Source organism: Gigantopelta aegis, chromosome 8 (genome assembly GCF_016097555.1).
Source record: "Gigantopelta aegis isolate Gae_Host chromosome 8, Gae_host_genome, whole genome shotgun sequence".
In the NCBI taxonomy this organism is placed as follows: Eukaryota; Metazoa; Mollusca; class Gastropoda; order Neomphalida; family Peltospiridae; genus Gigantopelta; species Gigantopelta aegis.
This window is the reverse complement of record NC_054706.1, coordinates 43029824-43318181: the sequence shown is the minus strand read 5'-3', so window position 1 is coordinate 43318181 and position 288358 is coordinate 43029824. Positions and strand designations below refer to the sequence as shown.

Here is a 288358-nt window from a genome sequence, read left to right as displayed (position 1 = left end):
TTAATTAATCAACTCATTCCTGACAGTCGACCAGCTAGGACGAGCATTAACAGCCTGGTGACGGTGAACCGTTCTCAGGCTAACACAGACGCTTTTGAACACCTTTTATTGCATGTATTGTTATCACGTTTGTGGTTGTCTCTCCTGAACACGTTCATTTGTCCTGGGTGTGTCCGCACCTCACAAATGACTTTCTATAGATGTCTATCTGTTCGTGTTTGATTGCTCCCAACAAGCAACGCAATTTTATGGTTATTCACCATGTTGCGATAGGAAAATGTAAATAGTTTCCGCGCATTTTTGTTGGGCGTACGTGCTTTTATTTTGTGACAGTCTATTAAACAAAGTTGCCAGGGCTTTTTTATTTGTTGTATCAGTATCAATCGGAAGTCACGACAGTTGTTCACAGTCATTCATGCATTGGCCCATTCATTCATTCATTCATTCATTCATTCATTCACAACAAAAATCTATATTTATTCACTGAAAATCGATAGTTTTATACTTTGATGATCACCATTTCAATTTACATGTACAGTAAAATGTTTTGGGTTGTGTTTTTCATACACCCACACCTACATACCCCCCCCCCCCACACACACACATACACCCTACACACACAACCCTCCCCCTACCCCAACCAATGTAGATCGACGGAAGATGTGTTACGAGCTCGAGCAAAACATAATATAACGGATTCCGTGAAGTCCTAGTGAAACATTTAAACTGTTTATATTTGTAAAAATGGAACGCTGTAGTTGGGTTTCCCAGCAGAAATAAATGTTTTATTTAACGACGCACTCAACACATTTTATTTACGGTTATATGGCGTCAGACATATGGTTAAGGACCACACAGATTTTGAGAGGAAACCCGCTGTCGCCACTACATGGGCTACTCTTTCCGATTAGCAGCAAGGGATCTTTTATTTGCGCTTCCCACAGGCAGGATAGCACAAACCATGGCCTTTGTTGAACCAGTTATGGATCACTGGTCGGTGTAAGTGGTTTACACCTACCCATTGAGCCTTGCGGAGCACTCACTCGGGGTTTAGAGTCGGTATCTGGATTAAACATTCCATGCCTCGACTGGGATCCGAACCCAGTACCTACCAGCCTGTAGACCGATGGCCTAACCAAGACGACACCGAGGCCGGTCAGGTTTCCCAGCAGATACATAATTATCTGCTTCAATTTGAAACGACTAACATTATCAAGGAAACCTCCCCGTTAGTAAACAGTGGAGCATGTCTGATACAACAGTTAGCGATTTGAGCTAGGGCGTACAGTATATGTATACTTATAAGTCATAGCAACGTAATCAGTTTTTGCCATCAGCAGGCTGTCTGTCTACAAATGTATGTCTGGTTTGACTAGTACCTACACAGACTACTAAGTGGCACAGAGGATAACATCCGTTTTGGCCCCATAAACTCGCTCATGCCATTGAAGGGTCTAGAACCTATGGCACCACTTAACCTGCCGCTCCTAAAACATCACACTAACCATCCGGCTACCGAGACATTCTTTAAAAAGAATGTTAAAATTAACCAACTACATTTGTGGGGCCTATGGTCAATGGTCAGTTTGTTTAAAATGCGCATTCAGAGCAAGATGTTATAGCGCACGCCTGTCGTGGGCGTTAACAAGTCTTTGCGTCCAAGACAGGAAAAGGGAAAATGGTGGTGGGGTTGGGGTTATCGCTTACGACTATAGTAATGCAGGAGAACTACAGCTCGGTACGGGGCCCGCAATAAACTCGGCGGTGAGTTAATTATTATTTGCAATGTTTCTCGGTAGGAGAATGAACACAAATATTAATCGAGTGCGACGTGAATGGCGATTTGGACGCTGAATTTTGAACGCTTCGGTCGAAAATTAATGGTCGGATTTTATTTTTATCCGATTGTTTTGTACGAACCACAAGGTGTAGGGGGTGGTGAAGCCCATAAAAGGGCTAATCCACAGAAGGGCTGGAGTACGTGGGTGTGCAGTCGACAGAAGGACTGGAGTACGTGGGTGTGCAGTCGACAGAAGGACTGGAGTACGTGGCTGTGCACTCGACAGAAGGGCTGGAGTACGTGGTTGTGCACTCGACAGAAGGGCTGGAGTACGTGGTTGTGCACTCGACAGAAGGGCTGGAGTACGTGGGTGTGCAGTCGACAGAAGGGCTGGAGTACGTGGTTGTGCACTCAACAGAAGGGCTGGAGTACGTGGGTGTGCACTTGACAGAAGGGCTGGAGTACGTGGTTGTGCACTTGACAGAAGGGCTGGAGTACGTGGTTGTGCACTCGACAGAAGGGCTGGAGTACGTGGTTGTGCACTCGACAGAAGGGCTGGAGTACGTGGGTGTGCACTCGACAGAAGGGCTGGAGTACGTGGGTGTGGACTCGACAGAAGGGCTGGAGTACGTGGGTGTGCACTCGACAGAAGGGCTGGAGTACGTGGGTGTGGACTTGACAGAAGGGCTGGAGTACGTGGTTGTGCACTCGACAGAAGGGCTGGAGTACGTGGGTGTGCACTTGACAGAAGGGCTGGAGTACGTGGTTGTGCACTCGACAGAAGGGCTGGAGTACGTGGGTGTGCACTCGACAGAAGGGCTGGAGTACGTGGGTGTGGACTCGACAGAAGGGCTGGAGTACGTGGGTGTGCACCCGGCAGAAGGGCTGGAGTACGTGGGTGTGGACTCGACAGAAGGGCTGGAGTACGTGGTTGTGCACCCGACAGAAGGGCTGGAGTACGTGGGTGTGCACTCGACAGAAGGGCTGGAGTAGGTGGGTGTGCACTCGACAGAAGGGCTGGAGTACGTGGGTGTGCACTCGACAGAAGGGCTGGAGTACGTGGGTGTGCACTCGACAGAAGGGCTGGAGTACGTGGGTGTGCACTCGAAGTTCTGCTTCAGTTGTTGGCGGCTTTCCCGGAGAACTTGCTGGTAGGGCGGGACGTAGCCCAGTGGTAAAGCGCTCGCTTGATGCGCGGTCGACCTAGGATCGATCCCCGTCAGTGTGTCCATTGGGCCATCTCTCGTTCATGTCAGTGCACCACGACTGGTATATCAAAGGCCGTGGTATGTGCTATCCCTGTGTATGATGGTGAATATAAAAGATCCCTTGCTACTAATAAAACAAATGTAGCGGGTTTCCTCTCTAAGACTACATATTAAATTACCAAGTGTTTGACATCCAACAGCCGATGATTAATAAATCAATGTGTTATAGTGTCGTTAGACAAAATAAACTTTAAACGGTGGTGAATACCCACTAGAATGTTTGATGTACCGTGGCGTTGTCTGTTACTTTCCTTATTTAGATCTGGTGGAGCTTGCGGCCTTGTCTGGTACTTTTCCCATCTGTTGAGATGTAGTTACTCCGTTTGTCGTAGCGTAGTGGAATTCTTTCTACTTCCGGTACTCCAGCCGAAATGGCAGTGTTAGATTTGATCTGCAGCATTACTAACTCTGGTGGATTTATTTTTATTGAGCCAAAGCCTGACTTCTTAATGTTGTATTGTTCTTTACAGATCTGCTGGGGTGGTGGCCGGTTTTTCACGCTTTGGGATCTGTTGCGGTGAACTTAAAATGGCCTTAGTTGGTGTGACGTGGAGCCGTGGGCTGTGATGGATCCGGACAATCTAATTAAAATTAGCTCCACTATTACATGTGGATCTAACAGCAGCCCGATGGAGCTCATGTCCAGTTGACTTTTCATTTGACCAATCAAAACCTTACTTGCAAAATCATGCCAGTGATTTGAAAAGAATTTGAAAACATTCGGGATGATGCCGAGGATATACGAAATGATTCGGGTGAATTACGAAGTATGCCGGAAACTAATTTCAATATAAAATTGTATATAAAATTCGTTTCAAGACGAAAAAAAACAAAAACCCGCGATGGTATAGCCATAAAATCTGTAATTTATACTAGTATACAATCCAGACTTTATTACTGCACCCCCCCCCCCCCCCCCCCCCCCCCCACTCCCCCCCCCCCCCCCCCCCCCACCCCCCCCCCCCCCCCCCCCCCCCCCCCCCCCCCCCCCCCCCCCCCCCCCCCCCCCCCCCCCCCCCCCCCCCCCCCCCCCCCCCCCCCCGTTTTTTCAATGTTGAAATAGACCAACAAGTTCGCCTATTGCATAAATAGTCTCGACCGATATATTTAGAATTTGTATGCTTCGAAGTGTAATTGGTCGATATTTAAATTGTTATTTATAGATGAAATGCCACCTGGACACCATCTTCATAAATCAAGGCTAATATTCGTTCCTCGTATTCAGCCTTGATACATGTAGTCAAGATTACTGATATCCACTACTAGCGCCCTCTATTGGAAGAAAATTTGTAACACCGATTATGTCCCTTACACGATGACATCGCTGACCAATCACAGCATCGGTAACATGTGACAATCTTGAAAGCAATATCAAAAATTAACCGCCGAAACCTTTTTTTTTAACATATCGTGACAAACACGACACGTTTCCACGGACGCTGACGCTGCCATCTTTGTTTACAATAACAAGGGAATCTATAAGGAGCGTTGCGATTCGTTGCAATCAGACTACATGTATCAAGGCTGAATACGAGGAACGAATATTAGCCTTGATTTATGAAGATGCCTGGACACGGGAGTCCACGCAATGCTGTTAGATCTACTGGTGAGACCAGTTGAGCTAATTTTAATCAGATTGGGATCCGGACAGGCTGTGAGGTTCAGCTGACTTGGTGGGGCGGGGTTGCGACGTAGGGGGTGCCGTCACCGGCTGGGGAGCCACCGGCTTTGTTCTTCCCTGTGCCACCCCTGGCGCTTTTTCCACCTTGGCTTCCTCCTCTTCCTCTTGGCCACCGTTTGCCCTCTGTAAGCTCTGTTCCCAGTTTAGGACACTCGCAACTCTGCATCTTCACTCAAAGTCTGGATCATCGTCCTAGGGTAGGGGGAAGCTCGAGAGTGCAGTTGAAAATGTCCGTCTTCACCAGAAATGTGTGGCCTATAAAACCATCATCCCTAAGTACATGGATTTGTGGGCAAATCTGGTATCGGAAGTATTAATATCTATATATTGGGCCGTTCAAATATTACGTAACGCTATTTTGGTCAAAATTAGACACCCTCACTTCCCCCAGTAACGCTATGCAACGTTAGACGATGCACCCCACGAAATATTACGTAACGCTTGGAGAACACCCCCACCCCCTCCCATTTACAAACAAGTCATGCGACATGGGTGTAATATAATTTTAACGTACTGTTTTGCCATTTTCTTGTATCCATAATCAATAATTTAACAAAATCTTAATCTGACAAAGCAGTTTATTGAACTTCACTGTATTAGAAAAAGACAGGTGTATTGTTTCTGGTGTTAATATGGTACGAGGACCTGCAGTCTCAGTTACAGTTAGTAAGCTGTTTATTCCTTTTTCCATCTGGATAATAAGAGAGGGTAATTGCTTATAAGTTTAAATAAGCTTAGTATTTGTGATTTCACCTGTCAGGGTAATCAATATCAACCTGGGTGTTATAGTCCGTTTCAAATTACCTATGTTTCGCAGTAAAATTGTAAATACATCTCATATTTCTATCTATAACAGGTCATTTATTGTAATTTTTTTGACCGGTTGTTTGAATACCCTAACGGGATCATGATAATACTGACACATTTTTATGGTTTTTATTGCAGGGATTTTCATAACTAATGTATAAGACTGGAAAATCACCTGGGTATAATTTTGATTAGTACTTTAGCACAGGAGATAACATCCTTTTTTACCTAACCAATTGTGTGTGCATACGCGCGCGTGTGTATGTGTGTGTGTGTGTACGCGCGTGTGTGTGTATGTATGACATTGTAGTAAACAGAGCACGATCGTCTCGGGGTTAATATAAATATAAATATAAATGAGTCGGCAAACATTTTGCGCCACCAATTCAGTTCTTATGACGAATGGAATCTTCCCGACATTTTATTATTTATTAAGAAGAAATGTTAAAGTATGGGTTTTTTCGCTTCTTGAAGACCGTGTTTGTTGTTTCTACAGCTATATGTGGAATATAAGCTACAGTGTTAGATTAGCAATTAATATACATTTACGTTTATGATTAGCTTTGGAATGCTCTGCCGGAAGAAATTTGAACCGAATTCTATAAGAAAGAGTTATACTGGAGTTATGGGACTTTTATACTTGACAAGACTTCACAATATGACCTATCCATATTTTGAATTGGAAACACTTTTAATCCTCAATTTTTAACAAAGCTTTCTATGAACATACACACACACACGCGCGCACACACACACACACACACACACACACACACACAAACACACACAGGCACGCACACAAAAAACAACAACATTATCACCATCTAGATATTTTCTTCAAGTCAGTCTACAGGTCCGTTGTAAAGAATTTTAAAGAATTTGGATGTCGTGCATATACATTGTACTTCCTAAATTATCATGAGTTTAGCAATGAAAACTGATGTGGCTTGAGACCCTAAAGACCGTTAAGACACTAAACAGAATAAACTGAAATTGTTATTGTTGTTGGTGTGTGCGTGTGCGTGCGTGCGTGCGTGTGTGCGTGTGTGTGTGTGTGCAATCAATTCATTCTAGAACACAAACCCCCCCCCCAAAAAAAAAAAACCCAACAACAATGAAAGTACATGTATATGTTTTATTAAATACATAGTTGTGAGGGGTTTTTTTTGGTTTTGTTTAGCCAAATACTTTGCCGTGCGTTTCTTCTTGTCCCTGCAGAAAGAAATGATAGAAAACTGATCATTATAGTTAAGCAGATAGGTGACATATTTTAGTACATCTGGCAGAAAGTATAAAATTTGATATATAAAGATTTTATTAGTGTATGCCAGGAAATACCAATCAATCAGATGATAATATTGGCGCACGGTTAAAAAAAGAAACAAACAACGGACGACAACGATATATGAGAGAGAGAGAGAGAGAGAGAGAGAGAGAGAGAGAGAGAGAGAGAGAGAGAGAGAGAGAGAGAGAGAGAGAGAGAGAGAGAGAGAGAAAAGGAGACACACAGAGAGAAACACAGATACAGTATTACTTAGTATTCCTAATTCTTACCACCACAGGCGCATGGTCGCATGATGCTGGCACATCGAAGACAGACATATCCTTGATGCCTAACATGATGTCGTAGTAACGGTTTACTTGTAGCATTTGATCTGCGAAAAGAGTTAACAGCTTTATTTTCCAGGAACATGTTACACCCATGGTAAAGACTGAGATCGTATCTAACACGACGAATCAGTGACCAAAACAATGACTGACGCTATCCTATATTTTGAACCTGTGCATGGTTTTTCATCTGTTTGGCGTATCTCGAGTACATATTTTTCATTGTTTTAGATATAAGCACTGGACTTGATGGCTATGATGACAGCACTCAAGACAGGTGCCACGAGTGGGATAGAATATGATCATCGTTCGCGAACACCCGCCCCAAGTTCAGGCAGCAAACGTTTCGCTAACGTTCGCTAGCTATTTGATTGGTTCCCAAATAATTCAGTTTACTGTGTAGCGTAAAGGTCATCTAGAGAATGTTAGCAACAAGCGGTTGACTGAACTTACGCCCGATATCACCACTGTTACGATAGAGATTCATGAGTGCGTGCCATCACAGCTCTCTCTCTCTCTCTCTCTCTCTCTCTCTCTCTCTCTCTCTCTCTCTCTCTCTCTCTCTCTCCGTGTCTCCACGCTGTCCCTCTCCATGTATTCTCCGTGTCTCCCTCTCTCTCTTAGTCTCTACTCTGTCTCTATCTCTCTCCACTCCACACAAACTTACTCACTGACACACACTGACACACACACACACACACACACACACACACGCACGCACGCACGCACGCACGCACACACACACACACACACACACGAAACACACGTTCCTGGGGTAGTCTTCCTACAGACGGCATAAGGATGTAGTCATAGTGGCAGTCCTCCTATAGACGAAGCACTTGACAACAAATCGTGGGCAAAATCACAACCTTGACAATATATTTTCAACTTTGTCTTTGCAAAGATACGTTTTTGATAACGATAACGGTTTTGTAACTGCAAACCACATAGCACAGCCCTCCCGTACAACAAAGAAAGAATAAAGGATTTACCAACACAACCGGATTCCAAATCTAAAGCACCATCAACATTCTACAGCGTCAACACAGAAGAAGAAACAAATATATTAAAGCGATGTCACCACCACCATCATCACAACCAACGAACAACAACAACAACAAAAGCAATAAGAAAAACAACAAAACTACAAATCATTTTATCACAATATAGTGGCCCAATTGAAGAGCATTATGGATGACGTCTTCTTCTCCTCAAGTTAACTTCCTTACCTCCGTTTGGTAGCTGTCCAACCGTTTGCTGTGTAATTGGTATACAGTCCAACGTCATATCCGCCACAATGTTGACGCCAGATGCTTTTATCTCGTAGGTATGAAATATGAGCTCGTCACACCCAGTACCTTCGTAATATGTGCCTAAGTCTTTAGCGGTATCTGTAAATATTGTCATAGTGTAACATTTACAGCTATATTCAAATGTAATTTATATATTTAGCGTTCATGTATGATTCAATTAATTGTTATTGTGTCACCTGCCACTTATGCAATAACTTAAGCTTAGACTTTAATTAATTAGGGTCTAGCAATCAGACCAATTAGTGTTAAACTAAATAACAGAAATCAAGGGCACTATGGATTTTAATTGTTGCCCCGTTTAGAAGCTAAGGACTTTAACCCATGGCAATTAATTATGTGTCAACAAACATATGTATCTTATAAATATTCGTTTTTCTATACATGAAGAAGAGACCTAAGAATAGACTTAGAGAGACCTAAGAATAGACCCAGAGAGACCTAAGAATAGACTCAGAGAGACCTAAGTATAGACCCAGAGACACCTAAGAATAGACCCAGAGAGACCTAAGAAGAGACCCAGAGACCTAAGAATAGACTCAGAAAAACCTAAGAATAGACTCAGAGAAACCTAAGAATAGACTTAGAGAGACCTAAGAATAGACCCAGAGACATAAGAATAGACTCAGAGAAACCTAAGAATAGACCCAGAGAGACCTAAGAATAGACTCAAAGAGACCTAAGAATAGATCCAGAGACCTAAGAATAGACCCAGAGAGACCTAAGAATAGACCCAGAGAGACCTAAGAATAGACCCAGAGCGATCCAAGAATAGACAAAGAGAGACCTAAGGAGAGACCCAAGTAGGACAACTCTTCTGTTCATTCCATTGGCTACTCAGTCGCAATGTCAAATATAGGGATACCTGTCTCATTCACCCAAGAGCTCAGACTTATATATTATCTGTTTCACCATGTTGTTAACTTGTTAATCATGTTTCATATTGGAAAGGAAAATAGAAACTGCATCACCAACTTGTGACTTCTCTTCCTTCATTTACATTCTGGTAAAACAACACAAGAAACATTACTCTGTGTTAAAAAGCAAAAACTATATACAATGTATTAACATTATACAGTCGTAATCTGTTGAGTACCCAGGACGGTAAATGGTAAACGGGGTATTAAAGGTAACAAGAATTTAGCGGAATTAAATGTCTCGGCTACCAAAACATATTTCGGTGCTCTGTGATAAACATCCATAGGTGCAAACAAGTTTAATTAACCTTGGACTTGAATTTGTGAGAAACTGATATAAACGCAAAACTTTCACGTTGGAAAAATAATATATAGATTTTTTTTGTACATCGCAACGGCAAGTAAATAACAAGAAGGATTCCACGGAAGACACTCTATAACGTTTACTCTGCCCTGGGTCAAGCCACTGGTCATACCAGAGACCGGACCCATGGTGGACATGCCTGAACCAAATGGATGTGGGCGTTTGGTCTTTGTTATCTTTCATTCGACCAATCAGAACATGGCTAGCATAACCGTGCAAATATAGCCAATCAGAACTACTACTGACGACGAAATGACAGTTTATCTTAGCCCATGTCTTGTCTAACAGAAGCCACGGCAAAATGGCAGTAAGGTTTGAGTTCCCAACACCCTGGCAGTCAACGGATAACCGCTGCTTAAGCCTTGTTTCCATTAAATCTGAGTGGGTCACAGGCAGTCTGCGTCAGACAGATCCGTCGCAGACTGTGACTGTGTTCCAGTAACCACTTTCTTTCATCTGCATCGGTCTCTGTCGTTCACCGACCTGCTGCAGATTGTTTTAGAAACTAGGGTCCAGTTGGCCAAAGCACAGTTAAATTAACACTGGGTTAGGATAATTTCTTTTTAATTATTATTGCACAAATACAAAATGAACTTTAGATTTGTTCTAAATTCACTTTCAATATTGTTTTCAAAATTTGTACCGATTTAGTTCTTGGTTTTAAACAACTGGCTTCAGACATTATATGGTTGTTCTCTAATGTAGGTGGCAGCTAGACAAACCAGACATTATGTCTAGTAATATTAAATAATAATGAACAGTAATATATAATTATAACCGAGCTACAATAAACAGTAGAGGTGTGTTAAAGGAATACGTATGTCATCATACAACAAAACGTACCTGGGATACACCCATCTGGAAAAGTGCCGGAAAGAGTCTTCTTCTTACACGATCCACTCTCCTGAATAACATATTCCATCATCTGCCACAACAAGGAATGAATGATTGAATGAATGAATGAATGAATGAATGAATGAATGCTTAATGAATTAATGTTTAATGAATGAATTAATCTTATTCTTATGGTTCCGGGTTTTTTGTTTTGTGTTTTGTTTGTTTGTTTTTATTTTGTTGTTTTTATTATTGTGCTTAAAAAAGTTTATTTATTTAATATTTATTATTTTTTAAAAACCCATTTCATAGTATACGAATGAATTAATTAAAAAAAGGGACTTGATGTAGCTCAGTGGTAAGGCGCTCGTCCAAGGTGTGATGATGAGGAGGGACTTGATGTAGCTCAGTGATAAGGCGCTCGTCCAAGGAGTGATGATGAGGAGGGACTTGATGTAGCTCAGTGATAAGGCGCTCGTCCAAGGTGTGATGAGGAGGGACTTGACGTAGCTCAGTGGTAAGGCGCTCGTCCAAGGTGTGATGAGGAGGGACGTGATGTAACGCGCTCGTCCAAGATGTGATGATTATGAGAGACAGTCAGTGGTAAGGCGCTCGTCCAAGGTGTGATGATGAGGAGGGACTTGATGTAGCTCAGTGGTAAGGCGCTCGTCCAAGGTGTGATGAGGAGGGACGTGATGTAGCTCAGTAGTAAGGCGCTCGTCCAAGGTGTGATGATGAGGAGGGACTTGATGTAGCTCAGTGGTAAGGTGCTCGTCCAAGGTGTGATGAGGAGGGACTTGATGTAGCTCAATGGTAAGGCGCTCGTCCAAGACGTGATGATGAGGAGGGACTTGATGTAGCTCAGTGATAAGGCGCTCGTCCAAGATGTGATGATGAGGAGGGACGTGATGTAGCTCAGTGATAAGGCGCTCGTCCAAGATGTGATGATGAGGAGGGACGTGATGTAGCTCAGTAGTAAGGCGCTCGTCCAAGATGTGATGATGAGGAGGGACTTGATGTAGCTCAGTGATAAGGCGCTCGTCCAAGATGTGATGATGAGGAGGGACGTGATGTAGCTCAATGGTAAGGCACTCGTCCAAGGTGTGATGATGAAGAGGGACTTGATGTAGCTCAGTGATAAGGCGCTCGTCCAAGATGTGATGATGAGGAGGGACTTGATGTAGCTCAGTGATAAGGCGCTCGTCCAAGATGTGATGATGAGGAGGGACGTGATGTAGCTCAATGGTAAGGCACTCGTCCAAAGTGTGATGATGAGGAGGGACTTGATGTAGCTCAGTGATAAGGCGCTCGTCCAAGATGTGATGATGAGGAGGGACGTGATGTAGCTCAATGGTAAGGCGCTCGTCCAAGATGTGATGATGAAGAGGGACGTGATGTAGCTCAATGGTAAGGCACTCGTCCAAGGTGTGATGATGAGGAGGGACGTGATGTAGCTCAATGGTAAGGCACTCGTCCAAGATGTGATGATGAGGAGGGACGTGATGTAGCTCAATGGTAAGGCGCTCGTCCAAGATGTGATGATGAGGAGGGACGTGATGTAGCTCAATGGTAAGGCACTCGTCCAAGGTGTGATGATGAAGAGGGACTTGATGTAGCTCAGTGATAAGGCGCTCGTCCAAGGTGTGATGATGAGGAGGGACGTGATGTAGCTCAATGGTAAGGCACTCATCTCAGATGTGATGATGAGGAGGGACGTGATGTAGCTCAATGGTAAGGCACTCATCTAAGATGTGATGATGAGGAGGGACTTGATGTAGGTCAATGGTAAGGCACTCGTCCAAGGTGTGATGATGAGGAGGGACTTGATGTAGCTCAGTGATAAGGCGCTCGTCCAAGATGTGATGATGAGGAGGGACGTGATGTAGCTCAATGGTAAGGCGCTCGTCCAAGGTGTGATGATGAGGAGGGACTTGATGTAGCTCAGTGATAAGGCGCTCGTCCAAGGTGTGATGATGAGGAGGGACTTGATGTAGCTGAGTGATAAGGCGCTCGTCCAAGATGTGATGATGAGGAGGGACGTGATGTAGCTCAGTGATAAGGCGCTCGTCCAAGATGTGATGATGAGGAGGGACTTGATGTAGCTCAGTGATAAGGCGTTCTTCCAAGATGTGATGATGAGGAGAGACTTTATGTAGGTCAGTGGTAAGGCGTTCTTCCAAGGTGTGATAAGGAGGAGGCTGGTATATGGAATAAATGCTTAATTATTGAAAATATATACTAGTAATAATCGAAACTGCAGCTTTAAGTTTAGAACTCACCTTTGTCCACAACTGAATAACCTTGACCTTTGTTTTGTAACCATTCACAGTTACTGTTTCGTCAAAAGCCATTCTTTCATTGGTCGCATCGAAATGGACTTTTATTTCTGTCTGAAACATAAGATAGTAGTGCGTATGTTAGTAATGTTTGTTTCTAGTCACCAACAGTCAAACATCAAAACCGTATAACAGTTAAAACATTCAAGGGATATTTTAATCAATGTAACATGTTTACGACTAACAAAGCCCTTTTAAGGACTAAAACTATTAGTAACATTTTGTTGTTTAGAATATTAGTGTATATTACATGTGTTTCCATTCCACCTAATGTTTATATATAGCAGTTCAAACTGGATTTCTCCTCCTCAGAATAATTTGGTATGTATAATAACAGTAAAACAATTATCCACTTTGAGCGCCTACAAAGATTAGTAAATACGGACATTGATATTCTAAGTACTTCAAGAAAGTTGTTCGTGTTTTTTCACAGGTAGGGGGTGGGGAGTAATTAATATGATTGAATTTAGTGTTTAGCAAGTGTTCACACTTGTTTACTGTAAGCTGTCTAGTCACTTAAACACGTCAATTGCAAGACGTTTACAACAAAAAGTGACATTCTTATTTATTCTATTATTTAAAAAAACCCGAATCTTTTGCTGCTGACTGGATATTAGTAGTGTTATATACATATAAAAAAGTATCAGCATGATGTTTAACATAATAATTTTGTCTGTACAAGAATATCCACCGAATAGTAATACATGTGAATATACAGTACATTGTAGTTTTAATTTATAGGATCATGGGCATAGTAATGAGGTGGACATAATAATTTACCTGTACTAAGGTATGCGTAATAAGTTACCTGTACTAAGGTATGCGTTATAAGTTACCTGTACTAAGGTATGCGTAATAATTTACCTGTACTAAGGTATGCGTAATAAGTTACCTGTACTAAGGTGGGGACAGATGCATTAGGTTTGACAAACCCTGTAGTCTGGGCTTCAATACCTTCCCATTGCCGAGGTATACAGCAAATGCTTGCTAAAGCAGCTTGGACACTCACAGCAAAAATACACACGTTCAACATGGCCGGTATAGTTGGAATTGCAGATAAGAAGCGCAAGGTGTTTGGGTTCAAACAGTGACAATGTGAAAGCACCACTTGGTAAGATACCGATATAAAACTATGGTCCAGTAACATACAACACGTATGTACACGTGCTATTTATTATCAAGTAGAGCGTGTTTTGCTCTACCAAAACTTAATTACGGCCAGATAAACACAAATGGAACTTTTAGGAGACTGTCCCGAGTTATTGTTGCAATATATTCGACCAACTGAGCCGTTTCAACAACTAAAATGACACATTAAGCAGGCCTACACTTCCTTGTTCAGAATACTAAAAAGTTGGTTTGTTTTGTTTAACGACACCACAGGCACTAGAGCACATCGATTTATTAATCATGGGCTTGTCAAACATTTCATAATTCTGACATATAGTCTCAGAGAAGAAACCTGTTACATTTTCCATGCATAGTAAGAATATGTAGAATCCTCTCATTTTGGGATGATGACAGAGCATGTAATGTCTCGAGAGGCCATCCCATTCGTCATCAGCCTCATGGGCAACATCGAGGCAGCGTCCGTGTTATATACATGGGCAACATCCGTTTGATCCACGTTTGTTCTTTATCCACGAGTTCACCGGGTTCTCGGGCAGCATCCGTTTGATCCGTGTGTTCCTGACCCCGTTCCACGAAGCGATCTTAGCACTAAGATCACTTTAGTGCACAAGGTAGCTATGCATTTACGGTGATCTTAGGGCTAAGATGGCTTTGTGGAACGGGGCCCTGATACCTAATAATTTCTGCTTTCAAAGCAATCGGCTGGGGTGTCACGCACATTCTTTCTTCCTCTTAACAAAATTCCTTTCTTCTCCTTAGCAAACATTCCTTTGTTCTCCTTAATAAACATGCCTTTCTTCTTAACAAATGTGCCTTTCTTTCCCTACTATCCGCTGATTAAGTACAGCTACAAATTCCTTTCTTTTATTTTAACACTTAATAATTTCTGCTTTTAAAGTATTGAGCTGGGGTGTCACAAACATTACTTTCTTCTCCTACTGTGTATTAAATAACTACACATTTCTTTCTTCTTTTTGAAAACAATTGTCTGCTGCAGATAAAACCATCGCTAATGACAATTGTTGATTTGTATAATAGCATCTGGTTTTTACGGTGGCTGATTCCCGCCAAACAACATCACTACTTTTAGTACGGCGTTTTAACGTTATAACGCACAATTACGGCGTTATAAACGAGTTACCAGTTAATATCAAATTTATGTCCCGGGTGAAATAATTTGCAGTCGTCACGAGCTTTAGCAAACGAAAATTATTTCACGAGGGACATAAATTTGATAATAACTGGTGCCGAGTTTGTTATTCTATTTATTACCTGGGCTATTTTTTCTCTAAAAGCCTTTATTTTCGACACACATGCACGTACATGTATAGAAACGATATAAACCACTTTACGCACTGTTCTGAGTATTGCTATAACTTTGTAATTTAATCACGTTCATAGATAGTTTTCAAAAACTAAAAGTTCTCTTTATTCTGGTACAAAATGTATAATGAATCGCATTAAAATTACATTTTGTTATAAATTTAACACCAAAAACAGACAGCCGTAAACGCACATCTTTAAAGTACATGACGCCATTGTGTCTTTGTCAAATCGCGATGACGTCATATTTAGTACCGACCAGGTCATTGGTTTATAAGCGTCAAATCATCCAATAGTATTGTTCGTTAGACCAATGCATGAGAAATTATGATTTTTATTTTCCCCGTTATTAGTGCCTGCTGGGGTAATAAGTATTTTGCGAATTGACGCGTTATTACGGTGTCATAAAGCCCTACCTTACGGCATTATAACGCCCTAATTTACGATTTCCTGTTAATTTTTAAAATTTATCATCCGTCAACCAAGACTGGATTCCATTATTAAAATGATAGAATTTACAGTTCTTGGTGTCCATTTCTCTTCTACTAATCTGTATCAAATGCAAGAACTGAATTATAATAGAAAGCTAAAAGAAGTTAAAAAGTTACTCGAACAATGGTCAAAACGTTCTTTATCAGCATTAGGAAAAATTGCTGTAATCAAAAGTCTGGCTTTATAAAAATTTGTTTATTTATTTTCTTCACTCCCAAACCCAACAGATGCTTTCTTTAAAAAATTTCTTTCAGTTTATTTGGAATAAAAAGCCTGATAAAATTGCTAGAAAAACATTAATTCGAGATTACCAAAATGGTGGCTTAAGAGCAATAGATGTTAAAATATTTTGTAATGCCCAAAAAATATCGTGGATGAAAAGTGTATATCTAAACCAAAACATTGCCTGTTTATTGAGTAATTGTTTACAGTCTAAAGCGGAATTACTATTAACTTTTGGGTCAGCTTACAGCGAGGCAAAAGCAGAGGTATGCACAAATCTGTTTTGGAAAAATGTATTATTTATATGGTCAATATTTTTAGAAAAATGTGAATCTACAACTGATAAAACAAACATACTAAACTTACCAAGTTGGTATAACTCTTTTATTAAAATCAATAATAAATATGTTTATTACAAGACATGGGCAAATAAAGGAATTTTGTTTTTAAAAGATCTGTTTAATAATACCAGTTGGCTCACATATGATGAATTTTGTATGAAATATGACCTCATACCGCCATTTACAGTCTACAACGGTTTGATTTTAGCAATCAAAAAATATTATAAATTGGTTATATATACAGAATTAGTAACATTACAAATGCCAATAATACCTAATTGTTTGAAAGAACTTCTTAAAACAAACGTTTGTAAAAATTTCTACAAAGAGTGCATAAATGAACACACATCTAAATACAAAATAAACGCACGAATAAAATGGAATCATATTTTTGATATTGACCTCTGTGACAAATTGTGGGAAAATGTATATCTTATCCCTATCAAGCTAACCACCGACACAGGGCTCCGTTACTTTCAATACAAGATATTTTTATTTATTTTAACAACAAATAAGCATTTGGTTATATATGGTATTAAAAAATCAGATAAATGTGAATTTTGTCAAACGTTTAGTGAAGATTTAATGCACCTTTTTTGGTTATGTAAACATGTTCAAGCATTCTGGAATATTGTTATCAACTGGATATTCTTGAAAACTAAAATTAGACTCCAAATAAATGCACAAACAATTGTTTAGGCAATCCTAATTATTCTAAAAAAGATAATATTGTCAATTTAATACTTCTAATTGCGAAACAATACATATATAAGTCAAAATGCAAAAGTCAAAAACTAACGTTAACTGGATTCCAGAACAATCTGAACATGTATTATTATATAGATAAATATATTGCTACAATAAATAACAGGACAACTAAATTTGAGGAAAAATGGAATATTTGGACAAAATTAATTGTATAAAATATATATTAATGTATATGTTTTTAGTTTATAACTAATTACAAGTTGATCATCGGTATATACCTTTTTTCTTTTCCACAGGAAATATATTGATATATACTAGTATATATAAATGGGAGACCATTATTATAACATGTTTTTTTTTTTTTTTTTTTATTATTTATGTATGTTTATTATTTGCTTTATGTATGCTGTATATTTGGTGGTGAAATAAAAAAAAAAGAAATAAAAAAGAAGAAGATAGATTTGTGAATGTTGCATGTTAAGCAGGACACTTCGCCTATAGAAATCATGTACTACATTTTCTTGACAGAAAGTACGACTTCTAGTTGCGAATGGTTTACTTTGATGAAGAGATATTTTAAACTTGGATTTACTCATGTGGAAATTGCAGCAACTTTAAGTTCCCACCATAACATTAGCATACGGTATCGTCAACTGTGAGGAATTTGGTGGAGATGGCGACGATTAGTCCGTAGTAGTAGTATGGGGGGCCTATATGGTTCCATGATCTACTTTTCCTTGACCTTGACCATGTTATGATTCATTGGTGTGACGTCAAAGTCTGACCGTGGCATAGGTGTTTAGGTGTGTGACCTTGAGGAGGACAACACCCGCCAGTGTCCCTGACCGACCTAGGTTGGTACTGACGTCCTTGGACTGGCCCTGGCCGATTTGTTTTAGCATTGACCGACTTAGACGACAGTGACTATTATATCTGGTGCAGGTGCGTGGCCGTGACTCATATTCTAGCCTTGGGATACTTGGGCTGGTACTGACGTCCTTGGGCTGGCCTTGGCCAGGTCCTGACGTCCTTGGATTGATCTTGGACCGCTAATTTAGAGTATAAAAAGCTGTCTTTTCGTAGCAACTTCATTCGCTCGTCAAAAAGTATACAAACGAGATCTACATTCAGTTTTGCTGTGGAGAAAAAATTACTCAACAACCTGACTTCCCCAGGGAAAGAAATTGCTGCGGAGGAAACAACTTGTCAACATATCTTTAGAAACCAAGTCTTCATCAAGAAAATAATAAGTTTTTATAATTTTTTAATAATATTCAAATTTTTCGCAGCTTACAAAAGCAAAGTAATTTAGTGTGAAACAACTTATAGCTGTATATGTACAGAAAACAATAACAACATAAAACAATAAAACTACGAACGCAGACCTATGTAAGATGAAACCAAGTATCATAATTTGGAACTTACTCTACTTTGAGAATCCATCGATGAAGTCAAGAATATAATATCAATGTGTAGAATGCGCCTTTAAATAAACCACTTCCTTCCGTATACACAGTGGAATCCATGACAGAAACATAAAATACAAACACATGTTATCTCGAACGATTCTGTTAAGCACAGGAACAGACGGGAAAACATTTGAAGAATGTATAACAGATATTCGCTCACTGCACAGACAAATACGCCCCCCTCCCTCCCCGCGCTTAGAGCTCAGCGTCCCCACGGGACCCATGGTCAACGAGTAGTGCCCAAGTGATCTACTGCTTCTGATCACTAAAAACCTTACATAATTCAAGGTTGCTGATCTCATTAAAACTCAGTTGGGTAACCTTGGCATTGCCAACTGACCTGGGGACAATAACCTACGGCCCTCCCCCCCCAAGAAAAATAAAACACACGCTTAAAAAACACCCAAACAACAACATTGTAAATAATTTTAAAGAATTTGACGTCGTGCATTGTACATCCTAAATTCTTACGAGTTAAGCAATGAAACCTAATATTTGTTGAGGCTCAACTAATACACACTAAACAGAATATCTTACTGAAATTGTTCTTCTTCTTGTTGGTGGTGGTGGTGGTGGTGGCGGTGATGTGTGTGGGTGGTGGTGATGTGTGTGTGGTGGTGGTGTCTGTGTGATGTGTGTGTGTGGTGGTGGTGTTTGGTGGAGTTTGGGTGGTGGTGGTGATGTGTGTGTGTGGTGGTGGTGTTTGGTGGAGTTTGGGTGGTGGTGGTGACGTGTGTGTGGTGGTGGCGATTATGGTGGTGGTGATGTGTGGTGTGTGTGTGTGTGTGATGGTATATGTGTGGTGATATGTGTATGGTGTGTGTGTGGTGGTGGTGATGTTTGTGTGTGATGGTGACGTGTGTGTGTGTGTGCGGTGGTGGTGGTGATGGTGATGGTGTGTGTGATGGTATGTGTGTGTGTGGTGCTGTGTGTGTGGTGTGCGTGTGTGGTGGTGGTGATGTGTGTGGTGGTGGTGGTGTGTGTGTGGTGTGCGTGTGGTGGTGGTGATGTGTTTTGTGTGTGGTGGTGGAGGTGTGTGTATGTGGTGGTGGTGATGTGTGTGTGTGTGGCGGTGGCGTGTATGGGTGGTGGTGATGTGTGTATAGTGGTGGTGGTGGTGGTGGTGATGTGTGGTGTGTGGTGGTGGTGCTGGTATGTGTGTGTTGGTATGTGTGTGGTGATGTTTTGTGGTGGTGATGTGTGTGTTGTGTGTGGTGGTGGTGTGTGTGTGTGTGGTTTGTGTGGTGGTGATGTGTGTTGTGTGGTGGTGGTGTGTGTGTGGTTTGTATGTGTGTGTATGTGTGGTGGTGGTGGTGGTGTGTGTGTGTGGTTTGTGTGTGTGTGTGGTGTGTGTGTGTGTGGTGGTGTGTGTGTGTGTCTGTGTGTGGTGTGTGTGGTGGTGGTGTGTGTGTGTCTGTGTGTGTGGTGTGTGGTGGTGGTGTATGTGTGTGATGTATGTGGTGGTGGTGGTGTGTGTGTGTGGTGTGTATGTGGTGGTGGTGGTGGTGTGTGTGTCTGTGTGTGTGGTGTGTGTGTATGTGTGGTGGTGGTGGTGGTGGTGTGTGTGTGCATGTGTGTGTGGTGTGTGTGTATGTGTGGTGGTGGTGGTGGTGGTGGTAGTGGTGTGTGTGTGTGGTGTGTGTATGTGTGGTGGTGGTGTGTGTGTATGCGTGTGTGTGTGATTCATTCTGGAGCACACAAAAATAACAACAATGGACGTACATGTACGAGTATACGTTTTATTAAATACATAGTTGACAGTTGTTTGGTTTAGCCAACTACTTTGCCGTGCGTTTCTGCCTGTGCCTGCAGAAAGAAATGATAAAAAAACCCCAGATCATTATAGTTAATCAGATAGGTGACAAATTTTAGCCAAGATGTGCACATTTGGCAGAAAGTATGAAATTTGGTATTTAAGGGTTTTATTGGTGTGTGCCAGGAAATACCAATAAATCAGATGATAATACTGGCACACTTATTTAGTGTTAAAAAAAGAAACAAACAACGGACGACAACGATATACGAGAGAGAGAGAGAGAGAGAGAGAGAGAGAGAGAGAGAGAGAGAGAGAGAGAGAGAGAGAGAGAGAGAGAGAGAGAGATGGGAGAGGGAGAGACTAAGAAAAAGGGTGAAGAGAGAGTGGAGAAAGAGACAAGGATATAGACAGTGACAGCGAGAGAGAAACAGATACAGTATTACATAGTATTCCTAATTCTTACCACCACAGGCGCATGGTCGCATGATGCTGGCACATCGAAGACAGACATATCCTTGATGCCTAACATGATGTCGTAGTAACGGTTTACTTGTAGCATGTGATCTGTAAAAAGAGTTAACAGCTTTATTTTCCAGGAACATGTTACACGCATGGTAGAGACTGAGATCGTATCTAACACGACGAATCAGTGACCAAAACAATGACTGACGCTATCCTATATTTTGAACTTGTGCATGCTTTTTCATCTGTATGGCATATATCGAGTACATATTTTTCATTGTTTTAGATACAAGTTCAGCCAGCAAACGTTTCGCTAACATTCGCTAGATATTTGATTGGTTCCCAAATAATTCAGTTTACTGTGTAGCGTAAAATTCATCTAGCGAATGTTAGCAACAAGCGGTTGACTGAACTTACGCCCGATATCATCACTGTTACGATAGAGATTCATGAGTGCGTGCCATCACATCTCTCTCACTCTCTCTCTTTCTCTCTCTCTCTCTCTCTCTCTCTCTTTCTGTCTCTACTCTGTCTCTGTCTCTACTCTGTCTCTGTCTCCCTCTCTGTCTCTACTCTGTCTCTGTCCACACTCTCCTCACACACACACACATACACACACACGTATTCGGGGGGGGGGGGGGTAGTCTTCCTACAGATGGCGTAAGGATGTAGTCATAGAGAATAGCAGTCCTCCTACAGATAGATAGATAGATAGATAGTATACCACTAGGGTTTCGAACACGCCCATCCAGAGTCCGACCTCCGATAAGATCGGTGGCCTGATTCGGGATGGGGGGGGGGGGGGGGAGTTGAAAATGGTCAGAATTTTGAAAATAGCAATTAGTAAAAAAGATAATAGAATTTAAAAAAAAATTAAATAAAAAGTTACAAGACAAAAATAAAAAAGAATTGACTACTCGGCCGAACATTTATATAATTTGGAGCATTTTAGAAGGACAGTCCAAAAATAAATAAGAGAAAGAAGAAAGGATCGGACTATTCAATAATATTAAAAAAAGAAAGTAATTTCGACATAAAATTTTGAACGCAAGTCTGAAAGTTTAAAGTCCGATCTATATGTCCACGTGAGTGGCTTCGTTAAGGCCGTTAGGGTGCACAGCTTATCGGGACGAGATGGGTTGTATCCCGTCAAGAAAACCCATCGACTGACAGTCATCAGACGTTGAAGGTATAGTGCTGTGCTGAAATACAGATTTTGAGAAGCCGGATCCGTCTGAACGAGAGAGAGTATCAGACTAGGGTATAGTCCACTCGTCATGGGTTGGTATAGTAGTGCGGACGGGCCCGACTCCGGAGGATACGAGATGGTATAACTATAAAGCAAAGTAGAGTAGTAGGGGCCGACCCCGCTTCCTATTTCTTTTAATGGGGCGGTCAATCTTCCAGTGCTGCTAGAACAGGCTCGGAAATGCAGAGACTAAAGGCGAACAACCGTGGCGTTCTGCTGCAGAATAGCCGTCATACGAATCACGAAAAAACAAGTCGACATAGTCAGCCGGAGAAATGACGTGGAGGCAAGAATCTCTCTAAAAAAGAATCCAACCTGGTGGTGCAGGCTGTCGAAAAGAGAAGCGTTCCAGCTTTTAGTCAGTTCCAATGGCAGCATACATCCCAGTAGAAAACGTCATTTCGCTGACAAAAACAACGAAATAAAGGATCCCCAAGTCGAAAGCACGTGCAGTGTGCACACGCAAAACAAACACGTCTTACCATGTCGAGCTCTAGACTGGGAATGTGTTCCTATAGACGAAGCACTTGACAAAAATCGTGTAACAAACCACAACCTTGACAATGCATTTTCGACTTTACCTTGTGCAAAGATACGATTTTGATAACGATTTTGTTGTTCGTATTACTTTAAACAAATACCCCCCCCCCCCCCCCCCAGTAACTGTAAGCCACATTGCAGTCCTCCCGTACAGCAAAGACAGACTCGAACGCAGAAATTTATACGGGGGGGGGGGGGGGGGCGTAATTGACCGGAGTTGCTAGGGGGTACGGGGGCATGCCCCCCCCCCCCCCCCCCCTCCCCCCCCTCCGAAATTGTAAATCTAGAATGCAGGAAATGCATTTTGCTGCATTCTGGGAAGTAAATTTGAAATGTTTCTTCATACAGTTCACATCGTCGGACTATTTTTTTTTTTTTACACATCCACGGACGGACCTCGGCAAACTATGTGGGGTGCGTAGGCACCCTCGCACCCCCCCCCCCCCCCCCGGCGTACGGGCCCGAAAGAAAGAATAAAGGACTTGCCTAACAACACATAACCCAGACAACGGTATTTACCACCACCACCACCACGACCATCCAATAACAACAACAACACCAACAAAAGCAATAAGAAAAACAACAAAATTACAAATCATTTCATCACATGGAAGCATTATGGATGACGTCTTCTTCTCCTCAAGTTCACTTCCTTACCTCCGTTCGGTAGCTGTCCAAATGTTTGCTGTGTAACTGGTATACATAACGACGTCATATCCGCCACAATGTTGAGGCCAGATGCTTTTATCTCGTAGGTATGAAAAGTGAGCGTTTCACTTCCAGAACCTACGAAATGTGTGCCCAAGTCTTTAGCGGTATCTGAAAATATCAACATTATATAGTCGCAATCTGTGGACATTGCAAGTTCAGTTGAGTAGCCAAGACCGTAAATGGCCTAAAATAAAAATAGAAAGGGGCGGGGGTTATTAAAAGAAACAAGAATTTAGTAGAATTAAATGTCTCGCCTACCAAAACATATGTTAGTGCACTGTGATGAACATCCCTAGGCAAGCAAATAACCAGAAGGATTCCGCTGAATTAAAAGTATTGCCTAAGATAAACTTATTCGATGTCGCTGACAGTTGCATTCATAGATCTGCGTTAATTTAAATGCGTGTTTGATTTTTTTAAATCCCTCTCTCGCTAATTACAGCCCTATTAATTAAAATTAGATCTTGTCGCCCATTCCAACATTTACTAGTAACTTATTAATGCCAGTGTTATCTTTCAGGCGGTTTGGGCCGATATGGGGATAGGATTGACTAGCCCGCCCCCCTTTGGTTATTCTAAATCAACTTTCAGCATTGTTTTCGAAATTTGTCCTTGGTTTTGAAAATTTCTGATAATTAACGTTTTAATAACTGGTGGCAGCTAGACAAACCAGACATTATGTCTAGTAATATTAAATAATAATGAACAGTAATATATAATTATAACCGAGCTACAATAAACAGTGGAGGTGTGTTAAAGGAATACGTATGTCATCATACAACAAAACGTACCTGGGATACACCCATCTGGAACAGTGCCGGAAAGAGTCTTCTTCTTACACGATCCACTCTCCTGAATAACATATTCCATCATCTGCCACAACAAGGAATGAATGATTGAATGAATGAATGAATGAATGAATGTTTAATTAATTAATTAATCTTATTCTTATGTTTGAGGGTTTTTTGTTTCGTTTTGGTTTGTTTTATTACTTTGATTAAAAACAGATATTATTTTATTTATTTATTTATTATTTATTATTCTTCTAAAAACATTTCGTAATGTACGAATGAACTAATTTAAAACTTTTTTTTTATTCTGTGTATGTTGTTAACATTTGAGCTTTTCTGAACAAAGGAGGAGGGACTTGATGTAGCTCAGTGGTAAGGAGCTCGTCCAAGATGTGATGATGAGGAGGGACGTGGTGTAGCTCAGTGGTAAGGAGCTCGTCCAAGATGTGATGATGATGAGGGACTTGATGTAGGTCAGTGGTAAGGAGCTCGTCCAAGATGTGATGATGATGAGGGACTTGATGTAGCTCAGTGGTAAGGAGCTCGTCCAAGATGTGATGATGATGAGGGACTTGTTGCTCAGTGGTAAGGCGCTCGTCTAAGGTGAGATGATGAGGAGGGACGTGGTGTAGTTCAGTGGTAAGGCGCTCGTCCAAGGTGTGATGATGATGAGGGACATGATGTCGCTCAATGGTAAGGCGCTTGTCCAAGATGTGATGATGAGGAAGGACTTGATGTAGCTCAATGGTAAGGCGCTCGTCCAAGATGTGATGATGAAGAGGGACTTGATGTAGCTCAGTGGTAAGGCGCTTGTCCAAGGTGTGATAATGAGGAAGGACTTGATGTAGCTCAGTGATAAGACGCTCGTCCAAGGTGTGATGATGAGGAGGGACTTGATGTAGCTCAGTGGTAAGGCGCTCGTCTAACATGTGATGATGAGGAGGGACTTGATGTAGCTCAGTGGTAAGGCGCTCGTCCAAGGAGTGATGATGAGGAGGACTTGATGTAGCTCAGTAATAAAGCGCTCGTCCAAGATGTGATGATGAGGAAGGACTTGATGTAGCTCAATGATAAGGCGCTCGTCCAAGGTGTGATGATGAGGGACTTGATGTAGCTCAGTGGTAAGGCGCTCGTCAAAATGTGATGATGAGGAAGGACTTGATGTAGCTCAATGATAAGGCGCTTGTCCAAGGTGTGATGATGAGGAGGGACTTGATGTAGCTCAGTGGTAAGGCGCTTGTCCAAGGTGTGATGATGAGGAGGGACTTGATGTAGCTCAGTGGTAAGGCGCTCGTCCAAGGTGTGATGATGATGAGGGACTTGATGTAGCTCAGTGGTAAGGCGCTCGTCCAAGGAGTGATGATGAGGAGGACTTGATGTAGCTCAGTGGTAAGGCGCTTGTCCAAGGTGTGGTACGGGGGAGGGACTTGATGTAGCTCAGTGGTAAGGCACTCGTCTAAGGAGTGATGAGGAGGAGGGACTTGATGTAGGTCAGTGGTAAGGCGCTCTTCCAAGGTGTGATGAGGATGAGGGACGTGATGTAGCTCAGTGGTAAGGCGCTCGTCCAAGATGTGATGATGATGAGGGACTTGATGTAGCTCAGTGGTAAGTCGCTCGTCCAAGGTGTGATGATGATGAGGGACGTGATGTAGCTCAGTGGTAAGACGCTCATCTAAGATGTGATGATGATGAGGGACTTGATGTAGGTCAGTGGTAAGACGCTGGTCCAAGGAGTGATGGTGATGAGGGACTTGATGTACGTCAGTAGTAAGGCGCTCGTCTAAGATGTGATGATGATGAGGGACGTGATGTAGCTCAGTGGTAAGGCGCTCGTCTAAGATGTGATGATGAGGAGGGACTTGATGTAGCTCAGTGGTAAGGCGCTCGTCTAAGATGTGATGATGATGAGGGACGTGATGTAGCTCAGTGATAAGGCGCTCGTCCAAGATGTGATGATGAGGAGGGACGTGATGTAGCTCAGTGGTAAGGCGCTCTTCCAAGGTGTGATGAGGATGAGGGACGTGATGTAGCTCAGTGGTAAGGCGCTCGTCCAAGATGTGATGATGATGAGGGACTTGATGTAGCTCAGTGGTAAGGCGCTCGTCCAAGGAGTGATGATGAGGAGGACTTGATGTAGCTCAGTAATAAAGCGCTCGTCCAAGAAGATGTGATGATGAGGAGGGACTTGATGTAGCTCAGTAATAAAGCGCTTGTCCAAGGTGTGGTACGGGGGAGGGACTTGATGTATCTCAGTGGTAAGGCGCTCGTCCAAGGTGTGATGATGAGGAGGGACTTGATGTAGCTCAGTGGTAAGGCGCTCCTCTAAGATGTGATGATGATGAGGGACTTGATGTAGCTCAGTGGTAAGGCACTCGTCTAAGATGTGATGATGATGAGGGACTTGATGTAGCTCAGTGGTAAGGCGCTTGTCCAAGATGTGATGATGAGGAGGGACGTGATGTAGCTCAGTGGTAAGGCACTCGTCTAAGATGTGATGATGAGGAGGGACGTGATGTAGCTCAGTGGTAAGGCGCTCGTCTAAGATGTGATGATGAGGAGGGACGTGATGTAGCTCAGTGGTAAGGCGCTTGTCCGAGGTGTGATGAGGAGGGACTTGATGTAGGTCAGTGGTAAGTCGCTCGTCCAAGGTGTGATGATGACGAGGGACGTGATGTAGCTCAGTGGTAAGACGCTCATCTAAGATGTGATGATGATGTGGGACTTGATGTAGGTCAGTGGTAAGACGCTGGTCCAAGGAGTGATGGTGATGAGGGACTTGATGTACGTCAGTAGCAAGGCGCTCGTCTAAGATGTGATGATGATGAGGGACGTGATGTAGCTCAGTGGTAAGGCGCTCGTCCAAGATGTGATGATGATGAGGGACTTGATGTAGCTCAGTGGTAAGGCGCTCGTCTAAGATGTGATGATGAGGAGGGACTTGATGTAGCTCAGTGGTAAGGCGCTTGTCCAAGGTGTGATAATGAGGAAGGACTTGATGTAGCTCAGTGATAAGACGCTCGTCCAAGGTGTGATAATGATGAGGAACTTGATGTAGCTCAGTGGTAAGGCGCTCGTCTAACATGTGATGATGAGGAGGGACTTGATGTAGCTCAGTGGTAAGACACTCGTCCAAAGTGTGATGATGAGGAGGGACTTGATGTAGGTCAGTAATAAAGCGCTCGTCCAAGATGTGATGATGAGGAAGGACTTGATGTAGCTCAATGATAAAGCGCTCGTCCAAGGTGTGATGATGAGGGACGTGATGTAGCTCAGTGGTAAGGCGCTCGTCCAAGATGTGATGATGATGAGGGACTTGATGTAGCTCAGTGGTAAGGCGCTCGTCTAAGATGTGATGATGAGGAGGGACGTGATGTAGCTCAGTGGTAAGGCGCTCGTCTAAGATGTGATGATGAGGAGGGACTTGATGTAGCTCAGTGGTAATGCGCTCGTCCAAGATGTGATGATGAGGAGGGACGTGATGTAGCTCAGTGGTAAGGCGCTCGTCTAAGATGTGATGATGAGGAGGGACGTGATGTAGCTCAGTGGTAAGGCGCTCGTCTAAGATGTGATGATGAGGAGGGACGTGATGTAGCTCATGGTAAGGCGCTTGTCCGAGGTGTGATGAGGAGGGACTTGATGTAGCTCAGTGGTAAGGCGCTCGTCCAAGATGTGATGATGAGGAGGGACTTTATGTAGGTCAGTGGTAAGGCACTCTTCCAAGGTGTGATAAGGAGGCTGGTATATGGAATAATTAATTATTGAAAATATATACTAGTAATAATCGAAACTGCAACTTTAAATTTATAACTCACCTTTGTCCACAACTGAATAACCTTGACCTTTGTTTTGTAACCATTCACAGTTACTGTTTCGTCAAAAGCCATTCTTTCATTGGTCGCATCGAAATGGACTTTTATTTCAGTCTGAAACAAAACCAACAACGGAACATTTTTACTTTATAACCGATGTAACATGTTTCCGACTAACAAAGCTCTTTTAACGACTAAAATTATTAGCAATATAATTATAATACTTATATATGATTAATATTATTGAATTTAGTGTTTAATTAAACTTGGTTTTCTGTGTAAAGCGAATGGCATCTTTATGTCACTTTGGTACTCCACCTTTTTCGACAACAGGCTTTGTCCTTGAGACGGGGAACACGCTACATACACATGTGAATAATGTTATCAAGTTGTGTTGTATCACATAACACACGTACAGCAAGTGTTCACACTTGTTCACTGTAAGCTGTCTAGTCATGTAAACATGTCAGTTGCTTATTTAATCTATTATAACCCTCCCCCCAAAAAAAACCTTCTGCTGCTGACTGGATATTAGTAGTGTTATATAAAAAAACCTTCTGCTGCTGACTGGATATTAGTAGTGTTATATAAAAAACCTTCTGCTGCTGACTGGATATTAGTAGTGTTATATAAAAAACCTTCTGCTACTGACTGGATATTAGTAGTGTTATATAAAAAAACCTTCTGCTGCTGACTGGATATTAGTAGTGTTATATAAAAAAAACCTTCTGCTGCTGACTGGATATTAGTAGTGTTATATAAAAAACCTTCTGCTGCTGACTGGATATTAGTAGTGTTATATAAAAAAAAACCTTCTGCTGCTGACTGGATATCAGTAGTGTTATATAAAAAAAACCTTCTGCTGCTGACTGGATATTAGTAGTGTTATATAAAAAAAACCTTCTGCTGCTGACTGGATATTAGTAGTGTTATATAAAAAAATGTATCAGCATGATGTGTGTGTTCAACATAACAAGTTTATCTGTACAAGAATATCCACCGAATGGTAATACATACATAGACTGTATTGTTAATTTATAACATCAATGGCATAGTAGGTTACCTGTAATAAGGTGGACATGATTTACCTGTACTAAGGTATGTGTAATAATTTACCTGTACTAAGGTATGCGTAATAATTTACTTGTACTAAAGTATGTGTAATCATTTACCTGTACTAAGGTATGAGTAACAATTTACCTGTACTAAGGTATGAGTAATAATTTACCTGTACTAAGGTGGGGACAGATGCATTAGGTTTGACAAACCCTGTAGTCTGGGCTTCAATACCTTCCCATTGCCGAGGTATACAGCAAATGCTTGCTAAAGCAGCTTGGACACTCACAGCAAAAATACACACCTTCAACATGGCCGGTATAGTTGGAAATGCAGATAAGAAGCGCAAGGTGTTTGGGGTTCAAACAGTGACAATATGAAAGCACCACTTGGTAAGATACAGATATAAAACCATGGTCCAGTAACATACAACACATATGTACACGTGCTATTTATTATCAAGTAGGGCGTGTTTTGCTCTACCAGAACTTAATGGAACATTTAGGAGACTTGCCATTGTTACAATGAATCTAGGAAAAAAAGTCACTGGTAAAAAGTCATGGAAAAACCCAGGAAACAATGTCACAAGTCTGTAATCATAGAACCTCAACAACTACCACTTGATCTGTTGACGCATTTCCACCAGTGACTTCTTTCCATCCACCGTTACAATATACTAGTAACCGACCAACTGAGCCTTTTTAACAACTAAAATTACACAATTAGCAGGCCTACACTTCCTTGTTTAGAATACTAAAACATTGGTTTGTTTTGTTTAACGATACCACTAGGGGACATCGATTTACTAATCATCAACGTTTGGATGTCAAACATTTCGTAATTCTGACATATAGCTAGTCTTGGAGAGAAAACCTGTTACTTTTTTCATTAGTTGCAACGGATCTTTTATATGCACTATATCACAGACAGAATAGTACATACCACAACCTTTGATATACCAGTCGTGGTGCACAAGAGTATAGTCAATTTGTTTCTGAGCGATACTGTTTGTACATGTAGACAATAGTTTTTTGTAAACTCTTAGTCATAGTAGACTGCATCTCCCAATAACAATAATTTCGTATAGACAGGGAAAAAATGTATATGTAGACTTACAACAAACACAATGTATACACAGACTACTAATATTCTGAACAAAACAAGTCTTCAACATCATCTACTTCCAAAGATTGTTAGGTTAAACTCTGTGGTAACCATTACACTTTTTAAACAACAAATAAACAGAAAAACATCCCCCCCCCAAAAAAAAAAAACAAGTCAAACAAATTAAAAAGCAAGTAAATATTTTATTGATTCTAATCATAAATGTTGAAGGTACAAAATCATATAAATACAAAATAAATATAAACTGTGCCCAAACAAGTGTAAGAGACATGATCATTTTAAAATTAAATTTATACTACTGTGATGCCAATAAAAAATAAAAAAGCTAAAATAATCTTTTACAAGAGACCCGTAGACCTAAATGGTCACCTGGTTAAACCGTTCACCACCACCACCACTCACCAGACTCCAGGAATGCACAATAGGCCCTACCCATTTTCCGGTGGGGTTGGGGATAGAGGAATGAGTTTCAGTATGACCAATTTCGTCATTTTATTTTTTCACGAGTCAAGGAAGCTTCCCACCAAATGTAATAGGAAATGGTCTTGTAGTTGTGAAGAAATTACAGTTTAAATGCATTTCTCTATACAGTTGTAGAAAACCTCAAACCTCACTGCAAAGTAAACATGTATTTCAAAGTAAACATGCATTTCAAAGTAAACATGTATTTCAAAGTAAACATGCATTTCAAATTCAAATAGTTTGCAATGACTGAAATTGCCATTGAAAAAATAATCACCATTATTTTATATGATTTTTACAAATATATGTTCTATAATTTGCTGAGAAATGTAAAAAAACATTTTTCACAATCTATGCCCGATTGGATCATTGTCAACAATTTTACCATATTTAAAGCAATATACTGCTTTTAAAAAGTCTGTTGGTCAAACTGACATAAGCTTTATGGGACTACAACTATTTTTTAGTCAAACAAACAAACAAACAAACCTGCATGTTTTAGTATTTAAAAACAAAAACAAGTCAAAACTGTACTGGTTCATTGAACAGGGGCATAACTCTAGCACACTAATCAATAATACTGTCTCCAGCGTCGGCTTTAAAATTGAAGTAAAGGAATGTTAGTTTAAAAACATGTGAATAAATTGTAACTACACTTGGTTTAGATACCATTACAACAGACACTGATAGGTAGTTTAAAAACACGTGAATAAATTGTAACTACACTTGGTTTAGAAAAAAGTAAAAGTTTGTTTTATTTAACGACGCCACTAGAGCACATTGATTTTTTATCTTATCATCGGCTATTGGACGTCAAACATATGGTCATTCTGACACTGTTTTTAGAGGAAACCCGCTATCGCCACATAGGCTACTCTTTTTACGACAGGCAGCAAGGGATCTTTTATTTGCGCTTCCCACAGGCAGGATAGCACAAACCATGGCCTTTGTTGAACCAGTTATGGATCACTGGTCGGTGCAAGTGGTTTACACCTACCCATTGAGCCTTGCGGAGCACTCACTCAGGGTTTGGAGTCGGTATCTCGATTAAAAATCCCATGCCTCGACTGGGATCCGAACCCAGTACCTACCAGCCTGTAGACCGATGGCCTGCCACGACGCCACCGAGGCCGGTCACACTTGGTTTAGATACCATTACACTTGGTTTAGATACCATTACAACAAACACTGATAGGTAGTTTTACAAGGCAGACTCTTATGCAGCACTACATTGTAACAATTGCTCTAGTGAATTACCGTATGCTCAACTAATACATGTATATGCAAACTTTATCTGGTACCCTTTGGTTACAGTTTAAAGCCTACATTTATATTTTTTACACCATTCTAAATCTCAATTAACTGCAACAAGAAAAACAATGATAAATGGAAAATATAAAATATGCACGAGATTTAACATTTATGTACCGGTATAATATCATATAATAAATTCTCTGCTATACAGCAGTGGTCCTTTCCCCCTCACAATTTTCAATCAAAATGAAATGTAGTACAAAGTGAAAGCTACAATATTTGTTGTCTTGCATTTTGTGATAAATAACACAAAAAAACCCAACCTGAAATGCACAATTTTAAACAAGGAAAAAGTGACTGACCACAGCTTACCATTACAGGGCACAACATTTCATGCAAATCATTTATTTTCACATGAACTACTAACCAGTGAACCATTACTCATTCTGAAAGTCATTTTATCCAGTATCAAAGAAACTGTTCTTTAAACATTTTCAAATATCAAAGCAACTGTTCTTTAAACATTTTCAATATTGTTTTTAAAAATATATATTCAATTTGCTAAAACTTACAGTATCATCTGAAAATACTGTCGCCAAAAGTAAATGATTTGTACAATTAACGTAACTAAAGAACCAGTTACCTATGATTTTAAAATATTGTCCCCTGCCTAAATACTGTCATATAACCAAATCTACTAAAGAACAACAACCATGCAATATTTCTCTTTTAATGTTTATCCAACAAATACCTTTAACATTTTGATCAAAAACTGCAGTGAAAGCTCACTTATTGCGAATGCTGGACCTAATAGACATCAATTTATTATCACATTTTTGAATTATTACTTAATATGAGGTTTTAAGTTGGAATGCTACAAATTATGCCTAAAATACACTTTTTAGTGACCCGACAATGTGTGTTACCATTTAGTAACAAGAGGTCCATGGTTTTGTCTTTTCTGGGGGAGAGAGAGGAGATTCACAGTAATTTTTCTGGAGGGGACACAGATGAGATGCTTACATTAAATGGCCCTACAAGAAATAGTTCTATGTAGAAGCTATTAAATAAAAACTAAATGTTGGGCTTGTATGTAGTCCAGGAAACTATTTAAAACTAGCATGCTGAGAGTAGTTCTAAAACAATAAATGTCCCCTAACAAGCACAACACATTTTCTTATCTCCTAACTTCAAGAACGATAACGCTGTGAAAATGGGTAAATACCATGAAAGTCAATCTTGATCTGTAACAGTACCTGATAAATCTAAACACAAAATTACAATTCTATACCTTGAGGTATTGCAAAAACCTATAGTCCCCTCCGTTCAGACTGATAGGGGACTAATAAAATGTTCTACATAAAACAACAATGGGCACAAACCATATTATGACACTTTACAACCATGTAGCCCAGTAATCGAGAGATTGCCCAATGCACAGTCAGTCTAGAATCGATCCCCATTAATGAACACATTGGTCATTCTAGCCAGTGCACCACGACCAGTATATCAAAGGCCATGGTATGTGCTATCCTGTCTCTGGGATTTCCTCTCCAATGATATGTCAAAATTACCAAATGTTTGACATCTAACAGCTGATGATTAATAAATCAATATGCTCTAGTGGTTTTGTTAAACAAATTTTTTTTTAACTTTACAACCACCACTACATTTTAATTTCAATACACAGTAAATAATTGGGCATCTACAATTTGATCTTGTTAGGGGGAGGGAGTCAGTCACTAAGGTAACAATAGAACATAAATAAAAATGTATTAATATTAAAAAATAATAAATCAAACACTACACAAAATTAATAAAATTCAGTTTATTCTGGAGTTATGAGCACTCATGTTTCATACAGATGGGAAAAAAAAGTGGAGAAAAAAACAGTGGAGAAAAAAAAGGCACAAATTTCATATCTGTTCTGAAAACAGTGGTTCAAATTTCTGTATTGTAGTATATAATAAAAAAATTAAAAAAAAAAAAAAATTCCTAGGCTCAATGCAGCTGTTTTTATTTACCGTATATATATTTATATACAGCTTTTGGTCTCTACAGTCTTCAGACATTTTAAAATTACTATCAAGTTATTTTTGTTACAATAATTAAGCCAGTAATCCACAAATGTAATTGAAAATGCCTCGATTTGTGCTAAACTTTCTTCCAAGGTAAAACAAAATATAACAAATGTCTACACCACCACAGTAACAGTTAAAATAAATGAAATAAATAAATACTGGATTGAATAAAAACAAAAACAAATCAGTGGGTTGACGGATGAGTAATCAATCCCATACCCACTGCACCTGAAACGAGCATTCTACCGCCGAAATACAACCTGCCTCAGCTTAAATCAGTCAAAGTACATGCAATTTTAAGATCAAAATCTAATTTGAGCAAAACACCAACATCTTTTTAAAATGATTACAAAAGCAATCATATCAATAAGTCTAACAAGATATACATTGTATTGTAGACAAAGCTACATGTATCCATATATTTTGTTATAAATACTCACCAATATACATGTAGTAAGAATAACATAATTATACACAAATCACTCCAGCTGGGTTTTTTCCTAAAAGGCTTTATTTTCTATATACATGTATATAGAAATGATGTAAACCACTTTACAAACTGTTCTGGGTATTGCTATAATTTTGAAAAACCAGTTCTATAAATCCTGTTAAAATATATATATATATATATATATATAAGAACTGTTTGTAATTTTTTGTGAATTTATCTAAATTTGTAACTGTTATACATTGATAAATTCACAACAAAATGACAAAAAATTCTTATATTTACAAACAGCACAACTTATTCAGTTAAAACTAGACTTAATTAATAAATCAGTTCCCATGATCTGCTTTATTTAATGACATCCCATTTTCAGAGTTTTTAGTTTAAAATCCTTCACTACACTACGCAATTTTGTGCAGTTTTAACAGTTGTACATTGATAAATTTATAAAAAAATGACAAATAGTACTTATATAATTACAAATACAGAAGCGTGCAGAGGGTGGGTTTTAGCAGTCGAACCCTCCCCTTAATCAAGCAAATGTTCTCTTTTTTTCAAGTTTTCCCCGGGGAAGCATGTTTGAACCCCTAATAAATTTCACTAGCCACAGTTTAGCCCCACACCCTCTTCTAAAATGTATGCACAAATGCCTGGACACACCATATTTAGTTAAAATACACATAAATCAGCTTTTAGCATCCTTTCTATGACCTGTTTTACGTAATGATGTCCCAGCTGGCGTAATGACATCATTTTGTGAGGTTTATCAACAGATAACTTTCAGGTTTTCTTTGATGTCATCCAATCAGAATAGAGTAAATCGTATAAATGCAGAAAGTTTATAATTATAATTAACTGCATTAAAGTAACATTTTATTACAACTTTAACACTGTAAACACAAACTCTTTAAACTATGTGACATCATTTTGCCAAATCATAATGACATCATACATGTATTTAGTACCAACAAAGTCATTGTTACACCAATGCAAAACATTTCTCACCAAGAAAAAATAAATAATGAGTGACCGGTGGGGTAATGATTACTGTTTGTGAAAAACAAATGTTATTTGAAACATTTTGCACATGTAATATTTTCTCAAGCAATAACAAACTAGTATCCAGTAACAATAGGATTCATAATTATAAATGGCAGGTCAAAAACTAATTTAAAAGAACAGCATTTTTTTCCACATAAAAGTACAAACTGTTTGTAAAACACCCAGATTTTCTAAATTAAAAGTGAAAATATTAAAACACCCAGATTTTGCTCACATGGACATAAGATTTCTTTATAAACAAAATCTCACAACTTTATATAATAATGACAATGCTTAGAGTTGGATACCAATGTTAATACTAAATTATGACCCCCACCCCACCCCCAAATCTGAGCTGAAATGTTTTTGGATGTACAGTCAAAACTGTCTTAAGCAGTCACACAAGGGAGCATACAAAAATGGCCGCTTAAGACAGGTGGCCACGGAGTACAGGTTGCCACATATAGTCTTTAAAACATTTGTTGTTGTTTCTTGTTTTATCGTCTGTACTGCTAATCAATGTACGTGTGCTACACACTGTTGACTATAAATCAATTTTTGACATGTCGTCTCCTTCAGAAATAATGTAAATGGAATGTATTAAATTAACCATTCTCAACAAATTTGTTTTCTTTTTCCATTTAATTATTTAATTCCTACTTCATGTGGTGTATTGTCATAGTATGTGAATCTACAAATGTCAAGCGTAGCGTAGATGCATTCCAGAGTCATACTTTCTTAATTGATACACAGTAGAGATGTCAGGACTGAATGGGTACTAATATTCCTGAAGGTGTGAAGATCTGTTATTTGCTGCATCTTATCACTGTTGTTAAAATATCCCTTTTATATAATAGTAAAACTTTACTGTGGCCGTTTAATACAGGTATTTTAGCGATTTGGGACCCGATTTAGGTGGCCGCTGGCTGCCTTAGACAGGTGACCGCTTATTACAGGTGCATTGACATGACAGGTTTGACTGGATATTCGTTAAAATATATGTTAGCTTTATCTATTTAAAATATTGGCATTTACCAATATTTGCCATGATGAATTTTACTTGTACAATGCATTAAATTTTCAATATTGTCCATAGGAAATCTGAACCACTCCAGAAGTGACAAACACATTTCCAAGGGAGCCAATCCAGTTGATATACCACAAATTTAAAACAGCAACTAGGACTGAAAAGAAAACTCAGTGCTCCTATATGGACTACACCTACTAATTAACAGCATGGCATCTTTTCAATGCACTTTGTCACAAACAGGACAGCAAATACCACTGTGAAGTAGTGGTAATATCTACATCATTGAGCACTGATATTTCAAAATATACACTGTAGTCATAGCTAATGAAAATGGTTTGCACCTTTAAAGGTCCTATGTCAAAGCTAAAACTAAAATATTTCATTTTATTCACATTTACAGTGGAGCACTCGTGTCGATATTGCTGGAGTCGATATGTGTCAATATGACTGGCTTGTCCCAGCCAAACTTTGTATTAACTATCATGTTCTCACTTCGGTTGAATCGATACGATTGAGTTTATATTACATTAGTGTTGATATACTTTTAGGTCCCAACTTACAGAGTTTTATATGAAAAAAATTCTGTATGTGTCGATATTAATATAACATGTTAAAATAAATTAAATATTTAATAATGTAGACATGTATTGCGTGATATAATTCAACGCTGTACTGTTATTGTGAGCATGTACCAACAACAAAAATAGTTCCTGACTTTTGACTGTAAACAAATATGATTTGTAATGACCAACAGTTCACATGTGAGATGAATGAACGTCATCTAAAACATTGAACAATGTATTAAAAGGTCTCATCAAACTTAAAAAAGAAAACGCTAGCAGATTACGATCGTTACAGAATTAAATTAGTCACATGACTTGTGGCTTTGAGACATTGAGGACTGGTAAAAGTAGGATTGATTTGTCTTGATAGCTTAATTAGATTTTAATTAACAAAGATGGCAACAATCTTGCTGTTTCTTTAGTGACACCACTGTTTCCGCTATGCTAGCTTTATTAGACCAACTGAGTCAAGAGATTTGAAGTATGAAAGTGACCCAGAAGACAATGTTACATTGTCACACCTAGTAACCAATGGTGTGACTTCAGTGGAATATGCATGTGCTGACGATAGCCTACCACCTATGCCCCCATGTCAGACAACAGCATTGTCAGAGGTGTTAGCTGCCTGTGTCCCTGTTACATGTATATCTGAATATAATTCAGAAATTGTCACTGAAAATGACAAGGCGTCCACCTTCCTCTTTATATCAATGTCGAGTGTCAATGCCAGAATTAAAATTTTAGCACTGCAGCTTTGAGGCAATGACCCAGTATGCAACAAACATTATTACTGAGCTTTGTGAATTAAGAGTTGGATGTTTTTATTTGTTATTCCACAAAACAACTTGTGTAATTGTACTTTGTTATTAAAACTTTCTTCTAAATTAAAGTCTGTTAAAACAAAAAATCAGATTGTAATAAGATACACAATGATTTTAATTCCACAATTTGTAGAAAATGTAAAAGATTATTAACTTTGTTCAGCATGTGTACAGCGGTATGATTGATTGATTGCACTGGCTAAAATAATTAATTTTTCAAATGTACGATTCAGTGAAAAAAAATGTATACATGTACATCGTATTTAAATATGATATTTCTTGTTTGTTACATTTTCTTTACATATTTAACTGAATGTTTGAGTCAATATTTGGTTAACTCAGTATTTTTATGTGGTCCCCACAAGATTGACACAACGGTGCTTGACTGTATTTGTAATAAATAACTACAAATTAATCAATCCCACACATAATCTTTCCATAATTAACTCTAGAATGACAATTTTAAAAAGTATTTTTCTGGATGACAAAAAGGGGTTTCCCGAATAATATTTGGCTAAATACAGCATTGCCACCATCTTTGTTTCTTTTGTTATCTGACCGCAAAGAATTTTGGGTAAACTTAATATGTATGCAAAAACAGTGACTTCACTAGTTAATGTGCGTGACACTCAAGATTTTTCTCTTTAAAAACTAAAAATTCTATTAATATATGGAATTATTTGGTTGTGATGTTTTATAGGCATATAGCTGAAGGTATAACTTTATGATTCAAAGCAAAAATTAATAAACTTTGACATAGTACCTTTAATGAGAAAACCAATCTATCAGTTTGACTAGAGTGTGATATTTCAAAATGCTGTAACAATAGCCATAGCTAATAAAACTAATTTGAAACTTTAATTAAAACAATACTTCAGCAGAACTGAATGTCTCATCTACCATGAAATAGTTTGGTGCACTGTGATGAACATCCATAGGTACAACTATATGCAAAAGTTAACGCTGTCAGACAAGTAATACCTGCATCTTGCCTTATTTCTTCTTAGCCCGACTAGTACAACAGACTTCCAAAGTGACAGGATTAATAATAATTATGTATGCTTCTCAAAACCACTAAAACAAACCAAAGAACAAAAACAACTTGTACAATAATTATTCACTTTACAAACAAAATACGGCACATGACCACTGCTTTATTATTTTCAAACTAAATAATGAAAATATGATGGGGCAAGCCCAGGACATGAATGTACCAAGTCCTAATTCTATATGAAAAATATACCTGGGGTACACCGTCTATATTAGCACGTTAGGCAAAAGTAGATTTGATGTATCAAGAAAAAATACAAATATTTGATTCATAAATGTAAGTCTTCGTCAAGTATGATTGAGGCATATTACACCATATGTAGTATAATATGCCTAAAATGATAATCATTTATGATGAAAATGCATAATTGGTGGTTTTGCTGTATCCAGGACAACATATCATGAAAACAAAGAATAAATAAATGTTTAACGACATCCCAACATGAAAAATACATTAGTTATTGGAGTGTCAAAGGATGATGAAATGAGCTCTGATTATTAATAAATAAAAATATGCTATGCACAATCTATTCTTGACATGATGAGTTGTAGCAATACCACTGAATCTCAATCAGCAAAATAATACAGAACTGAATATATTGCAGGTCAAGTTATGAAAACTAAAAAGACTAATCATCTCTTTGGTATAACAAGCTGTTCTCCTAACATATGGAATATGAAGGCAGCAATCTTCTCATAGGCTACAAACATCAGTGCAGCTGTTAGTATAGTTTGCAGTAACTTTGCCTCCATTCCTTTATACAGAAACTGTACCCCATGAGTTCTGAAACAAAAACATACATGTATTAAGCAAAATAAAAATTTTAAAAATAATTTTAGCCAAAAAACCCAAAAGATATGCCTAGTATGCTATTCCAGAAAACAAAATTTGTGTGTGTGTGAATTAATTTTTTATTAACCTTGTCACAAGATACGTTTCATATCAAAGATCAGTAGATCAGCAATTACTAAATAGCCTAATCAAATACTGTGAAATCACTTTTGTTCATGGTGGTCTAATATATGTACATATAATTTTAAAAAAACCTTATGTTGCTACATGTACCTTCTTGATGCACAAATTCAAGTACTCAATGAATGGTGATTTTTAGCAAAAGCACGAAAATTTAAGCACATAAAAACAAAGCATTTTACATACAACTATACTGAGTAGTAGCACAATGTGTATGTCAATGAATATTTTCTTGTACAATTGTCATATCATAAATGCATTCATGCAGAGAAATCACTTACTAAAACATCCCACTTTTTAAAATTAAATCGCAGACAAAATATGCAACCCATTACATTTGCAAATATGCAGAAACCTCCTAGTTTATATTGCAGGACAGGGTTCACGAGAACAGTTGTTCTGTTCACATGTCAGTTATGCAACTTTAAATTTCCACAAACTGCCACTTGGTCATGTGGTGAACCATTACACATTGTGAAATTGAATGTTACAATTTTTCAGAAGATCACTAATTTCAGTGAAAGTTTGAGATAAATGCATAATCATGGTTCATACAGACCTGGTGAACAGAAATTCCAGTACTTTTCAAGTATATTTTTAAGTTTTTCAAGTAGTCTTTGGCACAATGTTACAAGCAGTTTAACACACACACATCACTAGTTAACTACAGCTGACCGTTTTTCAGCACACGACTGATTACATGTTTCGCTCATAAACCGGTTCAACTATTAGGCCTCAGACCACAATTAATTTCGCTATATGTTTCTATATAGCCTTAGTGGCTATAACATTTTTATTAATATCAGCAGGCCCATGAATTTTTGTATGTACCTTTGCCTGCATGAGGGACACATACCCTGAAAAGGACAACCCCTGTTGTCCAGCTCTTTCTCCCAGCATATTGGTTTAAACAGACCCACCCTCTAAACCAGGCCGGAGTACACCCATTTTACACAAAAAGCACTACGTTTGCATGGGCCGGAATTACCACAAACAAGTCTTCAATGTCAGCAAGTCACACATGTTTACAAACTACATGCTATCCCCTGTCAGTTCAGTCAAACAGTTGCCACTTCATAGCTGTCTGCCATGAAATAATCACAGTCAAACAGCAGACTACTTGCGCGGTCAAATTTCCGGATTTTGGACAACCAAATGGGAAGATAATTGTAATCAGAGGCCTATCAGTCCATTTTCCCCCCTAAAAACTGGTCCACACTAATGCATTCCAATGATATACATATTAAAGCAATGCTCAGTAAGTATCGGGATGTCACCTTTAAACTGAGAGTATATACAGGCTGTGTTAAAACACCTACCACAGTGCCTTGCCATGGCCAATTTTAGCAATGGAAACTTGAGGGACACCAACTTCAAAATGTAATAATGTAATAACAATGAGCAGCTATTTTTTCTTCTACATATGTTCTATCTGCACAGTGTTGTCTTGGAAAGATTTTGAAATATTTAAAGGAAAAAAAAATCAATCATTAGATTTTACTTCATTTTTAATGAAATATTAAACTTAAATTTAAATTTTTGAAACAAATTAAAATCTAAAACTGTAAAATTTTGCATTTTAGATATGATAAGTGGAGGCTTATTAAAGATATGGTGACTGAATTCATGATACATTATTAGAAATGTGTCAGAGGGATGGTGAAAGTCACAAAATTGGAGCCATTTGCAACAAATTTTTACACACTAATTTCAGGGAAAATTAGACATGATAGGCCTCAGATTCAATTTTGACTTGCTGTATTTACTTAATCTACTTCATTTACTGTATTAGACATGTAGCCACTTTGTAAAAGGCAAAACAGTCCATATAAATGCATATTAATATGAATATGCCCTACAGATATTACTTAGGTATACACCATAATATGTTTTTTGTTGACGACAACTTTGAAAATGAAGATTTTGTCACAAAATGCTGATATAAATCCTACCAAGAGGTACTTGCACCATATTTTTCAGTTTCCAGTGATAACTGTTAACAAGTGTAGTCATGTGCCAATGTCTTGGATACCTCAGTGTAATATTTCTTGATTGGAAGGATGTTTGTAGTAATGACCACTGAATATGCATTATGGATTATTCTGCCATATGTATTACAAGCCAAATGTTAACCTTTTTGGCACATTTTCTGCAATAAACTTGACAAGTATACCAGCATCTGATTACTGAACACAATAAATACATTCAGACAGCATAGAATATTAGCCTATTAGATTTTCTAATGATAAAAGACCATTTTTGAAAAATGACTGAAGTGTGTAATTTACATAAATGTTGGTGAAATGTATTATTAGAGTACTTAATCTTGTTAAAAACTGTATACTATTTATTTAAAGTGTTTAATTACATTTAGTAGTGATATATTCATTATATTTAGATCTTCTGTCCAATTGCAATAATTGAAAAACTCATTAAAATTCAATGTTCAATGTAAAACAAATTTAAAATCTCAATATTGACTAACAAAATCCAACTTTTGCTCTTTTTACCAAATTATTAGCTCAAAACTGTTTAAAAATATTGCAACAACCTGTAGTAACATCAGAGGTCATTTTATGCTATTTTGGAGGATATTGAAATTTAAAAGTTGAAAATTTTAATTTTAATTTTTAATAAATTCAAAAAAAAAAATTTTTAATTTAATAAAATATTTAGAAAATAAATAAATTAGTTTTCATATTCCTTGTGGTATTCACAATCAGTCTGTGTAATTTCACCTCTCTGGTTATAATACTTTCATCAGAATCAAGCATTTAACCGGTGTAATGTGTGAACTATATCAGGCCTCAGACCACAATTAATTTCGCTATATGTTTCTATATAGCCTTAGTGGCTATAACATTTTTATTAATATCAGCAGGCCCATGAAGTTTTGTATGTACCTTTGCCTGCATGGGGGACACATACCCTGAAACGGACAACCCCTGTTGTCCAGCTCTTTCTCCCAGCATATTGGTTTAAACAGACCCACCCTCTAAACCAGGCCGGAGTACACCCATTTTACACAAAAAGCACTACTTTTGCATGGGCCAGAATTACCACAAACAAGTCTTCAATGTCAGCAAGTCACACATGTTTACAAACTACATGCTATCCCCTGTCAGTTCAGTCAAACAGTTGCCACTTCATAGCTGTCTGCCATGAAATAATCACAGTCAAAAACAGCAGACTACTTGCGCGGTCAAATTTCCGGATTTTGGACAACCAAATGGGAAGATAACTGTAATCTGAGGCCATTAGTAATGCACTGTTTCCAGTAGACAGCAGCCCAGTCTACTTTAATCTTCACACTGTGGTGCATATAGCAAGCGCAACAAGGACTTGTATGCCAGTCTATCTATATCGACAGCAACACATATCACTTCCGGGTTTTGATTACGACAAATACCCGAGAAATACGTCAGCAAATACTTATTATTTTTTCCAGATTTTAATCAGTAAGAGAGACATTCTGCTTGTAAAAAAAACTCAAGTACATTTCGGCAATTTTCAAGTAGTTTTTAATGAAATTCCAGTACTTTTCCAGGACCTTTTCTGAATTTGCAAAATTCCAGTACTTTTCAAGTGCTACGTCAAAATTCAAGGACTTTTCCAGGCCCGTGCGAACCCTGATAATGGATTAGGTTACGCAAATGTAATTCATGTAACCTAACAATAAGGTACCATGGTAAAATAAGGAAATAAGGAAATGTTTTATGTAACGACGCACTCAACACATTTTATTTACGGTTATATTGTAAGGATTTGGTAATGTGTGACATTACCAGTGGTGTATTTTATAAATAATATCTGCATTATTGTTGACATTCGTATTGGAAGATAATGCATTCTTGTTTACACTTATTCAATGGCAAGTTGAATTATTCACAATTCATACGACATATCATTAGATTTGTTTAGCATTAATGGAGGTATTTATTACCGTATGACAGATGTTATCAATTTCCAAGTGGAAATAAGATCGAAGATTAGCAATAGTAGCTCGTAACATGTATGTTATACAAAAATGGCGCCAGAGCCTCGTTCTGAAATACTTCCTGTCATAAACAGCTGTTTTTGTGTAGAATGTGGCGGGGGTATAAATAGCAATCCAGCCAATGTTTAGTCTGGTCAATCGCGTCATATGTAGTGTGGTCATAATCACGTCATAGTATAATCAGTTGGGTGGTTGTCAGTATTTCGTCCCATTAGGTGGATTGGTGTAGTAATTGGCAATAAAGATTTAGCAGATGTTTTAGTATAACAAATAAGGACAAGACTCATTTTAAGGCCATGAAATGAAACTTGTTAAGGAATAGAAATAGGTTTTGACTATGCATGAAGTTAGGGAATAGAGTAAGCAATACCCAGCACATAAAGGTGTAGGTCCCGGGTATTGTGGATATTTATGTGACAAGTTCAATTACAAGAATAGTGTGTGCACATATGAGGCTTGTGCATGTACACTGATTAGGCAAACAATTGGATATTGTTTGTATTGTTTTGTACCAGTGAAGTAAGTGCGAGTGCACTAGTATTTTGACATAAACAACTTGAGATATTGTTTGTAAACTATAGTATTTTTCTAGTGAAGCGTTGGAGGATTTTTTAGTACAAAATCCATTACCTGTATTTTTTAGACTCAGTATATCGAGTTCGTTAATTAATTAGTTAAAGTATTAGTACATGATTGAACTCAAGTCTTTTAAGGTCATCACCTGACTTGTTAAATACACTGAGTAGAATATATTGTTAGTTATTTAGCCCTGGAATAATTTAGTGTTAGTATATAGCTATTATTGATTATTTAATTACTAAAGGAGACATATACATATACATTCAACAAGTTGTTAACCTGTAAAATCTATTAGTTATTAATAAACGTTGATGAAGTTGAACATTTGTTGGTGATCTTTAGCCTTCATTAGTAGATTGACCATTTACCAGACACTCAGTTTTCCTGGGTCGTCGCAATATGGCGTCGGACATATGGTTAAGAACCACATAAATAATAAGAGAGGAATCCCACTGTCGCCACTTCATGGGCTACTCTTTTCGATTAGCAGCAAGGGATCTTTTATATGCACCATCCCATAGACAGAATAGTACATACCACAGCCTTTGTTACACCAGTCGTGGTGCACTGGCTGGAGTGAGAAATAGCCCAATGGGCCCACTGACAGGGATGAATCCCAAACCGACTGCGCATCAAGCAAACGCTTTACCACTGGGCTACGTCTCATGTTTTATTTAACGACGCACTCAACACATTTTATATACAGTTATATGGCATTAGACAATGATTAAGGACCACACAGATATTGGGAGAGGAAACCCGCTGTCGCCACTTCATGGTATACTCTTTTTGATTAGCAGTCAGGGATCTTTTATATGCATCATCCCATAGACAGGATAGCACATACCACGGTCTTTGATATACCAGTCGTGGTGCACTGGATGGAAAGAAATATAGCCCAACAGGGATCTATCCTAGACTGACCGCACAGCAAGCGAGCTGGTTAAAATGGTTATAAACTGAGGATGTTAAGAAGGTGCTCAACATTTACTGGACTGTACATCAAGATGTCCACTGGTCTACCATACTTGTCTACCACAGATGACAAGCTTTCCTTCCAGGGTGAAATACACTTGTTACTTCTACAACAACATGCCTCGTCCACTTCAAGACTTCTTTTTTTCAAAATGACTGCCTGATGACTTTTTGGGGCATACTAAATAATCCATAAGGTTGCATTTGGGACTCTTAAAAAGGAAATGTCAAAAAAAAACATTCAAAGAAGAAGGATTTCACCCTGGAAAAATAAGATGATGGGCCAGTTAGAACATACAGAAGATGTTGAATAGCTTGTCAGTGGTATAGCACTTCTTGACTTTAAATTCTGTACCATGCAACTTTTTAAAAGTAATCTCTGTATCACATTAGAACAAAATTACCATCCATAAACAACACAATAAACTGGTACTGTGCAAAGTTCCAATGGTCTGTGGTGTAAAGCTACTGTTCTTGCTACTCAACTTGAAAAGTTGGAAGGGGGGTTTTTAATCGCCCAAAATAATAAAAATCTTACTTTGTTAAATGCATAATGGCGTCCAACATGGAAAGTGTTGACTCCACTTGGGAATACCCAGCCTGCAAAACAGATAGATATACATCCACTACTGAAGGGAGATAACGTAATAGTATTGTTTAAAGTTGTGTTTTTTTCTTAATGATCTATTTGAAAGTTATATCAGCTACATTGTATGTATTTTCTACACACTATAAATATTGTTTCAAGCATGTTATAGTGTATAAACATTGTGTATTCAAGAATGTTATAGTATATAAATATTGTGTATTCAGGCATGTTATAGTATATAAATATTGTGTATTCAGGCATATTATAGTATATAAATATTGTGTATTCAAGCATATTATAGTGTATAAACATTGTGTATTCAAGAATGTTATAGTATATAAAGATTGTGTATTCAGGCATGTTATAGTGTATAAACATTACGTATTCAAGAATGTTATAATATATAAACATTGTGTATTCAGACATGTTATAGTATATAAACATTGTGTATTCAGGCATATATAAACATTGTGTATTCAGACATGTTATAGTTTATAAACATTGTGTATTCAGGCATGTTATAGTATATAAACATGGTGTATTCAGGCATGTTATAGTATATAAACATTGTGTATTCAGGCATGTTATAGTATATAAACATTGTGTATTCAGACATGTTATAGTATATAAACATTGTGTATTCAGACATGTTATAGTATATAAACATTGTGTATTCAGGCATGTTATAGTATATAAACATTGTGTATTCAGACATGTTATAGTATATAAACATTGTGTATTCAGGCATGTTATAGTATATAAACATTGTGTATTCAGACATGTTATAATATATAAACATTGTGTATTCAGGCATCGAAACAAGTCACAAACAGTTGTTCTGGTTACCACATGTCACATTTTCCACATTTAAAAAAAACAACCCAAAACACCACATCCTAAATTTTATTAATTGCGTGCTGTTTAAAAGTAAATTACCAACAGATCAGTACAATGAGAACAGTAATATAAATGAACAACCAATTACCAGCCTATTTATGAAGAGATTATGATGGCAATTGTGAACTTCATAACCTATAGGTTACCAGGCCAATGAGTTACAGTAACCTATCCATGGGTTACCAGGCTTATTTCGATGCCTGTGTGTAAAGACTCATCCTGGAAGCACAATCATCTATAAAAGGATTACTACTTACCCGGAGTCTGGACTGTATCACTTGCAATGGATATGTTACAACAGTGGCTACGGCTTTTGCTACTGCTCCAATCATGAAGTACAACATCCCACTTAGTTCCTGCAAAATGTAATGAGAACAATATCGGGTATATTATTATAATATCTCCAAGCATTTCTACCACTAGGCATGTGCACTCTTCACATCAGGTGATTTCCAGGGAACATTTTGTTTAGTATTGTGTTGCAATTAGCTACGCTAGTTTCAGAGATAGCTACACAATTTTACAACATTAGACAGTAGTTAATAATCAATTTTCAATTAACTAGAAGTGTTGCTAATCAACGTTTTAAAAACAAAATATTCCATGGTTTCACAGAGGAGATTGCACCTCCCACTGAACTGCATCCCATCATTTCACCAATTACATGCAAGACCAACTCATCAATTATTTTGTGTTTGTCACAAATAGGGACAAAATTATCTGTACTCAAGTGGCAAAAATACCCTCCACCCATTCATGTTATTTCTTTAGAAAGATGCTTTTCGTCAGTTTAATTATAATACAAATCTAAAGCTATATATCATTGCACCATCAATTATAAATGAAATCTATAAAGAAATGCTTTCTTATGTTCAAGGGCCATAACTCTGTCATAAATAGACCAATCCTCATGAAAGTCAACTTGATCTGTAATGCTGCATTCATTAGAAGTCGTGAATATTGTATTTTCCAATTCACAAGTTGTGAAGAGTGTTCATTTGGCGAAATATCCCGTGAACACATCTTATGAACTGGTAGGATTTTCTGTCTCAATCTTCGCAACTCATAAAAGAAAATGGTGGAACAAACACAAATCATCCATGCAATTATGAGTTGGGGTGGGTAATACTGGAGTGACAGTGCAGAATGAACGCTCTCCACTTGATGAAGTTGTGTTCAGAATTTGAAACGTGTGAATTCACAATATTCACAATCACCAAATGAACCCAGCATAACTATATGATAAAACATACACAAAACATTTTAGCTCAATATCTTGAGGAATGATGAAAAATAGTCATTAAAACTATATGTGGAACAGACACACACAAACAGATGGAGAGAAACAAAACCTATAGTCCCCTCCGGTTGGACCAGTAGGGGACGAATAAAGTGTGGCGGGAAATCCCAATCAACTCATGTGACGTTATCGACAGAAACATAAATACTGTCAGACTTTTTTTGGCTGATTTTTAGAAGTATGTTTTCAGAATGTAATGCTCATTTAAAACAATATTAGGAAATTAGGAAAAAACATGGAAATTAGAGTACAAGATAAACACTTAGCATTATTGGTAAGGGATTTTAAATTTTATTTAATGATCATTTGCCTGTAGAATTGTTGGTTATTTCTTTTTGTATCACTACTTGACGTCATCTGTTATGAAGAGTTCATGATACGTTCATTTGTTGGGTACTACAGTAATTGATGACCGAGTACAATAAATGTCGTACACAATTCCTGCATCACATAAAATTGGAGCATACAACATAATTCTACTTACAGCAGTGTGATATGCTTTCTGGAAGTATCTTTTCATGAACTCATAAATCATAAAGTGTATAGCTGGATTTGATGCAAGAATCGTAGATGGCAAGGTCCCACTCCACAAGGCTAAAATGCCCTCATGTTTGGCAATTTTCAAAAGACAATCTACAACATACACAAAACAAATTAATAAACCAAGCAATCATTACCGGCATGTGCCATGACACCATACAATTATGTAATACTATGTTCTAAAATCAAAACTAAGGGTTCATCGATTCCCATCCTCCCCCATGACACAGGTGATAACTAAAGTTTTGGTTAACGACACCCCAAGAACATATGATTTATTAATCATTGGCTATTGGATGTCAAAACATTTGGTAATGCTGAGTTTTACAGAGAAAACCTGCTACATTTTTCATTAGTAGCAAGGGATCTTTTATATGCACCATCCCACACAAGATAGCACATACCATGGCTTTTGAAATACAAGTCACTGGGCCCACCAACAATTTTGAATAATCAAGAGGTGGGATCTAGCTCAGTCAGTAGAATGTTCGACTTGAGTGCTTGCGTCGTTGGATCGAATCACCTCAGTGGACTTTCTCTGATCCATTTATTTTCCCATCCCAACCAGTGCCACACGACTGATATATTAAAGGTATGTGCTGTCCTGTCTATGGGAAAGTGCATATAAAAGATCCATTACTGCTAATGGAAAAATGTAGCAGGTTTGACAATGTGTCAAAAATTACCAAATGTTTGACATCCAATAGCTGATGATTAATAAATCAAAGTGCTCTAATGGTGAATGTTAAACGTTTATAAAATTTAACTCTGAATAATTAATAAAAGCTTTGGTTGTTGACAATAAGTGAAAATAAGTATAAAAACTGAAATGAATGATTTATTATGGACAGGTCATTCATATTTTTGCTTTTTTCCCACCAGCCGATGTATGTTACATGCTGGACTTTCATTAAACATTATTTAATTTTTTTATTCATTCATTACTAACAGAGGTGACATGACACTTCAAATGAAGATCAATGCAAGCACAAGATTGATCCCCTCAGTGGACCCATTGGGTTGCTCCACAAATGGTATATCAAAGGCCATGGGATGTAGTGTCCTGTCTAAGAAAAGTGTACATAAAATATACCTGGCTGCTATTTGATAAGAATAACCCTATGTGATGACAGAAGGTTCATCTCTCATTACATAAATAATCAGATGTTGGACATCAAAAAGTATTACTAATTTTTAAAGTGGTTTTAAACTGTGCTGATGTGTAGTTAAACAAATATTCTTTCTCTGACTGAAAAGAGGATCAAAACCTCCAATGTAGGCATACTGTGAAATGAAATAAATTGGCTATGATTCTCCATGTACCTAGGATTCCTTTGTATTTCAAACCATTTGACTTGTAGTCTTTGGTTTGTAGTTTGGCCCCCTGCAGGCGAAGACGGGTATTCACAACCCACAAGGGCGTCGTCAGCACAGTGTTAATGACACCTAGAATAAAGAAAACTACTTATCATTAACACTTCTTGCTTCCAAAACCATAGCAAAAACAAAAAAGAAAATGAGATAGAAAATTAATAGTTAAAATTTGTATTCCAAGAGAAGTTGTAGCATTGGTCTCAAACCTCCCAACTAAGCTGTGAAAACTCACTATGAAGCCAGCACCAACCTCAGTAATGTAGTGGTTAAAGCAGGTAGGCAGGTACCGAGATCACAGCAATGGCTCAATTGTGTGTGTGTGTGTACGGCCACAACACCGACTTCTATCTCACTAACTAACCATTAAACCACTATCCCACAGCCCAGATAGTTGAGGTGTGCACCCTGGAAAGTGTACTTCAACTTTAATAGAAGATAAGCATATTAATAAAGTACAAATGAAATGGACCTAGCATCTACCAGCTTTACACCTGAGCACACTCACAAGCTATATGGGTTGTCCATCCAAGACAAAGATTTAACAGCCGTAACCCTCCGCACTGAGCTAGACATTAATTCTGTGATGGAACTGGTACTGGTGTTTGAACCCAGCACCTACCAGCCTTACACCCAACAGCTCGAGCACTGTGCCATCAAGGCATATGTAATGTATAAATATGATGAAACAAGATGAAAAGGTAGTGTGAATAATTTCATACTAGACTCTGTGGTATTTTATTGAATCATACATATGTATTCTATAAACTGAATTGTTTGCGATGACTATATAATATTATGTAAAATATGTATTCCATAATAATGTATAACTTGTATTCCTAAGAAACTAGCTGAACTGTAGAAGGACACATACCAGCCACAAATCCCAGAGTGAGATCTTTGATAGGATCAGACCTGCCTGAACGTCCTAGAAATGCAGACTTCATGCCATTAAATGCATAAAAGTAGATAAAGTTGGAACACCACAGAGATGTAACCACAGGCCATAAACCTCGATAAAGACCAACACTGAAACATAAAAAGTACATATTAAACAGGACTGTATAATTATACATAATAAAATATACTTTCCCTAATTTTTACAACATTTGTAATTACTGATATATAGAGATTATTATATGAACTTGTGTGTCGTACTGATTTTACGAAACGAGTGTCAGGATTTTTGTATTGCCCGAGCGAGAGCAATACATGAATCCTGACACAACTTTCATAAAATCATTACGACTCACACGCGAGTGTAATAATTTCTTTATTATCCATATTATTATTGTTGTTTTCTTTACGAATAACAAGACCCAACTCAAAATATTTCAGCCACAACTAGGAGACAATGAAATGACGTCATATTTCGAATGCACAGTCTGACCTAGGACTGGAGAAGCAATGTCATATTATGATGTTGCTTCCCAAAATTATGTCATTACACTTGTTATTACACGTGTGCTTCGTATGATTATTATTAACTTGGTTATGTTGAACCATATGGATAATAAATAGAGGTTATTACCAGTGTTTTTTGGTATCTTCAATATCATATATTAGGAATAAAAAATTTATTATGCAAACCTCTGGCGAGCATAATATACTATTATTATTCCTAATATATGATATTGACGATACCAAAACACACGAGGGTGATAATCTCTTTATCATATTATCTCAAGCTTAATACGTGTTTTTGTAAATTGTATACGCAACTTTAATTCAAGTCAGCCATTCAAATGTTGTAAGAATATGTGACACAGTGTCTTTTTGAATAGAAATGATGTCAAATTCGAATGACGTCATTTTGGATATCCTCACATAAAAATAAACTAGTGGTTAAAGTCTTTTGTTTTCTGAATGCGGGACAGCTTTCAATGTAAAATTGCTATTGAAATGTTTTTGTTTGATGACTATGAATGCATATGTCAATTATGAAATGTCACCCTAGTATATTTGCTTAAATGTCAATAAACGTAGTGCTGTGAACTCGATTAATTTACATCTAATTTGCAAATTTATCAAATTCTTAAAGTATGTGATCTGAAAAATATCACATACTTTGATTGCACTGAAAATGTAAGATATTATATGATAAAATTATATATTTACTGGTACTTCCATGTATCTCTGTATAAACAACAACGTGTAGCAATAAGGACTTGTCAAAATTACTGATATAAATATACTGAACAAAAAAAGAAACTTCCGATTCAAAATTTGTAAAAGAAATTAACGTTTTTTTACATTGTAGCATTTTTAGTATGCCAAGAATACCCAATAATTTACACGAACGGGCTGGCATGCTTAATGCTGGCATGTCGACAGAAGACGTTGCAAGGCATGTTGGGAGTTCTAGTCGAGTGATACGAAATCTTCGCGTAAGATTTTGAACGACAGGAAGCACCAACGACTTGCCATGTCATGGACGTCCGCGTGTTACAATGCGTGGTCAAGACCGCTATATCATGAACACGCATTTGCGCAATCGATTCCAAACTGTTACTGCTGCTAACACACCTGGGCTTCATAATAACCGAATCAGTGGGCAAACTGTTCGTAATTGTTTGCGGGAGAACGGTTTACATGCACGACGTCCTTACGTCGGATGCATTTTAACGCAACGTCATCGTCTTAATTGGGCACGTGTACACACTCGTTGGATACGGCGACGCTGGAATACCGTTCTTTTTTTGGATGAATCCAGATTTTCTTTACAACGTGGTGATGGCAGGGTCTACTGTAGGAGAAATGAACGCTATGCTGACTGTTGTGTTTTTGAACGAGATCGTTTCGGGGGTGGGGGTTCTGTCATGGTCTGGGCAGCCATTGCCCATGGTTATCGTTCACCACTAGTCGTCATTGATGGCAATTTAAATGCTCAACATTACCACGATGACATTCTCGCTCATCACGTCATTCCTCTGTTCCACAACAAAGCCAACATCTCGATTTTTCAGCATGATAATGCCACCTCTCATACAGCTAGAGACACTGTAAATTTTCTTAGGACAAATAACATTGATTTCATTGATGACTGGCCCGATAAAAGTCCTGATCTCAACCCCATTGAGCATGTCTGGGATAGTCTGGACAGACGATTGAGGTGTCGTCCCAACCCACCCGCTAACGTCAACGAACTTCGTCAAGCGCTCATTCAGGAATGGAACAATATTCCACAGGCAGAAATCAACACTTTAGTCAATTCTATACGCCTGCAATGTACTGCAGTGGTGAATTCAAGAGGTGGTCATACCCATTATTAAGTGGGTGGGTTTTTTTTTAACCCCTACCACACTTGGTCAAAATTTCTCCCAGTTTCTGTTAACCTATGGCCATGATTTTTGCACCAAATGATGCATCATGGAACACTCTTTAAACGCATATATAACAATTATTCCCCCGGTTTGTTTTCATCAAGTTATGTTCAAGCAAAGTTAGCGGAGGTTTCTTATTTTGTTCAGTATATATATTTACTGGTACCTCTGTATAAAGAATAATGTGTAACAATATGAAATAAGGATGTGTCAAAATTACTGATATAAATATATATTTACTGGTACCTCTGTATAAAGAATAATGTGTAACAATATGAAATAAGGATGTGTCAAATTACCGATATAAATATATATTTACTGGTACTTACACTCCTTCCTCTTTGGCTATATCAGAAATAAGTTCATAAGAATGCTTTGCTTTTCTGTTGTCATCAACTGTAATATAAAATCCATATTATTTTTTATTAATTTTTTTTAAATGTGCACATACAGAATGAATTCCAACTTACTATGTATGTTTATGTACTTTTATTGTAATTACATGTATACACATAAAAATAAAATTGCCATTAATGCATGATTTATGTGAGACTGTGTTATGTGATATACATGTATTATGCATGTAATAATTTAAATACGCATAATTATTACTGTTGTCAAAAAATGTACATCATTACCACTTACTCCCTCATTACATACATGTACTTCCACTATAAACATATAATTTTACTATTTAAAGTGTATTATACACATATACATCTACCAACAAAATAACATTAAGTATACAAAATAGAAACTATGCATATAAAACTGAAATACTGTATTAAAATCTTCTGCACTCCTATAATTAGTCAGAGATAAAAAGACCTTCATTCAGAGTTTAAGCAAGATGTTCTCTTTTGCCAATATTACTTTTTATTACCCACTGACGAAGGCGAGCGATGGTGACTTGTATACTGTGAATGCACCAAGGGATGGAAGAAGGCAACACTTGGGGAGGAACGTGACAGAAGTGTTCGGTATATGATGCGTGTGACCCCATCTGTGTCTTCACCCCTGGATCCAATACCTTTACAGCAGGCAATAGGTCAACATGTGACATATTGACCCGCCAGCAAGCCTAAAGCTTGTCAGTGCTTGCCACTCCAAATTTCACCCACTTCAAACTCACCACCCCTTCTGCACCTGATCTAGCAACTGAAAAACTCAGAGGTTGGAACCTGAGTACGGTCATGGAAAAGCATACCCGACCTGACCGGAAATCTACATGTACATATATGTGCATGTTGGGTCTTGAATAGTAGGTATAATATGAGCTTTCATCTAACACCGAGGGGGGGGACCGATTTTTTGGTAGTGCCAAAATCAGAACAAATTTTATCGGTAATCATGGTAATAGTGGATTATGCTATATGATAATGGGCAACAGATGTTCAGTTCCATAATTCTGTTGACATGCTACCAGAAATGATTGTTTCTGTGAAATTTGGAGATCTAATATTTGTACTTATGATGTACATGTACCTTGAAGTCTGGTCCGGGCTGTATCAAGTGGAAAGAAGACTGTAATAGCCACAACACTACCCTGAAATAAAAATTAAAACAAGTGTATGCTATTTTTGTTGTTGCCAAACAATGACATTCCATGTCAACTCAAGCAGATCTTCACGTTTTGGTGAAACAGATTTTTAAAGATCATATTTCACGGATGTATGTTCTTTTCTAAATGATAGATGCATGCACAATTTTGGTGAACCCTCCTGTTATATGAGAACTGTATTTGGTGTAGTGTGTTCCAAAGCGCTTTGATGCATTTTCACTGCCAGTGTGTCAACAGCGTCATGATCAACTTCCAGTTCAAAGAACATCGATGCGATTTGGCAAAACTTTATTTGGTTTAGCTTCACTGTAGCACCAACATTAGTCAAGCTGTGCAGTTTTGTTCATTAAAAAACAACAATTTTGTTTTGTTTAACGACACCACTAGAGCACACTGATTTATTAATCATATGGTCATTTTTGACAGTCATAGAAGAAACCCGCTACATTTTTTCATTAGTAGCTGCAAGGGATCTTTTATATGCACTATCCCAGACAAGATAGCACATACCACGGCGTTTGATATACCAGTCGTGGTGCACTGGCTGTGATGAGAAATAGCCCTATGGGCCCACTGATGTGGATTTATCAAGCAAGCACTTTACCGCTGGGCTACGTCCCGCCCTGTTCATTTTTAAATGACTTATATTTAAAAATAGTACAGTTTACAAGTTAGGGCATTTTTTGGAGTACTACAACATTACAATACAGAATGGTAGGCTGAATGTATAAAATGCATCAAAATAAAGAAAAAATTGCAACAATAATTTTTAAAAAAGGAGTTTATTTTTCCCTTTAAAATATCTTCAATAACATTTTTTTTTTTTTTATTAATAATATATGATAATATTTACCATTGACATCTCAAACTGCGTTCACCTAACAACAAAAACACGAATACGATATTTAAGGAAATACTATTGTATTTTTCAGGTATGATAAGTGAAAGAACATTTCTAGATTGCAATCCATTAATGTAAAAAATCAACAATGTGGATGTAAAACAAATCCATTCAGGCAAATAAAAGTGAAACACCATCCGGTAAACAGGAAAGAGTGCAACGTTTCTAACTGCGTTCAGGTGCATGCGTTTGCAAAAAGTATCGTACCGCGCATCTGCGATTCGTCATTTTCCATTTTTAAAGGAGGACAATTAAGGCATTTGGCCTGGTATGCATATTCAACAATATATAATGAACATTATTGCTTAATATCAACACATATAATCGTATAGTTAAAAAATATTTTTTATTTTTTATTTTTTTATAATTTAATAACTGTTTATTTTTTCTTGACCATTCCCTTGTTGACAAATATCAACCCATGCAAAGGGAGAAGACATGGGTTGTTACAGTAATTTTATATATAATTTATACACACACAATGTAATTACTACTTTATAGGCAGACTTAATTAAAATAATATATTCACAAGGACCTGGATTTTAACAAGTATCTAGAGCAAATGAAAGTATATAATGATATATAAAAATGAGAGAGAGAGAGAGAGAGAGAGAGAGAGAGAGAGAGAGAGAGAGAGAGAGAGAGAGAGAGAGAGAGAGAGAGAGAGAGAGAGAGAGGAAAAACAAATATGCACACACACACGCACGTGTTTTGATTATGTACATATTTATCATTATTTTATAACAAATATCAGTGGTCTGTAAAAAGTAGGATATACAATAGGCATACAGATATGAAGGTGTTTTACTTTACATCAATTTTACGTGACCTGTTGGGCTGATGAAAACAAATGAATGAACAAAAGTAATTTTAAGATTATATATCAAATAGAGAATGGTACATTGCCCACTTGGTAACGAATTTATTAATGCAGTTTTTACTGTAGTGAATATGTTTCTCAATCAGGTATCTTTGTTTAACTTCATTTTGGAAATGAGTAATGTTTAACTGTACATTTTGCACTTTGCATTTATATATAAAATACTTAGCTAACAATAATAATAAATCGAAAATATTATCTGTTTTAGTATTACTTTTACATCCAAATATAACAAGTTCAAATGATAAATTTAGGTTAAATATATGATTACAAGATTTTAATAACCAATTCAAAAAATTGTTCCAAAAAACTGTATAGTTAATTAATAAAACGGTTAAATGTGACGGCTATTATATATAACGGGCGCAGCCATTTTGTACCATCTCAGTGAGTACGCCCTCTGGCGAGCTGGTGGTTACGTAATACTTAACGCGTAACGTCAGGAATGAGCCTTATAGAACTAGAGAAACACAATTTACCTGGTTTTTGCAGGATGATAAATAGTCATACATTGCAATGTTCTGTAATAATACACATCCCAGTAAGCCAGCAATAAGTATATCCAGCACTATATATATTATTTTTCAATACAAAATAAAATACCATTGTCAAAGTGGCTACACAACAAGTCGAAACAATTAACAATGTTTTGCCCATGCATTAACCTACGTACTGAAATGATACACAGAGTGTTTTCTTAGTTAATTGGTCTATGCTGTTAGTTGCTTCTACCTGTGATTCCTGATTGGCAGGTGAGTATTTGATTGGTAACCAGACGAGCCAATTAATTGACGCTGTCTAGACACAAAAATACATACCGATATTGTGGAATATTACCGGTCGCCCCTAAAATTGTAATGGACATGGTTTATTACTGTAAATACAATATCAATTTTCTAAACCTATAAAAGTAAAACTATTGATTAAGTAGACTTTTCCATCTAAAACCACAGAACTGACCAATTACGTTGTCCCAAAGAAAAGAAAATTATCACTTGGGTATCGTGGGTTGTTGTTTTTGCTCCAACGTAGCATATCAATAGGCCTAATAGTGTACATTTTTCCTTTAGATTATTAAACAGAGAAAAATACTATAACCCCCCATTTTGTTCCGTTAATGCAACTTGAAATATATTTAGTTAAATAGTTTATTATATTATTACATCATTTATGCTGTTTTACAAGTCAGGTTGATCAAAGAGAAGCGCCTTGTCAAAAATTACTGCTTTCGTTTACACTGTACATACAGGAGATGGTCAGGAGCTGATGTCACTTCGCCCCAAGCTATCCCACCAGACGTCACAAAAACGAAACAAAATGGCTGCCCCCAGTTAGTAGGAATAATCTTGTTTTTTTATTAACTCTAAAAATAAGCGTTTTTCATTTGCTAAAGTGTCAGTATGTGAAAAATTCAATTTGTTAAGCGTTCTGGTTTGGTTCGCGCTTTATCAACACCCAATGCTAACACTTGATGTCAATTGAATACTGATAGGCATTATGTTCATACCAGTGAATAGTTTGTAAAATATATATTTTTTAATGAATTGATTCTTAATTAACAAAATTTATACAGTCAAAATTAGTTACAATTTTTATGAATGGATTATGAATACTATTCACTACAGTCGAGGCACAAAAATGTAGCATACCTTTACAGATCGAATATAATAATTGAAAACAAATTCTAACATCAGGGGGCTTAAAAATCATACAAATTAAATCATTTGGCTTTGTTGATCTGGCACGTATGGCTCATGTCACATGCACTAGATATTAATTTATCTTCCTTCATTTTAAGTCAATTTTTAGGATTCATGTGGACCCAATATCGGTCATTTTAAGGAATAAACAAAAACGACTTAGTAAAATTAATGGTTTTGGGGGTTTGTAAAAAAAATTAGTTAGTTACTTACTTGTTTGAACTTTATTGTTAATGAAAATGTTCTAGAATTGTGAAGAAAAACCTCACAAATGAATGACAAGCAGACAACAAATTGCACGAACAGTGCACAAGAAAACAAAGTGAACAGAGTTGGAAGCATAACGCAGTTAGGGAGGTTGACGATATAGTACCGTACTGTTAATCACAAACATTTACATCCCCGGCTGGACCTGGGCCATATTTTATAGATTAAATATTTCCAACTCTTTAAAGCTTTATATTGTTATTATTATTATTGGTCTATTTTATATAAATTTATGTCTTATGACGTTATATTCAATGGCTTTATCAGTTTATGTAAAGCCACTCAGAGCCCTCAAAAGTACCCGGTCTCAGGCGGCAAATTGCCGCCTGAAACAGCTTTTGCCACCGCCTACTTTTCGTTGATGGTAAAAAAAAAAGTGCTTTTTCTTCTTTAATAAAGTCTCCTACAAAAGGAATCCAAACAAGGTGCCAAAATAGTTGTTTATTTGTCTTGATTTGCACTAACAGAGGCCATGAGAATGCATCTCAGAGGTTTGAATTTTCAAATGTTTCTCAGAGAGGGCCCCCAGCTCCCCCCCCCCCCCCCCCCCCCCCCCCCCCCCCGCTTTGCCCCCTGCTACCATCACTGTTGTAGCCTGCTACTTCTTAAACTATTGAGGGCCCTGGCCACTGAATATAAGACATAAATAAAAAAATAGACAAAACAATTTTTAAAATAAACATATAAATTATAATACGAAACAGTTCTACTGAGACATATTCGGTATATTTTACTGCCAATTTAATAACGTCAAACGTAGTTCACCAAGGTAAACACCTACGGTCAGTTTTTTTAACATTTTGACAGCAATAAACATCACAATAATAAATATCGTGCCGGAGACGTTTATCTTGATGAACTACGTCAAACGTTGCATTTCATTTGCCGTGTCGTGTTGTAAGCTTTCACTGTTGTTTATTTGTAAACTTCAATAACAGGTCCATGGCGATTTTAGGATTCCTGTTATTTAATCATACGTGAAGAAAACAACTTACTACTGCCCCAGCCAGAGCGTGAACAAAGTTGGAATACGATAAAAAGAGACTCGACACAACACCAGGCTCCGACATCGTTTGTTTCATCCCGTTTTCCAGCTCAACCTTCACGTGTGCCTGTGTAGCAGACGAACACCATTTCAGTAATATGCGTACCGGATGTTCCAGATTTGTCATGGCTTAAAAGATAATTAGCCGCGGCACAGGTGTACCTGTACGTTCACAAATTTTGACAGCAAATGACCACTACATGTATCATAGTATCAACACGGCCAGAGGCCACAACTTACGCTTTTACAGGCACGCACGCGCAGACACTGCTTACTTCCGTCATTAGAATTAGAGGTTCCACTAGACTAAATAATATTCCATTACCGATAACGTCAACATGTTTTTGTACATTATATGGAAGATAACAGTCCAATGTAAAGCAGCAATCTCACCTTCCCAACCTATTCTTCTTTCAACTTATTTTCAAGCACATTGTCCTGGTCACACACCTCAACTATCTGGGCTGTCTGTCCAGGACAGTGGATTAATTGTTAGTGGTTAGTGAGAGAGAAGAGTGTGTAGTGGTCTTACACATACCCACTGAGCCCTTAAAAATCGCTCTGGGTGGGAGCCGGTACCTGGCTGCAAACCCTGTACCTACCAGCCTTATGTCCGATTCATATCTCTGCCGTAAGATTTACTACCAATATTTTTTATTTAGAATTATGGGGGGGGGGGGGGGGGGAGAGGGAGCTCCACCATGTCTGTTAAGTCTCCGCATTTTTAACAAATATCACTTAAATTTTGATTAGTGCGTGTGCTGTTTAATTATAATTAGTATAGTGAAAACTGATAAAAATCAGAAGAATAACAAGTATCAGCGTGTTTGTGAAGGAATGATAATTGGGATTGTAAACTTCATAAATATATCGTAAACTATAGGTTCCCAGACTATAAGAACGGTAATTTATAGGACGTAACCCAGTGGTAAAGTGCTCACTGGAAGCAGTCAGTCTAGGATCAATCCCCGTCAGTATACCACGACTGGTATATCAAAGGCCATGGTATGTGCTATCCTGTTTATGGGATGGTCAATATAAAAGATCCCTTCTTACTAATGGAAAAATATAGTGGATCTCTAAGACTATATGTCCAATAGCCGGTGATTAAAAACAATGAGTGTGCTCTAGTGGTGTCATTAAACAAAACAAACTAACTTTATGGTAACCTGTACATGGGTTACCAGACAATCACATTTATATGGAGTTTAGAGGCAGCCCTTTAATAATATATATATGTATGTATGTATGTATGTATGTATGTACGTGTGTATGTGTGTATGTATGTATGTGTGTGTGTGTGTATATATATATATATATATATATATATATATATATATTTCTTAAAGTACCATGTCAGAAATTCTGCGTTATTTTTTACAAATCAAGGAATTTCATCAAAGTTTAAGTCTGCTAATCAGTGGAAAATGGCCTGCAGAGAATTTGTATGGCACTTAGCTTAGGGAAGGAGAATGAATTTTAATGCATTATAAGTCTGAAATATACTACTCAAAAGAATTTAAGGGTCAAAAATTTATAACCAAATAAGTTTCAGAGTGTATTAGATTGATGATGTAAACTACACCAAATTTTTTATTTATTGTTCCATATTTACAAAAACCCACAAATAAACGTCACTGTATACAAGAAAGTCACATCACATGCTGTCAAAGTTGAAGGTTGTCAAACATGGATTTTACACATTAGAACATTCGTTTAATAGTGTGTGAATCTACCCCTGGCGCGAATACACTCGACACATCGTTGCCTCATGCTGTTGATCAGACGTTTGAAGAACTCTTGGGGAATGGCCTGCCACTCTGCCATAAGAAGTTGACCCAGATCATGAAGGTTCGGTCCTCTCTATTAGTAGAGCTTCGGGGTCTTCCCGAACGTGGACGATTTCGAACAAAATTCGTTGCTTGGTACCGTTGCCACAGTCGGCCAACGACACTCTGACTGACACCAAGTCTCAGAGCAACATTTCTTTGCGTATTGCCATCCTGAAGCCAAGCAATAGCCCTTCCTCGATCTTCGATAGTCAGTTGAAGTCGTACCATTGTCGAATTTGGAGTGTGCACCGTACACGAACGCAAGCTCAAATTATACGGAAATTCAGCATTGGGAACATGGAATACACGTGCAAAGCGTGCAAATGAAGCGCTTTGTGAAAAAGCAAGTTATGGGCACTTAGCAGACCTTTCGCTTTCGCCCTAATTTACGTGCAAATGTAAGCATGTTTTCGCCATTAGAACTAGTCGACAGTGTCAATGACAGTGGATTTTAATTAATTTATAGGTTGCTTAGACCCACTTTCGTCAAAATGGAACAATACCATGCGTGACATTATGGTCTAGCTAATATAATTGACATTCAGAAAATAATGTCGAAAATATCGTCTGACCCTTAAATTCTTTTGAGTAGTATATAGAATCAGATGGTCTGTTACTACAGAATTAATTAACTGGTTACCAATGAAAAACACATGATCACAAAGAAGTTGTGTATGTTCACCATCACATGGATTTATCCAGGCATTCTTTGGTACCTAACACAAGGCCGCTTACCAAGAGCAAGTTATACTGAAAAATCCCAATCTAATGAATAAATATTTTAAATTTATAATTATGTCTGCTCTGATAAATTAATCTACAGATGATCCATGTGACATTTAAAGGACTAAGGGCTGGAACATAGTCCAATGGTAAAGCTCTCACCTGATGCTCCATAGGTCTGGGATTGATCCCGTTTTAGACTCTCAAACCATAATCTCCCCATTGAAACAGGTAGATGGACACGAATACCACTACATGATAGAATATGTCCCCTCTGCAACAGTAACGACATCGGAGACGAGTTCCATTATATACTGAAATGCCCATTTTTTTAAAGAATCCATAACTATTTACTTACCACAATACTGTCAATTGAAATGTAATACATATAAATTTTATATTTTCAACAGCAAGAAAACTGGTGTCCTTCGTAAATTGTAAATTTTCTGTAAATTTATTATGATTACTTTCAAGTCAACCGGCTGAAATACCTATACGAATATGTATTTTATGTATGTATGTATTGATGTATGAATATCTATATATTGTATGTACATGTATGTCGAGGTTGACTGTTACATACATAGATATTAACGCATTGGCACAGGGGATAATTAACTCCTTTCTGACCTCACAAATTGTCCCATGCCGTTGCTGGGACTCGAACCTGTGGCACCGAATCGCCCGCAAATTGCGAGACTAACCACGATGCGCTCTGAGCTGTTGAGGAATTCATATATGTATGTTCCGACACCATATAACTGTAAATAAAATGTGTTTAGTGCGTCGTTAAATAAAACATTTCCTTTCTTTCTTTCTGTATGTATGCATGCATGTGTATATATATATATTTATTTATTTATTTGTGTAAAATACGTTTGCCATCTTGTCAAAATATATGTATAATTGTATTATGTACCTCATATGCTGTGGTTTAAGGCCTGAGAGTAAATAAAGTTCAGTTCAGTTCAGTTCAGTTTCAGTTGATGGGCCCATTGAGCTATTTCTCGTTCCAGCCAGTGCTTCACATCAGGTGTAAGAAAGACTGTGATATGTACTATCCTGTCTATAGGATTCTGCATATAAAAGATCCCTTGCTAAGATTTTCTGACCAAATTCACAAAACTGCATATAGTTGTTTTGGTCTAGCTTGAAGTCTGCAATGTCCGTACAATACGTTTCACCCCTCCTCTCTTGTAAGCAGAATGATACGATTAATAGCAAAGATCTCCTACCTACAAAGGTGCAGTCTATTTAATAGTATTGTAACAAAGTAAACATCTCCAATCATGATCACAACCACACAAATTAATTGCATCTTCCTTGATGAATGCAGCCACTACCTCCACCCACTGTAGCAAACACACATGAAAAGTATTATTACACATATATATACTCTTCAAAAAAAGTACTCCAATAAGAATTTACATTTGCCAAAATGGAATGGTTATGATAATAGTGAATTAATTGGGCAACCGTTACAACCAGTAGGTTTTATGACCACCAAAGATCTTGAAGGATGATTGGGGTCAAAAGTGAAATTTGAAAGTTGACATTTTTTTTATCGGTAAATCGCAAATTCAAACAATAGAAATGACTAAAAACAAAACAATAACAACTGTATGATCAACAGAAATAATGTTCCACAGTAATTAATCGACCTTCCTAAAAATGTTCAAAATCAAGAACGACACCCCATGCACGTGTATGGGGCAACTGTGTGATGCACGTGCAAACTATGGAATGTGTTTCAATGTGTTGATAAATAAACCTGAACGTTCTTTACAAGATGTCTGTGGTCAAAATGTATGTTCGGTCTAACAGTTGATATTAACATTAATATTTCAGGTTCCCCTACTTTTTTTGAAGAGTATATATATATATATATATATATATATATATATATATATACTCTTCAAAAAAAAAAACGCATAGAGCATATTTTTTATAACATTAATTTTGAAATAACATAATAGTGAATGTTTTAGTATTATCTTATTCTATAGCTAGTGGATATGATATGCAATTCTGAAGCTGACAAAACGCATGATTTGACGTCAGCACGTGCAAATATGTTTTTCACAATATCCATAATAATGGTTGCAGAGCTCACATTTATCACGTACAAATCATGCACGTACAGCACGTGCACTACCCCTTGACAGAAAATTGAGTTACATTCACATACGCATTATCGATAGTGTCGCTACGTAACGTTGAAATTATGCCCAGACTGAAAGAACCACAACGTACATGTAACAACGCAATTGGCCGGATGGAAGCCGGGGAATCGCAATCAACAGTTGCACGTCTTTTCAACACATCTCAGAGTACAATATCTAGGCTTTGGCACCGTTATCAGCAAACTGGAGTGTCACGTGACCGCCCCAGATCCGGTCGTCCCAGAGTTACCACACCGGCGCAAGACAGATACATACCTCTACGACATTTACATGACAGATTCCTAACTGCTTCATCATCAACTTCTGCCATACCTGGAATGCGAAGAATTTTGGACCAGACCATAAGAAACCGTTTATGTGAAGCCAATATCCGAGCTAGAAGACCAGCTAGACGGATAATTTTAACCGCGCAACATAGGTGTCTACGGCTTACATGGTGCAGACGTTGTCTGATATGGCATCGACAGCAGTGGCTAAGAGTGGCTTTCAACGAGGAGTCGCGTTTTTTGCTTCAACGCGCCGACTGCAGAGCTAGAGTTTACCTACGACGTAATGAGCGTTATGCCAATAATTGTGTGCGGCAGGTGGACAGATATGGAGGGGGAAGTGTTATGGTATGGGCGGCCATCACTTACACTAGCAGAACAGACCTTGTACATGTCCCAGGTTATCTAACAGCCCAACGTTACTGCAACGAAATTCTCCAGCGTCATGCCATACCTTTCATCAACACAGAAAATGCCATCTTCCAGCACGACAATGCACGACCACATAGCACACGTATAACAACAGACTTCCTGAATCAACACAATGTCGGAGTGATGCCATGGTCTTCAATATCACCTGATCTTAACCCCATCGAGCACCTGTGGGATGAACTAGATCGACGTTTACGGCAACGCAACCCTGCGCCACAAACACTACCCCAGCTGCTCCTGGCTTTGCAAAAACATGGGCTACAATTCCCCAGGCTGTGATTCAAGCATTATTTGATTCCATGCGTAGGAGGTGCCAAGCCGTCATTGCTGCTCATGGGGATCATACTCGATATTAGTGTCCATGACCGTGACCTTCATACGGTGGCCTAATCCTGTTAATTTGATAGACGATTTCATTCCATGTGATGATCTGATCATGTTTAACAAGTTTCAGTTTTACTGCTCTGGTATTGAGCAAAGATATGATGCTATAAATTTGCAATCCAATCCTAACATATACCAATTATGCGTTTCTTTTTTTGAAGAGTATATATTATTACATAACTCTGAATACAGACTACTTACAAAATAGAACAAACAAGCAGATGTAAAATAATTTACTTTTTATTCATACAACAAGATATCATTTACTACAACCGGATTGGACAACAAAATGGAATGCTACGGTGGAGCAGTAATATTGATGAAACGACAAATGCTGCAACAATTAGATCACTTCAATATACATGTACCCTGTTTTATGTCATTTCTATTTTTATTATTCTACTTCAGTCACCTGGAAATATTAATTAACAGCTAATACTAAAACAAAAAGAACATGCTTAAATATGTTCAAGTACATATGCAGTGAATAATTTGTTTGAAGGAAGCGTTCAGTGTGTTATTTCATCATATACAAGGTCCTGTACATCGCAAAAATGCACTTAAATTTCTTGCAATGTTTGTAATATTTAAAAAAACTTAAACGATAAAATTACTTACACATTAAAATATAATAAATTTTAAAATATGTAGTGTTCTACATTAAGTTTGTTATCCCCATATATTGCAAAACTAATTTTTATTAAAAATGAGTTACAAGGTTGATCAGATCCCTACGGTTATTTGCAGATGCTATTTGTTTTGTGTAAATAGTCACAAAGAAAGAAATTACAATTACAATACTTCATAGGTCAATAGTGCATGCATATCCATCTTTCAAAAAAGTAAAGTTCAACTAAACTAAAATGAATACCTGGTATAATTTAGGGCCTATCTCAGAATAATATTAAATGTCAGGAAACAGCTCCAATGTACGTATCATTGTTTTACTTACATTTTAAAACTGGATATGGCCAACTGTTTTTGATTCAAGAGCTTTTCACACGGATCTATCTACATGTATTTGTTTGTTTCTGTAAAAGTTTGTGTAAGGATTTGAAAGAACAGTGAACACTTGTGCTAAGCATGTTACCCACGTACATGTATTTGATGAAATAACACATGATTAAGTGAATGTTTAATGACATCCCAACAAAGGTAAGTACTTAGTCAAAGTCAGAGTGTTACGGAAGTACATACAACATCAGAGACAGAATACCCATTCACAAATTAAGGTTAAAATCCATACAATACGTCAACCAGCTGCACCTGTTACCGGTAACACACAGTTTAAGTAGGCACTGGGAATATTCTGGCAATATCTCAACTCCTAAACAATTTACATTAAAACTTTCATGGCACTATACATATTCATATATTTTTTGGTAGCAATAATAAATGATTCACATAAAAAACCCAACATATTATATATGTACATGCACTGCATTCTTACAAAATCACACCTAATTAAAAGTTCAAAATCCCCTGGTCTTAAAAAGTGTTTTGTGTCATTTTTAATTTGCTATTTTTAATTAGTGACCTTGACCTTTGTCACAGAAGCGAGTCAGTAATGTGGTGATGTGGAAATGTCTATTTTTAGTAACAGTAACCTTAACCTCTGACACAGAAGCAAAGCATTAACATTTTTCAAAGTATTATGATCCATGAAAATCAGATGAGAAATGAAGCTGATAAAGTGCTGACATCATGTGTCATGTACCTATGAGTCATGTTTTGAAAATAGTACCTTTTTCACACCCAGACACTTTGACAGTTTAATACATAATTAGACTAAGTTTATCTCAATCCTCCCTAAAATATTTCCTGGATACATGTCAAACAGACAGGAAAAATATACATCCTTGGACATACCCTACAAAAATTATAAAAAATTTCAAAATAATTAGCTAACATTTGGAAAAAAATTGGAACATTACAAATTACCATTTTTTGAATGGTATTTACCATTAAATCCCTACCCACCTACCCCTACGTCCTCGTCTACTGCCTATGTGACATTTTAAGGTACCACTTTCAAAGAAGGATACTATATCCCATGAATGACTTATCACAAGGAGATAATTATTACTGATCAGAATGGGGGTGGTGAGTCAACATGTTCCAATATCATACTGTAATATCTGTAATATAATAAAATACAACAGTTTGACAAGTGGCCATTTGTTTTTAACCCCCCCCCCCCCCATTATAACATTTTAGGCAAATCTTTAAAAATTATGTAACACACTTGACATCATTGCCGTCCTCTCCTTTACTTAGGATGTAAGTAGACCAAAATATTTGGTCTACACTTTGTACTTTTGTTCGTTTTATTTCTTTCAAAATGGTCATGACTTGCTACATTTACTTTATAAAGAAAAAAAAGAGACATTGCTTTGAAAACGTTATTGAACTTTGACAAATGCCTCTTTCCTTTTCCATGTTTTGTAACACATCCCTCATCATAATACATTAATTAGTGACCAGCCCCTAAAACAAAATTTGATCTGAAGAAAAATAAACAGGTTCCTTTTCTATAAATTCTTCAGCATTACCTTTTCTCTTTACCTCGTGTTTTTGCTTTGATAAAAACTAAACTACAAATATACATAACATACTGGACACCATTATATTACTGTCATGTTAACCTTACTTTGATAGATGCGCCATGTAATGTACCGTAGGCAAAATGCACAAAACAAAGCTACAGGAAATGTTTTTGTTATCACCGGGTACCCTCTCTCTAAGTAATAAACTCATTTTTGGCACATCTGTAATACAATAAAACAATGTAATAGCCACAATGAACAATTGAAATAAAAATCACAAGTTCAACAATTAAATTTTTCTCCATCAACTTGCCTTTAAATTGTTATTTTGCAAAAAGTCTAGCGATAACTAAAAAACAAAGTAACAGATAATTTAACAATACACATCACATTTACAACAAATTAATGTTGATGTTTTTAAAACAATAAAAGTTTTTGTGGCACTTCTTTTGTAAAATGTTAAATATCAAAGGAACAAACCAAGCTAAATCCATATGCTTCTTGAACTATTTACTGGAAGAGGGTACAACAAACTGAGAATATTACACGAGTGGCTGTTAGATACCTTTTACAAGTTATTTCAAAACATAATATATCTAATAAGTGAAAGCTGTTCTTCTTTGTGTCCAGACATGCTGGACTTTTTCAGCCAATCCATGATCTTTTGTCCTTTTGTAAAACAAAGATTTTGTATTTTATTTCAGAACTTGGGACTGTCAAATTAGCAGTAACATACTGAAGTGAAGGATTCTATTTCTTACATCTCAAAAACCAGATTTAAAAGAAATTTAAACATATTTTCCAGCTAAAACTTGTTTACAGTTTGTGCTTGCACAGTTAACTTATATAGTAGAATTTGGTTTCGGTGGTGTTGATTTCAGCGGTGGTTAGGCTTTGACATCTAGGTCATCCCCATGGTGCAGCCAATCAGATGTCTTTAAACTGATCGCCAACATATGTGCTTGCACAAATCTCAACATGTGTATACGTTACGATGTGTCTAAAAACAGGGGCAATAATTATTACTGATTTATTAATACTTTCATAAACTACACAAAAGTTTCTTGTTAAATAAAAAAAGTGATTCAATGGGAGCTTTGAAAGAAAGCCCAATCATTCTGGTAGTACCGCAAAAGCAATACATGTCCCCAACTGATCCCAACAAAATTTCAGTATCTCCTATGTTCAAGGGCCATACCTCTGTGAAAAATGGGTAAATTGTCATGAAAGTTAAACTTGATCTGTAATAGTATATGATAAAGCTATACACATTCAGCTCAACATCTCAAGGCATTGTGAAACAAACATCTGGAAAACTATATGCGGGATGGACAGACAGACGGATAGAGATGAAACCTAAAGTCCTTTCTAGTTTGACTGGTAGGGGACTAATAAATAGAAATAGCTTTACTTCAACATACATATTATATTACATGTGTCATGGCAAAAATAAATAAAAGTTTATTTTCACTCATAAAAAAAAAAGGAAAAAAAAAAACCCCAGAAAGAAAGAAAGAAAAAAAAAAGATTCAGTGTGAAAATGCATACAAATAGATTTGATGCATACTTAAATTACAATGGGCACAGAAAAATGCCCTGATAACATATAAGCAAACAGAAAGCAATTTGTACTAAGTCATTAATATGTAACAGCAATATACTTATTAAAACAAAATCATTGTAGTAGTAACTGGTACACAAAAAAAACAAAAACATTTTGTTGTAAAATCATGTCTTCAAAACATATAATGTATATATATGTATATAGATATATATAAAAAACCCCCATAAAACAAACATAACAAAAACAAGGGGATGGATGGACATATGATAGTGGTCAGTAAGTATGACTGGAGAAGGTCATTCTATGGAAGCACATCAGAAATACATCATGTGAACCAAAAGAAATCCCCCCAAACACTGTCACCTCCATGTATGGAGTACAACACTACTATCTCTTTGTAAAGGCTTGTAATAAAACAATGTACCTTAGGCGACCCAGCACCATCCTAAATTATGTATCACTTGATACCTTGCATTATTATGTTTATGACCAGACTAAAACTACTCTTAAACTAATAATGATCCTTTTGAGGGGTGACTTGCTGTCAAGCCAATCCAGCATCTTTTGCCATTTTGTAAAACAATGACTGTGTGTTCCGCAGCAGAACTTGGGGGTCCTCAAATTCTCGGACCTCTCCTGCATCTAGCACCAGAATTCTGAAACAAAAGCAAACACTAAAGTATGAACCACATTGTTAACAACTACAATAAAAAATTCCCCTACCTTTAATTACTGTTAAGATTTTCTACATATGTTGTCCAAACAAAAATTGGGGAAAAAAACATTACAATGACACAGATTCCACGTACTGTATTGTAACAATATCACCTATATATAAACTTCGCTGAGATCTCCTAGGACAAAAAGCATGTAATGTTTTGCAGGTTGCCATTTTTGCTTTATTTTTATTTTATAGAATATTCTTCAAGAGGGATGGAAGGATGTAATATAATTTAACAATGTTGTGACAAGTGTTAAGGTATAAAGCAATAGTCATGATGTCACATAACAGGGTTCATACACTTGTAGCTTAACCAAATTCCAGGACATTTTTCCAAAATTCCAGGACCATTACACATGGAGTAACAGTGGATCATAATTCAAATAGAAGAAAAATAAGTGAAATACTGGGAGGGTTGTGGGTTTATTTAAACACTGCCAGTGACTACGTCCGGGACAGGATCCGCAAAACATTATGGAGTGCTTTTTCTGCTGAACTTGGGGTAAGGTGTTAAAGTTAACCTACACATGCGCACTATAGATAAACTAAAGGAAATCTGTGACGATCAGATCCTGACTTGGGACCAGATCAAATGTTCGAACAGTGACTATAGGAACATGAAAAGAAAGTTTGGAAAATGTCAGCGATCAGATCCTGACTTAGGTTGAGATCAAATGTTCAAATCGTGACAATGTCAGTAGTCATCCGTTTCGAAACTGACAACATATTTTAAAATTTCCAGGACATTTCCAGGACAAAGTGCAAAAATCACCATTTTCCAGGACTTTCAAGTACTGGAAAACAGCTTTCCAAAATTCAAGGATTTTCAAGGAATGTAAGGACACATATGAACCCTGCATATAATGTCACAGACTTTGGAGGCTTCCACCCCACTTGAAGAGTATTTCTTGATAAAAAAGCAAAATAACAGATGGGGAAAAATTGCATGCTTTTTGCCTTTGGAGATTTCAACAAAGTTGATATACATGTAGGTGATATGGTTATAAACTCATGTACACGGTAGTATGTGGAATCTGTGTCATTGCAATGGGTTTTTTCCACAATTTATTGTAATGTCGAATGGGTCATTCGATCTATTAAATGATTCATGAGTTAAAGACAATTAGAGCAGTCAGGTATTTTTCAAAACTTCCTTTTTACTCTTTGTACAGAGATATGATTTGGAAAAGTTTAATCCTTTTCTGTTAAAATTTACACAAACTGTCAAGTATCTACAATTTCTACCAAATGCATTTAAATTAATACTTTGTGTAATCCATGATTGTGTGTAGATGGTCTGGATTCTGTAACACTTACTTTGTGTAATCCATGATTGTGTGTAGATGGTCTGGATGCAGTAACACTTACTTTGTGTAATCCATGATTGTGTAGGTGGTCTGGATTCTGTAACACTTACTTTGTGTAATCCATGATTGTGTGTAGGTGGTCTGGATTCTGTAACACTTACTTTGTGTAATCCATGATTGTGTAGGTGGTCTGGATACTGTAACACTGACTTTGTGTAATCCACGATTGTGTAGATGGTCTGGATGCAGTAACACTTACTTTGTGTAATCCATGATTGTGTGTAGGTGGTCTGGATTCTGTAACACTTACTTTGTGTAATCCATGATTGTGTGTAGGTGGTCTGGATGCAGTAACACTTACTTTGTGTAATCCATGATTGTGTGTAGGTGGTCTGGATGCAGTAACACTTACTTTGTGTAATCCATGATTGTGTAGGTGGTCTGGATGCAGTAACACTTACTTTGTGTAATCCATGATTGTGTGTAGATGGTCTGGATACAGTAACACTTACTTTGTGTAATCCATAATTGTGTGTAGGTGGTCTGGATGCAGTAACACTTACTTTGTGTAATCCATGATTGTGTGTAGGTGGTCTACCGTAACACTTACTTTGTGTAATCCATGATTGTGTGTAGATGGTCTGGATGCAGTAACACTTACTTTGTGTAATCCATGATTGTGTGTAGATGGTCTGGATGCAGTAACACTTACTTTGTGTAATCCATGATTGTGTGTAGGTGGTCTACTGTAACACTTACTTTGTGTAATCCATGATTGTGTGTAGATAGTCTGGATGCAGTAACACTGACTTTGTGTAATCCATGATTGTGTAGGTGGTCTGGATGCAGTAACACTTACTTTGTGTAATCCATGATTGTGTAGGTGGTCTGGATGCTGTAACACTTACTTTGTGTAATCCATGATTGTATGTAGATAGTCTGGATGCAGTAACACTTACTTTGTGTAATCCATGATTGTGTAGGTGGTCTGGATTCTGTAACACTTACTTTGTGTAATCTATGATTGTGTGTAGATGGTCTGGATGCTATAACACTTACTTTGTGTAATCCATGATTGTGTGTAGATGGTCTGGATTCTGTAACACTTACTTTGTGTAATCCATGATTGTGTGTAGGTGATCTGGATGCTGTAAAACTTACTTTGTGTAATCCATGACTGTGTGTAGGTGGTCTGGATTCTGTAACACTTACTTTGTGTAATCCATGATTGTGTAGGTGGTCTGGATGCTGTAACACTTACTTTGTGTAATCCATGATTGTGTGTAGGTGGTCTGGATTCTGTAACACTTACTTTGTGTAATCCATGATTGTGTAGGTGGTCTGGATTCTGTAACACTTACTTTGTGTAATCCATGATTGTGTGTAGGTGGTCTGGATTCTGTAACACTTACTTTGTGTAATCCATGATTGTGTAGGTGGTCTGGATGCAGTAACACTTACTTTGTGTAATCCATGATTGTGTAGGTGGTCTGGATGCTGTAACACTTACTTTGTGTAATCCATGATTGTGTGTAGGTGGTCTGGATTCTGTAACACTTACTTTGTGTAATCCATGATTGTGTAGGTGGTCTGGATTCTGTAACACTTACTTTGTGTAATCCATGATTGTGTAGGTGGTCTGGATGCTATAACACTTACTTTGTGTAATCCATGATTGTGTGTAGGTGGTCTGGATGCTATAACACTTACTTTGTGTAATCCATGATTGTGTGTAGGTGGTCTGGATTCTGTAACACTTACTTTGTGTAATCCATGATTGTGTAGGTGGTCTGGATTCTGTAACACTTACTTTGTGTAATCCATGATTGTGTGTAGGTGGTCTGGATGCTATAACACTTACTTTGTGTAATCCATGATTGTGTAGGTGGTCTGGATGCTATAACACTTACTTTGTGTAATCCATGATTGTGTGTAGGTGGTCTGGATGCAGTAACACTTACTTTGTGTAATCCATGATTGTGTGTAGATGGTCTGGATTCTGTAACACTTACTTTGAGTAATCCATGATTGTGTGTAGATGGTCTGGATTCTGTAACACTTACTTTGTGTAATCCATGATTGTGTGTAGGTGGTCTGGATTCTGTAACACTTACTTTGAGTAATCCATGATTGTGTGTAGATGGTCTGGATGCTGTAACACTTACTTTGTGTAATCCATGATTGTGTAGGTGGTCTGGATGCTGTAACACTTACTTTGTGTAATCCATGAATGTGTGTAGATGGTATGGATTCTGTAACACTTACTTTGTGTAATCCATGATTGTGTAGGGGGTCTGGATGCTGTAACACTTACTTTGTGTAATCCATGATTGTGTGAAGGCGGTGGGCAATGGTGAGTACTGTACATTCCTTAAACTCGGCTCTGATTGTTGTCTGAATGAGATCATCCGTTTCCAAGTCAACAGCCGCAGTAGCCTCGTCCAGAATTAAAATTTTAGACTTCCTCAGCAGAGCACGTGCTAAACAAAGTAGCTGTCTCTGACCAACACTGCAATTAGACAACTTATACTATATGTCGTGTATTTCACACCAAATAGTTTGAAATATGCATAAAATGTATTTAATAAAAAATTTGCAAATATTTTGTAGAAAAATGTTTTTGGACATATTTTGTCAATACCAATACTGGAATTATACTTTGTGATTTCCAAAGCTGATGTCTATTGTTAACATTTCATACCAACATAGCACAAGAATTTACACTGTCTGAAGGGAAAGCTAAAGTTCCTGAGGAAGAAATGAAGATCTATTTTTATGCGTCAAGAAGAAACACCAACAATAACTGTTGTAATTAGAGCTTTTATATTTGGAAAACAACGAGAAGAGAAGATGACACCCACCACCACCACCCACAGAAATAACAAGCTGCCAACTGGATCATCACAACCAATCAATTGATTTATTCTAACCAATAAATAGAACACAACTACCTTGTATGAATTCAGAGTATTTCTTTACCTTAGGTTTTCTCCTCCCTCGGAACACTCGTACAGAAGGCCTTCTGATAAGGACGATATGTAATTTTTCAAATGAGCAAGCTCAAGGGCAAGCCAAATGTCTTTATCACTGTAAACATCGAATGGGTCAAGGTTCATGCGTAGAGAACCTGAGAACAAGACGGGATCCTGGAAAAGAAAGGAATGTTTACTGAACACACCAGCATATTACTTAATTGGTATCCACTATGTGTAATTGTAATTGTAACATTCTTCATTATTGATTAGATAGAAGTGATCTGTTATATGCACTTTAGAACTGACAAGACAGCACATCCACAATCTTTAATATCTTAGAGCAGAGAATGAAATCATAATGAATCTTAAAAGAAGCAAACCCTCCTTACATAGTCTTAAACTGGACCAAACATGATTACTACATGGGTGAATTTGGGAAGGAAATCTGAAGAAAATTAAGTTTTACCAAGCCCAAAACAAAACAAAATTAAGGCTCTTTAAAGAATAGTATTTATCTGATTTTCAAATTAGCTTTTTGGCAATTAAATAATAACACACATGTGCCATTTTGAACTTTAATTTGCACCTGGTGATTTGGTGAATGAGAACTTAAACCACATATACCTGAGGTATAATTGTGAGTCTTGATCTCAAGTCATGTAATCCAATGTCTGCTATATTGATACCATCAATACTGATACGGCCTCCAGTTGCCTCAATGATGCGGAACAATGCAAGAGTTAATGAGGACTTTCCAGCACCAGTTCGACCAACAATTCCAACCTGAAATAAACATTTACAAATATATTCCATTGCTAAAAATTAGTTTTGCATTTTTATGGGTTTTAAAACAACATTTACCAACATTTGATGAGGTGGTGAGTGGGAATATGCTGCTGAGCTGATAACAGTAGACAGCGATGTAAACGGTTATCAGATGTAGTCTTATTCAACTTACCGTACTAGCACAACAACAATGCTATACGACCCTGAGTTATAACCTCCACTGCAGAATGATCTCCCCTTGCCGGATGTATAACCTACACCCGCGCATGGGTAGACCGTATATCCTCGTTTTTTTGATTCTGCAGTCCTCCATTGCAGTCGTGTTCGAGTTCTGTAGTAAAAATTTTTGTCAAATTGTTTATTAATTTGTAATTTTGTTTTACTCTGTCATACGAGGTCTTTTGGGTAATTTACACAGGGGGTTAATGTCTGACACGGCTTCCTCGGGCTCCAACCGGTTTGGTTGTGTGTGCCGAGGGGGGTTGTCTTAAACGACTGCCCCAGTTTGATCAGCATTTGTTATGTCGGGCATGTCGTTCTTGTTGTTTGTGTAAATTGGTCTCCCTCCACGTGGGGGAAGGCTAAGAAGCTGTCAAAAGACGCCGAGCGAAAGAGGATGATTAGACGTGAACGGGACGGGCGGAGCACAGTGGCAACCTCAGGGGTCGTGCTCCATACCGATTTGCCGGCGGTCGGCAAGTCGGTGTCCAGTTCAAAGAGCTCGCGGACAAGTGGTAGGCGCAAGGGCGCCTCCTCGTCTGTTCGCCATCTTCATGGTGATACCAGTAAACCCGAAGTGCCGCTTGGCACGGATGGGGCACTGTTGCTCCCTGTTTCGGCTGAAGCAGGGAAGGTTTCTTCCAGGTCGGGCTCCGTTCGACCTGGGGATTTGCTTTTGCCTCCGTCGGTGGAGGCGGCGCCGGTTATGGTTGTAACGGGGGCGTCAGTCGGAGGGAGTGCAGTCGTGGCAGGAACGACTGTGTCTCTCAGTTCCGACTCCCATCTTGCTGATGGGAGCAGGGTTATCAGTCCTTCTGTGGAGGGGTCGATTAGCTCTAGAATGAAGTCCGCTTCGCGGCACCATTTGGCTCACCAGATTTCTGGTGCAGGGTTGGTCGTGGCGCCGTTTCGGCCAACACGTCTTTCGGCGCTACTTCGGTGATCGAGCCACTTGGTGAAATCGCGAAGTCTTACAACGTTGTCTCGGTTACGGAGCCGGGTGGCGTTGTTTCGGGTGCGACGCCAGTGGGCGTCCCTTCTGTTGTTGGGGCGCCTGTACAGCATCATCAACTTTTAGATCGCTCGCACGTGGCTACGTCAACTAGGTTGGCTAATCCACACGTGGTACGTTGGGTTCAGAATTCGGTGCAGGATTCGTACGTGTACGAATTTCCTGACGGTCCGGTTCAACCGACGCCACCAGTCCCGTTGTCTGTTTCGGCAGGGATCAGGGAAACTGCAGTTTTCTTGGGTGTGCCTGTGTCTACACCGATGGTCAATCCGGACCTGTCAGATCGGGGTAGAGGTTCCAGGTGTTATCCCTCGACTGCGTGGGCGGAACCTTTCGTTCAGGGTCCGATGGTTTCGGGTCGCCCTCAGGGGCGGACTCGGGGGGACTATGTTTCTCTTTTTGAGAATTTCATGGCCTGGCTAGGGGAATCGTCTCAACCAGTCCCTCCACCGCCGGGGTTTTCAGCGAGACCGGGGTTGGACCAGTTTGCAGATTCGGCCGGTCCGCATCGTCCTGCTCATGCAGTTTCGTTTCTGTTACGGTCAGTGCATGGCGCGTCGTTTGAAAAAATTTCTTCTTCGGAAGACAATTTTCACTCCAAATCAGTGTGTGGTTCGGGGGAAGGGTCGGCACCAGGTTCGGTGCTTGACGAGATTCCCAATTTGGCCGATGGTACGCCAGACGGTGATTATGATTACCAGGCGGTTCTTGGTTTTGTACAGGAACAGGTCCGACTGGTGCAATTCCGTCGGAGGAGGCTGTTCAGTCTTACAAGGGTGTTTCGTTTGGAAACTGGCCTTTAGCGACAGACGCTCCGCGGCAGGATTTCGGCTTGCTGTTAGCGCATGAATCTCTAGCGGAGATTGATGCTTTGATTGCGGGTAGCGATCGTATTTTGGGGGCGGTGGTGGAAGAGTTTCCGTCAGCGTTAGCTACCGGGAAACAGTTGTCTGCGGCGAAGGTTTTGTCCACGTCTTCGTATAAGACATTGGGAGCTTCCTTCCTTTCACATCCAGCGGTCGTTTCTGCTAGGGTGAAGGCAGACTGCCACCCATCTCCTAATGTCAGTGTGCCACTCACGGATTTAGAGACTTTGGAGAGGTTATCTAAACTTCTTTTTCAAGTCAATAACCATTTAAGTACGTTCCTATTTGGGTTAGATAAAGTAGTCACGGGTCTTCCGCCGATGGCTAAGGGTTGTTTGTTGGCGGCTTCTAAAGCCTCTCATCACGTCGCTCAGCTTGCTGGGCGTGTTTTTGCCAACAGTCTACTTCTGCGTCGGGATCACTACCTGGCGGGACTGAGAGCGACGGGTGTGGTTAAAACCTACTTTCGTAGTCGCTCAGTAAGGGAAACTTTACTTTTTGGGACCAATTTTAACTTGGTCATGGACCAAGAAGCGGCGAAATTCGTCCCTGCTGCTCGTAAGCGCCAGGCGGCATCTACTTTTAAGCCTCCACCTGTTAAGAAATCGACTTTTCTTGACAGTTATCAGATCCCTGTGGTGTCTGATTCGGGCGTGCAGTCTGGTAATGCCCGTGGTTCATCGAAACAGGGACGTTTTCGTGGGAAGCTGGCATGTTTTCGTGGTTCCGCTCGGGGCAAGGCGCCCAGGGGTGGGAAGCGGCCGGGATGAGGGTGCGTGGACAATCAACATCTGCTTTCGAAGGTTCCGTTAGCAGATCTTCCTGTGGGGGCAGATTGCGCCATTTTGTTCAAAGTTGGCGCGAACTGCTTTTCCTTCACCCCCTCCACTGACATCCTTCCCCCGGTTACCTGCAGTACCGCCTGTCGACAAATGAGTACTGGTGGAGAAGATGGTTGTCGAGTTTCTCGACAAGAAAGCCATCCAGGAGGTGGATTTTATTCCCATCTGTTCTTCGCCCAGAAGAAGAATGGTGAGTGGCAACCAATTCTAAACCTGAAGCCGCTGAATTATTACATCGTTATTCCATCTATGAAGATGGAGACGGTTCAGTCTGTTCGCGCTTTGCTTCAGGTGGGGGAATGGGCGCTTACCTGCATGTTCCAATCCATCGGGATTTTTGGAAGTACTTGCGGTTCCTCTACGACGGCAGAGCTTACGAGTTTCAAGTTCTGCCATTCGGATTGGCCACAAGCCCTCATGTCTTTACTTGGGTAGTAAAGGCAGTGGTGGGGCGTGTACATCTATTGGGTATACGGATGCACAATTACCTGGACGATTGGTTAATTCCGGCGGCGTCACAGACGGCATGTCTCGTGGGCATGGAGTTTGTGATCGACATGATTCTCCGATTGGGGTTTATTCCCAATTGGGTCAAGTCGGAATTAGTGCCAACGCAGGTTTTCACTTATCTCGGGGTGGTTTTCAACCTTGTGGAGGCGTCCGTTCTTCCGACGGATTCACGACTTCACAATTTCAGGACGCTGGCGCAACGTCGGTGCGTCGGTGCGCACGCTCCATGTGTTGATAGGCCATCTCGAATCGCTGGCGGCGCTGAATGTGCGGTTCAGACGGTTCAAGAGACCGCTTCAATGGCATTTGTCCCGAGTGTGGGATGGTCTCAGCTGGGATTTGGTGATACCATTGGGGCCTTGGTTCATTCTTCCGATCCAAGAGTGTCTAGTGGACAAGTGTATGTCCCAGGCCGTTCCTTTACACCCACTTTCTCCAGAGTTGGTCCTGTTTACCGATGCTTCCCTCGAGGGGTTTGGTGCACACCTTTTGGATCAACATCTGTCAGGGATGTGGACTCCTTCAGAGAGGAGTCGTCACATCAACCGGTTGGAGATGGAAGCAGTGCGTCGCGCTTGTCTCCATTTCAGGACTGTTATTCGACATTGTCGAATTTTGTCGAGGTCGGACAACACGCCGGTTGTTGCGTACCTCAATCAGTGGGGAGGCACCAAATCCCTGTCATTGCGTCTTGCGGCTTTGGAGATTCTGGAATGGTGCGACGATTGGGGAGTGGTGTTATCGGCCAAACACATTCCTTCGTCCGTGAACGTCTTGGCGGACGCTTTGAGTCGTCGTTCCCCGGTTCAGGCGGAGTGGATGTTGCACTGGACGGTGGCTTATCGAGTTCTTCAGTTGTGGGGGAGTCCTCAACTCGATATGTTTGCCACTCGCCTGAACAGTCAGTTGCCAGTGTTTGTATCGCCGGTACCAGACCCACTGGCACTGGAGTACGATGCGTTGAGCATGGACTGGACGGGACTGGATTTTTACACCTTTCCCCCTACGGTTCTGCTTGGCAAGGTTCTGGCAAAGATCAGACAACAACCTTGTCATGTCACACTCGTAGCCCTGAGTTGGGCAGCTCAAGCCTGGTTTCCTCCGCTCCTGTCAGTTTTAGTGCAGGAGCCGGTGTGGTTGCCGTTGATACCCGATCTGCTCAGTCAGAGACTGCGTCAGACAGAGTGGCATCCGAAGCCGGAGGTTTTCAGACTTCACGCATGGCGGTTGTCGGGGTTTCCCTCCGAAACCGAGGCTTTTCTAAACGGGTTGCTGAGCTCGTCTCCTCGTCGAAGCGCCAGTCTACGGAGAGGGTCTACCAGTGTCACTGGCGTGCTTGGGTTCGTTGGGCGACTGAGAGGGACGTGGATCCCTTATCGCCTACTGTTAATGATTTAGCTGAGTACTTTCTGGCTCTTGTCCAAGAAAGACAGCTGAAGGTTCAAACAGTGAGAAGTCACCAGTCGTCCATTTTCACTACTCTGAGGCAGTGTGGACGTCAAGATTTCTCAACGAATCTCGTGTTGCATGACTTGCTTAAGTCGTTGCAAAACACGGTTGAGAAGCCTTCCATTTTGCCTAAATGGAATGTTTTTCTGGTTCTGCATGCACTCAAAGGCAAGCCCTACGAGCCTTTGAAATTCGCCAGTCTTCGTCATTTGACGTGGAAAACGTTGTTTCTGGTCTCACTAGCAGCTTGCCGTCGTATTAGTGAGATTCATGCTTTTTTGCATGATTTGGTGGATTACAATACGGACAGGCCAGTTACGTTACGTACTGATCCTGTTTTCGTGGCTAAGAACCAGGTGCCAGGGGAAGAGTTTCCTCCAGCCATCATTCAGTGTTTATCTCGTACGCTTTCTGCGGATAATTCTGATAGACTTCTTTGTCCGGTGCGGGCTTTGAAATTCTATTTGGAGCGTACTAGAAATCTCCGGCAAAACACTAAGAGACTGTTTATCTCTTTCACACGCCAACCAGGAGACATTACGAAGAATGCTTTGTCGAGATGGATTGCTGCAACCATCAAACTGGCATATGAGAAGGCGGGTGATCATGTTCTGCGGAATTTCTCCGTTCGACCTCATGAGATTCGGGCGATTTCTGCTTCCCTTAATTTCCATGATTCTTTGGACATTTTCAAGGTCATGAGTGCGGGATTTTGGAAAGGTAGACACACGTTTGACCGGTTTTATTTCCGTGATATGGCTGTTGGTCCGGACGGAACTCGGTGGATTCAGTCAGTCATTGCAGGGCAGCGACTCATTTCGGTGCGCAGGGTCACGAGTAGGGGGCGACCCTTATTTCGTCCGGTCGGTAGCGGCAGTCTTTCTGGGAGATAGTTCTCCACCTCCTGTTTGGAGAGTGGGGGGTGGATGGTTGACTATCTGGGGCAGTCGAGTGTCTTTTTACAATTACTTGGTGTGCTGGTTTCCTCACCTTGTTAATTTGGTTTACTTTTAATTGAGGTTGTAGTTCTTCAATTTAAAAGTCACTTTGACATTTTATACCTCGTATGATGTGGGTTGCTTTTTCACTGTATCATTACTTGAGACGAACACTACTGGTTGAATGGGTAAGTCCTCCTTGTTTTCTTACCTCCTCCCTTTAATGTTAAATTCTCGTGCTTTAACGGTGTTATATCACGTCTGTTATAGCATTGTTGTTGTGCTAGTACGGTAAGTTGAATAAGACTATTAGAATATTTGTTTCTAATTTTCATTATTATTCATACTTACCTAGTACTAGCACAACAACAACCGTTACCTCCCACCCGCCCCGAGGGAGGTCTTTTTTGATTCAGTCATTCCGGACTTTGAATCGATAATGAGGATATACGGTCTACCCATGCGCGGGTGTAGGTTATACATCCGGCAAGGGGAGATAATTCTGCAGTGGAGGTTATAACTCAGGGTCGTATAGCATTGTTGTTGTGCTAGTACTAGGTAAGTATGAATAATAATGAAAATTAGAAACAAATTTTCTAAAAAACAAGCAATCTGAGTACTGCTAAAGCAAAACTGGGCCCCACAAATTTTTGTATTTCCTAAATTTAAGGGCCATAACTCTGGGTAAATAGCCATGAAAGTTAAACTTGATCTGTAACAGTACATGATAAAACAATATACACAATTTTATCTCAATATCTTGAGGCATTGCAAAAACAAGTCCGAAACGTGTTTTCATATATCCCAATTCAAGGGCCATAACTCTGTGAAAAATGTGTAAATCGCCAAAAAAGTCACTTGATCTGTAACAGTACATGATAAATCTATACACGATATCTCAACGCATTGTCAAGAAAAAAGTCCGGAAAACTACATGTGGGACAGACAGAAGGATGGAGATGAAACCTATAGTCCCGTCCGGTTGGACCAGTAGGGGATTAATAAAAAGTGTGCCGTGTTTCAACTCTTTCGTGTTAAATAATCTATCACTAACTCTGTCTGCAGAACAGATTCGTTTAAAGGGACATTCCTGAGTTTGCTGTAATTTTAAAGATGTTATCGACTAACAGAGATTGTTTAACGATTGTAATTACATATCAAATATATTTTTTCTGCATACAATGTTAGTGGCTGTATATTAAATGTGTTTCTGATCGTTCTAATATTTGTACTAAGTTAAATTTCATTTTGTTTCCTAATTTTTTTTTCCGTATGTATGGAATTATTTGAATAAAAAATCCAGTTTGGGCTTCTTACAAATATTACGACGACCAGAAACAGATTGAATATACAGACACTGATATTCTAAACAAGACAATATATTTAATTTATTACATAATGAAAATATATCTGTATTCTTATTGGTCAAAAACCAGTCACATGACCGTCCGTAAATAGTGATATTGCCCTGAGACGGTCCTACCGGTCCATCAAAAGTGATATTGCCCTGACCAATGAAAATAAAGATGAGACAAAATTCTATCCAATTAATGAGTAGGTAACATAATGCAACATCAGCTACTAACTCTAACGTAGGCCTAAACAAGCACAAACTTGTCACAAAACAAAACTTTGCTGTCATTTAGCAAAAAGATAACATCTCTAGTCATACTGAGTTTAATTCCGCAAATACCACAAAAACAAGGTCAGTAATAGTCAAATTGTGTATGGAATATATCGCAGATTTAGAAACATTCATGATACATCAAAATGCAGTTGGAATTGGCACTCTTGGGATTTTGTGTTACCAATAAAAAATGCATTTGGAGGTAATCGGTAACTGTTCAGTATAAATGTATGTTCAGATTTATCATATTTGGTGTTTTATTTTGCTATTAATATGATTTTGACACTCTTGCTGGTTACAATGTCTCGAATTTGATTCTTTTGTTTTGGTAATGTTTCAACTGTTTATTTCCGCATTCCTCTGCGTGTCATACAACGTCATAGAATTCCTCTGCGTGTCATACAACGTCATAGAATTACGTGACGTCACTAAATCCCATCAGTTTTAACGCATTGCGGGAAATTATAAGCATTGGCGTATTTTCATTCTGATAAACAAAACAGGAATGTACGAGTCTTATGGATGACATTATGTAATAAAACAATTATTGACCACATTTCGGGCAATATCATTTTTTATGGACCGAAGAAATTGATACTGACCTCGGCCGTTGACGGTCAATAATTGATAAAAATAAGTTTAATATTAGGAATATTTTATTAGTCGAAAACATCTTACAATGCAGCAAACTCAGGAATGTCCCTTTAAGTGACAAGTCCGACTACAAAAAGCTGTATTTATAAAAATACAGAATTAAACATTGACTACCAAGAGTGTATAACTGTCACAATTCACAAGAATTCCAAATGATGAACATTTTCATGAACATAAAAACTATATGCTGGGAGGAGGGGATGGGGGGGGGGGGGGGGGAGAGGAAGTTAATGCAGCATATGCTTTTAAAGCAAGCATTCTAAGAGTACATGTCCTCTTACGGGCCCAACAAATTTTCATATCACTAAGTTCACGGGCCATAGCTCTGTAAAAATTGTTAAATTACCATGGAAGTTAAATTTGATCTGTAACAGTACATGACAAAGCTATACACAATATTTCATCTCAATATCTTCAGGCATTGCAAAAAACGTTCGGAATACAAATTTCGTATCTCCTAAGTTCAAGGGCTGTAACTCTGGCAAAAATTAGTAAATTATCATGAACTTGATCTGTAATAGTACATGGTAAAGCTATACACAAAATTTCAGATCAATAACTTGAGGCATTGTGACAAAAACATCCGGAAAATTATATTTAGGACAAACGGACTGACAGATAGACAGACAAAAAGGATGGAGATGAAACCTATAGTCCCCTTAGGTTGGACCGCTGGGGGACTAATAAAACAAGAGGCCCATGGGATCTGAACGGCTCACCTGGTATTAAACTAACTATATCTCTGAAAAGTGAACCATTGGAAAAATGACTCATCACAGATGGTTGTTTGCACACTACAAATTTTTCAACCATAAATGAAGGTGTGCATATATATGTATTGTAACCCAAACCAATAAATGATCCACTTTTATCACAGCTTATGCCTTGAAGTTGTGTGAATTCTAATTTCACCTGTGTCATAATTAGGGAGTAAATGGTGTAAACTGGTGATTGTCTAAGTCATAAGAGGATCACCTGTACCAGCTTTGGTTGAAATCTTCATGGTTGAACTTGAAAACAAGTAAAACGTCTATCAGCAAATCAGAGGCTAGAGCGCCCACATTAGATTTTAAATTATCATGAAAAAAGAACAACTTGGTCAGGGCCATAAGAGAATCATTTGTACCAAGTTTGATCGAAATCTGCATGGTGAAACATATTGGATATTGAGACTGTCATTGAAACTATGTTTGGTTGAAATCTGCCTGGTTAACTTGATAAGAAGTTGAAACTGACTCAGTCAAACAGATGCCAGGCTAGCCATCTTGGATTTTGAATCAGACTGAACAATAAAACTTTGTCAAGGCCACGAGAGAATCATTTGGAACAGGTTTTCTTAAAATTTGTCTGGTCAAACTTAAGAAGAAGTCTACAGTTTCAGCCCCCAAAATAACAGATGGTCAAGGCCACGAGAGGATCATTTGGACCAAGTTTGCTTAAAACCTGCATAGTGGAACTTGAGAAGAATGTAAACAATGCTGTACAACAGACACTGCACCATTGCATAAGCTCCCAAGGCCTTTTAGGCCAGATTAACTAATAAAAATGTCGATTAAAAGTGCACACCTTCTCTCCAGATTGGATTGTGCAGCTGATACCCTTCAAAGCAAGGTCCAGTTCTTTTCGGTATCGAGTCTGGTAGTTGTCAAATTGCACCAATCCCTGTTGAGGCCATGTGTCATCTGGACGGCGATCTTCTATAATCCAGTCAGCCTGGAAAACACAGACAAACCATTACAACACTAATGCTGTCCCCCTCGATCATACTCAATGTGTAAAACCCCTCATCCTCATCCAGTATCAGTACAGAATGTGGGTAGACATTACAAGTGTGACTACTTCGTAAAGCCCAGTGGGTAAAGTGCTCACCTGATGCGTGGTCGGTTTGAGATAAATCCCCTTCACTGGGCCCATTGGGCTATTTCTTGTTCCAGCCAGTGCACAATGACTGGTATATCAAAGGTTGTGGTAGGTGCTATCCTGTTTTAGGATGGTGCATATAAAAGATCCCTTTCTACTAATGGAAAAATATTACAGCGTGTTCCCTCTTTAAGACCATAAGTCAAAATTACCAAATGTTTGACATCCAATAATTGATTAATAAATCAATGTGCTCTAGTGGTGTTGTTAAACAAACTTTAATCTTGGTAAAGAATATTCATTCAGATGTCTACCTCAGATTGAGTCTCAGAAAGTTCCTTTATTCTCTCCACGGCAACAATGTTAGTTTCCAGGTCACACATCATTCGAACCATCCAGTTCAATATTTGTGTTATCTGAAATAAAATGTTTACAATATACAAAATTAAATAAGCATCGGTGACTAAGACATGGGCAATGTTTATACCTTGGTATACCAGTAATTAATTCATATCATCAAACATTTGGGGCAAAAAAGGATATATGACTGCACCACATGTCACCATAAGGCTATTGTCTTTGTTAAAAGTAACTCTTTTTTGTGTGCTAAAAATCTATCAGTAAACATCTGTTTTATAGTTCATAATATAGATACTTAAAAAGTATAATGTAGTCTCCAAATAAATTATTCAAAATATCTACTCTGTTATTAAAAAAACAATTGTACCCATAAGTTACATTTTAAAGAGTTTAATTTTTTTGGTCTACTCTCTCTAGAAGTTACAATGTTACTGTTATAAATTATACTGTCATTTCACTTTTCACAAAGAACTAAAATTACTATTATCTTCAGGCAGTAATATTTTACAACTGACTTAATAAATGTGTGATTAACGATAACTGTATGACTTACATTCATAGCGTACGAGACAGAGAGACCCACAATGCCTGGACTAAGGGAATTCCGACCCAGCACCACAAAGAGAGAGGCAAAGAAAATAATACAGTTGCCAACAAACTCCAGACGAACTGCCAGCCATCTGAATGAAACCAAGCACAATGCATGACAATAAGACCCTAACTACATGTATTTTCTCCTATTACAGCTATTTTACCATTAACTTACACAATTCTTACAAGTTCTTATTAAAGTGTAAAGTGTAAAAGTGTGTTGCTGGGCTTCCTGTTGTTTGAAGTAGCTCAACAAATGCATTGTATGCGAAACACAAAATTCACAAATCCCTGAAACTAGAGTCAGTGACTTCAATAATAATAATAATCATATACAATGTATACAAGTTTTTAACACAATCAGCACAGATGTATATCTTTCATTGTAGTCATGAGCTAAAATTCTACTCAAAATACAATCCTTAAACATTTTTATTCTAAATTAACAACATTCTGGAAGTCTATTAAAAATATCTCTACTTTAATAAATAACTTCCTAAAAATAATTAAATCGTTACTTTGGATACTGAGAATTATTTTCTAAAAACATGTAAATTTATACATAGTATACATCAAAATTAATAAACTGTAAAAGTTCATGAACATATTCACCAAAGGGAGATATATAATATATTCAAAATATTTAAATAAATGTTTTGCTGGCGTAATCACGTCCGATGTTCTTGCTCTAACTGAAGCACGACCCACGACTGTTTGAAATCCAGATGACTAACAACATATTTAAAGTGCCCATCATCCAGAGAATATAAGAGAGCAACTTAATTTGACTGTAAAAAAGAGTTCGTAACAAACCTATTGGCCACAATGCTTGGGTAATAACAGATCTGATTCTCATCCACTCGTTTTTCCGACTCCGTGATAAACCTTTCTTGTAGTTTAAATGCTCGAATAGTAGAAACACCAATGAGCGTCTCACCAAAATGAGAATAAATTGGTGAGCGACTCACTGATTCCAGCCTTTTCAGTTGTCTTGATGTGGATACGTAGAATCGCTAACAAATAAAACATTTATATATAACAGTACTGCACAGTTAGTGTTATTGTTATATAAACATATTGCGATACATATAGTGTCATGTATTTCATTAAATTAGAACACAATATTTAATAAATTTATGAAATAAATAAATAACCCAAAACAATAAATTAATATTTTTCCAAAGAAGTTATTTTGTAAAATTAAATACACAAAAACTATTTATGGTATAAAAATATTTAAATACTTCATTACATAATTTTATGCACTGCATGCTGTAAAACTTTAACAAATTGACACAAAGAAATGCAGAATTTTTCATTAATGTATATTACTAAGCATTATATACAATGTACATACATTAATACATATTATAATAATTGTTTTAAAAAACTAATAGTTTAATATAAAGAAAAGATTTAAAACTATACACTATAAAGATCAAATACAATATGAGAGAATGAAGTATGTTATATTAACGTAATTCATGATTATTATATTGTGCTACAGCAATAGCAGCAAGGTGCAAGGTAAGTAGTATTATAGATTAACATGCATGGAAAATGCACTGAATAAGAAAGCAAACTTGGTCATGACATAAAAACATTTTTAAAATCCCCACGATCCAATTGGTTAGATTAACACACCCACTTCTCTTCAACTCAAACAAAGACTATTAGAGGACAGAATGAAAGGAAAAGAAAGGAATGCTTGTTTAACAAGACACCTGCACATTATTTAATCAGTGGCTATAAGTGTTGAACTCAGTCTAAAGAATTATAGGCAAATCTGCTGCTGCCATTAAGGTAGATGTGGGCAGATAGTGCTTATTGTCCATCTGTCTTGATGACCGAATGCTGAACACAGGAATTCCACTGGCTGTTTTGGCAGAAATCCCATTTTGCATATGGGGCATTTTACGCCATAGTGACAGAGCATATTTTTTAATGCTACGCTGTGGTTGAAACCATTTCAATTAACTCCATTACAGCAGTAGGCTACTTCTGTGTTTTATGCAGCATAAAATGCTTAGGTGAAATCAGGCTTTTAACATATTGGTTTCTTCAATGCCAAGGCATCTTTTACATGCACTTTCCCATAGACAGTACAGCCTATACCACAGCCTTTGACAGACCAGTTGTGAGGCACTGGTTAGAATGGAAAATAAACCAAAAGGTCTTCTGAAACTTATGACCCATGCATCTCAAACAGGCTCTCTACCGCAGACTTACATCTCTGGTTCAAAAATAATTTCCCTGCGGTTATATACACCCACATTTTTAAGTTCCCTAAAATGTTGACTTTGGTTACAAGTTAAACATCATTATCTCAACAACTTATCTTTTGAGCCCAGGTAGTTTGAGTGCGAATAATTTTTACATGCTCATATACCACTAGAGTTTCGAGCAGTAGTTTGAGGTTGAAAAATTGTGTCTCATAGCATAATTTTCAATAACAACTACTATGTTTATCTTGAGAGAGAGAGAGTACCTTTTTAACATGCCTCTATACCACTTAGGTTTCAGGCATGTCCATCCCGGGCCCGGCCTCTGGATAGCCTGTGGTCTGATCTGGGACAGAATACTAATGAGCAATTTAGAAACTTAAATCTAATAGGGGAATGGGATTTTAATAATAATTAATTATATTTAAAAAGCACAGTCCAAAAATATCTTATCTTGAACTACCATTATTTGGAGTAGCTTCAACATTGCGGGATAACAAAATCTGATTGCATGTTAGTGTATTTTCTAGTAAGGTAAAATGCCTTTAAAAACCCAATTGTACCCCCCACGATAGAAAAATTCTGCCTCCATCCCAGGCTATAATAACATGAACTAGCCAGATATGCCAAGCCAAGCCTATTTTAAGTTGGTTTCTTTTAACTGAAAACCAAACCTCAAGTACCACATGCACTGTGTGTTACAACAGGTATTTAGTGAAAACTCTTTCATACTGAAGTCTTGCCTTCGAGTTTTCACCTTTTATAGGTCTGAAAGAAAAATAGCAACTACAGTATATATAACCAAGCATCCCCACAAAACATGTTGACACCATGCCACAATTTCAGACTGTTATTAAGAAGCCACACAAAAGTTGCATCAAACACAGCCAGTTAAGACCAGGAACTGTTTAAAGATACCAGATAGATATTCTCTTGCACATAGATACTATGGTATATTAAAATCAGTGACATCCCCCCAAAAAACCCCACCTACATGTGTGTAAGCCATAATATTGACAAAATTACCAGTACATAGAAAAATGGGCGAACTTGGGTCTACAATACCCATATTTGTTGGTCACAATTTTTGCTGGGAAATATATAAATGACTGACATTACTTCAAACCATGTTCTTGGACAATCTGGTTGTGGTGTTGCCAAGCTGCACCAGGTTATACAGTGAAACCCCTCAAAACCGGACCCTCAGTAAACCAGAATTCCCTCAAAACTGGACATTTTACACAGTCCCGTGATTTGCATATCTTTTAACACTAACATTTATACCTCTAAATCGGAAACCCCTCAAAACTGCACCGGACGAAATTATCCGGTCCCATTATGTTCCTTTAATGCGAATTTTACCTCAGAAAACCGGACAGTCACACCGACGTCAATCATTATTGCATTACTTCTACTTTGAATACCCACTCAGCCGGTAACGTGATTGCATACGCAGAGCTAATTACATGTGTGCATGCTCCAGTGTCACTGTTGTGCAGTTTACAAATACCAATTAAGGGATTAATTAACAGCTTTGATGTTTAACTAACTGGAGGAAACACATGTACTTCCTTTATTCTGAGCTCGATTGTTACAAAGTTAGATTAACTTACGAATTTGATTGAACTTCTTTTCATAGCCTACATGTCCGTCTCACGATTAGCACAATAAACGGCAAAGCAACTACAAATTTAATTAATTTTTTCAATTGTTTGAACCCTTTTTTGTTGTTGTTTTGTTTTTTATCTTTGCAAAGTTTATTTAACAAAATAAAGAGTAACAAAGAGTAAAATTGTTTAGCTTGGTTTGGCAGAAAATTTATCAACAGTGTTTCATTTTAGTATTTACTTTGGACATGTTGGAACGTCCAGCAAAACACCGCCATGTTGAATTAACGCTTAATGATAAACTTAAAATAATTCAAAAGTTGGAAACTGTACCTGTTTTATTTGGCAGTTTTATTAGTTACTATATCAGTAAAGAACACCAACCAACAAATGGTTTACCTCAATACTGAAACCTCTGTAAACTGGATACCCCTCAAAACCAGACTTTTTCCTTGTTCCTATGGCTATCCAGTTTTGAGGGGTTTCACTGTAGTTATGTTAGTATTGTCCAAAACTACTGAAATCAGAAGTTTATATGTATATACAACAATAGTATGGAACAAACATATTATGCCTGTGTGCATATCAAGTGCTCAGGCAGCACATCGTCATTTATCATTTGTCGTGTCATTATTTGTAATAGCTTAATATAATTAGGTTTAGGAAATAATTCTTCACTAAAAAACATAATACAAAATACTGAAAATGTATGTCTTTTCAAACCTTTCTTCAATGCTTACAACTATGTTGACCTCTGTATACACAGCCCATTAGTTTGAAGTTGCATGTTATTTTTAATACTAACTGTATGATAACAATTATTTCAATTATATAACAGCAAAATGACACGGTGCTCTGGCATAAGGGTGACTAACTTAAAGATTCTCTTGTTAACCTATATTGATTTTTTTGCAAATTAAAGGAGAGTACTAGTCACACAGCCCTCTCGATATTGTTTTATTTTTCACAGAATATATTCTAACATAGAAATTTGATTGAAATGCATGCAGAAATAAATGGTTGCATGCAACCTCAATCTTACAGACTGCACTGACTGCATGCAACTAGTACGACAACTGGAGTCAACAATATTTGTCACTCTTTAAAATATTTATAAGCATGATGCTTAGAACAACACTATTGATGCATTCATTCAAAGGAGCAATACAATTTATAAATCAATAAAAACACAAATGATAAAAAAAAAAAAAAACCCACAAGAAACAAACAACATAACTGAACAACATTTTACAACAAAAAAATTCCATCAACAACACGGAATGCATAAATCAGTGTAAGAGTTTCCAACAGTGACAAGATGTACTTAGCTTAAATTCAGTTTCGTGTGGAGAGAGACTTAGCTCAATGTAAGTTTCCAACAGTGACAAGATGTACTTAGTGTGACTTCAGTTTCATGTGGAGAGAGACTTAGCTCAATGTAAGTTTCCAACAGTGACAAGATGTACTTAGTGTGACTTCAATTTCATGTGGCAAGAGACTTAGATCAGTGTAAGTTTCCAACAGTGACAAGATGTACTTTGTTTTACTTCAGTTTCATGTGGAGAGAGACTTAGCTCAGTTGGAGAGTTTTCGACAGTGACATGATGTACTTAGTGTAACTTCAGTTTCATGTGAGACTTAGATCAGTGTATAAGTTTCCAACAGTGACAAGATGTACTTAGTTTGACTCCACTTTCATGTGGAGAGACTTAGATCAGTTGGAGAGTTTCCAATAATGACAAGATGTACTTAGTTTGACTTCAGTTTCATGTGAGACTTAGATCAGTGTAAGAGTTTCCAACAGTGACAAGATGTACTTAGTGTGACTTCAGTTTCATGTGGAGAGAGACTTAGCTCAGTTGGAGAGCACTAGCGTGAGGTGTGGTGGGTCATAGGATCAATCACCATCAGTGGGGTTTTCCATTAAAAATCATTGTATGTACTGTCCTGTTTCTTATAGAAAAAGTATACATAAAAGACTCCTTGCTACTTGACAGTAAAGAGTAGCGTATGTGGGGCAGCAGGTTTCATATTTCACTAGACTGAATGTTATGCACCAAAATGCTGTAGTGTATAATGTGCTGGGTGTCATTAACTATTCCTCTCCTTTCTGTACGAACAAACTAAAATGGAATGTGGAATATTGGTTGGTGTGTCAAAAATCCCGTGGCACAGAGAGGTGTTCTGATCTACATGTGAGATCTGTTAAACCTCCTTGGAGAAACGGACAATTTGGATTACAGTATCTCTTCTCTATGATAATCTGAACAACAAAACCGTAATCCGTGATCAACACCGTGTCTCCAATGGGTCCAATGGGCATTTAGCAAAACAGTGGTTGATTCCACAAATCTCTGTCTAGTGCCTCATCTACAGGAAAATGGCCACTCCCAAGGAGAAACTTTACTGGAGAATTCATCCTTCTTGCACTGCCAAGCATATATGTTAGTGCATATTCTGAACTAAAATTTAGTATCTGTTATTCCTAAGAAAGAATATCTTTTCCTTGTTTCCCTAAAGAAATGTTGACTTTATTTACTTGTCAGGGTGTTTGTTATTTCTTTGAGAAGGAGACTGTTTGAGTAAAGTAGGCAGTAACATGTGTATTATCTACTGGGTGCACTGAGATGAAAGCACGGAAAATAGCCTGAGGTGGGCATCAGTAGCCATTGGAAACTGTCACTTCCCATCTAGTAATAAACATCTACAAATTCTATTTAAAAACATACAGAATTACCAATGAATGAGATTTGATATTTTATTTATCTTAGTCTGCTCTGTGATAAAAGCACGTTTGTAGAATTACAGTAAGTAAAGTGTACCTGTACTATGACGTAGAAGATCATGAGAGGCATGAGAACTATGAGAATGTACGGTGTGCTAATCGAGATCACCAGGAACGTGCTGATGATGTGAAACAAGCAGTGCAGCACCATGTGAAACGTGGCCGGCAGCAACGTGTCAACGATGTCCATGTCCTTGCCCACAACATTGACAATTCTCCCCAGAGGGGTCGTGTCAAAGAAGCTCATCGGAGAGCATAAGAGGTTCTTCACAATGTCCATATGAAGCACGACCGAAGCATCACGGGCCCCCACTGCTCGGATCATTATCGCAGCAAACATAAATGATCCTACGAGAAGAGAAACGTTTTACAAAATTGATTCAGTACAGTATGAATATATATTTATTTTTTAAACAAGAAAAGTTATCTGGAATTAAATGCCTCAGTAACCATAAACTGGTTTGGTCTTGCTCACAGATGTAGATGCAATGAAAATAAATAGTCCTATGAGAAAAAAGATTTCTAAAAATTTATTCAAAACATTGTGAAAATATAACAACTACTGTATATCTTCGCCTATAAGTCGATTTTTTTTTCACCCAAAAATTATTTTATAACTTGGGGGGTCGACTTATAAGAGGGTAAACAAATTTCACCCAAAAATATTACCGTTTTGGAGATTATTTTACAAGTTTTATTGTTGAAGTATGTCCTGTATGCATGTTAATTTGACACATTTATTTTTTATAACCTTTTTTTTTTTTGGTATTAGAACGGTTTTGGTTATGCAAAAAGGCGTGCGATCTCACTCGCATACCAAGAGAACAGTCCACTTAGTTAAAATAACAGTCATCACTAATAGCAAAAATGTAAACAATACTAACTACCTGTTGTCTGAGTTTATTTTGAAATTTGGTCACTGGCATTACTGGTTGTTCAAACAATGTTTTGTCGGTGATTAACTTAATGAATATTACTGAGCTTTCCCTGAGCTTAGACTGATCTCTGCAGTTCACTAGAGCAATAGGGACATACATCATTTGGTACAAAAACCAGTGTACTTTCCAGAGTTATCCTCCTTACATGTATTAATATGGCGGCAAAACATGTGATACTTTCAGTTTTAATACTTTTATCGTAGTGATCTGTTGTCAGTGTTTATAAATAAAGTTGTTGTCTGTGCACAAAACCATGCTGTACAGTGCCATACGGTAACAGTCAAACAGCTTTCACTATCTACTACGGTAATATTTCGTTTTGATGCTATGTAGTTTGATTGCGATGTACAAAACGTGAAAACCGAAGTTTGTAAAATAATTTTCTTTTGTTCAAATGTTGTAAATTATTGTTCTCATGTGCGGAAAATAAGAAATACTTCAATATTTATAAGTTGTTTTTCATGGGTCGACTTATAAACGGGTCAATAAAAAAATACGTTTTCAGGGCTTGAAATTAGGGACTCGACTTATAGCCGAGATCGACTTACAGGCGAAGATATACGGTAAATATTTTTTTAAAACACACAAAAAAAACCCAGAAGAATTCTGTGCAATTAAATGTCTTGCCTGCCATAAATTGATTTGGTGATGCTCAAAGCTGTATCTGATGTAACTATATGTACAAGCCAAGTTTCTTTATCTAGGACTTACAGTTTGTGATAAAGGAGGTAAATTAAAAACCTTAACGTTAAGATTAATTGAAAATTGACAAGTGTCCCCGCTACTAGTCTGTTGGAAAAGTAACACCTAATACATGTTCGGATGGCAAATCCTTGCAAACTATTTGACTGGTTTCCATCATATCCAATCCTATTACATTTAATTAACATTAGGCACAAACACCAGTCTAGTGGGTAACCACAAACATTTACTTGGCATGCCTCTGTATCTCACATTTTGTCAAAATGAGACCCAAAAAAAATAAAATAAAAAAATTAAAATCAGCATATGTGACACAGTATTAATAACTAAAGGTTTTTTTTTTTAAACCTCCAAATATCGTCCATTTTGTTCTTCACTGTTTACAAGTTTAAACTTTAAGTCATAATGAGTTACAGCTATAGAAAATCTCAAATCACAGCACAATATTCTTTTACATAAATCAAAAGGGTTATAAAACAAGAATCATACAACACATTTATAATACAGTAAAATCTCTCAAAACCAGACCCTCTGTAACCGGAATTCTCTCAAAATCGGACGTTTCTCACCGTCCCCTTTTAAATTTCAATACCGGTACAAAAGAGAACCTCTCTAAACTGGATAACCCTTAAAACTGCTGCTATTAGACAATGTGCTGGGGTGTTGTTAAATATTCCTTTCCTTTTAGTAAACAGATAGAAGCTCCACACAACTACCACAGAATGAAGCACACATACCACAGAATGAAGCACACAGAATGAAGTACACATACCACAGAATGAAGTACACATACCACAGAATGAAGCACACATACCACAGAATGAAGCACACATACCACAGAATGAAGCACATACCACAGAAATAAGCACACATACCAAAGAATGAAGCATGCAGAAGGGTTTGAATAAAGGAAGAAGTGTTTTAAAACAAGCTGGCTACAGTAAAACAATGTGTGCAGTTTATTATATAAATTTAGAAGTTGGATAAAAAACCCAACAACCAATCTTTACCTATTTGTATGTTCCATACCCTACCCTGTATATGTATATTATGTACTTTGATCATTCACAATGAATTGGTTACAGTTAGGAGCTAGAATTGTTACACTATGAAATTTAAGACACAAGAATGAATAAAATTTACCTCTAATGGTCAAACATTTTAAACAAACTTTATTTTTAAATAATGATTCAATAGATCATATATTATAACAAAATGGCACATATTGGGGGATTTATACTAGTCACAAGAAGTTAAGTGCCATATGGACACTGCATCTGAGAGGGGTAGCCCATTCACTATGTCAGTGGTATGGAAACACTCTAACAGTTAAATGGATGACTGAATGGCTCATTTGCAGGCATCTCGCTACTTGTCTCATGGATATGTTATCATTGAGACATGGCATGGCTCGACCACAGTCCAGAATGGTCAGTTTACATTTTGATAGCATGGTTATCTGAAACCAGATTGCAAAGAAATTTAGACCTAGCTCCCAATCTTAATCTAACATAAAAAAGGAGTTTCATGTACACCATGCAGTTTTCAAGCAGGTGCCATGCTTTGTCAGAAAAAAAGTTTTATAAAGTCAAACAATCTTGGAATTTGATGGTCCTGTATGCATCTGTATGCAAGATATGGTCCGGACAAGAAAACGTTAAGAAGACAGATGTACAGACAAACAGACGGATAATGCCATACCATAATACAACCCACCATAGACCGGCGCATAAAAGTCATAATCCAAAATGTTGATTCTCCCAACAAAATGTTCATCTACAGGTTTTGTTTGATTTAAAGTGTACATAATGACAATAACTTTTAAGCAGTTTGTACTCCTGTCAAAAATGCTGACAATTGTGAATGGCCCCTTAATAGTACACTGATGTAGTAAAATTTCAATTAACAATTGAGTTATCAAGCTGAAACTTCTTTAGTATGATGTAACAACATTGCCAAATGCCAACTGCTGGGTTGTAAAAAAAAACAAAAAAGTGTTAAGGAAAGAGAGAAGGGGCACAAATTGCAAAAGATGGGCAGCAAAACGTGACAGAAGGATGGCAAAACATAATAATGTAGCATGCCTTGCTAAACATAGGTAGTGAGGACACTGGACTAGTAAAACAATCCATAGTCTAATAATGCATGGTTGTAGTATCACGTATAGTATTGAATAATCCACGGACTATTCATTTAAAAGTGTAGCACTGAACAGTCCATGGTCTAGTAAAATGTGTATCACTGCCAATCCATGGACTAGTTAAACATGTGTATTACAAGTCTAACACTAAATAGTCCATGGACTAGTAAAAACATGGATGTATTACAAGTATAACACTAAAGAGTCCATGCACTAGTTAAACATGGATGTATTACAAGTGTAACACTAAAGAGTCCATGGACAAGTAAAAACATGGATGTATTTGTTAGTACCATCAGAGTGCAAAATAGGGTGCTTGTTATTCACCTGGAACAAACCAAAATAAGGGACAGACAACACCAGAATGACAATGGCCATGTATGGGGTGACTATAACCATCAATGCAAATGATCCGATGGCACTCATGATGACATTCAACATTGATCGGACAGTGAACGGCATCACATAGTCGAGTTCCGCGACATCCTCACAGTACCGGTTCATGATCTGCCCCCTTGGTGTGGTCTCGTGTAACAGCAGCGTGGACCTAAGCAAAGCACACACCAAGGAGTTGAACAGGCAACATGATACTCTGATTCCAGCGACAGCCATTACAAAGGCAGAGACCATTTCCAGAAGACCTGGCAACCAAACAGAAACACATCCAAGTCACATGTACAGTCCAAAGCAGGAGACTACGTGTCTGAAGCTATGTCTGTGGCTATGTTAAGTTGCCTCCCAAAACAATGTAATTAAATCTGAAGATTGTACTGAAAATAACTCACATAAATCACAACAATGAATTAATTAAGAGATAGTGAAATTGGCTATGGGTATGTAGCGTGATAATAGATACTTGATACATCTACAAGGAAACGGTTCACACAAAAATGTGTTACAAGAAAACATCAAAAGAAAGGAAACATATATTTAAGAAGACCCCAGTACATGTTAAACTATTGCTTTTAGGAGTCTATATAATTCAAGGCCCCAGTACATGTTAAACTATTGCTTTTAGGAGTCTATAGAACTCAAGACCCCAGTACATGTTAAACTATTGCTTTTAGGAGTCTATAGAACTCAAGACTCCAGTACATGTTAAACTATTGCTTTTAGGAGTCTATAGAACTCAAGACCCCAGTACATGTTAAACTATTGCCTTTAGGACTCTATATAACTGAAGGCCCCAGTACATGTTAAACTATTGCCTTTAGGAGTCTATATAACTGAAGGCCCCAGTACATGTTAAACTACTGCCTTTAGGGGTCTATAGAACTGAAGGCCCCAGTACATGTTAAACTATTGCCTTTAGGGGTCTATAGAACTGAAGGCCCCAGTACATGTTAAACTATTGCCTTTAGGAGTCTATATAACTGAAGGCGGTGCCTCATATGAGAAGAGCCGATTGCATTACAACCACCGACATGTTTTGTCAAGTCACAATCAGCTATTCTCATATGCACGACATCGCCTTTACAATAAACAAGCTGGCTAAAGAGAGAACAAACATTAGTTGACAAAGACTATTACCATTTAATAAACTTTTAATTGTCTAACATTAGTGACTACAGTGGATAAAGTAAATGACAAGGATGATATACGATTTTTTTCTGTTAGTGGGATGGACTCCAACTGATCAGCTAGTGAGTACAATACTAATTGCTTTCAAATCAGGTGAATGCTTGATATTTTACCTAACTAAATAAAAAGGTGCTTGATGAGCAGTTGGTTTGGGATCAATCCCCGTTGGTGGGCCAATTGGGTTATTTCTTGTTCAAGCCAGTGCACCACGACTGGTATATCAAAGGCTGTGGTATGTGTTATCCTGTCTGTGGAATGGTGCATATAAAAGATTCCTTGCTACTAATGGAAAAATGTACCGGGTGACTCTATGTCAAAATTAACAAAATTTTGACCTCCAATAGCTGATGATGAATGAATCAATGTGCTCTAGTGGTGTCGTTAACAAAATAAACTTTATTAAAATAAAAACACATTTCAATAGAAACTACAGGGCTGGACTTAAGAAAAATGTACCATAACCTCAAACAAGGTTTCATGAAAACAGAAGCCCATAACCTCGATGTTTAAATGAACAAACTTCTGCTGTATGGTCATTGTTAACAGTCTGTCATTCAACAGAGTCACTTGGTGAGATGTGTTTTTGTGAACCAATAAAAGTACAAATACCATTTTAAAAACATTTCAAGATTAAAGATATTTGTCAGTTATCCCCTTATGTGGGATAACATTATTATTCCCTTATGTGGGATAACATTATTATTCCCTTATGTGGGATAACATTATTATTCCCTTATGTGGGATAACATTATTATTCCCTTATGTGGGATAACATTATTATTCCCTTATGTGGGATAACATTAAATTGTTTTGTAGTTCTCTTATTTCTATCTTCCAAAAGTGAAACAACATCACTTGCTGATAAATGCTAGCCTAGTTTTCTTTTTATAAAGGTGGTGCAAATATTATTCAGCACCCAAGACGTATTCGTAATGAAGAACACCACACCATTGTTTTTTTAATTGGTGATATATCTAACAAAATGAAATGTTTTTTATCTTCTTTTACAAGTTGCAGAATAAAAAATAAAAATAAAAATCATCAGTTATGATCAATTATTATTAAATTTGCAATTGAAGACAAAAATATCAGAAGACAGTTAGTGGTCACAAAACTGTAGTCACTGTTGTGATCAGAGTGGGATGTAGCCCAGTAGTAAAACGCTTGCTTTATGCGTGGTCAGTCTGGAATTGATCCCCGTTGGTGGGCTATTTCTCGCTCCAGCCAGTGCTCCACAACTGGTATAACAAAGGCCTTGGTATGTACTATCCTGTCTGTGAGATGCTCATATAAAAGATAGCTTGCTGCTAATTTGAAAGAGTAGCCCATTATGTGGCAGCAGTGGGTTTCCTCACTCATTATCTGCATATATGTATGTCCGATGCCATATAATTGTAATTAAAAAGTGTTGAGTGTTATCATAAAATAAAACATTCCTTCCTTCTTTTTTCCATTATGATCACATCTCAAATTATTTACACAAATTAGCACCAAATTGGCAAAAGAATGATTTCAGTCAAAGATTGCAGATGTTTTCATTGTTCAAATTCAGTATACATTTTATTATGTGTGTGAAATAAACAAAAGGACACTGGTATCATATTTGATTTATAAGGGTGTTAACAAAACTATTTAATTGACAGTACATAAGCTTTTGAAACCTGAAACGTCCAACTGATTTTTTAATTACAATTTCGTTTAATTGATTAAAATTCTTTATTAATTTATTATCTTGTATTTTTGCTCACTGTAACCGATATAACCTGAGTGACTGTTTGTGTCTTACATCAAGCCATGAAACTAATGAAACTACGTTGACAGAAAGTTTTAACAGCTACAGGTAGCAGCTTGCATTTTATCTATCAGATGCCATCACTGAAACTGTGTTCTGCATGTATCACAAAATCCGAAAAGGTTTGTCACTGAAAAACATCTGAGGAACATATTATAATATCAAGCCATACCTGTACTTACACACATTATAATGAATGAAAAAAAGAGTAAAGTTTGTTTTATTTAACAACGCCACTAGAGCACATTGATTTTTTTATCTTATCATCGGCTATTGGACGTCAAACATATGGTCATTCTGACACTGTTTTTTTAGAGGAAACCCGCTGTTGCCACATAGGCTACTCTTTTACGACAGGCAGCAAAGGATCTTTTATTTGCGCTTCCCACAGGCAGGATAGCACAAACCATGGCCTTTGTTGAACCAGTTATGGATCACTGGTCAGTGCAAGTGGTTTACACCTACCCATTGAGCCTTGCGGAGCACTCACTCAGGGTTTGGAGTCGGTATCTGGATTAAAAATCCCATGCCTCGACTGGGATCCGAACCCAGTACCTACCTGTAGACCAATGGCCTAACCATGACGCCACCGAGGCCGGTATATAATGAATGAATGAATGAATGTTTAAATACATTGGCTATTGGGTGTCAAACTCACACACATTATAAAGTCAGCTACATCTACACAGAATAACTTACTAAGGTTAATTTCTGCACCCTTGTTTTGGCTTTATACACAATAAATATAACATATTATCTAACTGTAATTTTAAAAAAATATTTGACAAATAGTACCTTTTATTTATTTCATCTGTTAAAACTTAAACATAACATTTTGTCTAAAATTATGAAAATAGAAACATACTGACATGTAAACAGCATTATATAGAACTCGGAAATCTTTTGACAGGGGTCAAGGTAAGTAGACTGCTTTTATTTCACGAAGCATTGTAATAATATAGCTAATTTTGTATTCCAATGAGCTCACTTAGCATCTTCTTATAATGACAATAAAACAGGTGCATAATGATTCCATTTTTAAAATGCAAAATTGTTATTAAAAAAAATATTGTTTTAAAATTACTAATGCACCAGACTCCAGAAGAAATTTAAGTAATTTTTTTTTTTTACTATTTATGAAATATGGATTTCAAGTGAAATTACAGTAAGCCATGTTATATTAATTGTGTATGAAAGCAAAACAAGGATGCAAAAAGTGACTATTACCCACCTTAGGTGTCTGCATAGAGCTATTTCAGAACTGATCACACGAGAGGGAGGGCAAGAAGCATAGATATCCTTTTATACACCACCCACAAAACTACATTTTACTTCAACCATCAATACATTTATAAGGGAAGGGGGGGGGGGGGGGGGGGGATATAGCAGACCCACTTGGTGTTAGATAAAACTATGATGCCTCCCAATCATTTGTGGAACCCCTCGGCAATATTAATAGAACACCAAAATTCGATGGAACCCACAATGAAGCAGACAACTACTGGGGTTTTTTTGGACAGTATAACTACTAGTATTGTGTTTCAAAATTGAAAATCCTCCCCTCACCACACATACACACTGTTCTGTTATTTTATAATCACATAATAAAAAAAAGGTACTAAATTAAAATATTTAAAGATTTTAACAAGTTAAAAACCAGTGTTAATGTGTGCAGTTTGTCTATGTAATTGTTCGTACCTTGTGCCAAGCCGAGCACCCCATAAACAGTCAGTCTAAGATGTGTCTGTGAAACTGACGTCGTGTTCATAGACAGCGCATCGTTGCTCCAGTCGCTCAGCCAAACGTTGCCAGAGATACTAGCAGCATTGGTAAGGGCAAAGAACAAGACCACTCCAAAACTCATGAACAGACCAACAGCTTTGAGGTAGGTCAAGAACACTTCAAGCTTTACCTGTAAAATAAATAAATATCTACTGTAATCCATGAAAATAATGTCAGTAAGATATTAATGCAACAAATGTGTCCTATGTATTAGCACATTTTATGTATCAGTGCATTCTATTTTTAACCAATATCAACACCAAGAATATAAAAACAATCCCCCCCCCCCCCCACCCCCAGACACCAACACAATTGGAGATGTGACTGTTAGAATGAAAGTACTATTTTATATCATTAAAAAGTAATCATGTAATGAAGAAGAAAACACAACAGTTAATGTAAAATAAATTCATTCTGGATGAGCAAAACGAACAGTCCATGAATTGTTGTTCACAATAAGTATATTATATTCAATTGGCTCAACACTGTGAAACTACTAAGTACCAACACAAATGGCTTGCTTCCACTGGTTTAATTATGAAAACAAATGCCAACTGCTGCTGTTTAACTGATAATTGAAAGCAACTCCGATGTTTTGTTTGCAGTGTGATCTTTAAAAGTTGCATTGGCCAGACGTACCCTGTATTAATAAAAAATATGCAATTTAGTGTGTACCTGTCCCAGTGCAATAATATCAAAGACATTTACAAACACCCTGTATATGACAAATGTCCTGCACAATTTCCCCCGGATTAATAGTATAATACAACTATTGTATAACATATTGTGAAAAGTGCAAGTGGTTTGTGATTGCAATACTTTCTCATGTTGTTTATATCATAATTTATTTTATTGATTTTTTTTTTAGGGGAATGGAGGGTAAAGAATTAAAATATAAAGGAGGTAAATCCACACAATAACAAGCATTCTGAGAGAATTGCATTTCCCTAACCAGGCCCAACAAATTTCAAAGGCCTGAATTTTTGTTGTACGGGTATATAACATTCATGAGAGGGTGATTGTTGTCAGCCTGTAGCTCTGTCAAAAAGGGTTGAAGTCCCATGAAAGACAAACTCTACATGATAATTGTATATTAAAATGTTCAGCACAATATCTTGATGCTTTGCAAAACAAATGTCACAATGATGGTTGTAATATCATAACTGTCAAAAATGGGTAAATCCATATTCAAAGTTAAACTTTGTTTTGTTTAATTACTCCACTAGAGCACATTGATTAATTAATCATCGGCTATTGAATGTCAAACATTTGGAAATTCTGACATGCAGTCATCAGATAAAACCCGCTACATTTTTCCTAATGCAGCAAGGGATCTTTTATATTCACTTTCCCATATCCCTATTAATGTCAAACTTGATCTACAACTAAATGATAACTGTCACAAATGGGCAAACACCAAGAAACTAAAAATTTATCTGTAACTGCACATGATAAAACTATATACCAAATTTCAGCTCAATATCTTAAAGCATTTAAAAAAAAGAAAGCAGTAAAAACAAAAGAAGGAACCCCCCCCCCCCCCCCCACCCCATATGGTTGTAATATCACCTAAGATCAAGGGTCATAACTCTGAAACTCAAACCTGATCTCTAAAAAGATAAAGCTATACACAAAATTTCAGTTCAATATCTTGAGACACTACGAAGAAATGTCTGGAAAACAATATGTGAGAGACAGACAGACAAACAACCGCTGCTTATAGATCATTAGAGTAGCCATGAGGCAACAGCAGTTTTTCCCTCTTCAATTGCAAGTACAATGTTTTGAAGACCCAACATGTGCAGGTGTGTCATTAACCAACATTCCTTTCATTTGTGATATTTCTCGTCTTTCTTACCCTTCCAGTCAACAAAGTTTCTGACTTTATCAACTTGTTGTCATGCTTCTTGCTTTTGTCTGTGCACTTGTCTACTTCCGTCTGTGACAGTGTTTGATCCGTCTGCTTCATTCCGTCTCTAAGAGGTGAAGTGCCATCTTTTTCCTTGTTGCCGGGACACAACTCCTGTGAGGAGTGACGACTCTGACCGCTGCTCACTGTTCGAACCGACTCCGTGCGATGTCGGAATGTTTCAGAAAGTACTGAACGCTGTCTGAAATAAAATAAAATAATTATTATTATAATGCAGTGGAATCCGCTTATTTGTATAGGCCCAGTGAATGAAAAAAAATATTCCATATAGTAAGTTTTGTTCACTGTAGCAACTTTGTTTGTTTCACTGCAGATCTGACCTACATGTATTTATGAAGCTGACCCAGTACTAAACTGGCTTTGGTCAAATTGGTGTGTAAAGTGCAGTTTTTCCAAAAAACGTGCACAAATCATCTCCAATGTAGATGTAAATATTTTTTATAAATAAATAAATAGGCGAACAAAACAAGTAAAAGTAACAACTAATCAGTTAAGAATTTTATATTTATGTTTTAAAACACAGCACAACAAATGATTGTAAACACTTAATGTAAATTGGGAAATAACCGTTAAACTTGGTTAAAATTATCACACATATTTTTAGTCAGTTCAGTTCTTTCAGTTGGCACAAACTAAGGAATCCAGTCAATGTTTTAGTTGGCAGAAAACTCTACAGACGCTTGGTGACACGAACATGGACATGTGCAGCAACTTCGTATGTTTTACTGTAGATTTGACCGATATATGAACCTGACCCAGTACTAGACTGGCTTCAGTCAAATTAGTGTTAGGTGAAATTTTACTAGAAACGTACACAACTAATCCAGTAAATAATGCAATACAAAAAAATTATAAAATAAAAATAATACCAACGGTTTAGTTAAGAATTTCATATTTATGTTTTATAACACAGCATGACAGTTCTTCAGATTGTAAGCATTTATATAAACGGGAAGGGGGGGGGGGGGGGGCAGAATAATCCAGTTCTCACACAAAAATCTGTTCAATGAAGCACTAATATTGTTAGTCAGTTAATTTTCTCCCTAGTCAGCACAAACTATGGAATCCAGTTGCATTGTTGTTGATTACTGGCCACTGTCTTCTCAAACTGGTCTTCTATGTTATAAAGTCCGTCAAAGTCAACACAGTCATTTTCTTCAAAATACAGTCAGATTCTTCCAAGATGTGACGTATTTCACATGCTGTCACCGGTAGAATGTAGTCGTCATCATCGTCGTCATTGTCACTGTCGTCTAACACATCGGCTAGCTGGGTTGTAGATGGGGCACACATTTTGTCATCGGTTGGTGTTGAGTAGCAGTCCTAGGTGTCGTCTTGGGTAACATATCTGTCAAAATTGTCGACTGTCACACCAGTGATAGCAGTGGTCGGTTGGTCAGTTTCATCAACTTCGTTGTCGTTATCTACAACGTCGGCAACAGAAAATCCACCCTTCCTAAAACAGTTAACTATCGTTGCTGGTTTCATGTTTCTCCACACTTTTGTCAACATGTGAATAGCATCAAGTAAAGTCAGTTTTTTTGCAAGGTCATTGACAGTGATGTTTTCGATGTGGTCAATGATTTTATATACCACTTGGGTGCGATAATTCCCCTTCAGACTGCGAATTATGCCCTGGCCACATGGTTGGATTAAAGAAGTAGTTCTGGATGGAAGGAACATCAGTTTAACGTTTTCTAATTTGTCAGTGGGTGGGCAGTGCAGTTGTCGACTAACATGACCACTTTCAATCGTTTTAGCCATTTCCTGGATGAAAGCTGCAAGCCACTCTGTGAAAATTGCCCCTGTCATCCATGCATTTTCACTGTTGGTATATGATTCAGACAGACCTTTTTTCCACTGGAAACATCGTGGGTCCTTACTTTTACCAATAACTAACAGCTTATTGCACGCCACCAACACAGTCACTTGATCCCTACCTTTTTTGCTGCCGCTCACTTCATCAGTTTTTCGTGTTAGGGTGCCATTTGGCAGTGCTCTATAATACAAGCCTGTTTCGTCTGCATTATAGATGTCCTCTGCATTGTAGTTTACCAAAATTTCTGGAAGTACAGTCTTTGACCAGTTGTCAGCTCCAATGAAATCTACATCCTTCTTCTCTCCATGTAGTTTTTTTATAAACAATTCCATTTCTCTCTTTCCATCGTGACAGCCATCCACTCGTTGGGTTGAAGTCATCCACTTTCAATATTTTCGCTAGTTCTTTTGCCTTTTCAGTTAAAATGGGCCCAAATACTGGTAAATCTTTCAGTCGGGCATTCGCAAACCACGCGGAAAGGGCACCCTCAACATTCGCTACTTTTCCTGTTCTCTGCCGTTTTTTATCTGTATTAGCATTGCTGTGAAACTGGTTACAAATTTCCTCACTTTTGGTGGATAAACGAGAAACTTGCTATTGGGAACACCCAAGTTTCTTCGCAATGACTGTTTGTGATATTTTTTTATCTAACATTTCTACAACTTGATATTTGTTTGCAAGAGATAAATCGTTTCTTTTGCATTTGTTTGCCATATTCGGGAACATGAAATGTCTTGTTACCTACAGGTTAATGGGCTGTGAAGTAAAGAAATATATATCTATTCGTATCTTAATGTGTAACTATAAGTTTGTTTGTATACAATTTTATTTCAGCATTTGATTATCAAAACATCTATTGACAGTTATCCCAAGTAGGGTCTCAATTAGTGAAGTTAAGCATTGTCTCAGCATGTGCTCAAGCTAAAATTAACAGCTGTACTCGAAGGCAATAATTTACTCGATTACTTTTTAAAAAACAACTAACAGATCTCACGAAGGAACTGAGATGTAATACAGTAAAATGATGTTTATTTATTTACAAAACACTGGCTATGACAAATGACAGCAATCGATTGTTGTGTATTTAACCAAGCAAGCCTGGCAAGGCTGTGCAGTGAACACAGTGAGCTTTGTTGTTTTGTCTGCAACACTCTGGCTAGACGGAGTCGGTGATGGAGATTAACAAAGGCGTCATGTGCGCAATACAGGTTTTATTCTAGTAAATTAAATGACTGACAATCAACAGTGTACAGTGATAAACAACTCATAAGATTTGGTAAGTGTTAATTCCTATCGAAGCACAATCTACGGTTCCACATTTTGGATAATATGATTTTGACTGGCTTACTTCGGCAACAAAGTAAGTCTGATTTTCTGTTTTCTCTCCCTCTCTCTCTTTTTTAAAACTTTTTTTCTTTTCCCCACCACCGTTTATATTTGACTGAAGATTTTAAGACTTGTTTTGTTGTTTCTTTTCAGTTTCTACATGCAAATAACAGACATGTACGGTTAGAAAGGCATTTAATTAAGCGATATTATTTATACTGTTTTAATGCTAAACGGTTCTGTGCAGCCACATAATATGCAAAAAACCAATTTATGCTATAAACCGACATGCAATTAAGTGGAATCCACTGTAATTAAATAAATAAATAAATAAAAATTTAAGTGTTTGTACAGTGCATCCAGGATGTTTTTGTATTTACTTTTTTACAGTCCTAACGTGACATACATGTAAACAGCATAGGCCTAAAACGTATAAACTATTAAATTTATACTGCTATATTTTTATAAACTAAAAACAGCACGTCTCACTAATAAATAAAGCATTTTATATTTAATATACAACTTACATGTACTTACAATACAAACTGCATTTGTACATACATGTAACTCAGGTATTTTTCTCAATTTGTACTCAATAGAAACAATAAAAACAACTATTATGTATTTTAGTACTGCACAAACCTTTCAATACTTCTGTCTTCAGTTAAATCCATAATAGACCCAAGTTGTGATAGCATTTCTTCTCGTAGACTTAGCCCTGAAAGAAATAAAGAAAGAAAAATTCACTGAAATGTGCTGTGAATCAATATTTCAAATAAATGAAAGAATTGGTCATTATTATCACTGGCTACTGTACTTTCTGCCCTGGCAATGCATTACAGGTTAAAGACATTGTTTATGAACGTGCTTAACATAACTGCATCTTGTGAACAAACATTCTCAGAGTACTGATAAAACAATACACGTCCCCTGCCGGGCCCAACTAACTTTCATATCTCCTAAATTTAAGGGCTATAACTGTGAAAACTGGGTAAATCACCATGAAAGTTAAACTTAATCTATAACAGTACATGACAAAGCTATACAAGAGTCTGGAAAACAAATTTTTCTTATCTCTTAAGTTCAAGGACAATAACTGAGTAAATCGCCACGAAAATGCAATATTTACTGAGAGAGATAGATGGGAGGTGGAAATGAATGTTTTTCAGACACATATGTGTGTTAACACTGTATGCGTTATCAAAAATAACAAATTATGTTCTCACTGACGGGTGTGTAAGAAAATGGTATTAGCTGTGAAAATGTAGGCATATTTTGTTTATAACAGGATGAACTATACTACTGCCAGTGTCTTCATGAATCGTTTCTCGTTTTTTTCGCATGTCAGTCGGTTCTCTCAAAGACATTAAGGAGCATGTGCAGATGTCTTTATTTTAACTGAAGTGTCGAAATGTTTTATGACATAGTGTCTTCCTAGCATTACAATAGCAAATCATCACGTATCAGTGTAAACAACTTGGCAACAGCATTTCTTAGAAATTGTTTTTGTCCGTTTAGCTTAGATATGAATAAAATTAAAGAGGTAAGCAGATTAATTTTTAAATAGTATATATATTGATGATAATTAGATTTAAAAATGAGATTGGTAAACAAAATATTGCAACATATTGGATGTGTTTTAATGTTTGTTTTTTGGGGGTTTTTTTTTACTCACCAGGCATGGTGGAATAAACATTTTACTATAGCCCCACCGTGAAAAAACCGTTGGGTTACTGTATTCTAGAAGGCCTGGATTCTAGCAAATGTTTTCAAGCTCTGTTTGACTAAACTCAGCTCTGATTCTAGCAAATGTTTTCAAGCTCTGTCTGACTAAACTCAGCTCTGATTCTAGCAAATGTTTTGAAGCTTTAACTGAACTCGGCTCTGATTCTAACAAATGTTTTCGGCTCTGATTTCAATGACTGACCTTCCAAGTCTTGCCCTTCTTCATCAGAAGCAATGTCGATGGTTAAGAAGTTCTTGAGGAAGAGGGCGAAGGCCCCCGCATGAGTCATCAGCTCCGAGTAAGACCCAACCTCCGATATCTGACCATCCACCAAGACGACAATCAGGTTCACTTGGGGCAGAAAGTTGATACCATGGGTCACCAGGATTCGTGTCTGCAAAACATATATTTACACACATTTCTAATGGAGTTCTTTTTCTGTTTATAAATGATATGCATATTACAGTAAAACCTGTCTTTAGAGGCTAGTTTAATAATCTTCAATAAGTATCTACTATTTACGAATCAAAGGAAGGAATGTTTTATTTAACGACACATTTAACAGTTTAATTATGGTTATATGGAATTTTACCACAAAGATAATGAGAGAGAAAATCTGCTACTGCTACACAATGGGCTACTCTTTCCAATTAGCAGGAAGGGACCTTTTATATTCAACTACCCACATACAGGATAGTATATATCAAGGCCTTTGTTATAACTTATACTAGTTGTGAAGCACTGGCTGGAACTAGAATTACTCCTGGTTAATAGACCCATTGACGGGGATCGATCCTAGTCCAGTTGTGCATCAGGCAAACACTTTACCACTGGGCTATGTCCTGCCCCATTTTACGAATAAACATTCTCTGTGAGCCACCCTCATGCCAAATCACTGGATAAACTTATACACAACTTGTACATTTCAAAAGGCATTTCAGAATTTTGTATTATTTTTTAATGAGGAACTATTTCCTATACCAGACTATATTATGCTACAATAAGTTTCAACATGTCCAATGGTAGTTTGATGTCTCAACTGGTAAATTGAATTGCTTGTAAGGATGGCCTTGTTATATGTCTAGAGAATAACTAGTTAATGATGTTGGATATTGGCTTTATCCTGTAAAGAATGGGAATTTCCCATTCGACCTGAACAGGATAAAGCCGATATCCTACATCATTAACTAGTTATTATTTCTATCCTGCAGTCCATACAAATTAAGGGAAATAGCTGTGATTTCTGTTATTTATGATGTCAACTGAGCTATGCATGTGACATCACATACATGTCAAAAGTCAAAATCTGCTGGTAAATGTTTATGACTTTGCTTTAATCGGTCATCATACTTGACCAACAGAACCAGTGGTTGCAGGATAAATTAAATTTATTGTCAAGTTACCTTTTCACTGAGGATGCCCTTCGGTCCAATGACGTTGTCAAAGATGTGTTTGCCGACGTGTGCGTCCACAGCACTGAGTGGGTCATCAAAGAGGTATACGTCTTTGTCCTGATACACCGCACGGGCAACACTGACACGCTGCTTCTGACCTCCACTCAGGTTAATACCCTAGAGACAGGCAGACGTCTACATTTAGCACGATCATTTACTTTCCAAATAAGTGATGCTGTATATACATGTACAAAGCACTAGTATTGTTAACTCCTAAATTTGGAAAATGGCATATATCATGTTTTGGAAAGGAGTTCTTAATTATTTGGCTTTAGGTGTTCATCTCACAAATTAAAAAAAAAAAGTATTAAATTATTAGCATTTAATTAATTTTATAAAAGAAATAATATGCTATGTTTAGTTTAAATAAAATGAAAATATTTAAATAAAGTTTAAAAAACATTTAGTACATTTTTCAATTTTTTAACATGCATTGAGATGAAAAACAAGTTTGTTTTGTTTAACGACACCACTGGAGCATTGATGTTTTAATCAGCGGCTACTGGATGTCAAACATTTGGTAATTTTGACATATAGTCTGAGAGAGGAAACCAGCTACATGTACATGTCTCCATTAGTAACATGGGGCGGGATGTAGCCCAGTGGTAAAGCACTCGCTCAAGGCACGGTTGGTCTGGGATCGATCGCCGTCAGTGGGCCCATTGGGCTATTTCTCGTTCCAGCCAATGCACCATGACTGGGATATCAAAGGCTGTGGTATGTACTACCCTGTCTGTGGGATCGTGTATATAAAAGATCCCTGGCTGCTAATCGAAGAGTAGGTCATGAAGTGGCAACAGTGGGTTTCCTCTCTCAATATCTGTGTGGTCCTTAACCATATGTCTGACACCATATAACCATAAATAAAATGTGTTGAGTGCATCATTAAATAAAACATTTCCTTCCTTCCATTAGTAGCAAGGGATCTTTTATATGCACCATCCCAAAGACAGGACAGCACATAGCACAGCCTTTGATGTACCAGTCGTGGTGCACTGGCTGAAACAAGAAAGAGCCCAATGGGTCCACAAACGGGGATCAATCCTAGACCAATCGCAGCATTAAGATGAAGACCCATAGACTCAACTCCAAAGTTAACCAAGTTTTATTGGTCAAGGACTTAAAGAAATGGAGTTAAATTGGAAAATTTAACGAAGGAGCTAAATGAAACAAGAATTCTGAGGAGTAAAATTTCTCATCTATCATAAACAATTTTGGTTCACTGTGATGAACATCAATAGGTGCAACTATAAACCAAGTTTCACTGGCCATCGGAAAAGTAATAACTATATCTTGCCTTTTTACTTCAAAAAGGCAAGACAAAAACACTCACAAGTTTTGCTGGTAATTATTAAGAGGCATAGTTCTAACTAAACTCCAGAAATTTGATTTCAGTTAACATCCTAAGGACTGGTTTCTGACCTTTTCCCCAATCTCTGTCTGGTCACCAGCAGGCAACATGTCAAGGTCAGGCCCAAGAGCACACGCCTCCAACAGATGATTATATTTGGACTGAATAAGTGGTTTTCCAAACAGAATGTTGTCTTGCAGGGTACAGTTCTGAATCCATGCTTGCTGTGCGACGTACGCTACAGAACCCTGAAAAGTAACAAGTAGAATCAGTGCCATGCATCGAAACAAGCAGTGTGTATGAACCCACGTACGTTACCACACCTGGCAACCTATGAGTGGGGACAACCTCTTCTTACAAACTCATGTAAGAGATGACCCATTGTCGACCAATTTCGTCTCCAACATACGTTGGAAATCAATTGTGAGACTTGTCACTGGCTGTTCCGAGGTCATGACCCAAGTGTCTTGAGTAACCATAAACACATGACATCACTGCAGTATGTCATTTGTTTTTATGACAGTATTAACTTATACAGTTTCAACCTAATGTTCAGTCATTTTATTTGTTCATTAAATTATATTAAGAAATTACTTTTTTAAGGTGTGTAAGAAAGAGAATACACTCGTGCCTGTTGGGAGAAGATTTATTTTATTTAAATTATACAACTTGTGGTTTCCAAAATGTATTTTACCCATAAAAACATTTGGCAAAAACTTGTAAGATAAATCGTCTTCAAAGGGTACTCATGAATTATTACCTATATTAAAAAAACTGTACCTTTCCTTACTGATACTTGCAAAGTATTTAGACCAGGATTAATATTTCACATGTGATATTATACGGGTATTACCTACATGTATTTGTGGTAAACATTTCAAGTATGCCGGTTGAATTGTTTTTAAATGTGTCCCCATCCTGTCAAAACACTACCTCTGTCTCTTGTTGATCCAATCTCTTTAATCTTCCTCATAAGACAGATTACTGAACTAAGCATTCAATGTGTTTCTCCCCATCCTCTATTAGTACAACAAGTCTCAATAAACACAATTTCGAAAAATCTTGGAGTGATTTGTACTATCAGTCTTTTCAGTGAAAGTAAGTTAAAACATAATGTTTGTTTGATTTGTTTACCGACACCACTAGAGTGCATTGATTTATTAATTGGCTGTCAAACATTTGGTAATTTTTACATATAATCTTAGCGATGTAACCCACTACATTTTTCCATTAGTAGCAAGGGACCTTTTATATGCACCATCCCACAAACAGAATAGCACATACCATAGCCTTTAATATACCAGTTGCGGTGCACTGGCTGGAACGAGAAATAGTCCAATGAGCCCACCAACAGGGATCGATCCCAAACGACCGCACATCAAGTGGGCACTTTACCATTGTGCTATGTCCCGCCCACTCAAAACATAATAAGATATGCCACTGGCTTTTAACAGATGAAGACTGACCAATGGATGTTTTAAAGAATAACTAACAAGCTACGAGGAATTACGGATTATCTGTCCCGAGTGAATTAATGTTGTAAACCCGAGCCTCTGGAGAGGGTTTTACAGCATTAATTCACGAGGGACAGATACTCCATAATTCCTCGTAGTGAGTTGGTTATTCTCTTTATTACCCATTGTCAATCTTTAACGATTTTAAAAGTATATTTACGTTGTCGCTGCTGTAACAACTAACAAGCTCTACCAGCCATAACAATATATTCATACGCGCCGTTACCATTGCACACCCAACAGTATCCACCAAAGAATAGTTCCAAAAAAACCCAGTCAAAATAATAAAATAAAAACATTTTTAAACATTTGTACATATATTTTGATTTTTAATTCCGTAAATATTCGTATCGTAAAAAAATATTTGAAGTTCGTAGTAATAGTTTGACCGATGAATGGAATCATGAATGAACAAAAAGTGGTCCCGGCAGTATGTAATTGCCAATCATATCTTGTCTTTTTAAAGCCAGCCAATCAGTGACTGTAGAAGCAATCTGCACACTGTGCAGAGATCGAAAAAATATTACCCCGTATATTTGAGCCCATATGGGTAATAAATCACAATGAGACACAGTGGTACGCACCCTGCACCAGATATTCCCCAAGTCCCAACCAGTGCTCCACAATGTATGTAGGGTGCGGAAACATTTGTTCTTCTCAGCCTAATGTTAAAAAAAGGACCTGACTAAATAGATCCCCTTCTTGAATGTCCCTCATCAACTAATTTTTTTTTTCAATCCTTACTATTACAAAAAGAAAATGCTATGCAGTATGTAACTCACTGTAACACAAACAGATCCAGAGATTCTATCCATTTCTCCAAGGAGTGCAGAAAGTAAGGACGACTTGCCTGATCCAACCATACCAACAACAGCCACCAGAGATCCTTGCGGGAATTCCAGGTTGATGCTGAAGACAAAGGAAAGTTCAAGTGTTTCATGAGTAAAGCAAAGTTTGTTTAACAACAACTGTGGTGCATTAATTACTTGGCAGCACCTAAGAGTTTTACTTCATCTCACTTGAATCACACGCATTCATCAACTGAGAGAGAGAGAGAGAGAGAGAGAGAGAGAGAGAGAGAGAGAGAGAGAGAGAGAGAGAGAGAGAGAGAGCGAGAGAGAGAGAGACAGACAGGCAGACAGACAGAGAGACAGACAATCATACTACAACAGAACTTGATTGCCTCATTGACCTACTTTGTTAGGATAGTAGTATCTTCTACATCCCAGGCAAATGTCCCATTCTCAATCTTAACAGCTATTTCTGAAATACAACAAACAATATTAAAAAAGAAAGAAAGAAATGTTTTATTTAACAACGCACTCAACACATTTTATTTACGGTTATATGGCGTCAGACATATGGTTAAGAATCACAGATTTTGAGAGGAAACCCGCTGTCGCCACTACATGGGCTACTCTTTCTGATTAACAGCAAGGGATCTTTTATTTGAGCTTCCCACAGACAGGATAGCACAAATCATGGCCTTTGTTGAACCAGTTATGGATCACAGGTCGGTGCAAGTGGTTTACACCTACCCATTGAACTTTGCGGAGCACTCACTCAGGGTTTGGAGTCGGTATCTGGATTAAAAAACCCATGCCTCGACTGGGATCCGGACCCAGTACCTACCAGCCTGTAGACCAATGGCCTAACCATGACGCCACCGAGGCCGGTAACAACAACAATATTAAGTCTATATTTATTGCTTTCCAGCAATTGCCAGTTTTTCACTGTTAAAAAAAACTAAACCCTTAAATATTTGAAATGGCAATAGATTTGAAACATGGTCTCTACTGAGAAAAAAGAAACAAACAAAGAATTCCTGACCAGTTGGTTAAAAAAAAGTTTTTTATATTCAATTTACTGCAAACAGGACAGCACATTTGGTGGCTGTACGCTGTGATTAAGCAATAAAATAAAATAAATGAACATGCAATCAATGCCTATGCCCATATGAAGTGAAATTACCTGAAGTGTAGCACTTTTGAACAGCTTCTGGGTCCAGCTCAGTCTGAGTCAGAAACTTCTGTACTCTTTTCAACGACACATTAGCCTGTCACACAACAAAATAATCAGCTCATTCTTAAATTTATTAACATAAAAACAAATTTATGAAAAGTAATCTTCATACATATATTTAAAGATATGTTAAAAAATATGACAAATTATTTTTAAATTGAACATGATAATGCAGGTGTGAATGACAGAACCACTTTACACACTATATGAACGGCGTAGCACTTTAGTGTAAAGCCATTCATAAGTAATTGTGTAAAATGGTCCTGTGATTCATATTTTCATGAACATAATAATTATCATATTCAATTTTTATAATTCCAAGTGAATAATAATTTCATTAATATAAAATACTATGAAATAACAACTGAACTTTTGCTTCAGGAAATTAATACATGGAATAAGGGGAATCCCCTTTTTGTGGTTCAGCTTTTTTCATCAGTAACAAAATACGAGAATTCGCACATTGTTTCATAAATTAATTAATACACACAATTTTAAACAATAATATTTGCTGATTTAACACCTAACGTAAATAATCTTTTATTGATTTGAAATAAAGAAAATACAACTGAAACAATCTATTTTGTTTTCTAAGCATTGCCGAAAGTAATGCAAAATTGAGATTCATGTAGTTATAAACATTGTGGGTTTTTTAAGTCACACCGCATTATCTGGATCAATCCAAACATTTATAACAAGAGTATTGACAGATTGGAATTTTATGCATTTGATTAAACACAGGTCTGTGTCTATAATGCAGTGACGTTTAGGAAAGTTACATTTAATTGAAGACGGGAGTGGAGTATTGTATCTGTAGAAGAAAAAGTGATCATTCCAATCTTTACAAGCATGTTGAGTTATCATAAATAATAATATTGTTTTTTTTCTGGGGTTTTTTATTATAGTAATATTCTTATTGTTTCAATATTTTTACCAAAGAAAGGTGGGGTTTTTTTTTTTTTTTAGTTAACCAAAGTATAGAACAAGTTAAAGAATGCAAACAGACAAGTTATAAAAATGTAATGTATAAAGGACTACGCCCACCTTCAAACATTATTTGGATGAAATAAAACAACTATTGCACCTGCAAAGATAGATATGCTGGTAAGGAATGTTTATTTATTATAACTCCAGCCAATGTTTTAATCAGCTGGCCTTAGTCATTACCCATATCTTGGTTACTAGAACATCAAGTGGGAAGTAACACTTCGATGTCATACAAATGGCACACAACCACCTTACCAGAATTTTGCTCAAACATATTCCGTGATATAAATTATGGGTAATAAATAGGATATTAAACTCACTACCATTTTATATCATGTTTATGTCCCTCATGAAATAATTTTCATTGTCATTCATTATAGCCCTTGACAACTGAAAATTATTTCACTCAGGACAAAAACATGATACGGAATGGAAGTTCATTTAATATCTTAGCAATTAGGACGAGACAATTTCTGTCCACTTTACAGGACATACTACTCATGTCCCAGTGGTGACTGTGAGTAATGAAATAACCCTACTGACCCTAAAGCTAATTGCATCTCACCCTATTTGTATGGTTTACAAACTAAACTGTAAACTATTTGTATGATTTCCTAACTGTATAGCTATGTGTACGGTTTACTAACAGTACTGCTAACTATTTGTACGGTTTACTGACAGTACTGCTAACTATTTGTACGGTTTACTGACAGTACTGCTAACTATTTGTACGGTTTACTGACAGTACTGCTAACTATTTGTACGGTTTACTGACAGTACTGCTAACTATTTGTACGGTTTACTGACAGTACTGCTAACTATTTGTACGGTTTACTGACAGTACTGCTAACTATTTGTACGGTTTACTGACAGTACTGCTAACTATTTGTACGGTTTACTGACAGTACTGCTAACTATTTGTATGGTTTACTAACTGTATTGCCAAATATACCAACCTGAACAATATTTGTGACAACTTGTGGAAACATGGCAAGAGGAAATCGCATAATGTTGAACAGAGACAGAGATACAAAAGCTTTTTCAGCATCCAGTACATTGTTTGGGTCAGACAACACATACACTCCAAATGTGACCAGTGACACCTAGAAAAGAAAACTATTTCAGCAGCCAGTACATTCATTGTTATACACTCCAAATGTGACCAGTGACACCTAGAAAAGAAAACTATTTCAGCAGCCAGTACATTGTTTGTTATACACTCCAAATGTGACCAGTGACACCTAGGAAAGAAAATTATTTCAGCAGCCAGTACATTGTTTGTTATACACTCCAAATGTGACCAGTGACACCTAGGAAAGAAAATTATTTCAGCAGCCAGTACACTGTTTGTTATACACTCCAAATGTGACCAGTGACACCTAGAAAAGAAAACTATTTCAGCAGCCAGTACATTGTTTGTTATACACTCCAAATGTGACCAGTGACACCTAGGAAAGAAAATTATTTCAGCAGCCAGTACATTGTTTGTTATACACTCCAAATGTGACCAGTGACACCTAGGAAAGAAAATTATTTCAGCAGCCAGTACACTGTTTGTTATACACTCCAAATGTGACCAGTGACACCTAGAAAAGAAAACTATTTCAGCAGCCAGTACATTGTTTGTTATACACTCCAAATGTGACCAGTGACACCTAGGAAAGAAAACTATTTTAGCAGTAGTCCATGGGCCAGATACAGAACCCCCCCCCCCCCCCCTTTAGGGATTTTTGGAGACAAGTATTTTTAGATACTTCATTATATATGAATTTAATATCTGCTTGTCTGCAGCAAAAATGTTGGTGGATTAAAAAAATATCGCCATTTGAATGGGGGTACCGTTGCACATTTTGTGTCCCAAAAACACTATATTGAAAAATTAAATATAGTGATAAAGTTGTCATCCATATAAATTTTTAACAGATATAAGGCCAAAATTAATGATATTCATCCTATACTAGATGTTAATAGTAACAAACCAAATGACAATGCAATATGTGGTATGAATAATTATATACTCATAGGCAAAAGTTAAGCAATGCCTGAAATGCATTATTTTCTATATTTACACATATTTTGAACCTTTTACTATTAAAAATTGCACTGTATTTAATATATTGAGGCAGCATTATTCAAATATGGTTCAGTATATCTGTCTATACTATACTCAACAAAATTAATTTATGTGCAATAGATATTTTAGCATTTTCCTTTAAATATGAGGGGAAATACAACTTCTTCCGTTGAAAGTTGTCAGCATTGTGGCATGTTCTTAAACTTAATGACTTAAATAAAAAAAATTAGGGAACACAATGACAAAAAACATTCTGAACAAATGTGTAACGAATACTTGCCTAATGCTCATTTCAATATTTTTCATAAGTATGTGAAATCCCAGTGTTTTTTGTGTGTATAACCAGTAAAAGTTTACTGAAACAATGTATAGAAGCCATATATATGACCTAAACATGCTAAAATAATATGACAGTAACAAAGAATTATATTATAATATAAGAAAGTTTACTAGCCCTTAATTAATTTTGTTGAGTATACATGTATGTGCATCAATATTATGAATATGTCCTCTTTACTAAACACCAGTGTTAAAAATTTAAAGCGTCAGTTTTGTGTACCTACCATAATTTCTTTTGCATTACATGTACAAGTCATCTATCTCACAGAAGTTCATCTTATACTAGTCTGTGTTTGTAATATTTTTAGATTTGCCTTTATATTTACATTGTGCTTAACTTATGCTCAAGTGTATATAATTAGTTTCTACATCAAATATTGTCTAGGAAAGTTTTGACTTCCTTTCCTATTCCTTTGCATTTTCATGCAATTAAAGTATGTCTGTCATGTTCACAATTTCTGGTATTCTCCTTCTCTAGGCTCTGCTCTGGTTCCCCCATCAGTATGTCCATCAGCTCTCATGATATCACTATTTCATCTCTGTGTGCCTTCTAAAATTTCTCAGCCATATGACAATTTGGTTGGGGAATAGCCTGGTATGCCTGGCATGACTGATACCAAATGACAACTTGGCAATTTGCTCTCTTTATGTGCATTCTCAGAGCATTCTCATTGAATGCATACATGTAGAGTGGGAAAGGCTGATTTATACTCTACTGTAGTTCAATATTATCATCCTTGGTTTGGCAACAAACATTTCCAGATATTTCTCAAGTCATGATGTTTTTGTATGTTATTCGCACCTGCACTCCCATAGAGAAGGTATATGAAATGATCTGCTTCTTAAATATATGAACATCAATTTTTGCTGAACTTCCATTAGCTAACAACATTTCAAGGAAGTCTTGGTGTTGCTTGAGAATGTTCAAAACCTCCAGTTTTCCATTCTGCATAAAAGCACTGTTGGTATCATAGCCAGTAATGGCAAGCACAGCTGGAATTGCTAGTTGGTGTCTTCCCTACATCCTTAATGATGCTGTGCACATCTATAAGATGCCTCTTGTTGCCAAATTGAGTGTACACAAATGTCCGTATCTGGGATGGTGAACTGGCAGCAATGTACAGACAATGAAGTATAATCTTTGTTTCTGCATTTTCTTGTGCACTTTACAACACCCTCAGACATGGTTTGCGTTTGAAACAAGTACTTTGTCTCACAAACAGAACCCTCTTCCCAAGAAGCTGAGGGCAGAGTTTTCTTTTTTTCATTTAAATGGTCTTCTAGTCTCTTAAGACCTTTGTAGGGATTCCTTAGATCAAGTGTGGCTTGGAAGAACCCCTTTCACATGAGAAATGTAGTGCCAAATCACGAATGCTGTTATTATGCTACTGTGGATTAGTTGCAAACCTTCCATCCATCCAGTAGATATTCCCTGAAAATATGCTGTACCAATAGAGCAGATTGGAAGAGAGCAAATTGCCATGGTCTCATATGGTATTAGTCATATCACAAAGTCCAGCGTATTCCTCAACCACATAGAAATGGCTGAGAAATGTCCAAAGAAATACTGAAGCTGAATTGGATGGTTTGTGATCTAATAACAAGAGCTGTTGACATACTGAGGGAGGAACAAGAGCAAAGGCCCAGAGGACAAAATAAAAAATTACAGATATTGTGAATATAATAGACATTATATCTGAGTCAGATGATAAGACTGAAATAGGAAAGAAAGTCAAGTACTAGATATGCCTGATGACTATATCTGATGTCAGTTATATAAACCTAACCATAAATTAAGCACAATTTAAATACAAATATGTTTTTAAAAATAGTACAAGCTTCTGTGAGATAGATGAATTGTAAATGTTTTAACACACATGCCGAGGAAAGGTACTTATAATTGGTTGGTACTAACAACAGAGGGACATCTTCATAAATTTGTGAACATAGTATATAAACTTCATATACTTAATCATATTTGAATAATGAAGCCTCAATATGTTATAGAAAAAAGCCAGGTCAATTTGTTTTTTTAATAATAAAAGCTTCAGGCAATCAAAACCAAAACATAAGTTAAGCATAATATAAATAGAACTGCAATTCTAAAATATTACAAAAAGCAACAAAAAACCTAGCTATTGTAAGATGAACTGTTATGAGACAGATAAATTGTATATGTAATGCAGACTTGCCTAGAATGGTATGTAAATTCACTTTTTATGTTTGTAAGACTTGTGTGTAATATAAAAATATTCAAAATATCCATGTAAATGGTTTATACAGCATGTACTGCACCATATTTAAGTAATGCTGCCTTCAGATATTAAATACAATACAATAATAAATGGATCAGAATGTTTTAGGTACGGTATGTATATATACACATGTACATAGAGAATTACGTATATCGGGAACTGTGTAACTTTTGCTGGTGAGTATACCCCCTGTACTATATCCATACCACATATATTGCATTGCTTTGTGGTTTGTTGTTGTGAACATGTAATTTAGCATGAATAGCATTCATAATTTGGTCTTAAACCTGTTCAAAATATGTCTGGGTGTTAACTTGAACATTGCCATGCAGTTTTTTCATATACTATGTTTGTAATACTCAGGACATTTCAAATTCACTGACTCACTATGCTTAGTCTGATGCCAAAAATGTATTATTTTTTGGTGGAATACATTCACCAGTAACCCAGCTTTAAAGTAAAAGGGTGATCGATTCCACCATGCTTTTTTTCCACTGGATGGAATGGCATTAGTGACCTGGTCATCACCTAGGAGCAGCCAGTTGTATGCCTTTAAAACTGTTATCACACATATATTTGACTGTACATATAATCTACTTCTTTTAACCGATTTTAATAGAATATGTTTTTCAAAATTTCACACTTCAGAGTAATTTTCTCTCTTTCACTCTATTTAACAGTGACAACAACAATAAATGATGACAAAGATGCAGGGTATTTTGTACCAAAAATGGAGCAAATGTCCAAGCAAATGTTGAAATGGCATTCAGATAGGCAGACTTCTTCAGAACCTCCAGTTCTTCATTTCGAATATTAACAACTTTCTCCTGGAATGACAGTTCCCATGCGTACAGTTTCAGGACCTGAAAAAAGGTAACAACGTAAATCTTAAAGCACATGTCAAAACAACTGCCAAAGAATTATACAAAACAGTACTCTAAAGGGTTATTTGTTTACGACACATCACTGCACTTTTAAACTACAGCTATCTGGTGTCCAACATATGATTATTGTGACACATGGTCAGTCAGGGCTCGCGTTATAGGTAGCCAAATTAGACATTGGCTAATTTTTTTTTTTTAAATGGATAATAAAATTTGTAAGTGGCTAAAATTTTGGCTAAGCCATTTTCTATCTTTTGATGTGAACAAACGGTTACATTATTTATCCGACACCTGAAATATAATAATAATACCAAATATTATATTAGTGTAATTAATAGCGATCTCGCGACCGGTAATCAGAAGCAGTGTCATCCAGAATGCAGCATAATAACGTTTGCTTATTTTAATAATCACAATTATTAGTTTTAACGGCAACATGTATGAAAGAAAAGTCTGAAAGATCTGTTGCTTGTTATTTTAACTTTGTAAAGTCTTTGAACCAAAGTAATAAAAACGGACCAACAATGGACCGAGCAAAACAAAAATGTCCGCTAGACTGGTGTATTCGCTTCACGTTAAACATAATGTCCACGTCGGCTGCTCTCAGTGTGTATATAGGTCACACTTGACAGTCATCCGAGACCGTTGCATGTGTCAAGAGACACTATTGCGGACTTTAAACAATACAATTACAGGCAAGTAAATCTTGATGTAAATTAAAAAAACCCAACCCAAATAGGTGAATACATAATTGCTGTTTCATTCGCTTATTTCAGCTGTCTTTGTTAATTTCACACTCATGCATATCGCTATCATGGGAAACGAACATGCAGTATTTATACAAATTGCAGTTGTACACTCAATACAATTAGTTTACAATAATCATGACATTTGTTAGATAAAATATTATATAAATTTGTAGACTGTGAGGTGACATCTCACAAGTTAGATGGATTTTAAAAAGACCATAAATTTCAATTCATTATCATTTTAATCAAAAACTTTTGATGTTAATGGAATAGTTGTAATAACGTGAAGTTGGCATTCTTTGGCTACGTATTTTACAAGCTGAAATCAACAACAAGCAGTTCAAAGCAACATAAAGATTGCTATTTGAAAGAAATAATGAGCTCTATTTAAAAAAAAAGAAAAAGTTGAGTACTGGCTCTCAAATTTTTATTAATGTCATAGGCCTTAGAAGTTGGAGTGGGTGTTTGCCTGAACCTCTGTGGATATGGGCACGTAAATAGAGTTCCCGTTCCCATGGGTGTTTGCAGGGGGCACTGGCTTTCAACTCTGCATATTTCCCCCACACTGAAAAATCAAAGTAATATATTAACTGCCCCTACCCACATTGCTGTCTTTGATTTTGATCAGGGAATACAGTTTTGTTATTCATATTCCAGTTTATACATAATTAGCTGAACAAGATGCATTTTCATATTCATATATAAATACTCTACACAGTACTGCAAAACAATTTTTGGTTAACACATTTTCATTGTGGCTAATTTTTTGGCTACAGGGATTTTTGATCCACATTCTTTACCATGGACCCAAATCTCAAGATCAGCTTTGAAGCTAAAGGTCATATACTTTACGAACAAATATTTTACAAATAGTTTTACTTAAAAATGTCATGCAGCAGGGCATAATATTTTATGCAAATTGTTAATTTTGTTTGCATGTTGGTTACACAAATTTAAATTCATGCAAACCACTAAATAGTTATGTGGTAAACTACCGTATTTTACCGGAAACTAACCCATGTCTTTGAATAAACCCCCTCCGTTTTTGATAGCATTTACGTTTTTCATAAATAAGCCCAGCCACCACCTCATCACCTTATCACAGTAAATAACACGAAAATGCAAGTTTGCTGAAAGTTCATTTAAACAGTCATATCTCTTTTAGACATGACTGTATAGAATCAGTGAACTCACCTTCATTCCATTTAAAATTTCATTCATAAGTTTGATTCGGGAATCCTTAAAATTCATTTGTTCAGTCTGAAATGCACAAACAAATAATAATTCAGTAATACAGATTGACGTGACCTCTGACACAAGCTACGAACAATCAACTAAAGGTACATGAAGATGCTACATACAACAACAAAATACTTTTAGAGATAACAACAACAACAAGCATTCTGAGACTACTGCTATGGCAATACATGTCGTCTACCAGGCCTAACAAATATTAAAATATCCTAAGTTCAAGGGCCATAACTCTGTGAAAAGAAAGATAAATCACCATGAAAGTTGAACTTGATCTGTAACAGTACATGATAAAGCTACATACACAAATATCTTCAGGCATTGCAAAACAAAAGTCCGGGAAATATCCCCTAAATTCAAAGGCCATAACTGGGAAAAACAGCTATATTTGCCATGAAAGTCAAACTTGATCCGTAACAGAACATGATAAAGCTGCACACAAACTTTCAACTTAATATCTTGAGGTATTGCAAAAAAACAGTCTGGAAAACAAATTTTATTATCTCCTAAGTTCAAGGGCAATAACGCTGTCAAAACTGGGTAAATCGCCATCAAAGTCAAACTTATTCAGTAATAGTATATGGTACACAAAATTTCAGGCGGCATTGTGAAAAAAGTCAAGAAAACCATAAGTTTGACATACGGATGGACAGACAGACAGACAAACACAGACAGACAAAGAGACAGAAGGACATAGATGAAACCTATGGTCCCCTCCGTTTGGACCGGTAAGGGACTAATAAAATAACATGTTTAATATTTCTGTTACATGTTTAACACTGATATAATACATGGATTTTCATACAGAATATAATAATAAAGTTTTTTAATGATAGTCCAACCTGAAGATATTTTGTCTTGTTTGCGATGGCATAAGAGACGGGCACAAGAAGAACCATAACTCCGACCCCGGCGAGGATGGGTGGACCTAGGGTCTGCCACAGCAAGTACAAACACACAGAGATTTGGAATGGTCCGGACCAGATCGTGTGGAAGTAGGTCATCAGATCCATGAAACGCTGAGCATCCACAGACATCAAGTTGACAATCTCACCCATTGTCGATTTCTTCCGCGCAGAACTCGAAAGTTTCAGTGTCTGAAAAGGTTAGGATGGTTGTTTAATAAGGTCCCAGCATACTATTCAACCAAAAGCTATTTGGCATCTAATACACCTATAATTATGACACATGGTTAAGAGAATGAGAGAACTGATGGACATAACATGGATATTCTTACTGTTGATTAGTATAACAGGCCCTATAGTTCTTCATGTATCACGTAAAATGTAACATGAGTTATCACAAACACCAAGACAACCATGGACAAACAAATTGAACTTGTAATGTGCATTTAACAGCAAAAAAGCTGTAATAGTCCAAACTATTTTACGCTTCCTAATAACCAGACTCAGTCCCTTTAAGCTGTAATAATCAAAACTAATTTACACAGCCTAATAACTAGGGTCAATTCCTTTAAGCTATAATAGTCAACAATATTTTACACATTAGCTTGTTATCAAAGACTTTAATATCTTAACACCAGATGATCAATGATATGTCAACGTCCAACTGATATACACAAACACAATGATTAGTTTAATTAAATAACAATTTTTTGTTTTAATGAGTTCAGTTGATGTATATAAAGACCAATCGTACCTTTCTGTAGACTGCTGCTATGATGACCGTTCTCAACCTCATACCGAGCACAAGACAGCTGTGAAAATACTGGTGAAGAATAAGGGACTGGACCACTGCACAAACCAGCAGGGCACTGGCATACAGGTACCCATGCCAAACATATTCCTCTTTATTCTTCACAAACTGGATCAGAAGCCTGGAGTGAAATGGTAATGAAAAAAGAAATGCAGTGAACTGTCTGTCTAAAGGAGCAATCTCACTGTGCAACTTGTAGTAATGGCTTCTAGCATGCAGTTTGTAGTAATTTTGTAAACACTCCCTGTCATGCATAACTCATAGTGTGTGACTAAAATCATGATTTAGCACTTTTCACAATACAACTCGATCACATGCTACACAAATTATTACTACAACTTGTACATTGAAAATGCTTCTAATCAAGAATAAAGAGTGACTGACAAAATGCTTTGATATAAAGGGGATCAAATTAGACAGATTTCATCAGAGTTAATGTCAATGACAAAGATTCTGCTAAGATCAACTGTGTCTACACTATATTAAATATCATCTGCTATGAGAGTGCAAGACAAAGACTTAGTATTTTGGGTTTAACAAACTTTTTTTTTTTTTTAAATAATTGCGATAATAAAATACATAAGAACCAGCATTCTGAGAGTACTGCTAAAGCAATATATGTCTCCTACTGGACCCAACAAATGTTCAAATCTCCTAAGCTCAATGGCTATATAACTATAATGTCATAAAAGTCAAATTTGATAGGACATAGAACATGATAAAGCCATACACAAAATTTCAGCACAATATGTTGAGACATTGCAAAAAAAAAAGAAGAAAAAAAGTAATTAAAACCAAAAGTCTGTCTAAAACCATCCACTTTTAAAAAAAACACAACACAAAATTAAAACTCGACGTTTCATCTGTATAATACAGACGTTTTCAAGAATATGAGGAGAAACAGAAAACTCACAAGTATAAACGGTGTAGTGTAACAAGTGTGCTTGGCTAAAACTCAAGTATAGTTAACCAGTCAATAAAACTACCGAGGTATCAGACCATAAGCTAAGATTAAAACAAAAGTCCAATCAAGCAGAGAGTGGTTTATTTGCCACTCGGATCATATTCATTCAGTCCTTTTGGCCACACACAGTTCAAACGATGCATCCAAACAGATTCAGCCAAATTAAGTTTGGCTAGGATCTTGACCAGCAACTCTTTGAAGGAGAGTGCAACTACGGCAGTGACCTGGGATATTAAAGTATGGGGGCTATATGTGGGCTTTAGCTGTCATCTTATATTTAATATTATGTCTGTGCCCTGAAAGTCTTGTGCTAAAACTGTTGATAGTTTGTACAACATACCGAATTTGGCATTTATTGCAGGTGATACAATAAACCACAAAATTAGACTGACAATTTAGAGTATGTTTAATGTAGAAAGTTTTAGTGTCTGTTTTTTATTGTAGAAGTAGCTGTCATCGTTTCACAGGATTTACATCTAGGTCTACCACAGGGTTACACATCCCCACTTTTCTGGGCAAGTATTTGTGAATCTAAAAAAAAAGAAAAAAGGCCAGAACATTTTCATATCTCCTATGTTCAAGGGCCATAACTCTGTCAAAAATGAGTAAATCGCCATAAAAGTCAAACTTGATCTGTAACAATACATTATAAATCTATTTTCCCATCACTCACCTCAATAATGCTGGAGCAGCAAACAGCAGGATGTCATGCATAAGTTTGTACACAGCTGCAAGTAAAAAGAATCTTCCAAATGTCTTGACGAGACATTTTAGTACATTTGGCTTCTTCTCTCGCCTACCATCTTTCACCGTTACGTCCAGATTCACTTCTGTGTAGGTGCGGCTGTCGTTGTATCGCTCCTTCAGGGGTATACTATTTCTCGATGGATTAGGTGAGCTTACTAAACTAATAAAAAGCAAAATAATACATATATTTTAATGCCTTTTTTCATGATGCTAATTTTCAAACTATTTTTCTCCATTAATCTTTTGTTATTTTAGTTAACCAGAGGGTATGAGATTTCATGCCCACTTCAGTCCACATGTGGTTACACAATTTTCAATTAACATATGACAAATAAGTTACTAAATGCACTATTGAAATCTCATTGTAAAAAACATGACCTTTAACAGTAAAATACTTTTGAAGTTACAAAGTACTACTTTTCCATTTTTCACTTTTCCAGTTAAAAGTGGTTGGTTCCTCCCACCAGTAATACAGCTATCACTAATCATTTAGCAGAACTGGGATTTTTATGAGTTCAAACTGTTTATTGTTGTGAATACTAACAACAATTTATCAGAATCCCTAAAGTAGTGATTGTCAGTTTTCAGTTGATATAGTTTTGTTTCCATGTTGCTTACCTGCACAAAACTAATTTTCTGTAACCATGTTCCATTCATGCATTAATTTTAATTCATCATTTATAATGTCATATCGAGTTATACAAAATGAAATAGGCTACCTGCTTTTTTTTTTGCACAATCTGACAAAAGCTTTCATAAATGTTGTACGACACAAACAATGTCTATTAATTAATATATGTTATTAAGATAACTAACCACTGTGACGTGTTGAGTTCCTTGTTCCAGTGCTGTTCAAACTTGGGGACAACATACTGCGAGGTGTCACATGAGTTCAGAGACCACAGATCCCTCCTCTCAAGAGCTTTGCGGTAACCTTTCTTCACCAGGCTGAAAGGAAACTTTGATAACTGATACCCCATCTTATTGTTTAAGTACCCGCTATTAGCTGTTAAACAGCCTCAGTGGTGTAGTAGTTAATCCATCTGAAATATGGCTGGTAGGTACTGGGTTCTACACCAACTTCTCTCACTAACCACTAATAACTACATGTAACCTGCTGTCCTCAACAGACAGCCCAGATAGCTGAGGTATGTGCCCAAGACAGCGTGCTTGAATCTTAATTGGATATAAGCATGAAAATAAGTATAAATGAAATGAGTTAATGTTGAACATATTGCATCTGCAATACCTCATTAAAGGCACTGAACCTAGTTATTAGGCAGTGTAATATATTTTCTGCTCTTAGTCATTTTTCTTTAACATTAAAGCACGTTACTTTTTGCATAAATTATCAATTCTAGCAATGGTAGAATTGCTAGAATTGATAAACCGACATATACTGAATTGAAGCAGTGTCAAGTATACAAGCCAGAGATCATTATTCATTCATGCTGGACAGAACAACATAGTTATTAACTAAGATATAGAATCTGATGTGGTTTTCCATGTCTTGTATTAAAACATACTGGGCAAAATTTATGTAACCTATTTTTCTTATAGTTACATACATGTAAAACAAAAACAATTGTAAATTTGGCTCATAATATTTTAAAGTTATTATGAGTCTTATTTATTACATTCACTATGGAGAATGGAGAAAACTTTAGGTGTTTTCACCTTTATGGATACATTACCTGTCCTCAAACAAGTGCACTCGCCCCCCTACGGCTAGTAGTTTGGTACGAACAACCCAACAGCCAATGGGATGGCCTAAATTCTTTTACTGCATACTCCCTCTAGTACCGATCACATGACTGTAACTTCCTTCTTTTTCACTGAGCACATCACACGCAGAACAGGAATTGGGGAGGCTCAGGCGGGAATCAATCCTTGAGGACAGGTAATGTATCCATAAAAGAGAAAACACCAAGTTTTCTACATTTCTTTTCAACATTACCTGTCCTCAAACAAGTGCAGCATTCAACAGACAGTGATGGGCTCCTTACTCCGAAGATGCACCTGTCTTCTCCCCAAGGACCGAAAAGAGTGGAAGAATAAGCCAACCATGGTAAGCCCCCCTCCATGGGATGCCCATCACAGACCAATCCAGGTGATATTAGTAACAACAACCATTATGGTGACATCTGTCAGTAATGGCACAGATGACCCTCAGGTACTGAAGTGGACCTGTAGCTGATAAGCCATATCTCAGGCAGGTTCTGATAGGGTGGGAAGGCACAGCCACAAGGGAATGCAGGTGTTACGTAACCTCCTAATACATTGGGAGGTTACCTAACACCTGCAACAATGTTATGGGTGCATCCACCAGAACACTGAACTAAACAGGCCCCTGTGTTTTCTTTCTAGTAATCCAAAGATCTGTTAGTTCAAGGAAACATTACACCAATGTGCAGTGCAAAAGGGTAATGTTATCCGGACAATTGTCCTGTCACCAAACCAGTGCGTGAACTTCAGAATGGTGCAGTAACAATGTCAAGGCGAGTCCTTAGCTGGCAATTCATTGGACATCTCGAGGTGCAGGCCATGAATCTGACAGAACAGGACAGCCAGTGTTAACCAGAGCTTGCGCTGCACCAACAGGACCCAGATGATGGAATCCCTCGACATCTTCATTGGATACAGTTGGCAAAGATCAAGTCAGTGGCCTATAAACATCCTGTTCAGATACTGAAAACAGTACTGGTAACAGATGTTGCAGTCTAGCGACATCGTGGCAGCAAGTGCACATAGGTCAGGTGGGTTAGCTGCTGACACTGAAGGTAATCCCTCAACATGGAAAGACACCATGTTCTTAGTGAGGCCATTCAAGTGGCTCCGGTTGCATGAGAAGAACAGTCGCCTTCGACAGTGTCAGAAAGACCTCGTTCTCTCAATGTATTGCTTCAGGGTGCGAACAGAACAAGTCCTCGACATCGTGGAATCCCACAATGGAAAAGTGTGCTTGGACAGTAAATATGTGGTACTTGATCAGGAGATTGAACTTCAACCATACTATGTCCATCTCCAAAGCATGAATCTCTGACACTCTCGCAGCCGTAGCAAAGCCCAGCAAGAACACTGTCTTCCTTGTCAAAACCTTTAAGGATGCCTCAGCTATGGGCTCGTAAGGTGCTTTGGACAAGGCCCTCAGAACCCGGATCAGGTCCCATTTCCGTGGACGAAAACGTTAGACCTGGTTGGCGTGTTTGAAACCCATCTTCATTGTGTGAAGCTCAGGCAGCGTTGCCAGCTTGGTACTAGTCCCAGGTCCGTATGCAGCAGGGCTGAAATGAATCGACAACTTGGTAATGGTTGCAACCAACAATCCAGCGCGAAGATGTGGCAAGAATTGAAGTATGGAGTGAACATGAACAGCTAACGTCATCTTGCTATGGCACTTCATGAGACAGTAGTGCAGTGATGCAGGAACCGGGACATCGGAGCAGTGATCCTGTTAAACAGTCAAGAGCCACCGACGGCAGAGCGGGCCACTACGCTATATTCCTGATATGTGTGGATGTGAAACAATACAAACACCAAACGGCTGGTATCGACGGCAGTCACACCACCCGATGCGAGGCAGCAGCAAAGACAATCTTCTCAGCATCAAACAAAACATTGGCGGTAACAACAGTGAATGTCAGTGGATTGATAATCTGCAATGAACCGTAGTAAAACGGTCGCGGTAAAAAAAAACGAAATGCGTGATAGCAACTGGATAACTTCCGGAGCCAGCAGAAGTAGCAACTGACTGATGTAGTGATCGACCCACCGAAGGTATCTTGAAGCATAAACGATGGAAGGTTGCATGGTAGAGCTGGAGCCGTTACAGGCTCGGCCTTCTTAGCCCACAGGACTAGGACACGGAGATATGCATTAAACTCCGTCAATCCGGTACTAGAGGGAGCATGCAGTAGAAAAATTTAGGCCATCCCACTGGCTGTTGGGATGTTCGGACCAGACTATTAGCTGTAGGGGGAAGGGGAGTGCACTTCCTTGAGGACAGGTAATGTTGAAAAGAAATCGATCCTATGAGCTTTCACTCCTCAAGTGAGCACTCTACTACTGATGACGTCTTATAACTCTCCAGGCCAGAAGACCTATTGTATTTGTATGAAAACCATTACAATCTCAATGTAGAAATATATCATCTGAATAATCATTAAAAAAACTAAAACTAAAAATACAAGAAAATGTCCACCCTACATACCTGGTAAACCACCAGAATGTAATTTGTGACAGAAATGAAGCACTGCTCTCTGGGCAAGGCTTCTGAAACGAAGAGATAGAATTAAACATAATTATTTAACTTAGTAATATTCCAGCTGTGATGTTAGTGTCACTTTACTTTGAAACAGTAGCCTCCCACCATTAATAAGCAGCAACAAAGCACTGTTCTCCACTTTACTGTTACGTCTGAAATGTGTTTATTCACCCACGTTTTTAGTCAAAATAGTCAAGCAATTGTATTTTTTCAAAACAATTAAAACAAACCTGTCCAAATATATCACAGCATAAAATTAATGAATAAATAATATTTTGTACTTATCCAACTTATAACTAAACAAGCATTTTGAGAGTACTGCTAAAGCAATACATGTCCCCTACCGGGCCCGACAATTTTTTGTATCTCCTAAATTCAAGGGCCATAACTGAAACATGGGTAAACCACCACTAAACTTCAACTTGATCTGTAAAGCTATATACAAATGATAAAGCTATATACAAAATTTCATCATATTATCTCCAGGCAGTGTTTCTGCCAGAAAGAAATTTTTGGGTATTGCGCTACTGAATCAACAGGGGTATGGGGGCCGGGGGCCCTCCCCAAGAAAGAAAATGGGTTACGTTTAGGGTTAGGCTTAAGAATATCATATAGTAATGATGAGAGTAATTAATTTGGTCAAAAGGTTAACTTAAAAAAAAAAAATCTGCAAAAATATTTGGGTATGGCACCATACTACATACACATTTTATCCTCTGGCAGAAACCCTGCCAGGATTTGCAAAAATCCGGAAAATAAATTTTCACATCTCCTAAGTTCCAGGGTCATAACTCCATTAAAAATGGGTAAATCGCCATGAAAGTTAAACTTGATCTGTAACAGTACGTGATAAACCTATACACAAATTTTCAGCTCAATATCAAAAGGTCTTCTGAAAAAAAAAATGTCCGGGAAAACAAATTTTCACATCTCCTAAGTTCAAGAGTCATAACTCCGTCAAAAATGGGTAAATCGTCATGAAAGTCAAACTTGCTTTGTAATAGTACATTATATACAAAATGTCAGCTCAATATCTCAAAACCTTCCGCCAAATACATCTGGAAAACATGTGGGACAGACGGACGGAGATGAAACCTATAGTCCCCTCTGGTTGGACTGGTAGGGGACTAATAACATGTCTGTTTGTCTAGGACAAGTGGTTTTGATTGTAAGACTAAGTAAATTGTACTAATATTAGTACAATTTACTTGTCTTACACTCAAAACCACTTGTCCTAGACAAGCAGACAAACCTTAAAGGCATACTGTCATGGATATAAGGACCTTATTTCTCTAAAAATGGATAATAAATAAAAATTACATTAATTGTTGGATACCAAATCTAGCTATCGCATCACCTTAACTGAATCATGATGGAGTGAAATCCATGCCATCCCTCTCAGCAATTTTACTTTTTGAATTAAGGACCACTGCCATAATTCAATAATGTTTACAAAATGTCAATAATTAAATTTTCTTTGCATCTATACACTTTACAGCAATCTGATTGGTCCAGAGGTGCTTACTTTTTTTCGTTCATATCTCGATGAACCCCCAAAAATTAAGCCACGCCTACTACCTCTCCCCCCCCCCCCCCCCCCCCCCACTGACTCGCACTACTTTTGTGCAACAAGCTGGATTATTCTGGCAATCATATTTAGATATTTTGAAGAAAACACAGGTGAAAGCTACAAAAAATGTATATGATAAATTAATGGAAAATGCTATAGCAGAGTAGACATATGGATCTATATGTATTGATTAAAAAAAAACACAACAAAAAACCTCTTCGCTAATCATGACATGAGACTCAGGTCGTTGGCCAAAGAAATCATGTAAGAAATGTCACGCCTGTAACTTACTTGTAAGCGATGTTCTACAGCTGTGGGGGAAAATTAAACGGTTCCACAGACAGCATAAATGTTAGACACGTTCCCTTCATTCACTTTCATAAAATATAAACTGAACGCGAATAGGACAATTCCTTCCATAAAAATGCACAGCAGCTAGAGGAAATAACTTCATTTACAAAACATCACCTGATTCAAATAATAGTGAATGAACGTTCACATTCTTACGCGACATAAGTATCAATGAAGTTTACACAAACATTACTACAGGCCTATTTAAAGCCAAACAAAATAAATTCAGTTATGTATTGTTAAATTATGCATATAAATTTAATTATAAGATTTGACCGCAATTATTTTTTTGTTCATGCAAGTATGAACCAAAAAACCGATGTGCACACTTTTGTATGCCCCTCTACGCAGGATCATACAGTGTGCACATCGTTTTTTCGGTTCATACTTGCATGAACCAAAAAATAATTGCGGTCAATTCTTAATTAATAAATGGAGTATGGTGGTTATGAAGATGGTTGAATAAAGTACGGTACATTTAGGGACAAATCAAATTATTTTTGTTCAGGTAATACTCTGTTAGACCATTAAATAGTCAGTGGTCTGTGGCAATATGCCTTTAATGTAGAGCCCTGACATACAGCAGAACAATATTTTTAAACATAGGGGCTAAGAAAAATGTAAATGGGATAACACTTTAACAAGAACTTTAAAACACATTTTTACCTAATTTCAACAAAATGTTTCAAGCAGTCAGATAACCAGTTGGCTGCACAGAAAGTATAATTTTACAAATCGTATTTGAAACATTACACAAGATTGCTGCAGAGTATGATTTTTAAAGGAGGGGACAATCAAGGCATTTGACCTGGTATGCGTATTCAACGATATATAATGCACATTATTGCTTAATATCAACAAGTATAATCGTATAGTTAATTAATAAAATGGTTAAATGTGACGGCTATTATATGTAACGGGTGCAGCCATTTTGTACCATCCCAGTGAATACTTCCTCTGGCAAGCTGGTGGTTACGTAATACCTAACATGTCACGTCAGGAATTAGTTTTCGAACTGAAGAAACAAAACATACCTGATTTTTCCGGATGCATCGCAATATTCTGTAATAATAGTCATCCCAGTAAGCCAGCAACAATTATATATTATATTTAATACACAATAAACCACCATTGTCAAAGTGTTGAAATAACTGTATTATGGTTTGTACATAAATTAACCCACGTACTGAAATAATAATCGGAGTGTTTTCTTAGTTAATTGGTCATTTCTTTCCGTGGCCTGTACCTGTGGTTCCTAATTGGCAGGTGTATATTTAGACGGTCCCCAGACACTGTGTCTAGACACACTAAAAAGACGTGCCTCTTTTATTAAGATCACAGGGTACTGTGCACGGGCATCCCTCTAATCGTAATTGATCAGCCCTCTTGCTTTATTATTGTAAGTACCGGTAATTCTGTAAAACCCTTGATTAAGTAGATTTTCCCCATCTAAAATCACAAAACTAACCAATTACATAGTCCCAAAGAAAAGAAAATTATCACTTGGGTATCTTGAGTGGTTGTTTTTGCTCGAATGTAGCATACCAATAGGCTTAATAATATGAATTTTTTTCTTTTGATTTTTAAAAAAAGAAAAATACTATAACTTCATTTTGTTCTATTGATGCAAATTGAAATATATTTAGTTAAATAGTTTATTATACTATCAAGTCATTTATGTTGTTTTACAAGTCAGGTTGATGAAAGCGAAGTGCCTGTCGTAAATTAGAGCGTTTGTTTATACTGTGCATAGAGCAGATGGACGGAGCTGACGTCACTTCGCCCCAAGCTATACCACCGGACGTCACAAAAATGAAACAAAATGGCTGCCTGCAGGAATAATCATGTTTTTTTATTAACTCTAAAATTACACGTTTTTCATTTGTTAAAGTGTCAGTATGTCTTGGTGGTCCGGGTATGCATCTTTCCAACACATAAATCTCTTGTTTGAGTTTACTCTACCTTTAATGTTAAGTAAATCCATGAAAGAAGTATTGATCATAGACTTAAGAAAGTGTAATTATGATGTTAAATTGAAAACTATTCTTGTAAAAAAAATAAAAGAAGGTTACATAATAAATACAGAACTTCATATACATTGTTTTTGCTTCCTATTTATTGCACTTTTTTATTTTGTGCAAGAACATACATGTATGTGGTCTCCTGGTATATATATATTCTTGTGCAAAATAAACTTGTGCAATAAATAGGAAGTGAAAACAACAAATGTGAAGTTCTATATATGTATTATTTAATATTTTATTTTGCTTAACTTTACAGTATGAGCTGTAAAAAATCTCATAAAGCAACTTGTCCCCAATGATAGTAATTAATTACTTCGAAAAGAACTAACTTACTTCTGACTGTTTGATTGGATAAAACTCTGGCTCTTTATCAACAAAGGACGACAAGACAAGCTGGACAAGGACAATAGGGAAGTGTATGTTGAAAGTTATAAATCGGAACAGATCTTCAATTTGTCCCTGAAACAAAGAAAGATGGGATGTCTTAACAACGCTTTGGTACGTTTATTTTAACCAAGACCATAAAAACCAAGAACACCACAAGAAAACACTTGACAATTAGTCGTAAATGATGAGGTCAGGTCAGGTCAGGTCATAGGGTTTTACGTACACATTCAGAGAAAGCTGTTGTAGTGCACCCCTGTCATGGGCGCAGGTGTCGACTAGAGCACAAATGATTTATTATGGCTGTTAAGATTTTAAACATTTGGTAATTTTGACATTTAGTCTTAGAGAGGAAACCCACTAGTGATCTTTTAAAAGCACCATCCCACAGACGGGATAGTACATACCACTGCTTTTCATATACCAATCATGGTGAACTGGCTGGAATGAGAAATAGATCAATAGTGAATGAATTGTGCCTTTGATGATACAAGCATGAGCTTTGGCACACTGTTAGAGCATGCCCTAAGAAAGATATTTAGCTATAGGGCCATAGCAGATTTGTCCTATGGCCATAATGGCAGCCATTTTACACGCTAGCAATAAATAATAAAACCATCAACATATTAGTGGCCACTGAGACCCTTCAAGGGGATGATACCAGAGAGCAGTATCGCATTCACTTACCTACTTCCTCTCTTCTACGACCAGGCCAAATCTGTCATCATGATTCGCCATTCCATGGATGTGGTGAAGCAGGCAGTGGATATTCTGAATCCTGGTCAGATACCCATCATCACTGTGGATTAACCTCTGTACAAAGTGGCAAAAGAAATCCAGTGGAATTGGCCAGAGACTCACGGTGAATATCACTGTATTATGATGTTTGGTGAGCTTTATATCTATATGGCGGCACCCAAGACACCTGGCGATCTCCTGGAGGTGAGCGGGTGGACAGGAGCACTTGCACAAGCTGGAGTTACTACTTCTGGGACAGCAGATTCCCTTCTAAAAGCCTCCCATGTGACACGCACCCGAAGAGCACACCAAATCACAGCCAGCAGCCTATATCTTCTCCTGCAGAAGGCCTACACCGAATACAGCAATAACCTGGATGATGGAGACGATCTGATATCCCTGGAAGACTGGTGCAATAAAGAGCTGTGTCATGTCCCCAGTTTTACTTCTGGTTCATCATCCTGGAGCTGGAGATAAATGTAATGGTCTACGAGCGATCAGTAAGAGAAGCCGACTTCCTACTCTATATAGATGCCCTGACCAACATTGTGCCTTGATTCTTCGACATGGGGCACACTCACTATGCCAGATGGATACCAGGCTACTTGTGTGACATGATTATGCTGAATGGTACTCATCCTGGTGTCCACAGCCAGTTTCTGAAAAGGAAACTTTTCTGTGAAGAAGACGACACACAGCTTCTCTGATGTTGCCATTGGCCAGGCTCACGAACAGAACAATGCCTCTGTGAAAGGTAATGGTCATGCTGTGGGACTGACAGAGAACGCTGCAACTCTGCGACGCTGGATGATGTCTGGTCCAGAGATGGCACGTGTGATTGGAGAGTTTAAGGCTTTCACTGAGAAGAGAAAGGACACTGACATCCGGCACCACCAGCAGACTAAACATGTACAAATGGCATTTGCACGAGATGTTAAAGCATTAACCGGTGAAATAGAAGACATGGCCAATCCATTCTGTGAAAACAGCAGTGTAGATCTTCTCGTACTGGATACCAGAGAGCTGGCAGATGCAGCAGTTATCGACATTATGAACCAGATTAAGAAACTTGGACAGGACCAGTATAACACCTATATCAGCAAGCACCTGGTCAACCTCACAAAGCCCATCAACAATCCCATCAAGAGGAATAACCCTCCTGTATTCAGCTGGCCTTCAGGTCCAGGTCCCAAAAACAACTCTCATCCCTGAAGAATGATTGTTCCCTGTTCTCTAGGCTGTACATTACATCGCAGATAAGTTATGGAAATCTGGATGGCGTGTCTACCAGCATTGTCGCAAATGGGCACGCTGAGAACTGGTACCAAGTCAGACTTGGTGAGCTGTTTGGAGGACCTGGTTCCTTCACAAGAGAATGCATCCAACCCCACAGTACAGGTCATCATCTTTGATGGGGCTGAACTCGTGAACATGCTATGACCTGGTGCTGCTAAGACATTTTCCGGGCAGCAAGTGTTCTCACCATACATCCTGTCTCAGCTGCACCATGTCAGCAGAGTTGATGTCGTGTGGTATGAATATGTCCCTGATAATCTGAAGGCCGAAACACGCAGCAAGAGAGGGAAGGGAGTTCGTAGAGCCATCCAGTGCCATTCCTGGAAATTGGCCAGAGTTTCTGCACATTGACGACAACAAGGCTGAGCTGTTCTCCTTTCTGGCTACTAGTGTGACAGACCGTGACACTGAAAAACAAATAATCAGCACCCTTAATGCTGAAGTCCTCTGTACTCAGCCCCGAGATATATCAGGTCTTGCACCATGCACACACGATGAGGCTGATACCCGCATCCTACTGCACCTAGAAGATGCTGTGAAGGAACAGTATATACCAAGATGTCATTATGCACAGTTGACACGGATGTGCTAGTACTGGCAGTGACAGCAGCCCAACGCCTCAACATCACTGAACTGTGGGTTGCCTTTGGAGCTGGGAAACGTTTTAGGCATTTAGCAGCTCATGAGATGGCGAGTGCACTATGCACAGCCTTACCAATGTTCCATGCCTTTACTGGATGTGACACAGTGTCATATTTTGGTGACAGGGGCAAGAAGACTGCGTGAGATACATGGACAACCTTTGATGACGTCACTGGAGCCTGCTGTGCCTTGGATGCCACCCCAGGTGCCATATACGACTGGATGCCTCTGGAGCGATGGTATTGCTCTATGACTGCATTAGCAGCCAGGAATCAGTTAATCAGGCACGCAAGCAGCTGTTCGCCCATAAAGGTAGAACAATTAATGGACTCCCCCAACACAAGCAGCACACAAAGAGGGCTGCCTCACTGCTGGAGACAGATGATGGTTGCAGCTCTTGAACTCCCATCCCCAGGTGACTGGGGTTGGAAGAGAAAGGACACAGGTGGATGGGAACACACTACCAGAAGCGACTCCTCCGCTGTAGTTGCAAAAGGGGTGCAGAGGACAGTGCAAATGTGTCAAGGCAGCACTGGCCTTTGCCACTGTGGTGGACTGTGGTTTCAGAACTAACGTTGCATTTCATTGCAAACCTATAATACTACCATGGGAGGCCTTACTTGGTTAATAATGGAGGGATTGTCATGGACTTGTGCTCACCACTAACATGTCAAACAACACTGGGACATGCAATATTAATTTGCAAGATACAGCATAATCTCATAAACTATGTGCTCATATAAATAAATACCAAGTATTATAAAGAACACATGGGGAAGTACTGCATGTCTAGCTCCACCAATATTAAATATGTTGATGGTTTTACTATTATTTATTTCCCTGAATGCTAAATATATGTAGTTAGGTAGTTGCTAGCGTGTTGTAAATAGTACCACTGCATTCCTCATCCTTAAAAGTGACAGGTGAGAAGGGTTTCTCTGTACTAACGTCAGTGTTCAATAATGGATAGTGACAGGTGAGAAGGGTTTCTCTGTACTAACGTCAGTGTTCAATAATGGATAGTGACTGGTGAGAAGGGTTTCACTGTACCAACTTCAGTGTTCAATAATGGATAGTGACAGGTGAGAAGGGTTTCACTGTTCTAACGTCAGTGTTCAATAATGGATAGTGACTAGTTAGACGGGTTTCACTTTACTAACGTCAGTGTTCAATAATGGATAGTAACAGGTGAGAGGGGTTTCACTGTACTAACGTCAGTGTTCAATAATGGATAGTGACAGGTGATAAGGGTTTCACTGTACTAATGTCAGTGTTCAATAATGGATAGTGACAGATGAGAGGGGTTTCACTGTACTAACGTCAGTGTTCAATAATGGATAGTGACTGGTGAGAAGGGTTTCACTGTACTAACGTCAGTGTTCAATAATGGATAGTGACTGGTGAGAAGGGTTTCTCTGTACTAACGTCAGTGTTCAATAATGGATAGTGACAGGTGTTAAGGGTTTCTCTGTACTAACGTCAGTGTTCAATAATGGATAGTGACAGGTGAGAGGGGTTTCACTGTACTAATGTCAGTGTTCAATAATGGATATGGACAGTTGAGAGGGGTTTCACTGTACTAACATCAGTGTTCAATAATGGATAGTGACTGGTGAGAAGGGTTTCTCTGTACTAACGTCAGTGTTCAATAATGGATAGTGACAGGTGAGAAGGGTTTCAATGTACTAACGTCAGTGTTCAATAATGGATAGTGACAGATGAGAGGGGTTTCACTGTACTAACGTCAGTGTTCAATAATAGATAGTGACTGGTGAGAAGGGTTTCTCGGTTCTAACGTCAGTGTTCAATAATGGATAGTGACAGGTGAGAAGGGTTTCTCGGTTCTAACGTCAGTGTTCAATAATGGATAGTGACAGGAGAGAAGGGTTTCTCTGTACTAATGTCAGTGTTCAATAATGGATAGTGACAGGCGAGAAGGGTTTCTCTGTACTAACGTCAGTGTTCAATAATGGATAGTGACTGGTGAGAAGGGTTTCAATGTACTAACGTCAGTGTTCAATAATGGATAGTGGCTGGTGAGAAGGGTTTCACTGTACTAACGTCAGTGTTCAATAATGGATAGTGACAGATGAGAGGGGTTTCACTGTACTAACGTCAGTGTTCAATAATGGATAGTGACTGGTGAGAAGGGTTTCTCTGTTCTAACGTCAGTGTTCAATAATGGATAGTGACAGGTGAGAAGGGTTTCTCTGTACTAACGTCAGTGTTCAATAATGGATAGTGACTGATGAGAGGGATTTCACTGTACTAACTTCAGTGTTTAATAATGGATAGTGACAGGTGATAAGGGTTTCACTGTACTAATGTCAGTGTTCAATAATGGATAGTGACTGGTGAGAAAGGTTTCACTGTACTAATGTCAGTGTTCAATAATGGATATGGACAGATGAGAGGGGTTTCACTGTACTAACGTCAGTGTTCAATAATGGATAGTGACTGGTGAGAAGGGTTTCTCTGTACTAACGTCAGTGTTCAATAATGGATAGTGACAGGTGAGAAGGGTTTCTCTGTACTAACGTCAGTGTTCAATAATGGATAGTGACTGGTGAGAAGGGTTTCATTGTACTAACATCAGTGTTCAATAATGGATAGTGACAGGTGAGAAGGGTTTCTCTGTACTAACGTCAGTGTTCAATAATGGATAGTGACTGATGAGAAAGGTTTCACTGTACTAATGTCAGTGTTCAATAATGGATATGGACAGATGAGAGGGGTTTCACTGTACTAACGTCAGTGTTCAATAATGGATAGTGACTGGTGAGAAGGGTTTCTCTGTACTAACGTCAGTGTTCAATAATGGATAGTGACAGGTGAGAAGGGTTTCTCTGTACTAACGTCAGTGTTCAATAATGGATAGTGACTGGTGAGAAGGGTTTCATTGTACTAACATCAGTGTTCAATAATGGATAGTGACAGGTGAGAAGGGTTTCTCTGTACTAACGTCAGTGTTCAATAATGGATAGTGACTGATGAGACAATTAAAATAAAAAAGAAATGAAGTACCAATTCTAAAACCTGTGTACCAAAATGTAATTGTTTAAAGACATTATAGGATTTGACAATGTGCTCCTACTATAAAGCAAAAGCATATTTGTTTACACCTCAGCACATTTAAACTATAGCTACAGCTATTTGGTGTCTGACTAATGATTATTTACACAGTCAATACATATTTCTGTGTACCAGTCATGCGGCTTTGGGGCCAGTTGTTCAGACATTGTTTAAATTAACCAGTGAATTAGAATTAGAAAATTTGTTTCTAATTTTCATTATTATTCATACTTACCTAGTGCTAGCACAACAAATATGCTATTCAACCTGAGTCATACCTACACACTGCAGAATTCTCTCCCTTGCCGGATATGCGCAATGCTATCCTTGCACGGGCTACCTGTAACTTCATTCTCGGTTCAAAGTCCACCCACCGAGGGAAAGCCTCATAGGGGTGGGTGGGAGGTATAGTTTGTTGTGCTAGCACTAGGTAAGTATGAATAATAATGAAAATTAGAAACAAATTTTCTAATAGTCTTATTCAACTTACTGTGCTAGCACAACAAATATGCTATAACGGACGTGCAATGACACCGTTAGAGCACGTGAATTCAACATTAATGGGAGGAGGTAAGAAAATAGAGGACTTACCCGTACCCAAAAAGCTCCTTTGAAGTAATGACATGGAGATAGGACGAACCACGACATACGGTAACAAGGAGTCAAAAAACTTTTGGGAATAAAAAGGGGCTTCCCAAAAGAAAAACTCATCCCCATGAAAGGGAGGAAAAACATCTCCCCAGGGAGAGGAAATGGTAGACAACACTACAAAAAACCCCATCCCTCAGAAAAGGGTGGAGTGTTAAACATGTCCGAAGCGTGAATCGATGGCAGTCGGACGGAAAAGAGGTCGACCCCTTTCCGTTGCCCTGCGCACAGACACGACGTGTTGAGCCGCAATGACTGTCTGGATCCTACGCGTACCGTCAGGACCAACCGCCATATCCCGGAAATAGAAACGGTCAAAAGTGTGCCGTCCTTTCCAAACCCCTGCATTCATGACCTTTATAATATCTAAAGAGTCATGAAAATTCAGGGAAGCAGAAATGGCTCGGATCTCATGTGGTTTAACAGAGAAATTCCGTAACACATGATCACCCGCCATCTCATATGCTAGCTTGATGGTAGCTGCTATCCATCGAGACAAAGCATTTTTTGTGACATCACCCGGCCTAATGGTATAAGAAATAAACAATCTCTTTTTACCCTGCCGCCGGTTTTTCGTACGCTGCAAATAATACTTCAATGCTCTCACCGGGCAAAGAAGTCTATCCGAGTTATCAGATGACAGTGTACGAGATAAACTGTGAATGACAGTAGGTGGAAACTCTTCCCCTGGAGACTGGTTTTTAGCAACAAAGATAGGGTCGGTACGTAAAGTGACAGACCCGTCCGAATTGTAATCAACCAAATCATGCAAAAAAGCATGTATCTCACTGATCCGACGACAAGCTGCCAGTGAAACCAGAAACAGAGTCTTCCATGTCAAGGCACGAAGACTAGCAAACCTCAACGGCTCATAAGGCGCACCCTTAAGAGCATGCAACACCAGAAAGACATTCCATTTCGGAATAATGGAAGGTCGTTCAACCGTGGATTGTAATGATTTAAGTAAATCATGCAACACCAAGTTGGTAGAAAAGTCACGACATCCACACTGTTTAAGAGTAGTGAAAATCGCAGCTCTGTGACTTTTCACTGTCATGACTTTAAGTTTCCTTTCTTGGACCAACGCCAGAAAGTACTCCGCTAAATCGTTGACAGTAGGCGATAAGGGATCGAAATCCCGTGCGTTCGCCCAACGAACCCACATACGCCAGTGACACTGATAAACCGACTCGGTAGAATTGCGCTTTGCTGAAGAGACGAGATGCGCAATTCTTGTTGAAAAACCTCTGCGTCGCAAGGAAGCCCTGATAACCTCCACGCGTGAAACCGGAAGACCTCCGGCTTCGGATGCCACACCGTCTGACTCAGTCGCTGGCTGAGTAGATCGGACAACACTGGTAATCGGAATGGGACTGCCACTAACAGTGACAGGAGCTGTGGAAACCAGGGCTGCGCCACCCACAGAGGAGCTATCAACGTCACGTGACAAGGTTCCTGGACCACTTTGGTCAACACCTTGCCGAGTAAGACAGGAGGAGGGAAGGCATAAAAATCCAGTCCCGTCCAATCCATACTTAACGCGTCGTACTCCAACGCCAATGTGTCCGGTACCGGGGACACGAACACCGGCAATTGGTTGTTCAACCGTGTGGCAAACATGTCCACCTGTGGACTGCCCCACACCCGAAGAACCGCTGCGACCACCCCTTTGTTCAACATCCACTCCGTCTGAACAGGGGTATGTCGACTGAGGGCATCTGCTAACACATTCACCGATGAAGGAATGTGTTTCGCCCACAGAGTGGTCCCTAGTTGGTCGCAGAATTCCAAAATCGCAAGAGCTTTGCGACCCAAAGTCTCCGATTTGGTTCCACCCCAACGATTGAGATATGCCACTACCGACGTATTGTCGCATCTCAACAGAATTCGACGGTGTCGAAGAACACACCGGAAATGAAGACAGGCACGATGCACTGCCTCCATCTCCAACAGTTGATATGAAGCTTCCTCTCGGAGAGATTCCATACCCCTGAAATGTGTTGATCCAACAGATGCGCCCCGTACCCGTGCAGCGACGCATCCGTGAACAGGATCAGATCCGGAGCAGGGGGGTGCAACGGAACCGATAGGGACATGCACTTGTCCGACAGGCACTCCTGTATCGGATGAGTGAACCATGGGCCCAGAGGCACTATCGTGTCCCAATTGTGACCGTCCCACCGTGGGGACAAATGCCACTGGAGTGGTCGTTTGAATCGTCTGAACCGCACGATCAATGAGGCCAGAGATTCGAGGTGGCCCAACACCACGTGGAGAGATCGTACCGTAGTACTTTGCTCCCCCATCAAACGTCGCGCCGACGTTTGGAAATTGTGGATACGCGCATCGGTGGGACGAACCGACGCTACCACAAGATCGAAGACCACTCCGAAATCTGAGCCGGCGTTAACTCCGATTTCACCCAATTGGGAATAAAACCCAATTGGAGGATCGTGTCCAAAACCAACCCGACATTGGTCTGACACTCCTGTTGCGACGAAGCTGGGATCAACCAATCGTCCAGATAGGTATGCATTCGAACCCCTAACAAATGAACATGACCTACCACCGCTTTTACCACACGTGTAAAAGCATGGGGACTCGTCGCCAAACCGAACGGAAGCACACGAAACTCGTACGCTTTCCCGTCGAACAGGAAGCGCAGAAACTTCCAAAACGCCTTGTGCACCGGGACATGGAGGTATGCGTCTTTCAGATCGATCGACACAGCCCACTCCCCAATTTGAAGCAGGTTCCGGACCGAATGAACCGTTTCCATTTTCATGGAAGGAACATCGACGTAGACGTTCAGTGGCTTCAAATTTAGGATTGGTCTCCATTCCCCATTTTTCTTCCGGGCGAAGAAAAGATGAGAATAAAATCCCGGAGTGTCCAGACTGACTCTCTGGATGGCCCCTTTGTCGAGAAACTCGGCAATCATACTCTCCACTAAAACGCGCCGATCCGCGGACGGTAACGGCGGCATTCTCGGAGTGGAAGTAAGAGGGGGGCTCGAAGAAAAGGGTATTTTGTAACCGTGTCGAACGACCGACAGAACCCAGGGGTCGAGACCAGGCAGCTTGCACCAATTTCGAAGGAAATGGCGGAGCCTGCCCCCCACGGGTATGTTTGCTAACGGTACCTCCGAAAGCAACTGCCGATCGTTCACGTACCCTCACCCCAACCGCTTACCACCCGTAGGCGCAACGCCTTTGGTGGACTGAGAACGGAACGCAGTACGACGTTTGCGTCCTCGCTTAGCGGAAGACGGGTTGTTACCTGGTTGCCTCCTAGTGTCAGGAACCCTAGGGATCTGAGCCGACTGTAAAAAAGCAGCCTTTTTTACAGGAGGCGGCTTGAACCCCGAAAACGTGGACCGACGTTTACCAGAGGTTGAGGGTCGAGTGTTCGGGACTGGTCGCGACAAATCCTTGTCTAGGACAATATTAAAATCGGGACCGAAAAGTAAATTTTCCCGTACCGAACGTGTACGAAAAAACGTCTTCGCAACGTTTGACGCACTCAAACCCGCCAGGTAATGGTCACGCCGTAACAAAAGACTGTTCGCAAACAATCGGCCAGATAACTGAGCGATATGCTTAGAGGCTTTTGACGCAGCCTCCAAACAGCCTTTCGCCATCGCGGGAAGGCTCTCGACAGCCTTATCCAAGCCAAATAGGAACGTACCTAAATGGTTATTAACCTGGAACATCGACTTAGCCAGCCGTTCGAATGATTCCAGATCCGCGATTGGCAATGACACATGCGGCGATGGGGAACAAGCGGCTCGGACACTAGCGGGAACGACCGCCGGATGTTCGAGAAAATCCGCCCCCAACGTCTCATAGGAGTCGGCACGAAAAATGCGCGCTCCCGTTAGGATTTTCCCCGTAGGCAGTGCCGTTGGGTACTCATCAACACCCACTCCCAGGATACGATCACTGCCAGTGATCAACACATCAATGTCACAAAGTGAACTGTGCGCCTCCTGTGCAAGTGGTAAACCCGACTCCTCACGAGGAGTGACCAAATTCAAAGAACGGTTCCCGAAGGAGACACCCTTGAATGTAGGCTGGGCCTCAACCTGAGGTATAGCGTCCCCGCATACCTGTCGGACCTGGTCCCTGACAAAAGCCAGAACCGCCGGATAATCGCACTCCTCCTCTACTTCCGAACCGAAGTGAGAGAGAGCTGGGTCAGCGACAGAATCCGGTCCAACCGACGCTTCCTCTGAAGCCAGGTCACTGTCCACTGGATCCCGAAGATCGATATGGACTCCTCCCCCTAATCGAGACGCCCCTGGGGCAGCGTCTCCCGAGACGGAAACAATAGGAACCGAACGACAATCCCTAACTGCATCGTCAAACTGCTGTCGAGACGCAGTTTCTGCTGGTTTTGGCGGAAAACCAGGGGGGGGGGGGGGGGGGAATGGGAGCCGCACCCGTCGGTCCCGTCTGCGAAAGCAATGATCCCAACTGAGGCGAAGCGTTCAAAAATTCCACAAAACTCCGAAACAACGTTTCCTGAAAGCCTAACGGTCGTTCCTGCGCCAAGTGCGGAACGGTCGGAGTTTGCGGCCACAGAGTACCCCCAACCGAGGGGTATCTGCGCGAACCTCGTCCTCTATCGAGTAAAGTCGAAGAGGTAGGGACCAAAGACGGTGCAAACTGTGAGGAGATGTCCGTTGCTACCGAAGTCACCGGACCCTTGGGGTAAACATATGCAAACGGAGGACCCAAACGGGATGAGTCCTCCACCCAACGGTAAACATCGGTCGGGATGCCATCAGAGACGGATCCCGGCATCGGAACAACTGGCTCAGTTCGAAGCAAACTGGCAGAACTCTCCTCGGGCCTTGAGAATGCTGAGGTGCCGAAGCGACTGTCAGCAATCGAAGGCAAAGTCGGGGCCACCTGCTCTGCGGACGAAGCAGTGGACCTATGCACAACGGAGTGCATGTGCTCGGTAACCGATGAAGTCGTCAAAACCGGTGCCGCGACGACTCCACCCTGCCCCCCTTCTGTTTGTAAAGGTAACCGTAACGACGATGGCGACGCAGCCACACAAACAGAAGAAGGCGCCGTCACTAACGAAGACGGCTCACGTACCACGGTCACAATAGGAGCCCGGGGGGGCGCTCCCGAAGTATCTGTAACTGTACTCGTAACACGGACCGAAGAAGAAACACCCTTGTGTTTCCCCCCTTTCCGGACACTTTTAGAAGTGTCTACAGACTTATGGGACCTACCCACTAAGTCCGACTTGCCGACTACTGCCGAAGCAGACGACAAGATTTTGCTGGTACCCGAAACCCGAGTCTGCGAACCGAACCGAACCCACTGGTCAGGAGACCACGTGGCGCAGATCTCACACTGACGGTCTTGAGAACAAGACCGACAGTCCGGACACAACACGTGTGTGTCTTTACGTCGTAAAAGAAATGGACAACCATCTCGCGCACAAACTTTCCGTGCGCTAGCTGTCAACGAACTCGCGTCGGACATGGTAAATTCAACACAGAATTCCCAACTACCAACCGTATGTCAAGTTCAACCAAAAAAACAAACACAAAATTACAAGTAAAGAAAACTTTTTGCCAAAGCTTAACAGGTGTTAACAGGTGGACTGCAGAATTGAGAATGAAGTTACAGGTAGCCCGTGCAAGGATAGCATTGCGCATATCCGGCAAGGGAGAGAATTCTGCAGTGTGTAGGTATGACTCAGGTTGAATAGCATATTTGTTGTGCTAGCACAGTAAGTTGAATAAGACTATTAACTAATACACCAGCCACTCTGTGTGACAACTAATACTCTACTGACTGATCTAACGTACAGGTACCTTTCAAACTAAGAACATAAGCACTTTGAAGCACCACAATAACACATGCTCACCTCCCTCAGAGCTGTTCGGATATTCGACTGGAATGGGACTGATGTAGCCACTGTCAGCAGTATCCAGAATATCACCAGATAGCCTGATGTTCGGATGCCATGTTGTCTCTCAAAATGTACTAGGAAATCATACAGGATCTTAAAAGAGATTTTAAAACACATTTAATGAACCTTCATGTAGCTCAGCAATTACTCTTTGAGATTTCAAGCCTGTATAAACTTTGTATTGTCACTGACCAACCAGAACAGCAGATAAGTATCACATATCACCGGCCTCGGTTAAGCCATTGGATATAAGGCTGGTAGGTACAGGGTTCGCAGCCTGGTACCGGCTCCCACCCATAGCGAGTTTTAACAACTCAATAGGTAGGTGTAACTGTTTTCTCTTTCACTAACAATTATCCCACTGTCCTGCACAGACAGCCCAGATAGCTGATGTGTGTGCCCAGGACAGTGTGCTTGAACCTTAATTGGATATAAGCACGAAAATAAGTTGAAATGAAATGAAAGATTACACCAAAGTGACAGTGATAAATGCTAAACCAATTCATCTCAAAACCAGTAAATTAGTGAGGCTCAATAGGTTTAAAACATTTCTCAAGAAAGTTAAAACATTCCTTAATAACGTTAAAATATTCCTCAATAACATTAAAACATTCCTCAATAACGCTAAAACATTCCTCAATAACGCTAAAACATTTAACACATTTTCAGCAAATCTGTAACCCTTTTGCAAATGAGAGGCTTGTTAGCATCTCATATCTTCAACTGTTAATTATACTGTTGAACAATAATACCCCACTGGCTTAGAAAAAACCCACAAAATCTACATGCTGTTCCTAAAGTAGAACTGCAACGAGTTAAAATAAGAAAAACAAGCAGATAATTACAGAAATCAAGTTGATTAAATCAGCCAGCAATAATCACTGGTAATCAACTAAAACCAAGAAATCTGCTTTATAGTTTATCTGTTTTTGTTACATCATAAAGTTTCTGCAATTTAATTCTGCTGATAACACAATAAATATAAAATCAACTGTAGACAATTATTCATAGTAAAATGTATGCATTTTTAAGTAACAATTTTTTATGAAGGTTAACATGTTATACATATTGTATTCAGAACTCATCATATGGGGTCTACAAATAAAAAGATGGAAAAAGCTAACAGTGATCATTGCAAAGAACAAATTATATATACTATGTACAATGTTAAACATATATCAGTGCATTATTTATGACTTCATACATGTATGTAAGTATTTTTAGTACACACTAGCATACCGTAATGGTTTAGGCTACCATTTGTGTTTATTAGACAATATTGACAACTGGTACTGATGATCCATTCAACCACTCGTAAAGCAGCCTGAATATAATCACTAAATGAATAAAGTGACGATCAGAGGAGATATGATGTTGACAACTGGTACTGATGATCCATTCGATCTCTCGTAAAGCAGCCTGAATATACTCACCATGGATGAAGTGATGATCAGAGGAGATATGATGTTGACAACTGGTACTGATGATCCATTCGACCACTCGTAAAGCAGCCTGAATATACTCACCATGGATAAAGTGACGATCAGAGGAGATATGATGTTGACAACTGGTACTGATGATCCATTCGATCTCTCGTAAAGCAGCCTGAATATACTCACCATGGATAAAGTGACGATCAGAGGAGATATGATGTTGACAATTGGTACTGATGATCCATTTGATCTCTCGTAAAGCAGCCTGAATATACTCACCATGGATAAAGTGACGATCAGAGGAGATATGATGTTGACAACTGGTACTGATGATCCATTCGATCACACGTAAAGCAGCCTGAATATACTCACCATGGATGAAGTGACGATCAGAGGAGATATGATGTTGACAACTGGTACTGATGATCCATTCGATCACCCATAAAACAGCCTGAATATACTCACCATGGATGAAGTGACGATCAGAGGAGATATGATGTTGACAACTGGTACTGATGATCCATTCGATCACCCATAAAACAGCCTGAATATACTCACCATGGATAAAGTGACGATCAGAGGAGATATGATGTTGACAACTGGTACTAATGATCCATTCAATCACTTGTAAAGCAGCCTGAATATACTCACCATGGATAAAGTGACGATCAGAGGAGATATGATGTTGTTGACAACTGGTACTGATGATCCAGTGGACCACTCGTAAAGCAGCCTGAATATACTCACCATGGATAAAGTGACGATCAGAGGAAATATGATGTTGACAACTGGTACTGATGATCCATTCGATCACTCATAAAGCTGCCTGAATATACTCACCATGGATAAAATGACGATTAGAGGAGATATGATGTTGACAACTGGTACTGATGATCCATTCGATCACTCGTAAAGCAGCCTGAATATACTCACCATGGATAAAATGACGATCAGAGGAGATATGATGTTGACAACTGGTACTGATGATCCAGTGGACCACTCGTAAAGCTGCCTGAATATACTCACCATGGATAAAATGACGATTAGAGGAGATATGATGTTGACAACTGGTACTAATGATCCATTCGATCACTCGTAAAGCTGCCTGAATATACTCACCATGGATAAAATGACAATCAGAGGAGATATGATGTTGACAACTGGTACTGATGATCCATTCGATCACTCGTAAAGCTGCCTGAATATACTCACCATGGATAAAATGACGATCAGAGGAGATATGATGTTGACAACTGGTACTAATGATCCATTCGATCACTCGTAAAGCTGCCTGAATATACTCACCATGGATGAAGTGACGATCAGAGGAGATATGATGTTGACAACTGGTACTGATGATCCAGTGGACCACTCGTAAAGCTGCCTGAATATACTCACCATGGATAAAATGACGATTAGAGGAGATATGATGTTGACAACTGGTACTGATGATCCAGTGGACCACTCGTAAATGCTGTAGAACAGATCACTCACAGATAGGCAGCCAATAAGACCACCCAGAACCTAAAGTTAAAAAGTTAGTTTGTTTCATTTAACAAGTTTACTAGAGCACACCGATTTATTGGTAATTTTTACATATAGTCTTAGGGAGGAAATCTGATACCTATATATGCACCATCCCAGACAGGATAGCACATACCATGGCCTTTGATATACCACTGGGTGGAATAAGAAATAATCTAATTTGCACACGGACAGGGATTGATACTGGACTAACCGTGCATCAGGCAAGTGCTTTAACATCCCACAAAAAAACCTCACATCAAAAAATGTACATATATGTGCCTAATGTAAAATACTTCAACTAATGTTGTTTCCTTTTGCCAATACCAATATTTATAACACTAATCCGTGTTCTAGTCTGGATTTTAATAGGACAGGGTGCCGTTTTATTTGTCGGACATTTTTAACACAAACATTATATTTTGATGGCTTTGCTGGAAATGATTGAAAGAATATTATTTGTTAAATTCACAGTTTGTTTTGTTTAATGACACCACTAGAGGACATTACATTTTTCCATAATTAGTAGCAAGGAATCTTTTATATGCACCATCCCAGACAGGGTATCACATATCCCATATGATACCATGGTCTTTGAAATATCAGTCGTCGTGCACTGGCTGAAATAAGAAATAGCCCAATGGGCCCACCAACGGGGATCAATCCTAGACTGACCACGCATCAAGCGGGCACTTTACCACTGGACTACATTCCGATCATAGTCAGAAAACCAATTCCAGAGCAAAATCTGTCGGGGCTGGGGAGATAAGTACTGTGATGTAGAGATTGTCAGATGACACAGTTCAGCAGATTGATACTGGACTAACCGTGAGAGAGGAAGAAAAGGGAGGGAGCAGAGGAACAAAACAAACTAATAATAAAAACTGCATGCTGTATTGCGATATATGTGTCATGAATGTCACCGTAAAATGTAGCATTCCAAGTTTGCTTATGTTTAAGAGGGATACAGGCTTGTTTGTCTGTCCATCTCTTACACATATACTGTCTGTCTGTCTCTCACACATATACTGTCTGTTTGTCCATCTGTCACACACAAATACTGTCTATCTGTCACACATATACTGTCTGACTGTCCGTCTGTCACACATATACTATATGTTTGTCCATCTGCCACACACATAATTATACTGTCTGTATGTCCATCTGTCACACATATACTGTCTGTTTGTCTGTCCATCCCTCACATACATACATATACTGTCTGTTTGTATGTCTGTCCATCTGACACACATATACTTTCTGTTTATCTGTCCATCTCTCACACATATACTATCTGCCTATATGACCATCTGTCATACATGTCTGTTTGTCTGTCTGTCCATCTGTCACACATATACTGTCTGTCCATCTGTCACACATATACTGTCTGTTTATCTGTCCATCTGTCACACATATACTATCTGCCTATATGTCCATCTGTCATACATATGTCTGTTTGTCTGTCTGTCCATATGTCACACATATAGTCTGTCTGTCTGTCTATCTGTCACACATACTGTTCGTCTGTTCACCTGTCACACATATACTATCTGTCTGTATGTCACACATACTATCTGTTTGTCTATCTCACACATACTGTTTGTCCATCTGTCACACATATACTGTCTGTCTGTCTATCTGTCACACATATACTGTATGTCCGTCCATCTGTCACACATATACTGTCTGTTTATCTATATTTCACACATACTGTCTATCTCTCACACACACATTGTCTGTTTGTCCATCCATCACACATATAATGTCTGTCTGTCAATCTGTCACACATATACTGTCTGTTGATCCATCTGTCACACATACTGTCTGTCTGTCCATCTGTGACTCATATTATCTGTCTGTCTGTCCATCTGTCACACATATACCGTCTGTCTGTCTGTCACACATATACTGTCTGTCTGGCGTCCTTAAAGTTTAACATGAGCAGTTGCTCTTGCTGACGTGAACACATGCACAACAACTTCAGTGTGGGCAAAAAACTGTTTGTCTCATGACATCATTAATTTATGTTACTCAAAATTACTGTGAATCTGACAATGAGCAACTGCTCACCTACATAATTTCAGGAGAGTAGATCATCATTGATTTCAAACTATTTATAACCACTGCTGTCTGACTGTGTTTCTCTTTCTTTTTGCTTTCATTTTCAACCTTTTTTGTATTTCTTTTTAAAAACTAAACAAAGCCCATTTCATCAGCTGTTTTAATGGTGGCGGGGTGTGGGGGAGGGGATAAAGTTTTGATTAAAATAATAAATATTGGTTTACATAAACCATTTTTGAATTACCAATTTCGCTACATTGTAAGCCCATAATGGTACTGCACCAACTTTCGATTTCCACAATGAATATATTCTGTAAGGACTGATCAGAAACAGGAAACCACAAGGTATCCATAGCAACACAGTCTTCTGAAAGCAAGTTGTCAGGTCTGGATCTGTGGTGTTGAAAGAAAGGGAACTGTCCTGTAAACAAAAAATAAACAAATATGTCCATAATTAATATTACAAATATTACATGTAAAAAAAGGGAACTCTTCAAAGGAATTTTTAGTGGCATCTCAACATCAGCTGTCAGCAATAACAGTCAAAACATTGAGGTTTCACTCAGAATATTAAAGAGGAAACCTGCTCTTCCCACATTTCAAACCTAACTGTAAGGAAGAGAAAGGAGTGTTTGTTATATGACATCTCTCTCCACTGTTGAATCAGTTATGCATTAACTGTCAAAACACTGTGCTGCACAGTTGAGAAAATTAAAGAGGAATCCTGCTGTTCACACCTCTCTAGCTGTTGTCAAGCACTGACATGTACTTTCTCACTGAAAGGATAGGCCAGTGTTTAACTTCTGATCTCTGTATAAACCAGATTCAAGGGAAAATGTGCACCGAACAGTGGATCAGTCGAGCTACCTGCCCTGTCACTGGATGAGACTAATTGACTGTATGTGCTGGGTTACACACAATCCAGACTACACAGATCTATGGACTATGCCCACATGATAAGTGTATAAAGTATAGAGAATTGGTTGCAACAAAAATTACTTGCTTCAAATTAGGCCCCATCCACAATTAACATTTTCCCATGCTTTTTTGCAAGGGATATTTTTTACTTTCTTTTTTAGTTTAACAGCATACCCCAGCATTAATTTAATCCACCCTACACAGAACACCCCACCCCACCCCACCCTGTGAATGGCTGTATCCTCGTAAAAACATTGGTACACTGGTGTACTAAAATTTGCACACCAAATTTGTATTATATTTTAAAGGAAAAATCTATCATTATAAAAATATTAGTTTTTTCACCATACTGCAATGGAACAACAGGGCTCAAACTTAAGAATTTATCTCCCACAGTAATTTAAAAACAAAATTGTCATGGTAATTCAAAGCCTTCCTATGACATTAAAAAAAGAAAACTTTGACAGCAAATAATCATGACTCAAAGGTTATTTTCCCGTATGTAGACATATTTTAAATATATATTAATGTTATATATTGCAGATAATGTACACCAAGAGTAAACATTTTGCCATAAATGAGGAGCCTTAACGAAGGCACCTTTGTGCCATCGATGCTGCTCCCGACTTACGGCAATTTATATCACCATTAAATTTGACCCTGGAACACTAAACATGTTACTACTGAAAGTTAAAAATGGAATATTTGTTTTTAAAATTCTAGCAATGGCTCTTGTTAAGTTTTCAGATAGAGCCATACAATGTACTTCTATTTTTAGGGGAAAAATAATATCTTCTATATAGCTTTCTCTGAGAAAATAAACAGCTCTGAAAGTGAGATCCTTCTTAAGTACTACACTGGTCTCTCATCCCCATATTACCGTCACATCCCGATACTACATGTACCCAAGGGGTAGGATTATTATTGATTTAAGGGTTTAAAACATTGAGCTGAATGAACATACCTGTACATGTAGGTTTATGGGAACACAGATATTTTCTCAATAACATTTCTGGCAGTTACATTACCTGCATTTAAGTGTGAGAATGCATCTAATAAGTAATATATTAATGTGACAACATATTTGTGGACTGATGACCAAACATGTTTAGATGCATGTATCGTCTCGATATGTATTATGACACGGTATGTATTTTGGCACGCTATCTTTAAATAGCAATTGTGCATCATCAAAGAAAAACTATGACGTCAAATGAAGAGGTTTTTGTTGATGGAAGTATTTTTGTTGATAAGAATAAAGCAATGTTTACAACTTGCCAGTTTGCGGTAAGTATAAACAATTAAAAATACCATGCAATTGAAAGTACTATTTTCCGTAAGCCACTTTTTTTAACATACATAAACATCTCTGTATCTCCAAATTTTCACAATGAATTTTGCTCACCTGATGCACGAAATATTGTCGTCTGCTACTGATGAAATAAACACAAAACAATTAGACCACCCCTACATCAATCTATTTCTATGGACGTCTGAATGAGTCCCCTGTCATTATACATGTACTGCATACGATTATATTGGGTAACGATTAAACGACGTTCAAGTGCATATTACATCTTAAAATAATATCTATTTCACATGAAATGTAAAGTGGACATTGTTTTGAATAATACTAATAATAAACAAACAAAAAAGTATCGAATGGCTGTCAAACTTACTCACACCCTATCAATGTACAAATAGTGACTATATTTGCACTGGGCTATATGCATGGTTTACATGTGACAATCTGGTTAAAATGTATTTTAATTGTGTTATTTTTGACGTGTATTATTAATATGGAATTTATGGACCACCACACATCGTTTCCAGTTGTTTCGAGTTGTTTTTCTTGAATATTGGCCATTCACAAGTTATCTGGATGTTCTCCGTCAAAATACATACCGCATCAAAAAGGTTAGAATATTACAGTATGCACATGTAAGCTAAAACTAAAACTCTCACTATTTATTGAAATAAATGTTTATATTTTAATGATATATAATACATTAGGTTATGTCTCTGTAAATAATAACAAGAAAAACATCGTTATTTTTACACTATGCGAGATCGTTGCTCATCTGCATCAAAATCCATACCGCGAGCAGGGCACAATATTTAATGCAAACCGCCATTCTGTTCGCGTGTTGGTTACGCAAAAATAAATTTACGTGAACCACAAATCGGTTACATCGTAACCTGTAGACATTTAGAAATTAAAACTTGCAAACTTCACGATTACAGGAAGTTTATTATACAGCTGAGTATTGTAATTTCTAAACCCTAAGGTTTGACTATTATTCCAACACATGTTTTTGACTGATTTTTAGATACTTGATGCGCAGCAAACTAGTAGACAACGTTATATTGCAACAGTTGTAACTTGAGACCAGTCTAAACTAAATGCCAAAAGTTTTAAAGAAATGTGCTACTTCTGTTTTATTTCTAAAGGACTATATATTAAGACATAATATTTTACAAATATTGAAACGGTTTTAACGTAAACAGGATTCAAAAAGTGTCACAAAAGTTGAAAAATACTAACATTGCATAATGAGCTTTAAAAAACAAACATTTGGAGCATCACTGTAGTATAGAAGTACCATCGAAAGTGAAAGTAACTTGGCCAAAAGGAAAAGGAAGCAGGAAGCATCTATTTTGTTGCAAATATAATTCACGTAACCGAATAATTGGTTACCTAGGTAAAAATTACGTGGGCCGACTTTTGTTTAGCTCAGATTTCGAAATATTGTCCCCTGCGCGAGGATAATTAATGTGTATTAAAATATTATAAAATTATATAAAAATGTATTAACGGTCTTAGAAGCATCGTGAAAAACATCAGAAGATGATGTTGGGCAACCAAATAACAGTGGTTGGTTGCCCACTTGGCAACCAATATAATTTCAAATTTGTGCATTCCTGAATATTGTTTAAAACAATCGTTTCGGTTTTTGTCACGTTACGGTAACACGTGCTTCAACTCAATATTACATGATTAATTAAAATTCCAATTGACAGCTGACGTTTTAAAGTAATATTTTCTTTACAATTCTGTGCGATGCTATCTAGTTTAATTTTCACACATTTCACATGATGAAGTAATCATACTTACCCACAACGGAGTATCACAGAAAGAAGCACCATCGTTTGACATCCTGCATGTTCAAGGGACGTAACTGTGTTTACAGACTAATGACGCTTGATGTATTCTCGCAACAGTCGTAAAGCTGACTGCACATCAATGTAAATGTCCCGTTTATCGCATCCGTTAAACGCATCCAATGAGCCATTGACTATTAAGAGACTGACACATATCCTTAACGTTTATTTGTCTGCGTAATCAGTTCTGTAGGAACGGGGGGGGGGGGGCATAACCTCTAGTGAAGGGGTCAGTTTCGTGTATGTGTGTATTGGGGTGGGGGGGGGAACAAGCCACTCTTTTTATTTATAATATAGAGTAACACAAGAAAACATAGATATATTCGTCCTCAAGTGTGTGTGTGCGTGTGTGTGAGAGAGAGGAGGCGCATAGCCCCCTGGTTTTACGTGCTCTGGTAATGTGACGTAATGTCATTTATCACCCACCTGGTGAACGTATAGCGGTGTCGTACAAATACGGTACGCACCACGAGGGTCGTACCGGATGTACGTCTTTTCATTGGTTGGACAGTAAGTCTACCGGGACTTTTTTTTTCATTCATGAAAAATTACGTTGTCAACATTCCACAACTTATACTATATATTTCATTCATTTTTTTCTGTAATAAAAATATACATGTATATATGTAAAACTGGGACGACCAGACAGGTAGCGAACTGGTTTGGGGACGAAATATGGATTAAAAAAAAACCGGAAGTAGAACAAACTATTTTGTTAAGAGGCGACCTTTGGGACATACCGTAGTGCACAGTCTTGTGATATCATTCCGCCACAGTGTAAAATGTTTACATAATTATTCGAAATGCAGGAATTTCTATTTTTTTTATGACAAATATTCAATTGTTTGAAGGTAGGTAATAAATAAAATACCACACTCGTTTTCGCTAGACATCATTTTTACAAAACTCGTGAACTTCCCAAGGTATCTGACCTCACTTTCGTTCGGTCAGATACCTTGGGAAGTTCACTCGTTTCGTAAAAATGATATCTAGCGAAAACTCGTATAGTATTCTATATAACTAGCCCGAGTAAGAGCTAGATGGACATTTGTAATGAAAGCTTATTTTAAGCGTTAACACATTTATAACGAAACAAACATTTATCTTGATGAATGGGGGAGTGGGGGGGGGGGGGGGAGGTCGCCACTACATAGCTTGAGTAACCTGTAGCCCTACCCAATTTATATGCTGCCAAGTTGCCAACTTGGGTGAGGGCTAGAGTGCGCGTACTCATAAAAACTGTCAGTTTCAATCTTAGGCGACTGAAAGGTCGTTGTTCCGTCCTAAGCTCAACACCTAAAATTCAAAACCTGTCTCGGGAAAGCATGCCCGGGCCCACAAATACATGCATTTTGATCCAGTCATTCGTCCCACCCCGCCCCCATTTTCAAATACACTCAGCGGGCACTGTGTACGTCTAGTGCACAAGGCGCGTTATGTCAATACTTTTCTTAACTTCTTCGGACTAATGTAAGTCTTGAAAAGTACCCCCACCCCCAACTACCTGTTAAATATATATTTGTCTGTTATAATTATATACATGACTCAAAGGCAGTGTGGGTACCCTCCCCACATATGGGTACACCGTACCCCTCAATATAAAATCATAGCCAAGCTCGTGCCAAAATTCACCAACATATATTATCTACAAGGTAATGATCAAGCTGAGCAAGATACTACGTTCTTCCGTAAAACACAATAAATGCATTGTATTCACCTGCTAAACATTTCATTTTTTTCCGGGGCACTTTAAATTTTGAGGATGGGTTACGCAGCGCACTCTCCTTGTAGGCCTATCCGCACCTGTAATGTCAGATGAATTAGTATTCCCGACATGTTTCCCCGTATAGGCTAATCGAAGCAAGTAGCCCAAGGCGGACCCAGTAAAATGTAAAAACCCACACATTTGCTACGTCCGATTCGGACTACGAAGCAAGGTGAAATGTACCCGCTAAAATTAAATTGTAAAATTTCTTTACGACCATGGTGATGTCATGGGGACGTGGCACAAGCTAGTTACCTCATCCATCACTCGAGATTCGTTTAGTTAGACCACGGTTATTGTGGCCATCGAGTGATGGGTGTAATGATCGGAAAATTATGAGGTAACTATAACTTAATTGAAACAAAATTAGAAAAATATTTACAAACTTCACCCCATAAGAGAGTAATGTTTAGTGAACATTATCCAAGAGGTTACATGTAAAGAACAACAACACATTATTATTATTTGTTTTTATATTTATTTACCAGTAATTATTGATTTAATATTCTCATTATGGACTGGTCTGGAGTTGCGTACTATACAGTAGCCAGAAGTCCCAATATGATCAGTAGTGAATTTGTCCACATTATTTCTCTTGTAAAGAATACTAACATTTCATCCTCACTGTTTTGCAGGTTATCACCACAGTCCAGTGATAAGTTGTTACTGATGTTTAAGAGTTTGATACCTGAAAGACAAAACAAGTCATTTAGGAATGCCGTATACCTAAAATGGTAATTAAACTATTTAAAGTATATTTAAAATGTTCCACTTTTTTAAGTGTAGGACAAATTATTTTCATATAACTTTGTAATTTCAGTACAGACATAATAATAAAAAACAAATGATGTTCACTCGCACAGCATGTGTCAAAAAGTCAATTAGATTTAAACTTAAAGATATGCTATTAAATATTTATGTCTTTATTCATGTATGGGTGTCATGAAACATTCGTTTGGTCATTCCTTTAGATTATTAATTACCAACCCTATATTTCCAACGGAAACCATATCACTATACAGTGAAACTCCTCTAAATTGAACACCCAAGAAAAGTCCTATCCAATTTAGACAGGTTTTCAGGTAATGTAGACGGGTGTTCATGTAATTCTGGTTTACCGAGAGTCCAGTTTTAAGGGGTTTCGCTGTATAAAAGCATGATCTGAAATGGACCTTTCTTTCTTAGGGAACTTCTTTGTTTCCTTTGTCGTTAAGTACTGAATGAGATGGTACAAAATGGCTGCGCCCGTTATATATAATAGCCATCACATTTAACCGTTTTATTAATTAACTATACGATTATACTTGTTGATATTAAGCAATAATGTGCATTATATATCGTTGAATATGCATACCAGGCCAAATGCCTTAATTGTCCCTTCCTTTAAAACTACAAATGGAAAATTTATAGATAGTAATAGATTATTGCTTTATTGGCTGCATCAGAACGTAGTCTGAAGTGAAACTAAACTTAACAATGATTGTTTTCCACAGATGGGTTTTTGAGGTATTCTTTTCTTCCTTTTCATCTTCAAAAGATAAAAGTCATGACATGATTGCGGGATCTCCCTATTAGAATATTGTAGATCTGTGACTGTCGGGGGCAAAATCCAGGATTGTGTAAAGGAGGGTCACATAGTTCTAAAAAGGGCAATTTGATTTCTTGAAAGCAAATTAACTCAATAGGAGTGAGATCTGTAGGGGATTTGGGGTCATGCTTCTAACTCACACACACACACACACACACATTAATATTTTATACAGCATTTATAAAAATAGAGTACTTTTGGGATAGAGTGGTACATTGATATACACCTGAGTTGGATCGCGTACTGGTGTGATATTGATAATCTCATTCTTCTGTCTCGCCTGTTCTAAGGTCATCACAGGTTCCAACTTTGACATATTTAACAACTTCATGTCAGGTTTTGCTTTACATGCTTAAATAAAAAGTATAACATAATGGAAAATAAATGCATTTTATTCGAGTTTTAATATATTATTGTTAAATGACAGTAGATAAGTCTTTCAGAACTATTACGTTCCCACAATATGCTAAAAAGATCAATATTATAGATGTATTTCCAATCGATGATTAAACAAAAATAAATTTCTCTTAATAAGAATCTCGTTAAAACGCACCAGTGGTGTTTAGGATTTTAAAATGTGAGGACTTGATTTAAATAGAAAAACAAAAAGTAATTGGCACTAAATAGATTGCATCTTTTGCAACATACACACTAGTATCAATTTTTAAAGACTATTTCCTCTTTAAAAATTGGTACAAAATGTAGATTGGAGATAGGTAATAAATTACTAAATTTTGAATTGGTTCAGAATGTTAAGTAATTTCCAAACTATCAAACACATTTCATCAAAATTAAAAGTAAGAACTGTATTTATTTTTATTCTTTTGGTGCTAAAACATTGATACTCGATCATGCCACAGGCACATGTCATTAAAAGTAACCGGTCATGAGAATGCTACGTTAATAAATTGAAATTCAGCAAGATGATCACAGCTCAAATAAAGATTAATTTGTTGTAAGTATTTTTAAGGGTATTTAAATGAAAAGGAAAAGATTACATTGTGTTTGGTTATTAATTTTAGAATTTTTGGATGAGACAAATTGTCATCATCGTGATATTTGTATATTTCTTGGTTAAAAATTGGCATGAGGTGAAAGATGCATTGCTGCTGTGTGAACACAATGCTGAATGTACAGATGCAAGTGCATGGGGAGAGTTTTGGGTGTCGGATATATTTTTCAGGGGATGATGAACCTATAAACACCCTGCTAAAATTCCTGCAGATGCAGATGCATACAGGTTTCTCAAAAGCACTAGATGTAAAAAAAAAAAAATACGAACACCAAAACATTGGATTTTCTTATACATATTCATGCAGTTTACTCTCTGGGGCATTAGCTAAAAATTCTTTGCATGTTATGTTAATTGCCGAATTGGCATATTCTTTATTATACATCACAATTTATATATTTTGCAAGGCTGCAAAAAATGTAAAATATGCTGTTGGATTGATCAACATTTTAGCTTCTGATTTCTCCCATGTTTATGTTATGAATTACGAAGACAATTTATCGTCACACACAATACCCACTGTGAAAGTCGGACACGGAATACAGCGCAACTTTCTCATTGAAGATAAGACTGCTGTAGCAGATGAGACACTCAATAACAACACTCTGCTTAGCACTGGCTACCACATCCAGATCCATGTCAGCAGACCTGTTGATATTAACACAGCTGTTTTGTTGACAACACATACATACATACATACATACATACATATAGGAGAAAATGAATGGGTTAATCAGTTGATGGTTAGCAATATAGAAAGGGTAATTACGACACATTGTCTAGAGGAAAGGAAAAAGATCCATGGACCGTATTAATATCAACAACAACAAATAGGAGAAAATGAATAGGTTAATCAGTTGATGGTTAGAACTCTAGAATGGGTAATCATGACGTGGTCTAGAGGAAAGAAAAAAACACTTACGAATCTGTTGACATTAATACAGCCATTACATTAGCAACAACACATACATTTAGGAGTAAATGAATAGGTTACTTAGTTGCTGGTTAGGAATCTAGAATAGGTAATTTTGAGACATGGTCTAGAGGAAAGGAAAACATCAACGGACCAGACTTGGTGCTTATACAGTTTTTAGTCTCCACAACTGGTCAAAGGCTGTGGTATGTGCATATATGCATATAAAAGATCCCTTGCTGCATTAGGATAAATGTAGCGAATTGCCTCTAACGACTATGTGTCAGCATTACTAAATGTTTGACATCCAATGGCCGATGATTAATCTAAACTCTAAAGAAGAAATGAATATGTTAATCAGTTGCTGGTTAGGAATCTAGTCCAGAGAAAAATCTGTTTTGTTTACCTATACCACTAAAGCACATTGATTTGTTAATCATTGGATGCTAAACATTAGTTTTGGTCTGTGACACAAAGTCAGAAGAAACCTGCTACATTTTCCCCAAGAAGCAGGGGATCTTTTCCAGACAGGACAATACATACCATGGATTCTGACATACCAGTAATGGTGCATTGGTTGTGATAGTAAAAAAAATTAATAAAAAATAAAGAAAAATCTGAGAATATATGTCCACCGAAGGAATTTGATCCTTAAAACCTGTGCACGTCAGGTGAACGCGTTATTGATTGAGCTAGATCCCATCCCACAGAGAAAAGGGAAGGACATTTTAAGCTCTGGCTATTTGGTTTTTAACATATGGTTATTTCGACATTAGAAAAGAAAGAAAACCCGCAGCCACCACATTGGCTACTCCTATTATAAGTCAAGTCATAGGGTTTAACATGCACATTCAGAGCAAGCTGTTTTAGCACACGCCTGTCATAGGCACAGGTGCTGGATTCGGTCGGCTCCTCCGTTCAGGACAAGAAAGGGTTGGGGAGGGAAGTCGAGGGGACCGCCTGCACTAGCAACCCGATTGATGTCGGTAACAGGCGGTTTGGTGCTATGGAATTTGGAATGTCATTTAGGATTAAGGGCAAAAGGTGCGTAATTTGAATGCATTTTTAAGGTCATATTTTCCAAAATGACCACATTTCAGATGCTGTTATTGTAATTTATGTTAGTTAACTAAAAACTTTATATGACCAAACTAGTGGTAGCCCTGAAATTACCTCTAGGTTATATTTAAGGTCCCATGTCTATTGATGTGTTGGTAGTGTTATGCTGGGGTTGTGTCCACCAAAACTCTCAAAACAGTTGTTAACAACCGCTGTGGTGGACAACATTTGCAACAATTACCTGAACAGGACTACCACTACAGATTCCATCCATGGAACAAGCATATAGAAATAATTCAAATTGGGTTTGGAATACCAGATTTCATTTTGTGATTGATGCAATACCAAAGAAAGGAAAGAGCACATTGATTTATTAATCATTGGCTATTTGATGTCAAACATTTGGGAATTTTGACATTATATAGTCTTAGAGAGGTTAACCCGCTACATTTTTTTCCATTAGTAGCAAGGGACTTTTTTATATGCACCATCCCACAGACAGGATAGCACATACTACGGCCTTTGATATACCAGTCGTGGGGCACTGGCTGAAATAAGAAATAGGACAATGGGCCAATCGACGGTGATCGATCTTAAATCGACCACGCATCAGGCAAGTACTTTACCACTTAACAATTTATATCAACATTCATATTAAATATCAATGCTATGTCATTTCACTGATTTCCCAATATCAACTACTGCAATTGCCCACAACAGTTGACAATGCCATGAAGAATGATGTGGAATGTTTAATTCTCTGTGACACTATTTTTGCTGTGGACTATATACATACATGTATATATATATATATATATATATATATATATATATAATTTCCTCGGCATATGTTTTAGCTGTAGACATTTTCGTAATTGCAAGGGTTGCATTATACAAAAAAAAAAAAAAATGTTTGTATTTTAATATACATTCCAATAGGTTTACCTAAGAAGAATTGGGGCCCAAAGGAAAGCCATGGTTTTCAACTTCACGTTAGTATGCCTGTCACGTTCTATTACATAAGCCAGATGCCTCATTAAGTATTCAGCAGTTCTGAAACAAAACTACTATACTAAATACAATATATATATATATATATATATAATGAAAATAGTAGACAAAATAAGTATTTTAATCATTATAGTATACACAAATAATAATAACAAAATACGTTGAAGATGGCCCAGTAATGTCCGTAAGATCATTTACCTTGGCTGTAGGCCCCTAAATTGACTCATCCTGCAGGCCAGTTGCCACTTGAACATCTATATATTATTTCAACTCCAGTAAGATATATATATACTTAGCCAAAAACGTTTAGCAATTTGCCAAATGTGCTTAAATAAAAGAAAACTTGTGACTTAGAAAATAAAAGACATTGGATTTAATTGAGGCATCATTTGTCAGTATAAGTAACAGAAGATTTTCAATACAAAATGAAATGTGTGACTGTCACGCTGTTAAATGGTGCTTGGGGGTCCATGCACAAAGATCTGAAAATTGTCAGTAACCTGGCTGAACACTTTGGGTATTGCATGTTGACAGCGGTACAACTTTGGCTCGTGCTTCTGATGAGACGGTGGATCTCTGGAATAGTGATAGATTCATTCACGAGTTAAAGCATGTTTAACGTTGTGGACGTTGTGAATATGCGCGTGGTTCTCTTGCACCCTAAGACCCAACAAATCCCATACCTGCACAATAGGGAACAAGTCTGGTGACCATACAAGCCAGTTTAGTGCCTGGATATTGTTCCTGTCAAGGGTGAATGCTGGCGTGCATTGCCCTGTTGAAACAAAATGCCTGGATGCTGCTGCATGAAGGGAATGACAACTGGTGTGATGATTTCCTCACTGTAATGCTGAGCATTCAGATTCCCATGAATGATCAAAATGAGGTTGTTTTGTCCGATGTTATGATGCTACAATCACCACGTCGACCACGTTCAGTTCATGAGGCGACGTTGTACAACTAACTGTCAATGCCCTATGTGCTCAGACACGTTAGTGGTATTTTTCATATTTTCAGTATGGACCCTAAGCACCATTTAACGGCGTGACAGTCACACATTTCATTTTGTATTGAAAATCTTCTGTTACTTATACGGACAAATGATGCCTCAATTAAATTCAGTGACTGATTTCATTTTGTAAGTCACGAATTTTCTTTTATTTAAGCACATTTACAAAATTGCTAAACGTTTTTGGCTAAGTATATATATCAAAACAATAACAAAGTTGTACAATGTACATATACACTTTCCACCAATAAAGATTTAATTACCTTTTAGAGTCTCCATTCCATAATGCAAGCTTCATGAAAAATATCACTTAAATGTTAGGCCAATCTTAACAACATATTTTAAGTTACAAATGTTATGTTTAAGCACAAAAGTGAGAAAAAAACCTTTTCTGTGATTAGGATAGCAAATTTGCGATTAATGCCTTTACATGCATCTCACTACCTATGGATTGTATCCTGTGGATCATTAGTTGGATTGGGAACAACATCAATGGGTCTTTTTATTAAAAGCGATAGATCCTGCCTTTAGCCAAATATATATTTTTTAATAATAAATAAAATAGAAAATTACATAATAATAATAATAATCTTACCTGAAGTGTTGCAATGGAAGCTGTTGTAGAACATTACGTAACTTCGTTAATTTGTATCTTTGGTCACTGATGGCATCCTGTTAAAAATATTTATTCATGTGCTAACATTTTTAGACACGCCGTATATGACCAAAACATATTGGTTTAATTAGAATTTCTATACAAATCTGAAATTTTAACATATACACATTTCATGTTTACAATGTATATGTATTTTTGTGTGAAGCAGTTCATTGGAATCCCAGAAAACTATGATCAAGTGTAACAGAACAACGTTTCTGGAAGTGTACATTAATCTTCAGTTTAATTAAGGTTAAAATAAATAATCAAACACTAGTTTTACCCCATTTTCTGTGAATTTAAAGAATGTACAACAAATGATTAAAAACAGCACATCTAAAAGTGAGAGATCTGAACTGGTTAAAAACAGAGAATACGAAACAAATTCCCATCAGAGACTGCTTATATAGCAACGATTGTGTTTTCAATCGTACATCACGAGTAAAAGCAAGTGTGTGCATTTGTATACTTGAAAACACACGAATTGTAATATATAAACAGTCTCTTTTGGGAATGAGTATAGTATTTTATTTATTACACTTCACGACAATGAATAAACAAGACATAATGACGTCATGTGTTGGCCACCTGATTTAGCTAGTTGTCAATTTAATAAACATTTCGATTTCCTATGCCACATATCTCTCATTGAGGTTTCCACAAGCAATACCATAAACAAATTCAAAGCTAGACAAAAGTATATATATATATTGTTAAATTACGCTTCTAACTTTACCTGTAAGAATTGACAGTAAGTATTTTTCTGATTATAAAAATATGAATTGAAAAAAACGTGAACACATTTAGAATGATAATCTATGCGGAATCATAAAGTGCGGAACAGTCGATCAGCTGATCAGAGGTCATGACCTCTCAAAAGACATCTCACATTGTGGGGGACAGAAATTATGACATGGGTATCTCCGCCACTGCTGCGTAATACAAATGTGCACACTTACAATAAACTTGTCATACAGCTGGTGTGTGAGAAGTGGATTCGGCAGTTCGAGGAAATACAGCTTCAGTAGGGAGCTGATAGTATGAATCCTGCTCCTCGATTCAGCCACCAGATCAGGATCATGACCCTTGTTGAACTCATGCCTTATATGTGAGTAAAAATACTGTACATTTAGACAGAAGCTTCAGTTAATTAAGAATGCATTCTAATTGCCTCTCTGAGTAAGTTGAATTTGTTATATTTTAAGCTTGTCTAAGGTAAAAATACATCGTTTACATATGCAGAGAATACCTATTTGTTGTCAAAATTACAATATATGTTTTCTGTTCCATTACTGGACAAAGTATTTTACTTTTATATACATATCCAGAGGACTGACCCTCTCTGTTCCAGTTGGTCAATACAGTCACAGTGTTCCCCATGAGCATAATCAAGGCGATCTAAACATCACTCTCCTAAAGTGGGGCTAGGCGAGCAGTGACAGGAAGTTTCAGATAAAATCTATTAAATTTGTATTGCAAGTTCATCAATTTGTCACTCTCTCAAAACGACTGGTCAAACGTCTCATCCTCTGTTATAATCTTGTTAACCCAAGATATTTCAAGGTTGAGAAATTAATGGTACGATGAATGGCATAATTGTCGCCAAACTCTGCTGTGAGTATCTCAACTCACAATTATCTCCAGCTGTTTGTGTTGGTCCCTCAGCACTGAGATAATGATTTTAAACAAAAGTAATTTGTTATTTGATATATTTAAATGACCTTTGTTTCTATACTAATAGTACCTAGATACCATAGTTATTCCTTTCTTTGAGCAGACGAAAAGGACATTAAAATGTACTGTAATGCTACTTACTATCAACACCTATACTGCATGTATAAATAACATATTATTTCTTCCCTCAGAATTAAAAATAAATTATCAGTTTCTGTATAGAATAAAAAAAAAATGCTAATTTCCAAAAGTGGTTTTGAATTATGCCCATTTTAATATTCCCTACAAATTGTGTTGTCAGGGATAATAAAATCAATAAACTTTTTTTTTCAATCATTTTAATAATAAGTGAACAAACAAATATTTCAGTGTCTAAATAAGATATAGCACTACTATTTGCCAATGATCTAGGAAATGAGATTTTTATCACAACAAATTGTTATGTTAGGATGAAATACATTATAATCATATCAATAAATCTATAACTAGTTAAAATCGCATTCTATTAAAACAGGTACACAAATTTCATTTATCAAAGCACATACATTACATTTACTGATGAGAATTTAAACTAAACTAACCTGAGTTTCTTGAGATGTGATTTTCCTCCTGCTTTGCGGTAAATACTGTCGACAATACCGCATTGTTCAATCAATTCTGTACACTTCTCCACCACTGGTGGCACTAAACGGTATTAAAAAGTTAACTTAACAGCAATAGGTCGTATAATATTATAGTATCAGAATCTTGCTATTTAGAAGAATTTTTAAATGAAGTAGAGATAATTAAGACAAAATACTTTTATTTTTCACCGCACATTTATAAATAAAAAATATATTATTTCCTGGGAAATATGAAAATAGTTTGTTCTATCTTATTACATATTCTTTTGTTGATGGTACTGTTGTTACCAGATTATTGGTTTAATTATCTCAAACTTTGCAAATAATTTCTGTAAATTCTGACAAAATGTTTTATAATATTACTAAATACTTTGCAATTTAAGTTTTTTTCATTGTTGTGCAAAAATGGCTTTCTTTTGGAACCACAATATCTTAATCATTGTATCCTACCATCACACTCTGATTTCAGCAGATACTCTGTTAGGTCACTTCCAAATACTTTATTATTGGACCTAAATGTCCTGAATAATATTCTCAGCAATCCACGCTTACGAAGAGCTGCAAGAATAAGATTTACACTTAAAGTTTTGAATACGTTAAAAACACATTTTATAAGTTAAAGGAGAATAAGCAATTATTTTTATACAAATGAAATAATATGTAACAGTTATGTCTTACCACATACCACTACAATAAATATAACACTACCTCCACAGGGAATGTTTAATTTTTAAAATGTAGAATATAATTGTGTAGCGATCTCTAACATGTACAGCAAATGGTGACATAATACTGAACAAAATCTTCCTTGCAATATAATACACTATTTTCCTAAAAAGCAATAGTGATAGTAACAGGTTAGGGTGAAACAAATATTAAATTACCTGTATTTAAACAAAATACTTTGTTTTAAGTTTTAAATCATAATATGTTTTAAATAACATAAAACAAACTAAAGCTCCTAGTAATAATAATAATAAAATTGTAGAGTTTAAAAGAGGAAAATTCAGGATACCAATTTACACAGTTGTATACTTTAACTTTAAGCAGTATTTATTTTTATTTTAACATGTACTTTACAGAGTCAGCAGAATGAATTAAATGACTAAAACAAGTCTTCACTATGAAACAAAACGACGACTCACATGTTTCTCTTACAATGGATGGTTTCAGTACTCTTGATATAACAAAAGGAGGAATCGTGTCTTCCATTATTTCTACACATTCACTTGGAAAGAAACCAACCTAGAAAATAATAAAATCAAGAAATTCATCTGATGTTGCCTCCTTCCCCCCCCCCCCCCACCCCCCATTTTCTGAACAGCAATGAGGATGCAATATTGTCCTGGGTGCATATTTCAAAAGCTATCATAGCACTATGATATCGTATAACTATTGTAGACTATGACGTGTCGTAGTGACTTCATAACAGTAGTATTAGGGCCTGTCTGGGGCCATGACCTACTTTCCCGTGAACACGTGACCTTGGTAGGAGACAATGGCCTTTGTGTAGGAAACAATGGCCTTTCTATAGGGGGTGCAGGTGTCTGACCTTGGTAGGAAACAATGGCCTTTGTGTAGGAGACAATGGCACAGTGGCCTTTGTATAGGAAACAATGACACAATGGCTTTTGTGTAGGAAACAATGGCCTTTGTATAGGGAGGTGCAGGTGTCTGACCTGGGTAGGAAAACAATGGCCTTTGTATAGGAAACAATGGTCTGGGTGCAGGTGTGCGATCATGGTGTATTCAATTCAATGTATTGCATATTACCAAACAACCTGGTGTCGGCAAACAAATAAAAGCAAAGAAACAACAACAATTAATAATAACAATATGTATAGGCCAAGTGTAAGTCTGACGTTGGTTTTGGCTTCATTGTATAACGTCTATTGTGTTGTTTTTTATATTCACAGTGGACATACACGTGAATGTTTTTTCACAGTGTTTTATTCTAGACACCCAAAATAATAGCCGTTAAAATATGTCTCGTGGGGAAGGACTGTAGCTGTTTGCTGACTGTTTGGTCTAAAGTGAGGCTTTCATGTCGCCAGACAAAATGCGTGTGTGATGATTTTCATTCATTTGTATTTCTTTAGCACATTGTCGACGTTTTCTTTGTTGTCGTCATTCAGCCATTCATTCATTCGCTTTATAATAGAGGAGTACTTTATCAGACCTCTTCATCGGCCCTCATACAAAGACATTTTATTACGCCTCTCCGAGTGTTTATGAAACCAGGTGAACTGCAAAAGACATACCGACGCGTGCCCGTCTCAAGTAGCAGAATAAATTTGTTATGGTATGCACACTGACCGTGAAAGTTTGTTTGTGTTTAGCGACATTACTAGAGTACATTGATTTATGAATCATCGGTTATTGGATGAAAAACATAATTTTGACAGTTTTAGAGAGGAAACCCGCTACATTTTTTTCCATGAGTAGCAAGGGATCTTGCATTGGAAATGGAAATGAAGCCAAAACCAACGTCAGACTTACACTTGGCCTGTACATATTGTTATTATTAATTGTTGTTGTTTCTTTGCTTTTATTTGTTTGCCGACACCAGTTTGTTTGGTAATATGCAATACATTGAATTGAATACAGCATGATCGCACATTCATTCATACGATAACATAATACTGAGATAATGTCGAAAATCTATAGCCTAGATTTTGTATTAATGTTCATCGGCAAATCTGCAAGCACGGTCACGTCTATCATGGAAGTCCCACATGTATCGGGAGTCGTGGGAAAACATTACCCTAGCCCAACGCTTGATAGCCCAATGTCTATGACATGAACATCATTGGTTTTTGGCAGTGTGTCTTGCAGTCAAAGATGGCTTGACGTAGGGTCTACGTGCATGAAGATGACCTCGATGCAATTGCTTCCCAATAATCTGACCAGCTGTAACACAGAGGCGATTTGCAAAATGATTGGCTGACTGACCTTGTATCATCAAATTTATGTCCTTGTAAAGCATATACATGTATATATATATATATATATATATATATATATATATATATATATATATATATGGACCACATTTTATTGACTTGTGCCAATTTGCAGCATGCCCACCGCCCTGAAACATTCATAACTTTGAAGACGTCACATTGTTGCAAATTGACTATATATGCCAATGGTGTGACAAACAGTTTGTGGTTTTGTCTTCCAGTCACAAACAAGAAAGGTTATTTCACAGTGTTCACACAACATACGCACAAACCAAGTGTTTTACTGGGATGAATACCCTTTGCATATGCATCATCCTACCAAATGCTTTTCGATCTTGGCAAGATCTTCGTTTTTCAGTTGCCCCGAGTAGGAAGATTACCATACACTGTGCAGTTATTTTGATTTCTTAAAAATCTTGTTTCATTCAATAATTATTCCTATTTGAAATGAATACTTATTTTGAAGAGTATATTAATTACCTCAAAGTATTTCTTTCCTCGCCACCACGATGAGACATCGGGGGTAAACTTGTCTATCACCGATACAATATCTCCAACCTAATGAAAACATCATATTGTCAAAATACTATAAGTATTACATAAACACCTTACAGTCAAAATACTATCAGTGTCACATAAAAACCATACATAATTCTGCAATTAATGAAATAACATTTGAGTAAAATTTGAATATCTGAAACCATGCAAACATATCTCTAATAAAGTTATACGGTATGACCAGGCAGTATGTATAAAGTTACCACTGTTCAAGGTATGACCAGGCAATATGTATAAAGTTACCACTGTTAAAATTACAACCAGGCAGTATGTATAAAGTTACCACTGTTCACGGTAAGACCAGGCAGTATGTATAAAGTGACCACTGTTAAAATTACAACCAGGCAGTATGTATAAAGTTACCACTGTTCACGGTAAGACCAGGCAGTATGTATAAAGTGACCACTGGTCAAGGTAAGACCAGGCAGTATGTATAAAGTTACCACTGTTCAAGGTAAGACCAGGCAGTATGTATAAAGTTACCACTGTTCAAGGTACGACCAGGCAGTATGTATAAAGTTACCACTGTTAAAATTACAACCAGGCAGTATGTATAAAGTTACCACTGTTCACGGTAAGACCAGGCAGTATGTATAAAGTTACCACTGTTCAAGGTAAGACCAGGCAGTATCTATAAAGTTACCACAGTTCAAGGTATGACCAGGCAGTATGTATAAAGTTACCACTGTTCAAGGTATGACCAGGCAGTATATATAAAGTTACCACTGTTCAAGGTATGACCAGGCAGTATGTATAAAGTTACCACTGTTCAAGGTAAGACCAGGCAGTATGTATAAAGTTACCACTGTTCAAGGTATGACCAGGCAGTATGTATAAAGTGACCACTGTTCACGGTAAGACCAGGCAGTATGTATAAAGTTACCACTGTTCAAGGTATGACCAGGCAGTATGTATAAAGTGACCACTGTTCAAGGTAAGACCAGGCAGTATGTATAAAGTTACCACTGTTCAAGGTATGACCAGGCAGTATGTATAAAGTGACCACTGTTCACGGTAAGACCAGGCAGTATGTATAAAGTTACCACTGTTAAACGATAGTTTTAAAACTGACATCAACACAAACTGTTTAACCACTGATGCATGTTTTCATAGTGTAGATGTGCAGTTGCTCAAAGCAGAGATCATGCAAAGAAAAAATATTAAAATAATATAATAATTGTGGAAGGTGTGATGCACTAGACAAAGCATAATAAAATGGTCTTTAATGCCTATTAAACAATATACCGTAAGATTTGTTTTTAAATGAATATCATCCATGTAACAATACCACTTAATTTTCCCCCTGCCGTGATGTTGGCAATTAATCCTCTTTGTTATTTACAAACCTCAAGTGATATCTCATCTACAGCTTGAGCATTATAACGTTTGATCGCATGGGCAACAGCAACAGCTGGAGTGTTGATGCCACCGTTGTCCATTGTTACCAGCCGGTTGCCAAGGTTATCAATCTGTAAACAATACAATACATGTGAAATAAAGAGGCTGTCACTAAGCTAAGATGACCAGATATGACTACCCTTTTAAATGTGAATCCTAGTTGAAACGGTCACTACTCGAACAGATATTTCCAAACTTAAAATACTGTCACATTCATATATCATGGCTGCTGAGTGACTTGAACAAAATACTGTCACATTCATATATCATGGCTGCTGAGTGACTTGAACAAAATACTGTCACATTCATATATCATGGCTGCTGAGTGACTTGAACAAAATACTGTCACATTTATACATCATGGTTGCTTAGTGACTTGAAAGGGGGGATGTTTAACGACATCTTAGAAAAGTTTAAACTACGGCTATTTAATATATGATTATTTTCACATCTGAAAAAGAGAAAACCTGCTGCCACCAAATAGGATACTCCTGTCTATAAAACAGCAAGGGATTGTCTACAGTACACACCACAGCCTTTGATAAACCAATCCACTAAGGATGATCGATCGTACGACCCACTGTTTCTGAACCACATCCTGCCCCTGGCTGCTTGGTGAATGTCAAATATTAACAAATGCAGTAAAAAAAAGAGAGAAAAAAAAAGAGCTGAAATGTATTAACTTTAGTAAATTGTACACTTACCTCCAGCCATTTAAGAACTAAACCACAGTTTATTAAACAGGTGGCAAGCCCTGAAAACCGCTTGAGGTACTGACTCAGTAATTCCACCAATTCCTGAAATGATATTCAAGTGTATGTATTAATATTGTAAATGTGTATGACAACGTCTAGATAGCCTATATGCTAATACAACACAAACTAATGCAGTGTCGAAATCAAGGCTCGAAATTGACAGGAAATGGGAAGCAAATGTCGCTCAAAATGCACAATATGCTTTCTGATAACGTCCTTTAAGGGATGAGTGAAAGTAAGTCACAGTGACCTAGTTATGGTGTTCAACACACCGCCATCCCAAGATGTATTTGCATACAAGGTTCGATGATCCTATATAAGTGATGAGAAAGATATGCCCCAGAAAGGAAATGTTTATGGACAGACGGATAGACAGTACCATATCATAATACATTTCAAAGATGGGTGTGTAAAGAGCCCACCTTCATGTACCCTATCTTAGAACATGTTGGGTACATTCCCTGAAACAATATGTTTTTATTTGTTTTAGGCCTAATACAATTTAAACGAACAAAAACATTAGTATTTATATAAAACATTTAAAGGTTTAAAAGTAAATAATTTAATTAAAAGTTACATTCTCAAATTTATATTTACCAACATTGTGTACACATTATTCTAGACCAGTAAAATCCAACACTACTTAGCATCCATCTCATGTCTCCAAAATTAAATAAACCCTGTAGGAATATAAAGATCATCAACACTGTAGTCCCTAAAGAATAAGCAATCATACACACTAACTCACGTATTACGGTTTTGTCTTTGGGTAAATCATCCCACAATACCGTACATTCAATAATGACGTGTTAATAATTCCTGCTAAAATGAAATGGTCTACTGAGTTACAACCAATCAGGAATTCCTTATTGAGATAACAATATTATTTGCATTTCATTTTACCTCACCTGCTTAGATTTTTTGTTTTGTTCTTCTGGCAAAAGTTCTGGCAAGTCACTAAACCTTCGGTTATAAACGCACTCATGAAGTTGTCTGTCAAGCATACAAAAGTCACTGTAGGTTCGGCAAACTGTCCATTGTTTTTTCGCTGATAATACTTCAACCAGGTAGGTCTGTTCTTTTGTTTCATGATAACTGTGCTGACATCTATTGGGGTCATTTTCACAGAGTTTCAACTTTACAAAAACAAAACACATATCATGTATTAAAAATAAAGAATTAAATTAGGCAAACAATATTCCATTAATGTACCAACAATATAGCAATAAAAGAAATTTGATTCCCAGACTATCTGCAAGAAAATAATTTGAAGGTAGGTACTAAAAAGAAAACAGATCGTAAGCACCCTTACTACGTGGTTATGGGTTATAAATCTTGAAAATGAACTGCGTTTTATGTACTTTAACATAATGTTTTAAACAGCGGGTTTTCTACTATAATCTTTCTAAAAATTATAAAAATGTATCCATTAATTTCCAAGATTTTAGGGCACACGATGTTACCCTTTGTACCCTCTGGCAAAAACCCTGATTTCATACAAATACCTTAAGTTCTCTGAATGAAACCAAGCCATAATGGAAGTGGGAACAATCTTCCAATTTGGGAAAACGAGCTGTTCCTTCAAGTGGGCTGAAACTAAAATAACATTGCTTTAGAGGTTTTGTTCATTCATGTTATTCATATTAAAGGAAATTTTATTTGTTTATCATTATTTTGTTTTCTAAATAGAAGGATGTTCTTAATTTCTTTTATCTTACTAAATCTCTTCTACTTAAGATCAGGGCCCGTGCTTATAAAACGTTTAGAATCCAGACACAATTTCTAAATGTCACACATATACAATTTGTATGACGTTGTTATGACATTAGTGTCTCAGACTCTGTTAGAGTCTCCAGTCTACACTAAAAGTGTTAAAGCATCAGGGCCCGTGCTTATATAGAGAATAATAAATGAGTGACCGTTAGATACCATTTATCTTATAACGAGTTGTTTTAAAAGGTATCTAACGAGCGAAATCAGGTTTAAAGCAAATTTTAACATATTTTTCGGCTAAAGGTTAATTACAGCCCTTGCACTTACGCGTTACACACAAAGGATTGTCAGTTTAACTCTACGTCACAGTATAATCGATTTCGATCGTGCTGTTTTTTCATTGTATGGCACTGGTGACTTGGTCATCACCTAGGAGCAGCCAGTCGTATGTCTTGAAATTGTTAACACACGTACACGTGTAAACAAATATGTGTTATTAAACGTAACGAATGATGTTCACACCAACGGGTGTGTAAGAAAAAACATTTAGAGTCCAGATTCAATCTCTAATGACGTCACACTCATACAATGTGTATGGGCGTTGTCATGGCATTAGTTCCTCAAACTCTAATAGAGTCTCGAGTCTAGCACCAAGCCAGGTCTATTTTGTATGTATGTACAATATAAAAAATAAAATAAAAAACAATATAATTTTAATGTGGAGCAGACAAAATTCTTCACAATAGATAAGTACATGTATTCATTACTGTTTTATTTATATTTTGACCAATATTTTTACAAATTGCACGTAAAATTATTTTTAAATTAGTGTTAAAAATTTTCAAAACGAGTTTCCTTTTAACAAAATGTTGATTTTGCTTTTGTAATGGTTTTCCCCCGGTTTATAAAACATTAATTTACTCCCTCTCCTCATTGTATATCAATATGCATACATTTCACGTTTTTCTTCTAAAGCTTGCGAGTATGTGTAAATCGATGACAGAACATTAAATTTTATTAACAAAAGTGAAATGACACTTTCTGATCCATTAACAGAACTATGTCCAAAATGAACATTTCGAGTATAAAATTACGTCATTTCTTTTTTCATTGGTGAAAAAAGTACGTTTTTGTCTAAAACCAAATACAAATGTGCAGAATTACTGAACAAGTAATAAGTCGGAGGACATGGCTATCTGTTTTTAATAACACATTAATTTGATGGTGTGTTAGAACATCACAGGACTAATGAATCAAGTAAATAATAGTTATTGTATTGCTTTTCCGTTACTAATGTGTCTTACACACCCGTTGGTGAGAACATCATTCGTTTTGTTTTTTTACAATACATACGTGCGATAACATTTTAAAGAAATACGACTTTCTGGTGATGACCAGATCATTAATGTCATACCATCCAATGAAGAAAAAAACAACCTTGGTCGAATGGATCAGTCTGTGACGTATAAGTTAACCTGAAATTGACTTGTCTGTGACGCACAAGTTAACTATAAGCGCAAGGACCGTTCGTAGGTTTTAATTGCAAAAGGCGTTTCAGTTTATTTTAAAACTGTTTTCTGAAGATATGTAAGAAATAGAATACTACATTCGTGTCCGTTAGATACCATTTATCTAACAACTCGTTGGATACGTTTTTAAACAACTCGTTGTAAGATAAACGGTATCTAACGACTGCTCATCTACTATTCTCTGGGCTATTTCTCGTCCCAGCCAGTGCACCACGACTTGTATATCAAAGGCCGTGGTATGTGTTATCCTGTCTGTGGGATGGTGCATATAAACGATCCCTTGCAACTGATGGAAACAATGTAGCGGGTTTCAAAATGTTAGGCGTCCAATAACAGATGATTAATACATCAATGTGCTCTAGTGGTGTCGTTAAACAAAACAAACTTTATTCTCTATTTACATTACACTTTTCGCGTGGCATCTACCAATTAGGCTACTTATGAACATGTAAGTAAACGTAGAGAACCTCCCTGAAGGTAGTCATGTTTAAAACCATTATTAGTACATGTATTAGGAAAATTGAATTAATATTATTTGTATATGTAATTATTATCATTATCTTATCGTGTCTCTGTAATCGTATAGATTTTAGAAAATTAAATGTTTTGAAAAGTGGTCATACCCGAAAACGGGTATCACTATCATTAATATTTTTAAACTTACTTAAGTACAGTTCTGTATGCTTGTAGTCTACGATTATCAGGCTTTTTACGCCAACGCATATTGTTAGGATGATGGTGACCTACTTTACTCAACATTGTATCTGGTTAGACTATTCCACAATCAGTTGACGTCACGGTGACACAACGTCATCAACGGTCAAAAAGAAAGATATTTCGGTTTTGTTTGTGGGGGTTTTCTCTCTCTGCGTGTGTGCATTCCTGTGAGTGTGTGTGAGTCCGGGTGTCTTTTATTAAAAGCTTTAGTGACTGTAAGTTGAAAACGACCACGACGGTAAAGTGGGAGACCCTGTCCCATAATTGTATGAGATCTTTTCTGTGGACAATGTCTGTGAACCATTACATGACGTTACGCCACTGTTCGAGTCTTGGACATGATGCTTGGCTTCTACAATAACAATATCGATCTAAATAAAAAAATAATTGCGTTACTGCAAGGCGCACAGAATATTTTCCTTTAGAAACACACACTTTCTACGTCCGTTTCGGACTAAGTAGAGGCCGTGATGAGTAAAAAATGTGTGTGGGTGCCTCGGTCCCTTTCAGAAACATGCATTTACTCTAGTAGGTTACAGGCCCGTTGTATCATTTAATTTGCACTCCCCAAGAAAATGCACTCCCCAGTCGTTATTATACGTATAATTTGCACTCTCCCAGTTATTAATATATGTATAATACGCACTCCCCTTGAATTATTTGCACTCCCCTAGGTATTATTATACATATAATATGCACTCTCCACAACTATATTTAAATACTGAATACATTACTGCACTGTTACTTTATTAACGTCCATCCCACGTCCAGTCTCTGACAAGGCCAGTGGTTGAGCATCGGACAGAAGGTATTTAATTAATAGGGGCAATTTTGACTTTATACTACAATGGAATGGCTTAATTCAGAAGGCTTGTCTAAAAATTATGAATATGACAACTAATTCCTAATATTACAAAACATTTTCGACGGGCGGTCCAAATAAAGAAAATTTAATCTAAATATTTAACTTTATATTGTTAGCCCCAGCAGAATTAAGCGGAAAGAGTTTGGCCTTGAACCAAAAAAAAAAAAAAAAATAAATAAATAAAAATATATTATGTTAGGTTATGTGTATAATAATGAATGGGTAGTGCAGATGATGTGTATAGCAATGAATGAGTATATGTGTATAATAATGAATGGGGAGTGCAGATTATATGTAAAATAATGAATGTGGGGTGTATATTACATGTATTAATATCTATACTAGTAATAGACGTAGGATATATGCATTCTAATGAATGTAGAGTGTAGAATATGTTATAACAATGGAGCGCACTATAATAATGAATGGGTAGTGCAGATCATGTGTATAGCTATGAATGAGTAGTGTAGGTTATGTGTATAATAATGAATGCGTAGTGCAGATCATGTGTATAGCAATGAATGAGTAGTGTAGGTTATGTGTATAATAATGAATGGGGAGTGGAGGTTATATGTATAATAATGAATGGAGAGTGGAGATTGTATGTATAATAATGAATGGGTAGTGCAGATAATGTGTATAGCAATGAATGAGTAGTGTAGGCTATATGTATAATAATGGATGTTGAGGGTAGGTTACATGTATAATAATGAATATGGGGTTTAGATTATGTGTATAATAATGAATGGGTAGTGTAGATTATATGTATAATAATGAACTTGGAGTATAGACTTAATATTAATAGATTTGTAATAATTAATGTGAATTCCAGGTTATGTGTATAATAATTATCTATTTATTATCACGCACTGAACTTAATGAATCGTGTAGCATCAACTCACAGTTCCTAGGCTTGTGCAATTTAAAGATAAAAAACGACACCACTAGAGCACACTGATGTTTTAATTATCGAATATAGTACTGTAAATTGTATACATGATTAGTATCGTTACTTACATATAGATATAGATCTATGGCATGTGTATATTATTGTTTTATACGCCGATATTCATATATGTTACTAACATGCACCAAAATTAAGTTACCAATATTTGAGTATTATTATTATGTTTTGTTAAGTATAATAAATTTCCATTTTGAACAGAAAATCGTTTGCACGGTCATCTAAAATTCGCTTTTCTTCCTTTGCATTTCAGATCGTCTACAACTTCTTTTACTTAAAAAGTTATAAATGTTTTGAAACAAACAATGGTTGTCAATATCGGATCGCTGATATTAACAAAGAATGCAGGAATGATAATGGGCATACAATGTGGCACTTAACTGGGGTAAGGTGGGTCTGAAGTAATGTGTTTTGGTTCTAAAATATGAACCCGTTTAAGACCAAGCTTTGCAATGTTATCTCCACATAATTCCTGTCATATTAATCAGAAGTAAGCGACGCAAGGGGTGGGTGAAGAGATTCTGGGATCCATCTGTTCACCACACATAATGAATTATTATTTTTATTCTGCAAATTTACAAGGGCGGATCCAGGAACATTTTGGCCTCCATGGGTCCGCCCCTGATTCACATACCCATCTACATTTGCCACTGAGATTTATATCAACTTTTACAAAGTGCACTGGCCATACAAACATAACAAAACACTAAAAAAAAAAAATATTATGTGAGTGATTAAAACATTATTATAGCCTACGTGTAATATAGACTGGGGGAGTGTATATTATTCAGAGGGAAAAGTAAAGTTTGTTTTATTTAACGACGCCACTAGAGCACATTGAATTTTTTATCTAATCATCGGCTATTGGACGTCAAACATATGGTCATTCTGACACTGTTTTTAAGAGGAAACCCGCTGTCGCCACATAGACTACTCTTTTACGACAGGCAGCAAGGGATCTTTTATTTACGCTTCCCACTGGCAGGATAGCACAAACCATGGCTTTTGTTGAACCAGTTATGGATCACTGGTCGGTGCAAGTGGTTTACACCTACCCATTGAGCCTTGCGGAGCACTCACTAAGGGTTTGGAGTAGGTATCTGGATTAAAAATCCCATGCCTCGACTGGGATCCGAACCCAGTACCTACCAGCCTGTAGACCGATAACCTAACCACGACGCCACCGAGGCTGGTCATTATTCAGAGGGAGTGCATATTATACAGCTCCTCTGCTACGTCGTGCCTGTAAAATGTTACCATATTTTTAGGCACATAACTATGATGTTTTTAAGTAGGTGTGACTTTCTGTGCACCCGCTTGATGCGCGATCGGTCTGGGATCAATCCATGTCGGTGGGCCCATTCGGCTATTTCTCGCTCCATCGAGTGCACCACGACTGGTATATCAAAGGTCGTGGTATTTGTTATCCTGTATATGGGATGGTGCATATAAAAGATCACTTGCTACTAATGGAAACATGTAGTGGGTTTCCTCTCTAAGACTAGACGTCAAAATTACCAAATGTGTGATATCCAATAACCGATGATTAATAAATCAATGTACTATAGTGGTGTCGTTAAACATAAACAAACCATTCATTCATGTGAATGTGAATGCATAAGTAGAAAGTTTGTTTATATATATATATATATATATATATATATATATGTGTACCTATAATTTTATTTATGTGTACCTATAATTTTGCAATGATTTATTTTATAAACATCATGTTAATACTCAAGCGCGCCATATCACTAATGTAACCGAATTATGTGTCAATACGATTTTACGTTATAAAAGTTGTATACAAACATTATATCTGTGTATATATGTATACATTATGTGCTCAAGGGCCATTAGGTTTAATGCAAATAAAGTTATGTTCATTCATTCATTCGTATACTGGCTGTTTGTACATTTGTGTTGTGTAGGTGGTATTTGTCATTGGTTTCCCTGCACTGGTTTTCAGCTTGGGGTTTAATTAACTCCACAGCTGTGAACAGGTTTAACAAGGTGAACACTGTACTCACTAACCCTGTCCATGTTTCTTTTGGTTACTTTCTGTTTTGAGTCAGCCGCTTCATTACATATGAACAAGGAAAATCTGTCAAAAACTTCTCTTCGAAATGTGAGGTCTGTTTGAAGAAAATTAGGAAACGTTTTTCACTTTACAAAGGTAAAAATACCTCATAACTTTATTTTAAATGGAATTGTTCAAATGACATATTTTTAATGAAATACCTTGTGCCATTTATTTTCTTGAGAATACCAAAAAAACCCACCCACACCAACAACGTTCGATCGGGTATATATGACCGTATATATCAATATTTAACAGGAAGTCATTGTTTACTTTTTATTTATACATTTCATTTATACATATATTTGTTTACAATTTATGATTAGATTCTTTGATTTTTAGTTTTAATACCAAGTGAAAGTTGATATTGTTTTATTAATATACAATTTATAGAGAACGTCTCATTTCTTATTTTAAACACTAACACTAACACTAACACCTAAACTAACACTAACACTAAAACAAACTTAACACTAACACTAACACCTAAACTAACACTAACACCAACACTAACACTAAACCAAACTTGCACTAACACTAACACTAAAACAAACTTAGCACTAACACTAAAACTAGCACCTAAACTAACACTAACACTAAACCAAACTTGCACTAACACTAACACTGACACTAACACCTAAACTAACACTAACACCTAAACTAACACTAATATACTAATATACAATTTATAGAGAACGTTTTATTTCTTATTTTAAACACTAACACTAACACTAAACTCAACTTAACACTAACACTAAAACAAACTTAGCACTAACACTACACTAACACTAGCACCTAAACTAACACTAACACTAACACCAACACCAGCACTAACACCAACACCAGCACTAACACTAACACTAAAACAAACTTAGCACTGACACTAACACTGACACTAGCACTAGCACTAAACCAACTTAGCACTGACACAAACACTAGCACCTAAACTACACCCAACACCCAACACCAACACCAACACCAACACCAACACCAACACCAGCACCAGCACCAGCACCAGCACCAGCACCAGCACCAGCACTAACACTAAAACAAACTTAGCACTGACACCTAAATTAACACCAACACCAACACCAAACTAAACTTGCACTAACACTGACACTAACACATAAACTGACACTAACACCTAAACTAACACTAACACTAACACCTAAACTAACACTAACACTAAAACAAACTTAGCATTAACACGAACACCTAAACTAACACTAACACCAAACCTAAACTTTATACTAACATTTCTTAACACTTTATGCTAATAATAATATTCTTAACACTGCTAACAGTAATACTTTTAACCTTTAATACTAACACTAACACTAATACGTCTAACGCTAACACTTTAACACATATTAATACTTAACACTAACACTGGTAACACAAACATTTTGAACACGAACACGTCTAACTCTAAACATCTTAATACTAAGACGGTTAACACTGAACCCAAATCACCACCACCCTAAATAAACCTACCGGTAACTAACTTAATTATACGAAATTACAACAGGAGAGCTTCCGACAGTAGACCTTACAGTTGATCCACTTATAGAAATAGAGCTAGTACAATCCGAAGTAGAAGATATCTTAAACACCCTTAATACATCCAAATCATCCGGCCCCGACTTTATTAGCAATAGATTACTTAAGTTACTAGCTAAAGAACTTTCATACCCTCTAACACGCTTGTTTAATCTATCATTACACCATTCCATTTTTCCCTCAGATTGGAAACTTGCTAACGTAAATCCTATTCATAAAAAGGGTAGTATTCATGAACCAAGTAATTATAGACCCATTTCACTTACAAGTAATCTCTCCAAACTTTTCGAAAAATGCATTTTTAAGCACATTTTCAATTTCTTTAGAATAAATAACACCATAACAAAATTCCAGTCTGGCTTTATTCCTGGCGATTCAACTGTTAACCAACTAATTGATTTTTATCATTTTATTTGTCATTCTATGGATGAAGGGAAAGAAGTTAGAGCAGTATTTTGCGATATAAGCAAAGCATTTGATCGAGTTTGGCATAAGGGTCTGATCTATAAATTAGAAACTGTTGGGATTTCGGGAAAACTCTTATTATGGTTTGAAAGCTATTTATCTGATCGAAGACAATGTGTAGTACTACAAAACCATTTCTCTCATACTAAACCCATTTCCGCAGGTGTTCCGCAAGGTTCTGTTCTTGGTCCTATTTTGTTTTTGGTATATATAAATGATATTGTTAATGGGATTACTTCAAATATTAGATTGTTCGCTGATGATACCTCATTATTTATTACTGTTGAAAATCCTGAACTATGTTGTAATATTTTAAACTCTGACTTAGAGCATATTAACAAGTGGGCTAAACGGTGGCTTGTTAAGTTCAGTCCCAAAAAAACCGAAACCTTGTTGTTTAGCCGAAAAATTAAAAAACCCCAGCAATCCTAAGTTATTTTTAGACAACGTACAAGTATCAGAAGTTGATGTCCATAAACACTTGGGCCTTACATTCCAGAAATCTGCGGAATGGGATTTCCATATACAAAATATTATAAGTAAGGCCAGTAAAATGGTAAATTGTCTTCGATCCTTTAAATATAGATTATCTAGAAAATCATTAGTAAAAATCTATAGATCATTTATTCTTCCCATTTTTGATTATGCCGATATTCTTTGGGATAATTGTAGTCTCCAACAGGCATACAATCTTGAAAATATACACTTGGACGCTTTGCGTACAATTTGTGGTTCTGTTCGGGGAACATCTCACGAGTTACTATATAGCGAAACTATATCAGAAAGGAGAAGTCGCCATAAACTATGTATGATGTATAAACTTTCTAATAACTTGCTCCCCACATTCTTGACATTACAATTACCACGCCCCATTTCTGCAAAAAACCCATATTACACTCGTAATGTAGATCGCCTCCTTACATACTTTTGTCGAACTAAACTTTTCGCGAATTCCTTTTTTCCTTCCGCAGTTAAATTATGGAATAATATAACGTCCGATATTAGGAATTCTTCATCGTTAAATAGATTTAAATCAGAATTAAATAAATCAGACCCAATTGTACCGTGCTACTTTTACGATGGTGATAGAAGGCAACAGATATTACATAGTCGACTCCGCTTGGGAACTAGCGATCTAAATGGTCATAAATTTGCATGACACGTAAGTGACAGTCCATTTTGTACTTGTGGACATCTTATTGAAGATGCAGAATTTTTTTTATGTTATTGTCCACTATATAATGTAATTCGTAATACTCACCTGTCAAAATATCACAATCTTAATTGCAAGACTTTATTATTTGGTGACCCAAATTTTAGTACCCACGAAAATAGTGTTATATTTAAATCTGTTCAAGACTTTATAATTAATAGCAAACGTTTCGATAACTAACCATTCATTATTCCTCCTCCTCCCTTCCCAACTGTGATTAAATAATATCATATCATCTATTTTTATTTTTCCTTTCTTCTCTCTCTCTTCCATTCTTCTCATCTTAGCTAATTTGAATTTATTTAAATTATTATACTATTTCTGTCATCTTGATGTATCAAACTTGTATTTATAAATGTAGGGAGAGGCCTTAATATAGGCTCTTGCCTGTTGGCCATCCCAAACCGCATTTTGACGGCAATAAATATTATTTAAACTGAAATTACAACTTGTTTGCGCTATGGTTGTGTGAACTATGGATAGGGCCTACCATCTTTTCTTAGTCCGTGTTATCGGGGTTGTTAATGTTTTGATATTTGCTTTCTCATACTACACAATAAATGTTAGTCTCATTTCAGATATTTGCAAGATGTCTCAATCAGTGCAACAACCAGGTCATCATGAATAAAGTTTGTTTAGAAATGTGTTTTATTGCATAAAGAAAGAGCTTCAGCACTGGTAACCAGGATTTTTTCTAAGCTGTACACATTTCATACTGTGGTTTTCTATCTCCTTTTCCCCCAGCTATTCTTTCTCTGTTCAAAAGCTGACAGACACTAAGCAAAAACGAAAGCACAAAATATTTACAAAATGTTTCAGAGAAGTATAATATATTTGTGCAAATATATAATAAATGTGGTCTTTTACCAATTATACAACAATACAGCTGTAAACATGCTATTTCAGATATATTACTGAGAACACCAATTCAAGAACAAGGTCGACAGTCATTAAACAAGACCAGTGTTGCTGAATTGATTTTACTATGATCTTCCAGTCATCAGGTGGGTGTTATTGATTACTAATATATTTCACAAACCAGTGTGATACATCTAGATACACCTGTCAAACGTTCACCCCTTAATAAATATATATTGAAAAGGATTATTTTACAATAGTGTCTAATGGAACCTATCCAAGCTTTAAAAAGTGCATTACATAGAGAATAATACATGAGTGGCCGTTAAATACTATTTATCTCATGAGTTCTTTTAAAATGTATCTAACGAGCGAAAGCTAGTTTCATCCGTTTTTAAACAACGAGTTGTGAGATAAATGGTATCTAACCGACACGAATGTATTATTCTATTTCTTACATATAATCAAAAAACAGGTTTTAAGCAAATTTTAACACCTTTTTCAACTAAAAGTTATTTACTGCCGTTGCACCCATTCATCTATGTTTAAATTAATATAGTTATTATCTGCTAATAACGTCAACGAATTATGTAAGTTAGGAAAATATGTTAATCAAGAATTGTAAATTCTAATTCAATCTGGATATAACGTGACATTTGATTGGCTAATCAAATCCATTTGCGGCACTAAAACCGGCATATCACCTCGGTGGATCCATTCAACTGATTGTGTTTTTGTTTTTTCTTAATCCAGCCAGTGCACCACAACTGTCTGTGGGAAAGTGCATTTAAAAGATCCCTTGCTGCATTAGCAAAAATATAGTGGGTTTCTTCTGACGACTACGAGTCAGAATTACCAAATGTTTGACATCCAATAGCCGATGATTAATTAATATGCTCTAGTGGTATCGTTAAACAAAACAAACACAATAAAACCGGCATTAACGTGCATTGCCGAAGAGTCTATTTAAATATTCATTTGCTACTTTTCGCTGTTTAGTTGGCCATATTTACTTGTAAAATATCACCTTTGAAACGTTTCTGAAGCAAATTTCATGCTGGTCTAAATATGTTTCTAATATGAATTTTAACTTTATTCGTTATGAAGTTACATGCCAATTCATCGGTTTCCTTTTGACACAAACAGACTATATACATGGTTATTATTCAACAAAGAACATTCTAGTTTTGATTTTGGCTGTGCAGTTATATTGGAGGGCTAGTTGAATTTGAGAAGGGCCAGTAAAAAAAATTCTTCAACTGGCACTGCTGGCGACCATGGTTTTCATGTTAATTTTCAATCTTGAACAAATATATACCAATTTAGATTTGCCAGCAGTCCATGCCGATATCCAGGATAATTTGAAAGTTGGTGCACATTCAAAGCATCTTATGAATTTCTGACTGCGAATGTAACTCAGCAACATATTTTATTCATCGGCATTTTGGCAAACAATCGAGTCAAATATAGGAAATATAGGAAATGAATCTCAATATAGGAGTTTTATAGGATCCTATAAAACATATAGGAAATATAGGAGCTCTGGGAGGACTAATAAGAATTTACAATTGCCAAAATTGTAAGGTATATTAGCTGTGGGGAATGGTTATATGATAATAGTGAATTAATTGGGCAAACATTACAACCGGTAGTTCAGTATTACAGTAGGTTTTATGACCACCAAAGATCTTGAAGGACGATTGGGGTCAGAAGTGAAATTTGACAGTTGACGGGTTTTTTTTATCAGTAGTGGGTGATACCGCCACGATGTGTCATTGCTGGCCATGGCATTAGATAGATGTTGTGCTGCTGGAGGTGAGCATTGACGATTCGTACACGGCGAGCACGGGCATTGGCGTCCTGAAAAACAAAACGTCGACCAACACGCCTTGCAAACGGGACGACAAAGGGTGTCAATTTGTTGTCCCGGTGATACTGCCCAGTGACCCTTCCTTGCACAATATGGGGAGGGGGTTCTGTCAGTCATAGTAATACCACCCCACACCATAACCGATCCACCGCCAAATCGGTCATGAAATCGCATTGTGACGTTGGCGTGCCCGACCACGCCTGTCAAGGAAGTCCAAAGTGAATAGGGACTCATCTAAAAACATGACACGCGGCCAGCGACGGATACCCCAGTTCTGATACAACATTCACGTCTGTGAGCAATGTGACGATTTGTCAGAATTACCAAATATTTGACATCCAATAGCTGATAATTAGTTAATCAATGTGCTCTTGTGGAATTTTAGAGAATGACACTGGGTATATTCAAAACAAGTTTTGGAATCTCAGTGTGGTACTATCATCTCAGACAGACAGTCCGTGATGACGTCAAGACGGTAACACCACCTACATGTAGGCTAAATGTTAGGCTAATAGGTCACTTTTAAAATAATTTCTCTAAAATAAAGTAATTAAAACATTAATTTGGTCCTATGAACTGTAAACTGAAAAGAAATTTTATAATGAAATGTCACTTTTTGAAACTTTTGTGATTATCTGAAAATTAATATTTTGGAAACAACAGAATAGCCTAAAAGTATAGAAAACTTCTTAAATTGCTAGTGCCTCAAAGAAGTCTTGGAAGATAGCTCACATCAACCCCAAACATGTGTCAATGTAGTTTCATAGTTCAGCTTTTTAAGCTTACCTAACGAAGCTACAGAAAGTCCGAAATACTGTCACTGACATACTAGTTGTTGTTGTTGTTATTGTTACATTACACATGTGTGTTCATTTTTAATTTTAATTCATTTTAAATTATTAACACAACTGAGTCAGTGTACACATACTTTTGATAAACAGCCTAAAATAGGTACATCTATTCTTGTTGGTAGCATTGGGGGTCAGAATTGTAATACCACACAAAAGAAAACAAATGCAATGAGCGTTCATATTCTAATTTTATTCTCGTTTACATAATTAATACAAAATCAAAACATACATACATATGCATTGCATAACAACAAAATGGTTCTAGCTTTAACAAGTAAATATACCACAACATTTTTGTAAATACCTGAATTCTATTTTGACAATAACAATTATGTCCAATTTAAAAATATATATTTGAGTGTTTATTACAATTATAATGATGTAAAATTATATAAATTGTAAGAAAATAGGTTTTAAATGATTCTACTCAATCAACAGCAGATTTTTAAAATATGATTATTTCAACAGAAAACATGAATATACTATAATAAATTATACTGACTGCCAAGACACCACATAGATTATAAACAGACTAATATTTCAAAATTTAATGAAGTATGTGTTTCACACCACCATTCATGCATTTCAATACAATTTCTGTCGGAATACATTCTATGAAAAATAGGACAATGTTGAAAAAGTACATTTACTTCCCGATTTCCATGCAAAACAACAACATAGGTTGATCACAAACATTTTTAGTTATTCACCTTTATGCCAGAGGACCATCCATTTTGCTGTTATTTAAGTAGCAGCATACCACTTGCAGCTGTAATCATTTAGTATGTAAAATGACTAGCTACTTAAAACCAATGGGTTATTTAAATGCTACAATGGTCACTCTACTTATAATCATCAAAGAAAGATTTTATATTATTTCTTAAACCCAACTATATTAAGCTGTTACAACAAATAACGACAAATGGTGTAGTTTTTGCCTATACTGTACTAAACAACAGTATGACAGACATAGAATTACAAACATTAGTTTTTAGTTTTATTCCATGTTAGGTCACACCAGTTTATATACTAAAACGCTAAAGAAACGCAGGTTCTCATTAAATTGGATATAAAATATTAAAAAAACAAAACGAAATGAAGATTTCAACATTTATTTTGGAGCTACACCAATTCGGCACACATTGGTGTTGGAAATTTTTGATTGAATTCCTTTTTGGCTATTGTTTCATGTCATAAAGTAGGGTGGGGGTCCATGTTAAAAATGTGAAAGAGACGACCTGTAGCATTGTCAAAGTCAGTATCGCGTGTGACCACCCTGGGCATTCAAACAGGCAGTGCAACGTCTCCTCATTGAGTTGACAAGCCGTTGAAAGAATGCCTGAGGGAGTGAGTTCCATTCATGGACCAATGCTGCCTCCAGCGCCTGCATATTCTGAGGTTGTCCGCGAGCCTGAAGGCGACGTCCGATTTCATCCCAGACGTGTTCGATAGGCGCCATGTCCGAGATAAGGCTGGCCACGGCAACGTTGGGATGTTGTGCTGAGCCAGCAACGCCTGTGTTGCCCTGGCAGTGTGCGGCCTGGCATTGTCTTGCTGCAGCAAGCGCACACGTGGGTGAGCGGCAAAGAAGGGAACGACGTGATTGTTGATGACGTCATTTTGGTACACGGCGGCATTAACGCGTTGTCTGAACACATGAAGTTGTGTTCTGTGGTTGAATGAGAACCCACCCCACACCATCACACTACCCCCGCCCCATCGGTCGGCCTGCAGAACGCAGCAGTCGGAGTAACGTTCATGTCGACGTCGCCATACTCGGATTCGGCCATCAGCGTTGGAAAGATTGTAACGGCTCTCATCAGTAAACAGAACTTGTTGCCACTGGCCACGTCGCCATCTTTGATGTTGTTGCGCCCACTGTTGACGTTGTTGGCGGTGCCGAGGGGTCAATATTGGTCCCACATAAGGACGGCGGTTACGGAGTCCTGCTGCCCTCAGACGGCGTCGGACTGTATCGGCGGACACTGGACCACGTGGACCACGCACCTGGTGAGCGGTGTTAGCTGCTGGCAGCATCCGATTCCTAAGGTGGGTCACCCGGATGTACCGGTCTAGGGCTGCGGTTGTCACCCTCGGGCGGCCGGTGCGTGGTCGAGCGTTCACAGATCCAGTGATTTGGTGACGTTGAGAAAGGCGTGCGATTGTCGAAACATGACATCCCAATTGTCTGGCTACAGCAGTACGGGTCTGTCCGGCTTGCAACATCCCGATGGCCATCCCTCGCTGGAGTTGCGTCAGTCGCGGCATTTTTAAAATGTGATTCTGTTGTCTGTCACTACTCAAATTGAATTTATGCGATTAAATCCAGGTGTGTAGGCTTTATAAGCATTTCAATGAGTGTGTTTGCACTGGATTCATGATACGGATGATCCAGCACGTGCAAACAACGTGTTTTGAGAATTCGTGACGTCACACAGGTAATGAAATTGACACGCAGGTGGGACTGCGGTGTGGGTGTGTGCCATGTCCTTTAACACAGTTGAGGTTCAATTCCACCAAAGATACTGCTTTACAAAGTGCAATTCTTTCGCATTTTCAGGACCTGCGTTTCTTTTGCGTTTTAGTATATTTAAAATCACACCTTAGTGTAATTTTCATATTGCACTACACACATATTATAGTTTTGACAAATAATAATTAATATTGCACAGTAAAATATTTCTTTTTATAAACCAGGGAATTCTATTAAATGGAATGTTTTAAAATTGTTTTCATTTCATTGATAAGATTGGACCATGCATCCACGTGTATGACGAAAACTAGTAGCAGGGGCCTAGCTTGGGATTTTTAGGTGGTACACAGACTTTTTCGGCGATGGAATACAACGCATATACACACACCCATTTACATCATATATTTTAATTAAAAAAACCATTTGTAATCTCAGGTGGTACGCAGCTGCATACCTGCGTATATGGAAGCTAGGCCCCTGAGTAGGGCACACTGTTGATCAATGGGAATTCATTCAGTAAGCAAGGCAAACAACCAAAAATGGCACTGTGTACCAGTCATCTTTTCTGGACGATTGATGCCTCATTACATACAGCTATGTGCATACTACAGCTATTATGACCATCTCAAACACAGAAATAAATTGTAAAAAAACGTTTTTTTGTTTAACAACACCACTAAAGCACATTGATTTATTTATTTGATTGGAAATCTGCTACATTTTTTCCAATAGTAGCAAGGGATCTTTTATATGCACCATCCTAGACAGAATAGCACATACCACAGCCTTTCATATACCAGTTATGGTACATTGACTGGAACGAAAAATAGGTCAATGAAGGAAATCAATCCTGGACAGACCGCACCTCCAGTGAGCACTTTACCACTGGGCTACATACAATATTATAAAAAGCATATTTCATTCTTAAAATGTACATATTTCTCAAAACATTCCTGTGCAATGACCCAGTTTTGTATGCCAATCAGCCACAAAGCACAATGACCAAGTGATGATAGGTACACATGCCAATGTTCCTGCTAGCAACAATAACACATTCATCAGGTTTTTATTTGTTGGAGAAACATCTTGTCTAAAAATAAGAAAAGATAAAATATTATAGGTTAATGTCAGTTTTAAATACATAGGGTACATTACAATCAAGTAAGCTAGATCGACCCAACCTCCATCAACATATAAGCATGAATTTACCCAAATATTATTGGGACTGATTTTAATTTCTTAAGTGATCATATGTTTTTTTTAACTTCTTAAATTCTAGGTTGAACTGAACTGATGGAATTAATGTTTGTTTAACACCTCTTAATCAGTGGCTAGACTGATAGAGAATTAACCCACTACTGCCAGACAGGACAGCACACACCAAGCAGGGTTTCTGCCAGAGGGTACAAATGATAAAATTATGTTCGGAGTGTAAATGTTTTGAAATTAATGGATACATTTGTATAATTTTTAGAAAGATTCTATGAGAACTGCTGCTTAAAATTTGTCAAAGTACATGAAATACAGTGTTGAACTTTAAAAGATTTCAGACCCATAACCACCTAGTAGGGGCACTTATAGTGTGTTTTTATTATGTACACACAAAATATTTTCTGGCAGAAAGCCTGCCACGGTTTTGTGATATAGCAGACACTATGCAATTACACTCCTGTGTCATACATACGGTATGTGTACATTACAGTCTGCCCAATTAACAAACACATCACAAGTTAAATTCTATTTTGTTTAACGACACCACTAGAGCACTGATTAATCATCAGCTATTGGATGTCAAATATTTGGTAATTTTGACTCATAGTTTACAGAGGAAATCTGCTACCTTTTTCCATTAATAACCTCCCATTGCAACCAGTGATCAAAATTTGGGGTATGTGTTATCTTGTGCATAATATTATGTATAAAATAAAGTGCAGATATACAACATTATAAGAGTTGTGTATGTGGTGTGATTAAAGAATCATTATTTTTTTCATACCTACCATTTAAACAAGCATTCAGACAGTACTAAAGAAATACATCTTTTCTATCGGGCTCAACAATTTTTTTTATAGGGAAGTAATATCTGAATATATAATGATAAAGCTATACATAAAATTTCAGATCCATATCTTGACACACTGCAAAGAAAGGTCGACAAAACCGTGATGGTTGAAATATCTCCTACATTCAAGGACCATAACTGCCATATGTTGATCCCCTTGAAACTCAAAACTTGACCTTTTCCATTATACATGATACATCTATACACACAATTTCAGCTCAGTATCTTGAGGCATGCATTGCGAAGAAAAGTCTGGAATTTAACCAGACAGACAGATGAAGATAAAATCAATAATATCGGCCGGTTGAACTGGTAGAGGACTGAAATCCATGTCTATGGTGTCAAAAATATCATTTACCTTCAAAAAATTAATTATGAGTCGGATACTCCCACAAAAAGCCATGATTATTTTGTAAATGAAATTTACATTCTATTTACATTTTATTTACCTTCCAATATTGGTGAATCTAAACAGAATGAGCCATGTGATAATAATGAGGAGTCCGGCCATTTCCCTGCAAGAAAGACAAACAAAAACAGTCAACCTTTGAAATTTTAATGTTGTTATGTGTATGAATATAAATAATAATTTGACATTAAGTTACTCATGGAAATGGGTATAATTCCGGTATGTAAAATAACAAAGTTACTAAGCCATTATCTTTAACAATTTATCATTATTGCATCATCAAAAATTTATTGTGTTCATTTTGGTTTGAAAAACTGTTAAATTTTAATTGTTCTGTATATCTTGCATTTCAAATTAAATAAACTAATTGTGTTTGTTTTTGTTTTAAATTTGTTTTTAAATTTTAGTTAATATGATCTTCATTTATTTTGAAGCCTTTTTATTTTTTATTCAGATCTCTGATCTTGTTTTGAGGAAAAAGTTCATCAAACAAAAAAATTAACTAGCATGGCCTTATTTTGAAAAATGAAAAAAGCATGATAAATTAGTTTTAAATTTCAAAAAATATAATTTAGTCTGGATAGCAGTGGTCTCAGGTTAAATTTGGGTTTTACGTTATTTCTTCATTTATGTGTATTTGTTCTGCTAATAAAAAAGCCATCTCTACAAGTTTGACTACAAATATTAGACGTTAAGCAAGCCTTGAAATAATTGTTTTAGTGGTGCCTGTCAAAATGAACTATGTCGGTCAAATTCATTTGGTTATATATATGTTTAAAAAATTATAACAATTTTTTTTTTTTTTATGACTGCCCAGTCACTGCAATGAGGCCAACAAAATGTCAACGAATTCCAATCACGTTCAAAACTGAAATAACTTTATAATAACAAAGCACCTAATAAACATATTGAATAATGTGTACTTTAGTTATTTTAAAACAAATATTATACATTTAAATTTAATTTTTATTGCTTAATTGAGATTCGTAAGAACCGCAAAGGTACTGTTGATAAATATAGACTAATAGCTAACCCAGAGTATATGCACATTACACAACCTGTTTATTTGGCCGATTTAAATAATGACCGCTACCCACAGGACCATGCGGTTTCACAGGTACAACTTACATTAAATAAATACAATGGCACTAGATTATTCGTCCACTGTTTAGACGGTTACATTTTCGTTAAAAGATGTGTTGTCAACTTGGGTCTTTTGGAACACCTCGGATCATTGGGCTTGCTTGGGTCTAATAACTGACATGGGAAATACCATTTCCAGGCAAATGCGAAGGCATTCTAGCAACAGTTCCAAAATAAGTACATGTATGTGCATGCTGCACTATATGGTCAAAAAATGATTTTAAATATATGCATTTCAAAACGTACTGCATCGAACTGCTTCAACACTAGTGCAAGGCCCACATTAAGTGAATATCTTTCTACGTTTGTTTCGGACTAGTTCAACACAGAAATACTTCATTTGGTGTCGGACAAAATGACTGCTAATGTTAAATTGCTAACTGTCAAAGTTTGACAAATGAAAACTTTGTACCGGACAGTGTCTGTGACTGGCCACTTATTTCCAGGCTTGTTAAGAGTAGAATTTATGAAAGGTACCTGGAGGCCTACTTATCTCTTAGTCACAAATAGTTTTCCTAAACAGCCATGAATATATCCATGTCACACATTGCAATGATAACCTTTCATAAAATGGTCCTCAAGTCTCTTAATAAATGTCCAAAATGCACACCAACCTTCCTTCCTCATGCTGGAGCGGATTTTGTATTTGACCACGAATGACTTGAAACAAAAGAACCACCTGGTACAGCAAATAGCTCAGACAGAAAGCCAAGGTCATCACAGACAGTTTCTTCCACAGGCCACTTTCTATGAAAAATGCATGAATGTTGGATGAATCAACAAATAAATGAATGACCAAATACATGATTTTGTTTCTCTGTGCAGAATGGGTCAAGGAAGCTTCCCACAAAATTTAGTTGGAAATTGTCTAGTAGTTGTGAAGAAATTACAATCTAAATGTATTTCTCTCTATACATCTCTAGTAAACTTCACCCCTCCTCAAGCACAAACAGGGGACCCAACATTAATGATATTCACAACTTTGATAAATCAGCTACTGATTCTTTACACATATCTATATGAAGACTATTCAATAAAGTTTATGTACCACACTTAAGCTAATAAACATGCAAACCAACAAACAAATGCTTAATGATTCAGTCATTTGGCCTGGTATGCATATTCAACAATATATAATGCACATTACTGCTTAATATCAACAAGTATAATCGTATAGTTAATTAATAAAATGGTTAAATGTGACGGCTATTATATATAACGGGCGCAGCCATTTTGTACCATCTCAGTGAGTATGCCCTCTGGCGAGCTGGTGGTTACGTAATACTTAACGCGTAACGTCAGGAATGACCCTTAGAACTAGAGAAACACAATCTACCTGGTTTTTGCGGGATGATAAATAGTCATACATTGCAATGTTCTGTAATAATACACATCCCAGTAAGCCAGCAATAAGTATATCCAGCACTATATATATTATTTTTTAATACAAAATAAAATACCATTGTCAAAGTGGCTACACAACAAGTCGAAATAATTAACAATGTTTTGTCCATGTATTAACCTACGTACTGGAATGATACACAGAGTGTTTTCTTAGTTAATTGGTCTATGCTGTTAGTTGCTTCTACCTGTGATTCCTGATTGGCAGGTGTGTATTTGATTGGTAACCAGACGAGCCAATTAAATGATGCTGTCTAGACACAAAAATACATACCGGCGTTGTGGAATATTACCTGTCGCCCCTAAAATGGTAATGGACATGGTTTATTACTGTAAATAGTTCTGTAAAACTATTGATTAAGTAGACTTTTCCATCTAAAACCACAGAACTGACCAATTACGTAGTCCCAAAGAAAAGAAAATTATCACTTGGGTATCGTGGGTTGTTCTTTTTGCTCCAACATAGCATATCAATAGGCCTAATAGTATACATTTTTCCTTTGGATTATTTAACAGAGAAAAATATTATAACCCCATTTTGTTCCATTAATGCAACTTGAAATATTTAGTTAAATAGTTTATTATATTATGTCATTTATGCTGTTTTACAAGTCAGGTTGATCAAAGAGAAGCGCCTTGTCGAAAATTACTGCTTTTGTTTACACTGTACATACAGGAGATGGTCAGGAGCTGACGTCACTTCGCCCCAAGCTATCCCACCAGACGTCACAAAAATGAAACAAAATGGCTGCCCCCAGTTAGCAGGAATAATCATGTTTTTTTATTAACTCTAAAATTACGTGTTTTTCATTTGCTAAAGTGTCAGTATGTGTTGGTGGTCCGGGTATGCATCTTTCCAACACATAAGGCTCTTGTTTGAGTTGACCCTACCTTTAATTGATACATTTCAAAAGCAGGAACACTTGAGCTATAAGCATATGCAGCCCTCGAAGTAGCTTTTGCGGCAACATTACCAATTGCCATTGCAAAAGTTACTATATGGCCGAGATGTTAATCAGTATAATTTGGCTTATAGTATTATACTGGTACAAAAACATGAGAGAAAAATCTCAAGAGAACCAGAGCCGCACTGTACAAGCTGTGGTTCTCATCGCCAACAGTTTTACATACAACACCTTTTACATACAACACTGCTGCGCTATTCCTAGTCAACAACACATTTCACATGGAAGTTGGTGGTTATCCATATTTTAGAAACCTAACAATGCATTCTGTTTATTGGCAACTGGCATGAAAGTTGGAGTTAATTAATAGGTCAAAGTGAACAAAGACAGACAGACAAGTTACTTTTGATTTTATAAGTTGCTTTAGATATAAAACAGGATATTGTTTCTTGATTTACGTGTAGTATTCAATTTACTAAACAATTGTTAGGACTAAAATGAAAGGAGAAACTCTGGGCTTGAAATAGGAAGTGAAATATATGGCCTATTATTTTTTTGAAAGAGCAGATAAAAAGAAATAGTGAAACTTCTCTAAACCGAACACCATTGGGACCTAATAAAATAATTCAGTTTAGAGGGGTGTTCAGTTTATTGAGGTTTTAAGAAACAGCCTTTGAAAGTATTTTTATTTTTACTTAATTACTGTATGTCAGATACAGTCGATTTCCCAATGCCAAATGAATCACTTAATGATTGTAATGTTGATTTGGGTAAAGTTTCATATTTATTAATAATTTTAACTTATCATCCAGTGACAACTCTACACGATGACGTTTTGCCAGACATTCAGACATGTTGATAATCGATATGGAAATGAAATGGTAATGACATATCTACAAAGCATACCACAGTAAACAGAAGCATACTACAGTAAACAGATGCTGATTATTTGGATAAACAAACTTATAAAATAGAAACTATGAGAATACAGTTAATTAAATTCATGGTATTTTAGAGCATTATGGAATTAAAATTAAACAGAATCACAAGTCAAATAGCAAATGAGATGATTGTACTGATTGTACATATAACTTTCTTGAAAAATAACCTGCAATATTTAAGATAGTGTTAGCAGGCAGATTTCTATTTCATCTCCTAGGTCTAAAACCTGGAATGCTTTTCATAGGGTGCTATTTGGAACCTTGAAACTGTTTTGGAAATCACATAAATACTCATTTTGTTACTGTAAATCAGGAAATGTTAGCGAGCATAAAATGTTAGCAAACTTAGCGAAGCCATACAAGACGCTAATATTTCATGACACTAAATTTAAAGAGACATACAACAGACTGTTCCAAAACACTTTTGTGTGATATTGTCTTGTCTGTGATTAACTGAACTCGCAACAATGGTTACATGCTATTGATTAAACCAAAAGGATAGCAAACAACAATAGTTAGTTAGCATGCACATTACTGCAATTTTTCTACTAAATTCAAGATGTACATGTAAGCTGCATAACGTCAAGATTTGTCAAAAAATTATTTCAGCTAATCCTACAACTTATGATTATTAGTTTTTGAGTTTCTGATATGATGACCTCACTAAAGTTTTATGTCGCTAATATGTCACTTATTTAGATTTCGCTAAATTTTAAGATCACTATTATTTTATGATTTACAGTATTTCCAAACAGTTTTCCGTTACATTATATGTCAAGTCAAGGAATTATTGACAAACAACATTTAAATTCCAATGCCAGGGGCTGAAATTGGCCGAATTCATGCCAGAAATTAGCTTGTAACAGCACTTTGCTGCCATCACAAAATTGTCTGAATTTCAAGGGCTGCATGTGTGTTGTCTGTGATGTTTAAGTGGAACTGATAGGATGGTAAATTCTCTAACATGACATTATCATACCTGAAACAGCTTGTGGTTTGAAGACTAAAACAGTTGCCAGAAATCCAGGAATTCCATAAATAGGCTGTAAAAGATCACAAAATGTAAATCTCAGGGTAAATAATTACATAATTATATAATCATTTTCTGTGACTGGAGAATAACAGTTCTTAAAATCTGATCAAAATTGAGTTATGTCATGACATTCAGACAACATGGTTCTATCATTTTGCTACATGAATGGGTAATTTATTCTCTGTTGCATTAAGCATTGAAATAAGTCAAGACCGGTCATTCAGGTTATCAGGAAATTACCACATCATGTCGAGAAAACATTTCATTCTCCATAAAATCTAGCTTATTTCAATAAAAATGTACATACATGTAAGAAACACATACAAGTACCGGTACATATATCAGTATAACATGCAGAACAGTGATATCAATAACAAAGCATCAGGTTGTTTGTGAAGTAATATTCTAATAACAATTATGGGAATTGTAAACTTGATAAATGTGTCGTAACACAGTAACCCATAGGTCACGAGACCAGTATTTTGTGGTAACCTACATGAAACAGAAAAATCAACCTTCACTAAGGGGATTCGAACCACAGACTTTCAGTACAAGAGTCCAGTGCTCTACCAACTGAGCTAATGGGGAAATTGCCATTAGCTGCTGCCAGTAGGAGCACTTTATACCAACATCAGTACATGTACATAGGTTACCAGATACCGTGTGCTGCATAATCAAAATGGTAATGTTTCAAGTGTACGAGTGTCTAATGGGTCAGAGAGACTACACATGCATTGATTTCATCAAGACAAAACCCAGTTATTCTCAGGTCATCACTGATCTTAGACACACACAATCAACTAATTAAACATAACTAATTTACTGAATGAGCTTTTAGGTGATGTAATTATGAACTACACTCAATCATTTCAGTTTCATTGTATCTGGATATATGACAAATGTATCTGCTTATATATATATATATATACATGTACTTGCCTTCCAAAACAGAAGTATGCTTTACAGCTATTATGTCAATCACAAAATTACCACAATGGAGACAACATACAATTACGATAAATATATTCATTAATGTTCATACCTATATTCAATTCAGGTTCAAGTACACTGGCCTGGGCCTACACCTCAGCTACCTGGGTTAATGGTATCATCACCCTAGATTTTTAAGTGTATAATCACATTCAAATGCATCCAACATTCCACTGTAGTAATATTTAAATAAATGCTTGTATTTAAAGTGTTCTTTCTTCTGAAATGGTAAAACATCCTGTCAAGTCAACAGTGCGTATTTTTAAAAGATATACTTAAAACCCAGTATCATCCAGATGTATCCCTGAATTACAAAAGGACCCCAACTCCACTTTTTAAAAAAATCTGGGTTTTACATCTTTTGCATTCTAAGGACCTCAAGGTATATATACATGTATCACTGTGAAAGAATGACAAAACTTCCCACTGTATATTACGTCTTGATTCATGATTCATATATTATGTCCAGTTGAAGATGGACCCTGGAGCTCCTGGAGTTAGGCTCTTCTTCAGTTAAGTTGCAAGCTCGTTGATGTTACTAGAGGACAATTACTGTGCAGTGCATTTTAAATTGACATGATGCCATTAGAGGCCCAAGTCATGAGGTAAACCACTCCAACATTACAGATAAGAAAGATTTTTGTATATATTTATGATAAAGTTTAATGATTATTGGAATAATTTATTAGTTGTTACCTTTTTTCCTGTTGTACGTGTATGTAATTTAATTGAAAAAGGACTAACTCACCCATGTTCAACAGGCCAGTTTAATGTTACATGATATACTATTACAAGTTTACTTTGTCTAATGATACTGGCAATATTTCCAATGGACCCATTAATAATGTAATAAACTAAATGTGATATCCATTCATATTTTGGAAAATATATAATTTTTCTCCTCACCTAAAAACAAAGATAAAGAAAGAAATGTTTTATTTAATGATGCACTCAACACATTTTATTTACAGTTATATGGTTAAGGACCATACAGATTTTGAGAGGAAACCTTCTGTCGCCACTACATGGGCTACTCTTTCCGATTAGCAGCAAGGGATCTTTTATTTGCGCTTCCCACAGGCAGGATAGCACAAACCATGGCCTTTATTGAACCAGTTATGGATCACTGGTCGGTGCAAGTGGTTTACACCTACCCATTGAGCCTTGCGGAGCACTCTCTCAGGGTTTGAAGTCGGTATCTGGCTTAAAAATCCCATGCCTTGACTGGGATCCGAACCCAGTACCTACCAGCCTGTAGACCGATGGCCTAACCACGACGCCACCGAGGCCGGTCACCTAAAAACAAATTCCTTCATATAATACTGTGCCCTTTTTATATCATGGATTCAAAACGGATTGTTTAGAGCTCTGCTTAACCAAACTGTGATTTAAAAATAATATTTTAAAAAACAACACATACCACCCACAGATACCAGTCTTCATCATTTACCTAAAAAAAGAGAGAAGAAAAAATGTTTTAGTGGAACAATAAGTTCACATAACTAACTGCAATCAATGTTTTACTTTGTAATCATATGGATGTGCTTATATTATCAGTTACATGTGATCAAGCATGCTGTTTTAGGCACACACTAATGATTACTGTAGTAGTTACATATAGTAGTACCGGGTATTGCAGTGACCTAGCTTACACCCAGTCAGGAATTTATCCTTGGTGTCAGTATTGGGATTTGAATGCCAGATGCTATAATGCTGTATAATATTCTCATACTGAGGACATGATTTTAACTCAATGGTAGCAGGATTCAAATTTTATCACGGCAATGACGTCAAAGGCTGTGATTGCCCTCCTTACATGTACATGCCATTTGGCCCCCTTATTTGGACATAGTTGGCGACAACAAAAATTATATGGTGCCACCATGCCCTTCCCATACATAGTCCAAGACACAAATACATTTTATAAATTTAAACAGTGTGTATACTGAGAAGCATAAATAATGCAATAAGTATTTCATTGAATAATCCTGTATAGAAATGTCAAATCATATATACTAGCTAAGCATGCAGACAAATGACATTGGTAACAACTGTAAGTGAAAGAAGATTTTGTTCAAATCAGATTTTTAAAAAATAAAATGACTTTTCAGCAAAAAGCATAACTTGGGTGTTTATTGCAACATGACATTGCATATGAAAATATTTTTCATGTGCATTGCCTCCTCTCGTCTTCTTACAAAAGCAACAATTTTTTGTGTTTTCTGTCTTTTTTTTTAATATGCCACAGTAAGTAATGTTAAAAAATTGATGTTTCATTGCCAAAAAGCCAAGTTGTGTTTTTTGTTTAAAACCACATTTTATTTTTTTAAATTCCGAATTTGAACAATATCTTCTTTCAGTTACAGTTGTTACCAATATCATTTGTCTGCATGTCTAATATAGATGACATAATATTTCTATAAGAAAATATCAGCGAAATACCCATTGCATTATTTATGCCTCTCAGTATATAAAGTAAAGCATAAAAACAAATTCCAAGGAATTAAATGTCTCGCATATCATAAACATATACAATTTTGCTGACAGTTCATCTCAAATCGAGAAAAAAACTTGAAAAGTAAATGATTCTGGGCCTCATATGGGTTGCACCCAATTATGCATAAATTATGAAGTTAAAGCTTCTATTTTACACTGCATGAGGGTCTGTATTTGAAATCGTTTCAGTACAGGGGCTGATTTGTCTGTTACATACATGTAAGCATCATCAAAAGGATGACTGATATATGGATATATGCCACCTCAATTGTAGGACAAGGGGGTGGATACTGACCCCCCCTCATACTTTAAGGTTCCCCTAAAATTCAGTATTAAACAGCACTTTTTTACCTAGTACTATATTAATTTGTTTTTTTCAATGGCATGTTTTCTTGCCGTGGATAATTGCAGGGGTTGTGTAAGTAATCAATTTTTAAAAATATTTTTATTGGAGAGATGTTATACATGTATCTTGATTGACTAGATTGTACAATACACATTAGTGTAGCTAGAAATACTGCAGGTGCCCCTTTTTTGACAAGTGCTGCATCTATCCCTTTATCTACATTGACAAGTGCTGCATCCATCCCTTTACCTACACTAAAAAGTGCTACATCCGTCCCTTTACCTACATTGACAAATGCTGCATCCGTCTCTTTACCTACATTGACAAGTGCTGCATCCGTCCCTTTACCTACATTGACAAGTGCTGCATCCGTCCCTTTACCTACATTGAAAAGTGCTGCATCCATCCCTTTACCTACACTGAAAAGTGCTGCATCCGTCCTTTTACCTACATTGAAAAGTGCTGCATCCATCCCTTTACAAGTGCTGCATTCATCCCTTTACAAGTGCTGCATCCGTCCTTTTACCTACATTGAAAAGTGCTACATCCGTCCCTTTGACTACACTGAAAAGTGCTGCATCCATCCCTTTACAAGTGCTGCATCCGTCTTTTTACCTACACTGAAAAGTGCTGCATCCATCCCTTTACCTACATTGACAAGTGCTGCATTCGTCCCTTTACCTACATTGACAAGTGCTGCATCCATCCCTTTACCTACACTAAAAAGTGCTGCGTCCATCCATCCCTTTACCTACACTGAAAAGTGCTGCATCCGTTCTTTTACCTACATTGAAAAGTGCTGCATCCGTCCCTTTACAAGTGCTGCATCCATCCCTTTGGCTACACTGACGAGTGCTGCATCCATCCCTTTACAAGTGCTGCATCTGTCCCTTTACAAGTGCTGCATCCGTCTTTTTACCTACACTGAAAAGTGCTGCATCCGTCCCTTTACCTACATTGACAAGTGCTGCATCCGTCCCTTTACCTACATTGACAAGTGCTGCATCCGTCCCTTTACCTACATTGACAAGTGCTGCATCCATCCCTTTACCTACACTGAAAAGTGCTGCATCCATCCCTTTACCTACACTGAAAAGTGCTGCATCCGTTCTTTTACCTACATTGAAAAGTGCTGCATCCGTCCCTTTACAAGTGCTGCATCCATCCCTTTACAAGTGCTGCATCCATCCCTTTGACTACACTAAAAAGTGCTGCATCCATCCCTTTACAAGTGCTGCATCCATCCCTTTACAAGTGCTGCATCCATCCCTTTGACTACACTGAAAAGTGCTGCATCCGTCCCTTTACAAGTGCTGCATCCGTCCCTTTACAAGTACTGCATCCATCCCTTTGGCTACACTGACGAGTGCTGCATCCATCCCTTTACAAGTGCTGCATCCGTCTTTTTACCTACACTGAAAAGTTCTGCATCTGTCCCTTTGACTACACTGACAATTGCTGCACATGTCCCTTTACCTACATTGAAAAGTGCTGCATCCATCCCTTTACAAGTGCTGCAACCGTCCCTTTACCTACACTGAAAAGTTCTGCATCCATCCCTTTACCTACGTTGAAAAGTGCTACATCCGTCCCTTTACCTACATTGAAAAGTGCTACATTCATCCACTTACAAGTGCTGCATCCGTCCCTTTACAAGTGCTGCATCCGTCCCTTTACCTACATTGACAAGTGCTGCAACCGTCCCTTTACCTACACTTAAAAGTGCTACATCCATCCCTTTATCTACATTGAAATGTGCTGTATCTGTCCCTTTACCCACATTGAAAAGTGCTACATCCGTCCCTTTACCTACATTGAAAAGTGCTACATCCATCCCTTTACAAGTTCTGCATCCATCCCTTTATAAGTGCTACATCCATCCATTTACAAATGCTGCATCCATCCCTTTACAAGTGCTGCATCCATCCCTTTACAAGTGCTACATCCGTCCCTTTGACTACACTGACAAGTGCTGCATCCATCCCTTTACATGTGCTGCATCCATCCCTTTACAAGTGCTGCATCCATCCCTTTACATGTGCTGCATCCATCCCTTTACATGTGCTGCATCCATCCCTTTACAAGTGCTGCATCCATCCCTTTACAAGTGCTGCATCCATCCCTTTACAAGTGCTGCATCCGTCCCTTTGACTACACTGACAAGTGCTGCATCCATCCCTTTACATGTGCTGCATCCATCCCTTTACAAGTGCTGCATCCATCCCTTTACATGTGCTGCATCCATCCCTTTACATGTGCTGCATCCATCCCTTTACATGTGCTGCATCCATCCCTTTACATGTGCTGCATCCATCCCTTTACAAGTGCTGCATCCATCCCTTTTTGCTGCTCCACTTTACAAGTGCTGCATCCATCCCTTTACAAGTGCTGCATCCATCCTTTGACTTGACAAGTGCTGCATCCATCCCTTTACAAGTGCTATCCATCCCTTACAAGTGCTGCATCCGTCCCTTTACATGTGCTGCATCCATCCCTTTACAAGTGCTGCATCCATCCCTTTACAAGTGCTGCATCCATCCCTTTACAAGTGCTGCATCCATCCCTTTACATGTGCTGCATCCATCCCTTTACAAGTGCTGCATCCATCCCTTTACATGTGCTGCATCCATCCCTTTACAAGTGCTGCAACTGTCCCTTTACCTACACTTAAAAGTGCTACATCCGTCCCTTTATCTACATTGAAAAGTACTGTATCTGTCCCTTTACCTACATTGAAAAGTGCTACATCCGTCCCTTTGACTACACTGACAAGTGCTGCATCCATCCCTTTACAAGTGCTGCATCCATGCTACATCCATCCCTTTGACTACACTGACAAGTGCTGCATCCATCCCTTTACAAGTGCTGCATCCGTCCCTTTACAAGTGCTACATCCGTCCCTTTGCCTACACTGACAAGTGCTGCATCTGTACCTTTACAAGTGCTGCATCTATCCCTTTACCTACATTGACAAGTGCTGCCAGCGTGAAGAACAAAGACATCAGTGAGTTGACGACTTGCCAGATCATCATGCTATGGCCGCCCTGCTTACTGGATCCCCCATGTTCGGAGAAAGTTATCACGTGCTTCCTGTCAGACATGGCAGACTAGCAGTCACAACCTCAAATTCATGACACTAGAACAAAAAACAAACATCAAATAGGGTTTTTAGGAGTAAAATTAATGGTGTTTGAGTGAATCACAATTTTACTTAGGCTGAATTAAATCTGAAGTCGAATTGGGAACTATCCTATACATGTAGGTAGGGCCTATTAGTATAAATTCCACTTTTAAAATCAACATACTAAACTGATAAAATACTTTTTTTAATAATCTTCATTATACTCAGGACATTTTGCACCAGTGTCCCCTCACTGGAAAAATCCTGCAACCAACCCTGAAATGCACTAGTCGACACACTATCTGTTTGAAGTAAAGGAATTAAATAATAATTTGTCAACTTTGTCAATAATAACATCATTAGTGATGTTCCAATGGTCAGTTATAATAAACAAGAGGCCCATGGGCATAAACGGTCACCTGAGTAAATGATCGAGTTCAGGACAGTTTCCTGAGGGTCAGAACGACTAATTTCATGATTGGTTTCTCCATGTATCAAGGAAGTCTCCCACCACATTAGTTGTGAAGAAATTAAAGTTTAAATGCATTTCTCTGTATAACTCTATAGTAAACTTCACCCCTCAGCAGGCACAAACAAGGGACTCAAAATGAAATTCACAACTTGGATAAACCATCTAATGGCTTTTACATAATATTATATGAAAACTATTCCATTATAGCATTTCTGGAAATAAGATTTTTTTTTTAATTGGCTTAATTTTCATCGTTTTCTGATGTCAGAATGACAAAATGTGTCAAAGCTGGGCATCTATGGAAAAACGTAGCCCAGTGGTAAAGCGCTCGTTTGATGCACAGTTGGTTTGGGATCGATCCCCGTCGGTGGACCCATTGGACTATTTCTTGCTCCAGCCAGTGCACCACGACTGGTACATCAAAGGCTGTGGTATGTGCTATTTTGCCTACAAGAGATCCCTTGCTGCTAATCGAAAAGAGTAGCCCATGAAGTGGTCACAGCAGATATCCTCCCTCAATATCTGTGTGGTCCTTAACCATATGTCTGATGCCACATAACCGTAAATAAAATGTGTTGAGTGCTTTGTTAAATAAAACATTTCCTTCCTTCTATGGATGAAAGATTTTTCCGTTTTTGTCAGAATGACCAAATTCATGATTTTGTTTCTCCATGAATCAAGGAAGCTTCCAATCAAGTTTAATAGAATATGCAGGGTTTTATTTAGAACTCCAATTTAATATGAAGCCCATGGCTTTGACTTTTGGAATATTTTAGCATTGTTTTATAAAAACATTTCTGGAATTTTCAGTTTCATTAAAAAACCTATCTCATTAAGACAAGTTAGTATTTAATAAGAGTAATACATGTGTACTATACATGTACTTGTATTTATTTAAATTAACATGTGTACTATACATGTACTTGTATTTATTTAAATTAATATGTACAGTGACACTCCTCTATTGCAACCATTGGCAGGGCTTATTAAAATTGGCCTTAATAGTCGGGTGGTCGTAATATTGAATTACCAATATTTAGAATGATGACTGTTTTGGTAAACTGTGATGGTGTATTGTACATCCCACCCGGGTGCTTGCTAGGTGGAATTTCACTGTATATCTAGTTTGCATAGTTAGGAAATGCTATTGGGGAGGTAAGGGATGTTTATCAAGTAGGCCTACTTATCTTTTTCAAAATATATCTTCAATGCTTTTATTTGCTCCAGCCAGTGCAACACGACTGGTACATCAAAGGCCTTGGTATGTGCTATCCTGTCTATGGGATGATGCATATAAAAGATCTCTTGCTATTTAATCAGAAAGAGTAGCCCATTGCGTGGCGGCAGCAGATTTCCTCTTTCAATATCGGTGTGATCTTTAACCATACAAGTATGTCCGACGCCATATATCCGTAAATATAATGTTTTGAATGCATCATTAAATAAAACATTTCCTCCCTTCAATGCTTTTAATAAAATAAATTATGTTGTAAACACTCATACATTCACATCAGAAAAAAAATCACACCCACTCATGCATACACAATACAAGTGCAGTCATTATTCCGTTTTTGTTTGTTGTTGTTGCTGTTTTGTTGGGTGGGGGGTGTTATTTAAAAAACATAAAATAAAACCCTTTAAATAAAAGTGAATTTTTTCAATACGGTGCCAAAATAAACGAAACCTTGTTTGGAGTAATAATGAGAAATGGTTGAAACATGGTGCCACAAGTTTTTAATACAGGCTGTATATATATATAGGATATGTAACAAGATCCGACATGGTAAAAACCACACTTACTATGTCCCTTCGGACTATCACCGTGTCAACATTAATTAGAAATAAATAATGAGTCGATCCCCTGATATACATTAATTATAGTAATACACCGGACAGCATTGACTGTAGTCTGAAACTGACGTAGTTCTTTCTATTTAATCCATTAACATAGGCGTAGGAAGGTGCCAAAAAGTGTGTGAGTGTGGGTGTGGGTGTATATATCTATATATATATATCTATATATATACATCTATATATATATATATTTAGAGAATAACTAACGAGCTACGAGGAATTATGAATTATTTGTCCCTCGTGAATGACTGTTGTTAACCCGAGCCTTTGGCGAGTTGGTTATTCTCTTTATTACCCATTGTCAATTTTAACTGATTTTTAATGTAAAAATTCCTCTGCAGTCTACAACAAAAACCATCAGCCATTACGTCATATAATCTTACGTGCATTACATGACGTAATGTAAGTGACATCACAGCATAACGGCGTTCTTTTTACAGCCAAATGTTTACAGTACTTAAGGATTGTCTGTTGTTTCTGTTACGTTCATCGGGGTATGAACAAAAAAAATCATCCGCAAACTGTATGAATCGGCGAAGCCGTTCTCACATAAGTTTGCGGATGATTTTTTTTTTCATATCCAGATGAACGTAAAAGAAATAACAGACAATACTTATAATTAAATTTGAATAATACATGCTAATAATATCACTAAAACGTCATGCTTTATTTTGAATTATTTTTTATCCATAAACAATAACGCTCATTAAGACAACTTGCCCATATAAAATGACGTCATCACATATGACGTTCCCTGACGACGTAATTTTTACGTTCATCGAAAAATGAACAAACTCCCGTTGCTACGTCTTGACCAATCGGATGACGTTACGTTGTAATGAATGTAAAAGAAATTTAATTATAAAATAATACAACTGTATTTGCACTTGAAAATAATTCTTTTTATATATTACTAAAGCCGCTACTTGTGAAAATGTCCCATTTCATGTTTACGAAACAAATGAATCCATTTGTTTTTGTAAAGCTTTGTAGATCATATAACGTTATGTGTAATCTGACTCATGAATGGAAACATTATATAAATGAAAATGAAGTTCCGGCCATGGCAAGTAACCAACCAAACGTCGTGATTTTTCAGCCAGCCAATCAGTGGCTGTAGAAGCAATCTGCACACTGTGCATAGATCGAAAAAATATTACCCGGATATTTGAGCCTATACGATGTCCCAAACTACTTTTACCTTTCGACAAAAGCACGAATAAGATATTTACGAAAATACTATTCTACATTTTTCAGCTTCGATATGTGAAACAAAATAGATTGCAATCAATTAATGTAAAAATATTCTAGAACTGTGAAGAAAAACCTCACAAATGAACGGCATGAAAGAAAGACATGTTTTATTTAACGATGCATTCAACACATTTTATTTATGGTTATATGGCATCAGACATATGGTTAAGGACCACACATATATTGAGAGGAAACCCGCTTTCGCCACTTCATGGGCTACTCTTTCCGATTAGCAGCAAGGGATCTTTTATATGCACCATCCCAGACAGGGTAGTACATACCACGGCCTTTGATATACCAGTCGTGGTTCACTGTCTGGAACGAGAAATAGCCCAATGGGCCCACCGACGGGGATCGATCCCACACCGACCGCGCATTGAGCGAATGCTGTACCACTGGACTATTTCCAGTCCTGAACGGCATGAAGACGACAACAAATCGGATGTTAGTTGTGTGAACCGTGCACACAAAAACAAAGTGAACGGAGTTGGAAGCATAACGCAGTTAGAGACGTTGACAATATATAAATACATGTATAAATATATAAAAACCATCGCTGCTGCTACAAAGTGGGGAGGAGAGCATATGCCCCCTCCCCCCTCTTCCCGCTTCCTACAAATTGCAAAACTAATGAAATTAACAGTCAGGAATAACATATTAAAAAGGTAGAAAAATATAATTAGTGGAACAGGTAGTAATTTGGCTTTAAAGTTAGGATAGTGTGAGCACTGGCGCAATCAATATTAAATTAGTCCATATTTTGTAAAAATTAACTTCCCTGAGCATTTTGGCAACTCAGTTGATCTTACATAATTTGAGGATGCTGATATAAAGAAAAAATGTTACCAGCTGATGTTTTCATAATTTATCCTTACAAATTCAAGATGGCCACCACATTATATACTAAAACATGAAATTTCATGTCTAGGATTCTAACTGAATACATATTCATAATATTAATAGTTTTTCTTATGTTTTATATGTCTAAGAATTGATATATGGTACCTGTGAAGTGTTTTAGTTCAATATTATATACAAATAAAATAAATTCAATATGGTTGCCTATATAACTAACACACTATAATGAAATTATAACTTACTGTAATATTGTGTGAATTTAAAAAATCTCCTGCTTTTTCAACACACACATCCTGCTTTCTCTTGATTAGTTAGCTGTCTAGGTGACATTGTTATTTATAAATATATAAATATCTGTTTCATTGGATTTAACCTGGATCTATGAAATATTATAATGAAATTCAAGATGGCTACCTCGAATCAACTAAAACAGTAATTGCAATATCTTGGCTTCTAACTGGAATACATTCACAATATTAGTGGATATTCCTGTTTTCTATATGACATGATTGATATGATTAGTCTGCAATGTTTTAAGCAGTAAAATATACATAAAATTAGCATAAACATTGAAATTACCAATGTATTAAAAAACTCTAGATTAACGGATAATTTTATGGCATTTGGTTTAAATAATTGTGGGTTCTACAGAATATGACATAAAAGTATCTATTATAGAGCTATGTTTCCTCCGTTTCATTTGACAGAGTCTTGGAACCAACCTGTCATAACGTTGTAGTGTAATGGAAATATATTAGTATGACATGGCAACATTTCTTCAGCACCCTCAAATTATTTTAGATCAAATGACTTGCCACTTCAGGCACAAAATGCTTTAAGTGTTGTTATTTGCATATTTAAAGACATTTTAAGTAATCTGGTACATATAGGAGGAATTTAGGAGGGTTTTTGTTAATAAAGTAATGTAATTAATCTTTTTTCATTCAGAATCTGATAAGAATAATGCATATGATTAGTAGTAAAGTTAATAATATGAACTTAGGTTGGGAGAGATTCCTCAATTACAGGGTCACATTAAGTTATAATACATATTTTAGAGAACTTGACAATGACCAATATTTGTTGTTTTGCCCAAAAAAAAGTGTCTACTAAATAAAGTATAAGATGCAGAATAACAATCCAATGCAATAACATCAGCCATAAAAATTAATGATGTACCAAAAAGATTTAGAAATTGTTTTGTATTAGCACTGTTATTAATATGTTACAATGCCAGAATAAAGTATTATTTATATTTGATATTTTCATTGATAACTCATTATTATGAATTTATTTATATACTGACCCACATTAAAACGTTACATTAGTTCATGTATTTGTTTCCTTGTAATATATATAATCCACATTTTTTATTTTGTGAGTCAGCTTGTTATCCCAAACCTGAAACAGTAGATGAATTCATATATACCTGGTCTATATATACCACATAACCAGTTTTATACATCTATTTTCTTGCTATCCCATTATTAATGAAAATATGGTGCGTTTTAATGCATTATGGGTCAATATGTTAATGGGAAAATGTCATCTATTTGCATATGTAATTAAAAACAAACGAGATGCAGTATTTTCCTAATCACAGTCAACTAAAGCAGGAGCCACATACATCTAAATGTATAACATACACACCTGTTTTGTATTAAAATAAATCACAGTTGTATTTTTGTTCAAGTTTATTATGTTGTCTAAATTGCTATGGTATAACAATCAATGTCTGATTATTTTGACAATTTCTTCTTCAGTATTTTCCCACACAAATTTGGATATGCTTTCTTTGCTTTTTGGGGGATGGACTGATAACAAAGGGCTTGATGTGCTGGGCAAACAGATAATGTTCCATGAATGTGCTAAGTGACAGATTGAAAAGGTACACATGCAAAAGCAGATGTGGACCATCTTACTTTAAAGTCTATAGCACCATATCAAACCCCATAGATAACAACAGCAACTGTGGCTACAGCTTCTACATGCATCATTTCCATCAATCCTTAAATAAAAAAAATTTAATGCTAATTTGAGATATACTAGAAAGCGCCCTTGACTACCCAGTTCCATACAGAGATTGTGGCACTCTGCACATGTTTCAAATGCAATTAATAGTACTTGATACAAATATAAATTAATATTTATAATGAATATATTTACTGGCGAATGAAACAAACCACTTATGACAACAGGTTCTTTCACAGATCTCACCAATGACAGGCGTGACCATATTTATTACTCTTTAAAGTTAGGTGCACTTCGAACTTCGAGAACATTTTACTACCTACACAGGCATTAAGGAGGCAAGAAGTCCAACAGCATTTTAAAAATTTGCTGACGTTTTTCTCACAGTTCTTAACAGAGTGCATTTGTTTTATATTAAAGGCATATTTATTCGTTTCATTAATTTTAACTTGATTTTCGTGCATGCATCCAATTAAGGTTCAGGCACGATATCCTGGACACGGTTCGGCTATCCAGGCTGTCTCTAAAGGACAGTGGATGAATAATTAATTGTTGGTGAAAGGTCGGTGTAGTGGCCCTATACAACCCCCCTGGGCTGTTAAACACAGGGTAGGAGCTATTACCAGGTCTTTAGATCGATGACTGAACCATTATATCATTACATCCAGTACTGTACGGTATATTGCACATAAAATATTGTAGCAGATATTGAGAATGAAATGGAAATCAAAGCAAGTAGGAAGTAGAATACATGACAAATTTTTGCTAAGACACTGCATATTAAAACGGTTTACAATACATTAATATCACTGAATTTTATATTCACATTAACATTGCAATACTTTTGAAGAGTTAGATAGCTGTTAAAGTTATTCTCATAATGTTTAATTGAGTTACCACTATACCAGTTGAATACAGAAGCATAAAATTAAAATGTTAGTGTCCCCTAACTTATTTTCACAAGTGTATTTTCAACGTTGAATTTAAAATTGTTCCACTAATTATCTTGTTCTACATTTTTGATATATTATTTTGTACTACACACAGAGATGGAATACAGTTGAAATTAAAACTTTTGTAATTTGAAATGGGTCTTTCACTATTTTGCCTGGACTATATAAATGAGTCGCTCGACGACTTTTTATTGATTCCGCTGTATAGCCAGAGTACTCTGACTATAAGAAGTCTAGACGGACACTTGGATGATTATTTGGGTTAAATAATCATCCAAATGTCTGTCTAGCCCTCTTACAGTCAGAGTACTCGGGCTATCTGCTGGACAGAATGAAATCAATTTCTCTTCCATTGCACTATAAGGAAATACTTTCTATTTATATTAATTTTCTATAAATATTAATAAAATAAATAATAAGGGGGTGACGGAAACGGAGCGGACAATGGTTGGGAGGGTGGTGGAGTGTTTATGGGGATGCTAGTAATAGGGGTCGATAGAAGTAGGCGTCACACACACACACACACCATCCTCTACACTGAAGTCTTTAATGGGACCATCCTAAACCTTAAATAAATACTATGTTTCCGTGGCTGAAGGCCCAACCCTTTCCACCTAATCCTCCTAGGCCTAATAATTTAATTAATTTAAATTATTTTGATATTTTTCTCAGACCGCGCGTCTAAAATTGGCATTATATTTGGATATAGGCATGTTAATAAAGTAACAGTAACAGTACACTAGATGATAATGAGACTAAAAATAAATAAAGTAAAAAAGCATTATGCATCTTAATTCCAGCGCTGAATATGGATACCAAATCATGCCATTATATTGCATTTCACATATTTGGCTTCCATATACTTACCATTTTATGACACCCAATAGCAGATGTGTATTTTTGTGCTGGGATGTTGTTAAACATTCATTCATTCATTCATTATTCAGTCATCCATTCCACACATCCGGCTTTTGTTTTCTCTCCATGTCTCATAGCCGTATAATGTAGCATAACATGCCCTATTACTGCGTGGCTTATCGGAAAATGGGATTCTCAATAAAAACATTTGTCTACCCTAACGATTTTTTTTGCTGTTTTGTTATTCATGCTTTCATGCATATAATGAAATAAAAAATCCCACCCAAGTTATTAATTTCCAGTAGGAAACGCGTACCAGTTTTGATGTGGTGACGTACATACACAAAGGGAAGGAACTCGCAGTTACCACGGGTGTTATGATTGTTTAGTATGGAGAGGCCCGTTATCAACAAAATGCTAATAAATGTTACCTTATTACTGAGCGTGAACATCAAGCAAGTCCTGGTGTGAATATCACCAGAATTTGTCTTTTTAACGTCCTGTTATCATGGTTAAAGGTACCTAAAACCAATAAGTTAAAAATATTTATTAAACTTCAATATACAGAACAGTAACACTTTAGAAATTAGCCGAGTAGCCTATATTCTGCATGCAGTGACTGTGAAGGCACAGAAATGTGTTGTCTGTCCTTGGTAATGGTATCACTGGAGAATATTAATATAAGACATTTCTAGTGATCACCTTTATGATATTGTACCCACTTGACACTCACAAGATTTACACATTCTTTGTGTGCCAGTAGAGAAAACTGTTTACAAATTACACAGCATTTCAATTCCTCTAAATCAGACACTTCACTTTCATCATGGGAAATTGAATTGTTTTCAGTGAGGTGGATGGTCCAGGCTGGGGTGATGAAGGTAAGTTTTTGTGTTCTTTCCAATTGTCATCTTTTCAGTGCTTTGTTTATTTTTATTTTTATTTTTTTTAAATATTATTATCAGTAATCCTTAAAGGGACATTCCTGAGTTTGCTCCAATTTTTAAGATGTTATTGACTAACAGAGACTTTTTAACAATTGTAATTACATATCAAATATATTTTTCTGCATAAAATATTAGTGACTGTATATTAAATGTGTTTCTGATCGTTTCTAATATTTGTATTAGGTTAAATTTCATTTTATTTCCTAAAATATTTTTTTTTCGTACATATGAAATTATTTGAAGACAAATCCAGTTTCGGCTTCTTACAAATATTAAGACGACCAGAAACACATTGAATATACAGACACTGATATTCTAAACAAGAAAATATATTTAATATCTAAGTTTAATTGTAGAGATATTTTATTAGTAGGAAACATCTTACAATGCAGCAAACTCAGGAATGTCCTTCAATTTTTATATTTGTGTTCAGTTTATAATTTTTTAAAAAATAATATGTTTAAAGTAACAAATATGTTGACCCTCTCGCTCATTCTCCAAGTGATTCAGTCAAACAACAATGTGTGACATTACAGATTTGTTAATATTATGTGGCCTTTACGCGCCTCCATACAAGCAACATACTTCCTTCTATTTGCATATGTCAACAAACGCTAGATGGCGCTTAAATTCCAAAAATAGCCAAACCCACGGAGTCTGCGATCCCGACTATAACAGGCGGCAAGCATATGGCAAAATGAAGTAAAAATGTATAATTAAATTAAAGTACTATTCCTTGTACGGGTATTCGAGTCCTGTAGAACGGACTCGAGTCTTGCTAGACTCGACCCATGCTTGAGTACCCGAGTACTCGTGGAGACCCTAGCGCCTTGCAGTAAGTTACTCGACACAGAGACTGATTCGTGTCAACTGTCACTTTACTGTGGGGTCCATATCCCGACATCAGATTCTATTACGTTGTTAATCCGGTACTGAACAGATGATCTGAATGATAGGTTAAAGTCAAAAACGTTTTCATACCAAGTCCAAGACGCTTTTGTTTCCAGAGTCAAGTGTCGTAGTTATCACCAGACACCGCTCATTAAACATGAATGTGCTGGGGTGTCATTAATCAAATATCTTTGTTTCTTGTAATTCCCTCCTTTTTCTAATCTGTCTAGCTTCTCACATAGACAGCTGTACTCATCCATTACATTCAATTTATTTTCGTGCTAATATGGATCATAATCAGATAAAGTCCTAAATTGATGTTTTTACTTTTCAAAATAAAAGTCACGATTTTTAAAAATTAAATTATTTGATTACTTGATAGAATAAACATCAAGTCAGTGTTAGCGCTAGCAGCGCACTTTTCTTCCAAACAATTAATAAATGACCTAATCGAAACTAAGTCACCCGCACATTTTGTCAGTACCGTAAAATAATTATAAATTGATCACAAAAGAATAATAAAACATACATTATCAAACGTTTTATCACTACTATATTTGGAAGATTTCCTAGAAGAAGAGCTAGCCTACTTGTTTGTTTTTTCTAATGGCTCATTTAAATAAAATAAAAAAAATGAATTTAAGGTGACTTTCTTTGAAAAAGAAATATCGAGGTGGTTTCGGTGCGGTAGAAAATGTTCACCATTGCAGCGATTGCTTAAAGCATTTCTTTTAAAACATAATGTTGCATCAATACTTTATGAAATGAAATAAAACTTGGAGCACAAATGAATGATTTATGATTCCTCGTTACGTTTCTAACTTACACATTACGGTACTGACAAACATTATAGGGCCTACTTCTGAAATGTCTATTCGAAAGAAAAAATAAGAAAACTGCAAAAAGATTAGGTGCAATTTACAATGCAACTTAATTAATAAACTAAACAACAGTAAAACAAAGTAAACTAAATAATTTTATTGAGCACTTTTCATATTTTATTTTTAATACTTTTTTTTTCTTCCGCAAATGTGCTTACACATACAATCTATACGTGTCTTATACAGGGCGATCCGCGAATATATTTACAGGTCTCAGATATGGGAGTGTATTCTAAGTTAACTAGGTTAATTAATGTACATTTACTGTTACAGTACAAGCCCGTACGCAGGATTTTTAATGGGTGGGTGCGAATTGCTCGTGATGGACCAATCAACATAAAAATAACCCTCAAAACAACAACGATTACGTAACGTTATTTAAATTTAATAGAAAAAAGTGGACCTTTAGTAATTTGGGGGTGGGGGTGGTGCGTACACCCCCCTCCCCCTTTGCGTACGGGCCTGCAGTAGTTTACTTCCGTGAATACATAGTTGTTGAATATGTTGATTTTGAATTGCTGTGTTTAGCAGTTTTAACCACCTTACTACTGTAATAACATGCGATTTGATTTGGTGTTATACATCCTTTCATTTCTGTCAAAAATCTTGATGTATTGGACGGTCAAACATCCTGAAGCATGTAAAATCTGAGGCTCTAAGATTTTCATTTGGCGAACAGAGCAAGCGAACCCCCCCCACCCCCCCCAAATGGTGTGACTTAGGCCCCTATGTAGTCATTTTTACCCCCTCCCAGGGGCAAAACCCAATTTTTTCGAAAAATGGACCCGGGCATACTCTTAAATATGACGCCTCTCTCTGAAATGTTTAACACTTGCCCAATAGTTAGTCTTAGATTTGGTTTCTTTTTGGAAAGTGTTCACTTTATGTTTGAAGTTGAATCCTAGTTGATTTTTGCCAAATCTGACAGTGCTAAATGACCCCACGATTCCCCCCACCCAATTATTAATGCTGGGGGTAGCATGAAAAGATGTGTGTAACTGTTGCTGCATTAATCCATTTTGCCCCCTGGTAATACGTGGGTAGGGTTAGAGGTTATTTTACATTCGAGTGCAGTTTGAGGTGGGGAGGCACGCCTTAGACCTTAAAATGAAACAAATTTACATGGTTCTGATATTTTTAGGGGTTTCATGTGAATCCCTGAATTCTCTCCAACGTATGAAGTGGCTGGTTACATTTAGTCCGCAAAAAAACTAACACTATGATAGTCAGTCACAAATGTTCAGTTACTAACAATAGTGTGACGGCTGATAAAATACAAAACAAAAGAAAAAAAGAAAAAAAGAAAGACGGTTAGCAGTCCATCCTGGTGGCTGGTACGCATTTAAGTGCATAGTTCTCACCCAATGTTGATGTCAGAACCGTAGGATCCGTGATGGGAGGTGGAGGGGGCGCAGTTGCATGTGCTCCTCCCCCTTGAAACAGATGTATGTTTTGTGTCCTACTCTATATAATGTTAAAAATATGGTTTGTGCCCCACCCCACCACACTAGAGACTGTGCCTCCTCCAGTACAGAATGCGCCCTCTATCCCTACGGGACTGAATGCTGTACCAAATCTCGATGTAATTTTGAATAGCTAAAATGCAGGCGGTGGTGTGTGTGTGTACGCATGGATGGATTTTATTTTTACACCACAAGCACATATTGTTAACATGCACACCAAAAATCAGTGCCATAAAGGACTTCTATAGTGACCAATCCTAGATCTTAAACACTACAGCATATGTAACCAGCCACTTCACACGTTGGAGAGAGTTCAGGGATTCACATGAAACCCCTAAAAATATCAGATCCATGACTGAACATAGAAATCAAACATTGTTTAAAGTTTATTGTTTAGATTATCGATTTCCGTACATCCGAGTGTTTCTGGTGTTTGTAATACCACAGAATGCATTTTCCATAATTCTAAACACACATCCTCTGAGAAGTAATGGTTGTGGAGATTAGCTCTAATCTATTTTTAGAGGTATGTGTTTCAGGTTCATATATTAACCAAACGTAGTGTCCATTTTCAAGGGCTAAAACCAAAGTCTGTAACTCTAAATTTGCTGTTGTGCCCTCGGTTTGTTATAAGAAATGCCAGTGCTCTCCTGGTGCAGAGGCCCCCAGATAATAATTGCAGTGTCCCTCAAGCAATGGATTTTGACCCTAGTTCATGCTGTGTATCAGTTGTGTTTTTATGTCATATTTCATTATTGGTGTTCTTTTCAATATTACATGTTCATTGTAATCTAATCTGTGTTACTTTAACTTTAGTTGGATTGTAATTACCTAGTAACCTAGTATCTTTGAATCTTCTAACTTTGAATACCAGAATTGGTAGTTAGAATTTAACCTAGTATCTTTAGAATCTTCTAACTTTAATAGCACAATGGGTAGCTAAAATTCAACCTAGTATCTTTGAATAGTCTAACTTTCATAGCAGAATGGGTAGTTGGAATTTAACCTAGTATCTTTACAATCTTCTAACTTTACTAGCACAATGGGTAGTTGAAATTCAACCCAGCATCTTTAAATAGTCTAACTTTAATAGCAGAATGGGTAGTTGCAATTTAACCTAGTATTTTTGAGTGTGTTAACTTTAATAGTAGAATGGGTAGTTGGAATTTAACCTAGTATCTTTTGAATCTTCTAACTTTAATAGTAGAATGGGTAGTTGGAATTTAACCTAGTATTTTTTAATCTTCTAAGTTTAATAGCAGAATGGGTAATTGGAATTTAAACTAGTATCTTTGAATCTTCTAAGTTTAATAGCAGAATGGGTTGTTGGAATTTAACCTAGTATCTTCGAGTGTGTTACCGATAGAAGAATGGGTTCATCTAACCTTTCTACTTAATATTGTTGAAATAACGTCTCCCGAGGCTTAACAACTGGTATTAAGTTGCCTACAATTACAATGTAGCTACAGTCTTCTAAGGCTTGACAACTGGTATTAAGTTGCATACAAGTACAGTCTCCTAAGGCTTGACAACTGATATTAAGTTGCCTACAATTACAATGTAGCTACAGTCTCCTAAGGCTTGACAACTGGTATTAAGTTGCCTACAATTACAATGTAGCTACAGTCTTCTAAGGCTTGACAACTGGTATTAAGTTGCATACAAGTATAGTCTCCTAAGGCTTGACAACTGGTATTTAGTTGCCTACAATTACAATGTAGCTACAGTCTTCTAAGGCTTGACAACTGGTATTAAGTTGCATACAAGTATAGTCTCCTAAGGCTTGACAACTGATATTAAGTTGCCTACAATTACAATGTAGCTACAGTCTCCTAAGACTTGACAACTGGTATTAAGTTGCCTACAATTACAATGTAGCTACAGTCTTCTAAGGCTTGACAACTGGTATTAAGTTGCATACAAGTATAGTCTCCTAAGGCTTGACAACTGGTATTAAGTTGCCTACAATTACAATGTAGCTACAGTCTTCTAAGGCTTGACAACTGGTATTAAGTTGCATACAAGTATAGTCTCCTAAGGCTTGACAACTGATATTAAGTTGCCTACAATTACAATGTAGCTACAGTCTCCTAAGGCTTGACAACTGGTATTAAGTTGCCTACAATTACAATGTAGCTACAGTCTCCTAAGGCTTGACAACTGGTATTAAGTTGCATACAAGTATAGTCTCCTAAGGCTTGACAACTGGTATTAAGTTGCATACAAGTATAGTCTCCTAAGGCTTGACAACTGGTATTAAGTTGCCTACAATTACAATGTAGCTACAGTCTTCTAAGGCTTGACAACTGGTATTAAGTTATCTACAAGTACAGTCTCCAAAGGCTTGACAACTGGTATTAAGTTGCCTACAATTACAATGTAGCTACAGTCTTCTAAGGCTTGACAACTGGTATTAAGTTATCTACAAGTACAGTCTCCTAAGGCTCGACAATTGGTATTACCGGTAAGTTGCCTACAATTAGCTACACTCTCCTAAGGCCTGACAACTGGTATTAAGTTATCTACATGTACAGTCTGTTTTGTGCTGCTGGATCTATCTGTGACTATTTTGCTTAAATTGATGCAAACAAATTCCTTTTAAGATTTAATTTTAAATTGTGTTATTTGAATGCATCTTCTTTTCATATTTGTTGTATAGCCCTACTTCCCCAAAAAACCTAGGCACATATTCCAAGTTTCCAGTGAAAGAACATTTTTTCCTGGAAACTTGGAAGATGTGCCCAGCACAGACCTGCTTATACTTTTGGTGGTTGATTGATTGGATATAGCATTTACAGGCAAGTGAAGAATTTGACTGCCTTTTTCTCAATATCAGGCAGTATCGGCAACATTCTTGAGGAGTTCATTTCCATGGGAAATAAATACATGACAGCTGCTCTTGGAAAGTTAAAATCAATTCTGACAATTTGTTGTATTTAGTATAGATGTTTCCAATTGTTTGATCCGTGCTACATTGTTAATAGTTATATGCTGTTGTCAGGGTGTACTGTTTTGTTTACAACAGCTCTGTACAGGTCTGACAGTAGATGTTTTTGTTTTATATTATATTCATTATTTTATGTTGTTGTGAGCCACTGATTCTGTCGGTATAATGTTGACACCTGGTCTTTATACTGGTGTGTCTTAAAATTTCATTCATTCCCCGAACTATTTAAAAAAAAAACAATTTGTTTAATGATGTTTACAGACCTCGTTAAGGAAACATTGAAGGGAGTGATTAATTGCTCCCCAAACTTAGATTAGCCATTTACAATATTATCATATTGAGAACTGATATTTCATCCTTTTTAGTATTTTTTTTGTAACTGACATGCCAAAGGGGAGCTAAAATGACTCTTCTTGAACTAGTCTCAGGGGAGAGATGGGGAACCAGCATGATAACTCCCCTAAAATGACGAGGTGTTAGTTTAAAGTATAAAATTAAATATATTATTGTGATAAATACTATATACATATACATGGAAATTAATTAAGCACCACCAACTGTAGTTTCAACCATATGACTTATACTTCGCAAGTAATTGTGACCATTCCATGGATACCAAACACTGAAATTAATATTCTCTGAAAACAGAGGATATTAAAAAAGATTGACAGTATGTATTCAATCATTACATCAATATTTACTGTATTCTAGGGTAAATGACAGAAACTGCAAAAGTAATTTATTCATGTTATCTTGGTAAATATCCAGTAGATTCAGAATATGCAACAACTCTCAGTATCAGATTTAAATCTCATCGGTGTGAACTACTTCTAGACACCTTTTTGGCTGCAATGCAATTCACATTGTGCTTAAATAATTTACAGAAGTGTGTGTTTGTCATTCATTCATTCAAATGCTCTTTTTGTCATATTCAGTGGTGGCAGTGGGTTTCTTCTCTATTTTTTATAACAGCCAAGTGTCGAGATAACCATATGTTAGCCAGTTTAAAATGTGCCGAAGTGTTGCTAAACAAATATTGCTTTCATTTATTTTTGAAGTCATACAACAGGAATTATATATTAAAAAAAAACCCACTCTATTTATGTTTATTTTATTTTCATTTAAAAACCTCTTACAGTTTAAGGGCTGTAGCAGGTTAGTAGGCTTGTAGATTTTAATATGAAAATGACAGTAGAGGTATGATTGCATGCCAGTGTAGACAGAGCTAATTACTACAGGAACCGTTTTTTTGTTCTTGAATAATAAATTTCCTAATAAATTAACGGTAGCTGAACGGAACTTTAAAACTGTGCCGGTTTACACATATAATGCCGGTTTACATAAATGCCGGTTTGGACAGAGTCCACTGTATATACATGTATATATATAATCTCTTGCATTTTCAGTACAATCAAAGTATGTGATATTTTTCAGATCAGATACTTTAAGAATTTGATAACTTTGCAAACTAGATGTAAATTAGTCGAGGTCTCGGCACTAGGTTTATTGACATTTAAGCAAACGTACTTGGGTGACACTACATGATTGACGTATGCATTCAGTCATCAAATAAAAACATTTCAATGGCAATTTGACACTGAAAGCTGTCCAGCATTCAGAAAACAAAAAACGTTATGCATAACTTTATTTTGATGTAAGGACATCCAAAATGACATCATTCGAGTTTGACGTCATTTCCATTCAAAAATACACCGCACCACATATTCTTACGTCATATGAATATTTAGTAATGGCGGACTGGAATTAAAGTTGTGTGTACAGTTTACAAAAACATGTTGTATTAAGCTTGAGCTTATATGATAAAGAGATTATTACCCTTGTGTATTTCGGTATCGTCAATATCATATATTAGGAATAAAAATAATGCATTATGCTCACCAGAGGCTCGCATATATGATATTGATGATACCGAAAAACACTCTGGTAATAACCTCTATATATATATATACACAACATATATATATATATATATATATACATACATACATACACAGTATATATGTATACACACATTTATACACACACACAAACTTTGTGTGTGTGTATACACACACACACACAAAAAGTTTATATTTAATTATGAAATTCTGGCCCCATATTTTATTGTTTTAGGCTTGGTACACTCCACTGGACTGGGGGGGGGGGGGGGGGGGGGACAACCCAAACTATGTATATACATGTGTATGTATGATTTTATAAAATTTAATATATTAAAAAATATTTAATATATGGGGTGGGGGCGTGTTCCCGTGGGCTCTCTCCCTACGCCACTGCAGGGGCGGCGCATCGGTCATACCACTTTTCAGAGGCACTTTTGTGGGTTATATTTGTTGTATTTGTGAAAATGTCCTTCTCAAATGAATTTGAAAGAAGAGTCTGGCAACCTTCAGCCATACCACTATATTTTACAATTCTGCCCCTGCTCTGGTACCCTCCCCACCCCCTCACCCTTTTGAGCTCTAGTTTAGCTTGTGTTAGTCGTGGTTTCTCGTTTGCTGTTACATGCGCAATCATAGAACATGTGCCGGTGGGGATACAGGCTTGGAACAGATACGTTTAAAACATTTTAAAAAATAGGTGTCATACTTATCAACCACCTTAAATAATTGTTGTAATCCCCAGGGATGAAGTGGTGACTGGTCACTACAGATCCTATCCCATCGTGATGGTCCTTTCCATTACGCACGGGTTCGGTTTAAGAAACGCTTCCATGGAAACCCTGTGATTGTTGGTTTGTCTAAAGTTTGGAAAAACTGCAGCTTTGATACATCCAAACACTAAACAATGGTTCACCATATTTTACATACATTTCAATTTAATAGAATAAAATGTCCACATTTTAAAAATACACAGGTTCCACCTTCAAAGTAAAATGTCTGAAAGGCTGCGAATCACGCTTTCATGTTATGCCGGTTAGCGCGTCACGGGGTCACGTGACTTAGCTCTTGGAATCGCGAGGCGTTTTGGCAAGCGATGGGAAAAAACCAACTTTGTATTGCGAATATATTAAAAATGGGTAAAATTTTTGAAATTTGTTTTATTGATACTTCATATATATTGTAAAAGGTATATGTAGATACCAAACAATAGTGAATTACGTTTTCGATGAGCCTGGACCTTTAATGTCATAGGCCTTAGAAGTTGGGGTGGGTGTTTGCAGCAGGCACTGGCTTCCAACTCTAAATATCTCCCCCCCCCCCCATCACTGAAAAAACAATGTAATATATTAACTGCCCTTACCCCCATTGCTGTCTTTGATTTTGATAAGAGAATACAGTTTTGTTATTCAGATTTATTCCAGTTTGAACATAATTAGCTGAAAGAGATGCATTTTCATATATAAATACTCTATACAGTACTGCACAAAACAATTTTGACTAAAACATTTTCATTATAGCCAATAAAAATCCCATTTGCTAATTTTTTGGCAACAGGTATTTTTGATCCTGAGAGAGCCCTGATCATTTCTAACAATATTAATTATATAGACTGCACAAAAAAGTAAATGAAAAGTGCTATTTTATATAAAAATAACATTATAGTACATTATTAATTGTACTGTGGTAGAGTAGATAAAATATAAAATAAATCAATAGTAAAAAATGCACACACATTAGTGAAAAAAAAGCAGCAATAAAAGCAATAAATTATTTTTAAAAGTTTCAATTATGGCAATAAACCGAGATATAAAAAGCAGAAATAATGATCTTTAAATAATACATGTACTGGAAAATAATACAGAGACATATCACTAAATAATACATTTTAGATATGCAAATTTAAAGCATAATGTAGACTAGATTATAGAATACGCTTTGCATAAGTAAAAACAGTAGAGTGCATAAAACAAATTAAAAATGCTAAGTAGAACCTTAACAACTTTTCAAACACACCTACATACACAAAAAGCCCAAGAACAAAACAAACACCATTCAAAAGCACAAAAGCGGAGCAAAATATATTTTCTACAGTAAAAACAAAAATACAAGCAGAGAGAAACTACCATGTAAAACAAAAGCATAGATGTTCATTGCTGAGAACGCAAAGGAATATTATAATACTTAATAGGGAGATAATTTGCAAACTGCTGTATCTGCATACATCCTCCTCTCTAAAGCATGTCGATTAATTTAACAATAAACCAATAATATTATAAAAGACACATGTTCCACCTAATTAATAACTTTTATGGATATTAAATTAAAAACACATAACAAGTGGTATATTATGACTATGAAGTTGGTTGAATAAAGCATTTTTTCAGGATAAATTAAACGTATATATTTTCAGGCAATACTTTGTTGGGCTATTTAGTAACCCTGCTGCTGTGTGACCTTTTCTTTCATGTTGACCTAATTATTAGTGTCATGGTCAAACTGAAAACACATAAATAAATCTCAGATTTGATCACTGTTGACCAAGGTTGACAACAGTCACTTTTCACACCCTTGTTTTGGCTTTGTTCACAATAAATATAACATAAATTTCAATTCATATGCATATTTTGTAACTAGTTAAAAACAATTAGTTACAAGATTTTCTTCAACCACAGTAATTTTCATAAAAAAAATGTTTTCAATAGCAATTTTTGCACTGGAATTATTTTAGCGTTCTGAAAACAGAAATGTTACGCACCCAGTATATTGTCATTAACTCATTGGAATACTGATATAATTCAAATTCTAAATCAGCTATATTATTACAATGCTTTACCACATTAAAAATAAAACCCTGTCTATTTACCTTCACCTCTTTTAAAATAGTTCTGAGTTCTATATCAAGCAGACACTGTTGTTTACATGTTGAAATGTTTAAAAATTTTTATAATTTAGACAAAATATTATGTTTAAGTTTTAAAAGATGAAAGAAATAAAAAATATTATTTGTCTAATATATCATATCAAAAATAATTACTGTTGGATATGTTAAATTTATTGTGTACAAAGCCAAAACAAGGGTACAAAAAGTAAGTCCTCAACCTTAGTAATAAATAAATAAACAATTGTTTATTTTATATTCCCTTAACACAGTTGGCAGAACTCAAATTTGACGACAGGAAAGTACTACATCATTTTGACTTCGTACACAATACACATTAAATATCTAATGAAAATGTTTTTGTATGTTATATTTGATGAATGGTATGCAATTTTCCCTCTGATTTTTAAAAACTTAAACAAAATATTTTCACTAAATAAAAACATATCAGCAAACAATAGGGTAGGAATGTCTCATCGTTGACCATAGTAATATTATATGCTGCAAAGTTTGATTTATTACTAGCTATTATAACAGAACTAAAAACACAATTGCCCTCCAAAAGGTTTGCATTACTGTTTATATTGGCTTCAGTTTGCATTACTTGTTCTGAGGTTTCCAAGATGATATGTAATAGAGATTCCATCTAATGTTCACGATGAACAGTTTGCAAGATAGTGTTCTATTTCTTCAAGTTGAAAAATGTCCAAGGATAGTGTTCTATTCCTTTAAAATAAATGTGAAAAAACACTGTTGGATAAAGTCAACACATTACCTCAAAAGAATATAGGTCCCTAAATTGTACCCCTCTCCCAAGGATAGTTCCCCACTTCCTCAAAACACAATGGTTTACCCTTGCAGTTAAGAACAAGTGAAAAAGTGTCTTGATTAAAAGTGTCTAAACATGTGGTGCAGTCATTTAAACTGTCTCAAATGTAATGCTGTATTCCACTAGAAACACACACATATATATTATACATATAAAGTTAAGAAGTTGTTAATATTAAAAACTTAGCACTCTCTAACATTAACAAAAAGCTAAAACCAGCAAGTCCCACACCAAGTACTATGAAGCTATTTTGCTCTTCTTGGTGACAGAGTCGGTTTGGCCATTGATTCCAACAGTGTGTTGCCGTTTGTGGGATTTGTTGGTGTTTAAATGCTTTCCATCTTTGATTTCATCAAATACCATCTCAAGCTTGTCGCAGAGAAGATCAACATTCTCCAGTGTAAAACACATGGGTGGCTTGAACTTGAGGACGTTTCGGTTAGGTCCATCCCGACTGAAAAGAATTCTTTCTTCTTTCAGTCTGAAAAAAAAGAGAGAAAAAGATACTGTTTGATGATAGTGGACACACAGGCAGCCTTATTTTGAGGATATTTTGGTTTTAAATGTCACAGGCAAGACATTGTTTTATGTTGTTTAAATAAAACACTTCATTATTACTGCTGTTTTATTCCCATTCATTTAGTAAAGTTACCTAAACATTTTCCACAAAGAAAATATCAAGTGCAGGGTGGATGGGGGAGGGAGGGGGCATTAACCCTTATTGGTCAACTAAAGGGCGGGACACTGGGCTACGAAAGATGAGCAAACAATGGCCTATAGTGTGAACACATTTTTTGGACAACTTGTTAGTTTGTTTTAATGACACCACAAGAGCACATTGATTTATTTATCATCTGCTATTGGATGTGAAACACTTGGTCGAGGAAACCTGCTACATTTTTTCATTAGTAGCAGGGGATCTTTTATATGCACCATTGCCAGACAGGACAGAACATACCACGGCCCAAGGGGCCCACAGACAGGGATCGATGCTAGACAGACAGTGCATCAGGCGGGCACTTTACCATCGAGGTTACGTCCCAGCCCTATACACTATAAACGTGTAAGCTGCTCACACTGACCTGTGTGTTATGTAGGTCGCCTCAGATACGGCCGGCTTCCTTGTCGTAGGATCCTCAACCAAATCAGCTCCTACAAACATCCCCACTCCTCTGTAGAATGAAAATCAATGGTAAGTAAAACATTACAAATTAGAAATTCAACGTCCATCAACCTGAATGTTGGTACAGTTTGATAGTGAGTTAGTATCAATTTCAGAGTTATACTTTGAAGAAATATCAACATTTACAAAAGATAATCATTTTAAACTTGTATTTGAGGACTGAAAATATAAAAATAAATAATTTTTGGACCCCCCCCCCACCAAACAATAATGACAAAAATCATAGTGACAAATAAAGTATTCCAATGATACACATGCTGAAATGACACAGAAAATCCAAAGGAAGGACACATAAACTTTATAATTATGTAATTATAAGAAGCATTATTCATAAATCTTGACCTTTTTATGTGATTTATATTTTGTAACTTATTATAATCTATTATAATAATACATGTATCTAACTAATCAATGAAAATGTTTTCAAACTATATTTAAAAGACCTATTAGCAAAAATTATATGCATGTCCAACAAATTAAGGTTCAAGCATTCTGTCCTGGGCACCCACCTCGATCAGAATTAAGATCATTAGTTAGTGGTTGGTGAGAGAACAATCAGTGACATAGGTTTACACACGGAACTAACCTAACATCCCCAATGATAGGGAAATTCTTCTGCATCTCTCTCAGCTTCTGCATCAAGTAGTTTCCAACTTTAGTGGCATTTTCTCTCATGTTTTCCTTTTCAATAACATTCAGCACTGCCAGTCCTATGGCACAAGATACAGGGTTACCACCATACTGAAAATAACAGTGGTAATAATAATAATTAAAAAATGCAATGGACAATATGAACATATCTTTTTTTTATTGTTTCAGAAATCATTACATTGGTATCTTCAAGGTTTAAAACAACTGTATTTCATTTATACTTTTTTTGTTCAAGTACTCAAAATAAATAGTCCAAATACTTTTGGTGCTTCATAGCCATGAATGATAGGAATCGCTTGTATGCCTATCCCATTTGAAAAAAATGGACTTGCCCAGGTTTAAATAACCTATAAACTGCGAAACAAGTTACTATATTTACTATAATTACATAATATTATTTACTACAATTACTTTTAACAAAGTGGTAACAGAATTTGTTCTGACAAATAACTACCTGTATATTTATTAAAACAACTCCGACAGTGAAATGTTTTTTATTTTAGGGCATTATTTATGGGCTTGACATGACATTGTTAATTGTAATAGTGTCAAACAAAATACAACCAACGATGTCCCTTGCTCACATTTAATACCAATAATCGTCAGCACATGTTCAGTAACCCTTCTTTGTACCAAACCCTGGATCTGCCCCTGTAGATACAAGTTGGTGATTGTCAAAATTTGCAGTAAATTATTATAATTAATTTTATTAGCGTGTATGACTTTAAGGGGAAATCTTACTATACCATGCAGCATCACTATATTGAGCAGAGGTAGACTCGTTAACTAGCAGAGCGACAGTGGCATAACATCACTAACAATAGGTTTAGCACTGAAACATACACAGTGACGTAACAAAATACCATCCATCTATAGGCTATAGCCATAGTCTGCTTTTAGTTTTCAAAACATGTTTTTCATATCTAATTTTTTGATTGTGTAAACATAGAGAAAAAAGAAGACAGTTTTGTAAAAAATAAAAAAATAAAAATTTATGATTAAAAAGACTGATATACTTCCATGTTACATGTTGGATGGCAATCACAGGACTGTCATTTTGGCTTCATATTCAATAAACGATCACATATCTTAGTGTAATTTGTTTATAATTTGTGCACTCATGGTGACCAATAGTCTACTATTTCGTCACACTTTTAACAGGCAGGTCATCAGTATCAGTATATAGATATGTGGGAATAAGACCACCACCACCTCAAAGCCAACCCCACCACACCCACCTGGTGTCCCTGGGTTCAGCTGACCACTATACACACACTGTGCTGAATATTGCCTACGAAGATGAATTCCATAAATACAACAGTAATGGAGGTGGCCATCTTGATTACTCAACACAGAAGAAAAAAGAAAGAAAGAAAGAAATGTTTTGTTTAACGACGCACTCAACACATTTTATTTTACGGTTACATGGCGTCAGACATATGGTTAAGGACCACACAGATTTTGAGAGGAAACCCGCTGTCGCCACTACATGGGCTACTCTTTCCGATTAGCAGCAAGGGATCTTTTATTTGCGCTTCCCACAGGTAGGATAGCACAAACCATGGCCTTTGTTGAACCAGTTATGGATCACTGGTCGGTGCAAGTGGTTTACACCTACCCATTGAGCCTTGCGGAGCACTCACCCAGGGTTTGGAGTCGGTATCTGGATTAAAAATCCCATGCCTCGACTGGGATCCGAACCCAGTACCTACCAGCCTGTAGACCGATGGCCTAACCACTACGCCACCGAGGCCGGTCAACACAGAAGAGGCTAATGAAAACTGGCTATCTATATGGCAGTCATATTTTGAGGGAAATCCCAGTGTAAGGCCACTACACCTGATCTAAACTCTCCCGTGCATAGCACTAGCTGGTTACATCTAGATGTATATAAAAGTTTAGTTTAATTAGGTTGTCTCCCTTGGGAACATTCACCTTAAATGCCTAGCGCATGCACCGGAGCAGACTTCTGGATATCCAGAGGTACGCCCCGGGACAGACATGCTCGAAGCTCTCGTGGCATATGAGCATGTAAATAGTGTACCCGACCCCGACCCGGCCTAGTGTACATGTAGCACATTTGCTTCATGACAAATTACATGACATTGTTTGTGTTTAAATCAGCTAGAATATTGTTTTTCTGCACTCTTTGTTATCACTTAAAACAATATGTACATTAATTCTTATCTGGATATTTCTGTTTTCTACTGCTGAAATCAACCTGGTTTGTAAACAAATCATCAATATGGAGACTACCATATAAGGATGATGAAGGCAGACTGACAAAAACAGCCAGCAGCTTATAAGAAACTGTCATGGACGGAGGAGCCGGCCAAGGCCAAGGCCGGCTCTTGTGCCCATGACAGGCGTGTGCTACAACAGCTTGTTCTGAATGTGCACGTAAAACCCTATGACCTCACCTGATAAAAAACTAAACTTAGTACAATATACACAGCTATTTTATATTTGGTGGAGAAAACATTTAAAACCCATGTATATTGACTTTATTTACTTAGTACCAGATAAGCTTTGCTAGACACTAGAGGGTTACGGTTCACAGAGACAATCCTGAGCTCCTGCCTCAGCTATCTGACCTCTCTCCAGGAGAGAGGTTAACTGCTAATGAGAAAGAAGTTATCATTACAGTAGTGGTTTACACTTTACAACGGATCACTCACTAAAATATGAAGTCGGCACCATCCAGATATAAAACTTGCTGGATACATAGCACATTTCTTACTGCTAATAAACTCACCAAAATAGGAGTTATTAAATTATTTTCTAATTCACAATTTGTTTTATTTCTGTGAATCATAGTCTGATTTGAAGACCAATGAATATGTCATGAATAGTAAACTTAATTTCTGTGTAGGAGACCCCAGCAAAATTCATGTCTGAATATAGGAAACTTCCAAACCTCATTATCTTTATGTAGGAGACTCCAACAAACCTCATGTCTGAATAAAAGAAACTACCAAACCTCATTATCTTTATGTAGGAGACTCCAACAAACCTCATGCCTGAATATAGGAGACTTCCAAACCTCATTATCTTTATATAGGAGACACCAGCAAACCTCATGTCTGAATAAAAGAAACTACCAAACCTCATTATCTTTATGTAGGAGACTCCAACAAACCTCATGCCTGAATATAGGAGACTTCCAAACCTCATTATCTTTATGTAGGAGACTCCAACAAACCTCATGCCTGAATATAGGAGACTTCCAAACCTCATTATCTTTATATAGGAGACACCAGCAAACCTCATGTCTGAATAAAAGAAACTACCAAACCTCATTATCTTTATGTAGGGGACTCCAACAAACCTCATGCCTGAATATAGGAGACTACCAAACCTCATTATCTAGATGTATCTGAATATAGGAGACTTCCAAACCCCATTATCTTTATATAGGAGACCCCAGAAAGCCTCATCTCTAGGACACTAGCAAACATCCTGCTGGTAGGAGACCACAGCAAACCTCAGAAGACTACATCAAGCCTCCTGTCCATTTCCTCTATTGAAATAGCTACTCACTGTATTGAAATACTCCACACCAGAAGCACGGAAACTGTCACTGATTTCCTTAGTCGTGATGACAGCTGATATAGGATGACCATTTCCCATTGGCTTGCCTATCGTTACAATATCAGGGATGGCATCTGAAATCAAAATACAACGTTATTAAGCATTAATTATCACAGAATTCTGTTCTCAAATAAGGTTTTTCTTACTTGAGTAAAGGAAACCACAAAGTCAGGTCCCAGTTCCAAAAAGTTTGTTTTGTTTATCAAAGTGTGAGCATTTTCTTAGGATTATTTTAACTCAGTCGATTTTGCCTAAGGTGCTTGCGTCGCAGGATCAAACCACTTCAGTGGATCCATTAAACTGATTGGGGTTTTCTCGTTCCAACCAATGCAACAAATGATCAAAGGCCATGGTATATGTTTTCCTGTCTGTAGGAAACTGCATATAAACGATCCCTTGCTGTTAATGGAAAAATGTAACGGGTTTCCTCTAATGACAACAAGTCATAATTAACAAATCTTTGACATCCAATAGTTGATGATTAATTAATCAATGTGCTCTAGTGGTGTCGTTAAACAAAACAAACCGTTTAACTTTCTCTAGGATTATATCAAACATACTTTTTGAACCTAAACTGAGGGTGCTGAATCCCCACAAAATATGTTGGCCATCTGGGAAATAATGTTTAGGGGTCCAAATGACAAAAACAAAATGACAGCATACAAAATTAAGACTTATTTTTTAGCAATCATTTCTTTAGGACTGAATCTTACATATTTTTGTAACCATATTTAAAGATGATGTATACACATGTACAACAACATACATGTATGTTGCTCATTCTATTTTTTTTTTTTTTTCACATACTAGTTAAAATAAAAGCAAAACATGTTATTATACATGGATTCAATGTCTTTTCAACACAATAATAATTTTGTAGATGCTCATTTTATGACCTAAATATGGACAACATATTTATTTGTAATCAGCAACCCTATATTACATTTATATTTGCAAACAATGTAGATGCAAATGTGAGAAGCAATTATATTATTTTTAAAATGTATTATGAATAGTTAAATATAAAAAAACCCAATATATGCCTACATCTACATGTACATGTGTACATATTAAAATCAGTTTTTGGAAGAATTGTATGGCTGTACTGATGTAAATGGGTGTGTACTTTCATAGCATCATTTTCCTTCTGACAGCAATAAAACAAAAAGAATAAGGTCCTAAAATGACAGAAAAGGTATATTTTTTATTAATATTATGTGCAAAATATTTTTTAAATTATGAATATTTTGCAATTTTTGTTTTCACCAATATCTATAACTTTCTATTGCTATTAACAAACCAAAATATCTCATATATATTTTCAAGGCAGTTTAGTGTGTTTCTGATAAAAGTTATTCATTATTAAAAACCAGTACATTAGTGTTCCATTGTCACTGCCTACAATGTATGTAAATGTATTATAACAGTGTTACAGTGGTTATCAAGTGTTATTTCTCTGTACCTTGTAACTGGAAGGCCCACATGTGACTGCCGACACGCCCAAACCCGACTTGAACTTCATCTGCTATGCACACACCTCCAACATCGTGAACATGTCTGCAAATTAACATTACACATCAGTAATATAATAAAGATCAGGAGTATTTTTCTTGAAATTAAATATTAAATTGTGCTTATTTCTGTTACTATTAGTTGCTTTTATATTAAAACAAATTTCAAAAAAATATTATACAGTGAAACCTTTCAAAACCGGACATTTTTCACAGTATCTTTTTAAATAGTGGTACAGAACAGAACCTAGCTAAACCACATATCCCCTAAAACCGGACATTTTTCACAGTATCTTTTTAAATAGTGGTACAGAACAGAATCTATCAAAACCACATATCCCTTAAAACCGGACATTTTTCACAGTATCTTTTTAAATAGTGGTACAGAACAGAACCTATGTAAACCACATATCCCTTAAAACCGGACATTTTTCACAGTATCTTTTTAAATAGTGGTACAGAACAGAACCTAGCTAAACCACATATCCCTTAAAACCGGACATTCTTCACAGTATCTTTTTAAATAGTGGTACAGAACAGAACCTATGTAAACCACATATCCCTTAAAACTGGACATTCTTCACAGTATCTTTTTAAATAGTGGTACAGAACAGAACCTAGCTAAACCACATATCCCTTAAAACCGGACATTCTTCACAGTATCTTTTTAAATAGTGGTACAGAACAGAACCTAGCTAAACCACATATCCCTTAAAACCGGACATTCTTCACAGTATCTTTTTAAATAGTGGTACAGAACAGAACCTATGTAAACCACATATCCCTTAAAACCGGACATTCTTCACAGTATCTTTTTAAATAGTGGTACAGAACAGAACCTAGCTAAACCACATATCCCTTAAAACCGAACATTTTGCACAGTATCTTTTTAAATAGTGGTACAGAACAGAACCTATGTAAACCACATATCCCTTAAAACCGGACATTCTTCACAGTATCTTTTTAAATAGTGGTACAGAACAGAACCTAGCTAAACCACATATCCCTTAAAACCGGACATTCTTCACAGTATCTTTTTAAATAGTGGTACAGAACAGAACCTATGTAAACCACATATCCCTTAAAACCAGACATTTTTCACAGTATCTTTTTAAATAGTGGTACAGAACAGAACTTATGTAAACCACATATCCCTTAAAACCAGACATTCTTCACAGTATCTTTTTAAATAGTGGTACAGAACAGAACCTAGCTAAACCACATATCCCTTAAAACCGGACATTTTGCACAGTATCTTTTTAAATAGTGGTACAGAACAGAACCTAGCTAAACCACATATCCCTTAAAACCGGACATTTTTCACAGTATCTTTTTAAATAGTGGTACAGAACAGAACCTATGTAAACCACATATCCCTTAAAACTGGACATTTTTCACAGTATCTTTTTAAATAGTGGTACAGAACAGAACCTATGTAAACCACATATCCCTTAAAACCGGACATTCTTCACAGTATCTTTTTAAATAGTGGTACAGAACAGAACCTAGCTAAACCACATATCCCTTAAAACCGAACATTTTGCACAGTATCTTTTTAAATAGTGGTACAGAACAGAACCTATGTAAACCACATATCCCTTAAAACCGGACATTCTTCACAGTATCTTTTTAAATAGTGGTACAGAACAGAACCTAGCTAAACCACATATCCCTTAAAACCGGACATTCTTCACAGTATCTTTTTAAATAGTGGTACAGAACAGAACCTATGTAAACCACATATCCCTTAAAACCAGACATTTTTCACAGTATCTTTTTAAATAGTGGTACAGAACAGAACTTATGTAAACCACATATCCCTTAAAACCAGACATTCTTCACAGTATCTTTTTAAATAGTGGTACAGAACAGAACCTAGCTAAACCACATATCCCTTAAAACCGGACATTTTGCACAGTATCTTTTTAAATAGTGGTACAGAACAGAACCTAGCTAAACCACATATCCCTTAAAACCGGACATTTTTCACAGTATCTTTTTAAATAGTGGTACAGAACAGAACCTATGTAAACCACATATCCCTTAAAACTGGACATTTTTCACAGTATCTTTTTAAATAGTGGTACAGAACAGAACCTATGTAAACCACATATCCCTTAAACTGGTCTTTTTACTTAGTCCTGTGGGTGTCCAGTATAGAGGAGTTTCAATGGACATATTTTGTTTACAATAAACCTTGTAAGCTTGTAAGACTTAAAAAAAAGAAAAAAGAAACAGGAATTCATGGGTTAGGGCTTCCCTGATTAACAAACAAAAAAAACAAAAATATAAGCAAAACCTGGTATTTACAAAAACTCTGATATTCACTCCATATCTGCATAAAATGTATCTCTTTTTGTTTAAAGTAAGTGTTCTATTATGTACAATTACACCATTCAATTACGCATTAAATACCACATATACATGTAAGTACCTCACTTTGGTAAACCAGTGAATAAATGATTTCAACAAAGTTATTTATCTTTTGATTTTGTCAAGACATTAAATTAATTTTGATAAAAGAAAATAAATCTTACTTAAAGACTTTTTGTAAATATCCCTGAGGATATATGATTTGTCCTCCACAGCTCTGTAGTGATTCAGCAATGAAACAACTGAGAGAACGGCCTTGTTTTGTTAACGATTCAATTATTTCTTTGACATCGTCAGCATACTTCTGAGCCAAGTCTTCTCCAGGATAGTCACAGTCTCGGTATTTCCCACCATAGGTATCTGCACAGGCTGCCTACAGACACAAATTATACAGCCAGTGTGAATGGGAAAACAATAAACAGTAGAATGTAAGAGATTGAAAAACTCGGATGCTTGCTGGTATTAACTTATCTGCTATTAAAGTTTAACTTTATAATAAGATTGTCAACTACAAGCTACACAGTTTATTTCACGTTACACTTTGTGTTCCCAATAACAAATAAAGTGTTATTCCTATTTTTCTTTGCACGTATGTTCTGCAAATGTCTTACAAAATATAATATTAAACATTTCAAACTTTATTTAAAAACAAGAATGACATTTTTATTTATATGTGATGTCATTCTTGGTAATTTTCAGTATGTCACTATACAGCAACAACTGGGGGAAAATCACAGGCACACATGAATTAAGTCACTATACTACTTATTTCCTTTGAGGCAAAAAGCAATTTAATGCATGATTTTCAATATCATTTATGAAAGTGAAATAGCATTGATTGAAAATAAAAACATGTAATATTGACTCTTTATATTGGACTACAACTAGGCAAAGCATTTTTTTAAGTCTAGTTTTAACTATAATAAAGTATAAAGTTTATCTTGAACAAGCATTCTGAGAGTACTACTGCTAAAGCAATACACGTCCCCTTACCGAGCCTAAAACATTTTTCTATCTCCTAAGTTCAAGGGCCATAACTCTGTGAAAAATGAGTAAATCGCCATGAAAGTCAAATTTGATCTGTAACAGTAAATGGGAAAGCTATACACAAACATTCAGCTCAGTATCACAAGGCATTGTGAAAAAACATCTGAAAATTTATATGTGGGACAGACGAATGGACAGACAGACAGAGAAGGACAGAGATGAAACCTATAGCCCTCTGGTTGGACTGATAGGGGACTAATAAAGAAAACCTGTCTTTTTAATCAAAAGATTCTTGTATCATAGCTCAGATGATGGAAACACATTATTAGTTGGGAGAGGAAAGGAATGTTTGTCTGTTGATACCTACCTAAACATGGTTATTTAACATTTGGTTGACAGAAAGAAAGAGGAAACTGGATGCCACACAGGCTACTCCTTCCAAAACGAAGCAAGAGATATTTTATATGCACCTTCCCATAGACAGGACAGTACATACTACAGCCTTTGGTTAAACAAATCATGGAACACTGGATCAGACAGTAACAAATGCAAGTGCACTAAACGTGAACAATTCTGTGACACATCTCTCCTCAAGTGAGTGCTCTACTACTGATCTACATCTGTCATCAGTTTAGATCATCATTTATAACAAATTATCATCCACAAATTTTTTCTATCTGTGTGTCTACTCTAAATGCTTGAATATGTGTGCATCAAGTCACCAGATTTAAGGCTAGTACCAATTCCAACAAAGTGAGAGGGCCAAGCCAGGCTCATTGAACAGAGCCAGGCTCAATGAACAAAGCTAAGCTCAATGAACAGAGCCAAGATCAATGAATAGTCAAGCTCAATGAACAGAGCCAGGCTCAATGACCAGTGAAGCTCAATGAAAAGTCAAGCTCAATGAACAGAGCTAAGCCACCACTGAAAACTCAAGACAAATCCTTGCAGTTCTTAACAAATATTTTTTTAAACTTTTCACATCTGGAGACCAATGTCCATATGGAGAGAATTTTAACTTTTGACAATTTCTGAGTTATGCCCCTTGTCTCCATTTTGTTTTTGAACATGTCTAAACTCATGGAATAGTTTTTAAGTCTCCAAATTAAAATTCTTATGATCTCTGAAAGGTGACCATGACAATACATGTACCAGTTGACATGTCTTCAGTTCTAACACAAACATGGGTATATGTCACTTGTATTGTGGAATTTTAAACTATTCTTGATCCAAACTGACCACATGGACAAAGTCTGGCTTTCGATGAACCCCATCAGTCATGTCATTCATTTTGTACGTGCTCAGATCTATCAGAGAGGTCAGGTGACCATGATAGGCTCTGGAAATAAATAAACAGCATATAGAACATTTCGGCCTAACAGTTAATTTGTTTTTAATTAAATTTTTGGACAGTTAATGTTTTATTCAGGCTTTTTTTTGTCACTTAGTGTTATTCCATTGCCCACTGAAATAGCCCCTTCACCTTCCCCCTTTCTGTTTGGGTACAAATTCTGGCTATGTCAGAGTTTGTATCCACAACAAATGTGTTTGAACCGTAATTGGATGTAAGCATGTTAAGCCAGCTGATTGATTGATAAATAGCATTTAGCAACATTCAATCTCTGTTGCAGAAAACACATTTAATGCATACAATATACAGTAGAATCCCACTAGCTTGAACACATATGGTGGCAGTATGATGCATGCACATTTTGACAAACAGCATGAATACAAATGGAAGGATTATATTTATCTGTTCAGGCTAATACTGAGTAGATGTCTAACATCACTTGTACTAAAGAATGAGTACAGAAACCTGTTATTTATTTGATTAATTTTCAAACTTATATCACTGGCTATTAGGTGTCAAAATGAATTTCCACACAAACAGGAAGTCACTAGACTTCCAGAGAAACCCACTGCATTTTTTCATTAGCAGTCCGGAATCTTTTACATGGTTTCTCCACAAACAGGACAACACTCCCAGGACAAGGTTTTGACCTTATTATGCAACCAATGAGCATTCAAACTTGTAAGATTCTACAGTATATGAAGAGACCTATGATGTCAAACACTACCTCTCCAGGGTGATCACATCTGTGTGCTGAGTGTGATGTCGACTCATCTGTAAAGCAAGATCATTGGCTTCAGAGCTGAAACAAAATAAATAACATTCAAAATTATAGTGACTCCTAATCCTATGATTACAGAAAAAGAAAACTCTAATAAATTAAAGAATCAAGTCATCTGAAAGGGAAGTTCCAACCTTTTGAAAATCAGTGTGTTCATTATCCACTATCTTTGAAAGCAGGGAGTTATATAAAAAAAAAACAAGTAATTTTTTATCATTATTCATCAAACTTATAATCATTCAAGAACAAAAAAGTGCATAATATTGCATGATGGGGTGTTTTATTTATACTGTGCACAAATTATTGTTACACAATCTGTGAAAGGCTTTACGGGTCTGATCAAAATTTATACGTTGCTGTCGGAAGTATTTTTGATCGGAATTTTATGCACCAAATTGTTGCCTCTGTGTATAAGCCGATTCTCTTCTTTTGGAAAGTATTTCTAGAATTCAAAAGTCAGCTAACACACGGCAATATACGGTACAGAAGATTCATCATAAGTGATGAAAACATTACGCTCAGGTATCTTTTTCACTTATATATACAAATGACTTATTGACAGTAAGACATTATTAACCTGGTTAATAATGGTAAATTTCAAATGGGTTTATGACATGGATATTATGGGTAAGTTACAGGATAATAATTACAATTATTTCTCATACCCAGAGTTTGTGAAGAATACAACTGACAAACTTTCGGGCATTGATTCCACCAATCTCTGGGCCAAATGGACAATGTTGTCATGGAGAAATCGAGAGTTTGTGTTGAGAACTTGCATCTGATTGGCTCCTGCCTCAACCACATCTGGATGACAGTGACCAACTAAAATAAAATGTGCATAATTTGTTTAATAGACATATATGTCCTGTGATAGAAGGTTGCTATGAATCGGATATATGGCTGAAACAGAATACACTAAAACCAAACTGGACATGCATGAGTACATACATGTATGCATGTACATGTATCACAAGAGAAATGGAGCACAATAATTAACAGTGATACTACAGTACTGTTACATGTACTTGCATAACATGCTCACTCAGTTGAGCATACAGAAGTCAAATACACAGCCAGCTCTTTTTATAAAGGATACAACAATAGATATAAAAAGTAGCAGAACATGTATGATTCAAGTAAAGCTTCATGCATTCTTGAGTATTGTTTTATTATTTACAAAGTATTAAAAACATGTCAACAGACTTGTATGTTGTATGAAGTTGATGATATAACTATGGATAGTGATAACATGAATTCATTAAAACTGTAGTTGTGTTTGTATTTTGCATTGATATTGTTAAAATAGGGTAAAACTGCATCTTTAAAAAACATTGTGTAAATATTCATGACCCCAAATGTGAGTATTTATATCAGTTAATACCCCACCTTTTCCACTTCTATCACTTATTTCAAGTAGACATGAAACTACTCAAAGCACAGCTGCATGACAGTCCAATAACACAAATGTGGTGAGAATTTAGTATACCGGGTATTAGTCAAGAGGTGTTGACTAGAACTGGAATATATCATTAACCAATGATTCAATGGAACATTTAAATCCTCTTGAACGAGAAAACAAAATCTTATGCTGGGACATAACTTAGTTCAATTGGCAGCAAGGTTTTTTTTATATGGTGACTGGGAAGCATATACTAGGGACTATTGTTACACATGAGGTGAGCCGGTTGCACTTACAAAATGAATGTACAGCACTGGTCTAAATGGGAGGCACATGACAGTGTTCTCAGTGTTTTCTGGGTTCTATTTGCGAAATTTGCCTTGATGCCAATATAGATCCCACTTTAGGAGATTTAACACCATTTAATATAAAATTGGGAAATTCAGTTCAACTTCAAAAACATAACAGTATGGTATGTTGAAATAATAAAACATTAATATATAACAACAATCAAGTATTTTATTCTATTTCGCAGACATATAAAATTACATGTTTTAAAATATCAAAAATACAGTTACATATATATAAAATAAAAAGGTGGACATTTTTTAATTCAGGTTGGGAATTTTTACTTGAAAATTGGAAATGAAAAAGGACATAGTCTTTGCCAAATATCAGTCTGAGTGATAAAACTGTGGTCTTATTCAGCAAAGTTAAGAAAACCATAAACAAACCATGACAGACATTGTTGATACAGTCGAGATACTCATGGCCTAGCTCATCATACATGTACTGGCCTGATGCTCGCACTATCTTCAGGGGATCACTGGGGAAAAACAAGGCACAGTTTTCCCTGAAAACAAAACAAAATATAACATCAAATATACTGAGTCAAATTGAAAACTTCACAATCTAAAATTTGAATAATGTCAATAAGTGTTGAAAGCAGGCATTTTTCAGGAATAAATATTTAATAGCAATGTCTACACTCCATTTGAAGCCCATCATAGCACGTGCACAGTACTACTGAGGCAAAAGTGGTTTTGCACATGCCACTGGTCACGTGACTACAATAGCACATGTGTTTCACCGTTACTTGCTCACAGTAGTCTGACACAACGAAAAAACACAATAAAACGATATTTGTTATGACCCGTTTCGATGCCATGCCTCACAAATGTGCAGTGTGAACATGCCATCAGCATGTTGCATGCGGGAACATCAGTAGCTGGGTTGCAGTCGACGGGCAATTATGACCTGCGGTCACGAGTACAACAAATGGGTACCACAGCTGATCGCTCCCGACCAGGTAGACCAAGTGTGACGTCACAGGTAGATGTCTGTCTTATTGTGTTATGTCACCTCCGCACCGTTTCATGACAGCTACAGCAACCAGTCATGAATTTTTCAGACGTCGGGTGTCTGCGCAAACGATCTGAAATCGGTTGCAAACCACTCACCTACACGCACGGCGCCCACATGTTGGACCCATTTTGATCAACGTAAATGTCAACTGTGGGCACAACGCCACATGTGATAGACTCAGAGGGAATGGAATAGAGTCAAGTTTAGCGATGAATCAAAATTCACATTGCGATTTGCTGAAGGCAGGCAGAGGGTTTGGAGACAATGTGGTGAACGTCATGCTCAGTGTTGTGTTAGTGAAGTTGACAGATTTGGAGGCGGAAGTGTAAGGTCTGGGGTGCTTTCTGTGGAAATGGACATTCTCGAATTCTTGTCATCCATGGCAACCTCAATGCTGCTGCATACTGCGACCAGGTGCTGGCCCAAGAACTTGTGCCTTTCATGGCAGCTCATGGTCCAGGCCTGATCTTTCAGCATGACAATGCCTTGCCCCACACGGCTATCTTGACAAGGTATTACCTGAGGAATGCAGACATCAATGTCATGGATTCATGGTCACCCAACCAGAATCCCATCGAGCACATCTGGGATGTGCTAGGAAGATGCCTGTGCACTCTCAGGAACCCTCCACAGACTTTGAAGGAACTTGGTGCCTCATTATTGGAACAATAGTACCATATCCCTAATGCAGTCTTTACACGCATCAGGCAGTCAACGAGGAGATGTTGCCTTGCAGTTGTGGGTACACATGGAGTGCATACATGCTACTGAACCTGTGATTTCATCACACAACCCTGCTTCTGAATTACCAGTATGACTGTTTGTGGTTTTGACAAAATGCTGTGGGTGCACCAAACAGATTTTTGACTCTTTCTTTCTTTGGACGTCATACAATAAAAAAATACCTTATTTAACATGTTCTTCTGTAATATACTACTCAAAAGAATTTAAGGGTCAGACGATATTTTCGACATTATTTTCTGAATGTCAATTATATTAGCTAGACCATAATGTCACGCATGGTATTGTTCCATTTTGACGAAAGTGGGTCTAAGCAACCCATAAATGAATTAAAATCCACTGTCATTGACACTGTTGACTAGTTCTAATGGCGAAAACATGCTTACATTTGCACGTAAATTAGGGTGAAAGCGAAAGGTCTGCTAAGTGCCCATAACTTGCTTTTTCACAAAACGCTTCATTTGCACGCTTTGCACGTGTATTCCATGTTCCCAATGCTGAATTTCCGTATAATTGGAGCTTGCGTTCGTGTACGGTGCACACTCCAAATTCGACAATGGTATGACTTCAACTGACTATCGAAGATCGAGGAAGGGCTATTGCTTGGCTTCAGGATGGCAATACGCAAAGAAATGTTGCTCTGAGACTTGGTGTCAGTCAGAGTGTCGTTGGCTGACTGTGGCAACGGTACCAAGCAACGAATTCTGTTCGAAATCGTCCACGTTCGGGAAGACCCCGAAGCACTACAAATAGAGAGGACCGCTACATCACCAATATGGCTCTACGTCAACGCACAACCACTGCACGCCGATTACGTGACAATCTGCGGACTGCGACTGGAACTCGAGTGTCTGATCAAACCATATGCAATCGTCTGAGAGCCAATAATCTATGCTGCCGTCGCCAGTCTGTTCGACCACCACTCCTACCACATCACAGAACGGCCAGACGTCACTGGTGCACGCTTCATCTGCGGTGGCAATGTGTTCAGTGGGGTCGAGTGATGTTCACTGATGAGTCCAGGTTTAGTCTCCAGTTCAACGACGGTCGGGTTCGTGTCTACAGACGTCCTGGGGAGCGCTTCGCTGGCGTTAACGTTAGACAACGTCACCGGTTCGGTGGTGGCCGCGTCATGGTGTGGGGCGGCATCTCTATCCACCACAGGACCCCCCTCTATGTGGTGGATGGCAATCTGAATGGAATCCGCTATCTGAATGAGATTATCCGGCCGTTGGTTCTCCCAGGCCTTCAGCAGATTGGCGGCGGGGCAGTTCTGCAGGATGACAATGCCAGACCCCACCGCGCCAGGGTGGTAACGGACTTTCTCAGACAACAAGGTATTGCCAGGATGGATTGGCCAGCATATTCGCCTGACTTGGCCCCAATAGAGAACGCCTGGGACGAATTAGGCAGGAGAGTTCGGGATAACCATGCCCCTCCGGCCAACCTTCATGATCTGGGTCAACTTCTTATGGCAGAGTGGCAGGCCATTCCCCAAGAGTTCTTCAGACGTCTGATCAACAGCATGAGGCAACGATGTGTCGAGTGTATTCGCGCCAGGGGTGGATTCACACACTATTAAACGAATGTTCTAATGTGTAAAATCCATGTTTGACAACCTTCAACTTTGACAGCATGTCATGTGACTTTCTTGTATACAGTGACGTTTATTTGTGGGTTTTTGTAAATATGGAACAATAAATAAAAAAATTGGTGTAGTTTACATCATCAATCTAATACACTCTGAAACTTATTTGGTTATAAATTTTTGACCCTTAAATTCTTTTGAGTAGTATATTTGCTAATTAGACAAGATGAAGCAGTTGTGAAGTTTTTAATTCGACTCAGTATATACTAAACGCTAAAAGAAACCATCACTTTTTAAAATGCCATATTTTAAAAAATACTCAAGATAAATTTCTAAAATTTTATACATGTGACACTAACACAAAAGTTGCTATCAGTTAGAAACCCGCTGTCACCACTTCATGGGCTACTCTTTTTCAATTACCAGCAAGGGATTTTTTTTATATGCATCATCCCAGACAGGATAGTAAATACCACAGCCTTTGTTACACCAGTTGTGGAGCACTGGCTGGAATGAGAAATAGCCCAATGGTCCCACCAACAGGAATCGATCCTAGATCGATCGTGCATCTGGTGAGCACTGTACCAATGAGCATAACGTCCCACCCTCTTGAACAATAGGTGAATTAAATGATTATTGGGTAATATAAAATTTAATATATACATGAAGAGGTCTGTATTAAACTATATTGGCATAAATGTCTTAATATCTAGTTTAAAAAAGCGAACCAATTCTTTTATTGTTTTGAAGTACATAGTTTTAAGACATACAGCCTTATGAAACTAAAGTAAACTTTGAAAGATAAAAATAATGCACTTTGTAATAATATGAAAACATGCATTCTGGGCAATGCTAAAGCAATACATGTCCCCTACCAGGCCCAAAAAAATTGCATATCTCCTAAGTTCAAGGGCCATAACTCTGTGAAAAATGGGTAAATCACCATAAAACTTAAACTTGATCTACAACTGTACATGATAAAGCTATACTGTACACAAAGTCCTGAAAAATATATGTGGGACAAATCAATGTGCTCTAGTGGTATCATTAAACAAAACAAACCTTTTTTATATGTGGGACAGACAGACAGATTAAAGGACGGAGATTAAACCTATATAGTCCACTCTGGTTGGACTGGTAGGGAACTAATAATATCCAGTATACTGTTTTAATATGTAAAAATAATGTGTACTATAACATATGAACATGTGCCAATAATATGAAAATAATGTACATTTATGAACATTATGTACAATATAAAAATAATGATACTGTACACACACGTATACTATATAAAAATACTGCATACAGATGGAACAAAAACCATGTGACCTGAAGAATGTGTGCACTCTCAAAACAACAAGCTTAAATATGTCAGTCAAGTGACTGTCAACTATGTGTGTTTGATACCATGAGATAGCAGAATGTGACAAGTTGTCACAAGTTGTTTACTTAAAACTCTGTCCACAATAACACTTGTGCACTCTGGCTTGATTCTCACGTACATACAAAACACCCACAATGACTCAAATTCCAATTTAAAATGATCCCCGATACACTGAAGGGGAAATGATACTATTCAGTCAAAATTTAAAAGTCATTAAAACTTCTTGAAATTTTCACATATTATAAAGATATCCTTCTATTTCTGAAATGTCAAAAAAAAATTAATGTGACTAGGTGTATGAATCACTGACATTTCCTTGTTTCCGTGTTAGGTTGAATTAATTATGTTCTATATCCATTAACCATATTTAATTTTAAAGTTTTCTATAATGCAACAAAGAGAACATTAGTTGTCTTGCTTAAAATGATATCCTGCAGACACACAAGTACACATTTTTACTACTAAACAGAAGTTTTAAATACAATGGAACTAAGGGGAAAAGTGACTTTTTAAAACATTTACCGACTATTTACTTTACAATTGTATACAGGATCTAAAAGTCATTACACCTTTATAATTTTTGCACAGATAGTAATGCTGGGTGAGTAAACAATAAGAGATAATAAAAATGAACTGTCACAGATGAAATTTTTTCATAAGCCATACATACATGTAGATAAAAATTCACTTTTGTTTTAAAAACAGCTTCATGGCCTTTGATATACAAGTCGTGGTGCACTGGCTGTGATGAAAAATAGCCCAATGGGCCCACTGACGGGGATCGATCCCAGACTGACTGCACTTCAAGCAAGCACATTGCTACTGGGCTACATCCTGCCCTTTATCAGAAGAAAACATACAAAGCAGAATGAGACAAGTTTTATTCAATCTCTTTAGTGTGAACAAGTGAAGTATACATACAAATGTACGTGTATTATAATTATTTTATTATATTAAATTTCTGTTACAATCCTTTCAGTTTATAAAGGCACCTGACTGGACTAGCCATAGCAAAATGATTTAGTTTATTTTTGCATGAATATATAAAAAAAATGACGTTGTTAGGGAGCATCACATCTGATATCATTTTATGTTTTATACTTTGTGTTTATTATTGACAATTTTTGTTCAAAAATGCTTTGAGGTACTTGTGTCGCAGGATCGAACCACTTCAATGGATTCATTCAACTGATAGTTTTTTTCTCATTCCAGCCAGTGTACCACAACTGGTCAAAGGTCGTGGTATGTGCTTTCCTGTCTGTGAGAAAGTGCATATAAAAGATCCCTTTCTGCATTAACAAATATATAGCAAGTTTCATGTGATGACTACGACTATGTATCAGAATTACCAAATGTTTGACATCCAACAGCAAAATCAATGTGCTCTAGTGGTGTCATTAAAGGCATATTGTCACAGACCACTGACCTATTTAATGGTCTAGCAAAGTATTACCTGAACAAAAATAATTTGATTTGTCCCTAAATGTACTTTATTCAACCATCTTCATAACCATCATACTCCATTTATTAATGATATTTTGTAAAAATAATTGAATTATGGCAATGGTCCATAATTCAAAAACTAAAATTGCTGAGAGGGTTGAGATGGATTTCACTCCATCATGGTTCAGTTAAGGTGATGAGATAGCTACATGTAGATTTGGTTTCCAACAATTAATGTAATTTTTATTTACAGTGCTAGTTCTGAGTGGCTATTTTTGTTCGCCAAAACATTCACCAATCTTCAATTTCTTTCGCCAATCTAAATATGTATTTGCCAATTAAATTTTGGCATTTCAGTTAAAATATTTTGTTTTTAATCCTGTTCTTTATGATAATATAGTACATGCTAAGATGTACTTATTATTCAGTTTACGTCTTGTATGACACTGTTTTAGGGGATTATTGTTTAGCAGATGTTTCAACCTGAAAAGAAAAATTAATTAGATCTGCTCGAATTTTAGTATAAACCATCCGTATTAGACCAATATAACTCTGTGTGTGTGTGTGGGGGGGGGGGGGTTTACACACTGCCGTCGATAACTGAAATGCCAAAATGTAATTGGCGAATACATATTTAGATTGGAGAAAGAAATTGAAGATTGGCGAATGTTTTGGCGAACAAAAATAAACACCCAGAGCTAGCACTGCTGCTGTCTCAATATGAATACATTTTTAACTACAAATAGTTTGGGGTTTTTCCATAAAATTGTTTAGAAAGCTATCTTAAATATTTTGTGTATGTGTGCTAATACCTGACCCACTATTTTATTAATGAGTTGGAAGGTCAGTATTTTAATGCTTGTATTATTTGTAAGGATTAAAAAACAAAGGCAGAATGTTTAAAAATGTAAGCGAAGGCGATTATTTGGAGTCAGCTGCCTGGGTTTTAGCTAGTTTGAAAACTGTCTGGCTTGAAATGTGGAGTCAGCAGGTTTAATATAGTCCAACACACACACACACACACACACCTTACATTATGTATGCATGTGCACAACTGGGGCTTTATACCTGGAAGCAGTCGGAATGGTCTATATACCAACCTTACGGTAGTCGGAAAGCAATATTAAAAGTTAGGTGTGTGACATCAACCACTCGTATATTTTACTCAGACCTAGGACGGGCGTCAATTTCCAGATTTACGACCAAATTAATTTCTAAATATATATCCTAGACCAGCTGTATATAGCATGAACATAACATTAGATTGTGTTATTAAAACGGTGAATTAAGGGCAATATATATGATTCTAACCCTACAGTTAACTAGATCATTATATTATATAGGCCAAGCATTACTGAATTGTGTTCAATGTTAGAAGATGGTCTTAGAAAACAAATGCACTCATCACAATCTTAGTAAACTTGTCCATCAGTAATTACAGTTTTATTATAATTATGTGATCGACAGTTTATCTATTGACAACAACATATTTGATAAACTACATGTATGACTATTTGAAGTCTAACAATAGATGGTTATTTTGACACTTTGGGCGAGGGAGAGCAATGGGACCTGCTAGGCCACTGTTGCCACACAGGCTACTCCTTTTAAGCGATTTTTCCCATAAATAAAACAGTACATATCACAGTGTTTGACAAATCTGAAGTGTGGCACTAATTGTGAAGGAAAAAATCTAAGTACACCGAGGTTGACCGATTCTGTGTCGACCCATTCAGGGCTCGAACTTAAGAATTTATCACCCACGGCAATTAAAAAATAAATTGCCGTCAGTGAAAGGGCCCACCGACGGCACTTTTGAGTATGCCAATGGCAATTTTTGAAACAAGAATTTATTATAAATGGAATCATGCACAGGGTATGCGCATGACTAAATATAGTTCCGTTGCGTGGTACAAACTAAACACCAATTAACTCCAACCAGGACCCGAACATCTGTGTTAAATACTGGCAGATAATGTTCATACACGTTTATACATTTTGCTATCGGTTAAGAGCTATACCGACGACAGTAATTTTTATCCAGTGGCACAAAAGTGCCATCAGTGATGCCCCCAACCGATGGCAATTGCTGTCGTTAAGTTCGAGCCCTGCCATTGCAACTCAAACGAGCACTCTACCACTGAACTACATCCACCCGTGGGAGTACTGTCATGGTGAACATGTAACACCATAAAATTTGCAACTGCTTCAAATTACAAGCCTCTGAAGCACAAAAGAGACTGCTAAACAAATATTATTTTGTGAGACCTAATGTGATTCAAATGAAAGAACTCTTCAACTGCAAACATGTTAGTATTCTTAAATTATAAATAGCAACTTTTCCTCCTGAAAACCTATTTCATTTTGCTCGATTTTCTGTTACCGATTTTTTAAAATTTGTATCTATTTATGTTCAAATATATATATATATATACTATAGAGTAGGGTCTCCATGAGTACTCCATGAGTCTAGCAAGACTTGTCCATTCACAGGACCCGAGTACCCGTGCAAGGAAGAGAATATTAAATATTAACGTACCTATATCTAATTAAGAATCAAGCATCGTGCAAGGAAGAACATTTTCATTTAATTATAGTTTTATACTTCATTTTTCGATATGCGTGCAGTCGGTTACATTAATTATAGGGCTCTACAATATAATGGCATGATTTGGCATCCATGCATGTTCAGTGCTGGAATTAAGATACATAATACTATTTTACTTTATGCGTTAGTCTCTTCATTTAGTCACTAGTGTAAGTGTCGGGTACTCGGGTCCGTGTCGAGTTTGACCCTTGAGTACTCGAGTCCAATATTATGGACTCTTGGAGGCCCTACTATAGAGATATGACTCCTGCAATATATGAGCCGTCACACACGAAAACCTACAACTTAGCATGACGAGTAAATGTGGCTCAAAGTTTCACGTCACATGTACGTAAACGTGGAAGTAAACGTTGACATGCTATTTGCGTTGTTTGTTTTGAAGAATTTAGAAGATGACATCTTCTTCTTTACATGAAGATTAGTTTGAAGTAAACATATATCTGTATGTAAATATTGTTTGGTTACTATTTTGTATTTTGTACCTGAGAACATTGGTTGAGATCATTAGCGATACCATTAGTACTTTGATACACATTTACAAGCATAGGGAGAAGTCCTATATATCGATATGGTATGCAAGTATCACACTGATTATACATAACATAAAGTTCGGCAACTTTTCCAAAAGTCATATACAATATTCTTAAGTTAGACCAAAAATCAAATTAGGATCGTATCGGGTTGCATGGGTCTACCACTCGGTTAGGCCTACCTGTTCTGTGAACTACAATCAATACCACTATTTCTACTTCTACTTCTATTTATAATCTAAGTACTAAAAACTAAATCATTTCCTACAACAACAAAAAATATATATCTGTAACAATACTACATTTTTAGTTATTTATTTTACCATCGTTTGCAAACAAATTTACTGTTGTCTGCACACACATTGCGGTACGGTAACAGAAATGTTTCATTTATATACCTTTATTATATGTCATGATGTCATTGCATAAGCTGGTCTAGAGATTAACATGCAGAGGTATAGTCGATCAATTCTCGAAAGGTTGTTTCTCCCAATTTATTATTATTATTGCTGTGTGTGTATGTGCGTGCGTGCGTATGTGTGATAAATATTATAATATCTGTTCACTTCACTCACTTCACATCATTTGTATAGAAGGAGTTGGTTTTCTTTCCTTACATATGTATATTTTAGTTTCACAAGAGCCTGAAGTAGGCCTACTCTTTGAGGCACATTTTGAAATTCAAAATAGAAGACCAAGACTAAGAACAGTGGAAACGGAAGAAACAGTATCTGTATTAGATGACGAACGGGACATAGTCCAGTGGTAAAGTGCCCGCCTGATGTGCGGTAGGTCTGGGATCGATCCCCGTTGGTGGAGCCATTGGGCTATTTTTCATCCCATCCAGTGCACAATGACTGGCAAATCAAAGGCCATGGTATGTGCTATCCTGTCTGTGGGATGGTGTATATAAAACATCCGTTGCTATTAACAGAAAAATGTAGTGGGTTTCCTCTGTAAGACTATAGGTCAATATTACCAAATGTTTGACATCCAATAGCCGATGATTAATAAATCAATGTTCTCTAACTTTAACTGTATTGAATGAATATTATAAATATACAGTCCAGTAGATGTTAACAATAATACTGAACATAGAATCAAACACTTATCTGATGATATTAACACCAGTGAGCAGAATGACACTGAATCTGATTCAATAAGCACAAGTTACAGAAAGGATGCAGTGGACTGTCTTTTAAAACATAATCTGAAAATCAAATTTATGACCATATTTTGAAGTAAAGCGAAATGGAAAAAGAGCAGAAGGAAATGTAGGCCTACATAATATTCTCACTGGGTAAAAATTAAAGGAGGGCGGAATCAATTGTACTGATATCGCCAGGTTTCGTTTTTGTAAAGGCGGCTGGTGTATATATAATTCTGCATCCAAGAAAAATACTTTTAATTATTAACACTGCCACTTCTGTTATTTTTATAAGCGGTGATACCCCCAAAATGAAAAATTTCTAATATTTGAATTGCCGAATAAACAAATAACAGTAATTAAAAATCACCAGTTACGACCAACTACATGTACATCTGCAATTGAGAACAAAATATCAGACGAAAGTTAGTGAACACAAAAGACTGATTGACCGAGGCTGTTAAAATAGTGTTAAATTATGTTACAGTAACTATTGTTGATGTTGAGTGTGTGCCGACTGATCGATTTTTTTTTTTCAGTGTGAAAAAAAGTGTCCAATATGAAATACATGTAGTGGAGCTGGGTTCTGTAAAATATAGTAGGATGCAGGAAAATAAAGAGGGATGGAGAAAAATAAAGGGGGCAGCAAAACACGAAAGTGGGGTGGCAAAATGCAATAGAGGGCCGGTTGCCCCGCTTAAATGGAGCAGCGAGAACACTTGTCACAACAAACAATACTAAATATAAAAGCATTCGGCCCTTTGTCTGCCCCAAGTACCAGGTTATAACATGCCCATGCATGCATACCAACCGAAGAATGAAATGATATAGTTCAACAGTACGACACCAACAGAATATGAAATTACTCCATAGTGGATAAAGTGGGGTGGGGTGCAATATGTAACAGAAAATTTTAAAACATTCCAAATCAATTGATTTCATTGAAATTGGGCGGGAAGTAACCTAGAATAAGGTAATAACATTGGAATTTCATTTTGATGCTGTCTACTTTGATTTTGAAAACGTGACATCATTAATGCTGTATTTTTACAAGATATAATTAAGATAGAGCCCAAATACCTGAGATTTAGTTTTGTACAGTTATTACCTATTATATTTACCAAAAAATAAGACAAGCTTTTTTTTTGCCAAGTTGTAGGTTTTCCCATGTGACGGCTCATATGTTTATTTGTTATACATGTATGTAGGCTATATAATCCTCTAATGCTACCAGTTGGGAGGCCTTGAGCGAAATAAAGATCTGTTCTGTTATCTGACACTTTTTGTCAAAACAACCATACCTGACCTTGGCTTGCTATGGCATCTTCTATGTGACAGTATTAACACTATTATTGTGGTGAGATATATAAAAAAGTTTAGTTTCTCTAACGACACCACTAGAGCACATTGATTTATTCATCGACGACTACATGTATGTGATGTGACACCATTGATAATTCTGACATTATAGTCTTAAAAGAGGAAACCTGCTACATTTTTCCATTAGCAGCAAGGGATCTTTTACATGTACCATACCAGAGACAGGATAGGATATATACCATGGCCTTTGATATACCAGTTGTGGTGCACTGGCTGGAATGAGAAATATCCCAGTGGGCCCACCGACAGGGATCGATCCTAGACTGACCATGCATCAAGCAAGCACTTTACCACTGGGCTACATTCCGTCCCTATGGTTAGATAATATGCATATTTATTACCTATGAGGAACAGCATGATGAGGTTCATATTTTTCATTTCATTTTCCTCATGTGTTATATAACATAATCATATGTCCTTTTAGGTTTGTTGTTTAACGATTGGCTGTAATAAAAGTACACCTCTTTCTGATTGGCTGATACAACATTCCAGTCTTCACTGAGGTTATCCAAAATTAGGTCATTTTTATTAAGAAAATCACTACGTCACATATCCATATATCATTTGAATATTGGGTAATGGCCGACTGAAATTATTGTTAAGTATAAAGTATATCAAAAAGACTAAATTATAAAGAGTTACTATTAATATGACGTCAGGTTGACTTGTGATCAGGTTTTCAAGATGTCTACAATGCATGAATATAAATTACTCCACCAGCAAACAAAGGTTGGCAGTTTGTAAACATTGACTACTGGACTTTATATTTAATAATTTAGCAGAATAATTCTATGGTTATAAACAGAATATTACATTCTTGTCCATGACAGATGATGTTTATGACACTTGTGCCTAAATTATCTTACAAAGCCTGTTTATGTTCTACATGTGCACGTGTGTAACCACAAACATTTACCAGGGCTGACCATATCCTAAAATTTTCAAATGCCTGCTGGGCAATTAACTCTCAAATTTCACTTACCCACAAAAAAATCAAGTTATCCCAAAACGTAAGCAGTTTAAATAAAAATTTAAACTATGTGTCAAACAATTTCACATCATAGAACACACTTGTAAGCCCTGTATTACTAAATATATTTATTTCCCTTGTGAATGTAAAAAATAAAATAAAAATGCTATCAGAATGAAGGAAAATTGGAAATGAGTTTATGATTTATTTTAAAACTTTACTTTAGAAATTAATGATCATTGAAAATATGCTACTTTGAGTTAATAATTTTACAGTGAATAACATTAATTTCAGGGGGTTTTGAGGTGGGGGTTTTTGGGGGGTGGGGGGTCATAACAGATGACTGTTTTTAAATATTAAGAAAAAGTATACCCCTTTATTTTTCAGGAAGAATTTTACTTGTAGTTGCAGAATGCAGAACATTGCATTTCAGGACATTTAATTTTCAAATTTTCAGGGGGAGTATACCTTTGGTTTTCCTTAGAAATTACCACGTTTGGCGCTCTTGACGTGAGTCCCACACAGATGTCACAATATAATAATCATGGGAGACGAAAGTTCGGTTTCGTAATTTTACCAACATGGTATCAACATGGTATTGTAAACTATGGTTTCCATAAAATCCAGGAACCTAACACACACAGTACATAGGGGATGGATGGATGGATGGAGTGAGGGAGGGAGCGAGAGAGAGAGAGAGAGAGAGAGAGAGAGAGAGAGAGAGAGAGAGAGGGAGGGAGGGAGGGAGGTGTGTGTGTGTGTGTGTGTGTGTGTGTGTGTGTGTGTGTGTGTGTGTGTGTGTGTGTTGAGGATCAGTTAGTTGTCTTGCTTACACAACCAATCATAGTCTGTGAACGGCCTTGCGGTCTTGACCAAGCTTTGAAATGGCAACAATGCTTGCTGCAGACTATGGAATTACAAAAGGAATAAAAGTTTGTTAAAAATTTCAGTTGCCTTGCGGATAACTGAATTGTAAATTATACTCGTCCGAGCTAATAAGTACTCATCTGGGGCGACTGGACGGGTACTTTTGGCCAGCCCTGTTTGTAATGCTTAAACACCTGCTTTTAAGAAAAACAGCCCTCGTAAATTCAGCCCCATGCATTTGTCATGCATGGACACTCATATAATCTCCTCTATGTATGGAAATTAGATGTATACATACAAGAGTATATAATGATTATACATGTCCTTAAAGTACGACATAGACACTAGACCAGAATGTACAACAGTCGCTGTTTTTCAGTTTAATTAAGGTCATCCAGTCTCGTGCTTGGACATTGTGCTGCTCAGGTTGACGTAAAATAAATGTCATTCAAAGGACTGGTGTTAGTTTCCAAATAAAATCCTGACGTAACAAAGCTAATTAAAGAGTGTTTTTTTATTTATTTATTTTTATGATGATAGAGCATCGTGACAAGAACACATATATTAATATGCATGCAGTGGTGCCTCAACAACTTGAACCATGTAGCAAAGAAAGTTCATTCTTACTTACACTAATTTACTGGACACCACTCGACTTGGGCTTGGAATGTATAATGCAGTCAAAACCGGCCCAGATCATCTTTTTAATCTGAGATGCATCACAAAAATCTACAAATCATTAGAACAATGATAATTTCTAATGTCCAAATTTTAATCCTAATATTTTGCTAATTATAAAACAAAACAATAAGAGAAATGATTTGTGTGGCCCAAGGATAATATTAACGCTTTAAAAAAAAAAAAATCTGTTTCACTTTAAGAGGATTGTGACAAGAGTACTGTCTTGGGGGTGGATTATGCTTTAGGTGTGTGTGTGTGTGTGTGTGTGGGGGGGGGGGGGGGGTTCTGAAACAATATGTAAATGTTTATAATTTGAAATCATAAATCTTACCTGCATATCAATTTAGATCTATGTGGTGTTTTTCTTTTTTTAGCCGGGGGGGGGGGGGGGGGGGGGGTGTCGGTCGTCTGTGCAACTGGGAAGGGGTTATGTGCAACTGAGAAACCCCCCATAATCTGCCCCTGTGTCTAATCAATAGTATATTCAACTGTAACAGTGTGTGGGAGGATAAAAACAATACCATTTTCAAAGAAGGACGTACATGTAGGTACATGTACATGTATAATGTATTTAAGTTCTAATCACTATATATATATATATATATATATATATACACACAGTGTACATTATAATCATTGTAAATACAGAGTATAAGCCTACCCAAATGTTCATAATCATTATACATTAGCCTATAATCACTGCACATATGTAGAGTATACACATCACTGAATTTATATGAATACAAAGTACAATGTATGGCAATCATTGTCTTTACAAAGTACATAGTGTAATCATTGTACATGTGTATAGAGTACCAGTGTACTTTTAACAACTCCTAATTATCAGGGTCTAATTTCAAATTCTTTGGAGCATGGCAAGTGTTAATTTGCCTTCAGTTTAATAACAAAAATTAGGGCACCAAGGCAAGTTGGAGGGGCACCAAGGCAAAGTTTTCCTTCAAAAGAGAGGTATGAAGGCAACTTACTTTCTATCAAGTTTCTCAGACAAAAATGATTTCACCGTGTGGCCTTATATGGACTCTAGCCTATGTAATTTGTTGGATACGGATACGTTTTAATAAAAGTTGATATGTGATATAGACAGCTGTGTTTAAACTTTATACCAACCTGTACAGTACAGTGAAGAATAGCACCCACTTGAAATAATAGTATTTTAATTAACTACCGGTACTGTGTATTATACATGTACTTGTAAGTTCTATGATATCAAATAGTATTCACAAAGGATTTAAATGATGACCTGAGAAAATCTGAGCACTGAAAAATGTCACATGGGTGAAAAATGTCACATAATATCGGATACTATTATTTTATCATCTTTGGAGATAATTAATGCACACAAACATCTATAGACAGGTTGCTGGATAACTCAACATAACTTCAGTGAATAATCCTCAGTTTCAATACCGTAAATCACAGAACGATAAAGTCTTGTATTGAATTGTGCACTGTAGGAGTAGGTTCTTCTTCTTCTTCTCGTTCTTCGTTACCCACTAAAACTAGACTGATAAATTAATTTAATACTGTCACTGAGAGTTTTTGACACTACAGACTGACACACTGACTAGAATGGCTATTCCTCTATATTGTTTCTAAAGCAAAATAAACATAACCTGATGGTTGAATGAACTCATGGATGATCATCATCAATGGATAGCATTACATGCCTACATACATTGTACACCCTACAGATATGTTGTTGTGTTTGTGACTAACTACTAGATATGCCTTTGAATGGAACGTTTTAAATATTAATTTTCATGCAGCAAACTGTCATTAGGGGTCAAAATTGACTAAAATACCTGTCGGCCCAAATCAAAACATGTCGGACCAAACATGATAAATATATTATAATTAATTATAAAATAATATTTTTAAAACCACCAAAAGTACAATGCAACTATAGTTTTAAAGAAAAAATTAGAAATGAAGTGATAACAAAAGTACGTAAAAGTAAAGTAACGTTTGTGTTATTTAACAACGCCACTAGAGCACATTGATTTTTATCTTATCATCGGCTACTGGTTGTCAAACATATGGTCATTCTGACATTGTTTTTAAGAGGAAACCCGCTGTCGCCACATAGGCTACTCTTTTATGTCAGGCAGCAAGGGATCTTTTATTTGCGCTTCCCACAGGCAGGATAGCACAAACCATGGCCTTTGTTGAACTGGTCGGTGCAAGTGGTTTACACCTACCCATTGAGCCTTGCGGAACACTCACTCAGGGTTTGGAGTCGGTATCTGAATTAAAAATCCCATGCCTCGACTGGGATCCGAACCCAATACGTAACAATATGTATAAATAAAGAAAAACATCTGGCTTGTGCCTGGACTAGACACTGGCCCCCACACTCCAAATATCATTCCTATGGCCCCCACACTCCAGATATTGTTCCTACGGCCCTGGTTCAGCAAATTTATAGTATCTATACTTTTATACAATATATCATAATTTATCAGCACGAGTTGATAAAAGTATGAAATCTGAGGCTAATACTGTGTATTTACTATTACCATATTACAAATAATGTTACTAACACACCGAGGAAGAGGATCGTTCTTTAATAATAAATGAATGCGTCAAATACTAGTACAGGTATGTGGGCATGGCACGGTACTACTACATCCTTCCTGCACCGCCTGAAGGAATGAATGAAATGACGCACTCAACACAATTTATTTACGGTTATATGCCATCGGACATATGGTTAAGGACCACACAGATATAGAGAGAGGAAACCCACTGTAGCCACTTCATGGGCTACTCTTTTTGATTAGCAGCAAGGGATCTTTTATATGCACCATCCCATACATAGGATAGCACATACCACAGCCTTTGATGTACCAGTTGTGGTGCACTGGTTGGAGACAGAAATAGCCCAACTATGGGCCTACCGACGGGGATCGATCCTAGACTGACAGCGCATCAAACGAGTGCTTTACCACCAGGCTATGTCCTGACCCCCCCCCCCCCCCCCCCCCTGCCTGAAGGAGGACTGCCTTGACAGAGTGAAGCTTGTTTGCGACTGCATCGTCCCAATCATCTTGCCATTTTGAAATGATATATTGGTTAAAGTGACATTTAAAATCATTAATGTTTAAGTCACAAAGAATATATTTATAAATGCTGTTAACTTAAACAGCTGTAAATAACGTTATTTTTTATGGGCATTTTAGCACATTTTGTTTTACATCCAGTATAACAGAGCTGTCACTTCGTGTGTCAACAAGATGTGATTTTTTATGTTACATTTTGTGTCATCGCTAATAATAAAATACTGGGTTTTTAAAAATTCCGAAGGGCACGGTGGAAAACCAGGTAAGTCACAGCAGCATTTTTCTTGACGTCGACACTGTAATATTTCCAGGGCTTAACGGCAAGTAAGGAGGGCAACACTGGCAATTGCCATCGGTGCTGTGGTGAAATTCAAATACCAGTACTAAATTTCATGCATTTTAGATGATAAATTATATACCCCCCCCAAAAAATGAAGCAACTTAAAGTTTTTTTTTTTTTAATATAAATTATATTTCCAACTTATTTTTAAAATATATCCATAGACATATTCAAATCAGCTTGTCTGCAGGCAATCTGTTGGTGGGTGTGCCTGTAGGGCATGTTTGAGTGTAGGCACCCTATTTATTTTTAACAGGGCAAATTTCTGATCAAGGTGAATGTTCCACATAATTTTCAAAAATATTTGAAAATAATTCTGGACTATATCACTGCTTTTACTTTAAAGCTGGGTTACTGGTGAATGTATTCCACCAAAAAATAATACATTTTTGGCATCTGACTAAGCATAGTGAGTCAATGAATTTGAAATGTCCTGAGTATTACAAACATAGTATATGAAAAAAATGCATGGCAATGTTCAAGTTAACATCCAGACATATTTTGAACAGGTTTAAGACCAAATTATGAATGCTATTCATGCTAAATTACATGTTCATAACAACAAACCACAAAGCAATGCAATATATGTGGTATGGATATAGTACCGGGGGTATACTCACCAGCAAAAGTTACACAGTTCCCGATATACGTAATTCTCTATGTACATGTGTATATATACATACCGTACCTAAAACATTCTGATCCTTTTATTATTGTATTGTATTTAATATCTGAAGGCAGCATTACTTAAATATGGTGCAGTACATGCTGTCTAAACCATTTACATGGATATTTTGAATATTTTTATATTACACACAAGTCTTACAAACATAAAAAGTGAATTTACATACCATTCTAGGCAAGTCTGCATTACATATACAATTTATCTGTCTCACAACAGTTCATCTTACAATAGCTAGGTTTTTTGTTGCTTTTTGTAATATTTTAGAATTGCAGTTCTATTTATATTATGCTTAACTTATGTTTTGGTGTATATAATTGATATCTACATAGAATATTGTCATCAGGCAAATATCTAGCACTATAAAAATCTAACTTTCATTCCCAATTCTCAATCATTTTATGTGACCCAAATATGATATATATGTGAAGTTAACAATTTTCTATTTCTACATCCTTCCTTTTATTCTATTAAGTAGATGTTAATAACAATTACAAAACAATATAATATGAGGTATGAATAATTATATACTTCTCAAAATAAGTTACTAGTAAGCAATGCCAGAAATGTATTAATTTCTATGTATACACATACTTAGGATTGCCTGAAGCTTTTATTATTAAAAAAAACAAATTGACCTGGCTTTTTTCTATAACATATTGAGGCTTCATTATTCAAATATGGTTAAGTATATGGAGTTTATATACTATGTTCACAAATTTATGAAGATGTCCCTCTGTTCTTAGTACCAACCAATTATAAGTACCTTTCCTCGGCATGTGTGTTAAAACATTTACAATTCATCTATCTCACAGAAGCTTGTACTATTTTTAAAAACATATTTGTATTTAAATTGTGCTTAATTTATGCTTAGGTTTATATAATTGACATCAGATATAGTCATCAGGCATATCTAGTACTTGACTTTCTTTCCTATTTCAGTCTTATCATCTGACTCAAATATAATGTCTATTATGTTCACAATATCTGTAATTTCTTATTTTGTCCTCTGGGCCTTTGCTCTTGTTCCTCCCTCAGTATGTCAACAGCTCTTGTTATCAGATCACAAACCATCCAATTCAGCTTCAGTATTTCTTTGGACATTTCTCAGCCATTTCTATGTGGTTGAGGAATACCCTGGACTTTGTGATATGACTAATACCATATGAGACCATGGCAATTTGCTCTCTTCCAATCTGCTCTATTGGTACAGCATATTTTCAGGGAATATCTACTGGATGGAAGGTTTGCAACTAATCCACAGTAGCATAATAACAGCATTCGTGGTTTGGCACTAAATTTCTCATGTGAAAGGGGTTCTTCCAAGCCACACTTGATCTAAGGAATCCCTACAAAGGTCTTAAGAGACTGGGAGACCATTTAAATGAAAAAAAGAAAACTCTGCCCTCAGCTTCTTGGGAAGACGGTTCTATTTGTGAGACAAAGTACATGTTTCAAATGCAAACCATGTCTGAGGGTGTTGTAAAGTGCACAAGAAGATGCAGAAACAAAGATTATACTTCAATGTCTGTACATTGCTGCCAGTTCACCATCCCAGATACGGACATTTGTATACACTCAATTTGGCAACAAGAGGCATCTTATAGATGTGCACAGCATCATTAAGGATGCAGGGAAGACACCAACTAGCAATTCCAGCTGTGCTTGCCATTACTGGCTATGATACCAACAGTGCTTTTATGCAGAATGGAAAACTGGAGGTTTTGAATATTCTCAAGCAAGACACCAACTACCAAGACTTCCTTGAAATGTTGTTAGCTCATGGAAGTTCAGCAAAAATTGATGTTTATATATTTAAGAAGCAGATCATTTCATATACCTTCTCTATGGGAGTGCAGGTGCGAATAACATACAAAAAGATCATGACTTGAGAAATATCTGGAAATGTTTGTTGCCAAACCAAGGATGATAATATTGAACTACAGTAGAGTATAAATCAGCCTTCTCCACTCTACATGTATGCATTCACTGAGAATGCTCTGAGAATGCACATAAAGAGAACAAATTGCCAAGTTGTCATTTGGTATCAGTCATGCCAGGCATACCAGGCTATTCCCCAACCAAATTGTCATATGGCTGAGAAATTTTAGAAGGCACACTAGAGATGAAATAGTGATATGATACCATGAGAGCTGATGGACATACTGATGGAGGAACCAGAGTAGAGTCTGGAGAAGGAGAATACCAGAAATTGTGAACATGACAGACATATTTTAATTGCATGAAAATGCAAAGGAATATGAAAGGAAGTCAAAACTTTCCTAGACAATATTTGATGTAGAAACTAATTATATACACTTGAGCATAAGTTAAGCACAATGTAAATATAAAGGCAAATCTAAAAATATTACAAACACAGACTAGTATAAGATGAACTTCTGTGAGATAGATGACTTGTACATGTAATGCAAAAGAAATTATGGTAGGTACACAAAACTGATGCTTTAAATTTTTAACACTGGTGTTTAGTAAAGAGGGACATATTCATAATATTGATGCACATACATGTATACTCAACAAAATTAATTAAGGGCTAGTAAACTTTCTTATATTATAATATAATTCTTTGTTACTGTCATATTATTTTAGCATGTTTTGGTCATATATATGGCTTCTATACATTGTTTCAGTAAACTTTTACTGGTTATACACGCAAAAAACACTGGGTATTTCACATACTTATGAAAAATATTGAAATGAGCATTAGGCAAGTATTTGTTACACATTTGTTCAGAATGTTTTTTGTCATTGTGTTCCCTCAAAATTGTTATTTAAGTCATTAAGTTTAAGAACATGCCACAATGCTGACAACTTTCAACGGAAGAAGTTGTATTTTCCCCCATATTTAAAGAAAAATGCTAAAATATCTATTGGACCTTAATTAATTTTGTTGAGTATAGTATAGGCAGATATACTGAACCATATTTGAATAATGCTGCCTCAATATATTAAATACAGTGCAATTTTTAATAGTAAAAGGTTCAAGCAGCCCAAAATATGTGTAAATATAGAAAATAATGCATTTCAGGCATTGCTTAACTTTTGCCGATGAGTATATCATTATTCATACCACATATTGCATTGTTATTTGGTTTGTTACTATTAACATCTAGTATAGGATGAATATCATTCATTTTGGCCTTATATCTGTTAAAAATTTATATGGATGACAAATTTATCACTATATTTAATTTTTCAATATAGTGTTTTTGGAACACAAAATGTGCAACGGTACCCCCATTCAAATGGCGATATTTTTTTAATCCACCAACATTTTTGCTGCAGACAAGCAGATATTAAATTCATATATAATATTAGAGCGGGATTCGTTGCCTACCGTTTGGTAGTCAGGAATTGCCAAAAAAAGACATAGGCTGGTCTCGGACTGTAATGAGAGCGTGTTTATGTCCAAATGTCCGTCTAGCTCTCTTACAGTCAAGAGTACTCGGGCTAGGTCTACATGTATACATTAGCTTGAATGACCTCTAGAGAACACACTTGAGCTAACTCATGTAGCATTTATTACCAAAGAAACCCCTCTTAAAAACTCATGTTGGTCAGATTACATCACAATGATGTGGATGGGGCTGAATGTTGATGACGTAGATATTTTTTCTAGTATACATTTAAATGCGTAATTTACTTTTTTATAGTAAGATCGAAATAGTTGGCTGTCCATTTCGTAACTGACCATTACACCTATCTATCTAACTCGCTATTTACGGTTATTTGTAGGTCGTAACTAGCGACACTATTGTAATGTCCGACGATGGAACTATTAGAAGCACAGACTCAGGTAATAGTATTAATGGTGTGTCGTAGCTGTTTTTAATCAGATTGGTAAATTGATGTGATCAAAATTAGAAATCACTGTGTACTCAGTTCTACTGTTTAATTATAATTATTAATATTGTCATAACGTTAAGACTTACCCAATAAATTTTTTCCTCATATCAATCGTCTGCCCCTTTGTTAACTTGGCCATAGTTCTGTTGATCATATATCGCACACTGCCACTGGTTCTCGCAATAGTCGATAACATATTGCATTTATGGTGTTTTCCAGTCTTGGAGTGACGTTATACGCAGCTCTTTGCGCATAATACCTGGCTATTTTTAGACGGGGGACTCTCCATTCCCAACGGTCGGGAATATGCTTAGGTTAGTAATAAAGCTTAAATTACATATGTATTAGTTGAGTCAGATGTTTGTTCATGTAATTAATGCATATTTATGTTATTGTTACTGCAGATAAATATATATTATATTGCTATTTTTGCTCTGTCCATATTCGGGTGTTATGCAAATAAATTATTCTTATTTTTATGCTCAGAACATTATTGATATCTTTCTTTTAATATTGTTAAATTACCTGTAATTACATGCTGAATTTAGTTCGAGTCACATCCATCCATCCCCTTATTGATATTGATATGTAAGGGAGGGCTGGAGGTGACTCGATCGAGCTAGTTGTATTTAATTTATGATTAAAACGAACGCAATGCGGCAATGTCGTGGTTTTGAAAACGTTTCACGAACACCTACCCCACATCCACTAGAGTCTAGCCAGACCCACCCACGGAGTAGTTAGAACCTGCTCTAGTTGGGAGTCAGTATCTACCAACCATCGTTCAGGTGCGGATTCAGCGAATTGGGTGGATGGGTGGATGCGCACCCCCACGTATTTGAAGTACCCTCCAAAGACAAGTCAAGTGTTTATTTTTGTGTTTAGACACCGTGACTGGTGACCTTCCAAATATACACCTGCAAATCAGGAACCACAGGTCAGGCCACGGAAAGAAAATACCGATTAACTAAGAAAACACTCTGAATATCATTTCAGTACGTGGGTTAATATACGGACAAAACATAATTCAGTTATTTGACACTTTGACAATGGTGGTTTATTTTGTATTAAAAAATAATATATATTTATTGTTGGCTTATAATAGCAGTAAGTGGCACTATCATTTTACATGAACATTTAATGTACTGTAGAGGAAGAGACAGAAAATTTAAAATAAACATGAAAATTTATGATAATTAACTATGGAGTTGGAATCACACTGATGTGTTTCTCCTAAGTAATTTATTCATTACCATGTCAGTAAATATAGAATATGTAAAAACTAAATATCTTGTTTAAACTGTCAGTACAGATAAATACGTCTAGACGCCTGGCTGCAATACAGTTCAGGTGATGCTGAATTAATTTCCAGGTGTGTATAATAAAGAGTTATACGATAAATTGTTTTGATTTTGATTTTTAATCAAGATTATTGCAAAATAGCCATACCGTACTGTATACCCATACATCATGTATTTGGCCCATATGTGCCTCAACAGTCACCCAAGTAAATTATAGACCCCACCTACCACACAGATTGCATGACACATTTTTCTAGGGCCTAGAATTAATGACCAAATTCATGATTTTGTTACTTCATAAGTCAAGGAAGCTTCCCACCAAATTTATTTGGAAATGGTCTAGTAGTTTGAGAAAGAGAGAGAGTATTTTTACATGCCCCTATACCACTAAGGTTTCGGACATGTAGTAGTTTAAGATAAAACAAAAAATTGGCTTAATTTTCCCCATTTGTGCCCTGCCCCTCGGGTTGCTGGAAGGATCAGAATAACAAAATTCAGAAATTAGTTTCTCCATGTGGCAAGGACGCTTCCTCCAAAATTGGATTGGAATTGGTCAAGTACATGTAGTTTTAAAGAAGAAGTCAAAAGAAATAACATTTAAAATGCATTTCTCTACATAACTAAAGCAAACTTCATTCCTTCCCTAGGGACAAGCGGGTATCTCAGCATTAATAACATTGACAAATTAGATAAAGCATCTATTGATGTTTACATATATATGAAGACTATTTGGTTAAATCATTTCTGGAAGTATAGAAGAAGATTGTTAAAAACTGGTTTAATTCTCCCTTTTTGGTCTCACCTCTCGGACCTCGAGAGGGTCAGAATGACAAAAAACCACCAGGCAGTCAAAATGATCAAAAGTAGTAGACCCACAAAAAAATAAAAAATATAATATAATAATAATAATAATAAATAATAATAATAATTAAATTCAAAAAGTTCTAGTATTCAAGGTCTCACTACACAGATCACTTCCGGGTGAGAGTTCATTGATTACGTACACTATAGTTCCTAATTGTGACATGTTATGGTTCACATATTCACTTCTAGGAAATGGTGAAGAATTAAAACAATATATATTTTTAATGGTAAGCCTTCTGACCGTATTTTGCCCATGTTATTTTGTAATATTGTGCATCGACCTTTCGGGACGTGGGTGTACAGCGCAAGAGACAGCCGGAGTGAATCGGTTAATGAACCACCTGTTCGGACCGCTACTACAGCCAGATGCGGTCATATAGCAAAACACTGAGACGGAAATGTTCTGAGTTTTGGAGTGAAAATAAATGCTTATATAATGTATGTTCGCAGTGGCGTATTTTGTTAGTGCCAATGAGAACCCGTTCTATTTGCAATCTTCGTTTGAAGTTGGGCAATTTAACATGGGTTTCAATCTCAGATGACATCTGTGTAGTGAGACCATAATGTAAAACATGAAATTACTGTTTATCCCCAAAAATATAAGTGTAGCAAGCCAAAATGAAAATGTACTAGTGTAGCATCCTTATCAAAGGTAATTACATCGATGTGGATTTGAGCCAAGTGTATGGGGGTCCTATTTGGGTAAATATTGCAAACGTCAATTTTATTTATTTTTATTTTTATTTTTTAGGGGTGTATGTGTCAAAATGTATATTCTAGTGTTCTTACATGCAATATATAAATTGATCTGAGTGTCTAACACTGAGTTTCTCATTGTTAAAGGTCAAAATTCAAGGTCACAAGGTCAATATCCAAATTCACCCTAATTTCTGTGATTTTGTGCATAATGAATTTTTTCGAATGTAGTCGTAGTGACAAACAGTTTTGATGGTATTGTGAATATATACCATAGTATTCTACTATAAAAGTAGAATTTGTATCTGCCATTAATAATAAGTGGATCTTCATGCTGAAATATACAGATAAAACCAGGATGTCAACACTTCATTATGAAACAATTGTTGCCCATAGCAACAATTGATGAAAACTAATATTTTTAATGAACCAACTAGATAATTAGCTTCTTTGTATGTTCCCCATATCAGAACTACCAACAAGGTCATACATTACCATATAGTGGCTGCTTGTTTGGTGGCCATCTATTGTGTGGATGACCAAGGAGTAACAATGTGATATGAAGTTTTATTGGATGGTATGGTGCATCTATCTTTTGGCGTATTGGTTAAGAGTTCATAAGTTACACAGCTCTAGTATAGCTTTTCATGGTGTAAATGACCCAAATTATCAAACTGACTCCAAACCAAGTTTGACAAAATCTGTCACTAGACAGATCACTTCTGGGTGAGAGTTCATTGATCACGGTCCACTATAGTTCCTAATTGTGACACATGTTATGGTTCACATATTCACTTCTAGGAAATGGTGAAGAATTAAAACAATATATATTTTTAATGGTAAGCCTTCTGACCCCATTTTGCCCATGTTATTTTGTAATATTGTGCATCGACCTTTTGGGACATGGGTATATACAGCGCAGCCGGAGTGAATCGGTTAATGAACCACCTGTTCGGACCGTTACTACAGCCAGATGCGGTCATATAGCAAAAAACTGAGACGGAAATGTTCTCAGTTTTGGAGTGAAAATAAATGCTTATATAATGTATGTTCGCAGTGGTGTATGTTGTTAGTGCCAATGAGAACCCGGTTCTATTGGCAATCTTCGTTTGAAGTTGGGCAATTTAACATGGGTTTCAATGGCAGATGACATCTGTGTAGTGAGACCCAAGCTCCAGAAGCAATTTCAGTAGAAATAAGTGAAAGGGTTAGAGTAATGGTTAGGTATTATAAATAAAGTAAGTAAGTGTAAGTAAGTAAATAAATAAAATAAACATATGAATAAATAAAAGTTCTAGTATTCAAGCCCCAAAAGCCATTTCGGGTTACATTGTAGGTATTATAAATTATGTCAAAACGTATTTCCGAACATATTTAGTTAAAAATTTAAGTAAGATTAAAACAGCATACGTTAATAACAAAAGAGAGCTTTATTCCCAAACTATACTTTATAGCCCCCCCCGCCCCCCTCCCCAAGTACTGAAGCAAATCTTCAAATTCAAGCAAAAATGATGAGACACGGAGAAAAATGAGCTGGCCTGAAATCTTTTGACCATGTATTTCCACCATTCTACTCACTATATTAGTGGTAATTAATTATTATTTTTATTCAGGCAAAAATCAATCCCCCCACCCCCCCAACACAAAAAACAGAAGCCCATACACCTATGAATAATGATACTGTTGGGTAATGTTGTACATATTAAAGTTGAAGTTTATCCACACCACAAGAATACATTGATTTATTAAACATGTCTTTAATTTACCAGTCATGGTGCACTGGCTGGAACCAATGGGCTCACTGACGGGAATCGATCCCAAACCAAACATGCATCAAGTCAGTGCTTTACCACTGGGCTATATCCTGCCCTGGTATATAATTTGTATTGGCTTATATCCAACACTTATAACTCCACTCCCAAAATGAAATAGTCAAAAACACTTAATTTTTAATTTTTTATTAGAAATTGTGAATCACACATGATTACTCTCTTATATACTGTTATACTGAAAATTCAACAGATACAAAAATAAGAAATTGGATTTCTTCTGTTAACACAATTTAGCTTTCACTCAGGGCTTCTAGAATCTTCTAAATCCCCACTAGCCATGGGATTAGTGATTTTTAAAATTCACTAGCCATGGTCACAAATCCACTAGCTGTACATCTGCAATAGGCTTATATTTGTACTATTTTTACAAGGAAAATCCCCAAATTTAGCCGAAAGAATTGTTTCATTGTTGTTAATGTTTTTTGGGTGGGTTTTTTCCACTAGCCATCAGGCAGGTTGAGACGAACATTGGACTACAATATTCTAGAAGCCTCGACTTTAAAAATAAAATAATCATTATAAAGTTGTTGTAATTCCTTAGGTATAATACAAACGTGACACATACATATATGCCCACAAAACATCACTACTTCTCCAGATAACAGAACTACATGTAGACAGTGGACAGACTACAAGGAATTTGAATACAAGGTCTTAAGCGGTGAGAATAAATATTATTATCTTTTATAACTTGACATCTTATTTTGTATGTTAAAACAGAGTATTTCAAATTAACAAGATTTTGTTTTACAATACTTGTATGTTTAATTTTCCTCCTATGATACTATAAAATACACAAAAATACACTACACACAGTTTATCTGTAGCATACATTTTAAGGAAAAATAACAAAAGACAAAAATTAAACATATTAACCAATATCAGTAATGTTTATATATATATTAATCATTTTCGAGTTGAAAGACGCTATTTTATAGAGTGCTCAACCGTGTGGGAGCCAGATACATCGTTAAAAGTGTATATTAATCTCTACATGACAGGCTTGTTTCGTGAGAGAGTTGAATTGCTCTCACTCATCAGATGTAGATTTAATTACACTGTCAACGGAAAGCTGATGACGTAATGGACTCTGTGACGTCGAGGTTACTTACGTCACTATGCAGGTCTATAGGTGATGTGTGGTATGCGCACAGAAGGTATTTGCGTGTGTCGACATGCTGATACGAGTTCATTCTTGGAGTTTAGTGTGCTGGTTTCAGGTTTATACAGACAAACACATTGCAGAAAAACTAAATCTAGCAGACCGCATAGATACAACAGCAAAAAGTGAAGCATTCATTACGTTAAAAAGACCACAAACCAAACTTCTCCAATAAACCCACCTGTAGACTAATAAACCCATCTAAACCGGAAATTGGCATAATAAGCAAAAAAATCTTAGAGAGAATCAACAGAAAGATTCTGAACACAACCAGAACAAACCAGTGGAGGAAGACGTGATTAAGTGGTTTAAAGCAATATCCAATAAATCCAACTATTCTTTCATATGTTTCGACATATGTGATTTTTATCCGTCCATAACAGAAAATCTCGTCAAACAAGCCCTACAGTTCACATCCAAATTCGACGATATTTCTAGCGATGAGATGGAAATAATATTACAAGCAAGAAATTCACTGCTATTTAACAACAGCAAAGCGTGGTGCAAAAGAGGCAAACAATCACGGTTTGATGTAACTATGGGTAGTTATGATGGAGCAGAAATTTGCGACATTGTCAGGCTCTTTCTTCTTTCAGAACTACAAGCCAAATACGGCAACAATATAGGACTATATCACGACGATGGCCTAGCTGCATTCAATGAGTCACCGAGAACCATAGAGATAATCAAAAAAGATATTTGCAGAATATTTGCAAACCATAAACTCAAGATCACCATAGTCGCAAACAAAAAATCTGTAGATTACTTAGACGTAACTCTAGATCTTGAAAAGAGCTCAGTCAAACCCTATATGAAACCAAACAACACACCTTTATACATCCACAACAAGAGCAACCACCCTCCAAATATCATCCGCAGTATACCAAAAACAATAAATAAAAGGCTTTCTGATATATCTTCGAATGAGTGCATCTTTGAAGAAGCGAAACACCCATATAAGGAAGCCTTACTCAAGAGCGGATATAACTATAACCTCAAATACACCCCAACAGCAGAAAACAACAGACGCAGAAACAACCGCAATAGAAACATCACCTGGTACAACCCACCATATAGCTCCAACTTGAAAACCAACGTAGGTCACCAGTTCCTCAGATTACTCGATGAGTGCTTTCCCAAAAGCAACCCTCTCCACAAAATTATAAATCGAAACACCGTTAAAATTAGCTATAGCTGCATGCCTAATGTTGGAAAAATAATTTCAGCGCATAACAAAACTCTACCTCAACAACACAGAGACAAAGACGCCGTTCCCTCCAGGGAATGCAACTGTAGACGAAGAGCTGAATGTCCACTTGAGGGTAAATGCTTGCAGAAAGGAGTAATATATCAAGCTACCGTTAATACACTCGATGACAACAAGCAAGAAACATACGTTGGTTTGACCGAGAACACATTTAAGACGAGATATACAGCGCACACGAGCAGTTTTCAAAACGCAACACAGAAGAACGCAACAGCGCTTAGTCAGTACATTTGGGCACTGAAGGATAGATTCACCCCATACACCATTAAATGGAAAATTTTATCCAAAGCAAAGTCATACTCTCCAGCGAGCAAAAGATGTAACCTCTGCCTGAAGAAAAACTGTTCATAATGTATAAACCTGAAACTCCAAGAATGAACTCATATCAGCATGTCAACACAGACGCAAATACCTTCTGTGCGCATACCACACATCACCTATAGACCTGCATAGCGACGTAACCTCGACGTCACAGAGTCCATTACGTCATCAGCTTTCCGTTGACGGTGTAATTAAATCTACATCTGATGAGTGAGAGCAATTCAACTCTCTCACGAAACAAGCCTGTCATGTAGAGATAAACATACACTTTTAACGATATATATATATATATATATATATATATATAAATGTTTCAAAGTAATGTATTAAAGTCTTAGATACTACTCATGCACACTTAATAGTAGTAATACATACTAATAACAAGGCTTGCTGCCACACAAATAAGCTTGTCAGGCACTAGTGAGCTAATTAAAGCCAAAGTTTGTTACCACAAATGCAGATTAATTTATTCATCATTGGTCAAACATTTAGTAATTCTGACATATAGTCTTGGAAGAAAGCCACTACATGTTTGCATTAGCAGCAAGGGAGTTTCTTCATATGCTCTTTTCCACAGTTAGGACATCACATACATCAAAAGCAATCAGAGAATGTGTCCACTGAAGTGATTTGATCCTGTGACCAAAGCACTTCAGGTAATCGCTCTACCAACTGAGCTAGATCCCACTCCCTTGTTCAGCTAAAAATATCGTATAAAAACGGATTATTTCAACTTATAAATGTAAATATACAAGGAATTACACATGACTAAAATGTTTTAGCAATTAATTAAATACAGGCTTCATGACTGATTAAATATATGTTTGCCAATTTTTGTAATTATCAACCAAACACATTTGTGATTTAATGGATCAATGACCAGGGGATCAGAAGAGAAGTAACTCTGTAATATAATTTTTTACAGGTGCATTTTCAGTGCTGTTCGGTTTAATTTGTATATTTACATGAAAAAATTTAAAGATTTTTAGAAACATATAAACATTTAAATTATTATTACCAACACAAGGTGATTTGGTTTTTTTACCTGATGTTATCATATTCTTAAAAAAAAAACCCCAAAACAAACATGCACATCATGGGCTGAAAGTTACAAAGCCTTGTTTATGACTCACACATGTATAACTAAATACATTTACAATGCTTAAACACCTGTGTTTAAGAAAAACAGGCTTCATAAATTTGGCCCCAAGTGTTTGTCACAAAGTAGCAAACAGATGATCAATCATAAACACTACCACCATATCAGTACCATTAAAAAATATATGGCATTTTGATAGGATGGACTATAATGTAGAATATACAAGAAGCACTTTGCATGCATAAATATTTAATTTTCATACAAATATATTTTTATAATTATTTAAATAACTTTGTTTTACATATTTATGAAATGGACAGTCTAATCCAGAGGACTGACACATCAAATGCCCTTTAGAAAAGTCTATTAAATAGTGGTTTCAAACCGAGATTCAAATGTGTTAAATGCCCCTAATCAATTAAGAAGAGCGGCAATACTAAATGCAGAGGACAGGTGACTATAACAGAGATATTCACAAACGTTGATACACGTTCTTTATTTCAGATATCTTCATGTTCGCTAAGTCCTGGCACTCAATTTTCCAATAGGATTAACACTTTGGAAAGTAAAATTGTTTTTCAATGCCCTTCAATTAGTTAAAATTAGAATTAATATTAAACCTGTCTTCTGTTGGTGTTCATATTACATTGCGAGTTATATAAGACATATAGCACTAGCAATGTCCAATTGTAAAAATACACAATATAACTGTTTTAATTATAGTCAATGATTTTTAAAAACACAGGATCCATTTTTGTCACCAATAGTTGCAATTAGAGTACTTTATAACACTCATACTTACTTTATTGCCTGAAGTAATAATTTGTAAACATTTTATACCTACATTTTGAAATTTGCAACAGGTCACAGGGGCATAACTAGGCTTTTGAAATGGGTACTCAATTCTGTGGGGTAGAGGGCAAAATATATTGAATTATGATTCAAAGCATTCCAACCATTTCCCAGAATGTTAAAACGCATTCTCCAGTATTCTGCAAGCACAAAGGAATATTTCAAATTATTTAAAATTTATACATGCCCCTAAGATTTTAACCATGATTCCCATTTCAAGTAAAAATCGACCTCTTAGATTTTAGGTGGTCAGTTTTTACTTTAATAGATTTTCTGAATATCAGAGGACCAAAATACTTAACAATTTTGCAAATGGTCAGAAAACCTTTAGCCAAATTCAAGTTTCTATTAGCCATGAATTTCAAATTAGCTTTTTGACGAATTCATTATGAAATAGATTTGCCAAATTCAATTTTAATTTTCATTTTGTGAACAAAACTTGAACATGTTGCAGAATGAATGAGTACACATCACAATCCCCTCTAGGCCTACTACCCCAAGACGGATACTATAAATTTAGTAAATGCATTATGAAACAGAACACGTGTCAGCTTTCAACCTCTTTGTTTTTGGAATAATCCATTTTTGAAAGAAAACTAACTCACTCCCTATCGGGCTGCCAATAAGGCTTTAATTAAGCAGCCATGACAGTAAGATTTTGAAAATGGTTCTGCTTCAAATAAATACAACATGCCATGCAACTGCCAATATAACCATACATTTACACAAGTATGCACCAACAATACCAGTTTTTTTTATAAATAACAGGCAGTATGTGAACTATTTAAACAAGATTCATACAGCACTTACCAAACAGGCCACAATATACATATTTTTTACTCAGTTATGGACCTTTGTATGTATGAATGTATATACCACAGGGCATCTTTAACTTCAGTTTAATATTAGTCATCAAAAAGTCTAAAGTGACATCAGAAAAAGGGGTAACCAGCATCCAGAGTAAACAAATCTTAATACATAATGGTCAAATAAAGAAATTAAAAAATTGTGCTGGATAATGCAAAAGAATGACCAACCAAGTCCACTATACAGTAATACACATGTATATTATAACTCAACAATACCTGGGTGGCAAGATTAAACCTCTGCCCACTTCATCTACTAGCATGAAGCTTGTAACATTAGTTATGTTTAATGTGGCATTCTAAAGTTAGTTTGTTAATAATCTAGTTCAGTGTTGAGATTATTTAGAGGACTCCTTCCGCTTCAAAACAACAGGTCCGACATTGTCACCAGTGACTTCGTTGTGCTTTGTATGGCTACCATCACATAGAGGAAACTGAAAAATACCACAAAAAAACAAACTAACATGATTGTTAATATGTGATTAGTACAACATACATGTACATGTACATGTATGACTACATTAAAGGGTTTTTGTCAATAATTCCATCAAAAGAAAAGAAAAACTGTTTTGGAAATAACCAAAATACTGTATTTTTGTTTACCATTTGCAAAATCATTGGTCAACATATACATTTATCATATAATAGCTAGCATATCCAGTGTAATAAAAGTATAAGATATTTTTCAAATCACTTTCAGAATAACTTTGCAAATTTGATGTAAATTAATCGAGATCACAGCACTACGTTTATAGACATTTAATTGACATGTCATAACTGATGTATGCATTCATAGTCACCAAACAAAAGCATTTTAATAGCAACTTAATTAACACTAAAAGCTGTTCAGTGTTCAGAAAACAAAAAAAAATATTGAGCATTACAATGTACTCAAGTTTGACATCATTTCCATTCAATAAGAGACTGCATCACATATTCTTATGTCATTTAAATATCTAGTAATGGTGGACTGGAATTAAAGTTGTGTGTACAATTTACAAAAACATGTATTAAGTTTGAGATTATATGATAAAGAGATTTAATATTACCCGTGTGTGTTCTGGTATCCTCAATGTCATATATTAGAAATAAAAAATAATGTACTATACTTGCATAATACAATTTCTGTTCCTAATATAAGATATTGACGATACTGAAACACACTTTCTATATAAACAAAACAGCAATGTACTCACCCATAGTGAAGAATGTTGCTGCTCATGTAGTTTGAAATGATATATTTGAAATTAGTTTATCCTAGTAAATTCTCTATTTGATTTTTTTTTGTTAATCTGTCTCTGCTAGTTGGAGATCCATTTTGTATAGTTGTAGGATTTAAAAAAAGAAAATATAATTTCAAACTCTTTGAGCAGGCGACATTTTTCACTATAGGTGAAACTTCTGTTTTATTTATATCTTGACCAGTGGTTTTACAAACTGCACAATGTCAGCCCTCTACATTAATGTTTCTGTCAGATGCCAGATGGCACCTTTATGTACTTCTACTGCTACATGGTGTAGATAAGTAATTAATAGTTATCAATGAATTAAGGCTCTCCTCAGAATCACTTATTTTAACAATATATGATTATATTATTAAATTTTATTTGAAGAAATTTAGTCTTTTTACATAGCTTTCCAGACGGTTCATCATCTGGACGTTTCGTCCACCCACCTCGGACAATTCGTCCACTCGATTACAACATTTAGACCAATAAATCTAAAATGTTATTTCTTAGCCATTGAAATTGTTAATTATTTTCGTTTTGTGGTAAACTACTAGTATACGTCGAGATTATCTTTACTCGTAACAAAAACATTTTTCAATAGATATATTATTATTATTATTAATTTTGATAGCTCCTTCAAAAATAGTGTCATAAATAAATTTGTAAATACAATAATCGTAAATTTACTTTGTTCCATTCCCTATTATAATTACAATATTATAATTATAATAGACTATGTCTATTAAACTGTCCCCATCATACTCAGTAACCCCCCACCCCTTCTGCCGCGGGCAAAGCCACTGGCGATGTCAGAGATATAGGCATGGCAAAGTTGTTAGGTTAGGTTACAATCTGCACTTCTCTGGCAATTATCTGTGTCGATATCGATATTCCACTAAAATAAAGTGTCTGTACATTTATTTAGTCCGTGGATGAAATATACGGTAAATAACTTATATAAAAAAGAAAAAAAATATAGTTCACGAATTGTCAAAGAAAATGTTTTGGTTGTGGACGAATCATCTCGAGTTTTTATTGAATGAATCATCTGCATCCCTTTACATATATACATCAGTGACTGCTGTTTGACGGGTGTGATCACACCCACGCCCGTAAAACATATCTCGATAAAATGCTCCCTTTAACAAATTTGCAAGGTGAACGATTTATACTGTTAACTTATAGTTAACTTAACACTGGCGTCTTCCTTAATATAACAACTGTTTTCATTAGATGTATGTAAGCGAAAGTAGTACTGTCTATTGGAATATTCCGATCATTCGGAACACTTAATCATAATCAGCCGAAGTGTTCCGAATTATAACGAGTCTGCAGAATGGGCGGGCGAGGGTGTTACTTATGTACCAATCTGGCAAATTAATTGTAACCAATGTCAAAATAAAACTATATTGCTATGTTTATTTACTTGTTTGTGTGTTGTCGGGGTGAAAATTAAGGTTTGCCGAATTTGTCACCTGATGACAGATTATTAGTAGGACTTAATAGGACTAAAATGAAAAATGACAGTCAAACATGAACAGATATTCATTTTATTGTTGTATATTATCAGTTTGGTGACATTTACATTTTAACAATTAAGTTATGCTAATTTCTGAGGAGAGCAACGACTTGCAAAACAAATTCTGGGGAGCTTTTCCAAGCTCCTGAAGATTTTACAAATGGCAGCCACTGCTTACATGTGTACTATACTACTGATTAACAAGCTCCTGGGATTTTACTGAATGTTCTTTCTTTCAGTGTCAGAGTTAAAACTAGTATCCAATGATTAAGTAAAGGAATACTAAATTAAGGATGTGGTCTTTCATCAATATATATAATTTTGTGATAGCACTGTTTTTGTTAAAATGCATTTTTAAATAAATAACAGTCAAAATACATGTACTGATACCATCACTATTTAGTACACACAGCAATTGTTTTAGCCTTTAATAATGGATGCCACTTAATGAACTGGTGGTGCAACATAACCAGTCAAAGACTATGGTCAGAATGCTTTGGTACTACATGACCACAAACACTCTGTAAGTCGGCATAGAAGCACAGTGGCCACATACATAAACACCAATTTGTACTGTCCAGTTACACTTCCATTATCTTCAACACGTGTTTTCTTCAGAAAAACTGTTATTTATGACCTCATTATTACCGAACCGGCCTCGGTGGCGTCGTTGGTTAGGCCATCGGTCTACAGGCTGGTAGGTACTGGGTTCGGATCCCAGTCGAGGCATGGGATTTTTAATCCAGATACCGACTCCAAACCCTGAGTGAGTGCTCCGCAAGGCTCAATGGGTAGGTGTAAACCACTTGCACCGACCAGTGATCCATAACTGGTTCAACAAATTCCATGGTTTGTGCTATTCTGCCTGTGGGAAGCGCAAATAAAAGATCCATTGCTGCCTGTTGTAAAAGAGTAGCATATGTGGCGACAGCGGGTTTCCTCTAAAAAACAGTGTCAGAATGACCATATGTTTGACGTCCAATAGCCGATGATAAGATAACAAAAATCAATGTGCTCTAGTGGGGTCGTTAAATAAAACACACTTTACTTTACTTCATTACTACCGACTATACTTTTTCAAGCTTTCATTTTAGCAGTTGTGAATACAGAATTGAACTGAAACACCTGCAGTATATTTTCCATATTTTTACAGCATATTCACTGCATTAACCGACGCTGGAGAAATCTGACTTTGAATCCATTTTGTTAGTGGCTTCATAAGTAAACTCCTGCAAATTAAGTAATCACATTTTGGTTGACGTGACACATCCGGTTATAAGAAGAGAATTCCTTTCATAAAGATGGCCATCTTTATAAAGTAGAAATAATTAGGATTTTAAAAATTGATTCTAGTAATGCTCATTTGCTATTTTTAAATGCATATATAGTGAAACTCCTCTAAACTGGACACTCTCGGTACCAAGTAAAAAGTCTGGTTTTAAGAGGTATCCAGTTGAGAGAGGTTCTCTTCTGTACAGATATTTAAAAAAGGACCATGAAAAATGTCTGGTTTTCAGGGAATTCTGGTTTACAGTGTCCGGTTTTGAGAGGTTTCACTGTATTGATGAGTAATTTTAGATAGGCATCTTTCCAACAAAGGAAGTTTCTTTTTCATAATAATACTCATTTAAGCAGATATTCCTTTTCTATACTAATAATAAAAAAAGAAAAGAAAGTACTATCAGATTATTGCTAACGTACCTTCTTTGACCTCCAGCACCGGCAGTAGCTGACCTTGTCTCCCAACTCCTCTATATCGACTACATTCACAACCTTCGGGTTCTCCTTCTGTATCTTCCTATTCACAGGGTAGTCTGCCTTCTCAGGCTTAGGACGAAACGCCTGAATAGTCACATATATGATCACACTAACAGTGCCAACAAATGGAACGAGAGAAAGCCACTCATGAGCTGGAAAAAAAAGTCAAACAATATGACACATGGCGCGTACATATACCAGCAGCTGAAATAACTGGTTGTGTGGTCACCAATGGCAACCACATTTTTGACTAGATACCTAGAAAAAATTGTATTTAAACACCTATCCTACTAGTAAGTCTCCTAACTGGTCCCTAACTTGACTCATCCTGGGGCCAATTGGCCCCTAAAAAGTTATATTACTTCAACCCCTGATGTACATTTGTATAGGTACCACTACCTAAATACTATAACAAATTTTAAAAATCCATCATTTATCGACAATACAACTACAGTCAAACTTCATTATCTCAACTTCTGTAATCTCAAGTATACCAAGATAAATCTTGCAGTCAAGAAGTTTCTTTTGACATATACATACATGTATGTAATGATTACTAACAACTCTTATGTTTATTTTGAACCACCATTTACCATATCTCAAGCTTGTTGGTTCAGTCCCTTTAACATCAAAATAACAAAGTTTGACTGTATATACATTTTATTACATGTGATACTGCTGTCCTCTGTTGGTTCTCTCTATGCAGTGATTAGAAGAGTTATTAAAGTGAAGTCAGATATGAGCCGTATGTGTTGAAAAATGCATACCCGGACCACTAACACAAACTAACAGTTTCAGAAATGAAAAACACATAATTTTAGAATTAATACAAAAAATGTAATTATTCCTGCTAACTGAGGGTAACCATTTTGTTTCTTTTTTGTCAAGTTTGATACTCTAGCTTGGAAGTGAAGTGACATCAGCTCCTGTATGCAGTTGAAACAAATGCTGTGATTTATGACAAGGTGCTTTGCTTTGATCAACCTGACTTGTAAAACAATATAAAGGTCCTGATAATATAATAAACTAATTAACTAAATATATTTCAATGTGCATTAACAGAATGAAATGGGGTTATAGTATTTTTCCCTCTCAAAAACATCCGAAGAAAAAAGGCATACTATTAGGCCTATTGGTACGTTAGAGAAAAAAACACCACCCATGATAAGAAAGTGATATTTTTTTCTTTGGGACTAAGCAATTAGCCAGTTCTATGATTTTTGATGGGACTGTCTACTTAATCACGAGTTTCAGAATTATTTACAGTAATAAACCCTGTTGGTTGATTATGTCCATTATCATTTTAGGGGCGACAGATTATTTGTTGGAGAACATTTTAATTTTCTTCAGTAATATGGTGACACGTACTAGTGACGTAGATCCTGATCCACTACATTCTAACAACATAAGTGTCTACAATTTCTTCATACAATTAAACAAAGACTAATATTAGGACATACAATGTACCATGACACATCAGATTGGTAACAAATACATCACAAATACCTTGTGATGTTAATAATTCTGATACATATTCTTTGTGTCTAAACAGCATCAATTGCCATGTCTGGTTACCTACCAAATATACACCTGCCAATCAGGAATCACAGGTGGGGGCAAGTAAAATAATAGATCAATTAACTAATTAAACGGTCCGTTAATCGTTTCAGTATGTGGGGTTTCTAAAATACACTGCAGGTTAATGCATGGACAAAACATTATACATCGTAGGACAATTATTTATATTTGTTTTGTAACCAGTTTGACAATGGTGGTTTATTTTGTATTGAAAAATAATATATACTTATTGCTGGCTTACTGATATAGAATTATTACAGAACATTGCGATGCATGCCTATTTTATCATCCTATAAAAATCAGGTATGTTTGTTTTTTCAGTTCTAAGACTAATTCCTGATGTGACATACTAAGTATTACGTAACCACTGGTGGATTCATTGGGACAGAGCAAACTGAATGTGTCCGTTATATATAACAACTGTAACATTTATACCATTTTGTAATTAAATATATCAATATACTTGTGTATTAAATATTGTTAAATATGCCTACCAGTCCAGAAGCCTTGCCAAGGATTAAAATGCTATTTTAAAACTCACTTGCCCAAGGAAAAGTATGATTTCAATTCTTACTTTCCCAAAAATATTTTTCCACTTGCCCATACAAAATATTTGCTTGTTTAAGTGAATAAATGAATAATACTGGTATATGTCATATGTAATTATTACAATGACACATTATACCAGCTTAATATATGTATTATGTATCTGTATCTAGCAAAATGTATAACACATGCAATCTGTGTGCTGTGGAATGTACAAAAAGTAGAAATGAAAAAAAATATTGTTTTGTTTAATGACACCACTGAAGCACACTGATTAATTAATCATCAGCTATTGGATGTCAAAAATTTGGTAATTCTGACTTGTAGTCATCAGAAGGAAACCCGCAACATTTTTTCTGATACAGCAAGGGATCTTTATATGCACTTTCCCACAGACAGGAAAGCACATACCACGACCTTTGTTTAGCTGTGGTGTACTGGTTGGAACGAGAAAAAACCTAATCAGCTGAATGGATCCACTGAGGTAGTTCGATCTTGCGACACAAGTACCTCAAGCAAGCAGTCAACCAACTGAGCTAAATCCCGCCCTACAGAAATGAAAGGAATATTATTTACTGGCAAATGAACTGTACTGTATTCAACTAACACTCATTTATTTAACAACTGGATGTAAGGGCTGCTTCTGTCACCTATGACTGTGCATATTATCAAAACAAAATTCTAAAATATGGGTGTGTGTTATAATTTTGGAATAATAAACACTTCTATGTTGGTGAAAAAATGACTGTGTTGTGCGAGCTCACACAGATAAAGTGAAAACTAACTTTATAAAGATTCAACTTATATTTTGGTAACATGCTGGGTTATATCATTCTAAACAGCTTTTTCTCGATCCATCAACGTTATTGGCAATTTAGTTTACGAACACCGATATGAAATACCATGATTTACGAATAGAGGCCTAATTTGTTAAATACCTTAAAAACAGGAGGGGTCTTATTCAAGGATGTGGGCTTACTTCCAGTCAAATACAATACTCGATATACTAATCATGGTACACAAAAGGTTGTTTCCGTGACTTTAATGACATGGTACCAAAAACTATCGTTTCCATAAAATCCACGGGCCTGACATGCACCAGATGGATGGATGGAGAGAGTGAGTCATGTTATAGTTTTCTTACTTGCACAACCGATCGAAGTCTGAAAGGGCTTGTGGTCTTTGGGCCAAGCTTTAAAATGGCAGATTCATGACGCCTGCTGCAGACTACGGAACATTTGACAAAAATCACAAACTTGTGTTTAAAAGGGATAAAGAGGCAGTGTGTGTTCGGAAAGTTCAGTTGCCTGGTGGACAATTGAATTGTAAATTTTACTCATCCGAGCATATGTTTACTCATCTGATACGAACGGACAAGTACTTTTGGCCAGGCCTGCTGTATATCTGACCACTGAATTACATCAAATTAGTTGTATTTCTTCGACAGGACTAGCTCTGGATGAGCAGAAAATTTAGCCAAATTATCTACTGAACATAAAAGTTTTGAAAAACCTAGTAATTTTCCCATAAAATAGCAATTATAGCATGCAACTGTTTTGCCAAATTAAAATAAAATTTGCCAATTGTTTGAAAAATTTGCAATTGGCAAATTTGGTGAGTGGCAAAGCTAGCCCTGTGTCCACTATGTTAAAAAAGCATACCACTGCCAAATATACTCCTTTATTTCACTAAATCATATTGCACACTCGCCACCTGTGGGTCCCAGTGATATCACTGGGTGAAAATTAAAGGAGGGCGGCTGCTCAGCACCACACCCTTCAAAAAAAAAACCTCGTCTTTTAATTAAACCGAAGATGATATCGGTCTAACATTCACGGACAGTTTTGGTTTTTCTGAACCGATCAAAGTTTTAATAATATTATTTTTAATAAAGATTTCAATATATACGAAAAACAATAAAGATGTTTGTAAAGTGATCCCCTAATGTCGGATACATTTTTTGCTACTTCCATCTTCATCGAATGAATCGATCACTGTGATAAAATATTATCGCCAGCTGATAAAAACTAGTTTCATTTTTGTAAAGGTGGTGTATATATTATTTGGCACTCAAGATAAATGATTTTAATGATAAACACTACCACTTCCATTATTTTTATAAGTGTTCATATCACCCCAAAATGAAGTTTACAATATTTTATAAAGAACTGCTGAATAAACAGAATGACAGAAATGAAAGAAAGTAAAAATCATCAGTTACAACCAATTATATCTGCAACAGAGGACAAAATATCAGACGATAGTTAGTGGAAACAAAAGACAGAATGACCGTTCTGATCACGTGACAAATTTGGCGCCAAATAAGTGAGGTTTTTCAATCGGAGATTGCCGAATCCGTAAAAAAAAAAAAAGAGAAGTTTTCATTGCTCAAATAAAATATAACTTTTATTGTGTCTATTAAACATACAAATGGATACAGTTATGGGACAAAATAGAGACTGTTAAAAATACTGTTAAAGTGCTGTTCCAGATGTATGATGTATTGAGCTATATCAATCAGGATATTATTTAATATGATTAGAAAATGTAAAAAAAAATAATGTAAAAAAATTATATACCGGTATATTTTCCATTTAAAAATATTCTCCTGAAAAACAGAACCAGCTGAATTTGTTTCGGGAATTTCCGTAAGATTTGATCCGTGACGTCACGAAGGGAACTCCTTTCGATAGTCAGCGCCATTGTTCATTGCTTCTTTTGTGTTTATTATGGTTAAATGGCGTGTTGTTGGCAGCTGTAGCAATACAAAAGCCGATACATTTAGTCTTCACGCATTTCCTAGTAATGTTGCTGTGAGAAAGCTGTGTGTGAATTTGATTAAAACAACGTGGAAATACTGGACAGGAAAAAAATGCCGGAGACCGTTGCGACAGCAGACACTTTAGTTTTGATTCGTCCGAACTGGCTTGTCGGCTTAAGCGAGATATGGGAATACCATGTGTTATGGCTTTTAAAAAAAGATGCCGTACCAACAATTTTTCTGCGACACAAAACAAATGACAAGCTGACACCATCCACACCGAAATGACCTTGGGGTGCATATCGTCAATGTCCCAAATTGTGTTATGCTTTCAACTCCGGTCAGTTTGTTTTCTCATGCACAGTTCGTGCAATCATCGAGATCCGATTTGTTGTCGTTAGCATCTCGTTCATTTGTGAGATTTTTCTTTACAGTTCGAGAACATTAAAACAATAAAGTACAGACAAGTAAGTATCTATAGACTAGTCCGCCCCAACCTACAAAAATGTAGGGTTTTTTTGTAAAAAAAATAAAAAAAGAGCTAATTTTGTATGCATCTTAGAAAACAATCGGCTCAGAAATAAATGACTTGTAAATTCCATAGTATGAAAAAAGGCATTCCCTGTAAAACAGACTATAAATACATTAAATTAATTTTACTATACCTTCCCACAGAGAAAACCTTTTTTCATACTATGGAATGTGCTACAAGTTATTTATTTCTGAGCAGACTGTTTTCACAACTGCACACACAAAAATAGTATTGTTTTGTTATTTCCAAAACACTTTTACTTTTTTTTTTACGTCAAACTAAACTGAAATTATTCACAAAAACACCCATCTTCATAGATGGATGGGACGGGCTAAAAGTCGTTTTTGTTTATTTCTTAAAATTAAAATAAGTTATTTATTTCTGAGCAGACTGTTTTCACAACTGCACACAAAAAATAGTATTGTTTTGTTATTTCCAAAACACTTTTACTTTTTTTTTTTTACGTCAAACTAAACTGAAATTATTCACACAAAAAAAACATCTTCATAGAGGGATGGGACGGACTTAAAGTCGTTTTTGTTTATTTCTTAAAATTGCCGATATTGGGTCCACTTGACTCGTAGAATTCAAGAGTTATTTATCGTCTTTTCTACTACATCACAAGTATTAGAACATACAGTGTAGCAAAATAATTCGCACGAAAAGCTAAAGAACAAAACAAGAATACAAGTTGTAAATTAGTGGTAAGCTGTCTCCACGACCATTTTCATCGTCATCTGTCAGGCCGGTGGTTCGTCGGAAGATGTTCCAGGTTCAAACTAATAAGGCATTATTTTGTTGTGTTGCACAAATATTAGTCCAGTCGTCATTACTACACTATTCATCATCGAAAGAAGAATCGCATGATCAATGAGCTTGGCAGTCGCTGTCGGTCCCACTTTCGCTTGCACGGGAAGTCATCTCGTGGTAGGTTTCTGTGAAGTGTGTTCCCTTCGTGACGTCCAGGCTATTTACAGGCAAATGTTTTTACCGAGAATTTTACTCGGTCGTTTCCGGCAGTGTTCTACGGGAGTGTAGTTTTAATACTTTTATGGGGCATTTTCGTAATTATTGATTTACATATCGGTGTAAAATATTATTGCAATGAATTAAGAAAGCATTTAATTGTGGAATTTGAAATTTTAGTGTATGGTCTGGCACAGCACTTTAAATTATGTTACGGTAACTGTCGTAAATGTTTCGTCAATTGCTTTTTCGTACACAACGCAGCTTGTTTCCTTTGATGTCCAGTGTGCAGACTGATCTTGTTTTTTTGTGTGGAAAAAAAGTGTGCATTTGGAAATAGCAGAGATAGGTATTGGAAAATAAAGAGGGGCGCACAAAAATAAAGGAGGGCGGCAAAATGGAATAGCAGGGTGGGCCATCACGCTTAAATGGAGCAGCGAGAACACTGGGTCCAGTGAGGAAACAATTAACAGTCACGCGAGGTTAATCTTGATGAACTAATCCTAACTTTATTTATGATAAGTATCCTGGCGTCATATGTTTTCAATATAACTTATAAGCAAAAAATTAAATATAATAAAAACAAAATACTTCGTACATACAATAATACTTTACCTTTCTCAAGACACATTAGTTTATTGTGAAAAACAGTGATAATTTCCATGAACGCCAAGTTTTTCCGCCCAAAAAACTAGCTGCTAAGTCGTACAGCTGTTTCTGCTATATTTTCACAAACGTCATGTTTTCGATAATTTCATTGGCTGTCTATTTTTGTCCTTGTTATGGTAGTGTAGGGTCTATACTCTGTGCAATAATTTACATCAAAATCTTCTTTTGAAAATAAAATCATAAAATATTTGTAACTCGTAAAAAATATTGAATAATTTTCAGACCAATACATGTAGTGTTCATTGAAAACATATTTACATTAGGTTTTCGTCATAGGTGATGTCTAATCATCTTGTTATATGTATCAACGGCACCAAAATTCAGATTGTCACCATAAGTACTCCGACAGCGATACAGAACTATATATTTTCAAAAAATCTAATTCCACCAAACCACCTTTATTTGCAGTAAATGTAAATGCAAACATGCCCCCACCAGAATTACTGAAAAGAACTTTGCTGTGAATGACATAAGAGGTAACCCAACCAGCCTTCCATAAATTTTATTGTTCAGTGTAAAGATAACGTGGTATATCGTCTAACTTTCGAAGGTCTGATGTCGGCGTTTTCAGACGATAACTTTGCAGGGATTTGTGATACCTGAATTTCGCTATGTGAGGCATTACAAAAAATTTATAAGATGCACACTATTTATGGTATTATAATTAAATTAAAACATAAAGTTGGCAGCTTGACTTAAAGCATTTTTAATATTGAGAGAAAAAATACACTTTGTTGTTTATGTTCAGGCTGATAGTGACATAATATCTCGCATAATCTTGCAATACCTGCAGTTACAAACGAAGTATCGAAAACATATGTCAATCGAAATTGTATGACACCTTGACGGTATGATACAACTGTGTCGGCGCGTCCGGTGATTCGGCGCACTTCGTATTTTTCTTAAGTATGCCATGTTGTCAGTGTTTTTAACAAATTAAAGTTCAATTCCTTTTTCAATTAATCAAGTATCAACATATTTATTGTTAAGGGTGCAATTAAAAAAAAAATTGAATTTTCAATAATTATATCATACTTTCAAAATAAATCCTTCACCTGTTTTCGTGTATATAAACGCGAAGTAGGTCAGCCTTATTGATATTAAGAATGTTAAAACCAGTTTGAAAACACCGCATTTTTTAAATTATAGTAAACAGTATTTAAATGTAATTATTTTTGTTTGGTTATTTTTATTTAAACTGAAAAGGAAAACAGACAAATGCAAACAAAACAAACATTTTACACCTTAATTGGTTGTCATTCCAGTTCACAATTGTCACATTGTTATAAAAAATAAAAAAAAGTGTTCAAAATAAGATCTACGTGTGTGCACAATCTACCAGAGAAAAATAAAATCCATGTAGGCATCTTACTCTTAGCCATGCATAACAATAAACATGTATGCATCTGCAGTACGGTACCACTCAAGAAAACGATTCCGAAACAGATCATGGGATGGGTCATGTGTGATCGTTCATTTTCATAGTAATATTTTTAACAAGACAAAACAAAAAAGTACTTACTAAAATAATTTTGGGACAATAGTGTAGTGTTTATGGGCTTAAAGTGAGGTCAAGGGCAGTCTATAAATAGCGGGGTCAATGATCCACATCTACTGTGCCGAATCACCAGACATGGAAATCGTTTTGGATACAAGGAGGTGCCTATATTGATGCACCATTTTAAAATGTTTATTTACTACAGACATAAAACAATTTGTAGTGTATTTCAGATTATCATTATGCACTGCTTCATTGGTGAGAGTCACATTTTATTAAATATGTCAGTGTTTACATAGAAAATGGTTTTTTGTACCTAATACTGATATATTTTACATAAAACGTGTTCCACAATGTTTGTGTGTGTGTGTGTGGGGGGGGGGGGGGAGGACTGCATTATATGGGCGGAAACGTCAGACATTCCATTTGGGTTCCTCCATTTGCACGCCCTCTTTTCGGAAAAAACAAAGCCCACAATGCATAGTATGCGAACTTAACAAAACAATTACTGTTACAAACACATATATCGAATATATCTATACCTGAAAGTTTTGCAAATCCTAAAAGTGAGGATGGAATAGGAAGACCTTTCAAATAATTAGGAAGAGACACGCAAACTAATCTCGATACCACTTCCATGATCGTGCACTGTAAAGTATTTTGTGTTACGCATTTGTTAAGTATCATTAGACTGGTCCTTGTCGGTATCAAAAAAGATCCTCAAAATATTAGAGACACCCCAAGACGACCCTCCATCGCCGACCGTCACGTGGCCCAGGCAGAACTGGCCGGTATCGCCGGTACAGCCAGTCGCCACGCCACAGGCCCGATCAGCCGCCGTTGGCAAGAGGAAGGCAACATCACCGACCAACCAGCCAGCCAAGACCGAGAGACCAGCGCCGGTAGTCGCCCCCCCCCCCCCTCCCCCCGAAGAGTCCGAGTGGACCGTCGCAGTGAGCGGACTGAAGAAACACCTTCATCAGTACATGCAGGGGGACACGACAGACCCGACCAAGCTCCGTGGCAGTTACCTCAACGCGGACTGGAGACCCCTGGAGGACGGCAGCGAGTACGAACTTCACAGCAAGATGTTCGGTACTCACCACACCGTAGTCGTGACGCACCGAAGGGAGCAGACCTATAGACAGGCCATACTTTCGAACAAGTTGGACAACCGGAATCTACATAAGATGATCCGAGCGGTCTGCGGCCCCGACTACGGTACGGTAGTCACTACCCTGTTACGACGCCAACATCTGCTGCCGAACCTCCGGGACACTCCAGCCTCGCCGACGTAACAACCTACGTGGCATCGGGTAAATCTTATGCCACAGCTGTGAAGGTTTCTACAACCAGTGTAGCTATTCAAACTGACTTGACTTGGCCAAACAGTGAGGATAAATTTAAGAAGATTTCTGATCTTGAAAGGGTGCAAAGGCAAGGTGCAAAAGCTGCTACTAACAAAGTTTCAAAATCTGCCCAGGTGTCTTTGGATTCTGGAAATCCACCAAGAGGCTTATCT

At 36.8% G+C, this 288358-nt stretch overlaps 7 protein-coding genes and 1 long non-coding RNA gene across 14 annotated transcripts; 1 reads left to right on the top strand and 7 right to left on the bottom strand.

The window, feature by feature from the left end:
- Positions 1-6657: 6657 nt before the first annotated feature.
- LOC121379249 (ependymin-related protein 1-like) lies at positions 6658-29293 on the bottom strand. The gene is made up of 10 exons (XM_041507771.1): positions 29138-29293; positions 27913-28023; positions 24101-24182; positions 23256-23417; positions 20811-20911; positions 12849-12959; positions 10579-10660; positions 8374-8535; positions 7091-7191; positions 6658-6748 (listed from the first exon to the last, which is right to left on the bottom strand). The coding sequence occupies exons 1-10, from the start codon at positions 29276-29278 to the stop codon at positions 6713-6715; spliced, it is 1089 nt and encodes a 362-aa protein (XP_041363705.1). The 5' UTR covers positions 29279-29293; the 3' UTR covers positions 6658-6712.
- A 6762-nt stretch (positions 29294-36055) lies between these two features.
- Positions 36056-60180, bottom strand: LOC121378395 (peroxisomal membrane protein PMP34-like). Its single transcript, XM_041506543.1, has 9 exons — positions 59689-60180; positions 54870-54930; positions 53714-53780; positions 50936-51090; positions 50014-50136; positions 48635-48783; positions 47108-47206; positions 45903-45964; positions 36056-39624 (listed from the first exon to the last, which is right to left on the bottom strand). The coding sequence occupies exons 1-9, from the start codon at positions 59863-59865 to the stop codon at positions 39474-39476; spliced, it is 1044 nt and encodes a 347-aa protein (XP_041362477.1). The 5' UTR covers positions 59866-60180; the 3' UTR covers positions 36056-39473.
- A 9333-nt stretch (positions 60181-69513) lies between these two features.
- Positions 69514-157119, bottom strand: LOC121378788 (multidrug resistance-associated protein 1-like). 3 transcript variants are annotated; one of them, XM_041507104.1, is made up of 31 exons: positions 157020-157119; positions 153231-153407; positions 150800-150925; positions 147924-148061; positions 135585-135710; positions 131253-131314; positions 127859-127990; positions 126969-127202; positions 125275-125452; positions 124458-124712; positions 123559-123624; positions 121457-121594; positions 117020-117166; positions 115026-115110; positions 114251-114317; positions 113837-113963; positions 111612-111788; positions 110139-110306; positions 108937-109129; positions 107652-107727; positions 103793-104045; positions 101851-102064; positions 97107-97420; positions 87199-87398; positions 86348-86474; positions 85749-85850; positions 85141-85287; positions 75296-75454; positions 74676-74842; positions 74011-74205; positions 69514-70324 (listed from the first exon to the last, which is right to left on the bottom strand). In XM_041507104.1, exons 1-31 carry the CDS (start codon positions 157059-157061, stop codon positions 70213-70215), a joined length of 4704 nt encoding a protein of 1567 aa, XP_041363038.1. In that variant the 5' UTR covers positions 157062-157119; the 3' UTR covers positions 69514-70212. The 3 variants fall into 3 exon arrangements, with proteins under 3 accessions (XP_041363038.1, XP_041363039.1, XP_041363040.1); XM_041507105.1 differs by lacking the exon at positions 97107-97420 and adding an exon at positions 93037-93347; XM_041507106.1 differs by lacking the exons at positions 150800-150925; positions 153231-153407; positions 157020-157119 and adding an exon at positions 150242-150293.
- A 2173-nt stretch (positions 157120-159292) lies between these two features.
- On the bottom strand, positions 159293-178081 carry LOC121379911 (rho GTPase-activating protein 32-like). 2 transcript variants are annotated; one of them, XM_041508583.1, is made up of 15 exons: positions 177956-178081; positions 175555-175645; positions 174958-175185; positions 173999-174091; positions 173243-173365; positions 171819-171896; positions 169521-169620; positions 168826-168933; positions 168334-168436; positions 167038-167179; positions 166019-166095; positions 164349-164456; positions 161952-162079; positions 160646-160770; positions 159293-159519 (listed from the first exon to the last, which is right to left on the bottom strand). In XM_041508583.1, the coding sequence occupies exons 1-15, from the start codon at positions 178048-178050 to the stop codon at positions 159505-159507; spliced, it is 1614 nt and encodes a 537-aa protein (XP_041364517.1). In that variant the 5' UTR covers positions 178051-178081; the 3' UTR covers positions 159293-159504. The 2 variants fall into 2 exon arrangements, with proteins under 2 accessions (XP_041364517.1, XP_041364518.1); XM_041508584.1 differs by lacking the exon at positions 164349-164456.
- Positions 178082-191213: 13132 nt separating this feature from the next.
- LOC121378815 (transmembrane protein 220-like) lies at positions 191214-216307 on the bottom strand. Of its 3 annotated transcripts, XM_041507143.1 has the most exons (8): positions 216206-216270; positions 214709-214799; positions 205903-206072; positions 201515-201544; positions 199051-199114; positions 195439-195571; positions 193722-193787; positions 191214-192300 (listed from the first exon to the last, which is right to left on the bottom strand). In XM_041507143.1, exons 3-8 carry the CDS (start codon positions 206035-206037, stop codon positions 192153-192155), a joined length of 576 nt encoding a protein of 191 aa, XP_041363077.1. In that variant the 5' UTR covers positions 206038-206072; positions 214709-214799; positions 216206-216270; the 3' UTR covers positions 191214-192152. The 3 variants fall into 3 exon arrangements, with proteins under 3 accessions (XP_041363077.1, XP_041363076.1, XP_041363078.1); XM_041507142.1 differs by lacking the exon at positions 214709-214799 and having other exon boundaries at positions 216206-216307; XM_041507144.1 differs by lacking the exons at positions 205903-206072; positions 214709-214799; positions 216206-216270 and adding an exon at positions 203388-205263.
- An 8442-nt stretch (positions 216308-224749) lies between these two features.
- On the bottom strand, positions 224750-263754 carry LOC121379266 (5-phosphohydroxy-L-lysine phospho-lyase-like). 2 transcript variants are annotated; one of them, XM_041507800.1, is made up of 12 exons: positions 263607-263708; positions 255502-255599; positions 241579-241697; positions 240108-240267; positions 239389-239463; positions 238550-238649; positions 236488-236696; positions 233902-233996; positions 232389-232513; positions 228784-228938; positions 228097-228186; positions 224750-227495 (listed from the first exon to the last, which is right to left on the bottom strand). In XM_041507800.1, exons 3-12 carry the CDS (start codon positions 241631-241633, stop codon positions 227252-227254), a joined length of 1308 nt encoding a protein of 435 aa, XP_041363734.1. In that variant the 5' UTR covers positions 241634-241697; positions 255502-255599; positions 263607-263708; the 3' UTR covers positions 224750-227251. The 2 variants fall into 2 exon arrangements, with proteins under 2 accessions (XP_041363734.1, XP_041363732.1); XM_041507798.1 differs by lacking the exon at positions 255502-255599 and having other exon boundaries at positions 263607-263754.
- On the top strand, positions 263355-280326 carry LOC121379268. Its single transcript, XR_005958819.1, has 4 exons — positions 263355-263470; positions 263740-263834; positions 279175-279251; positions 280186-280326. It is a non-coding gene; the product is annotated as an uncharacterized LOC121379268 (long non-coding RNA).
- Positions 272540-287756, bottom strand: LOC121379267 (CDGSH iron-sulfur domain-containing protein 2 homolog B-like). Its single transcript, XM_041507801.1, has 3 exons — positions 287379-287756; positions 278230-278438; positions 272540-274214 (listed from the first exon to the last, which is right to left on the bottom strand). The coding sequence occupies exons 1-3, from the start codon at positions 287521-287523 to the stop codon at positions 274119-274121; spliced, it is 450 nt and encodes a 149-aa protein (XP_041363735.1). The 5' UTR covers positions 287524-287756; the 3' UTR covers positions 272540-274118.
- Positions 287757-288358: the final 602 nt, after the last annotated feature.

Bases quoted from the DNA above. Each gene is read 5' to 3' on its own strand.
- LOC121379249 (XM_041507771.1), bottom strand. From the start codon at position 29,278: ATGTTGAAGGTGTGTATTTTTGCTGTGAGTGTCCAAGCTGCTTTAGCA. The intron at 23,418-24,100 runs GTACGTTTTGTT...TGATATTTTCAG, and splicing joins TCCAGATGGGTGTATCCCAG to ATACCGCTAAAGACTTGGGC. The intron at 20,912-23,255 runs GTAAGGAAGTGA...CTCTTTTTACAG, and splicing joins TGGACAGCTACCGAACGGAG to ATCACATGCTACAAGTAAAC.
- LOC121378395 (XM_041506543.1), bottom strand. From the start codon at position 59,865: ATGACAAATCTGGAACATCCGGTACGCATATTACTGAAATGGTGTTCG. The intron at 47,207-48,634 runs GTAAGTAGAATT...TACATTTTGCAG, and splicing joins AGAAAGCATATCACACTGCT to GAACTAAGTGGGATGTTGTA. The intron at 45,965-47,107 runs GTAAGTAGTAAT...TCTGTTTTGCAG, and splicing joins TGATACAGTCCAGACTCCGG to GCTGGGTATTCCCAAGTGGA.
- LOC121378788 (XM_041507104.1), bottom strand. From the start codon at position 157,061: ATGTCAAACGATGGTGCTTCTTTCTGTGATACTCCGTTGTGG. The intron at 113,964-114,250 runs GTAGGTCAATGA...CTTTGTCTTCAG, and splicing joins GATACTACTATCCTAACAAA to CATCAACCTGGAATTCCCGC. The intron at 107,728-108,936 runs GTCAGTCATTGA...TATTTCTTTCAG, and splicing joins AGAAGGGCAAGACTTGGAAG to GGCTAAGTCTACGAGAAGAA.
- LOC121379911 (XM_041508583.1), bottom strand. From the start codon at position 178,050: ATGTTGAGTAAAGTAGGTCACCATCATCCTAACAATATGCGTTGGCGT. The intron at 169,621-171,818 runs GTAATTAATATA...ATTATTTTCTAG, and splicing joins GAGGAAAGAAATACTTTGAG to GTTGGTTTCTTTCCAAGTGA. The intron at 164,457-166,018 runs GTAAGATTATTA...GTTTTGTTTCAG, and splicing joins CTTCCATTGCAACACTTCAG to AACTGCTGAATACTTAATGA.
- LOC121378815 (XM_041507142.1), bottom strand. From the start codon at position 206,037: ATGTCTGACAGGAAGCACGTGATAACTTTCTCCGAACATGGGGGATCC. The intron at 199,115-201,514 runs GTATGTGTTGTT...GATCTTTTACAG, and splicing joins AAGACTGGTATCTGTGGGTG to CCTATTTATGGAATTCCTGG. The intron at 192,301-193,721 runs GTAAATAAAATG...TCTTATTTTTAG, and splicing joins AGATTCACCAATATTGGAAG to ACAAGATGTTTCTCCAACAA.
- LOC121379266 (XM_041507798.1), bottom strand. From the start codon at position 263,716: ATGTTATCGACTATTGCGAGAACCAGTGGCAGTGTGCGATATATGATC. The intron at 241,698-263,606 runs GTAAGTCTTAAC...TTTTGTTTTCAG, and splicing joins ATGAGGAAAAAATTTATTGG to GGAAAACTGTGCCTTGTTTT. The intron at 240,268-241,578 runs GTTTGTTTATGG...ATTTTATTTTAG, and splicing joins TATCAACAATGTCTGTCATG to TTGGTCACTGTCATCCAGAT.
- LOC121379267 (XM_041507801.1), bottom strand. From the start codon at position 287,523: ATGATACTTAACAAATGCGTAACACAAAATACTTTACAGTGCACGATC. The intron at 278,439-287,378 runs GTATAGATATAT...TTTTTTTTCCAG, and splicing joins AGGATTTGCAAAACTTTCAG to CTCATGAGTGGCTTTCTCTC. The intron at 274,215-278,229 runs GTACGTTAGCAA...GGTATTTTTCAG, and splicing joins GGTGCTGGAGGTCAAAGAAG to TTTCCTCTATGTGATGGTAG.